The 288,358-nt window shown below is 45.3% G+C and overlaps 1 protein-coding gene, 2 non-coding genes and 1 pseudogene across 3 annotated transcripts; 3 read left to right on the top strand and 1 right to left on the bottom strand.

The window, feature by feature from the left end:
* The first annotated feature begins 16,266 nt into the window (after positions 1–16,266).
* Positions 16,267–16,385, top strand: LOC133384630 (5S ribosomal RNA). Its single transcript, XR_009762637.1, has one exon. It is a non-coding gene; the product is annotated as a 5S ribosomal RNA (ribosomal RNA).
* Positions 16,386–52,863: 36,478 nt separating this feature from the next.
* Positions 52,864–269,531, bottom strand: XKR6 (XK related 6). The gene is made up of 3 exons (XM_061626499.1): positions 268,747–269,531; positions 68,566–68,762; positions 52,864–53,868 (listed from the first exon to the last, which is right to left on the bottom strand). Exons 1-3 carry the CDS (start codon positions 269,529–269,531, stop codon positions 52,904–52,906), a joined length of 1,947 nt encoding a protein of 648 aa, XP_061482483.1. The 3' UTR covers positions 52,864–52,903.
* On the top strand, positions 150,643–150,761 carry LOC133384770 (5S ribosomal RNA; annotated as a pseudogene).
* LOC133384753 (5S ribosomal RNA) lies at positions 159,581–159,699 on the top strand. Its single transcript, XR_009762683.1, has one exon. It is a non-coding gene; the product is annotated as a 5S ribosomal RNA (ribosomal RNA).
* Positions 269,532–288,358: the final 18,827 nt, after the last annotated feature.

Here is a 288,358-nt window from a genome sequence, read left to right as displayed (position 1 = left end):
GATGAGTGAGGCATCAAATGAGGCCCTCTTGTGGGCACCACATGTCCCAGAAGTCCATTGAGCAAGTATCTAGGGTAGAGCTGTTAATGTGGAGGCACCCATACCTTGCAATACACCCTACCCTGGAAATTAGGCACTAAATGTTTGTTCTTTTAGGCATGTCCATAAACATCATCATCATCATCATCACCACTATTATTATTATTATTATTATTATTATTATTATTCCACCAGTCTTATACAAGGTAGCATTGTTGGATATAAATCATGCTGGTTTTTCAGATGAATTGAATGCATTCTTATTGTTTTAACTTGGCAGTTTGTATTTATTTATTTTGTACACCATCATAGCATTTTCAAATGGTGGGCCATTTATACATTCTTAAAACAAAACAAAACAAAACAAAACATTTAGGACTGAGGTTACAGATGTTTAGAATCTTACATTTCAGGGCTTTCTGTTGGTTTATACATCATCAGAATCTTATTATATCAGAGAAGATGCCCATATGACCATGGACCTATCTATGGGCATTCCTCACAGAATATATCAGAAAAGCTGGGTTTGCCTCTTGAGTGTGAACTCTGCAAGGAATTCTGTCTCTCTGATTATACATATTTCCAAACCTGCTTTTATTTCATTCACACTTGACATTTTAGATGTGTGTTTAACACCTTTATCTAACTGCATGTTCCAATAACAGACAATGTTTAGGGTCAGTTCAAATGCTTTTGAGCCTGTTACTCTCCTGTATGTTGTATGTAGGGTGTTATAAGTGTGGTTCACATGAATCATGATTGCTCCCCCTCCTTTTTAGATGGACCATGGAAATCAAGCCAGGAAAACACGTAAATTCCTGCATGAAATAGAGGGTGTGTGCAACCCCGTCCCACTGTGTGTAGGAAAAGAACTCACTTATCATCATCTGGACCAGCCTGTAGACAGTGATGGCTTTTATCAGGGTGAAGGCTTGGAGAATCAATGTCAGTGGATGCCTGTGTCCCTGATTAGCTGTGGTTAATATTTTCCAAACATAAGGTCAATCTTATGTTTAAGGTCAATAGGGGGGTGCAGTTGTGCAGGTTTTACTTGCGGGCTTCCCATGGATATCTCGTAGGCCACTGTGAGAACAGAATGATGAATTAGATGAGCAGGCTCTGCCTAATGTTATCATTCAGTACTTATTTCCCAATCATAAGGTTGTCCGTCAAGTTTTCTGCTTAATGTTCTTATCTTTCAACACTTCAGTCAGAAGTATGGTGCAATTCATTTTGAAGAACAGTGGCCAATTTTGGGATGTTCATATGCTTTGCATGGCTCTGTGACCTAGTCACAGCACTTTCCAACAGAGTGTCCCCGTGGCGTCGTGGGAGCATATCTCAAACTCTACCCCCTTAATGTTCTTTCCTCTTCCTGCTTTTCCTGCTTTTCCTACTTCTGCATTTGCATCTTTCATATTTTAATACATTTTTGAAAATATCTCAGCAATCCACTGTGATATATTGATATAATAACCGGTTAATACTCTATTTAATAAAAAAAGAGTATTAAAAAGCCTACATTTATCCCAGTGTGGGGGACAGCCAGGGCTTGCAACTTTTCTTTTCGAAGAAGTGATGTGGCTGATTTTGTGAGCCATAAGTGGGTGCATCCCTCTCAGTGGCCCTAGAAAAATTACTGCCTTTCTATCACACATTCAAATCTGAAATTTGTGGAAAATAATACTAGCCTGTTTTAAAGGGCTCTTGTATGGACTACTGAGTTATTATGGGAAAATTGCTTTGGGCATTTGGAATAGGCATTTTTATTATTTATTATGTTGCAAAACTGCAGCTCCGCAACTCCTTACACATATTTCATGCATTTCCTGAGACAGGGTGATCTGCTGTCTCACCATACATTTGCAGTATGTGAGAGCTTTTGGTAACATCACAGAACATCAGTGCCCCAATTTGCCTGAATTTCAGAAGGAAGAAATAAAACAGTATTATTATTATTATTATTATTATTATTAATCAGGGACCAGACGGTTCGAACATAAAAAACTGATTCTGGCCCGCTTGCATTGGCTGCCTGTATGTTTCCAAGCTCAATTCAAAGTGCTGGTTTTAACCTATAAGTCTTACACGGCTTGGGACCACAATACCTGATGGAACACCTTTCCTGACACAAATTCACCCATACACCCATACTCAACATCAAAGGCCCTCCTCCGGGTGCCTACTCTGAGGGAAGCTGGGAGGCTGTCAACAAGGGAGAAGGCCTTCTCAGTGGTGGCCCCCAAATTATGGAATGATCTCCCTGACAAGGTGCGGCTGGCACCAACTCTGTTATCTTTTCAGCACCCGGTCAAGACTTTCCTCTTCTCCCAGACATTCTAGCATGTGTTTTTAAATAGCTTTTTAAAAATGTGTTTTTTAAATTTGTATATTTGCTTTTAATGTATTTAAGCCAGTGTGGTGTAGTGGTTAAGGTGTTGGACTACAACCTGGGAGACCAGCGTTCAAATCCCCACATAGCCATGAAGCTCACTGGGTGACCTTGGGCCAGTCACTGCCTCTCAGCCTCATGAAAACCCTGTTCATAGGGTTGCCATAAGTCAGAATCGACTTGAAGGCAGCACATTTACATTTTTAAACCACCCAGGGAGCTTCGGCTATGGGGCAGTATACAAATGCAATAAATAAATAAATATTATTATTATTATTTGCACCCCCCCTTAATGATTACAGGACTCTTACTATATGTAGAGATAGATACCCCCTATGAGCCTGATTTGTTGATCTGTAACAGACAAGAGGTGCCATTGTGGAGAAAAATGCTGATCCAGTTTAATCAGGGATACTGCTATCTGTTGTTCATAGCTGGATGAAACTTGCAAGATAAAGCTCCTTCTTTCGGCAAAAGTGGCAACTCCCCAAAAAAGGAGGCACCCCAGGTACAGGATGGTTTGGTCTATTTTTTAAAATTGTGATTATTCGTTTCTCACTTGTTTTAATTTTGTTATGGCTTTTAAATTAAAATTAGAATGCTAGCTATTGGGCAGTGTCAAAAAATAAATATATTCTCAACCCTGATTCACCCTTCTTCCTGCCCCGTCACAAAAATGCTCCTTACAGAGCATCTCCCATGGATGAGCTTAAGCTCACTGTATGGCCTTTTAGGTTGTTTCCAGGCCTATGATTCTGGATGAGCAGAATGACCTTCGTCTGAAAGTTTCGTAGCAGAGTTGTATTCCCATTAGCTACCGGGCCAAGTTTAAGGTTCTGGTTTTGGCGCACAAAGCCCTATACAGCTTGGGACCAGGATACCTGAAAGATAATCTTACCTCTTATATACCCAGTTGAACACTGCACTCTGAAGGTGAGGGCCTCCTGCAGATACCATCTCATCAGGAGGTCCATTCCATACAAGACAGGAAGCAGACCTTTAGCGTTGTGGCACCAACACCTTTGATTTCTCTCTTCTTAAATATTAGACAGTCTCTGTTGTCTTTTTGGCACCTTCCTCTTTCAGCAAGTAGAGACCTTATCACAGCCTGCATCTGTGTTGGAATTGCTTTATAAGATGTTTTTAAACCTTTTTAAAAACATGTTTTTAAAGATGGTTTGTTTTAATATATTTTAAAGTCTGTTTTTAAGATGTTTTAGAGTGTTTTTAGTGTTTTGTTTGCCGCCCTTGGCTACTTCTGGGAGGAAGGGCGGGATATAAATTTAAATACTACTGCTGCTGCTGCTGCTGCTGCTGCTGCTAATCCACAGCCTTCCCAGTTGTGCTGGGTTGTATGCAGTCTGGCTAAGAGCAGACCCACTGAAAATAATGAAGCTAAGATAGTCATTTTTTATTAATTTCACTGGGTTTACTCTGTGAGGACCAGAGCTTGGGAAAGTTACTTTTTTTGAACTACAACTCCCATCAGCCCCAGCCAGCATGGCCACTGGATTGGGCTGATGGGAGTTGTAGTTCAAAAAAGTAACTTTTCCAAGCTCTGGTGAGGACTAGCACTGAATACCACCTGCTGTTTGGATATAGGTGGCCAGTAGGGGAGTTATGCTTCTCATATGGGTACATCTCCACAAGCCCCAACCTGCCACACCTGAATGCAACTTAAAGGGACCCAAGAGGCAAACATCTTGTCTCAAGACCAGTGATGGCTGATGGCTCCATGTCAGTGGGGCAGTGAAATCAGCTTTGGGTTTTAGTCCAAATTTTCAAGGAGCTGTCCAAGGAGCTTATCAAAGGGTGACATATGTAAATATTATTTACACAACCACAAAACCCTGCATCTGTTAAAAATATTGTGTTGATTTAGGAAAGCAACCATCAAGAAACAAGCTCAGAATATTCTGACCATGTAAGTGACCCTTTGGAGAAAACCCCAGAGATTCACGCCAGGGCCAAACATTATCCAAACTTCTCTGATCATTGTTAAAATCTGGCCGTACCTGCACTGCCAACATAAATATTATGTACTTCTGGAAAACAGTTTAGTCATCAAGAAACTTCCTTGGGAACCCTTGGAATTACAGCTTTGTGTGGATTACAGGTAACTCTGTGTTGGGCTACTAAAATGGTTTTCGTTCTTGTTTTATTCATGTAATTTTATCGCTAATTTTATCACGTTTACTGCCATTATATTTTTTTTAATGTTGGCATTTTAGAATTATTTGCAAATAAAATCAATCAATCAGTTAAAGCCTGGGAGTTACTTGGGGACAAAGAGAAGGCTGTGATGGTTCAACACATTTAAAACTGCCTTGCATTCACGGCTTAGACACATTCCGTTTTTACCTTGGTGCAAGCTGCCTTCACAAAGGTTACAATTAGAGTGGCTAAGTAATTCTGAAAAATCCATGGGTTGTATCCAATGGCAGTTCTACTAAACGTAAACCCATTGAAATGAATGGACCTAAGTTAGTCATGTCCATTCATTTCAATGGGTCTTCTCTGAGTAGGACTGATATTGGAGACAACCAATTTTTTTCAACTGGGTTTTGGGGAGTCTGCATGACCATCCAAACAATGTGTTGTTTGGAACAATTCCAGACTGGGAACCAGTGCTTCTAGACCATGATGCGAGATAATGACATCTCCAGATTTTCATGGCTGAGTCTAAGGTCTGAGTTACTGCTGCAGCTTTTAATGAAGCCTTCTCAGAGGTCCACACCTCCAGCTCATCACACGGAGTGTGTATGTGTGAGTTTACATCAGAGAGGTCATTTGTGGCACACTGAATTGTAGCAAGATCTGAGACCTTCCAGCCCTAGAAGAAGAGAATGTTGTCATTGACCCTGCACCAGAATCTAGGTTCTGGTTATGAGAGCTACTGCAAGGTCAGAATTAACTTCCCAGGTATTCAATAGGCATTTGGGAAATTAATCAGTTTGCTTCATCTTATTTCTGGAGTGGATTAGCAGGAGGTTGCCCATGCCTACTCCCAACCGTCATCATCACAATATGGGGGGGGGGGGAATGCAAGGATGGGTAAATAGATTTAATCCCACCATGGAAATCCTGTAGATTTCCCTTGCCTCTAAAAATGACACCTACATTGCTGTGGTCCACTATTAGGACCACAGATACGTGGTCCTTGTGAAAATGAAGATATGCAGTAAGAAGAATAGGACCTTATCACCACCAGAAATTAGGTGGGTGGTGACCCTGGTTATGGAAAACCCTTCTCAGGCAGGCTGGATAGGCACCAAACCTCTTATTGTTTAGATGATATTTTATTCTCTGGGTGTTTTTAATAAGTGATAAATACATGCAGCTTCTGTTGGTCAGTTCTGCCAATTTGATTTGATGTTTAGAGGCGTTGTCGTTCTTGCTGCTGCTGCTTAAATGGGTTTCTTGGTCTTTCTATTAAATGAATCGTTACAGCTGCAAACCACTTTGGATATTTTTAACAGGCAAGTGAAATAGAAATATTTTTGAATTAATAAGTACATAAATAAAACAACTTCTATGCCTTCTAAAGCTAATGCAGGGTACAGTGCTTTTTTGGTGATGGCACTCTCTGGTGCAGAGTACTGGCACCTCTTCTTTTTTTGCTGTCTGTGGCAGCTATGTCGTCCTGGCGCCCACAGCACTTTGTTTTTTTAATCAAGATGTGAGTACCAGCGCCTCATTTTTTGACCAAAAAAACACTCAAAGTAGCTAGGTGCTTCAGACCTGAATCTTCGTTGCAGAAAGAAACAAAGCAACCGAATTCAAAGCATGACGTGAAACATCAATTTTTTTTTCCTCAGATGAAACGTTTCCACAACCTGGTTTTAAGGAACAGCATTACATATATCGATAGATAAACTCTATGCTAGGTCTCGAGGGACAAAAAATGAAAGAAAGGGAGAGGGGAAAGATGGGAACTAAAGCAAGACATACAGTATAGAGGATACTCTGATCAACAAACCAACCACCATTAGAATCAAAAAGGAAACCATCCTTCACCGCGGAACTCAACAACATTTCTCAATGCACTAAGTACATTTTAAACCATGCAATTTTACACAAACATCTTAACTAGGTTTTTTAAAAAACTTTTTAAAACACCAACATTATGCATTTCTTTGTTAATTATATTGGTTAAAGTTGCAGCCCGAGGCTGCCAAATATCAGATACATCATCATATACATTTTTTTTTTATACAGAATCCGGACAACACAACATTACACATCCTAGAGAGAGAGAGAAAGAGAGAGAAAAGAAAAAAGAGTATTTGTTCCTTTGTTTGTATATATATATATTTTCATTTTGTAAAAAAGATGGAATGACATGAGGAAGGAAGGGAAACAGGCTGAGGGAGGGGGAAAACGATATCTTCTACCAAATGAGAAAGACCATATGGCAATAATATCTATTCTGCAGTAGGACAAAAGAAAGGAAAAGCAATACAATTGGCTCCACGTCAAAAATTCTCTTCACCATGAAACAAGATGCTTGGACGCAGAGTGTATTGGCACTGAAAAGCAGGAGGAACCGTGACATCATGTTGATTCCAAGTCCTTTTATTCAAAATTGGCTTGGGAAGACAGAGAAAATCAATTTGTGGTTGTGTGTGATTTCAAAGATCTCGTATCGGCTTGAAAATTTTACCTACCCATGATGTACTGTTGGGGAATTGAACTAGACAATACCATATTGATAGGGAGTTGCAAGGATAACATGATGTATTTACTCTTATTGGTTCATCTTTTCAGCTGTAGCGTCAGTTGAACCAGCGTGTGGCTTGGAACTTAAGCTGTTTTTTTTTTTAAGGTGATGAGTTTGGGTCATCTTTTAAATTAACATCTTAACCCATCTCCCACCCACCCACATCTTAAAGCAATGCATGCATTAGATTGAACAAAGGAAAATCGACTGTGTCAAATGTTTCCCCCTAGTTTATCATGGCAAGTATACAAATATGTTAAAATTTCAGATATATAATAATCAAAGATACAAAATCATTTCTGACAAGAGTTTTTTTTTAAACAATAACCATTACAGTGCAAGGTTTTCAATTACAGTAGAAGTTGTGTATATAGATTTACAGTAACTGTAGATTGTAGCTGTTTCTTTTGTATGTACAGTAGGTCCCTGATGTTTAGAGTGTATGCACCAGTCAAAGATAAAAACCAAGCACAGAATGGCTATCCAACTTTAAATACATTTTTAACATTTACAAAATAACAGCAATATCACAAATTCACAAGCACATTGTTTTTGCCTTAATAAAAAGCATGTAATTTGTTTTTTTAATGTTTTTTGTCTTTTTTAAAAGTTTTTAAACTTTCAGCACTGAAAGAAATGTAAAAGTTGGATATATATGAGGACATGGTCACATGTGTTATTTGCTTCAAGAACTTTGCCATTCCATCAGACTTCTTGGAAAATGTTAAGCACCACTTTGTAAGCAATGTGTGTGTGTGTATGTGGGGGGGTATATACACAGAAGCTGGGCACAGATTTACCATGAATCAAAACCCCAACCTCCAGCTCCACATCCCCCCCATTTCTCTAGAACTGAACATAGTTGCTGCCAATGCCACCAGTTTAAACGTCACCCCAATGCCACCTGATAGTTCCTTGTCAGCTGACCCAAAACATTTGACAGGCTGAGGGCGCGGCCTGTTTCTGCTGCTCCCACCGTGTACCATTTCAACGCATCAACAAGTCTGCGCTGTGCTGTTCAGAGCAAAGAAATAGCAGAGCCCCTTCCCAATGAGACTGAATTCAGGCAGATAGTTCAGGGGTGTGGGATGATGTTTCGATTAACAAATGATGGTCAAAAATGGCTGGGGTAGATTTTGGGATAAGTTTACACCAAGGGGTGTGGGAACGGGTCTGATGAAAAAGGAGAAGGGAGTGAGTTGATGTACAGAGACAGGGAAATGATTTGAGGCAGATGAAGAGAAATGAAGAGGGCCAGGGAGATGTGGGGAAGGAGAGAAGGAAAGAGAGAGAGAGAGATGAATGTTGAGATACAGACTAACCGCACAATCCAAACCCAAGATCTTCCCGAATAAAAGAGTTTGGATTTGGTGGATCTCCCAGCTAAGCTGGTCTTCAGCTGGGGCTATACAAGTGTAAGTCGCTTACCACAGACATACCGGCTTAAGTACCTCACTTCACCTCACCTGGGGCTCAGCCAGAGGAATTTAAGCCAGTATAAATGAATCTGACGTAAGTCTCCAAAAAGGGGCACGATAGGGGCAGAACGGGGCACGGAGAGACTTAACACCTATTCCACACCCATTTCAGCTCAGTCATGTGACCTAGCAACCCGGTGGAATTCAGCCAGCCCAAAGGGTGGTGTAGGCCAAATTCCTCACAATTCTTCCTGAACAAAGTCTGGAATGGGGTAATTCCAGCTGGCTTCCTTTCATTAAGATTGCTTTGTTGGCCTGTTTGTCTGAAACGCTGTCATGGAGAAAAGATTTGCACTCTGCTGTCCCACAGTGCGGGATGAGCTCCAATGAGCTTAAGTTACAGGTGGGTAGATTTTGGTTTAGCATTAGGCAGTGGCAGGTGGTGCCTCCATGTCAGTGCAGCAGTGAAGTCTGAAAGTTGCATGTCCAAATTTGAAAGTTCACACACAAACCGAAAATGGATTCCACTGCCCCGCGGACAAAGAGCCAGCAGCGTTAGGAGCAACATCGTGATGGTTAGAGGTATTCAACAAATGAATTCTCTAGGGGGGCAGGGGGGCTCTCCCACACTGGTGGTCTTCAAGGAGAAGCGTGTGCCTTGTTATACAGGAGCTATATTTGTATGTGCCATCCTATGTCGTCTCACTGGTGACGACATGGGGGTGAGCTATCAGGACTACAGTTTGAAACATCTTCTTGGTAGTGAAATATTTTCAGGCTTTGAACTAGCCCCGGCATGGGTGGAATTCAGCCTGTGTGTGTGTGTGTGTGTGTGTGTGTACAGGGTAACCAACCTATTTATTCTGAAGCATATTTTAAAGAGGGGAAGCCAGCCTATATAATGATTATCTTTGAGTCTTTGAGTAATCTTTTACTTGTGTCAGGTGCTCACTGCTCAGCCTTTTAATTGTATTAAGTTAGCAAAAACCGATCAAAATATTTAGACATTTATTAATTGCAGTGCTCACTTTATCTTTTGTTATATTTGATCAAAATATTATATGTATGTTGCAGAATATACCCACAAGGAGGAGGAGGAGGAAGAGGAGGTTGAGAAAAGACCAGTCTGGAGGGGCCCTACAGCTGCCCCAGAATGCCTCAGATTTGTCATCTAATGTTTGTTGTTTCCCTTGTCTTTTCACCTGGATGCTTCACATTGAATGACGGCCTACAAAGAGGCACAATTTGATGCAATTTGTTGGTTATATCATTCTTGTTTGGGTTAGGAATTTGCCTAAATAATGGTCGACCCAGTGTGCGGCAGCTGTGAAAAAGGCAAATTCCATGCTAGGGATAATTAGGAAAGGTATTGAAAATAAAACAGACGATATCATAATGCCGTTGTATAAATCCATGGTGCGGCCGCATTTGGAATACTGTGTACAGTTCTGGTCGCCTCATCTCAAAAAGGATATCATAGAGTTGGAAAAGGTTCAGAAGAGGGCAACCAGAATGATCAAGGGGATGGAGCGACTCCCTTACGAGGAAAGGTTGCAGCATTTGGGGCTTTTTAGTTTAGAGAAAAGGCGGGTCAGAGGAGACATGATAGAAGTGTATAAAATTATGCATGGCATTGAGAAAGTGGATAGAGAAAAGTTCTTCTCCCTCTCTCATAATACTAGAACTCGTGGACATTCAAAGAAGCTGAACGTTGGAAGATTCAGGACAGACACAAGGAAGTACTTCTTTACTCAGCTCATAGTTAAACTATGGAATTTGCTCCCACAAGATGCAGTAATGGCCACCAGCTTGGATGGCTTTAAAAGAAGATTAGACCAATTCATGGAGGACAGGGCTATCAATGGCTACTAGCCGTGATGGCTGTGCTGTGCCACCCTAGTCAGAGGCAGCATGCTTCTGAAAACCAGTTGCCGGAAGCCTCAGGAGGGGAGAGTGTTCTTGCACTCGGGTCCTGCTTGCGGGCTTCCCCCAGGCACCTGGTTGGCCACTGTGAGAACAGGATGCTGGACTAGATGGGCCACTGGCCTGATCCAGCAGGCTCTTCTTATGTTCTTAAGGTCTGTTTCTGTGTGGCTATGACTCTTGGCTTCATTCCTTGGCTCAGGTTTTCAAGGAACTGCCTTATACCAAGTCACACAAGTGGTCCATTTGGCTCAGTATTGCCTCCACTGACTGGCAGTGGCTCTCCAAGGTCTCTGGTGAAGGTCTTTCCGGTCCCTACCTGAAGTTGTGCTAGCTCCTGGCCCATTTGGGGGCACAATTCAAAGTGCTGGTGCTGCCCTTTAAAGCTCTGTATTGATGGGGGCCAGAATATCTGAAGGATTGCCTTCCTCAGTGCTTCATCCTGTACACTAAAGTCATCACTGAAGGCCCTTCTCCATGGCCCCCTGTGGACTGGGGTCAGTGAAGAGTGGCAACCTGCGGCAGAGGCATCGAGATGGCAGTGCCCACTCAACAGAATGATCTCCCCAGGGAGACTCACCTGGCACCCTGCCATCCTTTAGACACCAGGTGAAGTTTTTTTCTTGGAATTTTCCCAGGCCTTTTAAGAACAAAGCACTTTTTACTGCTGGTTTTATGCTGCATTACCTGCTGTTCTTTTTCTTTTTCTTCTCACTATAGATCTGTATTTTATGATGTTAATTTAATCTAGAAGTTAGGTAAGATTTTTTTTTTTTAAGGTGGGATATAAACAATTAATACAGTATTTTTTTTTTTTTTTTTAGAAAGAAGGAAAATTAATTGTTGATTCACTTTGCAGAATGGGAAATGCAAGCACTAGCTAGATTTCCTGAAGAATGTCATGGAAAATTGCACTCAAATTATCCATCATATTGTCAAAGGGACCTTCCTTGCTCTTAATCTTTTTTGCCATCAACCAAGATGGCGGCAGGGGCATCGGTCCCTTAGGAAGCCTTGGCCACCATCTTGGTTGATGGCAGGCATGTGTGCGCAGTGCGGCCAGCATTCACCACAATGTGAGAGATAGGTTGGGCATGCAGGAGGGTGTCATGGGCAAAGTTGTGTGTGTGTGTATGTGCCGGGGAGCTCCTTCTCTGCAATCCACAGCAGGGTTGGGAGCCAACACTGCTGCAGATCGCGGAATGGGAGCACTACCCACCCACCCTAAGGAGGGGCCCTAGGGGTCCTCAGTCAGGGCCCAACCTTGCCGCCTGCTGGTGCCGGCCCTGCCATGAATAATCCTCTTTTGAAGCCATCCAAGTTGGTGGCCATAATTATCTCTTGTGGGAGCAAATTCCATAGTTTAACTACGCACTGTGTGAAGAAGTCCTTTCTGTTACCTGTGTTAGGCTGTACTATTCCATACTGCAGATGCCGAATTGATCAAAATCCTCTTTGCACATAGAAAACTAGCTTGTTGAAGCTATAACCATGTGATTCTATTATTCTATGAACCATTGTTTTCAACAAACAGTGTGATTTTTATATAGAAAATAGGGTTGCCAGGTTCCTGGCCTGAGACTGGTCCTGTATCTTTAGGAGAAAAGAAAGTCAGCCAAGTGCAGGTATTCTTGCAACCCTGTAATGGGAAAAACCACAAGGTGGAATCCTCCCTCCCCCCTGCACAACTTTTAAAGATACAAAAGACATCTTGGTTGCCTCTTCTCTTAAGATACAGGATCAGTCTCAGGCCATGGACCTGGCAACCCTAATAGAAAAGCATTCATATATTTGATCCCCCCCAACACAGTCTGAAATTATACAGCTCAGCTAGTGCCTCTTCCCAAGTCTGACTCTTGTTGCCTCTGAGACCTGTTTCTTTTTCCCAGCAAGGTTGGAACTGATACTAGTTTGTAGCGTGGATGTGCTTTTAAAGAAGAGGATGGAACCAAAATAATTTTTAGGGGAAAAAAGGAAAATAAATTAATGACACCTGAATGGACAAAGGTGAAGGGAGGGCTGGCAGATAATCAACGTATTTGGCTTTTTTTCTCTTTTTTTGGTTACCTGAAGAAACCCCAAATGAACACATGACAGCTAGATGAACTGGCAAAGCCCTTGAATTCAAACACAAGTCCTTTGTCATCGTTACAATAAGCTTTTTGCTCTCACCCCTTGAAATCCACACTCAGCCTGCAACAGATGACACCTCATAAACATACTGGCTTCCACATTTCAATCCATTAGATTAGAGAGAGAAAAATACCACCCTGAAGGGGGAAATAAATTAGACATAACTAAGAATAGATAACGATAACAATAGTGAATCAAGCCAGAACTGCACAGGCACCAAATCAGATCCTGGGGAAAGGAAGATCTATCTATGTTGAACAGTTGCATAAGTTGCAAAAGAATTATTTTTAGATTGTAAGCCACTTTGGGGACAAAACCAGCTTTTATTTCTTAACTTTCCCCTCATGTAAAGCGCTTCATATACATATAGGCACCATGGGTGCAATCCTGCACAGTTTGGCTGCTTAAATCCGGCGGAAGTCAATGGGATTTAAGCAGGCTTAAAAGCACCCAGGATTGCAACCTATATAAATACAATAAGTATAATAAAGTTAATTAGAGGAAGAAACCTTGTGAAATTGAGTCCAACATGACATAGTCCTGGTGTACATTTTAAGGAATACTTAATAAAATTGCAATGGCCCTTTTATCCAAATCCCAAAATGTTCTCATCCCGGACTCTTGAACTGGCTTCCCCATTCAAGCCCATGAGGTGCGTTTTTGAGAGACCCACTTCTGCCACTGACTCTCCATGTAGTCATGGGCATGTCACTGTCTTTTAGCCTCAGTAATAGCAACTTCTCTTGCAGGGTTGTTGTGAGGGCAAAGACAATGAAAGCTTGTGAAGCCTTTTCGCAAATTCAAAGATGTATAAAAGTGATTAAGTAATTCCAGTGGTTCAGGTCTCTCTTTACCAAGGGCTCAAGGAGTAGATTTTTTTAGCGAATTGTTTTCAACGTTCTCACAACCCTGCTTTCCCATCTGTAAAATGGGAACAAGAATGGCCTCCCTCCAAGTTTCCTTGAGAAAAAACAACAACCCTGAGCTCCTTGGTAGAGAGCATGCATGGTAGCTAAGACCCATTCCCTGAACCCCAGTGGGAAGTCCACAGTGACACACATTACACACAGCAAACATACCACATAGTGGCTTACTCCTTCTTCTGCATAACTGATTGATAACCACCTTGTTTAAACCCTTAAAGTGCTCTGACAGTAACATTCACTTATTAGCACCAACGCAAATGCCACAAAATTGTGAAAAGCATTCAAGTTCCCCAGAACTCTTAACAGGCCAGTGGCAGTGATGGCTCCATGAAAATGGGGCAGTGGAATCTGCTCTGGGTTTTCTTCTGAACTTTCAGTTTGGACTAAAACCTGGACCAGATTCCACTACCCCAGTGACATTGAGCCACCATCCACTACTGCATCAGGCAAGATGTCACATAAGGGGGGGGGGAGATGAGGACAAATTGTAAAAAGCACAAAAATTAATCTGGATGCCGCAGCTATAAAGCCAGTTTATAGACAGTTCCAAGATGGAGACTGCAGATTTAGTAAGTCCTCCTAGCGAGGTGTTACAGATATCAGGCTACACACCTAGGATTTTGGGATCAAGAAGCAATGGCTGCTTCCCATTTTTGAAAACTTAAAGCCCATCTGTAACCCAAATCTGTTCCATGCCATAAGCAAATGTTTTCAACTAACATTCCTGACAATGATTGAATGTTAGCTGATTAACACCACCATCCTAGTATTCAGTGGCAATTGTTTCCAAGTGCATCAGGGCCCATCTACATATTTACAGTCCAGGATACAGAAAAGGAATGCATCAAAAATTCCCTGTATGAAGAAAGTGAGCAGCTCAGGGAGAAGAAAAATGTGGGGGAGACTTGCATTGCTCCACAGGCATTCCTTTGAGGTATACACTCAGCAGGGCTATACCCTAAGCACATTTCCTTGGAAGCAAGTCCCACCAGTAGCGTTCAAGAAAATGTATTCAGATCAGGAGCACAAAGTTCCCCAAAAGTTAATGCAAATAAAGCTGGGTTTTACAATGAAATCTTTGCAGTTTGGAACTTTCATGGGGCTGTCATTGGGCTGGTTATTATGTCCTTCCAATTACACAATGCTGTGAAGTGAAGCACCTTTTTGAAAACAACATTGCACTCCACTCTGCCCAGCCTCCACCCCCCCCGTCTTCTCAGCAAATAATGTGATGTCTGTCCAGCATCCCTAAAATGCAATATCATTTTGACAAAGGAATGATACTGACCGAGTAAAGAAAAAGCAAGATTATTGACTCTGGTGTATAGGAGAAAAAGAAGGGGGGAAATCACCACAGGTTCAGATAGGTTTTTACAACAATGTAGAGCACCACAACAATAAAGGTTATGACATCTGATGTATATTTCTGTGTTATAGCTTTGAGTCTTATTGCAAAGCAAAAATATATATTTGTATATATATATTTTAAATATATATATATATATATATTATCTACAGGTCACCTCCAACATTTTCACGCCACTCAAAAACCACAGGGAAAAGAAAGAAATCATAGTGAGGTAGATACGTAACTCTGGGATGTTGGAAACACCTGGCACAAAAATTGGCTTAACGCGACTGGTGTTCAACATAAGCAGATGGAGAGACGCAGACTGCAACTGGAGCTTCCCTCAGTGGATTTCAAACTTGGTGTTTTTTTGTGGGGTGTTTTTTTTTTTTTTGGTCTTCGGGACCTTTCTGCATCAACATGTCTGCTGAAGGACACCAGCAAGCCTGCCATGGAACTTCTGTGCATTTCAGAGGATTCTAGAACATCTGCTATATAGGGGTGTAGTCGTTCAGGGTCTCAAGGGGTCTTAGACCCTTTACTTTTTTGGGAGCAGGGTCCCTATGCCTCCAGCATTCTATGCGCCAATCAGCATGAAAGGGGAGTGTGTTAGCCACCGAGAAGAGTCTTCTAACATGCTTCCTTGACCTTTCCTGCTGATTGGAGCCAATCAGAGTGAAAGGAGGTGAGTCAGCCACTGAGAAGACTCTTCTCAGTAGCTAACACTCTCCCCTTTCATGCTGATTGGCTCCTAGGGACGTCTGTTGTAGGGGAAGGCATTAGCAAGGACTTCATTCTCAACCCAGCAGCAAAAAAGGGAGGGAAGGGGGCATGGCTGTGACTGTCATGAAGGAACCCTGCACTTCTGAATTTGCCACTACACTGCTGCTGCTAGGGCTCACAAGAGGCCTTTCCAGACATCCTTTTCATTATGCATTAATAATTATTTGTGCTCATGATGGCATGGAGGCGGCTATACCCAATCCCACTTTCAGTGTTTTGGGGTGGACATAACGTTTTGTTTCTGATCAGTGCATACCCCATAAATTCCAGCTGAAATCCTGTAACTTTTTTATAATTATTTATTTATTATTTGATTTATATCCCGCCCTTCCTCCCAGCAGGAGCCCAGGGCGGCCAAAAATGTTGTGCTTTATTTATTTATTTTTGTCCCACTTTTGTTGTGCCATAGTGCAAGAGTGCCCCTCCAGACGGCAATAATACAATAACACCAGGGAAGCATCGCAGAACGAGCAATAAAGCAGAATGACACGTGGCATAAATTCCCCTGTTGTTGGAATCAATGAAATATTGCAGAAAACCCCACACAGAGGGTTAGAAAGACCCATTGGGGGGCACTAACTCTTGCCTACGGCCATACTACCCTAAACACGTCCAATCTCATCTGATCTTGGAAGCTAAGCAGGGTTAGGCCTGGTTAGTACTTGGATGGGAGACTGCTTGGGAATCCCGGGTGCTGTAGGCTTAGAGGAAGGCAATGGTAAACCACCTCTGAATACCTCTTACCATAAAAACCCTATGAATGAATATATATATATATATATAAAGATTCATAGGGTCACCATAAGCTGTAATCGACTTGAAGGCATATAACAACAACAACTCTTGCCTTGAATGAACAGAGTAAGCCCTTAAACACACCCAACTCTCTTCCTGTTCTAGTTCATGGCAGTGGCAGGGGGTGGGGAGGTGAATAGTGGTAGGCAAGCATCTGTTCCAGAGAGCTTATGGAGCTGGTAGGGCAGAAGTCAGGGATGCCATTAGTAAGTGGAATGAAAGCAAATGATTGGTGAAGCTAGAGCCAATGAGAGCCAATGGGTCAACTAATTCTGGGTTCTGTCCTCTATCCTCTTCCCTGCTGAGTTCTATGAACACTGAGACTGGAGATGGCAGATAATGCCACCCCTCAGATTTGTTGTAAGTAAGGAGGCAGGCAGGTGGGGGCTGGCTGACAGCATACTGGGCTTGGTGGGGCAGTGCCCCACTTGCCCTCATGGGTCAGCCTTCACTGCTTATCTCCCCCCATTATTCATCTCCTGATGGTGGAATTCCTGGTAAGTTCCTGAGGAACTCCATAATTCTTTTGAACTTTGTTTGGAAACTGCTGGCTGATCTTAAGTGAAATCAATGAGCAACTGCCGCTGTCAGAAAAGAAACAACAGCAGATACAGTTTTACGACATCAGTTCTGATGGCAACTCTCCGTACCGACAGATGGGCCCTGTTGGATCCAGCTGGTAGTTTGGGATAAGTATCATGATAATAAGATGGATCAGACTAACAAGCTATCTAGTCCAGCACTCTGCTCTCTCGGTGGCCAGCCAGATGTCCCCAAGGGAAGCTCGCAAGGAGGATCTCAGCAACACGTTCCCCACATGTGATTCCCAGCAATTGGCAACCGGAAGCATATTGCCTCTGGCTAGCCATCTTGACTTGTAGCCACTGATCCCCCACGGCTTGGGACCACAATACCTGATGGAACGCCTCTCCCGACATGAACCCACCCGTACACTACGCTCAACATCAAAGCCCCTCCTCTGGGTGCCTACTCTGAGGGAAGCTGGGAGGGTGGCAACAAGGGAGAGGGCTTTCTCAGTGGAATTATGGAATGATTGCTTTGACAAGGTGCGCCTGGTGCCAACACTGTTAGCTTTTCGGCGCCAGGTCAAGACTTTCCTCTTCTCCCAGGCATTTTAGCATGTGTTTTTAAATTGTTTTTTAAAAATGTGTTTTTAAATTTGTATATTTGTTTGCAATGTTTTTAATTGTTGTAAACCACCCAGAGAGCTTCGGCTATGGGGCGGTATACAAATGTAATAAATAATAATGTAATAAATAATGATGAAGGATGGAGGTGTTTGCCCAAACTTTAAGAGCTGATGTACACTTTACACACAAAGAGGTGGCAGAATTCTGAACTGGGCCACTCCAGACGGCTGGTGGATTTGTCATATTGCTGAATACTCCCCAAATTAAAAACAAACAAACCCTCCCTTTATGTAGTTAATGGCCCACTCTTAAAAACAACAACCCTAATTCCCTGTAGTAAACCCAGTCCATGAGGTATGACTGTGCCAAAACTTTCTCTCTGATGTGCTAGACTATTACACGCAGATAGTATTCCCCTGCTCTACTCAGGAGCATTGAAAAATATGACTCTTTCAGTGGTAGAGAGATGGGATAGCTATCTTCGAATACATATCTGAAAGTCTGTAATGGAGACAAACTTGTTCTCTGTGGCTCCAGAAGGTAGGACGAAGTAATGAATGGAAATGTCAGATTTCAGCTAAACTTTGAGAAACTTCATAACGGTAAGAGATGTTTGGAAGCACAACAGCTTGCCTTTGGAGGTGGGGGACTCTCCTTTGCTGGAGATATTTAAGCAGATGCTGGATGGCCATCTGTCAGGGATGCTGCTGTTGCATCCTGCACTGAGCAAAAGGGTCAGCCTAGATGACCTCTAAAGTCTGTTCCAACTAAATAATACTATGATTTCTGCCTTATAATGCATTCTGTGTAGACTGGCAATTACAGTCTGTCTGGGGTAGGGATGGACAAATCTGTCAATTTTGGTTCTCCAAATTTCTTATTTTTTAGTCTTAAATTCACTTCACATTTCTGCAACGATTTGCATTTTAAAAAAAATCATCAAGAAAATTCACTAGCATTTTAGTGAAAATTTCTCCTAGTAAACATACTTTTGTATGCAGTTTTAACTAATATATAGTGCTGCATGCAATTTCCCCTATATTATTTTTATGTTTAATGACATTTTAATATTATTTTCACCAATATATGCATTTGTATGCACCCTTAGCCTAGCGTATGTATTATCTGGCTAGAGAAAAACTGCATTGCAAAATTTGGAAAAGTGTGGCTGTGTTTTTGGTTCACATATTGTTTTGAAAAGTGTGAATTTGGCAAGTTTGCCTTTTAATGTGAACTGAGTTGAATTTCTCTCTGATCCCTAGAATGGAGAGGCTTTTGGGTGGGGTGCAGAGTTCCTCAGAGTTTCTTTGGGGGCCATTGATAACCGAGGACAAATAGAAACATGTGGATTGTGAAAGTGCTTCTACAACTTTTCGCCAAAGCTCTGTCAGGGGCTTCCTATACAGAAGGAATTGAGAAAAAGTGATGGCAACAAGCAAGCCAAAGTTTGTGAAACAAGTTTTCTCATTTTTTTCCTCCTATGAAGTTGCAAAATGAGTTCCATTAATGAGTTCCAGACATAAAAGGCTGGGGGGTGAAATGAATTTCAGTGAGCACTTGTCTGGCGGTGGAATGCAAAGGATATTCTAAAAAGCACATGCAAAACCCCCCTGAATGCATATTTCCATCACTAGCATTTCTATAAAGCATCCCTGTCTAATTTGGGGCTTTCAAAACAACAGTGTCAAGCGGTGAATTAAGGCACTGACATTATTGCATCCATTTCCCCCCCCCCCCAAAGATGTTTCTTAAAATGGAATTTGAAAGTCTCAAAACACCCATGCCGGCTTGGGCTGATGGGAGTTGTAGTCCAAAACATCAGGAAGACACCAGGTTTGGACAGGCTGTTCTACATTTTCCTGCTCTTTTGCAAAGCTTTAGAAAATGAGTTGATGGTGGCACAGAGCTTTGAGATTGGTGAATACCACAGCAATTACCTATGAGCACATGGTTAGCTAGTCAGTCACAGAACATGATGCCCTCAGCCCTATATCTGAGCATTTTGGGTAACCCTACCAATTGATCTCCAGATTACTGGAAGCAGCTCCAGGAATTGCTGTTATGGTGTAGAATACATGTATTGGACCACCTCAGATTTGTCTTCTTCTGACCCTTGTTTATTTATTTAACATTTCTATTAAATGGAGAGAGAGCCAGTGTGGTGTAGTGGTGAAGGTGTTGGACTATGACCTGGGTTCAACTCCCCACACAGCCATGAAGCTCACTGGGTGACCTTGGGCCAGTCACTGCCTCTCAACCTCAGAGGAAGGCAATGGGAAACCCCCTCTGAATACCGCTTACCATGAAAACCCTCTTCATAGGGTCGCCGTAAGTCAGAATCGACTTGAAGGCAGTACCAAAAAAAAAAAAAAAAATTAAGTGGAGAAGTGACTCATAAAATTCACAAGCTGTAACATCTATAAATAAATAAAGCAAGAACACCCCCCTCTTCATTTCAGCTTCCCTTTTTTAAAACCAGAATTTTTGGGGGGGCAAATCACAGAGAGACCAATTTTTTTTTTCTAGGGCCCCACTCACCTCCCACTAAGCCAAAAAGAAAAAAGTAATAATTCAGAAATGGAAGAAGGGAGAAAGTTTATTTTAAAAAAATAATTAGAGGGTTAAAAGGTTTAGGTCAAAACTGCCCTGAGGCTTCCTTCATTCACAATGAAAGCAGCTATTAAAAATAAAAATAAAATAAAGGTTCTGAGTTTTCCTTAAGGGGTTAGTGGAAAAATTGCTAACTGAAGCACAAGTGGCTTCCAAGGAATGCTGCTCCCAACCTCCTTGCAATGGGGCTGAAGGGAAATATATTAATATCGCTATTTTTCCAAGCCAAAAACTCCCCATGTATTGGTAAAAGCAGCGGCCACAGGATGAACTCAGATCGAAGCCAGCCTGTTAGGTGGACGGAATGCTTTCGAATTGGCACCCACCAGCAGAACCCATCCCTGCTCCCCAATACATGCATGTGGGTCTCCAAGACTGCTAGCTATGGAAGAGGGAAAGAAGTCCCCATTGGCCTTTGCTGGCAGTACGGGCTCTGTGTCTGCTAGGGGCTAGTGAACATGGTCTTTGTGACCTTCGCAAAGAAGAGCACTTCTGTTCACCTCAGTGGAGCATCTAGGACTGCCTTGTCCATTGGAGTGAATGGGAAGCCTTGAATGCACAGGAGCTCCATGTAGGCACAAGAGCAGAGAAGGGTATGTGTAGATCCAGACACCCATTTAATGTACCACACACAAAGGTACACACAGTGGATCAACTTGTGTCCGAGGTCGATGCAACAGAAAAATCTTAAAGGAAAGTCAGTTACTGTATCTAAAGGTAGGCATATTTTATAGAGACAATTTTTTAAAGAAAAACAGTAAGCTGTAAAGTGCATCTTAAAGGGTGTAAAATGTCTTCATATCTATCAGAATATACACATGCGATACAGCATTTGAAGTTAAGCCAAATTTTGCCCAAGTTTTCGCATCCCTAATACCTACAATACAAAACCAGAATTGTTGTTTAGAAAAAAATTTTTTTACAAAGAAACAAAACAAGAAAGAAAGAAAGAAAGAAAGAAAGAAAGAAAGAAAGAAAGAAAGAAAGAAAGAAAGAAAGAAAGAGAAATGGTACAAAATTATATATATATATATATATATATATATATATATATATAAAACCCTACTCAACAGAAACCCGAAGAAGAGACATTAAACAGAACATAAAGAGAAGCACTTTCAAATCTCTTTTTTTCCTCTTAAAAATATGCAACAGAAAAAAATATCCTTTTATTTTGTCTGCTTATTTGTTAGCTCTTATAATTTGAGAAAAGTCACTGCAGTACTCTCGCCTTGAGCCAATGTTTGGAATTTTTGTGTTTTGTTTGTACAAAAAAAGGGGAGGGGGAATAAACACACACACACACGTGTGTGTGTGTGTGTATGTGTGTGTGAATTTTAATATGGAAAATCAGTCGAGGTTGGAAAGAAGAGAGACGGAAAGATTGCATAGTTGTGAACTGTGGCTTTTCATCAAGGTGAAAAAGTGCATCATCTGATATAATAGCATTGAAATTTCCTTTTGTCGTTGTTCTGTTACACACACACACACACAGACACACACAGAGAGACACATGCACACGCATACGCACACAATCCCTCGCACATTTATATATTTGTTTCCCCCCCAGTCAACTGCTACATGTCTCACATGAAAATATATTTACAGCATTTACCTACACCCAGACATGCTTGATAGTTAACACGTGACATTAATTTAACACGTGACATTCTTTCTTATATGATCCATCATGGGGTTACAGCTGGTTCGCCAGCTCCCCCATAAAAATTGGTATTCTTTTAAATACATTTGTTTTGTTTTGCCGCTTCCTAAGATCTTACAAAGAAAAAAACCCAACCCTCATCTAACCTCATCTTATGTAATTTAGTTTTTCAAGCAACACAAAAAACGGAGAAAAATATTTCAGGGAAGGATACAGAAGTAAAACACCAAAAAATGGTTTGGTGTCATCACCAAGCCTTGCATGATTCCCCCTCATTCACGGCTTTGTCTTAAAAATAAAAATCAGAAATGGAGGGAGAGAACAGAAAGCAACGGATTAAAAAGTAAATAATAATAAAATAAAAATACCTTTCTTGAGGTAAGAGTTATATGTGAAATAACCAGGCTTTTGAATGCAATTGAGAAATTGAAGCATAAAGAAAACTGATCACCGTTAAATCCTCGTAAATTCAACAACTTTTCAGAAACAGTCTACCCCTCTCTCACACCCACATCCAGTTGCTTGCTGGCTGAGGTTAGCTGCTCTTTTTCCTGTTGGAATGAAAGATGCATGATTCATATATACATATATGCCCCTCATCCTTAGTCAAATTAAAAAAACAGCTCTTCAGAATCTGCTTGCACTTTGCTCTCTGCCTCAACTGCATTTAAATATAACTCCAATCATTTATATTTATGTAGGGAAAACAATATGGTTTTCTTAAGGACACAAGACAAACCCTGCTGGATCAGGCCGGCGGCCCGTCCAGTCCAACATCCTGTTCTCACAGTGGCCAACCAGATGCCCCAATGGGAAGCCAGCAAGCAGGACCTGAGTGCAAAGAGCACCATCCTCTCCTGCGGCTTTCAGTAACTGGCATTCAGAAGCGTGACAGTGCAGTCACAGTCACAGCCATCATGGCTAGTAGTCCCTGACAGCCTTGCCCTCCATAGACTTCTTGTTGCATGTTTTGCAGGCTCTGCATTTCTGACCTTTGTACTTTTTGTGATTAAAAAAATGTTCATTTTTGCATCAACATGTGATCATAATCTACAGCAAGGCTGCACGTGAAGAATTCTGTGTAATTCCACCCCCCCCACCTCCCATGAACCAAAGTATAATGAGATTTTATCCTAGCACCTTTTACACAGAATAATTGCTGGTGCTCTAATAAAATAAAATTGTTCAGCTCCATCTGCCCCCCCCCCAAAAAAAACCCCCTCAGTTTTGACTGAAATGTTAGCACGCAGGTATGGCAACATTTTAAGGCAGCCTTCGCCGACTGGGTGCTCCTACAGTTCCCAGCATGCTGGCTGGGGCTGATGGGAGTTGTAGTCCGAAACATCTGGAGGGCACCGGGTCGGCAAGGGTTGTTTTATAGTATCAGTTGAGCAAGCTGGGGGTTCAGAGGCAATTTAAAATGGGAAGGGGGATTCTTCATATCTTGACTAATAATATCATGAGATGGCCGGACTTTTCCTTTGAGGAGGGTCAAACTAGGCTTCTCTTCAATACTACAGAAAGAGAACAGTAAAACTGAAAAGATATCTGAAGTTGCTGAGTTAGGTACAGGATAGGTGCTGAATGAAATAGTTCCACGGAGCTATCAGAAGCTAAAAGCTAGCCACCCCGAGGCCAAAAGGTTTCCCAGACACTCCCATACCAGTCAAATGATGAAATATATTACACTTATTTGTATCAGTTCTTACAAAGCATATCCATACAAGGGGCTAGAATCTTGAGTCCAAGTTCCAGCTCACCCCTTGGCTCATGGAGCGGCTTTGAGGTAAGTCAAATCCTCTGTCAGGGTAGCCATAGTACCCTACCTCGCTGAGTTGGTGTGAGGCAATCATGCTAAATACTCGAAAGCACTTTTGAAATTAAAAGTGCATTATTATTATTATTATTATTATTATTATTATTATTATTATTATTATTATTATAGCATGGATTCAACTAGCCCCTGCTGAGTTCACTTTGCAATAAATGAAAAAAGACTTACACAAGAGCACCATATTGGGTTTCTCTCTTTTGCATTTGTTAGCCTTTTAAGACCATGTCTTGTTGTAAACCGCCCAGAGAGCTTTGGCTATGGGGTGGTATACAAATGCAATAAATAAATAAATAAAGTGTCTACAGGAGCAAACACCCTAAAACAGTTAGACTGTCATGGATTCTCCTCCATGGCTCAAAGGGAATTGTAGTTCATGGAAGCAGACCGTAGGATCCATGCACCCAAGAATTCTCAACACCCTCACCAAAACTAGCTGCTGGTGCCTCTTCAAAGAAAGCCATTTAAGAACATAGGTACATAAAAGCCTGCAAGATCAGACCAGTGGCCCATCTAGTCCAGCATTCTGGTCTCATGCGGCCAACCAGATGCCTATGGGAAACCTGCAAGCAGGACCTGAGTACAGCAGTGCCCTCCTCTCTTACATTTTCCAGCAACTGGTCTTCAGAAACATACTTATTTCTGGTATTTTATACCCACCCTTCCTTCTAAGGTCCTGGGACAGATTACACAATCTAAAAATACGACAGAATAATGCATAATCAACAAACCATAAAGCAACAGCAATAAAAGCATAAAGCAGATCCAATAACACCATTTACAGGGAGGACAACGAAAAATGCATACTTCACTTCCAAAGGCCAGAGTAAGTAGTATGTGTCTTAAGTAGCCAACGAAATATATCAGTGTTAGATGCACCTCGATGGGGAGTTCCGGAATTTTGGGGCCACAACAGAGAAAGCCCTGTCACCGCCATGACAGGCAAGATACTGTGTTGGCATTGGGGACTTTTTTGTGGGAGGGGGAGAGTGGGAAGCTTAGCATATCAAATAGAAAGTTTTGTAAGTACGTGCATTGATGACTAAAAGCAATTAAAGGAAGTGACCCTTTAGCAATATCTCTACATAGCAGGATGGCCTCTTACTTTTACTAAAGATCCAGCCTAAAGATGCAGAATTTCCTGCCTCTTAATCTGGTCATTGTAATTTTGCATCAGCAAATGCCTTTTCCTCTCAGAGGAACCCATTTGAAAAAGGAACTGTTCTGACTAGAAATAATGGCAAGTTACATCTGTTTCACAGTTGCACTGGAGCCTATTAGGTATATCTACTTTCTAGTTGGATGCACTTATATACTACATATATATGCGTGTTTATGAAAATCTCTATTGCACTGGCACATTATATGGAGGAAACACTGGCATCAGCTGTGGTCACAGCAAGTGGCTGCCTTGACTATGTGAATAGGGAGCACCACCAAGAAAAGGCACCACGGGATTTTCAGAAGCAAAGTTTCCTTGGCATTGTTCCTCTCATCCTGCCCTTATGAGCTGGAAGAAAGGTGTGGAAGGCTCCATGGGGATGTCTTGGAGGCAGTTCAGATTGGTCTTCCCAAAGCCCATCAATCTAAGTAGACTCTTTAGCCACATCTAAACCACAAACTGGTGTTATCTGGGCTTTTGTGTGTGTGATGGTACTTACTGGTACAGAGTACCAGCACCTCTTTTCTGGCTGCCCACGGCGACCATTCTGTGCTGGCACCCACAGCACTTTTGTCAAGGAATGAGTACCAGCACCTCATTTTTTTTACCAAAAAAAGCACTAATGTTATTACTGTCATGGCTTTCTCCATATGATTCTGGGAACTGTAGCATGGTTGAGGGTGCCAAGAATTTATTTGCTAGAGTTCTCATGTCCCCCCTCATAGAATTACAGTTTCCAGGGTTCCCTCTGGTTCAGATGTGATCATGAATGTCCAAAATTAATTGAATGTCAACGTCGTCACATGAATGTTGATAATCCCAGATGAATTCTCAGAATGCCGGAAAAATAGTTATATATGTTCCCCGCTTTTCAGGTGTATACAAGTGAATGTTTACAATCACATGATGTGGATCTTTGAGTTTCCAGACTCTCAAAACAAATCTGAGATCATTAATATTTGCAAGTCCAAGCCAACAATCACTGAATTTTGGACATTTGGTATGACATAGATATGCCCTTTGACTTTGGTGGCCGTTTATTCAGTTGATCCCGACAGCAGAATTTGGCACTACCTGGAGCGACTCAAAAGAAATCTCAGCACAGTTGTAGGAAAAGGGGGAAGCTCAAAATTCACTGGGGTTTGGGTCCCTGTGCGGAGGGTGAGAAGAAAGGTCAACATGCTCTGAAAGAGCAGTGACTTATTTTGTGCATGCTGTGAATATTATTATTTTAAAAAGAAGGAAATGTCCTGAGGGGAGACTCTATTAAATTATTCTGTGCTTGCTCAAAAACATGAAGTAATTGACTGGGCAATCTCACCCTCAATCTCTGGGTTTTAAGACAAAGACCTGTGAGTTGTATCCAACTAGATTCTACTCAGAGTAGACCCATTAAAATTAATGGACCTAAGTTAGTCATGTCCATTAATTTGACTGGGTCTGTTCTGAATATGACTATCTGTAGACAACCATCTGTCTTCACTTTGGCCACATTTACACCATGCATTTGAAGTCCTGTTCTTTCACCTTCTGGCATCCCCCAAAGAATCCTGGGGACTGCTAACTTAAGGGCGCTGAGAGTTGCTTGCAGGTCCCTCTTGCCTTCACAGAATGACAATTCCCAGAGTTCCCTGGGAAGAAGGATTGATTGTTAAGCCACTCTGAGGATTGTAGCTCTGTGAGGGGAAGAGGGGGTCTCCTAACAACTCTCAGCACCCTTCACAAATGACAGTTCCCAGGATTCTTTAGGGGAAGCCAGGACTGCTCAAAGCGGAATGAGAGCACTACAGATGCACGGGGTAAACGCAGCCTTTAACGTCTGTTCGGCCCTTTCACATCTCGGTGCTCTTCTAATGCGATTCCCACCGAATGACTCCATTGTTCTGTCCCCTAACCCATTGGATGTCCACTTCTACTTCCCTCTTGCCCCCTTCCCCTTCTCTGCCCTCAGCCTCATCCAAGTCGCCCTCTTGCCAGCTGTTAAGTCATCATGAAGGGATACCCCAAAGACAGAACAGGCAAGCTCAACGGAAGCTGCAGCCCTGGGATACTGATACTGAATGCATGGGGAGCAGAACATGGGGGTGGGTGGGATTGGGGTGACCCATGATGCCCCCCAACCCTAGCTCTTCTGCACAGAAGCTAGGCCTGCATTTTTTTTTCTTCAATACAGAATCTATGCAGAAGGGCCAATTGATGTATACTATGGAAACAGGGGTGGGGGCATGCCACTGCAATCCCACCTGTCTATATTCAGCGTCTTCTGTCTGGTCATGCAAACAGGGTTTTGCACAACTTCTCTTTACTCAAAAACCTTCACTAGAAAATAAAGGAAAAGACCAACAGAGTAATGTTTTAATGGTACACCAGATGAGAACTACTCTCCCCTCTTAAGTCTTTTTTTTTAAAATCAGACACCAGCTGTAGATGTCTCTTCATCCCTTATATTTCAGGTTAGGACAACAAAGGTTCAGCAAGTCCAAGGCCATCACTGCAGCAGCAGCAGCAATGAGGTCTGGAACCTTGTCACTTTCTGAATAGTTGTGAACATTCTTCTTTGCATCAAGCATGGACAGGTGACCTGCAAAGCATGGAATGGCATTTTGGATTTCAGTCATGGCCCACCAATGGCCCATCCATGCCTTATGTTAAAGAAGTGCCTATCAGTGACTTTGCAAAGATCATAGCTAATAGCACCTAAAATGAACCAACTGAACCAATTTCAAAAAGCCACATTTTTTAATTGATCTGGCAATGCTAAATCTCTTTTAGAAATTCAGTTTGAACTTCCACTGAAACCAAGACTGACCATTTGCAAGCAAACCCAAACCCTGGAGTAAAGATGAGGAAAGCAATTTAAGGGCTGCAATCCTATACACTCTTACATGAGAGTAAGCCCTACTGAACTCAGTGGAACTTATTTCTGAATAAATCTGGATAGGAGCAGGCAGCATATCGGATTCAGGTTAAGAACACAACAAACACACTGAAAGCTGTGCTGTGAACAAGCAGTTGAACATGTCACCATATATGCACTGTGGTTACTTATGTGACACCTGTATAAATAGCTGTTTTCTTCTGTGCAAGGCAATTGCATCTTGATTAAAAAGTGAAAAATAAAAAAGTTACAGGCGCCCTTTTGCCCAAAAAATAAAAAATAGCACCGATAGTTTGTTGGCACTGGGGTTCATTTGCTCATCCCATTGAGGGCTTTTTTTTTTTTTTTGGTGACAGAGTACCAGCACCCGTGCTCACAGCAACCATTTTGTGCTGGCGTCCACAACCCTTTTATCAAGACACGAGTACTGACACTTATTTTTATTTTTTTTTACCAAAAAAGCACCGATCCAATTCAAACAACCTAAAACCTTTGAAATTTTGGCTCAGATTAAAGACACCCTCTCCAACCAGCTTTATTCTAATCTCAAGCAAACGCTGACAGAACTCTCCTGGAACCAGTATCCTGACACCCCTGGGATGTATGTAAAAGGCAAGGCCCTGGAATGTTCTCTTGGGTGTCTCATCAACCAAATGGAAGTTGTCACTGGTAAAACCCCCATCAAGCACCAAAACGTATCTAGGAGGTTTTTTTTTTTTTTAAAGTAAAAATAGATCTGAAGAGACCAACATGTAAATGACTTGAGATGGGCTTTTACCTTGCCAACATGTTGTCTGAAGTGGTGTTGACTCTGTACTGATCAAAGCAATGCAGTTGCTAATCCATTGACTTCAGAGATTTGTTTGAGTAACCTTTTGTTTCCTTACCCAGGGCAGATACAATGGGAGAATGGCAATGATCTAACTGGAAGCATGCGTGGGAAGAGAAGGATGTTGAAAAAAAAATCCACACTCTCTCTGGCTGAATTTGGGTAAAGTCTGCTTTCTTCTGACAAATGGCTTCTTCACCCACGATGACTTTTCTACATGGATATCACTTCTGTGTTGAAAATTGCCCATATATTCCATGTATGCCTTACAGGGATGTAGATGTCCAGGGCTCAAAGGCTCTTAGACCCTTACTTTTTTGGGAGCAGGGTCCCAGCAGGATCCCTATATCTTCAGAGTCCTATGAGCCAATCAGCCACTGAGAAGAATCTTCTAGCATGCTTCCTTGTCCTTTCCTGCTGATTGGAGCCAATCAGAGTGAAAGGAGGTCAATCAAACACTGAGAAGACCCTTTTCAGTAGCTAACACTCTCCTCTTTCATGCTTATTGCCTCCTGGGAACATCTTTTGTTGAGGGAAAATGCATTAACAAGGATCTCATGCTCAACTCAGCAGCAAAAAGAAAAAAGAAAAGAGAAAAGAGAAAAGAGAAGGGCATTGCTGGGACTATCACGAAGGGACCCTTCTGAATTTGCAGCTACACTGCTGGCGCATTACTATATTTGTTTTTATTTTGGCACGCCTACCCAGACATGTAATTTTACTCTGTATAGTTTTTAAAAGTTGTGTTTTTTAATTATTTTTGATGATTTTGTTGTCTACATTTGTCGGTATTGTTTAATACATATTTTATTCCAGTTTCTGTAAACTGCTTAAGAGGTTTTTTGGTAGTGGCCTCAGTGTTGCAGAACTTTCCTCCAAGAGAGATTCAAATGGTCTCTTCCTTGTCGATTTTCTGAAAGAAATGAGCAAAATCGTTTGTTTTGGTTGCCCGTTGAAAATTAACTGCTCATTTTTCTAGCCCTTACATGGATTTCACATCATTGCTCAGCTTTCTTTCCTCCATAAATTGCTTTATAGAAGTTTCTTTGTTTTTTGGTTTTGAAATTAATATGATAAAGGCAGTTAAATAAAAGGATAAATAGAAAATAGGCAATCTATATGTACATTTCTCCACACACAGATACTGTGGGAAGGCTACACCAACAGGAGCTTCACATTGTGCCTCACATGTGCCCTCATTGGGCCTGAGAGTGTGCTTTATTTATTTATTTATTTATTTATATACTGCTTGATTGTAAAAACAACAACAACCTCTAAGTGGTTTACAAAAGAAAAAAAAGAAAAAAAGAGAAGAGAGCAATTTCCCCTGCAGGAATTGTGTAGGAAATTTGCCACATATGAAACAATAAGAGAACGTTAGGTAAGTAATATGACTGAAGCACATTCTGCTGCAGGATGTGAGGACCCTTTATCTCTCCAGATGTTGCTGAATGACACCTCTCCTCATCCCTGGCCATTGGCCATGCTTCCCGGGGCTAATGGGAGTTGTAGTTGCAGCACCATCTGGAGGGCCATTGGTTCTCCACACCTGCTGTAACATCTCTATTATCTCAACAGAAGTTCTTCAGATAACACTATGGAAAAACTTCAGTTTCTGTCTACATTGTACCATTATGACAGAGGTGGGGAACTTTGAAAGGTTAAATACGGCCCTCCAGACATCTCTATCAGGCCCTTGGGACTCTACCTGGGCCTCCCCTCTCCATAGGCAACACCCCTCATTAGCAACACTCTGCACCCTTCTCACATGCTTTTGCCTAGCTGGAATGCCTTCTTGAATGGTGACAGTGCCTCTTGCTTCCCTTGATAGAGAATGGAGAGATGTGTGTGTGTGTGTTTCTGCAGAATCCACTGACTTTTGCATGGGTGGAATGTAGCCTACTGTAGAAAAGTAAGATTCACATACAGGGATGGAAAGACCTGCCAGTTTCGATCCTCTCACATTTTTCCAGTCTACATTAAATTTATGTATTTAAATTGTATTTTATGTATTTTAATTTATTTTAATGTTTTTGTGATTTTATGGTTTACAATTTTATTATGTACGTGTTTGATTTTATTTTTGTAAGCTGCCTCGAGCACCCTATTATAGGGTAGAAGGGTGGGATAGAAATATTTTAAATAAATAAATAAATAAATTCAGTTCTCTACATTTCTGCAGCAATTTGCATTTTTTTTTAAAATCCTCATGCAAGTTTTGAAGGATGGCTGTCTTTAGGTCCTCATACTGTTTTGAAAAGTGGTAATTTGATAGATCCAGCTTCAAATGTGAACTGAATCAAATATCTTCCCCACCCCTATTGCTCTGTTCACTCTTGTGCCTGGCTCCACTCACCACAGGCAAGTGACCAGCAGAAGGGTCCCCAGAGGGAATGTGGCCCTTGGGCTAAGAAGTTTCCCCACCCCTGCACTGGAAGAGACGGAAAAGTGAGCGATAGAAGCCACTTCTGCCATCTCTTTAATGATGTTTATTAAGCGTTTCATTTATCTCAGTTATACTGAACTGCCTCATCTTTACCTGAACTTCAATTTGAATCTCTCTTTTTAACCAAGACGTATTTATTGATGCTTGATTGATATTTTATGGTTGTTTTTGCTGATGTTTATTTTTATATGTTGCATTCTGTCTTGAAAGTGTGGATTATAAACAAACAAACAAACAAAAGTAAGTAAATAAATAACTGTGTACAAGGCGTCAGGGATAGGAAATAACAGTGGGCAGTGAGAAAGCTTTCTCTACTGAAGCGCGCAGTGGATTAAAAAAACCTGTTTTTGGAACAATTGAGGCTGTTGATTTTCCCATTTCCATAATATTCACAGCTGTTATAATCAACCTTCATCATGGTCTCTTGCATGTTAGCACTTCAGATTCAGAATGTTCTTGCAGACAAAAGGCAGAATCACCAGGAGGTCTACCTGCTAAGCTCTGTCGACATGAATCCAATGTTCACTGCAATAGGACTCACACATTGACAGAGTCATGGTGGATTGTGGGCCAGAGTTGAAAGCAAACCTCCAAGCTTTAGGGGGCCCTTGGCATTGGCATCCCCCGTGGCCTTATCCAGTGGGAGAAGAGAAAGGAGGGCCCTGGATAGGTATCAGTGGTGACCCTGATGGGGTGATGGAACCATGGCAGAGGCCCAAGAATTCTGCTCGGTGACACTAGGTCAGTCTCTACCTACATTTAACACCCCAAAGTTATTTAGAAGAGATACTAATATAATCCTAAGACAAATTTTATGTGACTGCTATTTTTATTATAGACCCTGCCCCCAATACAGTGGTTCTTCAGCTACAGTCTGGGGAGGATGGTGTTTCATTGGTCCCTAGCAGAGTTTCTGGTGGTCCTGAGTGAAAACAAAAGAGGAAATTACTGAAGAGGCTTCTTTGATGTTTCCACCACAGGCTGAAGAGACACTTTTCTGTTTACATTTTAAGAAGGGGCTTGCCTCTTCAGCAGCAAGGAGCTACAGTGGAAATGTCAAAGAAAACATGGGCTGTGCACATGGTACTCCATCTGTGTACATAATTTCAATGGGGCATGGCTGAACGTTAATTTCAAAGCCTTGCAATCATCCCCCCGACATGGTGACCATACGATAAGAAAATGTGCTGGTGACAAGCGTGAAGACCAGTTACCATAGATCCAATATGGTTTAAGAACAACTCCCCCACAGATCTCCATGTGGAGCTGATCACAGATGGCTGGTGACTCCATGTTGGTGGGGCAGTGGAATCATCTCCAGGTTTTAGCCTGAAATTTCAAGGAGCTGTCCAAGGTGCTGAAAGTTTGGCCTAAACCCAGAGTGGATTCCACTGCCCCACTGACATGGAACCACCAGCCACCACTGGTCACAGGTATTTGGTTGCTCAGCAAAGGGAACCAGAGTGTTCACCATTTTGCCACATCTTAGATTCTCTTTTCCTCTCCTCCTGTCAGCTGCTCCACTATCTTTTTCCTCCACTCCCCCTTTGGAACCCGGACAGCCCCTCCTGACAGCTCTTACCCCCTCTCTTCTCCGTAGACCACAACAGACATGCCATTCATGCCAAGCATTCAGAGGAAGGGGTCCACATGATCAAGTGCTTCTCCTCCATATGGAGACATCTCCTCCATGTAGCAAACAAGCATGTTAGGAAGAAGAGTTTTAGCTTAGCAATCTACCTGACATGCTAGTGTTCTACGTGTGATGGACCTACCTCATCGTTTCAGTGCCACATACCCTACACCTCAAAACTGCCCACCAAAGGCCACACCTTTTAAAGTTACAGAGGTTTGATAAGAACAGAGTGGCAGAGGACTAGCATGACAAAACAGGTGTCCCTCTGGGCTTTTGTAGCTCAGTTTTAAGTGCGTGGGTGTATCCCGTGTCTTGAGTTGTGTCTGCACTGGCACAAATAGGTAGGCTAATTGCAAATGAGAGCAGTCATGGCTGGTGGACAGTGGAATCTGCTCCGGATTTTAATCCAGACTTTTAAGGAGCTGTAAAAGGAGCTGTAGCAGACCTGGAGTAGAGCCCAGCACCTTGACAGTTTGGACCAAAACCCAGAGTGGATTCCACTACCCAATGAAATGGAGCCACCGCTGCTTGAGATGTGCATACTACATCAGGGTTTGCTGATGCATTGGGAAGTTCCTGATCACACTCTTATTCTTCCAACAGGAATAGGAGTGTTAATTCCATTAAAGCATCAAAATAGGCACCCGTGTAGGCACAGTCTTGTGTGGCACTAAAAGAGAGTCTCATGACACTCCGTTGTGACACTTGGCATCAGACACTAACTTTGACAAGATCCTAACAGAGCAGGAAATTGGAAAGTGTCCGTGGGGGGAGGAGAGAGTAAAATACAGCCAGATAAGGGTGACTATATGGTATTCACAAACAAAAAAGTGGATTAGCCACCAGCATTATGGAGAGTTCTCTGTTGCCAGAGTCAAGAAGGACAGTATTCTGGCACCATTTAAAGTTAGTGTTTTTGTTTGTTTCTTTGCCAGAAGGGGATCACAATTAGGGACGGAAAGATCTGTCAGTTTCAGTTCTCTCATATTCTGATTTTTTCCAATCAAAAATTCAGTTCTCCACATTTCTGCAGCAATTTGAGTTTTTTTCCCAGCATCTTAGTGTGAAAATTTCTCCCAACAAAAACACTTTTTTGTATGAGGTTTTGACCAGTGTATACAGTTTTGCAAGTAATTTATCCTACACTAATGCATTTTTGTATGCTGTCTTCACTAATATGTTCATTTTAACCCCTCCCCCCCATTTTTGTCAACATTGTTTGATTGGAGAACTTCATTGCAAAATTTGGGTAAGTGTGAATTTTGAAAGATGGCCGTGTTTTGGTTCTCATACAGTTTTGGAAAGGGTGAATTGGATAAATTTGGCTTTAAATGAAAACCAAACTGAATTTCTCCACCATCCCTAATCACAACGATAAACTCTCCTCTGTAGCAAATACTCAGAGCCACTGAACTGTCTGAATTAATCGAAAAGGGTTTCCCCCATGATAACCTTCTTTGGACCATAGCAACAAGACCACAAAGTTTCTGCTTAAACAAGGACAGAGGCTCTCACCATTCTTCCTGCAAATGATATATGTATATTTTTGTGAGTCTTGGTTGGGTGACCAGATGTAAGAGAGTACAGGGATCCTGCATTTTAAAAAGTTGTGTAGAAGGAGAGATTTTGCAACACCATGCCACAAAAAGCTAACCATCTCCTTTCTGCACATGAAAATTATATACAACACATTTTTATCCCATCGTCATTCCAAGGCAGCATACATGGTCCTTTCCCCACACCTAGTTTTATCTTTGCAACCCTTTGAGGTAGGTTAGACTAAAAGATAGTGATATGCCCAAGGTCACGCAGTGGGCTTCACGGCTGGGCAGGGATTTGAACATGGGACTGCATGGCCCAAGCCTGACCCTGCAGCCACCGTACCACACTGGTGATAGCTCACTGGTGGAACATACAGTATGCCTTGCATGCACACACAGTCCCAGGTCTAATCCCCAGGATCTCCTGGTACCTGGTAAGAGAGCCAGGAAAAATCCTGGAGAGCTCTTTCCCTGTGGGTATGTGAATCATTGACTGACACTTTTACACACCTATTATCAGTTTGGATGTCTTGTACTCTGTTAAAGGTGGTCACCATAGTCCTGGGACAGCTAATTGATGGTTTGTTTGAATAAGTCTGCACAAAGCAAGTCCCCTCCCACTCTCTCCCTCCTCCAATGAGTTTAATTCTCTTCCCCCCCCTCATCCTCCTAGGTAGCATCATATAAACAGGGTGAGCTGGATAGAAAATAAAAGATAGCTCATAAGTGGAAGATTTGGTTTTAGAAGGGAAATTTAAAAGGTTTGGAAAATCCCTCCCCCTTTCTTCTCCCTTCATTTTCCCACCCTCTTCCCATCTCTGCATCTTCAAGCCAGGCTTAAAATAAATTTTAGGGAGAATTCTTAAGTGCATTCCCTCCAGAGATTGAACATAAGACTACCACAACACTCAACTGTTGATTTCAACAGGGCAGCTGAAAGATGTTCACCTGACCCAGTAATAAGACTGTTCCCCATTGCCTGCATTTAAGTTAAAGATGCCTCTCAATCCAGGATGGCAATGAGAGTTGACTTGTTGTTGGAACACAAAATCCGCCTCTCTCCCACTCCCACACTCTCAAAGGCCCGGATCCAAAGAGCCACCGTGGGCATGCCCAGTGGGGCCTTTGAGTTTTCCTTCTTTGAACAGGAAATCTCTACATGCCATACCACAGGCTGTTTGTGAGGATACACCCTCCGTTTCAAATGTCATTTGCCATGCAGCATTGGAAGGGGTGACTCTTTTTTGGGGGGGAACACATGTCCAAAGCCCTTTGGGTGCATGAAACTAGTTGCACAGTTTGCTGGATCATAGCCAAAGGCTTGGGAACGACTGAATATGGGTGGCTGGGAACATCTGGTGGGATTTAATGCCTCTTTTACTCATTCATTGCCACCATCACCATGCTTTTGTGTAAGGTAATAAAGTATTAATAAGAACAAATAGCAATAACATTTTTTTAAAAAATCCCTCCCATATAATAAATTCATCTGAGATTCATATTCTAGGCAATTTAGAAACACAAAAGGCAATCAAATAAACCCATTTAAGTCAAGCAAAGAGGATTTCCCCCCCCAACAGCGTACAGTTGTAGGCTGGTTTCCCCCTGTTGAATCAAGGCTATACCCCAAAGTATGAGCAAGCATTTCACTGTGTCTAACAAGAAGATGGCAAGTGTAGGAATAACACAATTGACATTAAGTATTGGCTAGGAAGCTGTTCAGGTCAGAAACAGAAAAAGAGTGCCACTTATTAAACTTTTAGAAATTGTCATGCATCGTAAACTGAAGGGCATTAACAGAGGAAAGGTGAAAGCTAAAGGTGAATAAAGGACAGGTTCACCCACACATCCTCGCCACGATGAGTGCACCATCAAGTGATGACAATGTGTGTGTGTGTGTGTGTGTGTGTGAACATGCTGTCCCAGATCAAACACTGTAGACAGAATGTTTACATCACTTCCAACACAAAGTTTTTTGAGAGAAGCCATACATTAGCGGACTCCTTGGGTAAACAAGTGATCACAAGCATGTGTGAATCAGTCGCATGATGACAGCCCGATGCCTTGACTTTATGGACTGGGGAATACCATTTTTCAGACACATAGACTGGCCTCTCTGCCGCTAACTAAGATCTCGGTGTTTTCAGTTCCTGGTTAACTTTTCCTGTGGCATGTGGTAGTATAAAATTAACAAGAAACAACAAAGACAATAACGTCTCATACTGTTTAGCACCTTTCACCCACATGCTTGAGAGGTGGTCAACTGGGCCTCACAACACCCCTGTGAGGTAGGTCAAGGTGGTAACAAATCATTTACAGATAGGTATGTTGAAGACACAGAAAGCTTAACGGGTAGACGCCACATCACACAAACACCTCCTGAACATAGGTTTTAACAGACTATTTCCCAGTCATAAAGGTAAGAGAGTCTTACCTCACAACCTTGACATTATCGTATTGTGGAAGCAAACAGACCCTCAAATCCTTTATGTGAGCCCAGAAGAACAGGATAGGAAGCACTCGGAAGGTCCTGACATTTCTATGTGCGTTCCAAAAGGATCCAAGAGTATAATTTTAAAATTGATTGCTCTCTCTCTCACCCAGATTCTGGCACATTTTTGGGGGGACAAAAAAGAACAATTTTAGGGTTGGATTGCTCTTATTCCATGTTTTTCCCACCCCATTCTATAATAATTCAACCCCATAGGCTGGTTCAGTTACACTGTCCATCATTGATTACGGCAGCACCAAATGATGAGTTACATGTCTGAATGAGCCATCACAAATCTAACCACACAGAGACTCATTTCATATTGGCCAGCATCACATCAGACATGACGCTTTTTGATGGGACCATTTCACACATTCAGCGTCAGGCAGGGTGGCCTGAAGCCCAAGGACATGGGGCTCGTGCATCTTTAATAATGGTGGGGACATAACTATTAAAGGTGTAGGACGCCTCTCCAATTTTCCATCTGGCTAACGTAGTTTCTAGTCATCCAGTGTAATCATGTGCAGAGCCCATCAAGTGATATACATCCCTGACTGAACCAGCCCACAGTTCAAAGAAGATCCAGTGGAAACACACACGCACACACACCTGTCTGTCATTTCCTTCTCTTTGAGCTTTTGTTGGATTCCACAGACTCCCCCTCCCCCCACCAGTGCAAAAGATCTTGACATTTGATCAACATTTAGCAATGACTTTGCAGGAAAGTATTCCACCCCTTTGTCTCCCTGCCAGACTTTCTGGAAGGCACTGGCAACCGCATCCTAATCTTTCTCAGAAACCAGCAAGCAATGAAAAGAATACTTAAAAGTGTTCTTGACCAAATGGACCAATGAAACATTTGCCCACGATTCTTTGGGGTAGCCTTGACATGTCCAAACAATCAGCTGAGGTTCTCTGCACCAGAATATACCTGAGACATGAAGAGCAGTACTGATTTCACAACCACAACCACTCTGCCCCACAAGTAGAAACAGTCATAGGCCATTCTCAAGAAGTTCTAGAGCAGTAGGCATCTGCGGAAGCACCTTCACACAACCTTCAAGAACAGAAATGCTATCTCCTGTGTGAAACAGGAAACATCCCAAACAGGCCACGCTTGGTTTAATTTGTGAAATTTAGGAGTTGTTTGTGGGGGATGAGGCATGGGTAGAACCACCAGCCTCTATAATTTTCCACTGATAGGTCTCCTCCTGACAAAAAAAAAACAGACTCTTGTGTCAAAAATGGCATCACAATCCAGGCACAAGAAAGTTTTTGCAGTGGAGAATAAGTTGCAAGCCAGCAAAATTGTTGACTCCAAAGTAAGTGTGCACATGAGTACTCCTAGTCCAACGAGTTCTTTGGCACTTGCAGTCTTAAGACTCCCCCCCCCAGCACCTCTGGGCTTCTGTTGAAACATGCCAGGGGGAATGTTGACTTAGCAATGGACTTTCTAACAGGTCAAGCATGCTGGGGGAATGTCAGCTTAGCACAGGGGTAGGGAACCTTGGTCTCAGCCAAATGTGGCCCTCACTATCTGGCCTTTAGAACTGTTCCCAGGTTGACACCCCTTCCCAGGCCAGAGTGAATGGCCTCACTCTGCACCCTCCACAAATGCTTTGGCCTGGCCAGAATGTGTTCTCGAACCCCAATGAAGCCCCTCACTTGCCTGGATGAAGGATAGAGAGATGTGCATGGGGTGTGGCTGCATGCAGAAACTGCTGTCTTCTCCTGTACTATCCCTCCACTCAGTTTTACCTCTGGCCTTATACTCCACTGACAAGTGGCCTTCCAAAAGTTGCCCATGAGGGGAATGTGGCCCTCAGGCTGAAAATAGATCCCCATGCCTAGCTTAGCACCATATTGGTATTTCCTGGTTTTGTTCCCACCCTTCCTCAAGAACATTCGGGGAATGTACATTGTTCCCCCCCGTATGTTATCTTCACAACACTCCTATAAGGTAGGCTGAGAAGTGGTGACTGGCCCCAAATCACCTAATAAGCATCATGGCCAGTCAGGGATTTTTACCTAGATCCACCATTCTCACATTCTGACATTCGGCCACTATGCAGCAAAAGCTGTGGACACTGGTGGCTCTGGTATCAGTACGGCAGTGAATCCGCTCTGGGTTGCAGCCCAAACTTTCAAGGAGCTGTCCAAGGTGCTTTCAGCCACCAGTCTCCACTGAGTACCAGACTTTGCTTTACGCTCAGGCTTTGATGAGTTTCCAGAATGAAGAATTTTTGGTTTCTCTCTCTTCTTCTATTTTAGCTTTACAGCAATCCTGTGAGGTAGGTTAGGTTGAGAGACAGTGACTATCTCAAGGTTACCCACTGAACTTCATAGGGAAGTGGTGATGCATAACCAGATCTCCTGGGTCCAAGTCTGGCACTCTAAACAAAACACCACTCTGTCTCATCAGGGAAACAGTCAGAGGGATGCTATTGGACAATCTTAAGGATAATAATAATATCATGATTGTTACGGTCAATGACCAGCATGGGTCATAAGGATAGAGTGTGCACGATATTTGCTGCAGAGATGCTGCTGAACGCAGCCTTCCCATGGTGAGTGAACTCCACCTTGGCCCTAATTTCTAGAACTACTTACCACATGGATTGCTGCCATCACATAATGGTCGTGTCTGCTGGTGAAAACATGAGGACTTACAACTTGATGAGGACAATCAATGTGGTGACTGGTTTTGAATGTATATAAGTATTGCCAGGATGGAGATCCCTTGGTCATTTTCTACAGCATGGGGCAAAAATAACATGACTTTCGGCACAACTGGAAATTTTATTTATGTCAAACGTCAAGCACTCTGGGGCACTGTGGGACATTTTAAATGGTAACTTGTAACTGCCAGACACAAGAGGCTGGTGGTACCTGCTTGGGGTGCATGGGACCAGATTATCTCATGAATTATCTTTGTATATATGAGCCTGCCCAACAACTTTGCTTGTCTTCTGGGGTCTTTCTTCAGGTCCCTCCAACATCTGAAACATAGTGGGCTGCCACTCAAGGTAGTTCCTTGTCAGGCCTGGCACCCAAGATTTGGAACAGCCTCCCAAGGCTGGTCCACCTGGCCTATTCCTGATTTTAGAGCATTTTATAGAAAGGTGGCATAAGAACATAATAATCATCAACAGGCTTAAGCTTGCCATTGCTCATCCTTGCTTGCCTGAAGCATTTAGGCCCAATGCTATACACCAGGTGTGGGGAACCTTTGGCCCTCCAGGTGTTACTGAATTACAACTCCCATCTGCCCCAGCAAGCATGGCCAATGGCCAGGGATAAGGGGATTTGTAGTTCAGCAACGTCAGGAAGGCCAAGGGTTTCCCACACTGCTATACACCTTTATTTGGGAGTAAGCACCCCAAAAGCACCCTTGTGATTTTTAGGTTGAGGGGATTTACTACTGAGTATTTTTGTGAAAGCATGCACTTTTATTTATTTATTTATTTATTTATTTAATGGATTTATATTCCGCTCTAGTTCAAAAAAATTAGAATTCAGAGCGGAGAACAGTAAGGCATAGTCCAATACAAAATACTAAATAACGCAATTAAAAAATATGAAAGTATATCTACTAAAACAATTTTCTACAACATTTTCAATCAGACGTTAAAAGCTTGGTAAAATAAAAATGTTTTTATCCGGCGCCGGAAATCGATGATAGAAGTGGAAAGTCGTATCTCGGGCGGAAGCTGGTTCCATAAGGAGGGAGCGGCAACCGAGAAAGTCTTATTTCTGATAGCCGTGTTTCGGATGGTAAATGTTGATGGAACAATCAGAGTAGATTCGGTGGTCGATCTGATAGGATGGGAAGACTGGAATTCAGAAAGGCGATTAGTCAGATATATCGGTGCTAATCCATGTCGGGCTTTAAATGTTAGAACCAGAATCTTGAACTGGTGCCGGAATTCGATGGGGAGCCAATGTAGATGATAAAGAAGGGGCATGGTGTGGACCCACGGACTGGTTCTAGTGATCATTCTTGCTGCTGCTCTTTGAACTAATTTAAGTGGTCGGAGCGATTTTGCAGGTAGACCGATGTATAGGGAATTACAATAGTCTAATCGCGAGGTCACTAGTGCTTGAGTAACTTTTCTTAAATCAGACATTCCCAGAAACGGTCGAAGTTGACGAACGAGTTTTAATTTAACAAAAGCCGTTCTAGAAACAGCCGTAATCTGGGGTTCTAAGGTCAGAGCTGAATCCAAAATTATGCCCAAGCTACGGACTTGAGTCTTTAGGGGAAGGAGAACTCCATCTAGTGAAGGTAAATTGCCTAATTCTTGTGGAGGACTTTTTCCGATGAGAATGACCTCTGTTTTTTCTGGATTGAACTTTAGTTTGTTCCTGTTCATCTAGTTTTGTACTGCCACAAGACTTCGTTCAGTATCCAAGGCCCTCCTCCGGGTACCAACTCATCAGGATGCCCGGAGGATTGTTATTAGATCTAGGGCCTTTTCTGTGGTGGCCCCCGAACTGTGGAACAGCCTACCTGAGGAGATACGCCTGGCACCTTCGGTACTTTCTTTTAGGTGCCAGGTTAAGACCTGGCTATACTCCCAGGCATTTTAATGTTCAATGTGTTTCATTTAATGTTTTTCGTCTAATTTGTTGCTGATTTTATTGTAATTTTATTGTAATATTGTATTTTAATCTTGTTTTGTTCACCGCCCAGAGAGCTACTCGCTATGGGCGGTTTAAAAATGAAATAAAATAAATAAATAAATAAAAAATAATTGATTAAGGGGATAGACAGCATCTTTTGCATTCGGTGGAAAAGAGCAATAGAGCTGAGTATCGTCCGCATATTGGTGATAATGAATTCCAAATTCCTCAATAATCTTACCTAAAGGCCTCAGATAAATGTTAAACAACATTGGGGACAGGACAGAGCCTTGTGGGACGCCAAACTGTAGAGGCCAGGGTGTGGAATAATAATCCCGGAGAGCAACTCTCTGAGTCCTGCCCTCTAAGAAGGAGCAGAGCCACTGTAAGACTATACTTCTAAATCCTATTTGATATAGGCGATCTAAAAGGATGTCATGATCGATAGTATCAAAAGTGGCAGATAGATCTAATAGAACTAGCAGGGATAAATTACCCTTATCTAGTTCTAGCCGAAGATCGTCCATTAGAGCAACTAAAGCTGTCTCAGTTCCGTGATTCGGCCTAAAGCCAGATTGAAAGGGATCGAAGCCGCAGGTGGAGTCTAGAAATGTTTGTAATTGAGTGGCTACAGCTCTTTCGATGACTTTGCTCAAAAAAGGCAGATTGGATACTGGACGGAAATTATTTAACAGTGTGGAATCAAGAGAAGGTTTTTTTAATAATGGGGTAATAATAGCTACCTTCAGACATTCAGGTAAATAGCCTTGTTGGAGGGAGGAGTTGACAATTACACTGAGCCAGTTAGCTAATTCAGCTCTAGATATTTTTATGAGCCAGGAAGGGCATGGATCGAGTGGGCAAGTAGTGGGATTCATACCCTTCAGAGATTGGGAGATGTCTTCAGGGAGAACAAATTGAAAGGTAGAAAAAAGAGAGGAGTCATGAGTTTCAGATGTAGTATTATTTTCGTCTGTCGTGGTGGTATGATCTAAGATAGAACGAATCTGATCAATTTTAGCCTCAAAGAATGTCGCAAATTCTTGGCAACGAGCCTGAGAATGAATTGTATGCGAAGCGGATTGTGGCAGATGCAGGAGATTATTCACTATGCGATAAAGTTCTTTTGGTTGATTATTCGCTAAAGCAATTTCCGTTGAGTAAAAGGATCTTTGGGCTGCATGTCTAGCTGAGGTATAAGTTTTAACGAATTTTTTGACAGCAACCCGATCAAGTGGATCCTTTGTCTTTTGCCAACGACGCTCTAATTGCCGATAAACACGCTTCATTTTTAACAGTTCTATTGAGAACCAGGGAGCAGGTTTAGGTCTGGCCATTTTCAATGGACGGAGAGAGGGGCAATTGTATCTATTGTTTCAGACAACCTATTATTCCAGATGTTGGTAAGAATGTCAATTGGTTCTCCCAAATGGACATCGGGGTAGTCTTTGAGTCTGGATAAGAATACATCTTGGTCTAATAATCTTCTGGGGCGATATAATTTGATAGGAGGCGGCGCCTTAGCTGGAGGAGGCATAAATGATAACTTAAATTGGATCAGGTAGTGGTCAGACCAAAACAATGAGGAAGTGACAATATCATCAATTTGAAAGTCGTTCGTATCCGAAACTGGCTGAAAAATAAGGTCAAGGGTGTGGCCAGCTGTGTGAGTTGGGGTCCGTACTAATTGTTGGAACCCCAGAGTTGACATCGAAGTCATGAAGTCCTTTGTTGATCTTAGGGAGAAAGATTCTGCATGGATGTTGAAATCTCCTAACATTAGAAGACTCGGGGAATCCAGCATCAATCCTGATATTAGGTCAAGTAGTTCAGATAGGGAGGTAGTTGAATAGTGAGGTGAACGATAAAGTAATAGGATTACAGTGGGATTCTGGTGATTAAATTTTAAACCGAGAGATTCAAAACCAGGATGGTACTGAGATGATAACCTAGATAGAGAAATAGCTTTGCACTCTTTACGCACTCTTTAGCCTAGTGTATGCATTTCTGTACACATAACTTGGCAGAAGTGCACTGCAAAATTTGGAGACGTCTAAATTTTAAAGATGGGTGTGCTTTGGTTTGCAGAAATGCACTGGAACGTGTGAAACTGGAAGATTCGCTTTCAAATTCAAACCAAATTGAATTCCCCCCCCCCATCACTACTTAGGAGTAAGCCTGGCTAAGGAAGTTTTTGGTCTCCACCTCTATAACGAGATGTGTTATGGTGTTTAAATGGTTTTAATGTTTGGGAAGCTGTCCTAGTTTGATAAAGAAGGGGCAGGATGCAAGTATATAATACAAATATTTATTTTTATTTATTTATTTAATTTGCTAGTCACTTTTCTTCACAAAAGTGAACCCCAAGTGACTTACAATCAAAGTAACTGGATAAATTCCTATAAGACTTAATTTCTACTTGGAAGGACGTGGAAAAGTTACCTCAACTGGAAGTTCAGGACAGTATTATTTTTTACGCCAGTGCTAGTTAACATCTTTTACAAAGAAAGTACCAAGGATGAAGTGGAGTACTGAGCAATTCAGATCCCTGAAAATCCGTCACAGTGGCGTCGGCTGATTCAGAGAATGAAAGAAATTATAGGAGTTGCCTGAATATATGGCAGGCTGAGGTAAACCAGCAGGGCTTGTTGGATAGGATTTGTCACTTTTTGCACTGCTGAGTGTAAAACAATATAATGGGGGGTAGGAAGGACAAGCCCTGACAGAAAATGTAGTAAAATATCAAAAACTGAGGAAATGTGACCACCTGAAATGAAAAATTCAGCACCCCAAGACTCCCATTTTCACCTCAAAATTCAAACATTGCTGTTTGGTTTTGTTAAGGGGACATCAATGGGAACCACGGTTAAAATATCAGATACTATTGCAAATCAGCTGTAAAAATTATGCTGAAATGTTCAGTGTAGAAAGAAAACACCACTACCACCCTCTGGGACCCAGTTTTCCTGAGGGGAACATTTTTATAGTCTCTGGGAAGTCTGAGGAGGAAATGGTTTTGAGGCGGGGGTTTTAGGATGGTAATTTTGGGGTTGCTTGATATTGTGATATACTATTTCTGTTTTATTTTTGGTGACACAACTTCTTAGCTCCCTGGAAGATAGGTACGATCTAAGTTTTAAATAAAAAAATAAATTTAAATGGAGGGTGATGTGAGGAAGAAGAAGCTTGAGGTGAGGTAAAGCGTCAGAGTGGGAAGTGATGTGGAGAAGCCAAGGACTGAGGAAAGCTGACGGGACTGTAAATTGTTTTAAATTATTTTAAGCTTGTATTTTCATATTGCTGTAACCCGCCCTGGGACCTTACGGTGAAGAGAAGGTAAGAAATCCAATAAACAACAATGGTAATAATGGTAGTAAATATTAATAGTAATACCACTATTAGCAGTAGGCTAATACTAATATAAATATAGGTCAATTAAAATGGCATATAGTCTAATTAATATAGTATAATTAGTATACTAACCCTAATACCACTAATAGTAATATTACTACTAGTTATGATGATCCTAGTTGAAAATCTCCACACAGCAAGTGGATGAAAATTCCGGAAGCCTCAAAAGGGCGCCAGCACCTTTTATTTTAAACTGCAACACTTAACCCAACACTCCCTTAAAATCTGGACTCTGAACTGTTCTGCAAGGAAATCCTTAAAGGGTTGAATATCTGGCACTAGGCTGGGACTATGCATGGCAATGGGAAAAGCAGAATTGGGACCTGCAGCCTGTAGTGTCGAAAAGTATATTGAAGCCTCTAGACGAATGTCACGCTGGACTGGCGCCAAGGGCTAGTGTGTTTGGGCATTTGCCAAGGGCCAATCTGCTCTCCACCACCCCCTTTCCTAAGCTGTTATGCCTGCCCTGCCCCTCTGTAAGATCAGAGCAGTTCAACCAATGGTATCCAGTAGACCCTATTAGCTGCCTCACCCCTCTGTGACATCAGGGCAGTTCAGCCAATCAGTGTCAGAGGCTTCCTCACCTAGTTTCTCTTTGTGTGTGTCAGTCCATCTATAAAGACCAATGAAACAGAGAAATCTGCGTTACACCAGACTGCTTATCCATCAAGTCCAGAGGTGGGTCACTTGTGGCCCTCCAGATGCTGTTGCTGGACTACATCTCCCTTTACCCTAACAATTGGCCATGCTGGCTGGAGCTGACAGGAGTTGGTGTCCAGCAACATCTGGAGGGCCACAGGCCTCCCACCCCTCACCTGGCCCATTATTGTCTACTCTGACTGGCAGCATCTTTTGACTGGCGATGTCTGGGATCTTCTGCATGCAAAACATGTGTGCTCTACCCATTGAGCTAAGGCCCCTTCCATTCAGGGGAGAAGACTATTACACTTCATAGGGCATTTCACGACAAAAGAATGGTTAATTAAACATTCCTTTTCCTACTGGGCAGCCCCTGTGTTGCTGTAAGCTATCCCTTCTTCATGAGGGTACCATGTAGGGAAGGAAAAAAGGCTCAGTCAAACTCTTCTCCCTGACATGCTAGATTTCAACATGCAGAGTTTATTATTGAGGCCATCTCTCTCTCTCTCTCTCTCTCCCTGCCTCCACCTGTGTAGTGCTCAAACCACATTACCCCAATGTAATTATCCGCCCATCAGTGTCTATGCTGAATTCAGGCCTTGGCTTTCACAGGCACACCAGGGCAATTTAAACAGTGCCTCCTCCTATATGAGCTTTCAGGCACTTGATGTTTTTTTGACAGGGTTCTGTGCCAAGTGCCTCCCTTATCAGAAGCTCGGCTGAGGTTCACCACAAATAGAGCCCTTCCAGCCTGTCACATCCTCTTTTCATCCATCATGGAACCCATAGGACAGGGAGTCTCAGGTGGTCCTTCAGGACTCTCCCTAGGATATACTTCCTCAATTGCCCTTCACTGCAGCCTCCTCGAGGGCTTTTGCCTGGCCGGAATGTGCCCTTGGAACTGTGATCATGCCCCTCGCTTGCCTGGGATGGAGGAAAGAGAGATGTGAGTGGGGATGTGGCTATATAGCCAGAAACTGCTGGCTTTTACTGTACAAACGTTAAGAGTCATACATCTGTTGCTCTGCCGACTTTTGCCTCTGGCCCTGCCCAGGACTGGCATGTGGTCCCCGGAGAGTTGCCCGTGATGTGTGAATGAGGCCCTCTGGCTGGAAAAGGCTCCCCAGTCCTGCCACACAGGAGTCAATTATGGCTGGCTTTCTAGAAATGGCCTGTTTGGTGGTGGCATAGTGGTTAGAGTGTTGGACTATAACCTGGGAGACCAGGGTTCGAATCCCGACACAGCCATGAAGCTCACTGGGTGACCTTGGGCCAGTCGCTGCCACTCAGCCTCACAGGGAGGCAATGGTAACCCCCCCCTGAATACCGCTGACCATGAAAACCCTCTTCATAGGGTCGCCCATAAGTCGGGATCGACTTGAAGGCAGTCCACTTCCATTTCCTAGAAATGAGCCAGGTTCGGAAGTGAAGGCAGGAATAGTCTAAGAAGTTGTGCTGCCTGAGGTGTGTGTGTGTATGTGGTGGGCTGTAATGGCATTCCCACCCTATCTCCCCCCCCCCAGTGCAGGTGCATTATGCATACTACCTATGGCTGGCCAAGTCATTTTGGCACCTGAGTCAGAAAATCCCACAACCGCCTCTCCCTTGTGGTAAAAATGCGACAATAATAAATGGAATAACTAACATTTGGCATTTCAGGATACCTACTATTTGCTGCCTGAAGCAGCTGTCTCACTCTGCTGAACAGGAAAGAGCGGTTGCCAAAGTGCATGTGCGTCTAGGGGCAGGGTTTTGTCTGCTGACTTTTTCTCTCTCCAAAAGCTCCTCTGAACATTGAGCCGAGAGGTTTATGAGTACAGTATGTGTTTCCTGAGGTGGAGGAGACCATTTTGGGGATTCTTCCCACCCTAGCCTGAAAGCAAAGAAACAACCACCCTGCAAGTAGAAAACAAGCATATCAGGGAGAAAGATTGTAGACCAACCTTCTAGTTTTCTGCTTACAGGGAGCTTTCCCCATGGCAGAGCATTCAAAAGAGAGAGTAATACAAACCGAGAGAGAGAAAGAGATTTGCAGTCTCACAGATCAGTAGATGCTGAGATAGAGAAGGTGACTGAAGTGAAACTTTTATCCCTGACGTGCTAGCATCTTACTTGCAGAATTTTTTTTACGACAGGGGAGCTTGCAGAAAGTTGACTTCTCACCTGAAGCCTGATGTGATACAGTCCTGTCTGTTACCTCAGGACTCTACTATCATTTTCTGCTGCTTGTGTAGATCCATCTCCAGCTGAAGGAATCTGTTGTTATGGTACTGTTGCTAAAAACTGCCTAGAGGTAGATTAAAAATAGAGCCACTGCTGTGTCTGCAAGAACCATCCTCACACCAAGGAGCACAGGTCCCTGCTTTTCCTCCATTGCATTAATTTACTCCTGTAACCTAAGGGCACTTCCAGACTGTTCATTTTTTGTGGGATGAATTCAAGTGCCTACTGGAACTTCAGGTTCCTGCATTTAAGGTGGATTTAAGTGGTCTGTCGCTTTAGTGAAACACATGCCCTTAAAAACCAGAGCTTGAAAAAGTTACTTTTTTGAATTACAACCTCCATCAGCCCCAGCCAGCATGGCCACTGGATTGGGCTGATGGGAGTTGTTGTTCAAAAAAGTAACTTTCCCAAGCTCTGTTAAAAACAAACAAATATGGACTTTTTACAGTTTGGAAAGGGACAGGGAAATTCATGAAAAAGTTGTGGGACGAACAAATTACTAATGGGAAGACAGGCAGACACTGTGCAAGCAAATCAGGATGAATGCAGGATGAATGCTCATTGTCATCTAACCGCCCTGTATGCAAATCAGAATAAATGTTCTATAAAAACTGGATGCAATCTAACTCCTGCATAAACTTTGTGCAAGCAAATTAGGATGAATGCTTAACAAGTAAGTCTTCTGGAGGGCCCCTAAGACATAACAGTTTCCTTTTTAACAGCACAACCCTTAAGAATAGTGACAGTGCAATCCTGTGCAAGTCAGTAAGTCCCACTGAGCTCAGTAGGACTTACTCCCAGGTCAGTGTGAAAGTGCAGGATAATCTGACAGCCTTAACCTCACAGTAGGTCCAAATGTCCTTTCTGCAGCACAAATGCTTGTACTGTTACTTACTATCCATATAGAAAGTTAAAATGGAATGGAATGGAAGAAAGACAAGGAAAAAAATGGCTAGAGTCACATACAGCCTGAACCTCCAGCAAATGCTGACAGCCGCCGTGGGTCAAGATCCTGTCCAGGTTCAGAGTGGAGACACTCTATCCCTTGACATCTCTTTGGTGAAAACCAGTGGTGGCTCATACCCACTAGAACTGGTAGAGTGGAAAGCAGGGAGACCAACAGTAGGTGGGGCCAGAGGCAAGGAGAGGCAGAGTCAACTAACTCAAGATTTGGGCTCCTGCTGGGAGGAAGGGTGGGATATAAATCAAATAATAAATAAATAAATAATAAATAAGATTTGCCCCCATTCTCCCTGTTGAGCTCTGCAAGGGCAACACTGAGACTCAGCAGCAGGGGTGTAGTCGTCCAGGGTCTCGGGGGGTCTTAGACTCTTTACATTTTGGGGAGCAGGGTCCCAATGTCTCCAGCATCCTGTGAGCCAATCAGTATGAAAGGGGAGTGTGTTAGGCACCGAGAAGAGTCTTCTAACATGCTTCCTTGACTTTTCCTGAGTGAAAGGAGGTGAGTTAGCCACTGAGAAGACTCTTCTCAGCAGCTAACACTCTCCCCTTTCATGCTTGTTGGCTCCTAGGGATGTCTGTTGTGGGAGAAGGCTGTAACAAGGATCTCATTCCCAACTTAGCAGCAAAAAAGGGGGGAGGAGGCGTGGCTGTGACTAACATGAAGGGACCCTGCACTTCTGAATTTGCCACTACGCTACTGCTCTAGGAAATCTGACAGCCAGTGCCACCCCCTGACTGGTTGCAAGTAAGAAGGCAGGCAGATGGAGGCAGACTGGTGGGGTAGTGCTCCACTAGCCCCGACGGACGAGCCTCCACTGCTTTCAAAGTGAGAGAGGAAAGAGCTGTCCGGTGTTAGACCAGGGGTGCCAGTAAGGTCTGCAGTGCTGTGTGACTCTAAGCTTTTCCTATCTCTTTGCACTTTGTGCCTGTGTTTGCACGTATCATTATGTACGCCTACTGAAGTCAAGATGTATGTTACAGGGGGGCTTCTTACATCCAGTTCTTTCACTTGGGCCTTTTCATGCGGAGGCCTTCTGGGCCTGGCTCTTAAACGAGACAGTTCACAACAATATTCGCCCACATTTAGATATTTAAACATCTAGGAATCTGGGAGTGGGTTCCCTCCCCCAAACTTTCAGTGTTTTGTGGAAGGGATTCAAGTGCATACAGGGAAATTGATTTGTGAAATTATAACACACTGTCACCTTAGTGCAACAAACCCACTTTTAAAAAAGAAAATGGCTTTTTGCAGGTAGGAAAGTAATGGGGAAATACATTGAAAAGTGTGGAATGAATGGATGATTAACGGGAACACCTGCTCCCCCCAAACAAATCAGGATGAAAACTCCATAAAGAACAGATATAATAAACCTCTGCTTAAGATGAATGCTCATTAAACAGATCACCCAGAGAAGCCCGGGGTCTGAAATCTGAAAAAAAACTCTAGTGCAATTATGTGTGTTAAGAAAATTTTAAGAAGCTGTCCTTTACATCTCTGTGGCAAAACAGGGACAAAATGAGGAGAGTGTTTTATCTGGGGCAAAACCCATTAAATGGGGGCTATCCCTAGGAAGTGGAATGGGTTACAGTGGTAGAGAATAAAATAATACAACGGGAAAATTCAGGCACCAGTTTTCTTATGAAAATATGGTCCTAGGACAAATCGCAACTAGAAGCCCAGAGCTGCAAGACAAAAAATAATGATTAATTGTCCTGACACCAATGAAAATGTGGTTCTTTAAAATAAAGAAAGAAAATGTGACCTTTTTTTTGAGAATGCATCATCAAACCTCTTTAGAAGCACACTGAGAGATATTTAAAGGATGAAATAAATAAATAAGAAATAATGATAATATTGCCCAGACCACGGCAAAGCATGCCTCCTTAGTAAAAGTTGTTTCTCTGTTCAGGTATATTCGGGTGAAAAAAACTTTCAGCTTTAAAAATATAATAATACAAAACTGGTATCATTGATTTTAAAATGCGTTTGCAAATTATAGTTTAAGAAGTGGTTATACATATTTCGCCCCCATTGTGCCCTTGTTGATTTTCTCCTTTGAACAGAATAAACTTGAGAGTTTTTGTGAGGTTTTGTTTTTTTTGCAATTTTAAATATTTAACAGTATTTTGTGTAGAAACAGAAACTGCAGTCATTTCCACTGAATTAAAATGAGCTTCTGTTGAATTGCTTGTGTCCCCCCCTTCACCTTGGGGTGCAGGGGGTCAAAAAGACAGCTCTAGACGAGAGAGAAAAAGATGCAATATTCTTTGAATGGAAATATTGCATGCACTGCCTGCCGTTCCAACCCAGATTCAGACAAAAAAGCAACCTAATGTAAACCATCAGACATCATCAAACATGTTTTACACAAAGAGTCTAGATTTTTAGTTTTCCTGCAAGCAGAGGTTGAAACGTTGAGGCTGGAACTCTATGCTAAGCCGTCCTGTTGTTGGATGCTCCTTTCCTTCCTTCCTATGATCACATAGCAGAGAACACCAGGGGAAAACCAGTTTGTATCTGTGTAGCTCCCCTAGAAAGCACTTATGAGCAGAGTCAAACAATTCTTGGCTAAACCATCACAACAATCAACAACAGAAATATTAAGCACCAAATATTTGCCAGAAACACATCGGTGATGAGTTATTCCCATTCAAAGATACTATCCTTCCTTTTCATTTTTGTTTTCCTTTTTTTTCTTTAGAAAATAGAAAAACACAAAACAAATCACAGAATGCCGTAAGATCACTTTAAGGCTCACACAAAACGAGATGCATCCGTTGCGGTATCTGATTCATACGTCCCTCTTTACAGCCTTAAAATGATACCTGCGGGTCAAAGCCCAATTGCCAGCCAGAGCTTAAGAACTGTGCCTTTAAATTGACTTTCTTTTTGCTACTATGCTGAGTTTTATTAAGACTGAGATCGAATGGGAGAAGGGAGGGGAAAAGTCATTGTGGAACTTAAAACAACTGTTTAAGTTCTTCTTATATTATTACTGCTATTTTTTGGTACTTTAAAAGTTAAAGGCCATCTAGCTAACTAATCAGACATTTTTGTTTTGTTTCGAAGTTTATTGATCCCAATATCAATTGCAATGAAAATCAGCGAAATAACTTGCTTTGGAAGACTGATGCCCCAGTTCAACGATTTGGAGCACCAGTCAGCTGATGTAATGCCTCACCCATTCAGTTCAAGGGAAGGAACTGATCCACACGTGAATATTTTGGGACCATTAGCGGGCTTCTTCCACTTGAATGAGTTGGGGAGCCAGTATACAAAAGAGACACCTTTGACTGTCTGAAGACATGCTAATTGGGGTTCATGGCACAATGGGTGCAAGTCAAAAACTAGATTTTCATTGGCTTGGAAATAAATAGGATTACACCCTGAGATTCAAGCTTAGTATGGTGAAAAATAAAGAATTGCCCCTTCCACCCTCCCCGCATCAGGAATGCAGCTATAACATTACAAACACAGAGTCAGAGTGGCCTGGGGAAACAGAACATAAATATGTTCAATTAAAATAACCTCTGTGCCAAATCATAGAACAGCCATGAACCCTCTTCAAGTTTAGCTTGGATGTTTTCTTGGCTAGGGCTACTCATTTTGACCGTTTTTGTGTGCATGCCCATCTCATAAGAGCAATATTTCCTTTTCATCTGATTTTTCAAAATCTTGTTTCATATATTAATACATACACATGTGTATAGATATATATAGATACATATGTATGTATACACACACGTATCCATAGCTTCTGTCATTAAAACCGTCAAAGAGTTTTGCATGAGGGAGGTGACAGTACATAATGAAACTCAGCACCTAAGGGCATAAGGCAGTTGTAGGTTTTTTTGTTTGTTTGTTATTTTTTATTATTAGGATTATTATTATTTTCAATCAGCACCAATCCCTAGGATAACGCCCTACACTTGGTGTAAGGTATAAAATTCAGAGGTGGATACGCTCAGTTTGCTCCAGCCCCTGAAAGCGTGGAAGTTTGAAATACTGGTTGGTTTGTGGTGTTGTCACTTTCTTCTCCTGTGCGTAAAAAACAAAAGAAAAGTTTTTCTTTTTGTTTTTACTTACAAAATGTAGAGGCTACTTCCCCCCCCCCCTTTTTTCCAGATACATACAGCAACCAGAAAGAAAACTTATTGGAAGGTTAGTTTCATGAGCTGTGTTGACCATAAACAATTAACCCACCCCTCTCCCACCCCCAAATTCCCTCTTTTAATTTTCCATTATTTGTTTGTGACAGTGTTGTGTGTGTCTGTTGGTATGTGTGTTTGTGTGTCTGTTTGTATGTGTGTTTGTGTTTAAAGGAGCTTTTAAAGTGAAGATTCATACTGTAGCAATTCATACAAGAGAGGTCCATCTCTATATCTAATCCCTACAGCGGTGGGAGTGACATACTGGAGAATGTTTATAGTCCTTCTCAATCTCCTGTCTACAAAATGAGCGTCCCAAGCAGGGTACCTCTTTCTTGGGATGTCTATCTTAATGAGAGGGCCTTCTGGGTGGTAGGGTCTCCCAGACGGAGTCGATGGCACCATTGCTCTCACTTGAAAAACGGGCAAGCAAGTGTCAGCCGTGAGTTCCTCCTGTTGCTCCGTGGCCGCTCTGGTTGGCGTCGCCTGGGCCGCCCTGTACCCAGGGGTTTGGGGAGCCATGGGTTCAATGTCAGGGGGCAAAGGAATGCCCCAGAGCAGTTCGGCGCAACAGGAGCTGGCAAAAATCTTAGCTCTCGGGCCCATGGGATGCAGGACGCCGTAATACAAGAGCATCAGTGCTATCCCGGCAGCGAAGCTAAGAAAGACGCAACAAAGGGCTGGCACAGCGTATGAGTCAGTGGTGTCGGGATCTCTGTAATAATACCAAAGGAGCGTCAAGGCAGCATTTTCCGTCAAGACTACGGTGTAATAGGCAAACATTCGGTATCGGGTCCGCCCTTCCTTGACATTAAACCAGCAAAAAATGTACACAATCCCTACCACCATGTTGAAGAGAATCTCCTCCCATTTAGACATGCAGAAGTCAGTCCCTCCATGGATGATCCAGAAGGCCATGGCGCACCAGTGGACCACGAGAAAGATCCCAAAATAGAGCTGGAAGATGGAAGCAAAGAGGGCAAAAGAAATAACTCTGGATGAGATGGTGAAGAGGCGCCAGAAGAGATGGATAAGGGCCCCTCTGTAGCTCATACTCTTCTTGTCATCCCTGGAGTCCCGGAGAAGCTTGTGATAGGAGGCTAGCACCCAAGCCAGGGACATCAGGGACGCCACAGAGGACACACCTGCCGGGAGAACACACACAAATCCACAGTGTTAAACAGGAAGCAACGAGACAAGGGGGACCCGCAACGTTGCATGTGTCATCATCCCGCGAGGAGCAGGTGTGGAGCATGTTTACAATGCGGGTCAGGGTAGCGAAAAAGATCTAGAGGAGGAAGAGAAAAGAAAGAAAATAAGCACAAGTTTTGACATAAGCACGTCCATGCTGTAAATACAGCCAGGCCACCATCTGCATGAATTTTACCACCTGTGGAGGTAGCAAAATGTAATCTGCGTGACTGGTGATAATCCACGAGGATGAAGCTCACTGTCTGTGGATATAGCTCAGGGGCAGAGCATCTGCATTGCATGCAGGAGGCCCTAGCTTCTTTCCCTAGCAACTTCGGGTAGGGCTGGCAGAGACTTCCTATCTGAAACCCTGTGGAGCTGCTGCCAGTCAGTGCAGACAGTAGTGAGCTAGATGGACCAATGGTCTGACTCAGTATAACGCTTTCATTTAGCAAACGGTTGCTCTTTAGCAGAGCTTGGAAAAGTTACTTTTTTGAACTACAACTCCCACCAGCCCAATCCAGTGGCCATGCTGGCTGGGGCTGATGGGAGTTGTAGTTTAAAAAAGTAACTTTTCCAAGCTCTGCTCTTTAGCCTTAGGTTTCCAGTCCTCATTTAAGTCTCCTCCATGCCTCTTAGCCCTCATTTGTTCCGGCCCTTTGCAACTTCAGAGTAGAGGTCAACGGCAGCCACAGAGGCCTTGTCTCTCTGAATAAGGGATATTCCTGTGGCTGCTCATCTCTTCTCTGTGACTTCACAGCTGGTAAGCCAATGGCAGCAATAGAGTCCTCTGCTGGACTACAGCCTGTGATATCAGAAGAAATACCAGGACAAACTTGCTCCCAGCTGACACCACTAGTGTCCAGAGTAAGATAAGTGAAGCCCGTGAATTGCATTTCACTTGCCATGCCTTTCCACCTCATTTGCACGGCTGCCAGTATGACAACTCACCTTTTGGGAGTAAATGGGGGGGATGACTTGGCTGGAGTACACTACCTGATGATCTGGATATGGCCCACTGGACTGCCATCACCTGCCTCTAATCTAGGATGATAGCTCAGCCTGGAGGAGGACATCCTCTGTTTCATGCATCCATTGCCAGAAGAGCTACAAAGTTGGGGTTTGTGCACCAAGCTGATGTGGCCTTTTGTGTTGTGAAGCCACCTTAAATTGGCTTCTCTCCTCTGGTGTTGCTATGAATCCCGTCAAAGCTTAAGACGGGGGTTGCTAATGGGTGTCATGGCCCTCCTGAGGTATTCCCCTCATGCCTATGAAGACATCAAGCCACCCACCTACCCACTAACTGCCCCCGTGATTATGAGGTGGTAAGAGTGGCTACCTTCCCCCCTTAAAGTATTATTATTATTATTATTATTATTATATCCCACCCTTCCTCCTGGCAGGAGCCCAGGGTGGCAAACAAAAACCCTAAAAACTTTAAAACGTCATAAAAACAAACTTTAAAACACATTAAAACAAAACATCTTCAAAAATGTTTCTTAAAAAAACTGTCAAAACATTGTCTAAGATTAAAAACATTTTAAACAAGGTTTAAGAACATATTAACAAGCAATTCCAACACAGATGCAGACTGGGATAGGTCTCAACTTAAAAGGCTTGTTGAAAGAGGAACATAGAACATAAAGCACATTGAGCTTTCAACTTCCTCCAGAAGTTGGAAGAGTGACACTCTTTCCCAACTACTCTATGTGCTTTTCAAAGCTCAGATTAATTCTACTGGATCCAACATTAACCTAGTGCCTGCAGCACTCATCAAAGGCCCAAGTGTTCCTACAGGCCTAAAAAAGCTGGTGATTCATCTTCTATCCTCCTGGGCCAACTACAATTTGGAAAGTTTTCCAAGAAATAGCATGCTGTGCTGTCTCTTTCCTGCAGCAAGGGCTGTCGTCCGCGGGTACTCACCAAATTCATCTGCCCAAAAGGGAGGCAGAACAACCCCCCAACCCACCCTGCTCATCAAAGTTCCTCTGCCAAAATAACTGGAAGCGGCTTTATGTCAATCAGACCATTGGTCCATCTAGCTCAGTATTATGTGCACTGACTGGCAGCAGGTCTCTGGGGTTTCATAGAGGGAGTCTTTTCCAACCTCATCTGGAGATGCTGCAGACTGAACCTGGGACCTTAAGGAGAGCTGGATCAGGCTAGTGGCCCCTCATAGTCCAGCTTTCTGTTCTCACAGTGGCCAGTCAGTTGCCTATTATGGGAAGCCCACAAGCAGGACCTGAGCTCAAAAGCTCTCTCCCCTCCTGTGGTTTCCAGCAACCGGCATTCAGAGGCATAAGAGAGAGAATGTGGAAATCACGGCTAGTCACTTAGTCCAACATCCTGTTCTCACAGTGGCTTACCAGATGCCCATGGGAAGCCCGCAAGCAGGACCTGAATGCAAGAGCATTCTCCCCTTCCACTGTTTCCAGCAATCGACATTTGAAAACAAACTATCTCTGATAGTGGAGGTGGAGCATAGCGATCAGGATTAATAGCCATTGATATCCCTATGATCCATGAATTTGTCTAAGACTAATCCTTTAAAAAAGTCATTATTTTAAAGCCCTACTGCACGCAAAGCAGATGCTCTATCGCTGAATGTCAATTCTTACCCTAAAAAAAATCAAGGGAGACCGCCTGGGAATCCCGGGTGCTGTAGGCTTAGAGGAAGGCAATGGTAAACCACCTCTGAATACCTCTTACCATGAAAACCCTATGAATATATCCAAAAGATTCATATGGTTGCCATATCCCAGTCTGCTTCTGTGTTGGAATTGCTTTTTAATATGCTTTTAAATCTTTTTTAAAAAATGTTTTTTAACCTTTTTTTAAAAAAAAGTCTACAAAGCTTTTTAAAAAATGTTTTTAAAGTTGTTTTCATAGAATCATAGAATAGTAGAGTTGGAAGGGGCCTATAAGGCCATCCAATCCAACCCCCTGCTCAATGCAGGAATCCAAATCAAACCATTCGCGACAGATGGCTGTCCAGCTGCCTCTTGAATGCCTCCAGTGTCGGAGAGCCCACTACCTCTCTAGTAATTGGTTCCATTGTCGTATGGCTCTAACAGTTAGGAAGTTTTTCCTGATGTCCAGTCAAAATCTGGCTTCCTGAAACTTGAGCCCATTATTCTGTGTCCTGCACTCTGGGATGATCAAGAAGATTATTTAACTGTCCGTTTTTATGATGTTTTAAAGTGTTTTAGTGCTTTTCTTTGCTGCCCTGGGCTCCTGCTGGGAGGAAGGGTATGATATAAATCAAATAATAAATAAATAAATAAACAAAACAAGTCGTAATTGACTTGAAGGCATATAACAGCAACAACATAGTGCAGTGGTTCTCAAACTTTTTTGGTTTGCGGCGCACTGTAAAACATATAAAAATGTTCTGGCGCACTTCGTGTACAAAATTAAAAATATATTAATATATTTTAAACTATGAATAAAAATAAACTATAGAAAACTATTACTTACCCTATACAAATGGGTTTCTTCTCATTTTTAAAATATACTTTCATAATATTTGAGGCACACCTAGCCACCTCTTAGGGCGCACCAGTGTGCCTGGGCGCACCGTTTGAGAATCACTGACATAGTGAGTCAGACCACTGGCCAGTCTAGTTCAGCACTGTCTTATGTTGGTTGGCTGCAGCTCTCTAGAGTTTTAGACACAAGTCTTTCCCAGCCATACCTGAGGATATGCTGGGGTTTAAACCAGGGACCTTCAGCAGGCAAAAAAAGTGCTTTACCACTGAGCTACGGACTAATCTCGACCACCTTAAGGTTGGTCTGCTAGAGAAGCTAACCTTGGCAACCCTTGCTACCTTCCCCTCTGGCTGTAGCACTTCAGACTGCCAGTCAGAGCTGGCATGTGACTGAATGCTCCTCCATACAAAAAATAAAAAGCCATCGTAGAAAGCTGGTACACTAGGGAGGGTGACTCGAGTCCAAACTTCTCCTTGACAGCTAGTTTTCTGTGTGCAAGGTACAGTACTTGTTTTTCCTAGAGGAGCTTTCAGACATGTGAACTGTATGGCAGGACATTCAATTTGTCTTCTACCTGCGGACTGAAGTGTGGCAGGCCAGATACAAGTTGGCTGGCTCCCAGATACAAGGTGTTGTAACTTTTATATATACATACACCACTGAAGAGCTGAAGGCATGTCTGTGCACCCACGGATTTCTGAGCCCTCATCAGCCACATCCCATATATTCCCAGTGTTTTTCTCTGCAATCATGAGGGCTAGAATCTTGCTAATTTTAAAAAAAATGAAGCTGAGATACACTACAAGCTGAAATTCAGGTAATTATCAGCCTGGTCCTTTTAACTGGAGATGCTATTCTGAAAGCAAAGCTAAACCCATCCATAAATGGAAGAGTGGGGAGAACAGGAACTCACAGGCCCCGAGCCTACTCACGCAGGACTGACCCTAAAGATTGTTGTTCCTCCAGTCTTCAGCAGTAACAATTACTTTGAGGGATGAAGAAACACACTCTGCAGTTCTGCATAGATATTAGTGTGATTTAGTTATGATGTGTGTGATTTATGCTTTCCTAAGCTTTCCTGTGATTCGCTAGAAATGACAATAACACTGGGAAAAACAGAAGGGAGTAGAAAAAGAGGAAGACCAAACAACAGATGGATTGATTCCATAAAGGAAGCCACAGACCTGAACTTACGAGATCTGGTTTGTAACAGATGCTATTGGAGGTTGCTGATTCCCAGGGTCGCCATAAGTCGAAATCGAGTTGAAGGCACACAACAAGCTTTCCTGGCTAATGCTTGGGGGGCGGGGGGAGGGGAGACCCTAATTTCCACTGAATTTTTCTAAGGAAGTGTGGCATTACATGGCCAATGAAGTATATACCCACTTCCCTTCCAAGCCCCTCCCCCAAGCCCAAATGCTTACCCTTAAGAAAGGGTGTGTGGATAAACTAGAAGTAGTCTATGCTCTGATAACCTCTAGGTTAGATTGCTGCAATGCATTATATACAGGGCTGCCTTTGAAGACAGCTTGGAAGCTGCAGCAAGTGGAGAATTCAGCAGCCAGACTGTTGACTAGGACCAGATGGGCTGAGCATGCAAAACACCCATGCTGGCTTGACTGCATTGGCTACCGATTACTTTCTGGGGTCAAATCAAAGCGCCGCTTTTGACCTATGAAGTCTCATGTGTCTCAGTACCCCAGTGCTTCAAGGACAGCCTTTCCACATATGGACCTACAACCATCGTCAGAAGCCCTTCTCTGTGTGCAGGGGTGGCAACGAGGAAACAGGCCTTTTCAGTGGTGGCTCCCCATATGAGGAATGCTCTCCCCATGAAAACTGCCTAGCAGCAACATTGCTAGCTTTTATTTATTTATTTATTTATTTATATCCCACCTTTCCTCCCGGCAGGAGTCCAGGGTGGCAAACAAAAGCACTAAAAACTTTAAAACGTCAGAAAAACAAACTTTAAAGCACATTAAAACAAAGCACCTTCAAAAACGTTTCTTAAAAAAAGCTGTCAAAACATTGTCTAAGATTAAAAAGATTTTAAAAAAGAAGGTTTAAGAACACATTAAAAAGCAATTCCAACACAGACGCAGACTGGGATAGCCGGTCTCAACTTAAAAGGCTTGTTGAAAGAGGAAAGTCTTCAATAGGCGCCAAAAAATAACAGAGATGGCGCCTGTCTAATATTTAAGAGGAGGGAGTTCCACAGGGTAGGTGCTGCTAAACTAATGGTCCGCTTCCTATGTTGTGTGGAATGGACCTCCTGATAAGATGGTATCTGCAGGAGGCCCTCACCTGCAGAGCGCAGTGATCGGCTGGGTATGTAAGGGATAAGATGGTCTTTCAGGTATCCCGGCCCCAAGCTGTATAGGGCTTTGTACACCAAAACTAGAACCTTGAACTTGGCCTGGTAGCAAATGGGCAGCCAGTGCAATTCTTTCAGCAGCGGGGTGACATGTTGACGATACCCTGCCCCAGTGAGCAGTGTGACTGCATTTTGCACCAGCTGCAGCTTCTGGACCAACCTCAAGGGCAGCACCACATAGAGCGCATTGCAGTAATCCAGCCTGGAGCTTACCAGTGCGTGGACAACAGTGGTCAGGCTATCCTGGTCCAGAAACGGCCGCAGCTGTCTTACCAGCCGAAGTTGGTAAAAGGCACTCCTAGCCACTGAGGTCACCTGGGCCTCTAGCGACAAAGATGGATCCAGGAGCACCCCCAGACTATGGACCTACTCTTTCAGAGGGAGTACAACCCCATCGAAAGCAGGCAACTGACCAATTATCCGAACACCAAACATTTTATGCACCAGGCTAAGATATTCCATTCCCCCTCCCAGGCTGTAGGCCTTCAACTTAGATTGTAATGTGTTAGGATTTTATGACTAGTTTCCAGGGTTCATTTTTTATTGGGTTATGGTAAGAATCGTCCTTTTCTATTCTTATTGTTGAGCAGCTTTAGAAATTCTTGTTCTATGTATTTGGTTTTAAAAGACTGACATACCTGTAAGCCATTTAGAGACTTTTTTTTGGTAGAAAGCGACGAATAAATGCAGTGAATAATAATAATGACGTGGTATTCAATGAAAAACTTGCACTAGTTCAGGGATTAGTGCTAGTGCAGTGGGATTTCCCCCTCTCTCCTCCCCTTGCGCACCTCCTGCCATCCGCACATCTGCTCCAGAGGTTTGGGGGGATGCACAGAACAAATCAGAGGAGAACACAGAAGGAGACACTCAGTCGTGCAAGGAAAAACCCTAGTGCTGATGGAACGTTCGCCTTCATGCAACATTGAATACAACCCAGTAATAAAAACAAAACAGGAGGGTTCCCAAAAGACAAGAGAGGATTCATCCTTAACTGGAAATGACCGTTTCTTGCTGAAAAGCATGAGATTCTGGTCTCCTCTGCCACCTGAACTGAATCCTACGGTTCCTTGCAGGAACCTGCATTCCCAATTGTGCTTCTTCTTCTGCCTCTTAGCAAGCTGTCCCGGCTGCCTGTTACCGCCTCCTCTTGCTTGTTGTGTTTGCTTGTTTGCAATGAGAGTGGATCAACCGGCCGAGGAGAGGAGGTAGGTTTTACCTGTTTGTTTTCTCCGTGAGCATTCTTGGAAAAAGTCAAAGAGATCTGAGCTCCTGCCCCCCATTGTCTCAAGGTGTGCGTGAATGCCTTGCAAGGCAAGCTGGGGCGGGGGGCAGGAGGAGGAGGATGCGGAGAGCTTGCCAACCATTAGTGATGGCTGGTGTTTCCTTGGTGCGCATCTGGAGACTACAGACTATCATTTCAGTTAATGAGGTCACCGTTTGGACGTACAGCAATGCCTCTCTCTCTCTCTCTCCCCCCCCCTCTTATCTACAAAGTCTTTTTGAGTTTCCCATTTGGGCTGTATTTTCATCCTGTTATTGCATCCAGCTATGGTCTTTTTGGAATGCCAGTGTTACACTAAGCAGCGGTCAGTAGCCTGGATGAAAGCAGGGAGGCATTGTGGACTTGGCCGCTTCCCAATGCCGAGTGTTGCCACCACTTACGGGGAGGAAGAAGAGGAAGGTGACAGGGCAGGGTGCTCAGTGTGGCGCATCAGATACTGCACCAGAGCCAATCTGCTGCTCACACGGAGCTCCCTGCGCCTCTCCGCTCCCTCTCTTGGTAAGTGGCAGCGATGCTAGGCTTTGGGAAGCCAGGTGTGCAACACCACCCCGCCTTCACCGCCACCCTCCCACTCCCCAGCACTGGTGCCTGCTGCTTGTTGGGATTTTTAAGGGGGAAAGCAGTTGTACCAACAGTAGGTTCAGCCAGAGTCAGTGACAGGCAGAGCCAACACAGCAAAGCATTTTCATTGGCCACACCTGGAGGGGATACAGGTTGATCTGCCAATCAGCTGCAAAATCTCTTTGAAGCTGATTTTTTAAAAAATGTACTTGAGCTGCTCTCACCAGGTTTTACAATAAAAACAGGCAGGGTTTGACTAGTGTCGGGTGCCCCCATTTTCAGAAGAGAGAGGCGGAGATGCACTGAAACCGGCAGAACAGGGAGCTATCCTAACCCTAGTTTTCATAGAATCATAGAATAGTAGAGTTGGAAGGGGCCTACAAGGCCATCGAGTCCAACCCCCTGCTCAATGCAGGAATCCAAATCAAAGCATTCCCAACAGATGGCTGTCCAGCTGCCTCTTCAATGCCTCCAGTGTTGGAGAGCCCGCAACCTCTCTAGTAATTGGTTCCATTGTCATATGGCTCTAACAGGAAGTTTTTCCTGATGTCCAGTCGAAATCTGGCTTCCTCTAACTTGAGCCCATTATTCCATGTCCTGCACTCTGGGACGACTGAGAAGAGATCCCGGCCCTCCTCTATGTGACGTTTCATGTACTTAAAGAGTGCTATCCTATCTCCCCTCAGTCTTTTCTCCTCCAGGCTAAACATGCCCAGTTCTTTCAGTCTCTCCTCATAGGGCTTGGTTTCCAGTCCCCTGATCATCTTTGTTGCCCTCCTCTAAACCCCTTCCAGTTTGTCTGCATCCTTCGTGAAGTGCTGAGACCAGAACTGGACGCAGTATTCAAGATGAGGTCTAACCAGTGCTGAATAGAGGGGAACTAGTACTTCACGTGATTTGGAAGATAGAGATCAGATACCATTGCTTGTATCGCTTAATCTGGAAGCCCAGGCAAGTTACTTGGAACGTGTGCCCATGATGAATTCCCTGGTGGAGTATGGTCCCGCCTGTATGAAATGGTCCCCGAAATTGAGTGACACCATGCTAAAATTCCTTCAGTCCGAGGAAGGCTATTGTTTACGCGAATCTATACTAACTGCGCAAACTCCAGATATAGCCTTGGAGCTCTTTCAGAAACTCATCACCTCTATTTGCCACTCGTTAGCTCCAAAAATTACCAGAAGGCTTGGAACTCCTTACTCCAACTCTAAATCATGGTATGACCATGAATGTGTCACCCTTAAAAATCTCCTTTTGTCTAAATATAAAACTTATAGATCTGTAGATTCACCCTCTCTCCCTGAAGAATACCTTGAACTCAAGAGGAGCTATAAAGCCCTAATTAAAACAAAAAAACAGCAGCCTAGGAGAGAGGACTGGAAAAATCTGATCAACGCAGTTAGAAAGAAGAACTCATTGGCCTTTTGGAGATTGGTGTCTAGGGGTGGACAGTCTGCCGCTTCAGCTGCGGATTTCCATATTCCACCTAATGTATGGGAATCCCACTTATTCTCCAAGCCCCTTAGTAAAGATTGTGTATACAAAAAGACCGCTCAATTGAAAATGCTCCCAAAATGGCCTACAGTTTCTGTCTCAGAGATCATCTCCCTTGTTGGCAGACTGAATACGGGCAAGGCTCCAGGAAGCGACAATGTCCCGGCAGAACTCCTCAAGGAGAATGTGGACTGGTGGGCTCCACTTTTGGCAGTGCTCTTCACAAATATAGATTGAACGGCACGTCTCCCAGAGGATTGGAGGTTGGCTATAGTAATCCCAATTTTTAAGAAAGGGAAACGCTCCAACCCAGCCAAATACCGCTAGGGTTGCCATATTGCCCAGTTAGCCGGGTTTTACCTGGATTCTTTGCATGCCACCCGGCGCCCGTTTAGCTCCTTAGCTGGCCCAGATTCTCAGCTTTAATTAAAAAAAAAATTAAGTTTCTAGGTGGTCCGCTTCTCGAGATATACATAAAAATGTCAGCCTCCCACTGACTGTTAAATCTTTTTCCAAACTACTGTATAGCACTTCGTAGCTTTAACGCCGCCCGTTCAGGATTGCAGCCAATCAGTGAAGTGTTTGGTTGACCTGTGGCAGTGTCTAGTAAACCTCATTGCAAGGCCAGAAAATGGTGGTTCCCCCCCCTGTTTATCTGAAAATCTCATAAATTGGGTAAGTATATATATTTCAGTTTTTTCCCCTCTTGTGTGTAGGAGTCAGATCCTGGGCAGTGTTTTCAAAACCTTCCCAATACTTGCTTTTGTGGGGGTAAAAGCGTTGCTAATCCCATATGTCCAGGGTAAATCCCACTGAATTCAATAGGATTTACTTTTGAGTAGACACGGTTATGAATGTGCTGAAAATCAGTGGGACTTTGGAGTGCATGTAAAAAGGAATTGTGTTTGTGTTCTCTTTCTGTCCCCCCCTCCAGTCCTATTTTAAAGTAAGTAGGCAGGGCTTACTTAGGTATTACACTTTTTATTCTGTAGGAAACTAATACTGATTTTTTAAAAACTAATACTGATTTTTCTGCAATGACCAACTGGTCTGACATTAAACTATTATATGGGCTGTATACATCTGCAGTGTGTGTGTGTGTAGTCTTTCCAATAACCCTGTGAGGTAGGGTTGGAAACCAAGGCAGCTCACAACAAGAAATAAAGCCATTTAAAATCCAATAACCATAAAAACAAGTATAAACAGTTGCAAAACAGCATAAAGTGGCATGATTCAGAATTTTGGGTTGTGTGAATGAAGTTGCTTATCACTTGAGGTTGCAGTTCTGTCCCTGTTTGAGTAAGCCCCACTGAATACACTGGGACTTGCTTCTGAATAAATAAACCTAGGATTGCACTGTAAATATATTTACAGTTTGTGTAAATAATAAATATATTTGATAGTCATGCTTATATAAATATTTCTTCATTTATCATATTTTTGGTTAGGAATCCTGGCTGGTTGTGAGATGCTTAGTTTTCTGCCTTACTCATAGGAATCTTGTTGTGGTTGGTATGGTATTACATTTAGGAAAGTGTTACTGCCTTCTGTGTTTTTCCCCCCCTATTTGCATTTCACTTATCTTTAACCTCACTCTGTTACAGCCATAGAAGCAACAGCAGCATATGCAAGATAATTAACTCCCATTAGTGATAAGAGCATTAACTTATAATCATTATTTTAATTAAAACAAGAGGCTTATCAGTACTTTGAAGAGGACCAGATATTTATTTTCTTTCTGAGCCCAGGACTGGGTCTTTCATGATGCCCGGTGGGGGTGGGGGACAGGAGAGTAGTCGATAAGACAGACATCCTGGCATTGGTAATCTAATTAGCAAGGTATGTGTGGGGTTGTTGCACACTTCCAGGCCCAGTTTCATTTTGAGTATGGAGGTGGAACCTGTGTAGATGTGGTTGATCAAAGGGAGAAGAAATTTTGAGTTAAGCAAAGCTCTGCTTTTATAAAACCTAAGAAACATACAGATACTTTGAATGTCTGAGTGCCTGCACCAGTGGAATACTGGAGGAACTTGTAAAACTTGCTGCAACAGTATTTACAACTGAGCATGTAGTGTGAAAGACTCCTTTTCCTAACATTTTGGCTTCTTGTTTTTCTCCACCCACCACATCTCTGAAATATATCGTATATGTAATGGTTAACCGTACTGCTGCCCTGACTTACTTTATGTTTGTTGCTATTTTCTGTTTTTATTATGTTTTTATATTGATTGTGTATTTTTATTGTTTTTATTATATTTGTAAGCTGTCCTGAGCTCTGTTTTTAACAGCAGAAGGGCAGGATATAAATCCTCTTAATCAATCAATCAACATCCCATAGTGTTGGAAACTAGAGTCTAGGCATTTAAGGCTGAAAATGTTAAGTTTTTTTAAAAAAAGATTTCTCACATCTTTCCCCAGTTTTTGGTGGTAATTCCTAGGCACAAAAACAAAACAACTGGACAATCCAAATATCAATATGCAATTGTTTGCATAATATGCAAATAATATGCAAATAATTTGCATAATATGCAAATTAGCCTGCCCAGATTTGTGGAACTGGAATATGGCAACCCTAACTACCACCCAATTAGCTTGTTAAGCACCATCAGCAAGCTCTATGCTTCCCATCTTCTTGATAAATTTGAGGAGTGGTTGGATACTGAGAAAATCCTAGTTGATGAACAGGCTGGTTTCATGGTGGGACGATCCACCCTTGACCAGGGACTGGTCTTACAGCATCTTGTGGAGAAGTATATGTCTCCCTCGGGTGGAACTCTATATGCAGCGTTCATTGATTTTAAATCAGCTTTCGATCTGATTCCCAGGAACAGACTATGGGAAAAATTGAGGGAACATAATATAGATGAGCGACTTCTCCTATTAATTCAAGGCCTACACACGAACACCTATCTAAAGGTTAGGTGTAACCATGCGGGACAGTTAACTGCACCCATCCCGACTTACAATGGTGTTAAACAGGGCTGTGTTCTCGCACCATCACTATTCAACTTTTACATTAACCCACTAACTAAACATCTTGCTAGGGAAAATGTTCACCCGCCTATATTGGCGGGAAGGCCATTGTCATGCCTTTTGTATGAGGATGATGCTGCCCTCCTGTCCCTATCCTGTGTGGGTCTACGTCGCCTTCTGAGAGCACTTAGTCGCTTCTGCAAGACAGAACTTCTTACAATTAACTACGAAAAATCTAAGATCGTAGTATTTACACGGAAGAAACTCAAACATCATTGGAGGCTGAATAATCATCCAATTGAACAAGTCCCCCTTTTCAGATATTTGGGGATTATTTTTCATTCGTCGGGCTCCTGGAATTTCCATCTAAGAAACTCAGCTGAAAGTGCACAGAGAAGCATTAGGGCTCTTCTCTCTTTTTTCTTCTTCAAGGGGGGCCAATACATCCAAGCAGCAATGCTAGTCTTAAATACGTAGTCGTACCCTAACTCCTATACGGTTCCCAATTGTGCACCCAGGGTGATTACACCCCCCTGGAATGTGCGCAATCTAAATTTCTCAGGAACATTTTGGGCTTACCTTGCTGCGTCCCAAATGTTGCATTACGCCAGGAGTTATATACTTTGCTGGTTGAGACCAGGGCTCGGATCTATCAGATAAACTTGTGGCTAAAGCTGATTTTTTTTCCCCTGGGACTCGCCCCACTAACTCTTATTGACCCTTATCAATTGCGCTGGAAACGTGCGGTGAATTTTAAATTGCTGTCTATGGGCTTCTCATGGGCAGCAGTATTACATATGGGATATTTTAAAGCCAAAGACCTGACCTTGTTACGCATCAGAGACACTGAACTACAGCATAACATGAGCCAATTGTCAGCATCCCCCAATATCGGGTTTAGCGTGAGAGCTCCTGCTGTATTAGAGGGGAGATATAAGAAAGTGCCTTTCAAGGAACAGTTATGTCTCTGTGGCTCTGGAGCGGTGGAAGGGGTAGAACATGTTATATTACATTGTTCTCTATATACAGACCTCCGCACTCTGAAGATTTAGATCTTCCGAAGATAATCAGGTACAGATTTTACTTGACGACTGCGATCCATTTATTACGGGGAGGGTAGCAAGATTCTGTGCTGCAGCCATGGCACACAGAAAGTGTCTGGCCCAAACATTTTAATATTTGTTGTAATTACCCAGTACCTGTTCTGCAAATGTATATAATTCTGCTATTTTAAATGTGCTGGTCTTGGACCGAAATAAATGAATTGATTTGGAAACTATACTTCTGTTAATGCAGCCTAATATAGCATTTGCCTTTTTTGCAGCCACATCACACTGTTGGCTCATATTCAGCTTGTGATCAACAACAATTCCAAGATCCTTCTCACATGTCGTGCTGCTGAGCCAAGTATCCCCCATCTTATAACTGTGCATTTGGTTTCTTTTTCCTAAGTGTAGAACTTTGCATTTATCCCTGCTGAATTTCATTCTGTTGTTTTCAACCCAATGCTCCAGCCTATCAAGGTCCCTTAGAATTTTCTTTCTGTCTTCCATGGTATTAGCTATGCCCCCCGATTTTGTATCATCTGCAAATTTGATAAGCATGCTTTGTACCTCCTCATCCGAGACATTAATAAAAATGTTGAAGAGCACTGGGCCCAGGACCGAGCCCTGTGGTACCCCACTCATTACTTCCACCCAGTTTGAGAAGGAACCATTGATAAGCACTCTTTGAGTATGATTCTGGAGCCAACTGTGGATCCATCTAATAGTTGTTCTATCCAGCCCACATTTAGCTAGCTTGCCCCATCCTCTTCTCTGCTGAGCTCTGCAACGACAAGACTGAGACGTAGGAGGAAGGTGACAGTCAGTGCCACCCCCTGGACTGGTTGTAAGTACGAAGGCAGGCAGGGGCTGGCTGAGGGCAGACCGACATTGGTGGGGCTGTGCCCCATGTACCCCATGGATCAGCCTCCTCAGATTTATGTGCAATATAATATCTTCCATTACTTTTGGACTGGCATAATTACCGTCAATTACCTTGACTGTGGCTTTCCATACCTCCCTCACTCCCCCCCCCACTTTTGTGAAGAATCTAGACTAGAGATGTGAACATCGGGAGGGGGGGAAGAAGAGTTTATTTTCAGTTTCCCCCCCAGTTTTTCCAGGCCTTCACATCTCTGGTCTAGATGTCACACTGAAAGAGGAGAGATGGGTCAGGCATTTATTTGTGCCTCACCTTCGCCTCCTCTCTGGGAATGCCCGGCTTTTCATCCTGATCAGCCAAGGGAACTGGAGGGAATTGAAATGTGCAGAGGCTTTGCAGGACAGGAAGCAGAGCTAGCCTTGCCACACAGAGGGTGGGGATCCCTGTGGCCGCGACGTTCTAGGCCACCAGGATGAATTGAGGGGGGCAAACCTTGGCAGTATGGAAGTGAATCTCCCCCCTCCTCACCCCCCCCATCAGGTGACTTACATGGCAAGGTTTCTGCGCGGTTCTTTTGGATCATTATGCAGAGCTGTAGCACCAATTGGGGGGCGCTCTCCAGGAAAGTCTCTAAGAGGCGCAGCATGTTGACATCTGCATACTCGTACATCATAGCCCAGTAAAAACGCCGCTGGTGTTCCTTTCGCCTCTGGCTCTGGATCCCCAGGTACATGGTCCGGATATACCTGCGGAGATGGAAGGAAGGGTGGGCTAAAGGTGAGCTCATCAGGACAAGACAGGATTAAAACGGCATCAATTTGGCTCTATCTGTCTGTTGCGTTTCCCCTTCCCATACTCGAAAAATAAGTTGGGTAAGAATAAAATATATTAGAATGCTTCTAAATAATATGAGAAAATAAAAAGGAACTTTAATCCCATGTAAGAATATTAAAGTGTGGTCAAAACAGATAAAATTACTATGTGAATATAATAACAAGTTGACTTTTTGACCCGATGGGTCTTTGTCAGTGGTCAGAAGAATATTATGTACAACTTGGTCACAGAAAATATGCCCACTAAGTTACTCTGTCTAATCGATATGGTGAGTTAATCACTCATGTAGCTCACAATCATAAGACTGTGATGCACAAATTGAGATGGTATATAAGTTAGCATAGGAAGTTGTGTGCTTTTCTAATTGTTAAAATATGTTTTTTTAATAATATGTTTTTAACCCTTTTTTAAAGGATGTTTTTAAAGCTTTTTTTGTAAAAAAAAGTTTTTAACATTGTTTTGTTTTAATGTATTTCAAAGTCTGTTTTTATGATGTTTTAAAGTGTTTTTAGTGTTTCTGTTTACTGCCCTGGGCTCCTGCTGGGAGGAAGGGCGGGATATAAATCAAATAATAAATAAAATAATTAATAAATAACGATTATGCCCAGTCAACTACACTTTGGGGGCATCTTTCAAATCTTAGATATCCAATTCCCAGCTTCTCCCCCTTTCTATGTCTACATTTTAGGGCTATCACTCAATTAAAAGAAATTGCATGAGTGTTAGTGATTAATCAGTGAATGAATAAATGAACAAACTATTGGTGTTATGCTGTGCTAGTCCTACTCAGAATAGACCCATTGAAATTAATAGACATGTCTAAATTAGGCTCATTAATTTCAATGGGTCTACTCTGAGTAGAGCTTAATTGAATAAAACCCTCAATTTGCATGTGAAAAAAAAGTTCCCCTGGAAAAGGCAAAGTTCTCCAAACAACCTGTTGATCCTGATTTGCTTGCACAAAGCTTATGCAGTGGCTAGACTATGGTTGTGGGCACACTAGTTGGTTCAAAAGCAGCCAGAATGGTTTTTCTGGCTGCGTTTTGAAGCAACACTTTGTACACCACACCTTCCTTCCCCACTGTTTTTTTCTTTTACTGTAGTAAAAGTTTCAGTTCAGTGCGCTTCATGAATCTACCTAGAGCTTACTCAGAATTCAGCATCCCTCTCTAGAACTACCTAGGCACAACTTCGCGGCTTTAACAGGTTTTATTTTACTATTTTTATTTATTACAGCATTTGATTTATATCCCTTCCTCCCAGCAGGAGCCCAGGGTGGCAAACAAAAGCACTAAAAACACTTGAAAACATCAGAAAAACAGACCTTAATATACATTAAAACAAAACAACTTTAAAAACATTTTTTTAAAAAAAGCTTTAAAAGCATCTTAAATAAAGAGGGTTAAAAAACCATACTGTTTAGAGAATTTTTTTTAAAAAAAACACGTTAAACAGGTTGACTCAGTCACTACTTGCTCCGCCCCCCTCGCCTGGCTTAAGTAAGGCTGGGCAGGCACCCAGCTTGCGTGCGCCCCATGTCACTGTTGGGTGCGCACAGGTAAGCAGAGACTGTGTCTGTTGATTCTCCCCCCTTGGATGTCTCCTGGCACAAGGTGAAGGTGGAGCCTCTGTCACCGTCCCGTCTTCCCCCTCCAAGGAAGGAGGCCCGTCTGCTGGCAGCACAGGTAAGGTGACGGGAAGAGAGGAAATTCAGACTGAGGAACAGCCGGCTGGCCCGGCTGAGTCTCCGCAGGGGCATCGGGAGTTGTTGGGGCTGAACTGCCAAAGTCCAAGGCGGGAGTTTCTCCTGAGTCCCCCTCCCTACTTGGGCCCTTCCCGCCTGAACATCCCACTCTGAGTCCTCCTCACATGCTTCATCCTCGTCCATCCGGCAGCTCTGGGCAGGGCACATGACAAGCTTTTAGATTTGGGGGATATTTTTTTAAAAAAGAAATTGTTTGGCATTCTCATTGGGAGGGCTGTGTTCCAGTAGCGCCAGTGGACCAGCCTCCATTGCCATCTTGATATACTTTTATGAAAGTGTGGATTATAAATAGGCCAATAAATAAATAAATAAGGGGTGTTACTACCCCGCAGGTTAAATTTTCTAGAAAGCCCATGGGACGCCATGTCTTCTCTAGGGACGCTCCAAGCAGTACAGATGACCCAGCGATAGTCGGGCAGTAGCATTGTGCCATTGCAAGCAGTCATGAGGCCTCAAAGAAAAAAAGTTTTAAAAGCAACGGGGAGGGAAATACCCTCAGTTACCTTGCAAAGTTAAAGTAAGCGGCTAACCCCAAGCCTCCTGAAAATGTCAGGGGAATTTCTCCTGGCCCCCTGAAAATCACCTCTCTCTTGCAGGAGGCAAACAGGCCCACAAAAATGGAGGTAGTTTTCAGGTCCCATGTAGTAAAATGCAGCTCTTTATGTTCCTGTTTCTGAAATGTTGGAGTGCATGCATCACATGCCCCAGATTTCTGTCTTGATACTGAAAATGGGTTTTTGTGGTCCAAGGAATTCATCCCTCTTTCCTTGTGTTTACAAAACAGCAACAGCAGGAAAACAAGGCCTACTTTGGTGTGTGTGTGTGGGGGGGGTGGCATTCGCTGACAGAGCAAACAGGAAATGATTCAGATCTGCCACAAGGTGGCGATCAGCTCTAATCACAGAGAGCATTTGGAAATTTAGATGGAAACCATGAACTGGATAAAAACTCGTCATTTTTCCATTCCACTGTGATGCTGCACTGAATTTTGATGAGGTTTGATGTCACTGTGAAAGGCGCCATGCAGGAATTGAGGAGGAAGAGGAGGAGAAAGAGGAGGGGAGGAATGATTGCAAATCTCAAGAGCTGATTACTGCAATGCACTCTGTGTGGGGCTACCCTTGGGCCTGGTCTGGAGCAGTGGTGGCTGGGGGCTCCATGTTAGTGGGGCAGTGGAATCCACTCCGGGTGTTAGTCTGAACTTTTGAGGAGCTGCCCAAGGTGCTGAAACACTGGTCTGGAGGCTCCAGCTGGTGCAAAATGCTGTGGCTATACTGTTGATGGGAACACTATTGTCTGCACATAACTCTGGTACTCAAAAGCTTACATTGGCTGCCTATAATGGTACCGGGCCAAGTTCTTGTATTAATTTACAAGGCCTTTAAGAACTTGGATCCAGAACCACCTGATCCCTTATATCCCTGCCCAATCAATGAGATATTTGGGGTATCACTATTAGTGGTCCCACATGGCTCAGAGGCACAGCTCATATCCACTAGGATCCCATGCATTCAGTATTGTGGGCCTGATTTACTGAATAACCTTCCAGATGAGGTCAGACAGGCTGCGCCTTCTGTTGAACCTTCAGTGCATATTGAAGACTTTTTTTTATTCCAGCAGGTATTCTAACTGAAGTCTGATATTATAGTTTTAACTCATTTTTAGTTACTGTATTGAGTCTAGTGTACACTGCCGAGAGATGACTGTAATTAAGTGGTATATACATTGTAGAAATAAATCCCCCCTTCCTTCCATTCTTTCATTAAATTGTTGGGACTGTTCACAGCCGCTATCCTCCATCTACTGCTGCTTGGGTGCCATGCTTTAAAAATACAACAAAATTTGAAAGGGCTTTTGAACTGCACAAATCACATCCATCAGGGATCAGATTGTAATCGTGATGACATCATAGTGCCATAGAGGCAATCAGATTTGGCTCACTGAGGGCAAACAAAGGGGAGAAGGGGAGAGGCAACATGTCCCAATTTCTAAGGCTACAGCTCAGTGGAAGAGCATTTGCGTTGCTTGAAGAAGGTCCTAAGTTCAATCCTTGGCATCTCCAGGTAGGACTAGAAGAGACTCCTGTCTGAAGCCCCCTTCACCCTGGCTTTTGACACCTGAGATGCACATTTGTAGGACCCTGTTGCGCCCCAGGAGTTAGCTCAGGGGGAGGAGTCAGATGAGGACAAGGTCCCTGGGAGCATTGAAGGAGGGGAGAGCACAGTCGGCCCACAGACTCCCTCGGCCAGCCCCTCCATCGAGGCAGTTCCCGCTCCACCTGCAAGCCCCCCACCTCAGCCATTGGGAAGCGACCCCTTGCGTGTGCCAACCACACCCCCGCCAGAATCCCCATCTGGCACTTCAAACTCTTCCCTGCCAATCAGCTTCCTGCTCCCTAGTGAAGCCCCGCTGTCAGATGGGCTGTTGGAGGCTCACCCCCCCTCACCCCACATGAGACAACACAAGAAAAGGGACCTTGAGAGGGTGGAACTTCAGAAGAGCCGTCGTTTACGGGCAAAGACCTTCCCTACTTAAGCAGGTGCCCGCCCAGGCTTCTGTGCTGATTCATCTCTCCCTACGTACTGCAGAGACTGTTTAGGTGGCTTAGCTAGGGAAAGTAGTGAGCTAGAGTAGACAGGTTTATGAAATGCACTGCTTTGGATATAATCATCACTCTAAGAAAAAGAGAATCAAATCAAGCCTCGCCTCCGTCTCGTGTCTCGGGCTGTGGGCAGGACAGGCCCTCTCTAGCTGTGATTGTAATTTGTTTTAAACTGTTTTTGGTAACATATTTTATATTGTTGTGACCCACCCTAGGATGCTGGTGAAGGGTAGATGCTGATGCTGATGATAATAATAATAATAATAATAAAGGTTGTGCGCCTCCCCAATCTCCGAGTGATGCGATTTCTTGGGGTCCCTGTGCTCACCCTGGGTTTGGTTTCCTTGGGAAGAAGGTCAGTGGAGACTCTGGTGTCAATGAAATATGGTTTATTTATTTACACACATTCCAACCTGAGTTTAGGATGGAGGGGTTCAAGGCATCAGCAGTCCAATATCCAGTTTTTCCATCAGGGTTACAGGAGGCATCCTAAAGCCATGGCGCAGAGAGCCAGTCCCTCTGCCTGCTTCCAGTTCCCAGCCATTCCAAGCACACTAAAAACAGAAGCCTCTCTTTGGCCCCAGGAGCGGGGTTTCTCCTGAAGAGTTTCAATGACAAAAGGATCTTCCTGGCCCATTCACCAGTTGCTGGGCACCTGATAGACCCATTAACAAACCTGGCCACTCTATTAGCTTTACAAAAGAAACTCATCTGACCAGCAGAGCGAGCTTCTCACCCCAAGGCACAGGATTCCAAATCAGAGGCTGGAAGGGGACTCATAGAAACCATCCATTTCAACCCCCAAACTCACAACACTAATAATAGCTATAGTTATGGCTATGGTTGTGGTTTGTTTTATTGTTATTGGCTTCCCACAGACATCCGGTTGGCCACTGTGTGGACAGAAAGCTGGACTGGATGGGTCATTGGCCTGATTCAGCAGGATCTTCTCACATTCTTATTAGTTTGGGATGCAATACTCTGCCAAAAAGAAGAGTGTATTTCACCCCCTACCCATTCATTAACTCCATCCCAGTTAGGGCTCAGTACTTCGGAGTGCAAAGGCCCCACAGCTACTGGCCTCCATTATAACCAGGCACCGATGAATGCCAGATTGATGACCCCTGGACAAATTCACGCAGAACTGTCCTTGTACAGTTGAAGTATAAATCAAACTAGATAAAGATAATGATATTTGCAGAGCCGTTGGCCAGATTTGATGGCTCTAGCTATCAGTGCACCATGGTTGCTTGAACAGCACAAGAGGGGGGATACTGATCTTAAGAGTCTAGGGAGTCTTTTCCCACATGCAATAAGTTGCTGGGGAATGTCAAGTGCCAGTCTTTATAAGGAATGAGCTCTTTGCATGTCAGCATGGGGGTGCCAGGGTCTGAAAGAGTTCGGCCTGGGGCTGAACGATGCAATGGGGCAGATCTACAGGAAGATCAGTCAGGAGATACTAGCAGGCGGGCCTGATCTGAGGAGTCTCAAAGGAAGGGGCTGGATGCAGGCAGTGAAGACTGGTGCCTCCGATGTCAGTGGGACAGTGAATCTGCTCTGGGTTTTAGCATAGAATCAGAGAGCTGTCCAAGATGCTGAAACCTATTCCCAAAATAGGTTTCAGCACCTTGGACAATTCCTTGAAATTTTGGACTAAAACTTACAAGTGGATACACTGTCAGTGGGGCAGTGAAGAGTAGTAGTAGTAATAGTAGTGGATTATATTTCTATCCCACCTTTCCTCCAAGGAGCTCAAAGTGGTGCTCCTGGGTTTTCCCCTCTAAAAATTCTAATGAAATTTAATTCGCATTTTAGCGCAAATATATCCTAATGTACACGTGTTTGCAATTTTGCCTAATATGCACATTTTTGTATAGCAACTTTTCCTCATTTTCACTAGCATATGGATGTTTGTGCACACATCCCCCTAATATATGCATTTTTAGCATATTACCTGGTTGGACTGCATATTACTGGAGAACTGAACTGCAGAATCTGGAAATGTGCACATTTTGAAGAATGGCTGTCTTTCAGTTTGCATACTGTTCCATAAAGTGTGAATTTGGTCGGTTTGTCTTTCAATGAGAACTGGATCAAATTCCTCCCCATCCCTAGTTGTGTTTATTTGACAACCCATCTTGTAGCTACAGGCGACACAAAATGCCATGTGTGTAAGTGAGCTTGCGGAAGGGAGACATGAGCCACACTCACACCTGACATTTATTCCACTATTTTTCCACTTTAAACCATTATGGCTTCCCCTGAAGAATCCTGGGAAGTGTAGTTTATGAAGGGTGCTGACTGAGAGTTGTTAAGAGACTCCTATTCCCCTCACAGAGTACAATTCCCTGGGTGGTTAAACAATCAATCCCTCTTCCCAGGGCATTCTGGGAATTGTAGCTTCATGAGCGGAACAGGGGATCTCGGTCTGCGACCTTCAGAAACTACACTTCGCAGGATTGTTTGGGGGAACCTATGGCTGTATAAGGTGGAATAAATAGATGGTGTTAATGTGGCTTAGATCTCTCCAGTCCTCTTCCACAAGCCCATTTGGCTTCCATGTTGGCCAGAGAGGAAGCGAAGCCTCCCCCTCCTCTTCTCAATCCCTTCTTTGCCAGCCTGCTTGGTTTGTTCATTTGTGGACGGTCTTCGATTCCGACTTATGGGCGACCCTATGAACAGGGTTTTCATGGTAAGTGGTATTCAGAGGGGGGTTACCATTGCCTTTCGCAGAGGCTGAGAGGCAGTGACTGGCCCAAGGTCGCCCAGTGAGCTTCACGGCTGTGTGGGGATTCAAACCCTGGTCTCCCAGGTTGTAGTCCAGCACCTTAACCACTACACCACACTGCCTCTCTTCGCCTGCTTGGTAGAAGGCCTTAAAACACACACACAGACACATGCACACCCCCTCTAGCCTGCCAATAGTACTATTTATAAAGCCCCGATAGCACTTACGGCTCATTGGAATGTAGAACGTCCTTATGCCGAGTCAGTCTAGCTCAGTAGTGTCTGCTCTGACGGGCAGAGGGTCTCCAGGGTTTCAAGGGGGGAACCTTAAGAGCCCGACCTGCACATGGCGGGATTGAACTGGGGACCTGCTGCATGCAAGGTAGATGTTCTGCCACTGAGCTACGGTCCTTCAGAGGAACCAGGGTGAGCCACACAGGTACCTGGGCAAATAATACTGCTCCTTCTTCCTTCACCAGAAGGGGGAGACAGTGTGCAGACCAGGAAGGTCCTCATTTGAGTCCTGCCTGACCTTGACACTGGTAAGAGTGTTTTGTTTTGTTTTACTTATTATAATTGTATTCAGCCTTTCCCTCAGTGAACTCAAGTTGACATGCACACTTCTTCCCCCACCTCTTCTCCTCACAACAACCCTGTGAGGTAGGTCAGGCTAAGAGTTTGTAACTGGCCCAAGGTCACCCATTGAGCTTTATGGCTGAGTAGAAATTTGAACCCTGATCTCCTCAGGTCCTAGTTTGACACTTCAATCACTCCAACTACTTGCTTTTCCTCCAAGGAGTTCTCCCCCCCCCCATTTTACCCTCATGATGTTCCTGGGGAAAACAGAAGGGAGTAGAAAAAGAGGAAGGCCAAACAAGAGATGGGTTGATTCCATAAAGGAAGCCACAGACATGAACTTACAAGATCTGAACAGGGTGGTTCATGACCGATGCTATTGGAGGTTGCTGATTCATAGGGTCGCCATAAGTCTAATCGACTTGAAGGCACATAACAACAACAACAAAGTTCCTTTGAGGTATATTTTCCTTCCTCACTCAAAACTAGAATGCGGGCTTATCCAATGATGAGAAATTCAGGGCAGACAAAATGAAGGAAAAGAAACAGGGCATAAGGCCTGAAAGTAACAATGAAGAAGTAGTAGTAGTAATCATTTATATTATATTCAAATATTTGAAATGCCCCACAGTCATTATCTCAGTAATCTTGGCAACAGAGTTCTCAAACTGGGTGCTCTGCAGACATTTTGCATTAAAATCTCCATCAGCCACAGCCAATACCAGGCAGGGTAGCTGTACAACAAGCCTTTAAGCTAGATCAGTATTAATGTACCTACATTGTAGATCAGGAGTGGGGGACCTGTGGCCCTCCAGAGATCCCTCCAGAGAGACTACCACTCCCATCATCCCTGACAACCGTCCACTCCATTTGGGGCTGATGAGAGTCCGGCAACCTCTCATGGCCACAGATGTTCCCCCATCCCTCTTGTTTGCCCATGGCCACCTCCTGAGTATAAAGCAGAAGCAAGATGTGTAGAAGCCCCTTCTTGGTTTACAGCTCTGTCTCTTATAGTCATGCACCCGAAGTTCAGAGAGAGGAAGCTTACAATGGCAAACCCAAAGTTACTCCCAGAGCTTATAAGTGGCAGAGTCCACAACTCCAATGAAGTTCAGGCCCAGCTTGTAATGGGCTCACTTCTAGCCAGCCTTGCCTGCCAGAACCGCCTCTCCCCTTTACAAAACAAAGTTCCGAAGGGAGAACTTGTAGTGGGAAAGGCAGATTGGTAAAAGCAGAGGCCTTGCAGGTTGCATTTGAAAACACTGTTCTGGTGCATGGGTAGAGATGCGAAAGAAATTTGATTCGGTTCACTTGCAAAAGCAAGCCTACCTAATCTGCACTTGTACACGAACCACGGCACAGCCATCCTTCAAAATTTGCACTTCCCCAAAGTTGGCAGTGCAATTCTCCAGCCAAAGATGTGTACAAAAATGCATCAACTGTGTATATTAGGAGAAATTTCCACTAAAATACTGACAAAAATTCATACGGACTTTTTTTTTTTTAAATCACAAACTGATGTGGAAATGTAGAGAACTGAAGATGGAAAAAAGGGGAAAACGCAGAGAAAGTGAAATGGACAGGCTAGCCCATCCCCATGCCTCGGATAGAGATGGTAGGATCTGTCAATTTCGGTTCTCTCCCTTTCTCATTTTTCTAATCTTAAATTCAGTTCTCTACATTTCCACATCAGTTTGTGATTAAAAAAAAAAAAAGTCCGTATGAATTCTCCAAATTTCTGCAACAATTTGTGATTTTTTTTAAAAAAAATCCTCATGACTATTCTCTAGCATTTTAGTGTGAATGTCTTCTATTCACATTTTTGTAGGCAGTTTGTACACATTTTTGCAAGCAATTTCTCGTCATGTGGGTTCCTGCCGGGAGGAAGGGCGGGATATAAATGAAACAACAAATAAATAAAATAATGTAATGCATTTTTTGTATGTTATTTTCACTAATATGCTCATTTTCATGCATACATTCCCCTTAATATATGCACTTTTGTAAACATTGGTTGGTTGGTGAACTACGTCACAAAATTCAAATAAGTGCAAATTTTGATGACTGTGTCTTGGTTCTCATATTGTTTCAGAAACTGTGAATTTGATCAATTTGGCTTCAAATGTGAACTGAATCTAATCTGTTGCCCATCCTTACCCTGGGAACTAGGTCTTCTAGTGCCTCTTGGTTTAATGAATTGAGGTGAGTTGCACTGGAAATTGCAACTCTGTCGAATCCCACCGACAGGGAATGCAAACAGAATGTTGAACCCTACAAGGCCTTCAATGTCGCTAGCCAGCCCACTTTACGGTCACCCCTCCTCCCATCTTCATAAGGGTAAATTTGGTTGGGAAAAGGGATCAGGGGGGCAGTTCCCCCAGGCTTGTTCTTTCTGAGCTTTTTCAGAGAAGTTTATCTGAGAGTTCTCCATGAAAGCTCAGAAAAACTGAGCTAATTACAAGGGGAGCCGTAGGGAACTTCTACATCATCAGTCTGTTAGCAACTACACTATAGAAGCTCTCAAACAAAGCCAAATGCATGCATTTTTAGAAGTTAGGAGAGGCTTGCAGACACAAAGCAACGAATGATGAACTCCAGAAGCCTTTCAGCAGTGATAGGCACCTTGGACAGCTCCTTTAATTTTCAGAATAAAACTTGGAGAGGATTCATTGCCCCACTGACATCAGAGCCACCAGCTTCCACTGGATGGATCTGTCAGTTTCAGTTCTCTCTGTTTCTCAATTTTTCCAATGTTACATTCGGCTCTCCACATTCCTGCAGAGATCTGCAATTTTAAAAAAAATCCTCATGAAAATTCTTCAGCATTTTAGTGCGAATTTCTCCTAATAAACATATTTCTGTATGCAGCTTTGACTAATGCACACATTTTTGCAAGCAATTTCTCCTAATGTAATCCATTTTTCTTTTCATGGATATATTCATGTATTCACACTTTCCCCTAACATATGTATTTTTGTAAACACTGTTTGGCTGGAGAATTGCATTGCAAAATTCTGATAAGTGCAAATTTCCAAGTATGGCTGTATTTGGGTTCTTGTATTGTTTTGGAAAGTACAAAGGATAGATTCACCTTTAAATGTGAACTGAACTGAATTTCTCCCACACCCCTAGTAACAGGGGGACCTGAGGCCCTTGAGATATTGCTGGACTTACAGCTGCCTCTGCCCCCGGCCATTGGCTGGGCTATTGAGAGCTGGAGTCCAACGTCTGGGAAAAGCCATAGGTTGCCTATCCCTCTCTTGTAGGACAGCAGCAGTGTTGCCTGCAACAAGGAACGATCTGGCCAGAACCTTTATCCCCAAAGTGCTACTTGGCTACTTTAAAAAAAATGCTTTCAAAATTTGGTACCTCCTCCCTGCTTGCAGTCTGAAGTGGTCCAGTCCATTTTACCACCTCCAGACCAGACTATCTCATTCCGCTATTTGTGTATTTCTTATTCACTTCCTACCCAAAGGTCTCCAAGTGACTTACAACACTGTTAAAAAGAAAAAAAGAAAAATGTCATGCTATGAAAAACAATAAAATAACCCCCCATGCAGCCACAGGAAGGTTCGGCAGCACCCTAATAGCAAAACAACCTCCTCTCAGTCTATCAAATGCATGAAAAAAGGTAAGTCTTTACCTGCTGCCAAAAAATGTCAATGAAGGCGCCAGGCAGACCTCACTGAGGAGCCTATTCCACAGATGCAGAGCCACCACTGAAAAGGCCCTGTCCCTTGCCCACCCTCTGAGCCTCCCTCAAAGGGGGCACCTGGAGAAGGGCCTCAGAAGAAGACCTAATGGTCTGGGTAGGTTCATATCGGGAGAGGCGTTCCAGAAGATACTGGGGTCCTGGGCCATGAAGAGCTTTATAGGTCAAAACCGGCACTTTGAATTGGGCTCAGAATTCTGCTACTTGCATAGATCCATCTTCCAGCTTTTTTTCCCCCTGCCTCCGTTTGCACTTGGGTTAATTAATGGCTGATTAACTCAAGTTAGCTAAGGTGTTTCTAAATGTTAGCTAACCTTGTTCCTCAGCAGTTTGCCGTAAATGGCAAATGTTCATGTCCTGGAACAAATGTTTGCAGAGTGTCTAGACTCGGCTTGACAAATGTGTGGGTGAACTCAAGTGGATTGGTTGGCAATCAACGACAGTGAAAAAACTGAAAGGGAAGCTCAAGCGAGATGGCAGATCCAACTGGTCTTATCCTACCGAGCGTGGCACCTTTTGTTTATGGAATGTGTGGCTAGGGAAGAGGAATCCTACATATGCTCAGAGACAGCTTGAATATCTCTGAGAATGTGCAAAATTCCTCCCCCCTTTCCATAGGGAATTCATGATGCCATCTGGGATTGAGGGACAAGCTGCAACAACTTTCTTAGATCGCTTCCAAACTGCTGATGTTTTGTGGATGGGATTCAGTTGCACACTGGCAAATTCAGGCTGCACAATTAAGGTGGCTTTGATGCTCTTGAGCAAGAGACCTGCTTAAATTCACCCCTTCCCCCAAAAAACCCACAATCAGATTTCTTGTGGTAAGGAAAGTGAAAGTGAAATACACTGGAAAGTGCAGGATAATACTTGCTTCCCCTACAAATAAATCAGAACAAATGCTAATGAATAGCCAAAGTTGTCTAATCTCTGTGCAAACAAATCTGGATGAATGCTCAATAAACAGGTTGTCTGGAAGTGGCCTTAGGCTTAAAACAAAAAATCACTGAAAAATATTTTTAACAAAAGGATGCCTGCTTAATTCCTGGCACAAGAACAATTTGGCAAATGCGAGTTGAAATCAATCAGATTTAAGCAGCCTAACTGTTAGAACAAATTAAACCAGAACTATCACTAGAAGCTAAAATGATGGAACTGAAGTTATCATACTTTGGACACATAATGAGTAGACATGATTCACTAGAAAAGATAATAATGCTGAGAAAAACAGAAGGGAGTAAAAAAAGAGGAAGGCCAAACAAGAGATGGATTGATTCCATAAAGGAAGCCACAGACCTGAACTTACAAGATCTGAACAGGGTGGTTCATGACAGATGCTCCTGGAGGTTGCTGATAGGGTCACCATAAGTCGTAATCGACTTGAAGGCACATAACAACAACAAAATTGAACAGAGGATTACATCCCAAACCTTTGCACTCTGGCCTCTTGGTCTCCTACCAAGGAGTTTTATTTCATTTACCCATTTAAAAGATTAAAAACAATTAAAAAAAATCCTTGCCTTTCCATCCACCTGAAGTTCAAGATTGCTTTTAAATATTAAAATTACAAAACCCACATTATTTCTTTGCTCCAGTACCAGATTGTAACCCCGTGAGGCTGGGGCTGATGGAAGTCATAGTCCAAAACACCTGGAGCGAGCCAGGTTGGCACAGGCTGCTATATAGCAGGCATATGGACATATTTGAGTTATGCATGCATGACAAGTTCCCCTGTCCCTGGGATGTAGTTGCAGCTATTCAGTGCACTCTGGAGACCAGAAGGTTTAATCATTTGCTTGCCTATTGTTCTGGGGCCTGTAAATCCTATCAGCAGTACTGACTTCTTGCTACATCTGGGATCTTCACATCCCTGATTATCACTGAGCTTGTCCCTTGTTCCTGTTGCCAGAGCTTCTCTTCCTGATTCTTGCACAGCCTGGAACTCTGGAACATGTAGGTCTTGAGAAAGCATGTCACAAAGGCAGGGACACTTCTTCCTGTCGATCAAGTGAAAAGCCCTAGAGTCCCCTGTACAAGCGACAAGCTCTGGTCACCTCCAGACTGTCAGTATTTTGCGGGAAGGATTCAAACCTACTCCAGAAATTTGGGTGGATGAAAGCACTCTTGCCCAGTGCAACAAATCCATATATATATATATATATTTAAAAACTGCCTTTAAGAACTGCTGGATCAGGCCAGTGGCTCGTGTAGTCCAGCATCCTGTTCTCACAATGGCCAACCAGATGCTCAAGGGAAGCCCACATGCAGGACCTGAGTGCAAGAGCATTCTCCTCTCTTACTGCCTGACTATGGTGGCAGAGCACAGCCACTGATAGCCTTATCCTCCATGAATTTCAGGCGCTCAGTGTTCTGCTAAATCCTTTAGGAACACAGGAAGTTGCTTTACACTGGGTCAGACCATTGGTCCATGTAGCTCAGTATTGTCTACACTGACTGGCAGAATTTCAGGCAGGAGATATTTCCAGCTTCACCAAGATGTGTCAAGGATTGAAACTGGGACCTTTTCCATGCCAAGCAGATGCTCTGCCACTGAGCTACGACCTTTAGTGTTTGTCTGAGCCTGCGACTGCCAGGAATGATAGGATCAATTGAGCAAATTTTCTTACTCTTGGTCCATTCTGGGCAGGATCTTTTGCAACCCCCATCTCAATCGAGCAACATTTGCATGCAGAAGAGCCATAATATATAAATTGTCTCTGAATCGCATAACATTTGCTGATATATATATTTTTTCTGGCATCAAAAGTTAAACTGCTAGGTCACGAAATATGGAGGATTTTAGTACGTAATTTAGAGCAGCCTCCCCAAACCTGGCGCCCTCTAGTTGATTTGGACTATAACTCCCATCAGCCTTGGCCAGCAAGGCTTGGGGCTGATGGGAGTTGTAGTCCAAAACATCTTTGGAGGACCAAACGTTTCCCACACCTGTTTTAGATGCTTCTGGTGAAACCAGATCAGAAAAAAAGAGGGAAGAATCTATTCAATTTGTGAGTGAAGTGTATTCTTCCTGAGAGTCCACTAGAGGGCAGCGGAGAACATACTTGCCTATAACATTTTCTCTGCGCTTTCCTGCTGAGGTTGCGAGAGTTGTGATCAGGAAAGGGTGACCCCAGAGTTCAAAGAAAACTCACAAGTGTCATGCTGTGCATTTACTGACAGCTGCGTCATGCCATAGATGCTGACCGGGTTGGAGGAACTGCCCACTAGGTAGCCCTAAGCAGCATTTGCAAAAGGGATATGGATGCACTGATTTTAGCTTAAGCCATCAAGGGATCCAGAACATGAAGCTGAGACAGGGATGGATGAAGCAGCCTTGATCTGATCTATGTGCCGAGCACACGAGGAGACTGGCAAGTAGGGGAGAAGTCCAATGACGATGGAAACAGGAGCAGAAATTAAGTTCGCTTATTCGTCCCATGTCTGGATTGGAATACAATTGGTATTAGCTATTCATGTTGGTTTCAGTCCGCAAATGATCCATAACTGATTCCATCTTCCCCCCTGTGCCTTGCATTTCCTTTGCATTGAAATGAATGGGGTAGAATTAGTAATAATTGTGTAATTTACATAAATTATGCAATTTCGCCACAGCAGACAGCGAACTGAATAATATAGTTTTTGACAGAAGACACACTGCAGTGGAACAGAAGTGGCACACAAGGCAGAATGGAAAACGATGCAAGTTCGCTTCATCTCAAAATGTGCAGATTTCTGCACACTTCTGAAAATTTTAATTGAGGCAGTACTACTTATGAGGTGGTCTGAGAGTTTGTTTTTGAGGCCATGATCTGTCTTGTTTTTAAACTGCTGATAGGGCCAGTGTACATTAAAAAAGAGATGGAGGCAGCCATCTTTTTCTCCATATAAGGAAGCAGTGGCACATCATAATGTACCACCTCTTCCAGAGGCTTTTTAATAAACAGTTTTAATGAACAAGTGTGCAAGCACTGGGCCTTCTAACTGCTGCAAGCCAGCCCTTGGAGTACCTTGTTTCCCCCCCAAAAAAAAGTATCTAGGAGGCAGAGGGAACCATGCTTGGAATAGGTTTGTAGACATGTGAACTAATCCACATTCTGATCCAAGCACGATCCCCTGGATTGCCACCAGGGAGATTTGGTCCAAATTAAGGAGTGAAGCGAAATCCTCCCCTGTCCCAAGACTGGCTCCCTTTCCCCAAAGGTCTGGTGATACACACAACTAAACGGTAATTGAAGAACGAGGGTATGTTTAGCCTGGAGAAGACTGTCATGGCCCCGTCAGAGGACTCCTCAGATGAGGATGACTCGGGAGTAACAGCAGCAGACCCAGGAGCAGCAGACTCAGAAGGAGACACGGAGGAGCCTCCTGAGAATCCAGCTCCTTCTCCCCCTCAGCTGCAGAGCACCCCAGATACAGCAGAGGCCCTGCAGCCAGACACAGACAGTGAACAGGATACTCCCCCCTCACCTGCAGAACGTAGACAGCAGAAGGTCAGGCAGAAGAGAGGCAGGCCTGTCTCCTTGAGGCCCAAACTCTGAGGACTCACACCTGCTGTCAACCTTGCTCTTTATAAGGCACACCTTGGCTGCAGCTTGTTGCTGACTGCAATGTCAGGTGTGGCTTTGTGTAGACCTAGTTTCCCTGCAGCATCTCTTTGACTGACCTCCTTGGCACTTGATCCCGGACCTCTACTGACCTCACTTCTGGACTCCTGGACTCCTGACTTGGCAAGTACTCTTCGGACAAGCCTGGCCCTTATCAGCTCCCCTCCTCCTAGACCTGGCAGATTTATGACCAGACTGCCGGCTAAGGACTTTGCTTCCCTGCCAACCACCCAGGAATTTCCAGCCCCCCACCGGCACTGCTGACGCAGTGTAGAGCTGACAAAGACTGAGAGAGGTCATGATCGCACTCTTCAAAAACCGATGGGCTGTCATGTGGAAGAGGGCAAAGACGTCTTCTCTTTTGCCCCAGAAGGCAGGACTAGATTTAACGCACTTAAGTTACAAGAGGGTAGACGTTGGCTGGGCATTAGAAGTGCCGTGAAAGCAGCAGTTCAACAATGGAACCGGTTGCCTAGAAGGGTAGCCACTGGACTGTCCTTCATTTGGGGTCTTCAAGCAGAGGCCGGCCAGCCATTTGTTGGCGACACTCTAGCTCCAGATTTCCTGTCTCAAGCAGGGAGCTGAATCAATTGGGCTGCAGCCCCCCCCCCCAAAAAAAACTCTATCTTCTATGCAGTGTTAAAATTCAGAATGTGCATTTCCTTGCAATCCAGGAATGCATGTGTTTGTATTTCTACAGGGTTCATTTTCACTTCATTTTAGCCCACACATACAATTCAGCACAGTCCTGTGCATGCTTACCCAGAAGTAAGTCCCCTTGTGTTGAATGCTGTTTGCTTCCAGGTAGGTATGCACAGGATTGCAAGTGAAATAAAGTCCAGGCTGTCACAGGAGTTGCCAACCTTTTAAGGCCCATGAACACATTTGGAGTTTTGAAGGACTGCCGTGTGTGCTATCCTCACTGGGTCGCTTCAATCCCTCTCTGCTGGGTCAGCCGCCCCCCCTCCACACAGACACAGACAAAAGGAAAGTGTGGATGCACGCACACTTCACTTTTCTGAGGGATCTGGGTAAAAGTCAGGACCAGTAAAATTGATCTAAAAAGTTCGTAGAGATGAAAGAGGAAGTGGGCAACAGTGTCACTCTTCAAACTCGCTCCTTTAGTTTTATGTAGTTCTCGAGGGAGAAAAACCACACTCACCACCTCATGACCAAGAAAGCAGTAAGTGAAGAAAGGCTTTGTGGGTGTCAGGGAAAGACCTCAAGGGTATCACTGCGCCCATGCAGGCCCTGTTGGTGATCCCTGTCCTGGGGCCTAGATCCCAAAGAAATCATCTTCATATTTGTGTTCTATAATAGCGACCTATTCTTGACTGTTCTGCAATGGCAGGCTGTACTGGTGGCCAAGGTTCTGGTGGGTTCATTCTCTTACCAGCAAATCCAAGGAGGTGTCCAGGGATCAAGGTGTCCTAGAAAGCAAAGGAGCTGCCCAGCAAAGGATTTTTAGGAGGCACAGCCGGATAAGGTGTTGCTTCAACAATGGTTAATCTGCTTTATCTCTGGCTTTGCTCTCCCATCCCTTCCTGGTATAGGGACCCATAATTATATGTGGGCTTTCATATTCTTGCAGATTCTGTTTAGATTGGATCCAGACTGGGCACGTATAGATTGGGCTTGCATCACAGATCTGGGGAAGCTAGGAGCCATGACTCCCAGTTTCCTTAGCAGCGTGACTCCGGAACAAGTAATTGAGAAGGCAATGGCATTCTTGCTACCCTGGACATGGAACCATTTTCGCCACCCCCCTGCCTCTGGTAAGCCACAGGTGGGCAGACCAGTGGGATCTGCTCTGTCATTTCACCAGAAGCCTGAGGTCTCCCAACTGGAGCCGGGTGCAAAGTAGTGGCTCAGGAGGGAGGCCACCGAATTGAGGGACAAGGTGCATCTGAGCACATGGTGTGCCCTGGTGGAGGCAAATGGAGCACTGCCCCAGCAATCTTTGTCTGCCTTCAGCCAGCGCCTACCCTGCCAGGCCAGGGGGGTGACACTGCCTGCCGGCTTCAACCCCTCTTAGTTCCAGTGTTGCTCTTGTGCAACTCTGCAGGAAGGAGGCTGGAGAGAGGACCAGAATGAGTTGGCTCTGCCTCTCACTGGTGTCAGTTGTACCTGCCTTCGGCTCTGGCTTCACCAATTGTTTGCCCTCCCACTCTCAGTGGGCACCAGCCACCTTTGCTCAGCCCAGGAGTTTGCAAACTAGAGCCTGCACACAGATCCTTGCTGTTCGTCAAGTGGGCCCTTTTGATCTCCTAATTTAGGAAAAGGGGGCTGGGGAGAAAGGCCTTCTGTTTTTGCTGTTGTTAAGCCGTTGGAACAATTCTGTTAAAAACGCGTTCCATGGCCTTTGGCTGTCGGAGTCCATCCAGAGTGGATGAGTATGCCAGCATCGCCTTCCGGCCCCAAGGGCTGTTGGGTGCAGCAGCAAAGTGGTTGGTTTTTGGGTCTGCAAGACTTGGCTTTAGTTCCCCCCTCTTGAGACTGCAACACATTCTTTATGCCACTTTCAAGGTACTTGGAGGCAACCCACTGGGGTACAGTTGCACTTTACACGGGCACTTGGAACGATCTCATGGAGGATAAGGCGGTCAATGGCTACTAGCCAAAATGGCCATGCTCTTCATTGGTGATCACTCATGGCCGAGTAAGATTGTCTTCCAAGGTTTGGTTGGAAGACGCCTGTGCGTGAATTTGTTTTATGTGGGGAGATCGGTGTACAAAGATCAATACATAATCTTGACAGAAAAGGCTTTGATCCAATGGCATGGATACCACGATGATTGGAAGTCCTTTATCTGCTGCAGCCTTCATCTGCCTTCAGAGCCCTTGTAACATACACATTGTTATCCTCCGCCTGTTCTGCCGTTGAGGACTTTCTTGGATCGTTCTTTGTCTGGTTCCTTTCCCTTGACCTTACCGCCATGGGTGACCCTGCTGGGAGTACATGACGCCCGACGGCATCGCACACAGGGTTCATTGGAACACGCAAGCCCACTCACCACTGCAAGGTGATGATCCAGTGAGGGGGATCATGCTCTACCTCCACTGAAGGAGGCAGTATGAACACCAGTTGCTGGGAATTGCAGGCGGGGAGAGGTGCTGTTGTGCTCAGGTCTTGCTTGCATGCTTCCCAGAGGCATCTGGTTGGCCACTGTGAAGACATGACACTGGACTAGATGGACCACCCCTGGCCTGATCTGGCATCCAGGCTCTTATGTCCTTATAGTCCAATGAAGTCAGAACATCAGGGATAAGCTAGAACCTTTCTCTTTGATACTCTAGCTTTCCATATGCAAGGTTTTTTTGGACTTTTGGGCATGGGGAGCATTCAAATGGGCAGCTATCGGAGGGAGGGGAGCTGGGAGGAGGTGGGGGAAGAATAAGGGAGTGTCATGTTTTATTGTAATAATGTGAAAATAATATATATATATATACAGTGACATAATTCCCGGAAGACAGTTCCACTTGATTTTGCTTCCTGGGAGGCTGGCAGTGATCCTGCCTCTCAGGGTTGTTGTGATCAAAGAGATGCGCCTTGCTGTTACCCTCTTTCAACCTTAGGAATGGAGCAGATTCTAAATCAAAGTGCGGGCGTTACGCTAATAAACCCCTCCCCGCATCATTGCAATGAATGCTGTGATAGGTACAGAAATAGCTATCAAGAAAGTGACTGTGAGGAATCTGGACAGTGCAGCCTCTGATCGCTGCTATTTTTAGCTCCTCGGCAGCACAGCCTCTATTAGCAAAAGGGCCGCCTCTCCTTCTGGATTCACGGAGAGCAAAGCACATTCGCATCAAACACCGTCATTTCCAGGGAGCCAGAAAGGAGTTGAGTTTTCTCTCCCTCAAATCCATGCAGGCTGCTCCGCCAAAAATGGCTGCACAGGCAGAACGGGCTTGAGAGGACAGGAGATGATATTTGCACGCTCAACAAGGATCTTTGTCTGTGTGTGTGCAGCCTCCTCCCAGAGCCTCAGTTCTGAGAAATGCATGCGAAGCACAGGCACCCTGCATGTTTAAGAGCGTTTGAGATCTGGATGTTCTGCCCTCTTGACCTGGACGTTTGAAAGAGTAGACCTGATTGCATTTGCTCACTGGTGAAGGGTTTGCTCTCTGCCCATGCCCAGGGGTGGTGGTGGTGGTCCAGCTTCAAGCATGCATGGAGGAAACTGATTACTTGGATCCGTTCCAGCCTGCCTTGATCTCTTGGCAGCTTTTGATGCTGTTGACCACGGTATCCTTCTGGAGCATCTCAGGGAGGTGGGGGTTGAGGGCACTGTGCTTCAGTCGCTCCGCTCATACCTCCAGGGCCATTCCCAAAAAGTAGCCATGAGAGGCTGCTGTTCAGCTGTGCTGTGGTGATCCGCACGGTTCCATCTTGTTCACCATGCCCTGAAGCCTTCTTGGAGCTGTCATCAGGAGATTTGGAGTGAGGTGTCATCGATAAACGGATGACACCCAGCTCTACCTCACTATTCCCTCTGAAGCAGGAAGGGCAGTTGAGGTGCTGGACAGCTGTTTGGAGGTGGTAATGGGCTGGATGGGGGTCAATAAGTTGAGGCTGAATCCTCAAAAGACAGAAGTGTTATGTGTCCAGAGTTCTCATGTCTGGGAGGTGGAGAGACAGCCTTTAGAACTCATAGAACCCCTGTTTTTAAAACAGCTGCATTGGTTGCCAGTTCATTTCCGGGCCAAATTTAAGGTGTCACATTAGCGTTTAAAGCCTTAAACGACTTCGCCCCCAAATATCTGTGAGACCACCTCCTTCCCCACAGACACTCTCAGGTGTTGAGATTGGCAGAAGGGGCCTGCTTAGTCATTCCACCCACCTCAGAAGCTCACGGTGGCCCGGGAGAGGGCATTCTCTGTGCTGGCCCCAAAGTTGTGGCACTCTGTCTCCACTGAGGTGTGCCTGGCAACTTCACTGTACAGTTTTCCGTGAATGCTGAAGATGTATCTCTTTACCCTGGCCTTTGACACCTGAGATGCTTATTTTTAGGACCCACCCTAGTTTTTGTGAAGTGATTTCAAGTTGTTATTAACTGTTTTTAATGGTGTATTTTAAAACTGTTGTGACCCACCCTGAGACCTTGGGGTGAAGGGTGGGTAATAATAACAATAATAACAATAATAACACTACTACTACTACTAATAATAATAACAACAACAAACAATTTGCATGATAATAAATATGTGCAGAATGCATTTCCTTCACCTCACAGGGACCAAAATCAGCACCTCACCCACCCTGAGAAAGGCTTTGAAAGTAAACCTAGAAAGTGAACAAATAATTTTTTTCAGTTTTCATGATTTTATCTGTTTATCAAAACTTGATTGATTATTATATTCATTTGTAAACTACTTACATGTTTTCTTCACAGTTAAATGATATCCAGACTTTTTTACATTAAAAATAAATTGTAGATACATAGTTATAAAGATAAATTTTAGATGTATACTAGGGGGCTCTGCCCCCCTGCTCACCCTGCTTGCCACACCCGCCCCTCTCCTCCCCTCCCCTCCCCTTCTAAGCAACCCTGCCTCACTCACCAACCCGCTTGCCTCTCCTGTTCCTCCGCCGCTGCTGCCCTGCCCTGCCCCAGAAAACACTGCTGCCACACAGTGCACTAGGCCACACAGCAGACTAAGGCTGCCGCCCTGCCCTGCCGCTGCCCCTGGATAAACTCTGCTGCCTCGTAGACTGCACAGTGGCCTCCCACCCACCATGCCTGCCCACCCAGGTGGAAGCAACCCCCCTTAAATCACTTACGTATATGCTGTTTTTGTAATATGATATGATATGATAGAATGTGATGTCATGATATGATAGGATGCAATGTATTGAAATTAGGTATTTTGATATTATGTAAAAATAATTATTTATGTTACTTTATATACACTGAAATTAAAAAAGCATTTTACAAAAAAAAAATCTACAAACTTGTGGCCAACAGGCAGGCAGGTTTCATCCCAGAGTGACCTCTTATTTTGGACATACATACATTGTCCTGACATACATTGTGAAAAGAGAGGGCAAAAATGCAATCTTCTTCAGAATTCTACAATTCTCTGGTGAATCTCTGGGATGGGGTCAAGCATCTGGCATCTCCAGGCAGCTGCTAGGGGCCTAGTGCTTGAGCAGGGCCCGCTGCTGATGCTACCCTGATACACACCCTGCCACATAGTGGGAGTAAATCATAGAATCATAGAGTTGGAAGGGGCCTTGTAGGCCATCGAGTCCAACCCCCTGCTCACAGCAGGAAATCCACAGCTAGAGCATCTCCCGCAGATAGCTGTCCAGCCTGTGCTTGAAGACATCCAGCGAAGGGGATCCCACCACCTCCCTAGGCAGTCGGTTCCATTGCCGAACTGCCCTTACTGTCAAGAAGTTCCTTCTAATGTCCAATCTGAATCTACGCTCCTGCAACTTAAAACCATTAGACCTAGTCCTCCCCTCTGGGGCAGCAGAGAACAAATCTGTACCCTCCTCTATGTGACAGCCCTTCAGGTACTTAAAGAGTGCAATCATGTCGCCCCTGAGCCTTCTCTTCACCAGACTGAACATGCCAAGTTCCTTCAACCTTTCCTCATAAGACTTGTTCTCCATACCGGCTATCATCCTCGTCGCCCTCTTCTGAACCAGCTCCAACTTGTCTATATCTTTCTTAAAACGAGGTGCCCAGAACTGAACGCAGTATTCCAGATGACCAACCACCAACGCTTGTAACAAGTAACTGGGGAAGAACGGTGGAGATAGACAGAAAGGAAACCTATTCTTCCCTTGTGGATCCCTTCTTTAGTAACTACTTGTTGTCTGTTCTCAAACTTTACTTTCTTTCTTTCTTTCTTTCTTTCTTTCTTTCTTTCTTTCTTTCTTTCTTTCTTTCTTTCTTTCTTTCTTTCTTTCTTTCTTTCTTTCTTTCTTTCTTTCTTTCTTTCTTTCTTTCTTTCTTTCTAGCTAGTGAGCATTAGTGCATGTGTGAGTGCAAACCTGATGACCCCATAAAGGCCCCATGTATGTCTTTACTCAGAAAGGCTTTATTTCCCAGGAGTAATAAACCGTAAGACTTACCAGACTATTCATTTCTACATGCTGCTGCTATATATACAAAACTTCAATACCACATGCCAGGTGACTGGGTCTGTGAGCCAGTTTGCCACCATCGTTCCTCACTATACCCTCTAGCTACATCGAAGGCACTACGGGAAGTTAAATGGTAGATGGTTCTTGGGCATCCAGCATTATTGTTAGATACCTCCAAGTCGATTACGACTTCTGGCGACCCTATGAATCAGCAACCTCCAATAGTATCTGTCGTGAACTACACTGTTCAGATCTTCTAAGTTCAGGTCTGTGGCTGCCTTTATGGAATCCATCCATCTCTTGTTTGGTCTTCCTCTTTTTCTACTCCCTTCTGTTTTTCCCAGCATTATTGTCTTGTCTAGTGAATCAGGTCTTCCCATGATGTGTCCAAAGTATGATAACCTCAGTTTCATCATTTTAGCTTCTAGTGACAGTTCTGGTTTACTTTGTTCTAACACCCAATTATTGGTCTTTTTCGCAGTCCATGGTATGCGCAAAGCTCTCCTCCAACACCACATTTCAAATGAGTTGATTTTTCTCTTATCCGCTTTTTTCACTGTCCAACTTTCACTTCCATACATAGAGATTGAGAATACCATGGGTCGGACATCCAGCATCTGCTGTCACCAACACCAGAGCCTGCCTGGGGGGCAGGGCACCAACGTATGATGGGGAAGGCTAAAGGGCCCTTTGCTAAGGGCCTCTCTCACACCTGAAGCTGGCTCTGATGCATCAACAGGTTTTACCGAGTAGTTGAGTAGGTAATGTAACAGTCGGAGTTGCACATCAGGAAGTCCCTGGTGCGAATCTCAGCTGTGCCATCAATTTGCTACATGATCTTAGGTGGGCCACGCCCTCAGGGCCAGTCCCCTGCCCTGCCCTCATTGGCAACATGGGGGCTAGTCATACTGACCCACCTCGCAGGGTTGCTGTAAGAGATGTCAGCTTCAGGTTTTATTTATTTATTATAATTTACACATTAATTTATATCCCACCTTTCTTCCAATGAGTCCAGAATGGACCACAAGTTTCTCTCCCTCCTAATTTTATTCCTCACAATAACCTTATGAGGTAGGTTAGGCTGAGAAAAGGCCCAAGGTCATCCACTGAGCTTTGTGGGATTTGAAGTCTGGGCTCTCAGGTCCTAGCTGAGCACTTCAACCACTATATTGCAGACATCAGGAAGTCTCTGGTGTGAATTCTACCCCTGCCATCAAGTCATTACATGGCCTTAGGCACACCACTCCCTCAGTCTCCTCTCAGGCCCAGTTCACTGCACCCCCATCTGCAACATGGGAGATAATATTACTGACCTTCTGTTTAGGGTTGTTGTAAGCAATGTCAGCTCTAGGTGTTATTTATTTATTTATTACCTTTATATCACCCTGCTGCTGAAAGAACTGCACTGGCTGCCCATTTGCTACCGGGCCAAGTTCAAGGTTCTAGTTTTGGTGTACAAAGCCCTATACAGCTTGGGACCAGAATACCTGAAAGACCGTCTTATCCCTTATATACCCAGTCGGTCACTGCACTCTGCAGGTGAGGGCCTCCTGCAGATACCATCTTATCAGGAGGTCTGTTCTGCACAACATAGGAAGGGGGCCTTTAGTGTTGTGGAACTCCCTCCTCTTAAATATTAGACAGGCGCCATCTCTGTTATCTTTTCGGCACCTATTGAAGACCATCCTCTTTCAACAAGTCTTTTAAGTAGAGACCTTATCCCAGCCTGCTTCTGTGCTGGAATTGCTTTTTATTAGGTTTTTAAACCTTTGTTTTGAACAATATGTTTTTAAACTTTTTTTAAATATCTTCAAAGCTTTTTAAAAAACTTTTTAAAGTTGTTTTGTTTTAATGTATTTTAAAGTCTGTTTTTCTGATGTTTTAAAGTGTTTTTAGTGCTTTTGTTTGCCGCCCTGGGATATAAATCAAATAATAAATAAATAAATAAATAAAATATCCCACCTTTCCCCCAAGGAGCTCAGAGTGGCATAAATGGTTCTCCCCCCCATCCTCACAACAATCCCATGAGGTAGGCTAGGCTGAGAGACAGCATCTGGCGCAAGGCCACCCAGTGAGCTTCATGGCTGAGTGGGAGATTTGAACCCTTCTCTTCCGGGTCCTAGTCTGACCCTCTTACCACCACACCACTCTGGCTCTCAGTTTTGGGAGGCCCAAGGGCACGGTGCTCTCAGGGGTCACCCTACTCCACAAGTAGCCTCTTCCCCATTGTTGCTGCTGACCATTAGCTTGTCCTGCCCTTCTGGGCCCAATCCACACCAGGGCAAGGCGAGCAAAGGAGTGCTTGTCTCCTCTTTGCTCCTTCCCGCCGCTTATTCACTTGGAGAGGGCAGGCAAATGAACAGCGACAGAAGACAGAGGCAGTGGGGGAGCTCTTGGGGTTGGCTGGACCCAGTGGCCGGCCGGGGTGGGCGGAGTCAATGCAGGGCCTGATGGTTCTGCACATTGAGGAGGAGCCACCACCTGCTGTTCAAAGCTTAACCAGAAGGGGGAGCTGCACACAGGCTTCTTGATGGTCAGCGTGGGCAGATGTGCCACAAGGCGCAAGGGCAAGCCCAGGCCAGAGCCAATGGCAGAAGCCAGAGTGGCCGGCAAGAGGTGGAGCTTCCCAGGGAAGGAGGGATGGCACTTCGGGGAAGTTAAGCAGCCACTGTGTTCTGCACAAGGCAGAGAGGAAAGCTGGCAAAGGGAAGCCCCTCAGGTGGAGGGGTAAATTGCTGTTGGTGCTATTATTTATAGTTTTGATTGCTTTTAACACAGCGTCTCAAAGCAGTTTACAAAATATTAAAATACAGAACCCAGGAAACATTTAAAATCCACAACACAGAATAAAACTTAAGAATAATATAAGTGTTCCTAGCAAGAATAAAGAAGACGAATCCGACCCTATTATTAATGTCCATTTCTTGTTTTCTCTTGATTAAAAAAGATGTTGCTTGTGAGCCTCTCTCTCTCTATTTCTCTCTCTCTCACACACACACAAGTAGGCACACGTGCATATGCACACACGCACAACCAGCCCCTGTCAACTCTATTACCCATGCAGCTCATAACATTTTTATAGCTCTTTAATATTTATCACGTCTCTTGCTTTGTGTTACTCATCAGTTATTCCTGGCCAGAGAAAAGATCATGTAGGATCTCAAAGCATTTGTAAACAAACCCACACGCGCACCGCGCACACACCGGCCTTTGAGGAGATTGCAAGCTAAACAAGGATGCAGGCAAATGGTCCTTGCTTTCCCCATGTTCAGACTGTTTGGTACAGCCTGGACTTGAAGAGCAGAGATCCATGCTGCCAAGGTGAACTGCCTTAACTGTTTGCACCTTCCTCTAATCACATGTAGGCGTCCTCTTCATCTATCCTCATCCAGGCTCCATGTTTTGTTGTCATTTATCTCTCCCAAACAAAAGGCAAGGCAGTTCCCCTTGAGTTTTCATTGTGCAGGATGGATCCAGCAAGATAGATATGTGAGATTCTGGAAGGCAGCATTAGGAATATAAGGAGGGCCCTGTGGTTGGATCAGGGCAATGGACCATTTAGTCTACCATCCTGATCTCACAGTGGCCAACCAGATGCCCCAATGGGAAGCCCGCAAGGAGGACCCAAGTGCAAGAACCCTCCCCCCTCCTGTAGTTTCTAGCAACTGATATTTGAAAGCATGCCGTCCCTGACTTTGGGTGCAGAGATTAGCCATCATGGTTGGTAGCCACAGCTAGCCTTACCCTCCATGAATTTGTCAACTCCTCTTTTGGTGGCCATCACATCTGGAAACGAATTCCATAGCTTAACTATACACTATGTGAAGAAGTCTTTTCTTTTGCCTGTCCTGAGTCTTCCAATATTCAACTTCATTGGTTGGCCCTGAATTCTAGTATTATGTAAATAATAATATGAATGAGTTGTATAAGTAATTGCAGCTGAATTCCTCCTTTTTCTGGCTCATGAAATTGTTGCCCAGCTCAGAGTAGCCGACGGACACTTTTTTTAAAAACAAGCTGAGTAAACAATGCATGAAGATGAGAAGTGAGGGGTCTGTCTCCTGGAATTCCTCCCTACCCCTCAAGGGAGATGATTTTCATGAGCAGCTGGATGCAGAAAGACAGAGGCACAGAGGTTAAGTGACTTCCCCAGAGCCATCGAGGTGATCTCTCTCTGGCAGTACAACTCAAATGTTTCCCATAGAGCCCCAGAGGGCAGAACTCTGCCATGGTTCAGAGAAGTGCAGGCTTTGAAACAAAACTTGGGTGAAAATCAGTGGTGTGAGCAATCCTCTCTTGCCAGCAGGGGTGTAGTCATCTGGGGTCTCGGGGGGTCTTAGACCCCCTTACTTTTTTTGGAAGCAGGGTTCCTATGTTTCCAGCATCCTATGAGCCAATTAAATTAGCATGAAAGGGGAGTGTGTTAGCCACTGAGAAGAGTCTTCTAACATGCTTTCTTGTCCTTTCCTGCTGATTGGAGCCAATCAGAATGAAAAGGGGAGAGTCAGCCACTGAGAAGACTCTTCTCAGTAGCTAACACTCTCCTATTTCATGCTCATTGGCTCCTCAGGACGTCTGCTGTTGTGGGAGAAGGCATTAACAAGGATCTCATTCTCAACCCAGCAGCAAAAATGGCATTGATTATCATGAAAGGACCCTGCACTTCTGAATTTGCCATGATACTACTGCGTGCCAGTACAGAAAGAACGCCTCCTTCCCTACAGACCTTCCCTACAGATACCCGAGATATATGTTTTCAGGACCCACCCTATTCCTGTGATTGTACTTCAACATCAACTTTGCTAGACTAGCTATGTTGTTGAAATGCCTGATCACCGTCTTCCAAAGCAGCTACTTTACTCCCAGCTTAAGGATGGAAAACGGAACATCGGTGGACAGCAAAAGGGGTTTAAAGATGTTCTCAAAGCTAATCTAAAAAAATGTAATATGAACATCAAGAACTGGGAAGTCTTGGCCCATGAACGTCCCAAATGGAGGTCAGCTATTATCTAAGGTGCTGTGGACTTTGAAGAAGCACGAGTACAGAGCGAAAGGGACAAACGAGCTAAGCGGAAGGCACGTCAAGCAAATCCTCATCGCGACCATCTTCCATCTGGAAACCTATGTCCTCACTGTGGGAGGCTGTGTGGATCCAGAATTGGCCTCCACAGTCACTTACGGACCCACCGTTAAAGACCTTACCCTGGAAGACAATCTTACTCGGCCACGAGTGATCGCCAATGAAATGAATGAATGACTTTGTTTAAGCTGTTGTTAATATTGCATTTTAAATGGTTATAACCCACCCTGGGACTTGATGTCGAGGGATGGTTAATAAATGGAAATAACAACAGGAACAATAATAATAAAGGGGATTGGTTTGGACCCAAGGACTATGGCTCTGCTTTGCACGCGTCAGGCCCCTGGTTCAATCCCCAGCATCTCTGCAGAGGGCTGGGAAAGACCCGCATCTGAGACATTGCCAGTCATTGTGGGCAATAAGGTGGCTTCCAAGGATCTATGTTACTCTGCCAGAGGCAGTGATTCCCTGGCAAAGATCTAGAGGTCTCTCAGAAGGCATGTTGACCCTCGGGATGGAGAGATCTGTCCATTTCAGTTCTCTCAGTTTCTCATTTTTCCAGTCGTAAATTCAGTTCTCCACATTTCTGCGGCCATTGGCATTTTTTTAAAAAAAACTTCATGAAAATTCTCCAACGTTTTAGTGTGAATTTCTCCTGATAAACACATATTCGTAGGCAGGTTTGACGAATGTACACATAATTTTGCAAGCCACCTTTTTTTTGCTTTGTGCCTGTTATTTTCACTCATATATTCATTTTTATGCACACTTTCCCCTCATAGGTGCAATTTTGTAAACATCGGTTAGTTGGCGAACTGCATCACAAAATTCTAATAAATGCAAACTTCAAAGCGTGGCCGAGTCTCAATTCTCATGCTGATTCGGAAAGTGCGAATTTGATCAATTCTGCTTAAAATGCTAACTGTATCGAAATTCTCACCCATCCCTAGTTGGCACTGAAGTCATTCCTGACAGAAGAGTCCTTGGAAGCCGCTACCATCCAGTACAATTGTGAAACCCAGTCAGAAATACACTGGGCATGTGCGGCTTGATCCTAACATACGAAAATGAGAAGAGCCCTGCTGGATCAGGCCAGTGGCCTATCTAGTCCAGCATCCTGTTCTCACAGTGGCCAACCAGGTGCCCCAATGGGAAGCCCCAAAGCAGGACTTGAGTGCAAGAACACTCTCCCCTCCTGAGGCTTCCGGCACCAGAAGCATGCTGGCTCTGATCATGGAGTCCGAGCAAAGCCATCATGACTAGCAGCTATTGATAGCCTTACCCTCCATGAGTATGTCTAACCCTCTTTTAAAGCCATCCAGATTTCACCCTCCTTGCTCGCCTTGTTTCCTTGGCCTGCTCTGCTTTTCAGATTCTCCTCCTATTTCATCTCTTCCCCTGGAGCGTTCAGCAATCGCATGTCATTTGCAAAGGGCCATTATTGAATTTTTGTTCCGATGATCCAGAGGGCATCTTCTCAGGAGGTGGCATGATTTGGGGTCAATTGTCAGAAACAGAGGTGGCATCACCGATTCTCTTGCCCAGGATCCACCTTTCCTATGTGGGAGGCTCTCCCAAGGTGACATGGCAAAATCTCCCCAGGGATGAGTCAGCACAGCGAGCTAACGTGAGCAGATGGTGCGGATGGTCTGTGACGGATGACTCTTCGTATGGAGAATAAGAATGGGTGATTTCTGAATCTCTCAGTCTCTCATTGTATTAAAACTGAAATACAAGCCTCCCCGTTTCCACATCAGATGGCAAGTGGTTTTTAAAAAAGTCCTTATGAACATTCACCAGCTTTTTAATGTGAATTTCTTCTAATACACATATGTTCGTATGCAATTTTGCCCGACGTAATGCATTCTTGTGTGTTGTTTTCCCTAATATATATGCAGTTCTTCAAGTTTTGCAATTCTTCAGCCAAATAATGCTTACAAAAATGCATATACTGGGGTGGAGTGTGCATAAAAATGCATTACGAGTGAAAATAACAGAAAATTTTTGTTAGGGAAGATTGCTTTGCAAAAATGTGTATATTAGGGGAAATTGTACACAACCATGTGCCTACCAAGGAGGAATTCACACTAAAGTGCTGATGAATTTTCATGGGGACTTAAAAAAAATATCTTAAGGTGATGCAGAAATGTGGAGAACTAAAGGTTGGAGAACTACGGTCCCAGGCTATGGTCTGAAGGAACATGAGGCCACCACCCTACTGAAGTTAAGCAGGGCTGGGTCTGGTCAGTGCCTGGATGGGAGACCGCCTGGGAACCACATGTATGCCGCCTTGGGTTCCAGGGTGACAGAAAGGCGGGGTATAAATTTATTTATTTATTGCATTTGTATACCGCCCCATAGCCAAAGCTCTCTGGGTGTTTTACAACAATTAAAAACATGAAAAACAAATATACAAATTTTAAAACACATTTTTAAAAAGCAATTTAAAAACACATGCTAAAGTGCCTGGGATAAGAGGAAAGTCTTGGGATAAGAGGAAAGATAACAGTGTTGGCGTCAGGCGCACCTTGTCAGATAGATCATTCCATAATGTGATAAATAAATAAATAAACTGAAGATGTGGAGAAGATTGGAAGAATGAGAAAGAAAGAGAAACCAAAATGGACAGGTTCACCCATCCCACCAGACGAGGGGTCCCAAACTGTTGTCTTTGTTCAGGTAGACTGCAGTACGTCTGCATGAAATAGCCTTTCAATTTAATTGACTTTTCACTCTGTTTTTATTGATTATTTTATTTCCTACATTGCATTTTACTGTATTACAATTTGAATTCTATGAAATGCAGATTGTAATACATTAAAATACAATATAAGAAATAAAAGCAGCAGTAGAAACACAATCAAGAATCACATGGAATCTAGCACAGCACATTATAATGGCTTCAGCAGGCAGAACAATCATTAAGCGGTCCGCCGAGACCATCAGCAATTTTCAAGGGGTCCATGGAGAAAAAAGTTTGCAAACCACTGCACTAGACTACATCTCCCGGTCCACCCCCTGTGATTTACAAAGCACAAGTAGCATAGTGGCAAATTCAAAAGTGCAGGGTCCCTTCATGTTAGTCACAGCCATCCCCCTCCCCCTTTTGAGAATGAGAAAAGGTGAATGCTTTTTCCCACAACAAAAGACACTGCTAGGAGCCAATAGGCAGGAAATAGAAGTGTGTTAGCTACTGAGAAGACACTTCTCAATGGTTGACTCACCTTTCACTCTGATTGGCTCCAATCAGCAGGAAAAAATAAGGAAGCATGTTAGAAGACTCTTCTCAGTGGCTAACACACTCCCCTTTCAGGCTGATTGATTCGTATCATGCTGGAGATATAGGGACCTTGCTCCTTAAAAAGAAAATGGCGTAAGACCCCCTGAGCCCCCGGACGACTGCACCCCTGCAAAACACTACTCTTTAGCCCTCAGGGCCTGAGCAGAAGAAGACCTGGGAATCCCAGCAGACACCTCATTCAGGAGGCAGATGTTGCTGGTGTAACAAGTCTCCTTAGCGGCAGCACCTTCACTGGTTGCATCACGTGCTAGTTATCCATACAGATGAACATTATTATTATTTTATTATTATTTAATTGCATTTCTAAACCGCCCTATAGCTAACAGCTCCCAGGGCGGTGTACAACACGATAAAACCACAATATTTAAAATACAAGCAAGTGTGTATTGCGCATACAATTATAAAACACATTTAAAAACAGAGTAAAAGAAAATAAACATAAGATTAAATTTAAAAAAAACTTAAAATGCCTGGGTGAAGAGGTGGGTTTTTACCTGGCGCCGAAAAGAGGACAGAGAAGGCGCCAGGCGTATCTCATCTGGGAGGGCATTCCATAATTCAGGGGCCACCACCGAAAAGGCCCTAGATCTTGTTACTGTTCTCCGAGCCTCTGTATGAGTTGGGACCCGGAGAAGGGCCTTAGACGTCGAGCAGAGTGAACGGGTAGGAACATAGCGAGAGAGGCGTTCCATCAGATATTGCGGTCCAGTGCCGTTAAGGGCTTTATAGGTAAGGACCAACACTTTGAATCTGGCCCGGAAACGTATCGGAAGCCAGTGCAGTTGGGCCAGAATAGGTGTTATGTGGTCGAATTTCTTCATCCCAGTAAGAACTCTGGCCGCGGCATTCTGCACTAGCTGAAGTTTCCGAATCGTTTTCAAAGGTAACCCTATGTAGAGAGCATTACAGTAATCCAATCTAGAGGTTACCAGAGCGTGAATAACTGAGGCTAGGTTCTCCCTGTCCAGATAGGGTCGTAGTTGGGCTACCAGCCGAAGCTGGTAATTTCTGCAGCGTGATGGCATTCAGCACATTTGGGGACATGCACCATCTTCTCCCCAGGATGTAGGTCAGGGAAGACATCGCCCTAATAGCAGACTCAGTTGGTGAGTGCTGACTGGATTGTAGCCAAAACAGGGCAAAGGGTATAGAGAGAAAAGGGGGAGTGAGTATCAGCTTGCTCACGGAAACCACAAGGCTTATAGAAGCACAAAATCATCTGTGGGAAAAAGAACTAAGGGTGCACCGCCTGCAAAACAAAACAAAATGCTCAATGAGAACTGAGCATGCTCAGTAGCCACAGGATGCTGAGAGACTCTTTGGGGGGGGAATGAAATTGAGGGTCCTGAAAGAGCATGTGGCTGGCTGGAAAGCTGGACAAGAGAATCCCACACTGCAACGTTTTGTTTTCGGTTGCACTCCATTTCCCCCCCAATTTACAGCAGAAACCAGATGTGTAGAGCACTGATTGGTTGGCCCTTGTGTCAGTCACAAAGCCAGTTAGATGAGCCCTGCAGGGCTGGGCACAATGCTGGTTGGCTGGCCCTTGTGTCAGTCACAGAGCTACCTTCTTTCCTCTCCTGCCCCAGTTTTTTAATTATTAAGTAGCAAATATAGAAAAGTTCTCGGAAGAGTAACCATCAAACAAATGTTTGAGCAGATAAACATGCAAATTGCTTCAGAGATAACATACACACTAGCAGATAAGCCATCAAACCAGAGAGGAGAATCAGCAAACTGCAGTCAGTTCAGAGTCAGGGAATTTGAAGAGTGAAGCCAGTGGGGAGCACAGCCCCTTGCTCCAGGGCTGCCTGATGCTCTGCTTTGGACCATAACCCTGCACTGATTGGCTGGCCCTCAACCCATATGTATAAGAACATCGGAGCCCTACTGGGTGAGGCCAAGGTCTATCATAATCCAACATCCTGTTCTCACAGTGGCCAACCGGATATCTCTGAGAAGTCCACAAGCAGGACCGTGGCACAACAGCACCTCTCCCTTCCTGTGATTCCCAGCAACCGATATTCAGAGGCACACCACCTGATGGTGGGGGTCATATCATAGCCAGCAGCCATCAATAGCCCCATCCTCCCTGAATTAGTCTAAACCTCTTTTACAGCCATTCAGGTTGGTGGTGCAAGACCTCTTAGGGGAGTGAGCTTACTGATGTGCTGTGCGAGGAAGTCTTTGTCAGTCCTGAATCTTCCAACATTCAGCTTCATTGGATTTCCTCATATTATGAGAGAGGGAGATAAACTTCGTTCTCCTACATAACTTCATGCACCTCTACCATGTCCCCCCTCTTATCTGCCTTTTCTGTAAGCCAGGGGTTCCCAAACTGTGGTCCGTGGGCCACCAGTGGTCCGCAAGCTCCATTTAGGTGGTCTGTGGCGTGTCTGTGGATATGTGGCTGAAGACGGCACACCCATCACATTCATATTGATTTTCAATTGCATTTTTCTTGCTTCTCTTATCTCTTCTGCTGTATTGCGTTGCATTACGATTTGGATTCTACAGAATTCAAATTGTAATGCAAAAAATTGCGATATACAAGAAATAAAGAAGCAACGAAAACAGAATTAACATCGTACAGTGTCTAGCAGAGCACATTGCAATTGCTACAACAGGCAGAAAAATCATTGTGGTCCTCCAAGACCCTCGGCAATTTTCAAGGGGTCCTTGGGGGAAAAAGGTTAGGGGAACCAGTGCTCTAAACTAAAAAGCCCCAAATGCTGCAAGCTTAACTCATAGGGGAGTCTCTCCATCCCCTTGATCATTTTGGTTGCCCTTTTCTGAACCTTTCCCCAGCAATATTGTTTTTGAGGTGAGGCGACCAGAACTGCACACAGTATTCCAAATGCGGTTGAACCATAGATTTGTATACAATGGCATTATGATATTGGTATTTTTATTTTCAGTCCCTTTCCTAGCGTGGGATTTGCCTTTTTCACAGCGGTCTCCTCCCTCGAACACCCCCACAATGTGTTTTTATCAGAAGCACAAGGAAACAGGTACGGCTCAGATGTCATCCGCTGAGGACAGGTTCTGTAAATACATGCTCAGGCCAAGTTCAGCTTAAAGGACTGGAAGAAGCGTTCACATCTCCTCCCCTGCCCCTCTGGCCCAAATCTGAGCTCTTTTTTTTTTTTTTTGCCACTGAGACTCTTTTCTTCTCGCCTGAAGTATCAAAGGTGAACTCGTTTCCCTGCCTAAGAAGAGCATACAAAAGTGCCAAGCTCCGGTACTCCGGAGCCGGGACTCATTAGGAAGTTCCACCTTCCAGTTTTGCTTTAATGAACGGCTCGTGGAATTTATTTTAGGCTCAGGAGAGTGAGATGAAACCCTCCCATTCATGGGGGAACTCTTTCTCTCCCTCTTCCAGAACTCCCTGCCGCCTTGATCAAAACCCTCGGCAGAGGAGCTGAACCCAAATAGAATGACGAGGTGAGCCACACTCCGGCTCGCGGCCAGCTCATGCAGCGCTGGAGTGATGTGAGTGCAGAGCTTAAAAAGAACAGAAAGACCTTGCATGTGAGTGCGTGCTTGTGTGTCAGTGTTTCATCCGCCCTGACTGGTTGTTGTAGAAGCATGAGGTTGGAAAGAGTCAGGATATCAAAAGATCCATGGCTGGCCTTCCCATACGGCAGCGGGGAAGTGACCTGCTTCAGGAGACATTATTAGAGGAGGGTGATCAATAGAAGAAGACAGGAACTGATGTCTGAATGGCACAGCAGGAGTGAAACAACATTAGTGCAGCATGACTGCTGACAGGAGTGAGGACCGGTCAGCAACTTACACTCTGGCTCAGAGATCTGCACTGGCTGCCAATTGGTTACCGGGTCAAATTCAAGGTGTTAGTATTAGTATAGAAAGCCCTTAAGCGCTTGGGGCCAGTTTACTTAAAGGATCACTTTGCCCCATGTCCTGGTGAAGAAACTCTCCACATAGTGGCAAAGTTTATAACTTAACTTTGGGAAACATTCGTAGCTCAGTGGTAGAGCCTCTGCTTTGCATGCAAAACTTCTCCGGGTCAGTCCCCGCCATCTCCAGGTAGGGCTGGAAGAGACTCCCTGCCTGAAATCCTCGGCAGCCGCTGCCAGTCAGTGTGGTCAGTACTGAGCTAGATGAGCCAATGGTCTGACTCAGTATAAGGCCATTGGCTATGTTCCCCATATATGCCCACTCAACCATGCTGACCTGTGGAATTAGGACATTCGCAAGTGCCACCCAATGTTTGTTCAGCGCTTGCGAGGAATTCATCTTTTAGCATGGCAGGTTTTATTCCCTCAGACTTCCTGCCTATTGATCCTAGCCTAGGCAGGTGCCTTTGCTGTATTTATTTATTTATTTATTTATTACATTTATATACCGCCCCATAGCCGAAGCTCTCTGGGCGGTTTACAGCAATTAAAAACATTAAACATTTATTTATTTATTTATTTTATTTTATTTATTTCTTAAACTTATATACCGCCCGACTAGCAATAGCTCTCTGGGCGGTTAACATAAAATACAATAAAATTACAGAATCTGATACAACAAGCATATAAAAACTACACAATCTAAAACCAAGTTACAAACATTTAACTAAGATTAAAATGCCTGAGAAGAGAAAGGTTTTAACTTGGCGCCGAAAATATGGTAGTGTCGGCGCCAAGCGTACCTCCTCGGGGAGACTGTTCCACAATTCGGGGGCCGCCACTGAGAAGGCCCTAGATCTCGTCACCACCCTCCGGGCCTCCCTATGCGTCGGGACCCGGAGGAGGGCCTTCGTAGTAGACCGTAGTGTACGAGCCGGTTCGTATCGGGATAGGCGTTCCGACAGATATCGTGGTCCCACGCCGTATAAGGCTTTATAGGTTAACACCAACACTTTGAATCTGGCCCGGAAGCGTATTGGAAGCCAGTGCAGGCGAGCCAGCACAGGTGTTATATGCTCAGACCGCTTAGTTCTTGTTAGCAGTCTGGCCGCCACATTTTGCACTAGCTGTAGCTTCCGAACCGTCTTCAAAGGTAGCCCTACGTAAAGCGCATTGCAGTAGTCCAGACGCGAGGTTACCAGAGCATGTACTACTGACAAACATACACATTTAAAAACACATTTTTTTTATACAAAAAAAGGATTGTGTTTGTTGCCTGCTAAAATCTTGTTTTGTTTAGGCCTACCCAGAAGTATAAAGTTGATATTATATCAATTCGTAACTTTGTTTTATAATGTAAATTTTTAACCACTGGCTTTATGTTTATTTTGAATTTTTGAGGTCAACTGGTTTTCAACCCGACTTTTAAAAATCATTGTAATATACATTTTATACTTTATGCGAACCGCTTCAGAGGCATACCGATTATCTTAAATAAAAATAAGTAACATATAATGTGTTACGAGCTCTGATGGGTCAGCCCAAAAGCCCACCTAGTCCAGCACCCAGCGTAGTGGCCAAGCAGATGGGAAGTCAGCACTGAGTGTTGGCCGTAGCAGGAGCAAGGGGATGCCCCTTGGCCAGCAAATTGTCCTGGGCTGGCACGGAAGAGATCCAGCGATCCTGTGGTAGCCTCATGGTCTCAGACCATAAGAATAGCCTGCGGGATGAGGCCAATGGCCCATCTAGTCAGGCATCGTGTTCTCACGCTGGCCAACCGGATGCCCTAATGGGAAGCCTGCGAGCGGGACCTGGGCCCAACGGCACTCTTCCTCCTTGTCAGCCCCAGCCACTGGCATTCAGAGGCATCTTGCCTCAAGGCACAACATAGCCATTGTGACAGACTTATCCTTTGATAGTGTCCGGTTCTGAGCGGGATCCACGAGACGGAGATGCGGGTGCAATTAAATCATGTTTTATTAAAGTAATGGGTACATCAAAAGCAGTGCGCTTCATAGAAACCCCTAAGCTATCTCACTAGAATTCCCTAACTGCACTCTAGGTATGCTCTGCAACGTTGAAAGAAAGTTGACTCAGCAGCTCCAACCCAGAAGCGGCAGGCTTAAATGGGCAGGGTCTTGGAGCGTACTCTCTGGCTCCTGCGCAATTCTTGCCTTTGGCCTGTCCGTTTCTCCCTGCGTCGAGAGCGGGGTGAAGGGGTGTGTGCTTCCAACACCTCATCTGAAGGAACTTGCTCCTTAGCCACAGATTCAAGGGCAGAGGGGGGCAAAGTGTTGGACTCATCCCGCGAGCCACTGGGTAAAGGGGGAGTTAATGCCCGCTCCGGCTCAGCATCCAGCTGCTCCTCTGACATGTCTGGGGGCGGCGCGCTCTCCCCGGCTGGGACAGCGTAGTCCGTGGGAATTGGCCTGAAATCCTCCTTACTTCCTCTCTCAAGGTCTGGCGGAGTCTCAACACCTTCTGGGCCATCCTTGCCCTCTGACAGCTGAGAAGCCTGAAACTCATATCTCCCCCCCTCCAGGCCCTCACGAGAGGACTGGGGCTCAACAGATAGTCTTATCCTTTTCTTTACACTGAACCCACAGAAGTCAGGTTAGTGGGATGGTGCTATAGTGCAGCGTGGCCAGACTGTGTGTTCCTGCAATCCCCTCTGTGCATTCATGTGAACTCCTCAGTAGCATTGTTTTGGTAGGGAATTTTTTTTCGGGGGGGAATGTCAGCCTCTCCTCCCCCTGAAAAAGCCACAAAGACTTCATATTGGTCTCAGTGATCCCAGGGGCTGGAGCAAAAAGCAGGGTTTGCCAGCTCTCGTCACTACTCCAGACTGCAAGCAATTCACGTTGTCACACAGAGCTCAGTGGGAGACACGGATAACCCAGCCTCTTCCTGTCTGCACAGCTCAGCCCTGGAGATCCCTGTTCCTTGGTCATGCTCAGGTGTGACAGAATCTTGGGAGCTGGCTTTTATATGGAGAGATAGTGGAGTTTGGCTTCTCCACGGTGTAGCAAGGACAAGCAAGAAGAAGTGGCAAAGTGAAAGTTGGAACTGGAGTTTTAACTCTTTCTTGCTCTTAGCTCCGTATTGTCTACACTGACTGGCAGCAGCTCTCCAGGGTTTCAGGCAGGAGGCTTTTCCCAGCCCTGCCTAGATATCCTGGGGATTGAACTGGAGACCTTCTGCATACAGAACAGCACCTTGGACAGCTCATTGAAAGTTCAGACTAAAACCAAAAGCAGATTCCAGTTCCCCACTGATCTGGAGTCACAGCCGCCACTGCTATGAGTCTTTCTTTCTTTCTTTCTTTCTTTCTTTCTTTCTTTCTTTCTTTCTTTCTTTCTTTCTTTCTTTCTTTCTTTCTTTCTTTCTTTCTTTCTTTCTTTCTTTCTTTCTTTCTTTCTGCCTGCCTGCCTGCCTGCCTGCCTGCCTGCCTGTCTTCCTCTTAGAAGGATTTTTCCACTTAGAAGGATTTAAGAGGCACTGCCAGTCCAACTCAACAGCACAAGGCCAGAGGGACAGACAATTTGGCTCAGTATAAGTGTCACATGCTTGAGGTGGAAAGCAGCAGACCCAATTGTGGTGGCCAGTTACGGATCACCAAAAAAGAGGACGCAGGCCTGCACAACAGTTGCCTACGCTAATTTATATGCACAGCTGCAAATTCAGAAAGAATTGCTATAATTTAAATGCAGTACATCTCACCTAGGGTAAGATGAAGGTGACCAGGTAAGCTGTGTGCCTGCTCAGTCTGCGGTTCAGGTGCTTGCCGCTGATGGACAACTTCAGGGTCCCCCCCCTACTCTCCCTCCTGATGGTTCTCTAGCTTTAATCTAGACTTGGACCAGGCAGCCCTTCAAACAGAGGACACCTTCAAATAGAGGACTGTCCACTGTAACATAGGACACATAGCCACTCTAGAACCAGTGGCGGCTAGTGGCTCCATGTCAGTGGGGCAGTGGAATCTGCTCTGGGTTTCAGTCGGAACTTTCAAGCAGCTGCCCAAGGTGCTGAAATCTAGGTTCAGCCTAGGACCAACTCCTGAATCTCTCTCTCTCTCTCTCTCTCTCTCTCTCTCTCTCTCTCTCTCTCTCTCTCTCTCTCTGTGTGTGTGTGTGTGTGTGTGTGTGTGCTAACAGCTGACCTTTGATGCAATTTGGGTATTGGCACAAACTTTCAGCATTTAGTTTTGTTTACAAGTAGGAAGGCATTAGGATCCCACTGTAGCTGCTTGGCAGGTGAGAGTCAGTGTGGCATAGTAGTTGGAGTGTTGGACTAAAGCCTGGGATATCTGGGTTCAAATCCAAACTCAGCCATAAAGCTCACTTCACCTTCGGCCAGGTGGGATATATGTGTAATAAATAAATAAATATTAAGTAAAACCTGGAGCTGACGATGCTTACAACAATCCTGTTTGGTGGGTCAGTATTAATATCCCCTAGGTGGGGCAGGCAGCAAGGGATTGAGGCTGTGGTGGGCCTCACCTAAGGCTATGCAGTGGGTTGATGGCAGAGTAAAGTTTGCACCAGAGACTTCCTGATGTGGGTGATGTAGTGGTTTACCTGTTGGACTAGGACCTGAGAGACTGGGGTTCAGTCAAGAAGCTGAACCTTGGCCCAGTCATCGTCTCTCTTAGCCTACCATACCTCACAAGGTTGTTGTGGGGAAAAATGAGGAGGGGAAGAACCATATACTTCCCTGAAGCTCCTTGCAGGATAGATAGATAGATAGATAGATAGATAGATAGATAGATAGATAGATAGATAGATAGATAGATAGATAGATAGATAGATAGATAGATAGATAGATGAAATGGAAATGGACTGCCTTCAAGTCGATTCCGACTTATGGCAACCCTATGAATAGGGTTTTCATGGTAAGTGGTATTCAGAGGGGGGTTACCACAAATAGCTAGCTAGCTAGATGCTTTCGAATGGACATGAGTAAAAACTTCCTAAGAAGTTAGAGCCACACAACAATGGAACCAATTACTAGAGAGGTAGTGGGCTCTCCGACACCGGAGGCATTCAAGAGGCAGCTGGACAGCCACCTGTCGGGGATGCTTTGATTTGGATTCCTGCGTTGAGCAGGGGGGTGGACTCGATGGCCTCACAGGGCCCTTCCAACTCTACTATTCTATGATTCTAAGATGTGGAATGGGTTCCTTGAAGGACAAAAGCCTGCAAACCGTTGGCCTGCAGAGAAAGGAAGGGATACCTCCGATCATAAGTCCTTGCTACGGTTGGAGACAGTATGCCTCTGAGTAACAGTTGCTGGGAATCGTGAGTGTGGAGAGTGGCCACTGTGAGAACAGGATGCCGGACTAGATGGGCCACTGGCCTGATCCGGCTTCAGGACTCTTCTTCTTACGCTCTTATGTACATACTCCCTTCTCGTCAGCTAACTTCATGCGATAGATTGCAGAAGTTTACCAGCGGCAAATGTTTTCTTAACAGTTTTGTGAGAATTGTTTTGTGAGAAGGAGGGGCTAGGAAGGGAAGGAAACACTCGACATTAGCACCATCCAGCAGTTGGCAAACAGAGAGAATACTGTGAACCACATCTTACAGGAGAGTGTCAAGTGCTAAGTGGGAGTGCTGCATGAGCGCATGGCCCACAGCGGTCTTGCACTCCACGTCACATGAGAGACACTTTGCATTCATGAGCAACCACTCTGAACAGGGCCAGCTTTGGGGTAGTGCATGCAGCGCCAACCCAGTGCCCTCTGGATGCTCTGGACTGCAACTCCCATCAGGCCCAGTTGTACTCTAAAACATCTGGAGGGCACCAGCTTGCAAAAGGCTGAGATAATGTAGGCATTTGAACCAACTGATTTAGCGTGGTGAACTAATATGCAACCCCTAATTTCCTTCCTATTTGCAGGTGGTGAAAAGGGGGTGCACTTGGGCCATTCTGAACAAGTCCAATCTCATCTGATCCCAGAAGCTAAGCAGGGTCAGGCCTGGTTCGTACTTGGATGGGAGACCTCCTGGGAATAGCGGGTGCCGTAGGCTTAGAGGAAGGCAATGGTAAACCACCACTGAATACCTCTCACCAGGAAAAACCTATCGACTTGAAGGCATATAACAATGACAATCCGAGGTCCTGCAAAATTGGTCTCTCTCTTACTTCTGGGGGTATTAGCAGCAATGTCTTTTTAAAAAAATCTTTTAAAAGAAGAATTATTCTTGCCACCATCTATGGTGGACAAGGAGCCCTTCCCAGTGGTAACAGATTTCCACCTAGGATTTTCTTCTTCCCAGTGTGCCCCTAAAATGCCTTTCTGAGAGAGGGAGAGAGGAAGCACCCGCTAGTAGGTGGAGAACATTGCGGGGAGAAGGGCAAGATTATAAAAACAATGCACATCTTCAGGATGGTATCTGCTCACAAAAAAAACGAAGACCACTACTCATTCCTCAAATAACTCAAAATTAAAAGCTGAAGGAGAACCTACTCTTACGTGCAACACATGCTTTTATATATCCAACAGATCATTGTGCTTTGCGCATGCAGGACTGGGATAGCATGACTACTGTCATGTGCTGGCAACCTCCAGGTTGGACTACTGCAATGAGCTCTATGTGGGGTGGCCCTTGAAGTTAACCTGGTAGCTGCACAGCTTAGGGGCTGCCGCAGAGAATAGCCTCTCTGGGAGTACTATCCCTTGAACTTCTGAGGTTGGCGGAACTACCAAAAGGGCCCCCTCTGCTGACCTCAGCACCAGAGAGAGTCTGTAGGGAAGGAGGTGGTCTCTCAGATATCTGGGACCAAAGTCATTTAGTGCTTTAAACACTGGCGTGAGCACCTTGGTTTGGGACTGGCAACCAATGCAGTTGTTTTAAAACAGGGGTTATATGAGTTCCAAAGAGTACCCCAGCCAGTAATCTGGCTACTGCATTTTGGACCAGTTGAAGTTCCCAAGTCTTCTTCAAGGGCAGCCCCATGTAGAGCGCATTGCAATAATCCAGTCTGGAAGTTACCAGAGCATGGAGTACTGTGGCCAAGTCATCTCAGTCCAAAAGGGGCTGAAGCTAGCAAACCAGGCAGAGGGGGGAAAAGGCACTCCTAGCCACTGAGGCCACCTGAGCCTCCAGTGACAGTGCTGGATCCAGGAGTACCCCCAAGTTGCGGACTTGCTCCTTCTAGGAAAGAGCAAACCCATCCAGAACAGGCCACCTCCCCATCTCCTGGACATGAGAACTTTGGACACATAACACCACTGTCTTTTCAGGATTTAGCCTCAATTTGTTGGCCCACATCCAGCCTCCAAGTACTGGTCCAGCATCTCAAGTGCCTCTCCCGATTCAGATGGAAGAGAAAGACAGAGTTGTGTGTCATTTGCATATTGATGGCACCTCACTCCAAATCTGATGATAACTCCCAGTGGCTTCATATAGATATTAAATAGCATGGGGAACAAGATGGAACCCTGCGGAACACCACAAGACAGCTCCCATGGTGCTGAACAGTAGCCTCCCTTAACTACTTCTTGGAAGTGGCCCTAGAGTATGAGTGGGGACCACTGAAGCACAGCGCCCACAACTCCCATCTCCCTCAGACACTTCAAAACATACCATGGTCAACAGTACCACAAGCTGCTGAGAGATCAAGGAAAATGAGCAGGGTGGAATTTCCCCCATCTCTTTCCCGACAGATGTCATCAGCCAGGTGACCAGGGCAGCTCCACTGCAATGGCCAGGCCTGACGTCACACAGGAGCAGATCCAAGTAACCAGTTTCCTTCAAGCATGCTTGAAGTTGGACCTCCATCACCTCCTCAAGCACCTTGCTCAAAAAGGGTACATTTGCCACTGGGCAGTAGTAGTTTAACACTTCTGGGTCCAGGGAGGTCTTCTTAAGGAGGGGATGCACCACCGTCTCCTTCAAGGCAGATGGTACCTCCCTCTCCTCCAGTGAAGCCTTAATCGCTCCCTGAGCCCACCCATTCATCCTCCTACATCTAGGTCCAAGAAGCCAAGATGGGCAAGAGGCAAGGAGGCAAGTGGTTGGATGCACTTCTTCAAGAAGCTTCTCCACATCCTCAGGGCACAATAATTGAAACTCAGCCATTAGAGATGGAGCAGACAGTGGCCTGGATGCCTCCATTGGACTTGCTCTAACAACGGCGTCCAACTCAGTCTGAATCTGAGCAGCTTCGTCCCAAAAGTGCCTGGCAAAGTTGTTGCAGCAGGCGTCCGAGGGTGTCAGAGCAATGCTGTCTTGGCCAGACGACAAAAGCCGATTCACCACTCAGGAAAGCTCTGCTGGACAGCTATGTGCAGATGCAACGGTGGCCGAGGAGTTGTCTTTCTTCACCACCAGTGCTGCTGTGTGTCAGGCATGATGGTGCAACCGTACCTCTGTTCAGTCAGGGTTGGGCCAAGATTTACGCCACCTGCACTCAGGCTGGGGGACCTCCTGTTTCATTGCATGCATGTCGCTGGAGTACCAAAGTGACCTACATGCTTCACAGCGACAACGAGGGCGCTCAGGAGCAATCGTGTCGATGGCTCTACGCATCTCACCATTCCACAGTAAGACAAGAGCCTCGACAGGATCACCAGCCACATCAGACGGAAAATCCCCCGGAGCATTTGGAAACAATTAGGTTCCATAAATCTCTGATGGTGGACCACCTCAGTGGGTTTCCCACCTTTGCAGAGTAGCTACATTCAGCCCAAACCTGCCAGGGAACGCTCCATCTGTGACAACAGCAAGTCTCATAGTGATTCTACCAATCGACAGAATATTACCAATGCTCTCTGCAGCAAAGACTGCATTGAGGGCATGCCTAGCCACATATGTGGGGCCACTGATGTATTGAGAAAGCCCCATGGTTGTCCTGGAGGCCATGAAGTCCTGAGATGGCCCATTTGAGACAGTACCCCCAGCACCACCATGAAACGGTTCTCCAACACCACATCTGGGATGACCTCCGCCAGCTCGGTTAGGGAGGTTGTAGCGCTGCAGGGTGGATGGTACACTAACAACATCCCCGTTCTGCCTCTCTGATCCAACACCGCAAACAGTCCCTCGAACAAACCCAAACACCGTATGGATTGGTCACCTGGTGAGGGAGATGGAATTTTTATGGATGATGGCAAGTATCCCTCCCCGTCCCTCTGACCAGGAATGGTGCGGCAATGAGTACCCAGCGGACACAGCTGGGTGAGCACTGGGCCACTGAGCTCATATGCCCAAGTCTCAGTTATACATGCCATGTCTGCCCCCTCATCCATGTTCAAATCATGGATGATAGATGTTTTATTTTGGGCAGACCTGGCATTTAAAACCCCTCCACAAGGCCTGGGGGTTGGCTGACCGGCATCCCCAAATTCTGAAACACAGCAGGTGAACCACAGGGGGCAAGGGGTTTAACGTGAGCAGTGCTTCTTCTCCCCCCAGTGCTTCTTCTCCCCCCATATACCGTCACCTGCCACCGTATCTCCCCTCCCCACCTACCATCACAGGGATGGCAGTCCCACTCCCATCTCTCTCCCCCACCGCTACTCTTGGCCAAAACAGAAATTTCCCTGACCCACCTCTTGAAAACAAAGGAATGCAGCAGAGGATAGGAGATAGTCCCACAAAGATGAGACTCACATCCCAGCTCTCACCTAGGACAAAACTTGACGCTTCTCTCCCCCCCGCCCCAACTCTCACCCAGGAAGGTCACCGTTTCTTGATGGACTGAACTCTCACACCAGGGGCATGAAACCACTTTCCACCGACACACACCACTCCAGACCACCTCTAGCCTCTCGCCCTGGAAAGCCTTTGTAATAGAGAGTTAGATGTTATATAACATACAGGGATGGAAAGATGTGTCTGTTTTGCTTCTCTCCGTTTTTCCAATGTTAAATTCTGTTCTCTACGTTTCTACAGCGATCTGCATTTTTTTTTAAAAAAAAATCTCATGAAAACTCTCCATTTTAGTGCGAATTTCTCCAAATAAACACATTTTTGCAAGCCATTTCTCATCATCTCATGCCTTTTGGCATGCCATTCTCACTCATGTATTCATTTTTATGCACGCTATCCCCTAATATATGCATTTTCGTAAATATTGTTTAGTTGGCAAACTGCATCCCAACATTCTAATAAGTGCAAATTTCGAAGGATGGCCGTGTTTCGGTTCTCATATTGTTTTGGAAATTGCAAATTTGATAAATTTATCCCACTATGATTCCACTTAACAGTCATGGCTTCCCCCAAAGAATCTTGGGAAGGGTGCTGAGAGTTGTTAGGAGACCCCCCCCCCCCGCAGACCTGCAATTCCCAGAATTTTCTGGGAAGAGGGAATGCTTGTTAAACCAGTGAGGGAACTGTATCTCTGTGAGGAGAATAAGGGGTCTCCTCACAGCTCTCAGCATCCTTCCCAAACTACACTTCCCAGGTTTCCTTGAGGGAAGCCATGACTGTGTAAAGTGGAATAATACTGGAATAAATGTACTGTGTGAATGTACCTTTTGTCATGTTGCCTCTTGGGAACCCTGGGATTGAAAGGCAGGCTATAAATGTAATAAAATAAACAGTACAGGGAAAACCTCTGACTCCCCTGACTCCCCAATTTTTTTTAAATAAGAACCCCAACTCTAGTAAGATAATCATAATCATCTGGCCACAATTCCGCTGAGTGGGGCTGGGCAAAACTGTCAATATTGCTTCCTGTCAGTTTCTAATTTTTCCAAAACTTGAGTTCAGTTCTCCGCATTTCCGCAACAGTATTCAAATGTTTTTTTTAAAGCCCTCATGGAAATTCATCAGCATTTTAATGTGATTTTCTCCTAATATACATGTTTGTATGCAATTTTGCCTAAAATCCTGCTGCCAGTCAGTGTAGACAATACTAAGGTAGGTGGTCCAATGGTCTGACTAGGAATAAGGCGGATTCCTATGTTCCTATTCATCAATTTAGTTATTTATTTAAATGCTTAAATGCTCCTGTGTACCCTTATCATAGTTGTTTGGGTGGTCTTCCAGTCCTTTTTAAGGAAGGTGACTTAGTAATGTTTGGGGGGAAGGACCATAGCTCAGTGGTGGACCATCTACCTTGCATGCAGAAGGCCCCAGGTTCAATCCCCAGCATCTCCAGGTAGGGCTAAGAGATAATCCTTTCTGAAATCCAAGAGAGCTGCTGTCAGTCAGTGTAGACTATACTGAGCGAGATGGTCCAATGGACTGACTCAGAATAAGTATTCTTACGTTCTGTCTGACATTACAGGAGGAGAGAAGGAGGCAAGAAATGCGAGTCGGCAGAGAGCCGGTTCCCGGTGTGTTGCCTACCGCCAAGGAGATGATTCCGTCAAACTTCCTGGCGAATCCCATTTGGTAGCGTTAAGCCGAGCATTAAATGAGTTAATTGGCTGGAAAGTGAGCATGCCACATGCAGGGAAGTGGCTGTCTGGGGTCCTGAGATGACAGCAAGCACAGCAGCCCAACCTAGCCAGCCTTTCCCTAATCCAAGATTCTGTCACTGGCTTTTAACCCTGGGCCGTGTGCTTTTTTTGCCCTCCCTAAAGGTGGTTTTTTTCCAAATAAAATAAAATAAAATAAAATGGAAAGACTACTAGGCCAGCAAAAACTGCTAGAACTGCTGGATCAAGCCTGTGGCCCATCCAGTCCAGGTTCCTGTTCTCACGGTGGACAACCAGATGCCCATTATGGGAAGCCCACACGGAGGACCTGAGCCCAAGAGCTCTCTCCCCCACCGGCAGTTTTCAGCAACTGGGATTCAGATGCTTGCACCCTCTAACCATGGAAGCAGAGCACAGCCAGGGGGCTAACAGCCACTGATAGCCTTATCCCCCATGGGTCCGTCTAATCCTCTTTTAAAGCCATCCAAGTTGGTAGCCATCACTGCCCCTTGTGGGAGCGAGTTCCACCATTTAACTATGCGCTGCGCGAGGAAGGACTCCCGTTTGTCTCTCCTGAATCTTCCAACATTCAGCTTCATTGGATGCACACGAGTTCCAGTGTTATGAGAAAAAATTACCTCTATCCACTATCTCCAAGCCATGCATAATTTTATACACTTCTATCATGTCGCCCCTTGCTAGGAGCCAGATTAGAGGAGTGGAACATGCAAACAAGAGTAGTGGTCCAGTACCGGCTGATGCATCCTGACCTACTCTTTCCCCCCACCTCCTCTGCTTTCAGACATTACACCTCCAGGATCCCTTCCAGTAACTGCTAAGATCATAAGAAGAGTGCTGGGAGCTACTAGCCACAACGGCTATTTGTTTAGTTTATTTATTTATTGAATTTCTTAGTCTATGGTCTCCCTCCACTGTTGGAGGCAGAGTGCTTCTGAATATCAGTTGTCAGCAATCACAAGTGGGAAGAGTGTTGCTGTTGCCCTCAGGTCCTGCTTGCAGGCTTCCCAGAGGCATCTGGATGGCCCCTCTGAGACCAGGATGCTAGACTAAATGGGACACTGGCCTGATCCAGCAGCCAGGCTCTTCTTACATTCTTATGGATCAGAACAAAGGCCCATCTACTCCAGCATACCAGGGGCCAACCAGATGCCTCTTGGCAGCCCACAAGCAGGGCCTGAGCTCAGCTCTGGAAGTTTTCTATCACAGAATCATAGAATAGTAGAGTTGGAAGGGGCCTATAAGGCCATCAAATCCAACTCCCTGCTCAATGCAGGAATCCAAATCAAAGCATCCCCGACAGATGGCTGTCCAGCTGCCCCTTGAATGCCTCCAGTGTCGGAGAGCCCACTACCTCTCTAGGGAATTGGTTCCATTGTCGCACCGCTCTAACAGTTAGGAAGTTTTTCCTGATGTCCAGTCGAAATCTGGCTTCCTCTAACTTGAGCCCATTATTCCGTGTCCTGCACTCTGGGATGATTGAGAAGAGATCCCGGCCCTCCTCTATGTGACAACCTTTCATGTACTTGAAGTGCTATCATATCTCCCCTCTGTCTTCTCTTCTCCAGGCTAAACATGCCCAGTTCTTTCAGTCTCTCCTCACAGGGCTTTGTTTCCAGTCCCCTGTTCATCCTCGTTGCCCTCCTCTGAACCTGTTCCAGTTTGTCTGCATCCTTCTTGAAGTGCGGAGACCAGAACTGGATGCAGTGCTCAAGGTGAGGCCTAACTGGTGCAGAACAGAGGGGAACTAGTACTTCACGCGATCTGGATTCCCAGTAGTAATGAAGAGTAGCTTTGAGCAAATGCAGAGTACTGTCTCCTTATCACTGAATAATCACAACTAGCAGCCGCTCACTGGAGAAAGGACTCCAAAGCCAGAGGCTGTACTTGCCAGCTTGACTTTTTATAAATGCTATCTTCATTTAGTTTCTGTTTTAATTTCTATTATTATTTTTATCGTTACATTTTTATTAATTCTCCCCTTTCCTCCAAACAGTTGAAACTGGCATACTTGGTTCTCCTCCTCCTCCTCCTCCTTTTATCTTCACAACAGCCTGTGAGGTTAGGCTGAGGGTTGATGACGTGCTCAGCGTCACCCAGTGAGCTTCATGGACAAGTGGGGATTTGAACCCTGGTCTGCCCGGTTTAATCATTACACCACACTAGTTCCCTTGGCTTGAGCCCTGGCGTCTCTCCGTGGGCAAGAGAAAAGCACGCTGCACATGCTTAAAGCCTTCGTTTCCTCTTTCTCCAAGTCACACTTTCCACATGCCCTTTTCCTTTCCCATTGAATTTTCCTCTATCCCTTCCTATTCTTGACCTTTATATCTAGACTAGACATTACTGAGAGCTCTGTGGAACTCAGAAGCTTGTGAACATGGGTTGGTCCTAATGATATGACTGATCCTGTGGATTTTCTTCTAACGGAGCAATGTAGCTACCTGGTCTTGTGACACCCAGACGGACTTCTACCTGCCCTTCAAATGTGACTAGAAATGTCTACACCTCTTTCTTCTTTTTCTTTTTCTTTAAAAAAACCCCTATTCTTATTACCACCACCATAATCATACCTCGAGGCCCATCAATGTGCGAGAGCTAATGTGAAGCAATGGGTTCTTGCTTTGGAAATGACAGCATCAGTGGGCATCCAAATATCTTGAGGACAGGAGTCCCACAGCTGAAGGCCGTAGAAAAGGCCTGACCTTTCTTGTACTTAAGGATCTCACTTCAGCCAGAGAGAACTCTAACCTCCCTAAGGAACTTGGCTGTCTTGGCAAATAACTGAAACAGAGACACAACAGAATGATCCGGCAGAGCTGGGACATGGTTACATCACACAATGTCCAGGCATGAAGCTCTTAGATCATCAGTCTCAGCTCAGTGATATAGCACACGCTTTGCACGCCAAAGGTCCCGGATTCAACTCTCTGGCATCTCCAAATAGGGCTGGGAAAGACCGGAAACCCTGCTCGTCAGAAGAGACCAGCAGTGTCCAACAGGTTTTATTCCTATTTAACAAAAACGTGCCAAGTGTGTTAACATTTTCATTGCATGACAAAAAAAACACACCCCTGTGTTTTGAGGGTAGGAAAATACACAATAATGTTTTGCATTATTTATTGATAGAATTAGTGAGAAATCTAACATCTGTTTTCATGAAGTAGTGCAAGGGAATCAGGCATAAAATCAGTTAGAATATATTGGAACTCCAAATTTTCATCCAATGTCTGCGACCTGTATTTTGATTTGATCACTTTTACCACAGAAAAAATTGATTCGCAGAGCCACGTTGAACCAAAAATTGAAAAGAGTTTTGGAATAACTGTATTCAGAACCGCGAACTCATTTCAGTTTAAAATCTGAGTCCACGTCGTAACAATTGAATCGCCTTTCAAATGTTGAGTGCTCTGAAGTAAAATCACATCTGTCTCAGAAAGAGGCCTCTCCAAAGAAGCCTCACAAGCTCTTGAGATAGTTGAGAACTGTAGATGTCAAAGTGAAATGGATCTTTCATGAATTCAAAAACAATTCTGTACTCAGGGCCGGTTCTAAAGGGTGGCGAGGTTGGGCACTGGCCCGAGGGCTCTGGAGCTATAGGAGCCCCTCTGCTCCCCTTCCGTGATCCACGCCCCCCCACACCCCCCACTTACTTGTTAGCCGGCTTTTTAGCATTGCCCTTAATGAAGATGGCGGCCGCAGCTTCCCTAAGGTACTGAAGATGCTGCCGCCATCTTAGTTGATGGCAGAGATGTGCGCGCGTAGCACGCATGTGTGCCATCAACAAAGATGGTGGCGGAGGCTTCATTCCCCTTAGGGAAACCGCGGCTGCCATCTTCATTAAGGGCAATGGTAAAGACTAGACAGGTAGGGGGTGCGTGGGGGTGCGCTGGGGGCCACACGTGCACACGTATGCGCACGCACACCCACCCACCCACCCACTGGGGGGCCAGGGCAAGCTGATGCCCAAGGACCCCCGCATTCCTGGAGCTGGCCCTGTCTGTACTTTTCAAAGTTAGAAAAGTGTATAAGACCCAAGGCTGAATCTGTGATTAAGGCGGGAGGATAGGTACCTTTTTGAACTGGTACATGAATAAAATATTTTTATATAACTTTTTATTTTAAAAATAGGTGGTAGAAGGAAAGCACCAATTTGCCACAGGTCAATAGCCATCTCATCACACATTGTTGTTGTTATTGCCTTCAAGTCGATTACGACTTATGGCGACCCTATGAATCAGCAACCTCCAATAGCATCTGTGATGAACCACCCTGTTCAGATCTTGTAAGTTCAGGTCTGTGGCTTTCTTTATGGAATCAATCCATCTCTTGTGTGGCCTTCCTCTTTTTCTACTCCCTTCTGTTTTTCCCAGCATTATTGTCTTTTCTAGTGAATCAGGTCTTCTCATGATGTGTCCAAAGTATGATAATCCCAGTTTCATTATTTTAGCTTCTAGTGACAGTTCTGGTTTAATTTGTTCTAACACCCAATTATTGGTCTTTTTCGCAGTCCATGGTATACACAAAGCTCTCCTTCAACACCACATTTCAAAGGAGTTGATTTTTCTCTTATCCGCTTTTTTCACTGTCCAACTTTCACATCCATACATAGAGATCAGAAATAATCCTGACTTTGGTGTTCAGTGATACATCTTTGCATTTGAGGACCTTTTCTAGTTCTCTCATAGCTGCCCTCCCCAGTCCTACCCTTCTCATCACATGTAAGGAGTGGCAACTGTGTTGAACACCAAGGGTGTAATCAACACGCAGCTAGATGGATCACTTGCCTCTTCCAATGAAGAGTCTGACTGCCCCCAGCCCCCTGATGTCTTGTGAACCCTCTTTTGAGTATTGAGAGTCTTGATGGGTCTGCAGACATCTTAAGTAAGTGCTCATCAGCCAACTGGGGAAAGATCATACTTTTCCTGTCACTGTACCTCAACCAAAGATATGGTAGAGCTGGAAAGGGAGCAGAAAAGAAACCTTACGTTATGTCCTGCTTTAAAATTATGTTCCCTGCCATCTAGGGATGTTGCAGTATTCCGACAATAATGGGAGCAGAAATGTTTGTTCATTCATCCCAATTCTGGAAAGCAAATAGTATCAATCTACTGGATACTATTGGTATTTGCTGTTGTTGTTGCTTTAAGTCCACAAACAATATGAAACTGATTGTTTTCTTCTCATTTGCACTCTTAAATATTAGACAGAGGGCATCCCTGTTAACTTTTTGGCACCTGCTGAAGACCTTCCTCTTTCAACAAGCCTTTTAAGTAGAGACCTTATCCCAGTCTGCATCTGTGCTGGAATTGCTTTTTAAGTGGTTTTTAGGTGTTTTAATTGTTTTATTGCTTATTTGTTTGCCACCCTGGGCTCCTTCAGAGGAAGGGCAGGATATAAATTTAATAAAATATTGTCTTATATACACAGTCGATCACTATGCTTTGCAGGTGAGGGCCTCCTGCAGATATAATCTTATCAGGAGATCCGTTCTGCACAACATAGGAAACACACCTTTAGTGTTGCGGCACCGACACTTTGCAATTCCCTTCCCTTAAATGTGAGATAGGCACCATCTGTGTTATCTTTTTGGCGCCTACTGAAGCCCTTCTTCTTTCAACAAGCCTTTTAAGTAGAGACCTTATGCCAGTCTGCGTCTGTGTTGGAATTGTTTTTAAAGATGTTTTTAAAGCTATTTTTTAAAAAGATGCTTTTGAAGATGCTTTGTTTTAATATGTTTTAAAATCTTTTGTTTTTAAGATGTTCTAAAGTGCCTTTAGTGTTTTTGTTTGCCGCCCTGGGCTCCTTCTGGGAGGAAGGGCAGGATATAAACGTAATAACTGTATCATGCTTCCTTTGCATTGAAACAAATGATGACAATGTAATTTAAGTAAATTATGTAAGTTACATAATTTTGCCACAGTGGACCATAAGACAAATAATGTAATTTTTGGTGGAATTCAGTACGGTTAAGATTTTAATGCAGACCTACAGCACCTAATTTGCACTTTCCAAAATAATACGTAAATTGAAAAACAGCCCTCACTTGAAATTAACTTCTCTGAATTTTGTGATGCGGTTCTACAACCACATAATGTGAACAAAAATAAGTATATTGGGGACAGTGTGCATAAAAAATCATATATTAGTGAAAATAACACACAATAGTGCATTATGTTAGGGAAAATTGCTTTGCAAAAATGTGCATATTAGGCAAAATTGCACACCAAAAATGGTATGTTAGGAGAAATTCACACTATAATGCTGACGAATTTTCATGAGGACTTTCAAAATAAAGTAAAAATTGCAAAGTGATGCAGAAATGTGAAGAACTGAAGATTGGAAAACTGAGAAAAGGAGAGAAACCGAAAAGGATAGATTTGTCGATCCCTCTCACGCAACGAACGAGAAATGAGAGGAGCTTCTCTGTGCAAAGAAAGGAGTGTGTACAGAAAAGGCCCCACTGCAGTTAGGGAAAATGAGAGAAAACCCCTGATGGGAGGTTAACAAGGGCTGACAATCAGCCCAACAAGCAAGATCATCTATTACACAATTAGCTGCCTGGTGCCGTGCTGTGAGGAGTCAGTGAACATTGATGGGGGGCAAAGAGTGGAACAAAAAACTGGGATTTCTACCCATAGGACAGGAGGCTGAACACAACGTTTGCCAGCAGACCGGGATCACTCTGCAAGACCTGCAGCACTGAAGAGTGAGGCGGCCATTCTTTGCAGAGAAGTACTGGGGGGGAGGGAGGGAAAGGAGGTGCTTAACCCTTCCCCCTTGCCATTCCCCCTGCAACCCTCTCCCCCCAGCTGCTTTTCTTTTTCCCACCTGTTCCTGAATCCTGTCTGTGGGGAAAGTAGCAATGGGGAGAGAGTTACTATAGTGGGCTGTGGGGACAGGGTGGGAGGTAGGGAAAAATGATAAGCCCTCTCCTCCCGCTTGCAGCCTTGGGCTCTCCTCTACTCAACCTGCTCTGTTTGTTCTCGGTTAAGACCTCTTGTCCCGGGCTCTGGGTAGCATCACATCCACAATGTGTTCCCAGTGATTGGTTAGGATGAGTGAAGGAGGGATAGCTAGATGGACTTTCAATCCCAATTGTAAAAGATTTCTAAGCTGCTTTTCTAGATGAAGCCTGACATATATATAAAACACCATTACAAATAGGGATGTGCTAGAATTCCACCCAATCTGGATTTGCTACCAAATTTTGCATTCATTTGCTTAATTGCTGAGGTTGGATTTTAATGTAGTGCTCTGCTGCTGCTATGTTTGAAAATAGACTTTTTTTTAAAAAAAAAAATCTGCTTCTAAAACATCAATGGTAAGAATGATAATTGATCAATATATCCTTTTAAAATATTGGTATTTCCTTCAAAATATTGATAATTCCTTTAAAAAGATTGATATCAATGCTGATATTTTCCCACATTTTTAAAAAAAAGATCAGTAAAAGCAGCGACTAGCAGATGCTAGTGGATACAGAACAAACTCAAATTGATGCCAGCCTGTTAGGTCAACAGAATGCCTTCGAACCAGCACCAGCCAATGGTTCCCATCCCTAATTACAAATCACCAAAAGAATAAAATTCGTTCAAACTTTCTGTCAAATATCCCACTCCAGCCTCGATCCAGCCAATTCTGCTTCCAGAGCTTCTGGGACTAGGGATCTGCCCCCCGCACAGCACTGCCATCTCGCTCAGATTTAACCTCAGTTTGTTTGCTGAGCTATCACGATGAAGCTGCTGGATATTTCTCTAAGCTGCCCCAAACTGTAGATCCATCATCACCTGCTCTTTCCCTAGAGATTGACCCAAGGATTTGGGGGACAGGTGAGATGAGGTCATTGATGTTTTTAGTTCAGAAAAAAGGTGCGTGGGGGATGGTGGGCAAGATTATGCATGGTGTGGAGAAGATGGACAGAGAGAAGTTTTTGACTATCTGACATAACACTAGAACTTGTGGACACTCAATAAAGCTGAATGTTGAAAGATTCAGGACAGACAAAAGAATGGGCTTCTTCATACAGCACCTAGTTAAACTATGGAATTCGCTCCCACAAGAGGCAGTGATGGCCACCAACTTGGATGGCTTCAAAAGAGGATTACAATCATAGAATAGTAGAGTTGGAAGGGGCCTATAAGGCCATCAAGTCCAACCCCCTGTTCAATGCAGGAATCCAAATCAAAGCATTCCCGACAGATGGCTGTCCAGCTGCCTCTTGAATGCCTCCAGTAGTCATTAGACATAGTCATGGAGGAGAAGGTAATCATAGAATCATGGAATAGTACAGTTGGAAGGGGTCTATAAGGCCATCAAGTCCAACCCCCTGCTCAGTGCAGGAATGGCATGCATCAATGGCTACTACTCATGGATGCTATGCTCTATCTCCACTGGTGGAGACAGCATGCTTCTGAATGCCAGTGCCTGAGAATCACAGGTGGGGACAGTGCTGCTGCACTCTGGTCCCGCTTGCAGGCTCCCCATTGGAGATATGATGGCACTCTTCAGGAGATATGATAGCACTCTTCAAGTACATGAAAGGCTGTCACACAGAGGAGAGCCGGGATCTCTTCTCAATCGTTCCAGAGTGCAGGACACGGAATAATGGGCTCAAATTGCAGGAAGCCAGATTTCGACTGGACATCAGGAAAAACTTCCTAACTGTTAGAGCCATATGACAATGGAATCAATTACCTAGAGAAGTAGTGGGCTCTCCGACACTGGAGGCATTCAAGAGGCAGCTGGACAGCCATCTGGTGGGAATGCTTTGATTTGGATCCCTGCATTGAGCAGGGGGCTGGATTGGATGGCCTTATAGGCCCCTTGCAATTCTACTATTCAATGATTCTATAATTCTATGATTGGGGCATCTCATTGGCCATTGTGAGCACAAAGAGCTGGACTAGGCAGACCCTCTTTGGTCTGATCCAGCAGCCAGGCTCTCCTTATAGGGTCATAGGAAGCTGCTGGATACTGAATCAGACCATTGATCCATCTAGCTCAGTATTGTCTACTCTGACTGGCAGCAGCTCTTCTGGATTGCAGCCGGGGGTCTCTCCCAGACCTACTTGGAGATGCCGGGGATTGAACTCAGGATCTTCTACGGGCAAAGCAGACGCTCTGCTTACTGAGCTATGGCTCTCCCCCCTTACGTCTTTATGCTTGCCAGGGCTAACTTTTGAAGGCTGTGAGCTCTCAGTATAAACTTTGCTCCTCCTGAGATTTTTGTTCCGATGCGTGCACACCTCTTCGCTCTTGCAACATGTCTAAAGGGGCAGGGACAGAACAGGCCGGCAATCGAAACCGAGATGTGAAATGACCCATTTCTAAGTGGCACGTCTGCAGCTGCACGGAAATGCCAAAGCACACAGCAGAAGCTACAGGCCGTGTTAGGTCTGTCCCCACCCAGCGTGCACGCACTCCTCCTCCAGTTTCCTTACTCAGCCATGAGCTTTTTAAAAGCAGATGCAGCGGGGGTGGGGAACAGGGATCACCCTCTCCAAGTGCTTCCTCGGCAAGGATCCACCGTCTGAACGGCAGCTTTGCAAAGGGCAGGTAGCCAAGGCAGCCACCATCTGAGCACAGCAGAGTGGCAGCGCCGCCAAGACTCCAGCGCTGCTTCCTGACTGGAGTTCCCCAACAAAGAATCACTGCACATTTTGGAAGAAAGGATTCCCCTTCCCGGCAGGTTTCAGCAGGTGCCTATTGACTGGTTCAGGCCCCTAGGGATGGAGGGATCTGTCTCGCCTTCCCATTTCTCCAGTCTTAAGCCTGGTTCACCCACATGCCTGAATCAGATTTTTCTACACAAAGTTTCTACATGAGAATCTGTCCATTTTCTCCTAATACACACACTTCTGTTCACCATTTTACCTGTGCATGCATCCTTGCAAGCCATTCCCCTTAATGTAGTGCATTTCTCCACACTGGTTTCATGGACATCTTTTTCGGTACGCTTTTCCCTATTATAAACATTTTTATGCACAGTTTTTGGCTGGCAAACTGCATTTAGAAACTAAGAGCGGTGAGACCTTTGAAGAACAACAGTGTTTCAGTTGACGTTATTGGTTCAGGAATGGCGAATTAGGAAATGCAAACTGAACTGAATTTCTCACCCACCCCTAGCTCAGAGGTAGCTCAGGTCTAAGTAGGTTCACTTAGGCAAGCAATGTCTGCTCTGGCTGCCAGCATCTCTCCACTCCAGCTGGAGAATCAGGTTCTAGCTGGAAAAAGCCTGTATCACCACCTCATGCAGGGGCCCCTGCCATGGCTGGGAAGCCTAGCAGTCAGCGAGGAAGGACCTGACAGCTTTGCGGCTGCTGTATGATTCATTTATTTATTAAAGTATTTATACACGACCCTCACATAAAGTATCAAAGCAGTGCACAGCAATGTAAAATCAAGAACACACACACAAATTAAAAGCAGCACAGACCAATCTTTAAAACGACTGGCTTCTCAAGAAAAAAATGTTAAACAGCTGCAGAGGGCATGAAGACAGTCTTCAAGAGACACCTGACAGTTCAAAGTGAGGATGCCTGTCGCATCTCTGCTGGAAGAGTGTTCCAGAGCACGGGACCAGCAACATTAAATGCCCGAGTTCTGGCTGAGGCCTCACAAGGGGGACAACTAATAGCGGTCCTATTGATTATCTCAGTTATTGGGCCTAGGGTATCAGGGCTGAGGCAGTCTTGAAGGTATTCTGGGCCCAAGTTCTTCAGGGCTTTATATATCAATACCAGAACCTGGAATCTGTCTGCATTAGCATATAGGCAGCCAGTGCAGATGTTTTAGCAGAACCGTCATATGCTGTTGGTCACCTGCTCCCATCAGCAGTGTGGCCACTGCATTCTGCACTAGCTAGAGCTTCCTGGCCAGGCCCAAGGGCAGCCCCACAGAGATCCTTTTGGAGTAATCTAGTCTTGAGGTTACTCTAGAATAATAGAATCGTAGAGTTGGAAGTCGTCTATAAGGCCATGGAGTCCAACCCCCTGCTCAATGCAGGAATCCAACTTGAAGCATACTCAACAGGTGACTGTTCAGCTGCCTCTTGAATGCCTCCCGTGTTGGAGAGCTCACCACCTCCCTAGGTCATTGATTCCATTGTCGTACGGCTCTAAGATGGAAATGGACTGCCTTCAAGTCGATCCCGACTTATGGCTACCCAACAAATAGGGTTTTCATGGTAAGCAGTATTCAGAGGGGGTTTACCATTGCCTCCCTCTGAGGCTAGTCCTCCCCAGCTGGCTAGGGCCTGCTCAGCTTGCCACAGCTGCACAAGCCAGCCCCTTCCTTGTCCCAACTGCCAGCTGGGGGGCAACTGGGCTCCTTGGGACTCTGCAGCTTGCCCACGGCTGCACAGGTGGCAGGGCATGCAACCCCTGAGCCGCTCACTGTGGGGTGATCTTTAGTTGGCCCTTGACACCCAGGAGACACGAGTGGGGATTGGAACTCACAGACTCTGGACTCCCAGCCAGGCTCTCCTCCTCACTGTGCTATACCAGCTGCCACTGGTCTAACAGTTAGGAATTTTTTCCTGATGTTCAGTCGAAATTTGGCTCCCTGAAACTTGACCAGGAAATGAATTTTGCCACGCATGCCCAAGCTGCAGGGCACAATTTTTGCCTTTCTGATTTGAGCCAAACATTGTCTAGTGAGAACTTTATACTCAGTCATACTTTTCAGCATGCAAAAGTCATTTTGGCTTCATAAGTTGGCGGGATGCATGCTCTTGCAAGGAATGTTTTTGGGACAGGGGTGCCAAAAATTTGCAAGAGGCTAATTGCATTGTGCACTTGTTTAATGAACCTCAGAGATAGCTTAATAAATACATGAGTACTACCAGCACTTCACGTTACGCATTCATGATGAATAATCCCTTCTGCAAAGTCAGACATCAGGAGATCCAGGACCGTAAAATAACATTCCGTGCGGTTTTGCTGAGATATAAAATTCACATGGCCAGATGGACTCAGTTTGAACAAATGGAATAAAGTATGCAGAGCTCAGGTTGTGTGTTTTTTTTTAAAAAGAGATAATTTATTAAGCTTTGATTGAATGGGAAATAGGTGTGTTAAATCACTTGAGTAGTTCATGACATTACATGAAATATTGTCCTCCCATTAGCTCTTCCGGAATGTCAGTTTATTATGCTGCAGGACTGAATATTACAAATGGGTACAATCCTGCATCCTTGAGTATTTACGGTAATAGGGCAGGGATGGGGAACCATTTTAAGGCCGAGGGCTGCATTCCCTTCTGAACAACCTTCTGGGGGCCACGTGCCAGTGGTGGCAGAAGCAAAAGTGGGTGGACCACTGAATGTACACTCTTCTCTTTACACAGGAGCCTAATGTCTGCACACAGTCCCTCTCCCCCTCCTCCACCCTCCATTTTGGAAAGCAAGGCTTGTCCCCCTTATCTTTATTCTCCTGCCTCAAGGATAGGCGGGTCTGGTGCCGCGGCCTGTCCCTGGGAACACCATGCTGTTGCGATGATCTTTCGGTGAATGCTGAGGGCGGGGGAACGCCCCTGCAGCCGCCACTATCTTACCATCTGACCTCTGTCTGCTTGCCCTTAATATCGGCAGTGTTTACATCTTAATGTGTATGTTTTTGGCTTCTGAAGAGAACTTCCCTGTTAGTCGCGACTTTAAGGGGCTTGTTTGCCGCGCCCCACCCCCCGCTGAATGTACTGGATGTTGGATGCTGAGATCAAGAGGGGGTGTTGTTTTTCGGTCTTGCATATGGACTATCACCCACACCAGTCTTTGTGCAAGGGTGGGAAGACTCACATCACGAGTTTCCATCTGAAGGCGCACTTTTTGGACTATACAGATGAGAAGCCTTATTGTAACTGAGTTAGTCTCTATGTTATTGTTTAGCTTTAAGAACATAAGAACATAAGAAGAGCCTGTGTTTGGTGTTTTTGATGTTTGATATGTTTTTTGCTTTGTACGTCGCTCAGAGTGGCTGGGTAGCCAGCCAGATGAGCGACTAAGAAATCGAATAAATAAATAAATAAATAAAGAGGCGAGTTCAAGGACACACTGCAACCAGCCAAAAGCACTCAAGGAGGATGCAGAGAAGAGCTGGTAAGGGGCACAGCTGGGGAAGAGGGAGGTGTGGCTGAGAAAGAGGTGTCTTCTGGGGAGCATGCCAAGGGCCAAACAGAGCTGCATTTGGCCCCTGGGTTTGAGATTTCCCATCCCTCCAATATGACCTCAATAAAGGGTGCTATCTTGAGGATTTTCTGTTCTCCTCTCCAAGATGCTCATGTGAGAACTTAATACAATAGGAAAGTTGGCATGGGGAAAACAAATTGCCATAATTAACTTGGGAGGCGTTGTGAGAGTTAATAAAACTGAAAACGGAATGAATAATGATGGACACTGGTTCCCCTCCCCCCCAATACTTCCCACTGAATATTAGAAATCAGGGTCGTTCCACGTAGACGATCAGGAGAAATGCAGGACAGACACAAGGAAGCGCATCTTCACACTGCCTGTCATTTCTACACCTTTTGTGGGAATTAATCCACTTTTCGTTCTGCTCATTGTGTTTGAATTGCAATTATGAGGCATTTTGTATTTGGGCCTGTCTTTTCATTAGGTGGCAAGGAGGCCATTTTTTGGCATATGGCGCGGAAAAAATAAAGAAACATACCACTGGTGAACCAACGGAACTTATTGCCACAAAAGGTGGAGACAATACAAGCCCTTGTCAGAGAACCGCCGTGTTTTCAGTGGACATGTGTGATGGCCTCATCTCGAGTGCTGTGTCCAGTTCTGATCTCCGCACTTCAAGAAGGAGGCAGACAAACTGGAACAGGTTCAGAGAAGAGCAACAAACTGGGACTGGAAACCAAGCCCTGTGAGGAGAGACTGAAAGAACTGGGCATGTTTAACCTGGAGAAGAGAAGACAGAGGGGAGATATGATCGCACTCTTCAAGTACATGAAAGGTTGTCACACAGAGGAGGGCCGGGATCTCTTCTCAGTCGTCCCAGAGTGCAGGACATGCAATAATGGGCTCAGGAAAACCTTCCTAACTGTTAGAGCCATACGACAATGGAACCAATGACTAGAGAGGTCGTGGGCTCTCCGACACTGGAGGCATTCAAGAGGCAGCTGAACAGCCATCTGTCGGGAATGCTTTGATTTGGATTCCTGCGTTGAGCAGGGAAGTGGACTTGATGGCCTTATAGGCCCCTTCCAACTCTACTATTCTATGATTGTCAGGGTCAAGCCCAACGATGATTCCAGAGTGACGTTGCCCAAGGAAGGGTCATAAGCCTCGATGCAAGGGAAGGGTCATAGCTCAGTGGGAGAGCATCCACTGTGCATGAGGATGTCCCCAGGTTCAGTCCCCGGCACCTCAAGGTAGGTCTGGGAACGTCTCTCGTCTTAAACCCTGGAGAGCTGCTGCCAGTCAGTGTAGACAGTACTGAGCTAGATGGGCCAATGCTCTGACTCAGCGTAAGGCCGCTTCCTGCTTCCAGGGGAGCTGATGTAGCTCCGTGGCAGAACGTCTACTCTGCGTGCAGGAGGCCCCTGGTCAATCCTCGGCATCTTCAGGCAGGGCTGGGAAAATATCCGCTGCCTGAAACTTCAGAGAGCCGCTGCCTGTCAGTGTAGACAATACTGACCCATATGGGATCAATAGTTCTGACTTGGTATAAGACGGCTTCCTATGTCCCTGGGTGCCAAATTCAATCCCTGAACTCTTCAGGTAGGGCTGGGAATGTCCCCTGCCTAAATACCTAGAGAGCTGCTGTCAGCCAGTGCAGACAACCCTTTTCAGCCTGTGGGCCGCATTCCTTTGTGCAGTAGGCTAATTCCTACACACACTCACGGACCTCACTCTGCCTTCCAGCCAGACAAGCTAGAGGCATCACCACAGCTCAAGAACACGTTCTAACCAAGCAATAATACTTGAGGAGGGCGCAATTCAGGGCTGGTGGGAGGTGTGGATGAGGAGACCCTGAGGTCCACCTCTATTCCATCGTTTGAGGTACCAAGACCTCACTTGAAATCACTTTCAACATGATTCATCTGAGCTGGCAAGAATTCCCTTCTTCTGGTAGTGTGGCTGAAGGACTATACGTTGTTGTAATCCTTACAACAACCCTGTAAGGTAGGTTACAGCTATTATCATCATCACCTTCCTATTACACAGCGAGGCTGGGGCACAAAGAAAGCAGCTTGCCTAAGGCTGCTTAGGGGGCTTGAAATGGAGGAAGGATTTGAACTAGGGGCTCAGAACTGCAGCCACCACCTCCCATTAGCTCTCTTAAAGATGGTGGCATCAGGCTTCATGATTCCAGTTAGAGGAGGAGGAGTGCTGGACAAGCTTATGATGACGATAATGGCTTAACTGTGCATGGAAGTTTACAGTGTAACAGAAGAAGAACAAAGATAGGTCTCTGCCCCGAGGATCTTGCACCTAAATTTCAACAGTTAGAGGAGACAACTGAGGCAGGTACAGCGATAACAGAAGATGGATCTGTTCATGCTGCTGTTATGTGCCTTCAAGTCTATTACGACATGGCGACCCTATGAATCAGTGACCTCCAATAGCATCTGTCATGAACAGATCATGGATCTGTGCATTTCCACAATTATTTGCTTTGAGCTCTTTCTCTCCCTCTCTCTCTCCCTCTCTCTGTCTCTCCCTACTCTAAAGGAAAGTCCCGGGAATGAATGAGTAGCTCATAGGCACAGCAGCACAATCATGGCTTCTGACATGACGTATGCTGTTTTTGATCCTGGAAATCTTTAATATCTGCTCCCAAGGGAAACGCAGCAAGCATCCTTTTGTCTCTCTTCCCCCGTGGACTCACTGAAGTAGACACAGCACGGGATTCTAACGGGGTGGGGAAACTTTGGGTGGACTCAGGAGCTACCTTGCAAAACGGGCAAGGCAGAGGAAGAATACTATTTTCCAACCCATACCTTGCTGCTTTGGGAGTGGAAGGGGAGTGGGGAGAAGGAATGGCTGGCGCCATGGGGTTGGCCCTGTCAGGCATGTGTCAAGACCCATACCCTGAAAGGGGGCCCTCTGCCAACCCTTGGGGCCTCCTTTCCTTGCTGCCGACCTGCCCTCTGAGTGAGTGAGCAGCAATGGGAGTGCGGAAAAGAGCCGGCTGCCTCCGCTCTGGAAGGCTGTGCCAGTTGGGCTCAGAGGAAGAGGGCAAGTGAGTGGGCAGCTCTGATGGGGAGCTGATAGTTCTTCTGGGTCATTATGTAGCTTCTTTATGTAACAGGGTGAAAGGGCTGGTACCCGAATCTGCTTATTTGCCTTCATCTCTTCTCTTGCCTTTCCTGTCCTCTTTTCTATGTCATCTCTGAGATTGCAAGCCAAGACTGGGAGTTTGGGCAGAAAGATGGTAAGATAAACAGAGGAAACGCTGTCAAATGTCACAGTTGTCATTGTTGCTGCTGCTGTCATTTTAGACATCTCACCATCCCTTCACCATAAGGTTCCTGGTAGGGATGGGGAAATATGCACATCTGGGTTCTCTCCATCTCTCATTGTTCCGATCTTAAATTCAGGTCTCCTTCTGGAGAAAAAATCCTCATGAAACTTCTTCAGCATTTCAGTGTGAATTTCTCCTAACATACATTTTTCTATGCAGGTTTTCCTACTGGTTTGGTGCACTGGGCTGCTGCTGGGAGGAAGGGCAGGATATAAATCAAATAATAAATAAATAAATAAATACTGTAGACATTTTACAAGCAACTTCTTCTGCTACAAAGCATTTTCTCTAATATAATCATTTTCCTGCACATTTTCCCCAAACACACACACAATTTTTTGAAAACATTGTTTGGTTGGCGAACTGCGTTATAAAATTTGAACACGTGCAAATTTCGATGGATGGCTGTGTTTTCGTTCTCCTATTGTTTTGGAAAATGCAAATTTGATAAATTCTGCTTTAAATGTGAACTGAATTGTAGTTCTCCACCACCCTTAGTTCCAGGGCCAGTTACTACAATTTAAACATACAATACTAAAGTCAGTTCAGACAGATTATAGTCAACAGGAATAGAATGTGTCCTCAAACGTATTTTAGGCGTTAAAGGCCCGGGTAAAGAGACGCATCTTCAGAATATGATGAAAGCTATACAATTGAACTTGTCAAGGATTATCAATACCTTGGCACAGTCCTTAACCAAAATGGAGACAATAGTCAAGAAATCAGAAGAAGGCTAGGACTGGGGAGGGCAGCTGTGAGAGAACTAGAAAAGGTCCTCAAATGCAAAGATGTATCACTGAACACCAAAGTCAGGATCATTCAGACCATGGTATTCCTGATCTCTATGTATGGATGTGAAAGTTGGACAGTGGAAAAAGTGGATAAGAGAAAAATAAACCCATTTGAAATGTGGTGATGGAGGAGAGGTTTGCGCATACCATGGACTGCGAAAAAGACAAATAATTGGGTGTTAACTTGTTCTAATTAAACCAGAACTGTCACTAGAAGCTAAAATGATGAAACTGAGGTTATCATACTTTGGACACATAATGAGAAGACATGATTCACTAGAAAAGACAATAATGCTGGGAAAAACAGAAGGGAGTAGAAAAGGAGGAAGGCCAAACAAGAGATGGATTGAAGCCACAGACCTGAACTTACAAGATCTGAACAGGGTGGTTCATGACAGATGCTATTGGAGATCGCTGATTCATAGGGTCGCCAGTAGTTGACTTGAAGGCACATAACAACAACAACAACAGGCAAAACTGCATGCAAACAGGAGAAATTCACATGTAGATGAACTTTCATCACGACTTTTTTTTAAAAAAAATTACAAACTCAGGTAGAAATGTGGAAAAATGAACTTAGGATTGGAAAAATGAGAAACTGAGAGGACCCAAAGTTGATAAATCCATTTATTCCTACTTATATCCAACATCATCATCATTACAACATCCAAGATCACTGCATTCCCCAAGGAAAGCACCAAGCATCAAAGGCGAATGAATCTCATCTCTTTAGACAAACCCCAGAAGTCATGGCTACATCAAAGGTGGCCGGGGAGGGGGAGGCAAACACTGTATTCTTGAATCAGGCCTAGGAGGACTGCAGTCCTAAAGACCCTTACCAGGAATTAAATCCCATGAAACCATGGGACTCAGTTCTGAGTAAGACTGGATAGGATTGGGCTGCAAATGATGAAAGACAGAAGGGGGGAGAAAGGGTTGCTATTTTAAGGACAAACTGCACTCATATGGAAATCATCTTCCGAGCAAAGCTATTTTCTGGCTTTGTGCCCCCAAGCCATACAGGAGCTTCTGTGCTTTCTATTCTGGTCACACTGGATGCTTCTTACCAATCTATCCGTCTTAATCAGAGACTACCATTTCACGAAGCACCAACCCAGCCTTGGAAGCAGAATATTCACAGAAAGGGGGGGCATGGGTTTGAAGCCACGGGCTGGGAGGGGGCATGTCAGCCAGAAAGGGGGGGGACGCACACACACGCCAGAGGCTGCGATTATGCTCAGAAAGGATTCAAATACACACACATACATGTGCAAGCATGGAATTATGGGTAAAGGAGTAGAATGAAAAATGAAATGGAAGTGGACTGCCTTCAAGTTGATCCCGACTTATGACGACCCTATGAATAGGGTTTTCATGGTAAGCGGTATTCAGAGGGGGTTTACCATTGCCTTCCTCTGAGGCTGAGAGGCAGCGACTGGCCCAAGGTCACCCAGTGAGCTTCATGGCTGTGTGGGAATTCGAACCCTGGTCTCCCAGGTTGTAGTCCAACACTCTAACCACTAAGGGAGTAGAAAAAGAGGAAGGCCAAACCAGAGATGGATTGATCCCATAAAGGAAGCCAATAACCTGAACTTATAAGATCTGAACAGGGTGGTTTATAACAGAGGCTATTGGAGGTCACTGATTCATAGGGTCGCCTGAAGTCATAATCTTGAAGGCACATAACAACAACAATCACTATTTATTTATTTATTTATTACATTTGTATACCGTCCCATAGCCAAAGCTCTCTGGGCAGTTTACAACAATTAAAACATTAGAAACAAATATACAAATCACTAGAAGCTAAAATGATGAAACTGAGGTTATCATACTTTGGACACATAATGAGAAGACATGATTCACTAGAATAGACAATAATGCTGGGAAAAACAGAAGGGAGTAGAAAAAGAGGAAGGCCAAACAAGAGATGGATTGATTCCATAAAGGAAGCCACAGACCTGAACTTACAAGGTCTGAACAGGGTGGTTCACGACAGATGCTCTTGGAGGTGGCCGATTCATAGGATCACCATAAGTCATAGACAACTTGGAGGCACATAACAACAAATAAGATTCCAGATTAATGATTAAGCTGCCATGCACCTAGGGTTGCCATATTCCAGTTCCACAAATCCGGGCAGGCTAATTTGCATATTATGCAAATTATTTGCATATTAATATTTGGATTGTCCAGTTGTTTTGTTTTTGTGCCTAGGAGTTACCACTGGGGAAAGATGTGAGAAATCTTTTTTTTAAAAGCAACATTTTCAGCCTTAAATGCCTAGACTCTAGTTTCCAACACTATGGAATGTTGATTGATTGATTAAGAGGATTTATATCCTGCCCTTCTGCTGTTAAAAACAGAGCTCAGCACAGCTAACAAATATAATAAAAACAATAAAAATACACAATCAATATAAAAGCATAATAAAAACAGAAAATAGCAACAAACATAAAGTAAGTCAGGGCAGCAGTACGGTTAACCATTACATATACGATATATTTCAGAGATGTGGTGGGTGGAGAAAAACAAGAAGCCAAAATGTTAGGAAAAGGAGTCTTTCACACTACATGCTCAGTTGTAAATACTGTTGCAGCAAGTTTTACAAGTTCCTCCAGTATTCCACTGGTGCAGGCACTCAGACATTCAAAGTATCTGTATGTTTCTTAGGTTTTATAAAAACAGAGCTTTGCTTAACTCAAAATTTCTTCTCCCTTTGATCAACCACATCTACACAGGTTCCACCTCCATACTCAAAATGAAACTGGGCCTGGAAGTGTGCAACAACCCCACACATACCTTGCTAATTAGATTACCAATGCCAGGATGTCTGTCTTATCGACTACTCTCCTGTCCCCCACCCCCACCGGGCATCAGTCCTGGGCTCAGAAAGAAAATAAATATCTGGTCCTCTTCAAAGTACTCATAAGCCTCTTGTTTTAATTAAAATAATAATTATAAATTCTTGCTCATCACTAATGGGAGTTAATTACCTTGCATATGCTGCTGTAGCTTCTATGGCTGTAACAGAGTGAGGTTAAAGATAAGTGAAATGCAAACAGGAAAAAAACAACACAAAAGGCAGTAACACTTTCCTAAATGTAATACCATACCAACCACAACAAGATTCCTATCAGTAAGGCAGAAAACTCAGCATCCCACAACCAGTCAGGATTCATAACCAAAAACCCAAACTAAAAGAATCCTAGAAGCCAGTCAGCCAAGGTCACAGAAATCCCCATGCAGCACAACCTGACCTGGGGACTGCAGTTAATGCAGAATGCTGCAGCACAATCGCTGACATGAGTGAGATCCTATCAGCACATAATACCTCTGCTCTGAAATCTGCATTGGATGCCGATTTGCTACCAGGCCAAGTTCAAGCTGTGCTTTCCACGTCATGGGTGCCACATAGTACTTGTTCTGCTCTTGTAAGAAATCAGTCCTGTAAAGTGGCAGCACCTACGCTTTGGAACTCCTTGCCTATTGACATTAGGCAGACGCATCTTTTCAGCATCTGCTAAAATCAGTTTTCTTGAGGCAAGCCTCCCCAGGCATATAGCAGCTATTGTGTTTTTAAATCTGTTTTTAACTCATTGCTGGTTTTATTATTTTGAATGTTTTTAAGTATCTGTCCTTAACGCTTTTGCCAATAATTTTATTGTTTTCATTCTTTCTGTTAACCGCTTTGAGATTTTTTACAATAAAGCGGTATATAAATCTTGTAAATAAAAATACGTAAATAAATGTTGGAGTCACTGTGGCCCTTGAGTCTCTTCCCACTCTTAGGAACCAAGGAATCTGCCTTATACTGATTCAGGCCATTTCGTACCATGATTTCTTAAATGCAATACCATACCAACCACAACAAGATTCCTATGAGTAAGGCAGAAAACTAAGCATCTCACAACCAGTCAGGATTCCTAACCAAAAACCAAAAATATGATAAATGAAGAAATATTTATATAAGCATGACTATCAAATATATTTATTATTTACACAAACTGTAAATATATTTATAGTGCAATCCTACGTTTATTTATTCAGAAGCAAGTCCCAGTGTATTCAGTGGGGCTTACTCAAACAGGGACAGAAATGAAACCTCAAGTGATAAGCAACTTCATTCACACAACCCAAAATTCCGAATCATGCCCCTTTACGCTGTTTTGCAACTGTTTATACTTGTTTTTATGGTTATTGGATTTTAAATGGCTTTATTTCTTGTTGTGAGCTGCCTTGGTTTCCAACCCTACCTCATAGGGTTGTTGGAAAGACTACACACGCACACACACTGCAGATGTATAAATACATACAGCCCATATGCGCTCTACATAGGGCTGCCTTTGAAGACAGTTCGGAAGCTACAGCTAGTGCAAAATGCGGCTGCCAGATTGTTAACAAGGACCAAGTGGTCCGAGCACATAACACCTGTTCTGGCTCGCTTGCACTGGCTACCAATATGCTTCCGGGCCAGATTCAAAGTGTTGGTATTAACCTATAAAGCCTTATACGGCACGGGACCACGATACCTGTTGGAACGCCTCTCCCGTTACGAACCGGCCCGTACACTACGTTCTGCTACGAAGGCCCTCCTCCGGGTTCCGACTCATAGAGAGGCCCGGAGGGTGGTGACAAGATCTAGGGCCTTCTCAGTGGTGGCCCCCGAACTGTGGAACAATCTCTCTGAGGAGGTGCGCCTGGCGCCGACATTGTTATCCTTTCGGCGCCAAGTTAAAACCTTCCTCTTTTCCAAAGCATTTTAATTTAAGTTAACCTGATTTTCATATTTGTTGTACTGATTTTAGATTGTTCTTATTTTATATGTTCTTATTGTATTATATTGTGTATTTTATTGTATTCTCTGTGTTCACCGCCCAGAGAGCTATTGCTAGTCGGGCGGTATAAAAGTCTAATAAATAATAATAATAATAATAATAATAATATAGTTTATTGTCAAACCAGTTGGTCATTGCAGAAAAATCAGTATTAGTTTTAAAAAAATCAGTATTAGTTTCCTACAGAATAAAAACTGTAATACCTAAGTAAGCCCTGCCTACTTGCTTTAAAATAGGACTGGAGTGAGAACAGAAGGAGTGAGAACAGAAAGAGTTAGAACACAAACACAATTCTTTTTTACATTCACTCCAAAGTCCCATTGATTTTCAGCACATTCATAACCATGTCTACTCAAAAGTAAGTCCTATTGAATTCAATGGGATTTACTCTGGGCATATGAGATTAGCAATGCTTTTACAAAAGTATTGGGAAGGTTTTCAAAACACTGCCCAGGATCTGACTCCTGCACGCAAGAGGAAAAAAACCTGAAATGTATATACTTACCCAATTTATGAGATTTTCAGATAAACGGCGGGGGGGGGGGAACCACCATTTTCAGGCATTGCAGTGAGGTTTTCTAGGTCAATCAAACTGAAATACAACCCTGGCTACACTGATTGGCTGCAATCCTGAACGGGCGGGGTTAAAGCTATGAAGTGCTATACAGTACTGTTTAAAGAAAGTTTTAACAGCCGGGGGGGCAGCTGACGTTTTATGTATATCTCGAGAAACGGACCACCTAGAAACTTAATGTTTTAAAAAAATTAAAGCTGAGAATCCAGGCCACCTAAGGGGCTAAACTGGTGCCGGTTGGCATGCAAAGAATGCGGGTAAAACCCGGCTAACCGGGCAATATGGCAACCCTACATGCACTCAAGTGATTCTGTAATGCTATTCTTCTCTCTCTCTCAATAAAATCAAGCTTTGCTTTATCTTGGTTTGGACCTGCATTTCTTGGGTTATATATATATACACCATTTAGGCACATTTCAGGGCAAATCGCTTGTTCTTATCCCTAGCAAAAGATCCCCCTCCTCTCAAGGAGGTTCATTGTTCAGGGGGCTGGATGAAGGCTAATAAGCTGAATCCTTGGAAAACCAAGGCCCTGTGGATCTGCAGCCTGGGACCGGTCAGCACCACTAAACGCCCAACTTCTAATGGAGGCCAGCTGGGCCTCTGTAACATGGAGGACAACCAACAGCGCTCCTCCAGAGGATCTCAGCGATTTCCCCTCCTCTCCCCTCCCTCTTCAACATTGCATGCCTATAGAACATATCACTAGGAGGTTTGGGGGATTTTTTTCCCAACTGCAAGAATTATTTTGCCTTAAAAAAAAAGGTGTGTACTTCTGCAACCCCTCCCAAGCCTGTGGATACCTCCCTCTTGTGTATTTGTCTGGTGCTGTTTTGGCTACATAAGAATGAGTTTGTTATTATTAAATAATAATAATTTTCTGGTTGTTTTAAGGGATCGATGCATTCTCAAAGCTTATCAGGTACACCTGAGGTCTAGGACAAGTCACTCGGGACTGCTGCTTGTAAGTTGAACCAAAATCCTGCATCTTCTTCACGCTGGTGCTCTGCCTTAGTTCGACTGAGGACAGCGTACATCCCTTTCAAGCACATGACTTTCCCAAAGAATCCTAGAAACTGTAGTTTGTTAAGGATGCTGGGAGTTCTAGCTCTGTGAGGGGTAAACTACAGTTCCCACAATTCTTTGGGGGAAGCCCCGTGCTTTAAATGTGCTTTACATGTATGGGTTCACTACTCCCCATATTCCAGAAGCCAGGCAGACTGAGACACTTCTGCCCTTAAGAAAGACACCAAGACCTGCTTAAAACATGAGCCAGAATTTCGCAACCAAAGTTTCTACCTTTGCACTCCAGGGCACTCTCTAGGGAGATCGCCTTCCTTCGCCATGAAGAAAGATGTGCCCCCGCCCAGAGTAGTGGGCTGGATGAGGGCTAATAAGCTGAATCCTTGGAAAACCAAGGCCCTGTGGGTCTACAGAATGGGACCGGCACCACTAAACGTCCAGCTTCTAATGGAGGCCAGTTGGGCCTCTGTACCATGGAGGACAACTAACAGCGATGGAGATGGGATAGAAGAGCTCAGGCAGTCCATAAATGATGCTGGATCCAAGCTGTTCAGGGCTTTGTATATCAACAGAGGAACCTTGAACCTGGTCTAGTGAAATCAAACTATAGACTTTGCTTCCTTAATCCTTTTCAGCAATGCTTAATTCCTTAATTCCTTAAAAGAATATTAATCTGCTGGCACCACAAAGACTGATTTCATTAAAATAAAGTCATGAATATTTATATATTTATATGAAATATATAAATATAAACTTTATCTCAAACTGTATGTTATGACAGATGTGGGGAATCTCAGCAGCCCTCCAACACGTTCTGCCCGGCCCTCAGGAATCTTCCCAGGCCATACCTATCACAGGCCCAGCTCCAAACCCTCCTCAAGTGCTTTTGTGTCCTTGAACTGTGATGAGGCCTGTTGCTTAAGTGGACTGGAGAGATGGGAAAGTGCAGAAACTTTTGATTTTTGCATAACTAGAATGGAGCCGAATGTATGAAGATAAGTCGCGGCCGTTGCTCCACCCACACTTGCGTTTGGCCATGCCTATTTTTTGCCTCTGGCCCTGCCCACCTCTGGCATGGAGTCCCCGGAACGTTGCCCGCAAGGGAAGGCCATCCCTGGGCTGAACAATCTTCCCCAGCACAGTATGAGTACAGATGAAGGGTGGGCTATAAAACTTTTTAATATTAAAAGAGCAATCAAATAAATAATCTTTCCATAGAAGCTCTGGGAGTCTGAAAAGGGGAAAGAGGTACCTTACAGTGCCTCCTGTAACGTTGTAAACCAGGAGTGAGAAACCTCAGACCCAGGGGCCAAATGCAGCCCTCCAGGCCTCTCCATCTCACCCTTTGGACTCTTACCCAAACCACCCCTCCTCTCCCCAGGCCATCCCCCTCTGGGAACTTTCTTTCCCCCTCCTTGAATGATTTTTGCCTGGCTGCCTGAGTGCACCGTTGAACTCCAATAAAGCCTCTTGCTTGTGTGGATGGGGGATAGGGGGGGGTGCTAAGAAGGGAGGACACGCTGCAACGTTTTGTTGCAGGTCTCCTGTGTGCTCCACCGCTGGCCCAACACTCCCTTCCCAAAGCAAGGCAGAGATTGGCCTGTGGTGAGACTCCCCCTCCTTCTGGCCGTGCACACTGCAGCCCAGGTGACTGCGTGCTTCAGAGATCAAAGTGCCGGGTCTCCATCACTAACAGGTTTATTGATCGTGTCTGCATAACACTGTGCTGTCTTTTGCTACGTGGGAGGCCTTGATGTAAGAGGCAGGGAGAGGCAGTGTCTCGTTCCAGGGCCCTGTGGCAGGGGAAAGGGCTCATCTGTGAATAACAGATCGCTCATAACATTAGAACTCGGGGACATCCAATGAAGCTGAATGTTGGAAGGTTCATCAGAGACCAAAGGGCATCCTTCTTCACACAGAGTGTAGTTAAACAATGGGATTTGCTCCCACACGAGGCAGTTCATGCCACCAACTTGGCTGGCTTTAAAAGAGGATCAGACCAACGCGTGGAGGATGAGGCTATCAGTGGCTACCAGCCACGATGGCTGCACTCTGCTTCCCTAGTGGGAGGCAGTATGCTTCTGAATACCAATTGCTTGAAACCGCCGGAGGGGAGTGGGCTCTTGCGCTCAGGTCCTGCTTGTGGGTTTCCCTTTGGGGCATCTGGTTGGCCACTGTGAGGACAGGATGCAGGACTAGATGGGTCATTGGCCTGATCCAGCAAGCTCTTCTTATGTTATGTTTTTATGTTCTTAATGCAAGGCATGCCATAGGTTTCAAATAAAGTCCTGCAATGAGGTGTGCCTGTGATGTTCCTATATATTAGTGTATATATGGTAAGTGCTGGTTGTTTAGAGTATACATGGTAAGTAGTGAAAGAGGAGGGGGAGTGAATGGGCAATAGAATGCTTGATGATTGGCTGAATGTTTAAAATGGCTGACAGTATAAATGAAAGGATGACAGGTAAATCTGGGGGAAAGTGAGGTGGTGAATTGTGGAATCTGGGGGGAGAAGAGAAAGAGTGGATTGCTTGGTGGGGTTTAGAGAGTTGTTTACCAGGAGGGAGGTGGAGTTCGGATTAGTATTGAGTAAAACCATATGCTTATGTGCCTTAAGAAGAAATCTTGTTAATCTTATTAGCTTTGTTATCTGTAATAAATACTTAATTTGGTTTACCAAAGGCCTGATCCTTGGCTGGGGTTTCACAGACCAGAAGGGAGGGTAAGGTAATGACCAAGGCTGAAGGGGAACTGTAACAAATGGTGGCAGCGGTGAAGAGAATAACAATACCAGTATTCAGAGTCTCTGGGAATACTAGCATTGGGACGTTACTGGTGGTTGCCTAGCAGGGGGATCTGTTGAGATCTGTGCTAGAGCGGGGAGAGAAACCATAAGAGAGAGCGGTCCGGACTGGTGGAGTCCCTGGTGGTGCCTAGTGACAGGCAGTAGCCACGTGCAGTTAGGAACCTGACAGGGAGAGCCAGGGAAGGACGCATCACATGTGGTGTCAGTAGCGGTGGGATACGAACAACAGAGAATCCCTAACAGTGGTGTGGCAAACAGAAATAACAAAACAAGATTACTTGTGAGAGTGACTGGCAAAGAGTGTGTGGCAAAGAGTGAGTGAACTCAAACACCATGGCTGAATATATAAAAATGAAAAGAGAGGAGCTGGTGGAGAAGTGCATAACATTCAATTTACCTCACAAGGGTAAAGGGGTAGATGAATTGAGGGTAGCACTTATAGGATTTGCAACTGCCCAGCAAAAACAACCTGTCAGAGAAGAGACCCCAGAAGGATATTTAAGCAATCCCGCTTATATAGAGTACTTGAGAGAGAAGTTGAGGATGAAAGGTGCAGAGAAGGAAAAACAGAGAGAGTTGGAAGCTGAGAGATTGAGGATGGAGGCTGAGGAAAAAGACAAGCAGAGAGAGTTGGAAGCTGAGAGATTGAGGATGGAGGCTGAGGAAAAAGATAAACAGCGGTAGTTGGAAGCTGAGAGATTGAGGATGGAAGGTGCAGAGAAGGAAAAACAGAGGGAGTTGGAAATTGAGAGAATGAGATTGGGGTTTGAGGAGAGGGAGAAGCAACGAGCATTGGATGCTGAATTACAAGTAGAAAAGTTAAAATTTGATAGAGAGAAATTTCACTCTGAGGAGACAAGGAAAGACAGAGATGGAGCAAAAATAAAAATTACTCCAAAGGACTTTGCTGTCTATGAGCCTGGTCAAGATCCTCAAATTTACCACAGCACCTTTGAAAAAGCAGCTCAGTTGTGGGGGCTACCTGAAGATAAATACATGCAGTATTTATCAAACCTGATTAAAGGGGAATTGGCTGAGGTATACCAATATTTCCCCTCAGACAAGCCCGTCACCTATGCTGAATTCAAAGAAGCAGTGTTTAAAAGATTCAGACTGGGGCCTGATTATTTTAGAAAGCTTTTCAGAAACTGCCAGATACAGACAGGGAGGTCTTTTGTGGAACTGGGAGCAAAGTTGATGGATATATTTGGAAAGTGGATGAGTAGTGCCAAAGCTCAGTCAGTGGAAGAGGTGAAAAGCCTCATGATACTGGATCAATTATACCATCAGTTACCACCAGAAATAAGGCTCCTGGTCAAAGACCGTTCCCCTACATCTGTGCAGGAGGCCGCAGAGATGGCGGATCACTTCGCCTCCAATAGAACTGGCTGGGTGGGGAAAACATCAAGAGAGTTTAAACCCAGACCATATAGTGCTGGCAGAAGGGATGTGGTACCACAGCGAGTGAGTCCTCCATTAAAATCTGAAGGGCACAGGACACCCCAGAGTGGATCTGTGTACCCTAAAAGTGAGGAGAAATTATGCTACAAATGTGGTAGACCAGGGCACCTACATTTTCAATGTGAGGTTGCCAACCCCATTAGTAATCCTGCTCAGACAAGGGCAGTGAAAACAGAGCCCAAGGCTTTAGAAACAGCGAAAAAGGTTCAGTTTTGCCAGATAAACTGGACAGAAGTAACAGACCTTGATTCAAGTCTGAGAGAGGACGTGAGAGTACAAGGGGCAAATTATTGGGCATTGCTTGATACTGGTGCCGCTCAGACATTACTGAGGCCAGATTTAATAAAATCTGAGGTAATATTACCTCAGGAAACTGTGACTATCCAAGGAGTGAGGGGTCAACCAGAAAGTTTGCCTGTGGCCCTGGTGGAAATGACTTGGAGAGGCCGAGAGGGCCGATATAAAGTAGGCATTAATGCCCAGCAACAAGAACCAGTAATACTGGGAAGGGATGTAATGGGCGCCCAAGGAAAGATCTATGTAGTGACCAGACAGCAAATTGGCAGAGAAAAAGAAGCCATATTAAGGGGGGCTGAAACAAACAGGGTGGAATCTGTTAACCAGCCTCAGGTCACCATAGCAACCACTAGCAGGCCTGCTGAAGAAGACAAACTGTATCAAGTGGTCTCTGGGGAAGAAGCAGAGCAATTCAGGGAAGAGCTGCATAAAGATATCAGTTTGAAGCAGGTAAAGGAACAAGCCCGGACCCAACAGATTCCTTTCACTGACAAACTGAGGAATCAAGTTGTGTGTGAGAATGGGATTTTATATAAACTGTGGATGCCTGCTGAAAGAAAGGATGAATGTGAACCAGTGAAGCAATTGATAGTACCTAGCAAATACAGAACCAGATTGCTAGAGGTAGCCCACGATGTCCCATGTGCAGGACATCTGGGAATAAAAAAGACCAAGAGGAGATTGGCTGCACATTATTATTGGCCAAATATCTCCAAGGATGTAAAACAACATTGTCTATCTTGTGGAATATGCCAAAAGGTGGGAAAGAGTGGAGTAAAGACCAAGGCACCCTTAAAGCCCCTTCCTATAATTGGACAACCCTTTTATAGAGTGGGAATAGATTTGGTGGGCCCTTTTTCCAAACCCACAAGGCATGGCAAGAAATATCTAGTGGTGGTGGTGGATTTTGCCACCAGGTACCCAGACGCAGAAGCACTGAGATCTGTAGAAGCCCCTGTAGTGGCAGAGGCTTTATTAAAAATCTTTATGAGGCTGGGTTTTCCTCATGAAGTGCTGACAGATCAAGGCAGTGTATTCATGGGAGAAGTGATGCAATGTATGTGGAAATGTTGTGGTCTAAAGCATCTAAAGACCACTACTTACCATCCCGCCACTAATGGGCTAACTGAGAGATTCAATGGAGTTTTGAAGGGCATGATAAGAAGCTATGTTCAAGATCACCCACAAGACTGGGATGAACGTTTGGGATGCTTCTTATTTGCATACAGAGAAGTCCCTCAGGAGTCAACAGGCTTCTCACCCTTTGAACTAATGTTTACTAGAAAAGTGAGGGAACCTTTGGAACTGCTAAAAAATTCATGGGAAGGAACTCTGGGAGAGTACAAAACTTCTGTAGTAGATTTTGTATTGGAATTCAGCAATAAATTAACATCAATGATGGAAGTAGTGAAAGAGAATTTGAGTCATGCACAGGAGAAGCAAAGTTACTGGTATGACAGAACAGCCAGAGAATGTGTGTATGATGTGGGAGATATGGTTATGGCGTTCATACCCAGGAAACATGACAAATTACAGGCTAACTGGGAAGGACCATATACCATCAGAGAAAGGCTTGACACAGTGACGTATGTAATCACCACAGACCAATTAAACAAAAGCAAAGTGGTTCATGTAAATATGTTGAAGCCTTACCATACCAGGGATGCAAAGGTGTTGCAAGTTACCTTATTCCCTGAGGGAAGTGGGCCTGGACTTCCAGATTTGGTACAGGAAAGCAAAGACAAAGGAGGGGTAGATCAAGTGGAATGGTCAGAGGAGGTGAAGGAGGAAGTAAAAGAAGAGATTCTGAGAGTTTTGAAAACCTATAGGAATCTCTTTAGCAACAAACCTGGCCGAACCAGTATAGTTATACATTCCATTGATACTGGAGATCATGCCCCAATCAGATCTGTTCCGTACCGTGTGAATGGGAAAGTTTTGAATGAGATCAAAAAGGAGGTGGAAGATATGCTGGAATTAGGAGTGATCAGGGAATCCATCCGTCCCTGGGCCTCAAGTATTGTCCTGGTTCCGAAAAAAGATGGAACGACAAGGTTTTGCATTGATTATCGGCTAATCAATAAAATTACTGTCCCAGATGCGTATCCTATGCCTAGGGTAGACACTATGTTAGAGTTATTGGGGGCAGCAACCATTATCTCTACACTAGATCTCTGTAAAGGATTTTGGCAAATGGAACTAGACGAGCAATCCAGAGCCAAAACTGCCTTCAGTACACCAGATGGGTTATATGAGTTTGTGACCTTACCCATGGGACTAAGGAACTCACCAAGTTCATTTCAGAGGCTAATCAATACTGTGTTGCGAGGCATGTCAGATTTTGCAGTGGCCTATATCGATGACGTGGCCATTTTTAGCAAGTCGGTGCCTGAGCATGTCCAACACCTGACAACAGTATTGGAGGCCTTAAGAAAAGCAGGCCTCACAATAAAAGCTAAGAAATGCCAGTTTGGACTAAAGGAAGTAATCTATTTAGGACATGAGGTGGGGAGTGGGAAAGTCACCCCCTTATGGAGCAAGGCGGAGGCAATACAAGCGTGGCCGATCCCCTTAACCAAAAAACAAGTAAGGGCATTTCTGGGTGTGGCTGGATTTTATAGGAAGTTTGTGAGAAATTTTGGGGAAATAGCAACCCCCTTGCATGAATTAACAAAGAAGAAGTGTTCTGAGCGTGTGGTATGGACGGATGAATGTCAGAAGGCTTTTGATCTACTGAAGCAAGCCTTGTGCCAAGGACCCATATTAATAGCACCAGACTATGAGAAACCATTCATCGTGGCTACAGATGCGTCGGACCTCGCGCTGGGAGTCGTCTTGCTACAGGAGAGAGAAGGCACCAGACATCCAGTTGCGTACCTGAGTCGCAAGCTGACGCCGAGGGAGAAAAACTATTCGTCGGTCCAGAAGGAGTGCCTAGCGGTCGTGTGGGGACTGAACAAGTTGCGCCCATACGTGTGGGGACGAAGATTCACAGTGACTACGGATCATCGGGCCTTGTTATGGTTGCAGACTATGATAAACCATAACACTATGCTGCAGAGGTGGTCCTGGGCCCTACAGGACTATCAAGTGGACTTCCAGTTCATCAAAGGCAAGGACAATGTACTGGCCGATGGACTTTCCAGGCAAGTGGCTGGGACTGCAGTGACGTGACCAGACAGAGGAACAAAGAAAGACATTTTCCCCATAGAGACTTTTATTTGTTAACGCGACGTATAAATCCTGGAATAGGAATAATACTCTGCCGTTGTTTAAGGGGGGGGAAATGTGATGTTCCTATATATTAGTGTATATATGGTAAGTGCTGGTTGTTTAGAGTATACATGGTAAGTAGTGAAAGAGGACGGGGAGTGAATGGGCAATAGAATGCTTGATGATTGGCTGAATGTTTAAAATGGCTGACAGTATAAATGAAAGGATGACAGGTAAATCTGGGTGAATGTGAGGTGGTGAATTGTGGAATCTGGGGGGAGAAGAGAAAGAGTGGATTGCTTGGTGGGGTTTAGAGAGTTGTTTGCCAGGAGAGGGTGAAGAAGGAGGGAGGTGGAGTTCGGATTAGTATTGAGTAAAACCATATGCTTATGTGCCTTAAGAAGAAATCTTGTTAATCTTGTTAGCTTTGTTATCTGTAATAAATACTTAATTTGGTTTACCAAAGGCCTGATCCTTGGCTGGGGTTTCACAGACCAGAAGGGAGGGTAAGGTAATGACCAAGGCTGAAGGGGAACTGTAACAAATGGTGGCAGCGGCGCAGAGAATAACAATACCAGTATTCAGAGTCTCTGGGAATACTAGTATTGGGACGTTACTGGTGGTTGCCTAGCAGGGGGATCTGTTGAGATCTGTGCTAGAGCGGGGAGAGAAATCATAAGAGAGAGCGGTCCGGACTGGTGGAGTCCCTGGTGGTGCCTAGTGACAGGCAGTAATCACGTGCAGGTAGGAACCTGACAGGGAGAGCCAGGGAAGGACGCATCACAGTGCCCACATACCAAATCCCTCCATTATAATGTTGAGGAAACCATGCCTCCTGTCTATAAAAAAAGCAAATCCTCACCATTCCCTCTAAGTTCCTTAATGTTCTGTCACATTATAGTGTCACCAAGAAATAGAACGCAGAGGGCAGAGCTATGCAGAGGAAGGGGCCGTCCTATTCAGGGTTGGTTCACAATGGCTAGGGCCCCCACTAGAGACAAACAACCCCCCTGCAGGTGGGCTAAAGCTCTCTCTACTCCTGACACTGGACAGCTTGACCCTCAATGACCCAGGCTAAGAGAGGCTTGTGCGGGGTGCGCAGACATGTGCCCCAGCCAGAGGCCCATGCAGTGTTGAAGATCTCCCTGTGAGCATATTCCATCCATCCTAAGTTTCAATCACTCAGGAAGCCTCTGTGCCTAGGAGTTCGTATTTCCAATTCTGGCTGGTTCGCTAGCTACAGCACTGTTTGGACAGAGATGACTTGGCCACTGTACTTTGTACGCTGGTAACCTCCAGATTAGACTACTGCAAAGCGCTGTGTGTGGGGCTGATCTTGAAAACAGCAAGCTGCAACTGGTGCAGAATGCAGCAGCCAGGTTGTTGTCTGTCAGGACAAGCATAACACCTGTTCTGAAGCAGCTGCCCTGGTTGCCTATTATTAGCTTCTGGGCCCAATTTAAGGTGCTCGGGTAAGTGTTTAAAGCTCAAAGTGACTTAAGCTCCAAATATATGAGAGAGTAGGTAAGAAATACTACTACAACAACTATTACTTTTATTATTATAATTATAATAATTATATTATTATTATTTATTATATGCAGATCAGGTCAATACAAGTGTTCCATGATGCAGAAGTGTTGCATCCAACAGCTCAGAGAAATTTTATTATTTACGTATTTTATTATTGCATTTGTATCCTGCCTTTTCTCCAAGGAGCTCAAGGTGGCGTACGTATTTCTCCCCCTCTCCATTTTATCCTCACAACAACCCTGTGAGCTAGGTTAGGCTGAGAGGCAGTGACTGGCCCAAGGTTACCCCCTGAGCTACATGTCCAAGTGGGGATTTGAACCCTGGTCTCCCAGGTCATAGTCAGACACTCTAACCACTTCACCACACTGGCTCTTTGATTCACTTGTTGGACGTGGGAACAGCAGCCCTTGAAATGCCTCGCTGGTCACATCACCTGCACCTGCACCCCTGTTGCTCTAGGAGATACTAAGCAAAGGCATGCATGTATTTGCAGTGAAAAGGCTCCTGAGTGCAGGGCTGTTCATCTGCATTTATGCTCTCACGCACATTGAGAGCCAGTGCGGTGTAGTGGTTAAGGTGTTGGACTACGACCTGAGAGACCACAGTTCGAATCTCCACACAGCCATGAAACTCACTGGGTGACCTTGGGCCAGCCACTGCCTCTCAGCCTCATGAAAACCCTATTCATAGGGTCGCCATAAGTTGGAATTGACTTGAAGGCAGTACATTTACATTATGCACATGGAATCTAATTTGGAATCTGGCACAAATATCCCTGAAATGCTCACTTAAAAAGAGGCAGCTAAGGTTCTAGTCCTCACCGCTATGGAGTTCAAGTTGCTCAGGTGACGATGCTTCTGTGCCATGCACATTTATTATTTCCATTTGTCTCCAAGCTCTCAATTCTCTACCCACACAGAGTAAAGGATTTTGTTGACTTCCAATCCCTCGCTTGTTCAGAAATCAAATTTATGAATTTGTAAGGTTTGAAGTGTGTACGCCAAGCAGATTTATGTGAACACAGAGCTACATTTTTATTTTATTTTTCAGCCCAGAGTGGAACATTTTCTTGGAGCAAAAACTTGTGCCAATTGAGTTCCCAGGAGGCTGGCTGATTGCTCCTAGCTGATCCTAGGCAGGTCCTTATCATGCTCCATGGAAGGGAAAAAGAGGGCGAGAAGACTCCAGAGCTTGTAGCTGCCTCTGTGCACACCACAGGGAATAACGTGTGTGCCACTACAATTAAGAATGAGGAAGAGAACAACATTATTTTCCCACCCCCATATGCAATCCTGCACCTTTGCATCCTCCTTCAGCGGCTGCACAGTTTCCATGGCAACTAATGCATTATGGGGGTCTGTACAATATCAAACACTCCCCTGTACCCAGCCCAAAAGGATATTGGGGGAGCCATCTGCAGCTTTCAGTAACGTTTAGCAAGCAAAGATTGACACGCCATCAAAAATTGGGAACAGAGGAAGCTGCCTTATCCCGAGTCATACCTCTGCACCATCTACCTCAGTACTGTCTACACTGACAGGCACAGACAGGGTAACCTCCCACCGCTACCTGGAGCTCCGGGGGACTGAACTGGGGACTTCCTGCATGCAGACCAGATGTCCTTCTACTGCAATCTGCTATTGCAGCTGTGCTGGATAAGCCTTGTAACAGCGGTAGCTAACCCACTGCCCATGGGCGCCATCAGTGGCACCTCCAGCAGGTAGCCCATAATCTGAGCTTTCATTAAAAAAAAAGTCTGCAGCCCTCCTAGAAAGAGAGTTATGGAGCAGAATGTCCAGGTGCCCTGCTATTTCTGTGAGATGAGCCAGCCTGGCTGCTCTTGCCTGTCAGTGTTATCAGCCAATGAGTGAAGACAGGGCTATGACTGAAAAGTGAGTTGTTTGGGCAATAGGAATTGCTGGGATCTCCAAGAGCTGCTGTTTTGCCCTCCTTTTTAGGGCACTTTTTTTGCTTCTGCCTTTTTTCTCTAGTCCTTGGAATCTCCATTGTAGTAGGCCCATTTAAATAATGTATTATTACATATGTATTATAATGTATTATTATACGCCTACAGCCATACTACCCTGAACACACCTGATCTCATCTGATCTCGGAAGCTAAGTAGGGTCAGGCCTGGTTGGTACTTGGATGGGAGACCGCTTGGGAATACTGGGCGCCGTTGGCTTAGAGGAAGGCAATGCTAAACCACCTCTGAATACCTCTTGCCATGAAAACCCTCTGAAAATATATATAAAAGATTCATAGGGTCGCCATAAGTTGTAATCAATTTGTAGGCATATTACAACAACAACATTATTATATAGGTTTATAGAGATAGAGGTTTTGCAGTATTTCACCATAGTTTGCCCTTCCTTTTTCCCTAGCAACCAGGATGCATCTTTCCTGTGCTGGGTTCACCTGAGATCAGATAGTGCTTAGAAATTAGTTTCTGCAAATACTACTACACAATAAGTGTAGGAATTCCCCCTCTCTCCACAAGGGCAAATGTGAGAACTTTGTAAAGAGGCTTGGGCATGTCTCCTGTTTTGCAGGAGCTAAAGACCAGGGACTCATTAAGAATTCCTTGTATAGTTACCTTACAGGTCAATGGTATACATGTCTCCTGACATGTCTCCTCTTTGTGTTTAATGTGGCTTACTTCCTAGAGTTTGGTTTAGGGTTGGCATTGGAGAATAACATGGTTTGCTATACAGCAGGCAGAAATTCAACAGGTCATGCATTTTCTCATATGGAAATACAATTATGGGAAAGTTTAATCATGAGTACTAGTTTGAAATGTGCCCGCTAGTCCAAAAAGGTTGGTGACTCCTTCCTTATAACAACAGACGGAACAGGAGCCTTCCTAGAAGGGCCAACAAGCAGGCAGGGAGAGACCTCTTTGCCCATAGCTACACCTTTGGAATAGCATTGAGTGAGAGGTGCAGAGAGCTGATTGGCCAGAGAACAGGAAGCTGATTGGCCAGAGAACAGGAGACTGACAGAAATGCCTTCACAAGCCTCTGTAAGTTCAAGAAAAGATAACATTGTATGTGACTTAGGAAAGATGTGCAGCTTTGAGATTTTTTGTGGTGGGGGAAGGAATTTTTTTAAAAATTGCTTGACATTCTCATTGGGAGGACTATGCCCCAGTGGACCAGCTTCCACTGGGTATAATAGTGCTTTAAACGTATAATGTAGATGGGGCCTTAAACATAGAGCAGTTTGATTTTACTGTGTATTTGAATGGGCTGTCGGTGCGTTAGTATGCATGCAACGTGGAGAAAGTGGCTAGAGAAAAGGTTTCCTCCCTCTCTCATAATATTAGAACTCAGAGCCAGCCAAGGGGTCCCAGCATTTCCCAGGTCCTCATTTGGCATGACAGTTAGCTACAACTGTGCTGAACCGAGAGCATCCGGAACTGCAATCTGGATGAGCTCATTGAAAAATGCCAGCTTCTGTCCTTGGTCAGAGCTAAGTGCAAGGAAAGCAGGAAATGTCTGCATTTAATAATGCAGCATATTTATAGAGAGAGTACAATGTAAAATAAAGACCTCTCCCCTTTTTTTGTCCTCATTAAAATTGCATCATGGAGATGAGTATAACAGGAATAACTATTATCAATTATATATCACGTATAGACTTGTGCTAAAACACAGGCATAGCCCTCGGCTCTGCTTGTAAAGGATTCTCAGTCACTGTATTTGAAAACCTCAGGCCTGTTAAGCACATTTTGGGGTGGTTTTTTTTTTTTTGCTAAATGCTCCCACCCAGCTGGGCCTTGCCAGCAAGTTCTTCATTCTCCACAGAGCCGCAAAGGAGCTCTGGTGAAATTCCCCATTGCCTCACTGATGCCACAACAGGAGGCATCATTCATGTTTTTTTAAAACAGCAGTCAAACAAGGCAGGGTTTCCCAAACTTCTTATACCTGATATTAATTTTTTTCTGAATTAAAATTGGGTGTCCAGTGTTCATACTTCATTCTTGCATTCAGAGAGGTTTATTTTTATTTTATTTTATTTTATTTAGATAAGGCACATATCACAACATGCCTTGTACTTTTACAGTGCATAAGAGTTGCATAAGACCTGTCAAAGGTTTAGGTGAAATCCCCCCCCCCCACTGATCCTTTGGGGACTCCAGGGCTTACATCCCTCCATTGTGAGAATTACCGATTTCTTCCAGTTCTTTAACCAGTTACTAATTCACAAGAAGACCAGTCCACTTATCCCATGACTTCTAACCTTACTCAGGAGTCTTTGGTGATGGACTTTGTTGAAACACAATGTCTACTGGATCTCACCTATCCATAAGCTTATTGATACTCATAAAGAACTCTAAAAGTTTAGTTAGTCAGCCTTATCCTTGTGGAAGCCATGTTAGTTCTTCTTCAGCAAGACTTGTTCTTCTATATGATTAGTAATTCTATCTTTAACCATGTTTTTCATCCGTTTTCTGGAACAGATGTAAAATTAACCAGTCTGTAATTTCCCAGATCCCCTCTAGATACCTTTTTTTGCACCCAGCAATTTGTTAGTTTGTATTTTGTCAATTATGAGGGTTGGGAGCTGAGTTTGCCCATGTCAGCTCATAGGTAGGTAGCTGGAGACAATGCATACTGCGACATAATCATGCTGCTTGTTTCCCTGTCGCCAACAGCCAAAGGTGTGAGGGAGAGGGCAGGGCCAGCACCAGACTACAATGAGCCCTGGGGCACCAGACTGCAGCAGGCTCTTGAAGGTGGCAATGGCAACGTGGCAGCACTAGCGCTTAAATATGTCCAGTCACATCAGTGCACTAGTGCACTGTGCACACATATCACCCAAGATGGAGGTGGTGTCACCCCCGACATCTTGGCTAATGGTAAGCATGCACATGCAGTGCACTGATGTGGAAATTGGCACAGCCAGCCCATGCCAATGATGGGTGGGTGTGTTGCCTGGGGGGGGGAGCTCCCGCTCTGTGATCCATACCAGCATTGGGTCAGGGGGCACATGATCCAAACCCGATACTAGCGCAGATCATGGAGCGGGAGCTACACCCTCCCAGCCACAACAGCAGAAGCCCCTGGCACCTGCAGGGGCCCTCGGCCAGTGCCCAACCTGGCCACCTGCTGGTGCCTTTGCCTAAGGGTGGGGCAACATATGACATCATATAACAGGCAGCAGAGGCCAGGCACCATGCCACCAACACCGAGCATGATTTATTTATTTATTTACTAAGGATATTTGTTGGCTGCCTTGTAGGTTTAAACTCTCCCAACTGGCAGCTTTCTACATACGAATTCACAATATATCATCAATAATCCATTTAAAACCATAGAACACCATAACAATGAAACTAATCAATAACAAGAACCAGCAATAACACTAGGCACAAGCAAATTCAGCCCAGGAAGAACAATAAAAATCAGTTAAATATTTTAAAGCTAAAGCAGCACCATCACTGAGAGCCAGTGTGGTATAATGGTTAGGGTGTCAGGCTATGACCTGGGAGACTAGAGTTCAAATCCCCACTCAGCCATGAAACTCACTGGGTAACCTTGGGCCAGTCACTGCCTCTCAGCCTAGGTTACCTCACAGGGTTGTTGTAAGGATCAAATGGGAAGGGAAGAACCATGCATGTCACCTTGAACCCCTTGGAGAAAAGGTGGGATATAAAGGCAATAAATATAATGAATAAATAAAATGCAGAACCCACTAAGATCCTTATTTAACAGAAGGCAATTGCAAGCAAATGGGTCTTTAGGGCCCCCTTAAAGGCTTGCAATGCTGAGGACTTATGTATTTCCAGTGGGACAGAATTCCCCTGGCACGGGGTCGATGCTGAAAAGGCCATGTTTCTCATGCCTGACAGCAGTAGAGGCTGATGGCTCCAGTGTCAGTGGGGCAATGAAGCCTTTCTAAGTTTTAGTGTGAACTCCAAGAAGCTGTCCAAGGTGCTGAAACCTAGTCCCAAAATATAGTCAGCGCCTTCGACAGCTCCTTGAAAGTTCAGACTAAAACCCGGAGCGGATTCAGTGCCCCACTGACATCAGAGCCACCAGTCTCCATTGCCTAACAGTCTAATTAGGAATACAGGAAAGTGCCTTACACTATTGGTTCATCTAGCTCAGTACTGTCTACACTGACTGGCAGCAGCTCTCCAAGATTTCAGGCAGGGGACCTTCCCAGCCCTAGGAGATGCCGGTGGCAATTGAATCGGGGACCTTTTGCATGCAAAGCGGATGCTCTGCCCTTGAGCTACGGCCCTTCCTCTCACAGGCAGACACCCAAGCAAGGCCTTTAAGGCTGGCCTCAAATTGTGGGCAGGCTGATTGGAGTGAAGCTTCAGGTAGACTTATCCCAAACCACTGAAAAACACATCACAGGTTGCGTGCAGCAAGTCTCTCTCTCTCTCTCTCTCTCTCTCTCTCTCTCTCTCTCTCTCTCTGTGTGTGTGTGTGTGTGCGTGCGTGTGTGTGTGTGTGTGTAATTAAAATTGGCTTGGACATGAGATGAGCCATTTCCGGTGTTTTGTGGAAATGGCTCACCTTATATCTGAGCCAATAAGAGACTCAGTGTGGCATAGTGGTTAGAGTGTTGGACTACGACCTGGGAGACCAGGGTTCGAATCCCCACACAGCCATGAAGCTCACTGGGTGACCTTAGGCCAGTCACTGCCTCTCAGCCTCAGAGGAAGGCAATGGTAAACCACCTCTGAATACTGCTTACCATGAAAACCCTATTCATAGGGTCGCCATAAGTTGGGATCGACTTGAAGGCAGGCCATTCCCATTTTTCATATCTGAGCCAATGCGATGTGAGGTGGCCTGAACAGTTCAAATCTCTTGGGAAAAGGAAGGAAGGGGGAGAGGAAGGGAGGAATCTTCCATTGTAAAAAATCTGGAACACTGATAAAAAATCAATAAATAATTACTCTCTCTCTCTCTCTCTCTCTGTGTGTGTGTGTGTGTGTAAATGTCTGCTGCAGGGGACCCAATTCAGATTAGGACTCCAGCACTGGGAGAAGTGGTTTTAATCCATTTTCTTTTGATATTTTCCCAATTAAAAGCCCACTCCCATGTACTGTATATCTGCATTGGGCACTGGCCAGGGGCCCTACAGCTGGCTGAGGGCCCCTGCTACGAGCTGAGGACCCCTGTAGCTGGGAAGGGGGAACTCCTACTCCACAGTCCCCCCAGCATCGGGTTGTGGGCCATGACTGGACTGTGGCATGCATTAGAAGCTCTGCTCTCCCAGCCAACATCACCCCCCACCTGCGCAGCCGGCGGGTGTTAAATGCATCCGGTTGCTTCACCTCTCGTCAGTGATGGCAGCCATGTGCACTGATGCACAAGGTGGCACAACTGGGCATATATAAGTTTGTGCATGTGTGCATGCAAGTGTGCTCACTCACACACAGAGGGAGGTGGGGGCCCATGGCAGGCTGGTGCTGGCCCGTCTGCATGACATAATACAGATAGAGTTGGAAGGGGCCTTGTAGGCCATCGAGTCCAACCCCCTGCTCACAGCAGGAAATCCACAGCTAGAGCATCTCCCGCAGATAGCTGTCCAGCCTCTGCTTGAAGACATCCAGCGAAGGGGATCCCACCACCTCCCTAGGCAGTCGGTTCCATTGCCAAACTGCCCTTACTGTCAAGAAGTTCCTTCTAATGTCCAATCTGAATCTACGCTCCTGCAACTTAAAACCATTAGACCTAGTCCTCCCCTCTGGGGCAGCAGAGAACAAATCTGTACCCTCCTCTATGTGACAGCCCTTCAGGTGCTTAAAGAGTGTAATCATGTCGCCCCTGAGCCTTCTCTTCACCAGACTGAACATGCCAAGTTCCTTCAACCTTTCCTCATAAGACTTGTTCTCCATACCGGCTATCATCCTCGTCGCCCTCTTCTGAACCCGCTCCAACTTGTCTATATCTTTCTTTCGTGTTTGTGACTGTTTGAATTGTCCTCTGTCGGGCTAAGAGAAACTTGAAGGGGGGATTAATTGGGAAAATAGCACGAGGGAGGGAAAGTTAACGCTGTTCTCCCCAACCTTGTAGTCCTGATCTGAAGGCCTCCTTCCTCTCCATGACTGCTATTAACACTTTAAAAACCATAGGAGATGTTATCATGTTGCGGCTAATTTAATCCTGAAATAGGTTTCTCCCCACTTCTTCAGGAACTGGCGGGTTTTTTTTAAAAAAGATATCCTCATGAAAGTTGGCCCACATTTTAGTGCAAATTTCTCCTGATAAACACATTTTTTTGCATGCAGTTTCCCCTAATACAGTGCATTTGTGTATATATTATTTCCACTAATATATGCATTTTTGTACACTCTGGTTGGGTGGAGAACTGTATTGCAAAATTTGAAGGAAAATGCACCTTTAGGAGGAGAGCTTTTTTCCGTTCAGGCACTGGTTCGAGAAGTGCAAACTATGTCGCCTCTTAAAATGCAAACAAAATCTCATTTCTGTCCACCCCCACTGGCCCCACAGCAGTTCACTTTCTTTTAGGTCCTTCCTATGACATGACTTCCAGGCCCTCCTCTGTCAAGCAATATTACTTCCCCACCTCCTGACAGATGCCTCATAACACGAGATAATGACAAGATCGCTATGCTGTAATCGCATGGGTAGGAGGGTGTGAGTGACTCAAATCTTAATGTTGGCACGGTGATATGTTAATCAAATTAGCCTCCCCACGTAGGTGATGTAACAGCTTCCCACAAACCCCCCCACACACGTTTGGCAAGAATAAAGGAAGCCAGCCAATCAGAGGAGGAGCAGCTCAGGTGCATCCTGCATATTATCCTGGGGAATTTGGGGAGCGTTAACCCTGGGTGCTTCAAAAGGAAGGAAAAGAGGGAGGGTTGCAAAGCCATACAGCAGAGGGTTGAATTGTTCAAAGGCAAAGAGCAATGAAAGGCGGAAGTCGAATCTCCGCTAAAAGGAGTCGAGATCCACTCAGCCTTCCATCCATCCGTGGTCGGTAAAATGAGTACCCGGCATATGCTGGGGGGTAAAGAAAGGCCGGGGATGGAACTGGCAATCCCACCCCATATATATGGTCTGCCTAGTAAACGACGCAAGACGTCACCCTAAGAGTCGGAAACGACTCGCACTACAAGTGTGGGGACACCTTTACCTTTTTTAAGTGGGTCTCTTGTAAGCAGTGGGGCTGCCTTTCTTTTCTGAAGCAGGGGGTGGGTGGAATGGGGCAGGCAAATGGAGTGGAGGACGTAAGAGTCAAGGGCCCACTCTGGAAATGCAGTGCATAAAGACATGAGGAGGAAGTGATCCCAATGCGTAGATCATCTACTTTCCGAACTGTGTTCCACCTTCCAAACTGGTGAGTAGGGATGGGTGAGTATTTCGATTCAGTTCGCATTTCAAGCAGAATTTATCAAATCCGCACTTTCCGAAACTATATGAGAACTGAAACACAGCCATCCTTCGAAATTTGCATTTATTAGAATTTTGGGACGCAGTTCGCCAACTAAATAACATTTACAAAAATGTATTGTGCGATGAAGTACTTTCATATAACTGTCCCAATTCTTCTGTTTTGTTCTGTCTAGTGCTGAGAGGAAAATTGTTTGTTTGTTTATATTTGTATACCACTATTTCATTTTAAAACACCAAAGCGGTTTACAACAAGGAAAAGAATGTGCAATAAAACCATCAAAAATACAGTAAAGACAAAGATGCTAAAAGACATCTTCTTAATTGCCTGCATAAGCCTGGTGCAACAGAAAGGTTTTCAGTAGGAGTTTAAAGGCTAAAACAGAAGGCGCCTGCTCAGCCGCTGTTGGCAGAGCATTCCAGAGAACTGGGCCGATGACACTGAAGGCTCAATTTCATGTCGATGTTAAATGAGCCTTGCCAACTCGGGGGACGATTAACGCCGCTCCTGCAGATGATCTCAGCGATCAAGCTGGGATATAATGGTTCAGTTGGTCCCTAAGATATCCTGGACCTAAGTTGTTCAGGCCTTTGTAAATTAATACAAGGACCTTCAACCTGGCTGGACAGTAGATGGGCAGCCAGTGCAGATGTATTAAGAGAGGTATCACATGTTGTCAGTCATGTGCTCCCATCAGCAGTCTGGCCACCACATTTTGCACCAGCTGAAGCTTGCAGTAATCAAGCCTTGAGGTTACCAACGCATAGACTACAATGGTCAGGCTATCCCTGTCCAGGAGCAGCTGCAGCTGATGAACCAGACAAAGCTGGTAAAAGGCACTCCTAGCCCCAGAGGATACTTGGGCCTGTAGTGAGAAAGATGAATCCAGGAGTACCCCAAGGCTACAGACCTGGTCCTTCAGAGGGAGTGCATCCCCATCCAGAACAGGAAACTTGCCTACTTCTTGGACATGGGAACCACTACCCAAAGAGCCTCCGCCTTCCCAGGATTCAAGCACAGTTTATTGGCCCTCATCCAATCTATTACAGCATTCAGACACCAATCCAGAGTCTCTCCTGATTCAGATGCTATGGAGAAATAGAGCAACAGACATAGGGACCCTACCCTCTTCCTAAAGATCAGAAGGGGGATCCCATATAGTGGCCACAGGGAAGCACAGTCGAGATGGGCTGGAGCCGTGAAAGTGGTTGAAAATAAGTACAGGGGAGTCTCGTGAGGCTTCCAGTTTATTGGCCCTCGTCCAGTCTTATATTTAGCGCACATTATTGCATCTAATCAGAAATCTGGGAAACAGCAAGGCAGCTCAGTACAGACAACCATCTTGCCAGGTGGTTACATGCTGCACAGCAGTTATGGGAGGGTTAAGCACTCTACTCCCTCCTGCTGTTTCTGCCCTCAAAATTGCACCCTTCCCCTACCAATTCTTGGATGTTTGGCAGAAACACTTATTGCCAGATGCAGAATGACACAGTAGCTCCCAGGTTCTTTAGGGCTATAAAGGTCAACGCCAACCCCTTGTATTGAACCCAGGAACAAACTGGCAACAGGCATAACTGTCAGAGCACTGATGTTATTTGTACCCTGTAGCCACAATTCCTAACCTGTGGCCATACTGCCCTGAACACGCCCGATCTCATCTGATCTTGGAAGCTAAGCAGGGTCAGGCCTGGTTAGTACTTGGATGGGAGACTGCTTGGGAATACTGGGTGCCGTAGGCTTAGAGGAAGGCAATGGTAAACCACTTCCGAATACCTCTTACCATGAAAACCCTATGAATATATATCCAAAAAAGATTCATAGGGTCGCCATAAGTCGTAATCGACTTGAAGGCATATAACAACAGAAAAGCCACAATTCACCTAAAGCAGGGGGGAGGGGTTCCCCTCCAGATGTTGCTGAACTATGACTCCTATCAACCCCGGCAAGCATGGGTAATAGCCAGGTATGATGGGAGTTGTAGTTCAGCAATGTCTGGAGAGACAAAGGTTCCCAACACCTGACCTAAAGGCAGGCAGCCATATTCTGGACAAGCTGTAGTTTTCAAATAGTCTTCAAGGGGCAATTCCATGTAGAGCACATTATAGCAGTCAGCCTTCAAGGTTTCATGGTAATGGATGGCAGTGGCAAGATCTCTTCTAACCAGCTGAAAAATCTGATGGCTTTCCTGTTTTAGCAGAATATGCAACCTTTCAGGTCCTGGGCAGAGGAGGTGGACTGCGTCTGGGAAAGGATCATAGCTCAGTAGTAGAACAAATGCTTTCTCGAGGAGGAACATCCTAGGTTCAGTCCTCAGCATCTCTAGTGAAGAGGACCATGGGCAACAGGTGATGGGACAGACATCTCTCTGCTTGATACTATGGAGAGCCACTCAGCTAGATCAGGGATGGGGAACCTGTGGTCCTTCAGGTTTTGATAGACTCCGTCATCCCTGACCATTGGCTATGCTGGCTGGGACAGAAGGGAATCAGAGGGTCCCATTCCTGGGCTAGACGAACAGTTTCACCTGATCTAAGGCAGCTTGCCATGTTTCTCTGAGATTGCTTGGCGAGATTGCTCTGTAGCACAACAGTACAGTGCATGCAGAAAGGCCCATGAAGCCCTGGAGAGCTGCTGCCAGTCAGTGCTGACAATAGTGAGTTAAGTGGATCAGTGACTTGGTGTAAGGCAGGTTGCTATGTCATTGGGAGGTAAGGAAAGGCATTAAAAGAACATGTGTGCACACAATGGTGGCTGGTGGCTCCATGAAAGTTTACGTTAAAACCTGGAGCGAATTCCACTGCTCCACTGACACGCAGCCACCACTGGGTGTACACATGTCCATACACAGACACAGACAGACACACACACAGGCTCAAGGCCCTGCTCTGGAGCATGTGTGTTGTTGGCTTGTGGCTTCTCTGCTGTCTTCTGATCCTAGACTATAGATCGGCATGCTCTGAGCCGGGTGACCTCTGCAGTCCCAAGGCATTAAAACAGGACCTCGAAGTGACTCATCGTTGCTGCTGATCTGACAAACTGTTGATTCCATTGATAAAAGCTTTTAGGCACTCAGCCAAATCTGTTTGGCTCATTCATAGAAAGCTGGGCTGGGGAAAAAAGAAATCGACTGGGCAGAGGGCCAGGAAACAGAATCCGTGCCGGTCTCTGGTGACCAGACAAAGCTCTTGGTTATCCAGAGCAGGAACGCGGAGGGGTCGTAGCTCAGAGACAGAGAGTATGCTAAGCATGTCAAAGGTCCTAGATCTGATCCCTGGACTCAACAGTCAAAATGACTTGAAGTGGGTCTGGGAAAGTCAACTCAAGCCCCCCCCCCTTCTGCAACATTTGGTTGATTGATTGATTGATTGATTGATACCCCGCCCTTCCTCCCAGCAGGAGCCCAGGGTGGCAAACAAAAACACTAAAAACACTTTAAAACATCATAAAAACAGACTTTAAAATAAAACATTAAAACAAAACATCTTTAAAAACATTTTTTTTTAAAAAAGCTAAAACATGTCATTAATGCGATAACAATGCATGAGTGGTGGATTTATACCGGTCTGTCTGCACACCATTACACTTCATTTGTTGTTCTGCAATACTTCCCCAGTGTTACCACACTATCGCTACTCTTGTGCCATAGCACAACAAAAGCAAGAGACACCGTCCCCCCCCCCAAAAAAAGAACCCTACCCTCAAATATTTATGGTATGAAAAGTTACAGGATTTCAGCAGGAAGTTGTGGGACATGCACTGATAGGAAATGATGCAGTATGTCTGCCCCAAAACATCTGCAGATGTGAATGGTAGCAGGAATGTGTACAACTGCCCTGTTACCATCATGAGCACCAATCATGAAGGCACAATACAAAGGACATCTGGAGGGGCTCTCAGTCAGGTCTCAGAGGGCAGGGCTGGTCCCAAGGAAGATCTACCAGCACATTTCCAAGAGGATATTATCCAAGAGGATAATATCCAAAAAGGATATTCTAGAGTTGGAAAAGGTTCAGAAGAGGGCAACCAGAATGATCAAGGGGATGGAGCGACTCCCTTACGAGGAAAGGTTGCAGCATTTGGGGCTTTTTAGTTTAGAGAAAAGGCGGGTCAGAGGAGACATGATAGAAGTGTATAAAATTATGCATGGCATTGAGAAAGTGGATAGAGAAAAGTTCTTCTCCCTCTCTCATAATACTAGAACTTGTGGACATTCAAAGAAGCTGAACGTTGGAAGATTCAGGACAGACAAAAGGACTTCTTTACTCAGCGCATAGTTAAACTATGGAATTTGCTCCCACAAGACGCAGTAATGGCCACCAGCTTGGATGGCTTTAAAAGAAGATTAGACCAATTCATGGAGGACAGGGCTATCAATGGCTACTAGCCATGATGGCTGTGCTGTGCCACCCTAGTCAGAGGCAGCATGCTTCTGAAAACCAGTTGCCGGAAGCCTCAGGAGGGGAGAGTGTTCTTGCACTCGGGTCCTGCTTGCGGGCTTCCCCCAGGCACCTGGTTGGCCACTGTGAGAACAGGATGCTGGACTAGATGGGCCACTGGCCTGATCCAGCAGGCTGTTCTTATGTTCTTATTTGCAGGAGGCAGACAAAGGTTTCTGATACCCAATTGTTTAACAATAGCAACAACGCAAAAACCTTCCACTCCTTTCCTTTTGTAAATTAGTCTGCTGAAACCAATAAACTTTGGGAGGAAACCCAGAGTGGGTTTTTGTGTGAAAGGGCTGTGGAGCTCAGTTCTAGCACTGAAGAGCAAGTTAAGATCCCTGATAGGTAATACTCAGATGCAGGAATGGAGGAGAAATTTGATTCAGTTGGCATTAAAAGGCACACCTACCTAATGCACACTTTCCCAAATAATCCACAAACCAAAACGCAGCCATCCTTCAAAATTCACACCTCTGAAATTTCCAATGCAGTTCTCCACCCAGCCAAGTAATGTGCACAGAAATGTATATACTAGGGTAAAGTGTACATAAAAATGCATATATTCATGAAAATAGGAAACAAAAGTGCGTATTAGGGGTAACTGCGTGCAAGAATGAGTATATTAGGAAACCTTGCATACCAAAATGTGCATATTAGTAGAAATTTGCACTTTACACAGTGCGTAGTTAAACTATGGGATCTGTGTGATGGTCACCAGTCTGGATGGCATTTGAAAGGGGATTAGAAGGGAGTAGAAAAAGAGGAAGGCCAAACAAGAGATGGATAGATTCCATAAAGGAAGCCACAGACCTGAACTTGCAAGATCTGAACTGGGTGGTTCATCACAGATGCTCTTGGAGGTCGCTGATTCATAGGGTCGCCATAAGTTGAAATCGACTTGAAGGCACATAACCACAAAAAGACAGTGTCACAGGGGATAAGGCTACAAATGGCTACTGGTCACAATGGCTATAGGTTACATCAGAATGGCATCAGAAGCTGAACACCAGTTGCAGGGGAACAGCAGCAGGAAACGGCTATTGCTCTCACACCTGCTGCTGGGATTCCAATAGGTGTCCGGTTGGCCACTGCGGGAAACTAAGTAGGCCTGTGGTCTGATCCAGCAGTGCTTGCCTTATGTTAGGGGGAAGGGTAATGATTGGCCTAAGACCACCCAGGGAGCTTCAGGATTGAGTGGGATTTGTTATGACCTCAAATTCCAACTGTGTATTTCAAGGAAAAGTCAGAGGAATTAGCCTCCGAGCCAGTCTCAGAAGACCCCACTGACCTGGAAGCTCCAAAGAAATCCATCCTTCCATGAGCTCTTTGGCCTGAGGATGTCTCACTGCTGTCCTCCAACTCTTTTATCCTGGAATATCCCATGGAACCATGTCCTCCACCCCTGGCCACAAGGAGACGACGGCTGTTGAAACAGGCACGGTCCCTTTAACGAAAGAGGCTTCTCCCACTGATGGGCAAAGCTAATCACCTAGGTTCAGCTGCTGCTCCGTTTCAGGCTCCGTGTAGGGTTATCTGTTGCTGAAGCAGCATTCACAACTTGCTCCAGCGTCACGTGGGCCTTGTCTTCTTGGATGAAGCTTGCTTTACTGGAACGTGGACTTTCTCCACCTTGCCTTGCTTGATCCAGCTATGCTTCATGTGGCTCTGCTTGCAGAAACCTAAATTCTTGCTGCAATCCTCCTGATTGGGCCAGAACTCTCTTCCTACTGTAGTCGTCACTTGGAGCAGGACAGGTTTTGAACATGGATTTCAGAGTCCTAATCTGACATTCTGGCAAGTGCGTGCATTGGCTTCTTCTGGCTGCAGGGGCTCCTGTTGCCCTAGAGCAGCCTTTCCCAGCCAGTGTGCCTCCAGATGTTGTTGGACCACAACTCCCATCAGCCTCAGCCAGCATTGCCAATGGTCAGGAAAGATGGGAGTTGTGGTCCAACAACATCTGGAGGCACACTGGTTGGGAAAGGCTGCCCTAGAGGGAAAATCCTGAGATCATCTTCATGATGCGAAAAATCTCTTCCCAACATCAATGGGACAAAAGAAGTCTTCCGAGAAGAAATCACAAAATATCCTTCATAAGTCTTGCTTGCACAGTCCACCCTGGGTAGTGAGCTAACTCTTACTGGCTTACACAATACATATGTGAGCACCCTGAGGGACTGGTTTGTTGTCATTAGTTTTGTTACCTAAACTCATATTTAACTGGTTAAAAAATGAATTGGGTGCACTCATAATGCACCCTTGTGCTCCAAAATGGTACCTTGCCTCCTCCTAGAAAATCTCTTCAACTTCTCACTTACCTAGCAGTTGTAGTGGTGTAGCACTGTTGGTGGTGAGGAGGGAATTCTCTCTCTCCTTCCTCCACAGCACCTGAAACATTGCTAGGGCAACCCTCCAGGTGTCAAGGAACCTGGAAAAACTATGTTTCTCTTGTACCAAGATTCCAGGCACCGGGGGGGGGGAGAGCCTTCCTGCTGTCACTGCAACAACCAGGCATAAAAGGGCCTGGGGGCTTCTAGGGACAGGAGGGTTGAGGACACATGGGGTGATTTCCCCACAGGTTCCAAAGTGGTGTGGCAAATAACTCAATTTGCTGAAACCAATTCCAGATCAACCTGGGTTGAGTTCCACTGGTTGTTAAACTGTTCTGTCATTTTCATGTTGTTATTGGTCTTGCGTATGTCAGCGGAAAGGCGAGATACAAATAATATTAACAAATAACGCCAGTGGCAACAACAAACTACTTAAGCAAACAGTCGGGGTGCATGGGATGATGTTGTGATTTGAGTCCTTGTGTTGAGGGCTTAAATCCTACACCCCATTCCCAACATCCGCTACTGGCTTTCATCGCCATTTTTTAAAAATGCCGTCTTGATAAATTAAAGGGGAAAGCTACAGAGGAAAAAATACTGAGGAGCTGTAATTGTAGAGGAGGTGTGTAATGTAGGGAGTGGGGAGGGGGAGGAAGAGGCAGCTGTAATAGCCATCTGCTAGGCTGCCAAATAACACCCACTTAAGTATCTGTTTACAGAACGGAGCTGTGTGCGACAGTCGAAACATAGACAGACATTTCCAAGGAAGGAGCCCAAGTGACGCTAGCAAGGAGTCTGGGCAGGAGGAAAAGATGGCCTCAGGAGGGGAGCAGGTAACACAATCACTTCCTGCCTTCTCAGAGTTTCCTGCATGGCTTCATTAATCATTAAGGATCAGTTCACGGGAGGCTTTGATGGCGATTGCATCTCCTTCCACATTGATTTGCCTGCTGCAGAGCCCCATTTCACTTGCCACCGAGCCCCTGGAATCTGGCAAGAGATCCTGGGGGACACTCTCAGGCAGAGGTCTGCTGGTTGTCCTCTGAGCAATTTGCAGTTTCTCCCAAGGTGTCGTGACCTCAGAGTCCAGCGGCGACCGAGACATTGACTCGGAGGCCGCAGAGTCACCGGATGAGGAGCAAGACCGTGATGCCGACTCTGAGTCTTTGTCAGAGCAATTTGCTTGTTCTGTGGTGCTGTAATACCTGACCTGCCAGCGGTGGGTGGCATGGTGGAGCCTGCTGATGTGCTTGCACCGTGCCAACCCAGAGCTTGGGAAAGTGACTTTTTTGAACTACAACTGCCATCAGCCCAATCCAGTGGCCATGCTGGCTGGGGCTGATGGGAGTTGTAGTTCAAAAAAAGCAACTTTTCCAAGCTCTGTGCCGACCTCACCTCTTCCTCACCCCCTCCCCTGCTCTACGCTGGTATGCAGCAGCAACTTACCTGGAGTGAGGTCAGGTGAGTCCTGCACTCCCCGCCCTACCGTCCGCTGCTGTGACCTGCTTTGCTCCATGGGGTCCTTTGCTAGACCAAAGCAGGACACAATCATTTCACAACAGCAAGTAAAACAATATTTATCTGCAGTGTCTGTTGCTAATCGCTCATCCCTCTGCCTCAGTGTTCCTCACCTGTAAAATGTCCACATGAATTGTGTTTTGAACCTGCTTTCAGAAGCTCTGATGACACTGGGGACACCAAGGTAATGGTTACACGAGCAACTGGGCGGGCCTGCTTTCTGAAGCCGATATCCCAGCTCATGGCTCCCATTGCATTTTGTCACACAGACCTGCTCTTAGATTGGAACAGACCTCTTAATTCTGTCAGGGACAACACTACTGTAAGGAGCCTCAAGGTCTGAGGATGGGATCTACCCCGATGAGCTTCTTGTAGACTAAGTGCGCTCAGCCAACAGAGCCCTCTTCAGGTTCAGAAGGGAAAGACAATGTGTAACACTAGTCTCTGCAACTGGCCATCAATGTATCACCTCTGTTGCACTCATGTTCTGCTTTTGGGCTTCCTATGGCCATCTGGTCAGCTGCTGTGAGCATGGGATGTTAGACAACATGGGCCTTTGGAATGAGGTCAGGGCTACAGGGCCCAGCAATACATGTGAAAAGATCTTGGAATTGTTGTTGATCACAAGCTGAATATGAGCCAACAGTTTGATGTGGTTGCAAAAAAGGCAAATGCTATATTAGGAAGTATAGTTTCCAAATTGGGTGAAGTATTAGTTCCCCTCTATTTAGCACTGGTTCATGCTGTTGTAAGTTTTTTGTAAACAGGTTGTTTTATTTTGCCTCATCTTAAATACTGCATCCAGTTCTGGTCTCCGCACTTCAAGAAGGATGCAGACAAACTGGAATAGGTTCAGAGGAGGGCAACAAGGATGATCAGGGGACTGGAAACAAAGCCCTATGAGGAGAGACTGAAAGAACTGGGCATGTTTAGCCTGGAGAAGAGAAGACAGAGGAGATATGATAGCACTCTTCAAGTACATGAAAGGTTGTCACATAGAGGAGGGCCGGGATCTCTTCTCGATCGTCCCAGAGTGCAGGACACGGAATAATGAGCTTAAGTTGCAGGAAGCCAGATTTCAACTGAACATCAGGAAACATTAGAGCCATATGACAATGGAACCAATTACCTAGAGAGGTAGTGGGCTCTCCAACACTGGAGGCATTTAAGAGGCATCTGTTGTGAATGCTTTGATTTGGATTCCTGCATTGAGCAGAGGGTTGGACTTGATGGCCTTATAGGCCCCTTCCAACTCTACTATTCTATGATTCTTATGTTCTTATGAGGTTTTGCAAGTACTCAGAGGTATGCCTGCAAACAGCAACAAACAGCACACTACTCATTTCCAAGAACACGGACAGATTCACTCATCATTAAGGCGATTTACCTCAGTAGTAAACAGCATGCTTTGCATGCCAAAGCCTCCAAATTTCATCCCCAATACATCCACTTTTAAACAAGCAAACACAAAGAATCTTGGCTAGCAAGGCCATAGCTCAGTAGCAGAGCTGTGTGGGGGAACGGTCACAGCTAAGAGCATCTGTTTTGCATGCGGAAGACCATGGGTTCAATCCCCCGCATCTCCAGGTAAAGGTAGGAGAAAACTCCTGCCTGAAACCCTAAATAGTCGCTGCCGGTCAGTGTAGACAACACTGAGCTAGCTGGACCAGTTTGGTCTGATTCAGTACGAGACATGTTCCAAAGGCTGAAGAACATGTGCCTCTCTTTGCCTGGAATTATGGGCCAAAGATCTGACCCAGCAGAAAGGATGCTTCCTGTGTCCTCCAGAACCTATCCTTTAGGCACTCACCTTGGGAGACCATGAACTGGAGAACACAGCTTCCAGTTCTAGATTTCAATCCACGGTCCAGTTCTGATTAACCTTTTTCATCCGGGTGGCCTTCCGACAACATGGGGTGAAGCCAGAAGAGAAAGCATCAAGCGTTGTATGTTTTCTGGGCATTCTGGACATGTATTCTACAGTTGCTTTTAAGTATTGTTTTTTAGCCATCGAGCCCCCCCCCCCGAGAAGGGCTAGACTAGGAATTCAGATAAGTCCACAATTATTGCCCCCATGCCTACTTATTGAACAAAAATGATCTACTGTTCTTTTCAAAGCCCTGTTCAATCTAAAGTATCTACAATGTCATAGCCTTTCTTCAAAAGTGAAATAATTAAACAATATGCAGAGATGCTTTCTCTTCCCACAGTTTATGAAGAGCGGGGCGATAATAAAGCATCCTGGCCACTGTGTATTCTGTGTCGATACGTGTAAATATGTACAAATCTAAATACAATTTTAAAGACCTGCTATTGACTCCTCCATAATGACATCTTCCTTTCCACGTCTCTCAAATATCAGGATGAGTTAGTTATTAAATATGCCTGCAGTGATAGGTGTGAGTAATTTTGCTTTACATTTTTTAATGCACTGTGCTTGTGCTAAATCCAGGTCTTAGCCCTGGGGCCAGTTGTCAGTGCAAGGATCATTATTCCTAAATGGGATGCTATGCTGGCATGGCTTCCCCCAAAGAATTTGGGGGACTTTAGTTTGTGAAAGGTGCTGAGAGTTGCGAGAAGACCCCTATTCCCTTCACAGAGCTACAATTCAGAGTTCCCTAGGAAGAGGGATTGATTGTTAAACCACAGGGGAATTGCAATTCTTTAAGAGGAATTCCTCACTTTCTTATAATACAAGAACCCAATGGGGTCAGTCAATGAAGATGAATATTAGGAGATTCAGGACAGATAATGTTTGTTTATTATTTGATTTATATCCCGCCCTTCCTCCCAGCAGAACTCCAATTTTGTAGGAGACATTTGTTGTTGTTGTTATGTGCCTTCAAGTCGACTACGACTTATGGCGACCCTATGAATCAGCGACCTCCAAGAGCATCTGTCGTGAACCACCCTGTTCAGATCTTGTAAGTTCAGGTCTGTGGCTTCCTTTATGGAATCAATCCATCTCTTGTTTGGCCTTCCGCTTTTTCTACTCCCTTTTGTTTCCCCCAGTATTATTGTTTTTTCTAGTGAATCCTATCTTCTCATGATGTGTCCAAAGTATGATAACCTCAGTTTCATCATTTTAGCTTTTAGCGGTAGTTCTGGTTTAATTTGTTCTAACACCCAATTATTTGTCTTTTTCGCAGTCCGTGGTATCTGCAAAGCTCTCCTCCAACACCACATTTTAAATGAGTTGATTTTTCTCTTATCCGCTTTTTTCACTGTCCAACTTTCACATCCATACACAGAGAATGGAAATACCATGGTGTGAATGATCCTGACTTTAGTGTTCAGTGATACATAGTAGATGGTTTTCTTTAGGGGCCGGGGGGAGGTTAATAGTTACTCCTTTTTTGTTTTTAAAGATTTTTTTATTATGTTCATAATATTGAAAAATTGTTTTTGCCTGCTGTTATATTAGTTGTTACGTTACTGTTTGATTATTTTTTGTTATTAGGAAATTGTTTTTGCAATTGTTTTTGAGATGTATTTCTGCTCACCTTGCTGTAAGCTGCCTTGAGCACAATTTTTTGTGGAAAGGCGGCATACAAATAAGATGATGATGATAAAAGAAACTATTTCCTATAGCATATAGTTCAGCTATGGGATTCCCTGCCAGAAGGTGTGGTGATAGCCACCAACTTGGGTGGATTTAAAAGAGGATTAGATAAATTCAAGGAGGAAAAGGGGATCATTGGTCTGCCATCACTGTCAGATCAGTATGCCTCTGAATCCTAGTTGCTGGAAAATGTAGGAGAGGAGATTGCTCTTGTGTTCAGGTCTTGCTTGCCTGCTTCCCACAAGCATCTGACTGGCCACTATGAGAAAAGGATGCTGGACTAGATGGGCCCCATTTGGTCTGACTCAGCAGGCATCTTCTCCTGTTCTTATGGTCACAAAGCATGTTCATAGCTTCTCTTTTGTCTTTAGCCTGTTTCTGATGAATGCCTGTCTTAGCCTATGTTTCCTAGATTTTTTTTAAAAGTGGGAATGGGTATGATTTAAAAAAAAAAACCCGTCTGTTGTGAAACAACAAGCCAGGCTCATTTTCCTTGCATTTCCCTGATTCTCCTCTCCTCCTTGCACTGTTATCAGAAATATAAGGGACCCAACAGGGATCTGGGGAAATACAATACTATAGATTTTTAAGCTACATTGACTAATAACACTTTACTAGCAAAGAGTTTCCAGGAGTTCTTTTTGAGATGGAGCTCACCAGCTTTGCGTCTGTTGAAAAGAACTTTCCCATGTAAGTCCCCACCTCCACCCCTCCACCTGCTTTGACAGAGCGGAAGTGTCCCCCTGCAAACTGCCCTGTTGCTCTCGCTGAATTAACCTTGGAAGACACATCCTAGGTGTTCCACTGGAGTGGACAATCCCTTCCAAAGCTCACTGTTCTTGTGCACCATGGACAAGAGACAGCAAAGGGAAGATCACCAGGCATCTCGCACAAGCCCTCAATTATGAAAGCAAAGTCTAGGATCAACGCCCCTGGCCAGCTATTCATCATGCTCTGAAGAAGAGGGCAGCCCCATGTTTTGTATGAAGGGATGTATGTTTGTAGAGAAAAGGGTCAAGTCCTGGCAGAATCCACAGACAAAGCTCAGAAGGTAAGAGACAACCAGAGAGAAAAATGGAATCTTAGAGGGAAGATGCTTTAGAGTCATTTTTCATTTCTCCCCCCTCACCTGCCCTCGTTCAGTCCTTTATTTCACTGCTTCGACTGTGTCAAGACTCGACTGGAGGCTGATGGCTCTAGATGCCTACGGTCCAATCGAAATGCTTTTTCAGCTGCTCGGCAATTAAACAGAAGAGTATGACTTAAAGGGGGAGAGATTTCTTTCGAGGATACATCAATCAGCTCATGCAACATCTAAATGGGCAGAACCACTAAGAAGCACCATCCTAGGATTTGACCCATAAAGCTTTAAATCAGACTGTTGCAACCTGTGGCTCTCCAGGTGCTGTTGAGTGGTGCAACTCCCATCACTCTTAGCCAGCATGGCCATCTGTTAGGGATGATGGGAGTTGGAATCCAAAAGAAATGGAAGGTGCTAGGTTGGGGGAGGCTGCCCTAAATGGTTTCAGCCCTGACACAACTCCAAGAGCATCTCTCCGCGTCCCACCAAGATCACCTGAGATCAGCCTCTCAACAAGGCGTCTATAGTACACCAGTGGCCTTACGCCAATGGCAAGGCTAGAGATCCTCTTGGTGGCTGCCTTTCAGCTCTGGAATGCTGATCGTTCTGTCTGTCTCCACAACAATCTTCCTTAACCTCGGGGCTCCCAGTGTTTTGGACTACATCTCCCACTAGCCCCAGCAAGCATGGCTGTGGAAGACTTTCCTCACTCCAAAGATAGTTTCACCTTGCTGTCCTGCTGAGGTCCTTCCGCAGCAAAAAGACTCAAACCATTCTGGCCCGTTCCTACTTTCTAACTGGATGCTACTGGTTTAGAAGGGGGGAATAGCCCCAAAACGTTTCAGGGGGGCTTAATGTTTTCTCATAGACATTTAAACATGTTCTCTCTCTCTCCCCACCCCTTCTCTCTCCCCATAAGAGGAAGAGGTCTCTTTGGGGCAGCCAGCTTTCCAGAGACGTCGGCACAGGCCCCCTCCAGATGTCCCTTTGATATTCCAAAAAAGAAGAAAATACAGGAGTCAACAGGCAAGAATAAAGTGTGGTTAATGTGAACTTGCCTAGATAATACAGACAAGGTAGAACCGAAACATGAAATAATAAAAAAAATCAATGATAAGCTGCTACATAAACATAAATAAGATACTCCATATATCCCAGTTGTTCAGTTATCCAGTCATTAATTACCTGCCTAATAAACATAAAGTACTCCAAGTGTTCCAGTTGTTAAATGAGATCTAGTGGATCACATCTTATTTTGTACTTCTTCAAATGGAAATGGAGACTATGCAGAGATGGCAATTTTCTTAAACCTCCCTATTGCCTCAAATTCTTGTCAAATACATTTCTTTCTTCGGGAATATGTCCTAATACTAAATCCTATTGGAAATCTGCATCTGCTATGCAGAGAATAATGTCGATGGTTATGACCTCAACCACATAAACCACAACATCTCTGTTACCTTTTCTGCACTTACTGAAGACCTTCCTCTTTCAGCAAGCCTTTTAAGTAGAGACTTTATCCCAGTCGGCATCTGTGCTAGAATTACTTTTTAAGATGTTTTTTAAGCTTTTTTTTTTAAAAAGATATTTTTAAAGATGTTTTGTTTTAACATGTTTGTAAAGATGTTTTGCTTTAATATATTTTAAAGTCTGTTTTCATAATGTTTTAGAGTGTTTTTGCTTGCCACCCTGGGCTCCTACTGGGAGGAAGGGTGGTATATAAAATAAATAAATAATAACCACATAAGCCAGGGGGTGAAAATTTCACAGGGAAAAAAAATCAGTGATTTTTGCACTGCTGAAGCACCTTGGACAGCTTCTGGAAGGTTCGGATTCAAACTCAGAGCAGATTCCCCTGCCCCACTGACATGGAGCTACCAGCTGCCATTGGAGGAGAGGTGTAAATTGCCCTCAAGTCCTGCTTGCAAATTGGGGCTTCTTGTTGGCAACTGTGAGAAGAGGAAGATGGACTAGAGGAGCCTTTGGCCTGATCTAGCAGGGCTCCTATGTTCTCCATGAACCTGCCTAGACTGTTCTTTGATTCTATTGATAGTGGGTTTTGTGGTTAAGATTTACACCCTGGCATCTCCAGGGCCAGGTAGCATTCCAAACAGCTGTTTCCAAGCAAAGTAAGTCAATAAGTAAAATGACAAGACTGTAAATCAAAATGGTAGTGAAAATCAGCAGCTGGATAATGCAAGATAAAAGCTCAACCAATAAGAAGAATTTCCCCTCTGGTCTCCTCCTCCTCTGCTGCCCCTCCCATCAAGAGAATGGCTTTCCTGGAACCCAGTGAGGCATCCTGTTCTGAGGGGGGCAGGGTGGGGATGAAAGGGCTGGGTCCTCCTCCTCCTCCCTCCTGGCTGGCTCCAGTTCACTCACCCCTTCTGCCTCCCCCTCTTAGCATCATAGAATCATAATGTTGGAAGGGTCATAGAATCATAGAATAGTAGAGTTGGAAGGGTCCTAGAAGGCCATCAATCCAACCCCCAGCTCAATGCAGGAATCCAAATCAAAGCATTCCCGACAGACTCTTCCAACTCTACTATTCTATAATATTAAAACATCCTGAAGTGATTTAACAAAAAAACTGCACATACATTAACAATAAAAACATATATAAAAACAATTTCAAGTCCTATATCAGAGAATCATAGAAGAGTTGGAAGGGGCCTATAAGGCCATCAAGTCCAGCCCCCTGTGCAATGCAGGAATCCAAATCAAACATTCCCGACAGATGGCTGTCCAGCTGCCTCTTGAATGCCTCCAATGTCGGAGAGCCCGCTACCTCTCTAGGTAATTGGTTCCATTGCCATATGGCTCTAACAGTTAGGAAGTTTTTCCTGATGTCCAGTCCAAATCTGGCTTCCTGCAACGTGAGCCCATTATTCCGTGTCCTGCACTCTGGAACGACCGAGAAGAGATCCTGGCCCTCCTCTGTGTCTGTCAAATGCTGCCACCCCAGCCCAGACCCTGTCACAGCTCTGGGGCTCATGACAGCTGGGGCTGATGGGAGTTGGATGGAGTCTGGAGAGCCACAGATTGGGGGGGTGGGGGTGCCCTGCCATATAGGCTTGCCATCTCATCCCCTTCTGCAACGCAAATTCCTTGTCCTTATTTGTTTGCTTATTTGTTTGTTTGTAGGGTCGCCATAAGTCGTAGTCGAGTTGGAGGCACATAACAACAACAATTTGTTTGCTTATTAATCCTGCTTTTCCTTCAAAGAGCTTTGGTGGTGCATACATAATTCCTCTCTCCCCGACTTTATCCTGATAAAAGCCCTGTGGGGGTAGACTAAGATAAGAGAGAGAGTGGGAGGGGGGCAGTGGCAAAATAATCCAGTGAGCACCATTCGAACTCAGGCCTTTCCAACATACAGCCAACTCTTTAGCAAGGATGGGGAAGACATTCGATTCAATGTGCATTTAACCTGCCTAATGTGCACACCTACCTAATCTGAACTTTCCAAAACATTATGTGAACTGATGTATAGCTATCCTTTGAAATCTGCACTTTTCCAGTGCAGTGCTCCTGCCAAGAAACGTGGACAAAAACGCATACGTGTTACAATGCATAACCTCCAGAAATGCATTATATTAGGGGAAATTGCTTTGGCAAAATGTGTGTATTAGGAGAAATTTGCATTGAAATGCTGATGAATTTTCACTTTTTTTGGTTTTTAAAAAAATTCTATCATCATCATCATCATCATCCCAGGGTTTCGGCCTGAGGGCTGGGCTCAGCCCTTGGCCATTTTGGAGAGGTCCGGGGCGGGTCGCTCAGGGCGCTGCGAGGAAGGAAAGTGTTTTTAAGACGCGTGTGCTTAAGCCACGGCAAGGGAACGGAGCACCAAACGCTGGTTATGAATAAGACCCCACTGCTGCGCCGGGAGTGCTGACCGACCTGATGCTGACCCTTACCAACTATTCCGGCTCCTGTCTCCTCTCAGGGGCTGCTCGCTCCTTGTCTGGGCATGATGCTGCGGCCCAAGACGCAGGAAGGCCGCGGCGAGGAAAGGCCTCCGGCGGCTTCTCGCTCTCCCTCCCTCCCCCCCATCAGACTCCACCTTCAGGACCCTCTCAAGGCGAACCGGCAGCTCCAGGGCCAGAACCGCCATCCCGTCGCCATTGTAAGCGGGAGCCCTGGCTTCTGTGGGCTGAGCGGGCCACGCCACACCCAGAACTATGGGGACAGGATTATGACTGAGAGAGTGCGGCTAGCCTTGCAAAGTAGCCCAATGCCTATAACGCCTATTTTGCCAAAGTGAGGGGGGAGGTAGTTTGTGTTAACTTTGAAAAGTATTACATTGTATTGTTTTTATTGTTTTATTGATGTATTATTGGTGTTTTATTGGTGTATTTTTATATTGGTGTTTTTTTGTAAGCTGCCTTGAGGGTCTTTTGTCCGGAAGGTGGGGTAGAAATATTAAAATCAAATCAAATCAATCATTTTTGCAAACTGATACAGAAATGTGGGGAACTGAAATTTATATTAGAAAAATGAGGCATGGAGAAACCAAAATGGCCAGGTTCGCCCATCTGTGCACTTTACCGTCATTGCACCGCACCTCTCCTTCTGCTCAAAGCTTGCCATGGTTTTGCTGCCCTCTCCATTTCTTCCTCTGCTTCCCACTATATCCCTGTCTGTGACCTTAGTTCCTTCACCTTCACCATCCTTGGGTATCCAGAGGTGTCCGGTTCCCAACTCTACCCATTTTCCCTTCTTGCGGTTTATTATTATCATTCCTATTCATTTTAATAATTTATATACCACTTAATGTTGCACTTTCTAAGTGGCGTACAATAGGGATATAGCAGGGATGCTAAAGGGATACAGCATGAATATCAGTTAAAGTTAACTATAAAACCGGGGTAGGGGGGAGCATACTTAAAATGCACGTTGAAACAAAAAGGTCTTCACCCAATCCCTGAAGTTCATCTGGGATGGGGGATCTGTCTGATCTCAGCCAGGAGGGAGTCCCACAGAATCAGGCCTGCAGTACTGAATGCATGGCTCCTGGTGAATGCAAGCCATGCCTCTGAGCCATGGGGGACCCCCAAAAGGACTCCTCCAAAGTCCTCAGTGATCAGGCAGGGATATAAGGAATCAGGCAGTCCTTAAGATATCCTAGACCAGCTGTTCCCAACTAGTGGGCCACCAGATGTTGTTAGACCACAATTCCCATCTTTCCTGACCATTGGCAATGCTGGCTGAGGCTGATGGGAGTTGTGGTCCAACAACATGTGGTGGCCCACTAGTTGGGAAAGGCTGTCCTAGACCCAAGTTGTTCAGAGCCGTATAAACAAATGCAAGCACTTTGCACCATGAACTTGTCATCTCTCTCTCTTTCTTGTCATGGCCCTGGCCTTGACCTCAGACTCAGAATAGGAGAATAAGCCAACTGAACCTGAGGCAGCTATGCGACTGGCGAGAAAATGAGACTGGGCTCCTGACATTGACCCTAAGACTGGTGGTTGAGACTTTGCTGAGCCTAGAGCTGGTGGGCAGGAGCCTGCAGAACCAGCGCCAGAACCTGCATGAACAGCTTCCCCGGCAGTTGAGTGTCCCTTGCACTACCTTGCCTACCCAACAGTGCAAAAAGTACATCAGGCATGAAGCCATCAAGAGAAGAAGCACCCATCTTCAGGCCTGGGAGAGAGGGTCTTGATCCTTTAAGAGTCTACATTGTTCCCCAAAGGGGGCAGAGTTTAAGAGAAGCAGACTGAAGAGAGAGGCTCATAAGGCCTTAGTTCACCTCTTGGCTTTGTTGGAGCCAGTTTTTGTCAGAGATGTCTGTTGTGCTGCAAGCCCCGTCCTGCCACATCTCCACCAAGTTTTGGAACAGTCCTGTCAATTCTACCTCTAAGAAGAGGCAACTCTTGTGAAGGAGACCATTTGAAAGGATGCCTCTGACACACTGACAGCCCCAGGATGGTCACCTAGAGCAGCACCCATCTTCAAGAAGTGTGCCCACATGGAGACTAAACTGCTGGTCACAGTTTCTCCCCCCCCCAAAAAAATACCCCCTACATTTTCTTTCTATCAGAGCAAGCAAGAAGCCGGCGGTGCGACCCACAAACAGATGATGCCCAGGTTCTCAGTCTCAATCCTTTTCTGATGCCATCAAAGCCAGTCGCCCAGCTGAATGCTCCGCAGCCGTTTAAACGAGCTCTTTTTGATCACTAAAAGAAGCATTTGGTTTTCCTCTGTGTGTAGCCATGAAGCTTTGTGAAATTAATTGAATCTGAAGTTCACTGCGAATAGTCAGTTCATCTCTAAGAATGAAAGCACATGCCATTTAAAGCTGCAGGGGAGAGGGAAGAAAATCCATGTCGGAAGAGGGGGGAGAAAACACTCTTCAGAAGTAAATCATCAGGGGCGAAAACATCCCAGAAATGGCACCGGGAGACCCATCAATCATTCAGCTATGCCAGCAACTTGATGATGATGATGATAACAGGAACAATAACATGGTAATAATGGTCTTGCATTTGAGCACATTCAAGCTTAAAATGTCCAATTCATTATATTTAATTAATTTTCTGAATAGGCACCCCAAGAGGCCATGTGGCATGCATTGTGGCTACTAGCTATCCATCATGACTACTACTAGCCATGACAGCTATGTTCTCCATTCACTGACGGAGGCAGTACACTTCCAAATACCACTTGCTCGGAATTACAAGTGGAGAGAGTATGGGTGCACTCAGGCCCTGCTGGCAGGCTTCCCACAGGCACCTGGTTGGCTTGTGATTCCCAGCACCTGATATTCAGAGATATACTGCCTCCAACGGTGAAGGGAGAACATAGCAATAATGGCTAGTAGCCACTGATATCCCCCCATGAATTTGTCTAATCGTCTTTTAAAGCCATCCAAGTTGGTGGCCATCACTGCCTCCCGTGGAAGCGAATTCCATAGTTTTATGAAGAAGGGCTTTCTTCTGTCCGTCCTGAATCTTCCAATACTCAGCTTTGTGGGACATCCACAAGTGTGAGTATTGTGAGAGGGAGAAAAACTTCTCCCTCTCCTCTTTCTTCATGCCTAGCATAATTTTATACACCACTATCATGTCCCCTCTTATGTTGTAACCTTTCCTCATATACCTTTATGTATAATTTATGTTTATATATTTTTGCCTCTTGCTGTTTTCAATTTGTTTAAAAAATATTTTAATTACGTGTTTTTAACTGTTTGATCGATAATTTTAATGTCTTATGTACACCACTCAGGGATATATTTTTTTTATAATCAAGCGGTTATGTACATTTTAAATAATCAATCAATTAATAAAGACAGCAATCTTTCACCTTTTGCACCCCCATCACAAGCATGCATTTCAAACACGGTTGAGAAACAGCTCCAAAGATAGGTACAAGGTGTGTTGGTGATGTTATGGGCAATGGCCAATAGGAGCTCATCACAGAACCTGCATCTCTTTGTCTCCCCTACTCCTGAGTTCATACAGAACCCTTCAAAAAACCCTGCAGAACTGTTTTGTTTTCAAACCTTTCTCACTGTTAGGAAAAAAATACGTATGTTCGTAGGGGAGAGATAGTGCTATCAGACAATCTCCTGCCCCTCTTGAAATGTGATACCTGAGTCTGTCCTGGATTGTGTGGCTGAGGTCTTTGAGAAAAAGCAGCGCTTGGGTGCAGGGGAAGAAGCTGAGATTGAATAGCCCTGATCTGGCTCTCCAGAGAGTGATGAAGAATCCGACACCCCTTCTGAAATTAGAAACTTAACAATGAACATGCTTCACGTACAACTCGCCACGGCTCGGTTGCCATGGAGACGGCTACAAATCTGTGTCAGCTGTAATGTGCTCTGAAGTCACTACATTTAAAGGAAGAAGGAAGGGATCCCTCTTGCACCTCTTTGCTGCTCAGCTGTTGTTGTTTTTAAGGGCACAAGGGATTTCACATGGCAAGTGAGACGAAAGCAGCAAGCGGACGCCACAAGGAGCTGGTATGTGCTGGGGCATATCCTCCAGCTATGGCTGCTGCTCACAGAGGGCTGGTATATCCAGGCATGGCATGCTCACTCCACCACATCTGGTGGCAGCTGGCATGTGTGAAAGGCCCACCACTGCCACAATACCCACAGGTTTCATTTCGAACAACGAAGTCCTCACATTCTCAATAACAATAATTCATAATAATAATAAATTTATGAATCATTTCCTATGAAGCATCTTGAAGTGATCAATAAAAACCACATACAAAGCAACTGAATACATAAAAACAGTTTAAAAATTGCAAATATATAAAAAGTTCATTACGACAATTTCAACCATTTTATTTTGAGAACATACACACTGCTTAACAGCAATAGTCTCTTCTGTTAAATATGTAAAACAAATATATTGCATACATTTTAAACATTCAGATACCAGCTGGCAGGGCCGGCTCCAGGAATGCCAGGGCCCTTGGGCATCAGCTTGCCCTGGGCCCCGGCGTGTGTGTGCATTTGTGTTTGTGTTCACGCGTGCGCGCAGCCCCCCCCACCTGTCTGCTGTCTTTTACCTTTGCCCTTAATGAAGATGGTGGCCGCGGTTTCCCTAAGGGGATGAAGCCTCCGCTGCCATCTTTGTTGATGGCACACATGCGTGCTATGTGCATGCATCTCTGCCATCATCTAAGATGGCGGCAGGGGCTTCAGTACCTTAGGGAAACCGCGGCCACCATCTTCGTTAAACGGCAACAGTAAAAGACAGCAGACAGGTAAGTGGAGAGACGTGGGGGGGGGGCGCAGATCACGGAAGGGGAGTGGAGGGGCAGCTGAGGGGCTCCCTGTAGTTCCAGGGGCCATCGGGCCAGTGCCCAACCTGGCCGCCCTTTAGAACCGGCCATGCCAGCTGGGATAAAAATCTCCACTTAGGAGGCTTGTTGAAAGACAAAAGCCTTTAACAGGTGCCAAAAATAGACAATAGAGACAGCGCGTGTCCGATATGTAATGGGAGGGAATTCCAAAGGGTAGGTGCCACCACACTAAAGGTCCAGTTGTGACATTGTACAGAACAGACCCCCTGCTAAGATGGTATCTGAAGGTTGTCCCCTCCGGAAGAATGCAGTGATCAGTGGTGGTATAAGAGATGAGACACTCTTTGGCATATATCATGTTGTTAGGCTCTTGGATTTCACAGGGGCTGCGTTGTGGAGTTTATGGTGAATAATTTGATGATGGTGATTTTTATGAATGAGCTACAGCCCTTTCCCAAATGTAGGAAATAGCTTAATATATTCCCGTGCGCATCACACACCGAAAGCGGAGGGAGGATTACATAAAAGGTTGGCCCATCCTCTAAAGAGCCACCTGATCACTGCACTCTGCAAGAGCGGGCCTCATCAGGAGGTTTGTTCCATATGACATAGAAATCGGGCCTTTCGTGCGGTGGCACCTACCCTTTGAAACTTTCTCCGGGGACATGCCAGACAGGCACTGTCTCTATTGTTTTTCCAGCACCTGTTGAAGAGCTTCCTTGTTTAACAAGTCTTTTAAGTGGAGATCTTTATCCCAGTCTGTATTGGATTTAAAATTCTTTTTCCATATTAAATTCTTTTTAATTGTTTATATCCATGGAGTTGTTTTTACATATGGAACTGTTTTTAATTGTTTGTATATGCCTTTTATGTAATTTATGGCAACCTGTTATGCAATTCTCATCTTTGGGTGTGTGCTGCTCATGGGAAGACAGGAAGTTATTTACATTTATTTATTATTATTTATTTATCATTCAATTTGCATCCCACCCTTCCTCCCAGCTGGAGCCCAGGGTGGCAAACAAAGCACTAAAAACACTTTGAAATGAAATGGACTGCCTTCAAGTCGATTCCAATTTATGGGCGACCCCATGAATAGGGTTTCCATGGTAAATGATATTCAGAGGTGGGTTACGATTGCCTCCCTCTGAGGCTAAGAGGCAGTGACTGGCCCAGGGTCACCCAGTGAGCTTCATGGCTGTGTGGGGATTCGAACCCTGGTCTCCCAGGTCGTAGTCCATCATAGAAACAGATCTTAAAATACATTAAAACAAAACAGTGTTAAAAACATTTTTTTAAAAAAACTTTAAAAAAGGGTTAAAACACTATTAAAGAACATGTTAAGGAATTCATACATTTGGGAAAGGGCTGTAGCTCACATATAATCATGGCACCCTGGGCTCTTTCTGGGAGGAAGGGTGGGATATAAATTTAATAAATAAATAAATAAATATATGGACTTCTTTGTACGTGTGGAATTATTTTTCATTGTTTTAGTTCTTGATTTTTTTAAAAAGAAACCTGTGAAATTATGTTGAGATATACGATTTATACGGAGAATCGAATCAAACAGCTGCAGCGTGGCCTATGCGACCCCCGCTACGAGCCCAGCATTAAAGTCAAAAAGAGACATCCTCCTGCAACTTTGCTGCCCCGATTAGTTCGTTCATTTCAAGCAGCTCAGTGATAAATCATCCTTAGATGCACAGTGGGAACAGAGGACAATATAAATCAAAGAGGCCGTGCTGGAGATTCAAGGACTCGGCCGCCACCATCCGTGACTCGTTCTAACAATCTGTTCTCTCCAGAGCAGGCCTGGGCAACTTCAGGGTCACACTGGCGATACGTCATGAGCTGGAAGACTGCTGTTGATTTGCATATTATTTGCTTGCACGTTAATTGGTCCTTTTTGGTGCACATGCCTAACTACGATGGATGGGTCAAGTGCACTTACCCTATTGAATGTTTCAGATACGATTTGTAAGTCTACATTCACAGCAATTGTACGATAACAGCTTTATTAGGAATGAATAATATTTGCAATGCGGTGGGCGACCTTCTGAGTCACAAAGAACTCTTCATTCTTGATAGCAAAATAAATTACAATAAAATACAGGGGCTTACTGAGTATTCATGTACGCAAATAGACTATCAAAGGCATACCGGGACAGAAAAGCGAGTGGAAGATCTTCATGTCAAATTATTAAAACCTGCAGTTATCCGTCTATAGACCTAGGATTCCTAGAAGGATTCAAAGGATTCTCTATAAAGCAGAGAAAGTAAAAACAACAGCATAGTAGCCCTGATTCAAGGAAGGACACTAGTTACAGAATAACTAGATTCCATGCTTTTTTTTAAAAAAAAAAATCACCATGCGATTCTTGAGAAACCAGTTCTACAACTTAATTTAATTTTGCAAACTCAGGGAATTGCTTCTACAAGCCTTCAGCAAGCTGTGGGAATGGGCTAGATGTCATTCATGAGAAAGAAATATAAGGGTTGAAATAAAATACACGTGGGAACATGGCAACATAGGGAACTACCTTATACTGAGTTACATTGTTGGTCCATCTAGCTCAGTACTGTCTACACTGGCCAGCAGCAGCTATCCAGGATTTCAGAAAGGATTCTTCCCTAGCCCTACCTGAAGAAGCCAATGATTGAACCTGGGACCTTCCGCATGCAAGGCAGATGCTCCACCACTGAGCGACGGTCCTTCCTCCGTCTTACACTGAGACAGACCAATGTTCCATCTAGTTCTGTACTGTCAACACTGACTGGCAGCTGCTCTCCAGGGTTTCAGGCACAGAGTCTCTCCCAACCCTACCTGGAGAGGCCGGGGATTGAACCTGGGACCTTCTGCATGCAAAGCTAGTGCTTTCCAATTCAGCCATAGCCCTTTCCCTGCATAGTAAAGAATACACTGTTGCTAGTATTTAGGACTTGAAATTGTTTTTATATATGTTTTTATTGTTGATATGTGTGCAGGGTTGTTGTTTTTTTGTTAAATTGCTTCAGGACGTTTTAGAATAATAGAGTAATTGAACAGTAGAGCTGGAAGGGGCCTGAAAGGCCATCAAGTCCAACCCCCTGCTCAATGCAGGAATCCAAGTTAAAGCATACCTGACAGGTGGCTGTCCAGCTGTCTCTTGAATGCCTCCAGAGTTGGAGAGCCCACCACCTCTCAAGGTCATTGCTTCCACTGTCACACCACTCTAATAGGAAGTTTTTCCTCGTGTTCTGTCAAAATCTGGCTTCCTGCAACTTGAGCCCATTATTCCATGTCCTGCACTGTGGGACGATCAAGAAGAGATCCCGGCCCTCCTCTGTTTGACAACCTTTCAAGAACTTGAGGAATGTTATCCTATCTCCCCTCAGTCTTCTCAAGGCTAAACACACCCAGTTCTTTCAGCCTCTCCTCGTAGGGCTTGGTTTTCACTCCCCTGATCATCCTTGTTGCCCACCTCTGAATCTGTCCCAGACAGGAAGCGATTCATAAATTAAACAAATTAATCAATAAAACTGAAGGGGTGGAGGAATCCAATATATTTCAGACCTGTCAGCCTAGTAGGTGGAATTGCTTAAAGCTCATGAAAATTGCTATCTAGATTCCTTCAGGGAACAATCCTAAGCTCCTAAGGGGAGGTCAGCTGAGGGACCGTGGCATCCTCCAGATCTCCCTCTACACAGGTGAAGAAGGAGGTCTTCATGCGGAGGAGATGGTTTGAGGTTGGGGGCTTCCCCTGTTCAGTCACGGAAAGCCTCTGTTGACCTGCTATTAGTCTCTGAGCATGATTTGGCCAGAAATGGGGTAATCCTAGGGTGTGTCGGGGGGTATCGAGGGAGGCCATGGATCCCCAGGATTGTAAGCTTCCTTGGTCCCTGCTCAACAGGACCTAGAAATAGGCCCATCCTAAACCTGGCACATTTCATTCCATCACACTGTGCTTAATGTGAAGGATTGGGAGGGGGGTTCTGGGAAAGGTTTCCCCTACCTTCTGTAGTGAGCCAGCTGGGTTCTGGATGTGACAACAGCTCTGCTGCAGATCTCCCATGCAAGGTAAATAGAATTGCTCTGTCCATTGGGCGATAACATGCAGCTGGGCATTTGACTGGGCATAAGAACATACAAAGATCCCTGCAGGATCAGGCCAATGGCTCATCTAGTCCAGCATCCTGTCTCCCAGAGAGGCCAACCAGGTGCCCCAAAGGAAGCCCGCAAGGAGGACCCGAGCGAAAGAGCACTCTCCCCTCCTGCAGTTTCACTTGGTCAATTGGCTGGTCAAATATAGTCAGATAATGGTCACATATTTTAAAAGCATTAACACTATGAGAACAAAGAAGATCGTCTTCATCAGGTTTATACTGTTGCTGATTAGGAAAAAACAACCAATCCAAATTAGGTAGCTTTCACTGGGGAATGTCAAGGAGCTCAAGAGGCCCATCCCATTTTATCTTCACAAAAACCTTGTAGGGTAGGATGAGGGGCAGGGAGGTTGTGAATGGCCCAATGTCATCTACTTGAGTTGGGATTTGACCCGCAAGTGTTGTTGGACTCCAACTCCCACCAGGTGCTGGTACTGTGGACAAAGCCTTTCACAGCTTGGGACAAGGATACGTAAAAGATTGTCTCACCCCAAATATACCCAACTGATCACTGTGCTCTGCCATCTTGCAGATGCCATCCCTTCAAGAGGTCCATGCTATATGATGAAGGAATCGGGCCTTGAGTGTGGTGGCACCAATCCTTCGGATCTCCCTCCTGGTACACATCAGGCAGGTGTGATTGTCTTTTGGGCACCTATGGAAGACCTTCCTTTTGTACTAAGCCTTTTTTTTAAAATCCCAGTCTGTGTCAGTACTGGATTTGAAATTGTTTCATTTTTTTTAATTGCTGATGGTTTTTAATTGTGAAATCGCTTTGAGATGTTTTACAGGAAGCGACTCACAAAACGGAATGAAATAAGTAATTAATAACAAATAAATCTGGAGGGCACCAGGGTGGCTACTACTGCTTTAACCACTGGACAGTGGTGCTTGACACGGATGACTCTTGTGTGCCTCCTTGGAGATGGGGACAGTTAGAACAGAAGCTTTGGTATGCTATCACAGGACTAGGGTCTCTCTCATAATACTAGAACTCGTGGACATTCAAAGAAGCTGAATGTTGGAAGATTCAGGACAGACAAAAGGAAGTACTTCTTTACTCAGCGCATAGTTAAACTATGGAATTTGCTCCCACAAGACGCAGTAACGGCCACCAGCTTGGACGGCTTTAAAAGAAGATTAGACAAATTCATGGAGGACAGGGCTATCAATGGCTACTAGCCGTGATGGCTGTGCTCTGCCACCCTAGTCAGAGGCAGCATGCTTCTGAAAACCAGTTGCCGGAAGCCTCAGGAGGGGAGAGTGTTCTTGCACTCGGGTCCTGCTTGCGGGCTTCCCCCGGGCACCTGGTTGGCCACTGTGAGAACAGGATGCTGGACTAGATGGGCCACTGGCCTGATCCAGCAGGCTCTTCTTATGTTCTTATGTTCTTATGTTCTTTTGCCTTCAGAATTACATCAATTAATGATCCAGGTTTTGAGTCTCGCAGGACTAAATTGCTTACTCTGCAACTAATTCATACATTTCCCTAGGAAAAGGTGTTAATATATTGGCCTCTTTTTTGGGGGGGGGGGTCAGGCCTCACCAGGAATCCATCAAGGCCCACAATCCTGTTGTTTTTGAAAGCATGGAGGGCTTCCAAGATTCCCTCTTTAGTGATGCTTCTGTCCAACTTTATTTCTGTGTTGTTCTTCTGCGATCAGTAGGAGTCCAATTGCCTGAAAGAACCTCGCTGTATTTCACCGAGTCTGTTCTGTTATTATCCCTGCAGCTGAAATTTCCCAAAGTGAACTTTTTAGATGCACAGCTGGGTTCACCTTCATATGTGCCTACCTCCACTTTGCCATCAGCCCACTGACCACTGTAATGGGCTTCAGGGGGAGCTGGCCTTGAAGGCAACTTGGAAACTTCAGCTAGTGCAGAGGGGTAAATCCTGGGAGACAGGAAAGAAGGGATACTTGAGGAATTCAGTCTTTGCAAATTCTGGCCTGATCCGTACTTTCTGGACTAGCATATGGATCAGAACTTAGTTACCCTTCAGCCTTTGCACTTCCTGGATGCCCTGATGCCGTTCTCAACCCAAAATACATCTGAGAGAAAATACATTTAGCTATATGCATTTTAGTTTGAATTTTCATGAAGACTTTTTTTAAAAGTGCAAATTAATGCAGAAAGAGGATGGAGCAGACTTAGGGGTGAACATATAGTAATGTTGCAAGTTGCTTTGGGTCACATTTTTGAGGAGAGAAACATCATCATCACCTTCATCATGTGACATGGCCTGGAAACAGAGTGATTCATCCATCTCTACAGGAATATATCCCACCTAACGGATAGGATCTTCGTGGGCTCCTAAATAGCTTCCAGGCCCAATTCAAGGTACTGTTCTTATTGTTAAAGCCCTTCATGGCCTTGGACTCACACACCTTAAAGATCACCCTGTATGTTGCTCAGGACCCCACTGCCTCAAGGACTGGCTTCCCCCACATGAACATATCTGGATCCCACGATCGTCATCAGAGGCCCTTCTCTGAGGGAGGTATGGAGGGTTGCAAAACAAGAATAGGCCTTTTCTGTGGTGGCTCCCCATTTGTGGAATGTTCTCCCCAGGGAGGTACGCCTGGCACCATCATTGCCAGCTTTTAGACACCAGATTACGACGTTTTTGCTTGTCTAGGCTTTTGGCTATTAAACTGGATCCTATTGAGGTATTATTTCTGGCCTGTTTTATGGTGTTCATCTTTTGTTGGGGGTGGGTAGGAGTCATCCTTTTTATAGGTATTGAGGGATGAGCACTTTGGGGATATTTTCTTCTATGGTTGTTTTTATATACTTAGGGTTAGGGTTAGATTTTGCGCCTTTATGTGATGTGTATTTTATAATTTGTACATTGGTTTGATAAATTAAAAAAATGGCTAGCAACAATTACCTACATTTTGTGAGGCAGTCTTAGATTTGTGTGTTCACATCACTTGAGATGAGGACATCTGTAGCCTATGAGCTCTGCGGCTTTGGAATGACCTTTCCAGAGGAGGGTTGGAGGGGTTCTTGTGACCTTCTGACAAGGACGCAACACCAACCCCTTTCTGGAAGGCCTATAGTGGCTGAGTGGGCACTATGGCCTGTGTTGATTTATTTTTTTTAATACTAATTTTTATTATTGCATTATTCTGTTGAAAGCCGCCACATGCTTTTCTTGAGGAATGCAGTCTTTGCAAACCTGAGACAAACTGACTTGATATGCACCTTTCAGATGAATGTACAGATTGGAACCTCAGCTAACCTCTCTCTCCTCTTCATGCACGTGAAGCTTCCATTCACACTTTGCAACAAACCACAGTTTCTTGTTTCATCCAATTGTGTGGTTAGTCCAAACCACACTTAACAAGTCAGGATCTTCCTCTCACAAAATGGTTTTAGTTAAGTCTGAATGTGGCCATCTTTTTCCCAACCTTGGCTAAAGAATGATGTCTTGATTAATTGGGCAGAAGATTTTTTTTTAAAAAAAATTGTTACTAATAACATGTGCTTTAAAAACCTGGAGATTGCAAGCACTATTTTAAAGATGCTTTCCCCTTCTATCAGACACAGAGACAGCCTCCTCTAAGAGTATCCCTCTTACAACAGAGGTGTGTATCAGCTATAAACAAGCAAACAAAAATGTTCCTCGCTTCAGAAATATTGTTTTTACCAATATTAAAATGCAATCAACTGACTAATAGATGAATCGAGTAAATTTCAGATGGTAACTGACAAAAATGCCTTTAATTGGGCTGCACTTTTAATTACCACTATTCCTACAAAGCAGACTGCTTTCGAAAAGAACCGGTGATGGCATCATTTCCCCTCATCATCCTTGGAAGATGTACTCATACACACACACACACACACAATCCAAACATATTAAAACCCTTCTGAAATTTTCCTCAAATGATTCCACTTTGTGCCCCCACTGCTGAGGACAACTTGTCACTATGAGGCCAACTCGCTGCCAAGTCTCATCACCTAGATATAAAGGCTTTTGTGCTGCTTACAGGAATGCATATAGGTTCTGACACACCATCTGGCAGGCTGTTGAGGTCTTCCCTTTCTGGAATTATGAGGCAGCCCCCCCCCAGGCTATATTAAAGCTGATCAGGTAGGTTCCCCCTCCCTTATTTTTCCTTTATTATGAAATAATAAGTTGCTTATTGTTGTTGCTGCCGCTATTATATTTATTTGATAAATTTATATCCTGCCTTTCCATATGACATGTGCAAAGCATAGCCTGGCCACCATGATCCATGTTCTAGTAACCTCCAGCTTAGATTACTCTGCATGGGGCTGCCCTTGAAGATGGTTTGGAAGTTGCACAAGAGTACAAAACCGGAGTCTTGCTGAGTCTGACGCTTAGGGATTGTATAACAGTGGTCCTGAGAGATCTGCATCAACTGCCAGTTAATTACCAATTCCAGTGTTTGGTCTTGACGGATATAGCCCCAAATGGCTCAGGACCTGGTTATCTGAGGGAGCACTCCTCAGCAATAGAACGCCAGTTGTAGAATACACACCCCACAAAGATTCAGCTGGCACCGACTCTGTTCCGCTTTAGGACCAACTCAAGGTCTGTCTTTTCCACCAGGATTTTTTTTAATGTAGAGGGATGCCTAGATCTCAGGAAATGCACAGACTGCTTTTCATTTTCTTATTGCATTGAGGATATTGCATTTTGTTGTCATGTCTGTTGTTCAATGCATTTACTGTCATATCCTGAGGTCTTAGGACAAAGGGTGCAATATCAGCTTTGATAATAGTACATAAATGCTGCTGTTTTATCATCATAACAGTGGCCTACCTTGCTGGATTGTTGTAAGGACCCCTGAAATAATGCATGGGAAAGTCTGAGCACCTGACACGCACCACATAAATGCAAAGTTGTATTCTAGGCTACAGGTAAGATTTGAAGCTCAACCTGGGGTGGGGAGCCTCAGACCCAATCTCCCAGGCCTCTGTATCTGGCCTTTGGGGCACACCTCTCCCTGGCCTTCCTTCACACACCCCTTGAGTGTTTTTGCCAGGCGGGAATGTGCCCTGGCACTCTGATCATGCTTCTTGCTTGCCCGGATGGAAGACAGAGAGGAGTATGTGAGTGCATGTGTAGAAACCAGCCTGCTGTGCAATGGTGAAATGCACAGGTGTGCCTCTGGCCCCGCCCACCCCTGGCATGCGGCCCCCAGAAGGTTGCCCAGGAGAGAATGCGGTCCTCCATCCAGAAAAAAAACAACCTTCCTCACCCCTGCTCTTGCAGAAGGTCAGCTGCTCTGGAGGTTGTGAGGGGAGAAAGGCGGAGGCTGATACGAGGTCTGCTGTTCTTGGGAAGAGCCTGGCTTTTCTCATGCAGGAATTTTCCTCCTGGAAGAGGCTAAGCTTCACAGCATTAACTGCTCACTCCCGAGGAATGGGAAACGCATAGAAATTGCCCTGGAGAACCTCCCAGTGGAGTGTGCTCTCCGTCTATATTTAGAAGAAACACATTAAATAATAAAGGCAGGCAATGGAATACTTCAGCCTGCAGCCCAGACACAGAATCAACACACTGTAACTGAGAGAGGGCGGAAAGGTTCGTCCTTTGAAACCCATTTTTTTGATTCTACAGAGTCATCACTTTTATCCAGGTGAATTTCCTTCTGGTGACAACAGTGAATGAACTAGTATTCTCCGATATGCCTCTGCCTTTGATTTAGCCAGACCCCGGATACATCATGAAAGTTAAAGAGGAAAGCACAAAAGCAGGACTACAGAACGTCAAGAAGACTAAAGTAATGACAACAGAAGATTTATGTAACTTTAAAGTTGACAATGAGGACAACTTGTCAAGGATTGTCAATACCTTGGCACAGTCATTAACCAAAAGGGAGACAATAGTCAAGATATCACAAGAAGGGTAGGACTGGGGAGGGCAGCTGTGAGAGAACTAGAAAAGATCCTCAAATGCAAAGATGTATCACTGAACACCAAAGTCAGGATCATTCAGACCATGGTATTCCTGATCTCTAGGTATGGATGTGAAAGTTGGACAGTGAAAAAAGCAGGTAAGAGAAAAATCAACTCATTTGAAATGTGATGTTGGAGGAGAGATTTGCACATACCATGGACTGCGAAAAAGACCAATAATTGGGTGTTACAACAAATTAAACCAGGACTGTCCCTGGAAGCTAAAATGATGAAACTGAGGTTATCATACTTTGGACACATCATGAGAAGACCTGATTCACTAGAAAAGACAATAATGCTGGGAAAAACAGAAGGGAGTAGAAAAAGAGGAAGGCCAAACAAGAAATGGATTGATTCCATAAAGGAAGCCACAGACCTGAACTGACAAGATCTGAACAGGGCGGTTCACGACAGATGCTCTTGGAGGTCACCAATTCATAGAGTCGCCATAAGTCGTAATCGATTTGAAGGCACTTAACAAGAACAACAACAGATACATCACAGGGTGACATGTACCGAAGGAGATGTAACTACAAGACTATAACGCATAGTTCCTGCTTGCCTTGTCCGTGTGAAACGTAAACTGCTCAGGAACATGGGAAAGTATGGAATCCTCTCTCACAAGATGTAAGGGGCCCCAGCCATTTGGTATGGCTTTAAAAGAGGATTAGACAAACTCATGGAGGATAGGGCTATTATTGGTGACTAGGGATAGGTGAGAAATGCAATTCAGTTCACATTCCAAGCCAATTCTATCAAATTTGCTCTTTCTAACGAGAACCGAAACATAGGCATCCTTTGAAGTTTGCACTTATTCGAATTTTGCAATGCAGTTCATGAACCAACATTTACATAACTGCATATGTTAAGGGGAAAGTGTGAATAAAAATGAATATGAGTGAAAAATAATACACAAAAATGCATTATATGATGAGAAATTGCTTGCAAAAATGGGCACGTGTCAAAACTGCCTACAAAAATGTATTTCTTTGGAGAAATTTGCACTAAAATGTTGGAGAATTTTCATGAGGATTTCTTTAAAAAAAAATTTGCAAAATTGCTGCAGAAACAAGGAGAACTGAATTTAAGATTGCCCAGATGTTGTTGGGCTCCAACTCTCATCATCATGGCCACTGGTCATGCTGGCCTGGGCTGATGTGGGCTGGAGTCCAGCAACACCTGGAGAGCAACAGGTTACCCGTCTCTGGCCTATCTGAAGGAAAGAGTTCAGCATTTCTTGGGATCAGGTTACCTGCAAGATCATCAGCCTCTTTATAGACCTATAAGATCACTTAGGTCATCTGGGAAAATTCTGCTCAAAATATCACGGGATGATTACAGGAAGAGAGGCATTTTCTGCTCTTCTCCTTGTCCTGTGGAATGCCCTTTCCTCTGCCATACATGAAGCAGCACCCATCCCTTGCTTCAGACATCTTTTAAAACTTATCTTTTTTCCCTGGCTTTCCCTGGTCCATATGACCGGCAGGGCTGTGGAGTCGGAGTCGTGGAGTCGGAGTTGGAAGCAATTTTGGGTGGAGTCGGAGTCGGTGGAAATGTACCAACTCCGACTCCGGCTTCAAAATAAAATTAATAATTTAATTTTTTTGTTTTAATGTATTTTAAGGTCTTTTTATGATGTCTTAAAGTGTTTTTAGCATTTCTGTTTGCCGCCTGGGCTCCTGTAGGGAGGAAGGGCGGGATATAAATAAAATAATAAATAAATAAAATAATATACATTTGCCATTTATGAAGGAGCCGGAGTCAGAGTCGGACAGTAGAAAAATAGAGGAGTCGGAGTCGGAGTCAAAGGTTTGACGTACCAGCTCCACAGCCCTGATGACCGGACCCTCATTTATGTGTATGAGTCCCCTAAATCTCTGTTTTTAATTTGCTTTTATATGCTCTTATATTGCTTATTGGTTTTAGGTTGCATTTCTCTTTTAATGGAGATTGTTTTTACAGTTCACACTCCTTAGAGATTTTTAGAAGACTAAGTGGTTTACAAATACTTTTAAAATAAATAAATAGATTTCTAAAGCTATTGCATCTTGACCCTAAACTCACAAGGTGGCCTCAGGGAAGCCTCCATTGTCTTGGCCTCAGTTCTCCCATCCGCAGTATGGGGGTAATAAACCTAAGCTACCTGATAACCTTCTACTAGACTCTACAGATCCCCAGAAGAAGGTTTCAAAGCCACTGGGATTCTGTAAGAAAACAAATGAGCTAGTGGGCACAAATTCACCATTTCATTTGCATGCTGATTGATGCAGGAAGTGCCGTTCTTACTGGCAAAGTTGGCTTGCTTTACATGACCACAAATTTCACACGCCAGATCTCACTATGAGAGCACAGGCCTGTGTCAGGCAGGGGAGTCCTTTTAAACACAGTCACACTGGCATTAACCCTATTATTATGTTTTTGAAGACTGAAAGGGCCACTTTCACGGCCCCTCCTTCAAATATTTAACAACTCACCCTGGTGCTTAATTTGAGCTGGGGGGACTTGGTTGCTACTGAGCCCGGAAATCTGATTGAGAAATTGGATCTGGGCATGGAGATGTTTGTCTCCCTCTCCCACAATGCCAGAATTCCAGGCATTTGGGTTGAATGCAGGTGAACTTTAAGAGGGACAGTCTGAAGGGGGATTCTAGGTGCATTCAAGTAAATGACAAGTCAGTCAATCAAGTTTTTTAGGCAGCCAAATGCAGGTTATAGCCAAAGAAAATGAACAGCAAAACAGTACAATGCGAAGGTACACATTCCCAGACATAAAAAATCTTAACCTGAACAGTTGTCCTCATAAGCTACCTTAAGTCAGGATGCTTTCACAACAAATCTAGCTGCATCTAGCTCAATGTCACAGACTTGGCTGCCCTTGTCTGGAAAGAATGTAAAGGCCAGCCAAGAATTGCTGAGGAGGGTCCATTCAGAACAAATCTCCCCCTTGGGATAACCCCCAAATGATGAAAACTTAAATGCCTAGAATTAGGCATTGTGAGTGGAGGGTCACAGGACAGCAATCCAGAGATGCCAAAGTACCACGGGCCAAACCAAAAGTGTCAAAGTCACTTGGAGATAGACACTGTACACAAGGGTCTGTATGCTACTGCTAGAAGCCTCTGAGCGAAGATGGGAGAATTGGAGTACTTGGTCTTAGAGGACAGTTTTGATATGGTGAGCATCACGGAAACATGGTGGAGCAGAGAAAATCAGTGGGACGCAGTTATCCCTGGATATAAACTATATCACAAGGGCAGGGAAGTACTGGAGGCAGTGTCACTCTATACCTGGAAGAGGGCATTGAATTCAGCAAGCTAGAAACCCCCAAAGAGGCGGACTGCTCCACAGAATCGTTGTGGGTGGTGATCTCAGGCCCGAAGAGTAATTTAATACTGGGGACCTTCTATCATCCTCCTGATCAAAATGCTCGGGGGGATCTTGAGATGATCAATGAGGAAGCATCCAACTAGGGAGTGTTGTAGTAATGGGTGATGTCAACTATCCTGACACAGACAGGCTACATTAGTGTCCCCAGTCATGACCAAGAAATAAAATTTCTAGATACCCTAAAAGTCTATGCCCTAGAACAGTGGTTCTTAACCTTTCCACTGCCAGCACCCCTTGGATTTCCAAAATATGCTCTTGCACCCCCTGAAAAAATACCGTTCATCTTTTATTTTATTTTATTTTAATTTTAATGTGTGTTTTAGCCTAACTTAGCTAACATAAATGACAATTTTCCAAAATCTTTGGTTGTTCTCTTGAACAATGCCTTGCACCCCTAGAAAAAGTGTCTCGCACCCCCAGGGGTGCGTGCACGCCAGGTTAAGAACCACTGCCCTAGAACAACTGGTCATGGTACAGACAAGAAGGATGGTGACTGTGGACTTAATCTTAAGTGGTGCCTAGGACCTGGTGTGAGATGTAAGTGTTGTCAAACTGATTGGGAGAAGTGACCATAGTGCTATTAAATGAAACATACATGTAAATGGCCAATTGCCAAGAACATCCAATACAGTCACATTTGACTTTAAAACAGGAAACTTCCCAAAAGTGAGGCAATTGGTAAAAAGGAAGTTGAAAGTCAGAGTCAAAAGAGTCAAGTCACTCCAAAATTGACTGACGGGTGAGCCTGACACTGTTTTTATGCTCTTTATTTGTACGCTCTTTTTAATTTTTATCTTTTGAGTCCTTTTAGTATCACTCCCCCATATATCTATGCATATTGTATTTTATGTATTTTAATTGTACTTTATGTATTTTCATTTACTGTAATGTTTTGTGTTTTTATTGTGTATAATTTTATTATGTATGTGTGCGATTTTATTGTAAGCTGCCCTGAGTACCCTATAGGGTAGAAGGGTGGGATGTTGTTGTTGTTGTTATGTGCCTTCAAGTCGATTACAACTTATGGCGACCCTATGAATCAGTGACCTCCAATAGAATCTATCATGGACCATGCTGTTCAGATCTTGTAAGTTCAGAAGGGCGAGATAGAAATATTTAAATAAATAAATAAATAAATAAAAATGCTTGAGAGTTGTTTAAAAACACAAAGCTCAACTGGAATGTGTACCACAGAACAGGAAAGGTGCCCCCAGAGCCAAGTGGATGCCAGCATGGTTAAGTAGCAGAATCAAAAAAGCTATTAGAGGCAAGAAGGCTTCCTTCCAGGGCTGTGTAGTTGGTACGCCAAACCTTCGACTCCGACTCCTCTATTTTTCTACTGTCCGACTCCTTCATAAATGGCAAGTGTATATTAACTAGTAATAACAAATTTACTGTAGTAAAATGGTAGCACAAGGCATTTCATCACCACCATGTGAATCATCAGGCTGGATTGATAGAACATAAAATATATTTATTTGATTAAAATTTCTGAACAAGAAAACTTTCCTAAATTCCTATGAAAGTTTTTATTTTGAAGCCGGAGTCGGTACATTTCTACCGACTCCGACTCCACCCAAAATTGCTTCCGACTCCGACTCCACGACTCTGACTCCACAGCCCTGCTTTCTTCAAAAAATGAAAGTCTTGTCCAAATGAGGAAAATAAAAAAGAACAAACTCTGGCAAGACAAATGCAAGAAGACCATAAGGGATGTTAAAAAAGAATTTGAGGAGCACATTACTAAAAACATAAAAAACATAAAAATATATATTTGAATCAGAGCTTGGAAACGTTACTTTTTTGAACTACAACTCCCATCAGCCCCAGGCAGCATGGCCACTGGATTGGGCTGATGGGAGTTGTAGTTCCAAAAAGTACTTTTCCAAGCTCTGCTTTGAATACATTCAAAGCAGGAGACCTCTGGGGAGGCAGCTGGACCTAAATGAATTATTTGCACCTGTCTTCACAGTGGAGGATATAGGGCAGAAGTGCTTTAACTAACTTTTGCGGGAAGGGAACTGCGGCAGATAGTGGTCATGAGAGATGCAGTCCTAGGTTTAATAGACAAAATAAAAACTGAGAAATCACCAAGTCCAGATGGCATTCACCCAAGAGTTCTCAAAGAGTTCAAATGTGAAATAACTGATCTTCTACCAAAAATATGTTAACTTGTCTATCAGAACTGCCTCTATACCTGAGGACTAGAAAGTGGCCAATGTAATGCCAATCTTTAAAAAGGGATCCGGGGCGGGGGGGATACCAGAAATTACTGACTGGTTAGCTTAACATCTATTCCAGGAAAACTGGTAGAAAGTATTGTTAAAGATAAAATAACCAAGCATATAGAAGAACAAGCCTTGCTGAAGCAGTGCCAGAATGGCTTCTGTAAGGGTAAGTCTTGTCTCACCAACCCATTGGAGTACTCTGAGAGTGTCAACATAAAGGTGATCTGGTTGACATAGTGTACTTGGAGCTTTCAACAGGGTACCTCATCAAAGACTCCCGAGTATGCTTAGCAGTCATGGAATAAGAGGAGAGGTCCACTTGTGGATCAGGAACTGGCTAAGCAGCAGGAAGCAGAGAGTAGGAATGAATGGACAGTTCTCCCAATGGAGGGGTGTAGAAAGTGGCATCCACCAAGGATCAGCATTGGGACCGATGCTTTTAACTTGTTCATAAGCAATCTAGAGTTAGGGGTCAGCAGTGAGGTGGTCAAGTTTGCTGATGATACTAAGTTGTTCAGGGTCATTAAAACAAAAAGAGATTGTGAAGAGCTCAAAGAGGACCTCTCCAAACTGAGTGAATGGGCGGTAAAATGGCGAATGCAATTTAATATGAGCATTTTAATATACGCTCATCACGTCTGAACTGGCAGTGACTGGCCAGGAAGAAGACCTTGGGGTTCATGAAAGGGTAACCAAGAAGATCAAGGGGATGCAGCGACTCCCCTATGAGGAAAGGTTAGGAAGTCAGCTCCCACCCCCCCGCAAGGGACATTCCCTGTGAGGAGAGGTTACAGCATTGGGGCTTCTTAGTTTAGAGAAAAGGCAAGTCAGAGGTGACATGATAGAAGTGTATAAAAATATGCATGGCATGGAGAGAGTAGATAGAGAGATGTTTTTCTCCCTCTCTCATAACACTAGCACTTGTGGACAACCCATGGAGCTGAAAGTTGGAAAATTCAGGACAGATAAAAGAAAGAACTTTTTTACACAGTGCATTGTTAAGCTATGAAACTCACTCCCAGAGGAGGTGGTGATGGCCACCAACTTGGACGGCTTTGAAAGAAGATTAGACAAATTCATGGATGATAAGTCTGTCAAAGGCTACTAGCCATGATGGCTCTGCTGTGCCTCCATATAAGGAGGCAGTATACTTTCAAATATCAGTTGCTGGGAACTAAGGGCAGGGGAGAGGGCTCTTGTCATCAGGTCCTGCTTGCGGGCTTCCCCCAGGCACCTGGTTGGCCACTGTGAGAACAGGATGCTGGACTAGAGGGGCCACTGGCCTGATCCAGCAGGCTCTTCTTATGTTCTTATGACAGGGTAAAGAGGTGCATCTTCAGCATTCACCAAAACTGTACAGTGAAGTTGCCAAACACACCTCAGTGGGGAGGGAGTTCTACAGCTTGGGGGCCACCACAGAGAATGCCCTCTTCCAGGCTACCACCTCCTGAGCTCCTGAGAGTGGTGGAACTACCCAAAGGGCCTCCTCTGCTGATCTTAACACCTGAGAGGGTTTATAGGGAAGGAGGCAGTCTCTCAGATATTTGGGGCTTAAGTTGTTTAGCGCTTTAAACACTAACATGAGCACATTGAATTGGGCCCAGAAACAAACTGGCAACCATATTATTATTTATAATAATAAATAACCCACCCTTTCTCCCAGTAGGAGCCCAGGACAGCAAATAAAAGCGATAAAAACACTTTAAAACATCATAAAAACAGACTTTAAAATGTATTAAAACAAAACAACCATTAAAAACATATTAAAACATAACATCTTTAAAAACATTTTTAAAAAGCTTTAAAAACATAGATTTTTTTAAAAAAAGGTTCAAAAACATATTAAAAAGCAATTCCAACACAGATGCAGACTGTTTCAGAAGAGAGGTTATATGAGATCTAAAAGGAACCCCAGACAGTAATCTGATGTTTGGACCTCCAGCGCGGGGCAGCCACTGTGATGCCTTCCAGATATTGTTGGACTCAAACTCCCATCATCCCTGACCATTGGCCATGCTGACTGGGGCTGATGGGAGTTGGGAGTCCAACAACATCCAGATGGCACCAAGCTGCCTTAGTGAAAGTGGAATTATTCAGTTGTTCATGCAAGCATATTTCACGCACGTCACAGGATCCAGCATATATAGAGAACCCGTACAAGGTTAATTCTGACAAACAACTGCTGTTGGGAATGATAATGGTAAGTGGAGCCTCCATGTCAGGGGACAGTATACCTCTGAATATGAGTTACTCGGGAGCCTCAGTGGAGGAAGACTACTGCTTAGATGCACCGGGGGCATAGGAACATAGAAAACTGTCTAATACTGAGTCAGACCACTGGTCCATCTGGTTCAATATTGTCTACTCTGACTAGCTGTGGCTCTCCAGGATTTCAGACAGGGAATATTCTCAGCCCTACCTGTAGACACCAGATATTAAACCTGGGCCTTCTGCATGAAAGGTAGATGAGATGCTCTATCACTGAGCTATGGTCTTTCGCCCAAAACAACCTGGCTGGGAACTGTGAGATGCAGGATGATGTAGTAGAAGGAACATCAAAATATTCTTATATGCTTATATCCTTTTCTCTATTTCCAGAACAACACTGAAACCGGCGAAATATGCTTCCAATAACACTTGCTCAGCTATACATCTGTAAATAAACAGATTTTCACTGTTGTCGCTGTTCAGCCCACAGTGGTGTCTCCTGTAACACTCCCCAGAACATTCCCAAAGCGAAAGAGAAGCAAGAAATGCCCAATATTCTGTACTGAAGAGTGAGAGAGGCTTGCAAATCCCCCACTGTAGGGGATCAATCAGGTATTTTTAGCTAAATGTACTGCAAGCAAAAACGGGAAATTCACTAAGATTCAAGTGGCCCACTGATGCCATTAGACTATAGTTCCCTTCATCCCTGATTATTAGCCATGCTTGCTGGGGAATAACAACAACAACAACTATCATCATCAATAGTAATAGCAGAATTTTCATCCTGCCCTTCCCACCAAAGGATCCCATGGTGGCAAGTAACCAAGCAGCAAAATGATATTGAAAAAAAAATACAGAATATTAAGAAGATTTTTATTGTTGTTGTTATGTGCCTTCAAGTCGATTGTGACTTATGGCAACCCTATGAAGCGGTGACCTCCAAAAGCATCTGTCATGAACCACCCTGTTCAGATCTTGAAAGTTCAGGTCTGTGGCTTCCTTTATGGAATCAATCCATCTCTTGTTTGGCCTTCCTCTTTTTCTGCTCCCTTCTGTTTTTCCCAGCATAGTCTCCAAGAAACATGACTTTATTCAGATGTGTGAAAATGTGGCTTATAAATACCTTGTTGTTGTTGTTATATGCCTTCAAGTTGATTTCGACTTATGGTGACCCTGTGAATCAGTGACCTCCAACAGCATCTGTCATGAACCACCCTGTTCAGATCTTGTAAGTTCAGGTCTGTGGCTTCCTTTATGGAATCAATCCATCTCTTGTTTGGCCTTCCTCTTTTTCTGCTCCCTTCTGTTTTTCCCAGCATTATTGTTTTGTCTAGTGAATCCTGTCTTCTCATGATGTGTCCAAAGTATGATAACCTCAGTTTCATCATTTTAGCTTCTAGGGACAGTTCTGGTTTAATTTGTTCTAATACCCAATTATTTGTCTTTTTTGTGGTCCATGGTATGAGCAAAGCTCTCCTCCAACACCACATTTCAGATGAGTTGATTTTTCTCTTATCTGCTTTTTTCACTGTCCAATTTTCACATCCATACATAGAGATTGGGAATACCATGGTCTGAATGATCCTGACTTTGGTGTTCAGTGATACATCTTTGCATTTGAGAACCTTTGCTAGGTCCTAGCCTTCTTCTGATTTGACTATTGTCTCCCTTTTGGTTAATGACTGTGCCAAAGTATTGATAATCCTTAATCTAGGTTGCTGGTAACAGCCATCACATGCCTGCATAAGCAGGGATGTTTTAAAATTCCTCCTAAATGTCAATAACAAGGGAGACAGTTGTACCTCACTAGGGAGAGCATTCCACAAACAGGGAACCACCACTGAAGAGGCTGTCTCATGGGGCACCAGCACCCCCCCCCCCAGCTGATAGTAGAGTCTAAGCTGGTTGATATTGGGGAGGGCAACCTTTTAGATATTTTAGCCCGTTTAGGGCTCTGTATGCCAATACTGACACCTTGCACTGGGACTGGTAACTCACAGGAACGGACAGGAGTTGGAGTTTGGAGGGCACCACACTGTGGAAGACTGGGTTGTCAGGAACAACTTGGGATAAGAACATAAGAAGAGGCCTGCTGGATGAGGCCAATGGGCCATCTAGTCCAGGTTCCTGTTCTCACAGTGGGCAACCAGATACCCATTATGGGAAGCCCGCAAGCAGGACCTGAGTGCAAGAGCATTCTCCCCTCCTGTGGTTTCCAACAAGTGGTATTCAGAAGCATACTGCCTCCAACTGTGGGGTCAGAGCACAGCCATCATGGCAAGTAGCCATCCATAGCCTTCTCCTCCAGGAATTTGCCTAATCCTCTTTTAAAGCCATCCAGTTTGATGGCCATCACTGCCTCCACTGGGAGTGAGTTCCATAGCCTAACTGCGTGAAGGAGGACTCTCTTGTATCCCCCAATCCTAATATAACGCCAAGCCACAGATTCCATTTATAGTGGAGCAAACTTTGCCATGCTTGGGATTTCTTGTGTCCTCTTCAGAAATGTCTCCACGTATATGAGTTCCTGCACGCATGTCAACCAGGGTTCCCCATAGCAACACAGGAAGCTGCCTCATACCAGGTCAGACCAGCAGTTCATCTGGCTCGCTACAGTGACCGGCAGAGAGGCTCTCCAGGGTTTCAGACAGGAAGTCTCTCTGGGTCTTACCTGGAGATGCAAAGGATGGAATCTGGTGCCTGCTGCAAGCAAAGCAGATGTTCTACTACTGAGCTACGGCCCGTTCCCAGTTGTGTCGAGGAGCCTATGTGCGCTTAGGTTTACCCTAGAGACCTCTGCTATCACCAAAGGTGTGAAGGCTGAGGGCGCAATTGGTTGTTTGGATCATGTTGAGGACAGAGAAGCTCCTCTCTGTGCACATTCAGTGAGCGCATGGAGGAGCACTGCTGGACACAAGCTTTTGCTACTGTATCTGCAAAAGGATGCTCACTTCTTTCACAGATAACAGCAGCTAACTGATACACCACAGTCCTCGTTTCATTCAACGCTTTTTGCCTTGAACTCCATATGATGTGCCTATGTATTCTCCAACACTTGAATAGAATAATAAGCAGACTGGACACAACAGCAGCAACAAAAACACCCAACAACAAAGTTGCCCATGAACCCACAGAAAGATGCATTCATCTCCATATAATGTCAACTTGCCATTCTGCATTCTGTCGCTACGGGCTGAACGCGCCACTTCAGGTGGTGTTTATGAAAACAGCAAGAGTCCTGTGGCAGCTTAAAGACTAACAAATCTGTTGTGGCAGAAGCTTTTATGGGGCTCAAGCAAACTGTGCCATGTGCCTCCTGAATTGGCAGGTACACATGGATCAGGTGTGGGGCATCTTTTTCAGCCACAAAGACCCATTCCCTCCTGGGTAGTCTTCTGATTTTTATACATCATAAAATTACATGTCTGGATGGGCTTGCCTAAATGATAAAGTAGGCACTGAACACTGTACAACGTAAGCGCCTGCCTATGATGATGATGATGATGCAATTGGCCTATGCAAATGCAAGGAGGGCATTGCTGATGGATTATGGCTGCTTTGAGGGCCTCAGACCCCAGTACAACAGCATATATATATTTATAAAGTAAATACATCACGTTGGGACTGCGCGGGTGAATGAGCTATAGGTGGTACGGCTGCTGTCATTTGGTCTTGTAACATATTTGCTCAGATACGTACAGGGCCAGAGCTGATGTCACATCTGGATCTGTGTTTAATCTCAGCCTGTCATCTACAGTATGAAGTTGACCTATTCCTGACACGACTTCAGATTGACATAAATTGCAGCTCTCTTCAGGTCAGCGGAAGACAGCTTCTTGATAGGAATTGTGAACTGCTGAGTTTGGAGTTGCAAGGTTTTGCAGGGTTGCTCCAGTTATACAGGTGGCGTTCCTAGCGTGTGCCACGGCTACATGTGGAGCCTGAATCATGGGGTACAGAAGGGTGACTCAGGTGAGGGTCTCACATGCTTGAGTTGGTTTGCACCATTAAGAAAAAAGGGCAACCCAAACGATCAGGGGGATGGAACAACCGTATGAGGAAAGGTTGCAGCATTTGGGGCTTTTTAGTTGAGAGAAAAGGCAAGTAAGAGGCAACATGATAGAAGTATATAAAACAATGCATGATCTGGAAAAAGTGGATAGAGCAAATGTTTTCTCCCTCTTGCATATCACTAGAACTTGGGGACATCCAATAAAGCTGATGACTAGAACTTGGGGACATACTAAATCACAAAGCCTTGCCCACTCACACCAGGGGGAATGTTTTTTCACCCTCTCTCATAACACTAGAACTCATGGACATAGGATGAACATAAGAATGTAAGAAAAGCCCTGCCTGGATCAGGCCAGTGGTCCATCTAGTGCAGCACCCTGTTCCCACAGTGGCCAACCAGATGCCCGTGGGAAGCCTGCAAGCAGCGCCTGAATGCAAGAGCACTCTCCTCTCCTGCAACCAGTTTTCAGACGCATACTGCCTCTGACTATGCTGGCACAGCACAGCTATCCTGGCTAGTAGCCACTGATAGCCTTCGCCTCCATGAATTTGTCTAATATTCTTTTAAAGCCATCCAAGGTGGTAGCCATCACTGCATCTTGTAGGAGCGGATTTCATAGTTTACTTATGCACGGAAGAGTACTTTCTTTTACCTGAAGCTGAAAGTTGGAGCGTTCAGGACAGGCCAAAGACATTCTTCACACGGCACATAGTGAAACTGTAGAATTCACTCCCAAAGAGGCGGTGACGGTGACTGACTGGAATGGCTTTAAAAGAGCATGAAAAAAATTCATGGAGGATAAAGCTATCAATGGCTGTCAGCCACGATGGCTATGTGCTGCCTCCATGGTCAGAGGCAGTATGCTTCTGAGTTGCTGGAAATTGCAGGAGGGGAGATTGCTCTGGTACTCAGGGCCTGCTTGCAGGCTTTCCCTAGGGGTCTAGTTAGCCACTGTGAGAACAGGATGCTGGACTGGATGAGCCACTGGCTGGATCCAGCAGAATGTTCTTATGTTCTTAACAAAGCACCTCGAGTTATATCATGGATTCCCTAAAATTCCAAGTCGCTCTTTGGCCTCAGATGCTCAAGAAAAGCTGTGTTTTACCATTTAAAATAAAGCCACCACTGCATTTCTTTTGTAAAAAAAGCAAAGCCAACCTGACTAGGGAAAGGCCCCGAGCTCAAATGGTGGACAGCTGGGAGGTGGGGATCTTGTTGTTTAAACAGACAGGTCTACGCTGTAATCACTGTGACAGCGATATGTGGGAGGGATGTTGAAGTAAATAAAAGCATTTGTTTTTCACATGGTCATTCTTCTGTGAGTTTTGCCAAGGTAAGCGGGACATTTAGGAGAGTGGGGGACTACTAGCATCCTTCCCAATCACTTCCCATTTTCCAGCAATTAAAAATCAATACTTCAATCAATTTATTTTCATTCCTTTGCTTTTCTCTCCCCCTCCCCAATTTGGTTCTTAGTTTGCAAACTTTTAAGGGAGCTCGAGATAGAGTCATTCCACTTTCCCCCTCCCTCCGTTCACTTGTAGAGATTTTTGTGTGACTGACGTGTTCCTTTTCACTGTAACCCCTTTCTGTTTTCCAACAGTCGACACCTAGTTGCATTATTTGTTTTTCACTCTATCTGGATTTTCTGATTCCCCCCCCCCTCTTGAAATGGAAATGGATTGCCTTCAAGTCGATCCTGACTTACGGCTACCCTATGAGTAGGGTTTTCGTGGTCAGCGGTATTCAGAGGGGGTTTCCCATTGCCTCCCTCTGAGGCTAGTCCTCCCCAGCTGGCTAGGGCCTGCTCAGCTTGCCACAGCTGCACAAGCCAGCCCCATCCTTGTCCGCAGCTGCCAGCTGGGGGGCAACTGGGCTCTTTGGGACTATGCCGCTTGCCCACGGCTGCACAGGGGGCAGGGCACATAACCCCTGAGCCACTCCCTGTGGGGTGATCTTTAGCTGGCCCTCAACACCCAGGAGACACGAGTGGGGATTTGAACTCACAGACTCTGGACTCCTGGCCAGGCTGTCCTCCCCTGTGCAAATTTCTGTTAAGAGTTTCACCTCCCGCTGCTGTGTGTACACATTTATTTGTTGTTTTTCATGCCTTTTCAAAAGCAAAAAACAAAAGCCCCCCCCCAACTCAACCTTTTCCTGGTTTTAATTTCCTTGTTCAACGTCTCATCACCCTCTCTTCAGGGTTAGACAACCTTCAATTTCATTACGTTGAATTCTTCTCCACAAACACACCAATGCACCTTCTCCATGCACGCAGGTAAGAAGCATTATCCTAGTTCAAGGGCTGGCTTGTGGATTGGGGTGGGTCGCAAGGGCTGGATTAAGAGATGGCAGGGCCACATCTGAGCATCTTGCCTGAGGTCCTCCACCCCGGTCTTAGAACCTAGTTCTGGCGCTGGTTTTGACTGATGGGCTGATGAAGGTGACTCTCTGTCTCAGACTGGGGGATGGGGAGAGCACAGGTCTGGCCCCAAGATTGGGGCCTGGTCTCCACTGTATCTGGGATGCACCACTTCAGACTGTAGGTGAGAGGTAGCTCACGTGGCTGAATGCTCCTCCACACCAAGAAAGTAAAAATAAATCCAGGGGCAGCTGGGGCTCCATGTCATTGGGCAGTGGAATCCACTCTGGGTTTTAGCCAGAACTTTCAAGGAGCCATCCAATGCACTTCAGCACTTTGGACAGCTCCTTGGAAGTTTGGAATAAAACCCGGAGCAGATTCCACTGCCTCACTGGCATGGAACTACCAGCCGCACCAAATAAATCCCACCACATAGGGTGGTATTGAGCTACAACACTGCATGAGCAAAATGACTTCTGCTTACACAATGGAAATTTCCCTCCCTCTCCTCTTCCCCCCCCCCGGGAGCACCCCATGTTTTCCCCAGATCTGCTCTGGAGGGTTGGTGGACCAGAATGTTTGCTTTAGTTTATTGAATACAACCCATGAAAATTCACTTGTCAAGGAGAAGGGTTCTAGCCAAGCTTTCTCCCTGACATGCTAGCTTTCTATGCGCAGGGATATCTTTTTGTGCTGAGGAGCATTTCATCAGGTAAACCCACACCTAGAGTCTGAAGTGGCACTGCCCAGACACAGGTTTAATGCTTCAGTGGAAAACTAGATCTGAAAGTTGTTTTTGTGTTTGTTTTGAAAATTAAAAACAAGCTCACTTCACAATGAATCTGTGGCTAAGTACTTGTTCATGCCCTTTTTCTTTAATTGAATCTTTTGTTTTTTCCTGGTTGAAGTTTAACAAACCCATCTTCAGCTCCATTAAACTCAAGCTTATTAGAAGCATCCCAGACATTCCAACAAGAGCAGCCCGATTTCATAGAGCTTAGTTGGAATTCAGACAGGCCAATTCTCTAAAGGAACAGAGGAAGCTGACTTATACTGAGTCTGGGCACTGGTCCATCTAGTTCAGTATTGTCTACGCTGACCGGCAGTGGTTCTCCTGGGTTTCAGGTGTCTCTCCCAGCCCTACCTGGAGATGCCAGGGGTTGAACCTGGGACCTTCCACATGCAAAGCAGAGGCTCTAACACTGAGCAACAGACCACCCCCTCCCCCACTTTCTGGAACCCCATGAAGGGTGGGCAAAATCAAAGACCTTTCAGGTCGGGATGAGCTTACTTCTAAAGATAAAGTTGCCTTATTCCTTTTTAAAAACTATTGGCCAAGTAGGGCAGCCGTCTTTCGCTTCCTAAGCATGCACACCGAAATGATGTCACATTAGAACATTTATTTATTTATTTATTAAATTTGTATCCCACCCATCCTCCCAGCAGGAGCCCAGGGCGGCAAACAAAAGCACTAAAACACTTTAAAACATCATAAAAACAGATCTCAAAATACATTAAAACAAAACAGCGTTAAAAACATTTTTTAAAAAAAAACTTTAAAAAAGGGTTAAAAACATGACCATTATCACATACTATCATGACTTGGACAGGGGGCATGCTCCTCGAATTTCAAATGGGATGTCATCATGCTGCTATAGACAGTCAAATTCCCACTTGAAGCAATTTTTCTTCTTATTTGTAAAGGGGGGGGAGGTCCCTTGGCTATCTCATCTGTAAAGGTAAGCCCACCCCCTCTCAAAGCATTTTCAATTTCACCTCCCCAGGGTGGGGAGAAATTCAAGTCAGTTTGCATTTAAAGGCAAACCTATCTAATCTGTACTTTCTGAAAAAACAAAAGCACAGGCATCTTTCGAAATCTGCGCTTCTCTGAATTTTGCAGTGCAGCTCTCCAGCCGAATAAACGGTACAGAAATGCATCCTGGAGTGATGTCTATAAAGATGCACACATTCATGAAAACAGCATAAAAATGTATTATTTTAGGGAGACACTGCTTTGCAAAAATGTACATATTAGACAAAATTGCATACCAATCTGTGCGCGTCAGGAAAAATCCGCAATAAAACACAGATGAATTTTCATGAGGACTTTAAAAAAAAAAAAGGAATTTCCCCCTCTAAAGTACCAAAAACCACTGGGCTGAATATTCAACACTGGTTAGAGTTGTAACTAACTCCCAAATGGATGCAGTAATGAGGAAGCTTTGCAATCATTGTTCCGGATGGCACAACAGGAAACATGTTTCAGAGGTAGAAAGATCTCTCTCTCACACACACACACTGAACACAGCGCTGTGCTAACTGCAACTACTTACTGAGAGGGCTAGCAACATTAGTAGGTTTAGGAAGGGTGACAAAAAGAGAAGTCTCCATAAATCAGCAACACACACATTTGTCCTGTAAGGCAGAGCATCCCATCTCATCTTTATCGTTTGCGGTCATTGACCAGCCATACAAGTACAAGTATTTAAACGCAGAAAGGCAGAAAAATTACATATAAACAAGTATACAAGTTAAATTATATAACTTGTATATAAACAGATTTAAGAAAATAAAATCTGGTATACTAAAAATGCATTAACCGTCTGTTTCCTACATGCTAAAACACAAAATGTTGCCACTTTAGAAGTTGTTTCACTTCTCAATTCTGAGAGAAGGAAGGAGGTATAGAATGTGTCAGATCTACCTGGTAAGTTTTTTAGAACTGGAGCAATATAAAAGGAACGGACATCCTTACAATTTGAACGGCATAACGGGACATGGGCGACTGATTCAACCTCGGGCGATTGACATGGGCGGATGCATTCGGAATAAGGAATACACAAATATCTCCCCTCCGACAAGGCTGATGGGAGAGAGTTGAAGCGAGCCACTGTAAAGGCTCTACAATACTTAGAGATCTGGCACAGCATCCCAACGGGAACTGCCTCCATTGGTAAAACACACTTCAGCCCCATCCATGAGACACCGGACCAAGGATGAATGGGAGTCTCCGGACCCTGTCTGGCTCTCCAGGGTTTTCAACAGGAAGCCTTTCCCTCCCCTGCCTGGATGCCAGGGATTTGAACCTGGGACCTTCCGCATGCAAAACAGGCCCTCTATCACTCAGCTACAGCCCTTCCCCTAAAAAAATGTACTTGGAACACAGGAATAGGGACGGGGTTCGCTGCCAAGTTCCGATCCGCTTGCCATCCGATAGTTTGTCGTTCAATTCCAATCCGCCCTTTTTTTTTGTTTCCGTTTCCTTTTGCACTTGCCGGGTTGATCCACTGATTTGTTTTGTGTTTTAGTTGCGAAAAAAAAATTGTGTAATTTTTTCACATAAATGCTTATGTCAATGATCACGGTGTTTCACGTGGTTTATTTTTTCCAATTCATCACACCTACACACAGTTACAAATTCATCAACTTAGAGAAAATTATGAAGATAATTAAGTAAAACCGGGAAGAATTTTTTTTAAAAAAATCTGTGCCAATTACAGTCACAGCCCACCGCAAAAAAAAAAAAAAAATCAGTGCCAGTCTGAAAAGATAGTGGATTCAGTCGAAATCTGGTACCAAGTGTGATTTAGTGGATATTCTTCTCCATTGCTACATAAGAAGCTGCCTTATACTGAGTCAGACCATTGGTCCATCTAGCACAGTATTACCTACACTGAACGGCAGAAGCTCTCCAGAGTTTCAGGAAGGGCTCCTGCTGGGAGGAAGGGCGGGATGTAGCCCTTTTGCTCATAAGAGGGGCTTGCACAGGAGGGATGTAATGCCCACTCTGTTCTTCATCGCCCCCTCTTATTGAGTAAAAAGCAGGAGAATTCTTTGAAGGTTAGGTAGCAATCCTTGTTGAACAAAGATATTGTACATGAGGTTGTCCCTACTGTCAACTCAGAAGGGTTGGATGGCTTATCTTAGTGTAGAGCTTGACCTGGCTGTTGTTGTTTTTCCTGCAAAATGCCCCTCACCCCCAAGCTGCCTATAGCTAAAGACGATTGAGAAGTTTGTCCTCTCAAGAATATTATTCTGAAATAACCATGTGTGCCCAAATAAGGAACTCCAAGGTGTTAACAGCAAAATCCCCTTGGCGACTCTCTTGGGTCATTCATGGGTTTCTGCGTTTCTCCAGGGAATGATTAACACCAGCCTCCATTGCTAACAACCCTGTTGCTGTTAATGTAATCACTTATCCTGGGAGGAAAGGAAGAGTTGAACATCCTTCCCGAGAGCTGCAGCTTCCTACTGTTTGATGTCGGGAGCACCATATCAGGCTTTGACCAGCCTCAAGCAGCTACTGTAGATTGTGTATCCTCAGCCACTGAAGAGAACTAAGGCCACATCTGCACCATACATGTAAAGGACAGCTCCTTGAAAGTTCAGTCTAAAACCCAGAGCAGATTCCACTGCCCCACTGACATGGAGCCACTAGCCGCCACTGGTGTGGAGAGTTGTTAGAAGACCCCTGTTCCCCTCAAGAGCTACAATTCCCAGAGAGATTTAATAATCAATCCCTCTTCCCAGTAAACTCTCAAAGGTCATCTAGACCAACCTCCCATTGATGCACAGAATCCATCATTGGGACCCTTTGGCAACAAACCAGAATTCTTATGGCCTGGAAATCTTCAGTTTGGGCAATTTGTTTCTGAGCCAGGCCAGGCATAAGAACATAAGAAGATCATAAGAAGAGCCTGCTGGATCAGGCCAGTGGCCCACCTAGTCCAGCATCCTGTTCTCACAGTGGCCAACCAGGTGCCTGGCTCTCCCTTGGGACCAGTAGATTGACACCTGACTGACTTCTGCCTGTTATCTTCTCCACTCCTAGCAGTTTTATCCTGCCCTTCTTGCAAGGAGCTAAGGGGAGGATACATGATTCCTCCCACCCCCTTTATCCTCACAACAAACCTGGGAAGTAGGTTAGGCTGAGAGTTGGTGACTGGCCAAAGCTTTATGGCCAAGCAGGGGTTTTAAACTAGTGAGCTAACACAGTGCTTTGCTGTTTCTCCATTTCTCCAAACATTCTCCTGCAATGAATGAGAAAATAAATTGCATTTTAAAATGACTCAATAGTATGTGGGGTACGTGGATGAAGATTTTCTTGGAATTCTCATTGGTGGGGTGCAAAGGAACATAAAAAGCTGCCTTACACCAAAGATGCATCACTGAACACTGAAGTCCGGATCATTCAGACCATGCTATTCTATGTTTGGGTGTGAAAGTTGGACAGTGAAAAAAGTGGATAGGAGAAAAATCAACTCATCTGAAATGTGTTGGAGGAGAGCTTTGTGCATACCATGGATTGCGAAAAAGACCAATAATTGGGTGTTAGAACAAATTAAAACAGAACTGTCACTAGAAGCTAAAATGATGAAACGGAGGTTATCATACTTTGGACACATCATGAGAAGATGTGATTCACTAGACAAGACAATAATGCTGGGAAAAACAGAAGGGAGTAGAAAAAGAGGAAGGCCAAACAAGAGATGGATTGATTCCATAAAGGAAGCCACAGACCTGAACTTACAAGAGTGGTTCACGACAGATGCTATTGGAGGTCGCTGATTCACAGGGTCACCATAAGTCGAAATTGACTTGAAGGCACATAACAACAACAAACACCAAGTCAGACCACAGGTCCTTCTAGCTCAGTATTACTTACACTGACTGGCAGTGGCTCTCCAGGGTTTCAGGCAGGGGTGTCTCCCAGCCTTACCTGGTGCTGTCGAGCCCTTCCTCAAATGTTGTTGTGCTTACCTTACTTTTGATGTAGCCATGGGCTGTTGGTCTTTTGTTTCTTTCATTCTACACACCATCTCTCTGGAGGTCTGCATTCTGCAGCCTGCCTGGGTACCCAGCCTCACAGGAAAGGCCAGTCAAAGATGTCCTTCATTTCTGAAGAAGTGCAAACTAGGAAGGCTGTGGGCTACCTTCAAGAGATGACTTATGATGGAAAAGGCCACTCATTCACACTCTCACACACACACGTGGACATGCCACATCACAGGTAAGGTAAGTGCAAACTCCGCTAAAATGAAAATAATTTTTCAAGCATCCCGAGAAAGAGGCAGAAAAAACCAGCTTCTTTCACGTGGACTGAAGACTATCTAGAAATTTAAGGGCAGGATTAGGCAGAGGAGGAGTCCAACTCTCTCACCGTGACACCAAGCACGCACTCCAATAATATAGAAGCTGGAAAGCCATTGCAGATTTGCGGTGTTTTTGAAGTACATTTCAGCTCTGAAACGTCTGCAGACTGAATAGTACCACAAGCGTCAGGTTAGAGTTTGGTGAATCTGTCCATTTTGGTTTCTCTAAATTTCTTATTTTTCCACTTGTAGGGTGGTATTCAAAGCTAGTCCAACTCAGAGTACACCACTCCCATGATGCTTTGACTAGTGGCTAAGCTGGCTGGGGATGATGGGAGTTGTAGTCCAAGAACATCTGGGGACCAAAGGCTGAAGAACCGGGGAGTAGATCCACTGAAGTTAATAGATATTACTATCAATTTCAGTGGGTCTGCTCTGAGTACGACTTAGCTGACTACAACCCTTAAGTTCAATTCTCCACATTCCCACATCGGTTTGCAATTTTTAAAAAAGGCCTCCTGAAAATCCAGCAGTATTTTAGTGCAAACTTCTCCTTTGTGTGCGATTTTGCTTAGGATACGTATTTTTGCAAAGCAGTTCTCCCTAATATAATGCACTTCATACGCTATTTTAAGTAGCATGTGTATTTTGATGCATTCCGTTCATGTTATTTGACTGGAGCAAAACTGTGTTGCACAATTTGGAGATGTGTGAATTTCAAAGGATGGCTGTGCCTCGGTTTCACATATTGTTTTGGAAAGTGTGAATTAAGAAGGCTTGCCTATAGAGGTGATCGGAATCAAATTCAGGGTGAAGGGGAAGGGCCGTAGCTCAGTGAGAGAGTATCTAGGTCCCAGGTTCGATCTCTGGCATCTTCAAGTAGGGCTGGAGATATCCCCTGCCTGAAACCCCAGAGAGCTGCTGCCAGTCCGTGTAGGCAGTACTGAGCTAGATTAGTCCCAAGGACTGGATTCGGTACAAGGTAGATTCCAATGTTCCTATGAATTTCTCCCCTCTCCCTACACTAGATTCAGAGGTCACAGAGGAAGTCAAGGGACCTTTGCCAGGTGTTACCTTCAGATTCACACCTGACCGTTGTGACAGTACGGTCAGTCAAAACCTACTTTGTTCAACCAAAGGTTTTTATCATAATATCATAATTTTGCGGAGATGCTTTCGAGCAGCCCTGACTGACGCCACGCCAGAAGAATTAACATACACAGTAGACGGGCATCATCTTGGAACATTTCAAGCACTGGGAACTTTTAAATCCCACGGACGCTGACCTTACTGAGCACATGGAGAACTTTAAAATAAGAGGAATTCTGCCCGTTAGAGCTGACTGCAGTTTTGGTGATGGGGCCCATTTGTCTTCCTCCTTTAACAAAGGGATTCAGACGTTTTAACTGGGGAAACTCAGTGTGTTCTTAAATACAGAACTGCTAACGATGTCTTCCTAGAATTCTCCAGGGATCAACTCAATATCAATATCACATATTTCTCCTGGGTGATGAAAGCACATTACAGACTGATAAAAAGCAATCGCTGTTCGTTTTTACAAGCCTCTGCAGATGAACGATTTATTAGATGCTCAGGAAATCTGGAAGGGGAGAGAGATATGGGGGGGGGGGGAACCATCAAGGAACCATGCTGGATTCACCTTCTGTTCCACCAATTAGAAGGATTCGTCCTATCCAGTTTTGCTGTGCTAATTGGCATTTCTTTCCATTTGCAAGAAGAACACAGCAATGTTGACTACCATTCACAAATAGAATTATTACAGTTTGGTCACTGAAGACTTTTTTTGGGGGGGGGCACCTTGAACAACTGCTTGAAAGTTTGGACTAAAACCCGGAGTGGATTCACTGCCCCGCTGACATCAGAGCCACCTTTCTCCGCTGCAAGAATGAATACAAAAGACTGCACTTAAAGGCAAACTTTTAAACATGTGGACTGGCCTTTAGAGCAGGAATAGGGAACCTGTGGCCAGCAGACACTGGACCATTTGGGCAAGTGGGAGACTGCCCAACCAGCCACAGTCAGCCCCTATCTGCTGGTTTTCTCATTTTCAACCAGTCTGTGAGGTGGCACTGGTTGCCAACTTAGTCTCAGCGTTGCCCTTGTAGAACTCAGCAGGGAGAAAGACAGTGACAAAACTAGAATGAGTTGGCTTTGCCTGTCATTGGCTCTGGCTCCGTCTATTGTTGGGCCATGCCTTCTGCCCACAACCGTGCCACCACTGCCTGAGTGACCCATCAGACTTATCCAGCATGGTCAACAGTCACCTGTGATTGGGTCTAGGGTCCTGCAACATCTTCATAGGCCACAGGTATCTACCTTATCTTAAATATATAAAAAAATTAGAAGGAAGAATAGATGGACCTTAAGAACATAAGACCATAAGAAGAGCCTGCTGGATCAGGCCAGTGGCCCATCTAGTCCAGCATCCTGTTCTCACAGTGGCCAACCAGGTGCCTGGGGGAAGCCCGCAAGCAGGACCCGAGTGCAAGAGCACTCTCCCCTCCTGAGGCTTCCGGCAACTGGTTTTCAGAAGCATGCTGCCTCTGACTAGGGCAGCAGACTAAGGAGGCAACAGATTACCTGGTTGCTGTGGCTCCCGCTATCATGAGATAAGCACACTAGAAGACCCCTGCTGGACCAGTTCAAAGGCCCATGTACTCCAGCATCCTGTTCTCACAGTGGCCAAGCAGCCTCTGAGGATCCCACAAGAAGGACATGATTGCAAGAGCACTTTCTATTTAAATTATTACTATTTAAATTATAACACTTGTTTCTAAATGTGCATCCATGTGACCTTTGACATCTTCTTAAGCTTCATTCCCAACTCTAGCCTGAACTTTAGGTACCTGTTGTGGAGTTTGCCTGTGCTTTTCCATTCTTCCTTCCTTGTCCTTGGCATCCTCTGTTGTTTTAACCCATGTCCTATTTCAGATTGTAAGTTTCATGGGAGCAAGGATCTATCTATTTTTGCCTATGAAACTGGGAAGACAGCTGTCGCCAATCTGGTACGTTCCAGATGTTTTAGACTACAACTCCCATCAGCCACAGCCAGCATCTGCTGATGGGAGAAAACATCCAGTGGGCGCCAAGTTGAGGAAGGCTGCTGTAAGGCACCAACAGCACTATATAAATAGCAACAGCCGTGGCTTTGTTTGCCCTGTGGCTACCTGTTTTGGGTGTGTTAGAGAGAATTGTTGGGACTTTTATTTGAATGCATGACAGCAGATTTTTGTGTTACATTTTTCTTTACATTTGCTCAACCCATTCTACTAATAAAAGAAATTAAATTGTCATGTCACAGATTTTGTGTCTTGGTTGTTGTTTTGAAATCCAGACCACCTTGGGATTCCATCTTTGGGCAACAGTTCTAAAGAAAACAAATCCATATTCATTTCCAGGGCCCTGGGTGCCAAGCTAAATGGGTGGTTCCGTGTGTGTAGACCACAACAATGGATTTAATTGTTTGTTTGGTTGTTTAATAGATGTGTGCCCTGCCTCTTCAAAACATGTGGATAATTATTACTATCACTGTTTTATGCACAATACAAGGCCAGCGGAGAACGCCAGCATAGATTTTAGCACATGATTAATTCTCTCATTTGTTATCAGTTGGACTCAAATGTGCCTTCCTTTGGCTAGGTTGTACTCTTGTCTGACTCCTCATCGAGGCTAGAAAATGTGCAGATTCCCAGGAGCCAGTCATGCATGAGAGTGGTGGTGTTGGTGGTAGGAATCACATTGGTGGACAGGTCAAAATAGTCTCTCCTGGAGACTAATGGAAGCCACTGGATTCCTGAATGCTCCGAGAAGGTTTCCAGTAGATAGAGCGAGTGACCCTATTGAAGCCCTTGTCATGCTGTGGAACAACAAGATGTGTCAGGCTCTTGACACGGTTGCCTCTGAGCGTCCTCTCCTGCATTGTGCAGCCTGTTTTGCACCTTGGTACACCAGTGAACTAAGGGCAACGAAACAGGCTAGACAACAGCTAGAGCGCAAGTGGCAAAAGACAGGTTGAGAGGCTGTCCAGGCACAAGTCAAACATCATAACCATCCGTACTGTGTGGCAGTGAGGGCGGCGAAGAAGGCCCACTTCTCTGCCTCCATCACTTTCTCAAGTTGCCATCCAGTGGAGATTTTTGTATTATTTGCTATGCACTTCAAGGGTAAAGTTACTTGCCTCCATAGCACTCTTGACACCCGTCCATATCTACTGTAGTCCCCAGTGAGGTGTCCAGTGCAACGTCCTCTGCAACCTCTTGGGATCAGTTTCAGTTGATGTGGCCTGACGATGTGGACAAGATCTTGCAATGATGCGGCCAACGACATATCTTCTCAGCCCTTGCCCTTCTTGACTTATTAAAGCTTGATGAGGGGATATGATTGAGTGGATCTAGGCTGATTTTGATCCCATCTTCAGGATCGGTTTCAGCTACTGAGGATTCTTCCAGCTCTCCTTCCCAAACTCTTTCAAATGTCCATTCTGCCTTCTTATATTAGAAAAGGTGGAAAGTCTTACCTAGGGCTTCTGGGACAGCTGAGCTTGTGTGGTTGAGACTCGACCTGGGCAATTCATAAATAAGAGCTCTTCTGACATCCATGCGCCACAGTCTGATCAGTAGCTGATTTATGATCATTGAAACGTCTCTCCTTCAGTCTAGGTCAGCTTACTTCCCTGATATTACTTTGCACTTAAAGGGACAACACCAGTCCTAGCAAGCAATTGCTCTGGGGACGGGTGGGGGAGAGAGGAATGGTCCTTTTCAGCTGTTGCAGCTGCCCTTTTTCTCTTCTAACTGGTGCCCCCAGGCTCTGGTGAGGGGTAGATGTTTTGTCTGTAGTTCCATGCAATGGCTAGAAATGGGTTGTGGGAGACCAGAGCTCATGAAACACTCAATCTGTGCTCAAAAGACTGTGCCCTGCCTGCTTCAAGGTTTCTTGAAAAGTCCCAGCATCTCAAAGAATCCCACTGAGGCAACAGGAATTGGAAGCTGGAACTGTAGAAAGTATTACAAAGCAAGCACATGCTAACATTTTGTGGGAGGGGCAGCTGTTTTGCACACAGAAGGTCCCAGGTCCAATCTCCAGCATTTCCAAGTCAGAATGGCCAGTAGTAGTTGATGGGTAAGGCCTCTGGTTGAGATCTTTCTGGCACAGCCAACACAAGACAGAACAGACAATATTGGAATAGACTTGGAGAAAGACAATGTCATATGCTTCAAGGATATCTCCATAGCCACAATGGCTAGTAACTTGTTTTTTTAATAAATATACAAAAGCTTTGATCGCCAATCAGAGTGGGCAACATTGGCCTAGATGGACAAACAGTCTGACCTGGGATAAATCTGACCAGGAATAGTATAACCTGGGATAAGGCAGCTTCTATGTTTCTGGTGTCCCTGGGAATGCCCAGGACAAAGGAGCTGGTGGAGTAGACAAGACAGGAATGGGGAACCTGGTCTCCATCAGATGTTGCAGGATGCCAGCTCCCATCGACTCCAGGCAGGGCGGCCAATGGTGGGAGATTACGGGAGCTATAGACCAGCAAAACCTGGAGGGCCCCGCCCCTGGGCTAAGAGACTGAGCAAGAAAATCGGGAGATCCTTGCAGTGACTCTCGCTTCCCCCATAGACTCAGTGGGTGGGGCTCACTCCCCCGGGGTTGAGTGGCAATAAGAGTAATACTGACCTACCATACAGGCTTGTTGAAAGGATTGTAACAAGAAACATAGAATCATAGAACAGTAGAGCTGGAAGGGACCTCTAAGGCCATGGAGTCCAACCCCCTGCTCAATGCAGGAATCCAACTTAAAGCATACCTGACAAGTGGCTGTCCAGCTGCCTCTTGAAGGCTTCCAGTGTTGGAGAGCTCACCACATCCCTAGGTCATAGGTTCCATTGTTGTACCGCTCTAACAGTTAGGAAGTGTTTCCTGATGTTCAGTCCAAATCTGGCTTCCTGGAACTTAAGCCCATTATTCTGTGTCCTGCACTCTGGGACGATTGAGAAGAGATTCCAGCCCTCCTGTGTGTGACAACCTTTCATGTACTTGAAGAGTGCGATCATATCTCCCCTCAGTCTTCTCTTCTGAAGGCTAACCATGCCTAATTCTTTCAGTGCAAAGCAAAGTCTGAACATTCTGAAGTTGTTATAGAAATAGTAAGCTATTATTATTATTTATTTATTAGATTTATATCCCGCCCTTCCTCCCAGCAGGAGCCCAGGGCAGCAAACAAAAGCACTAAAAACACTCTAAAACATCATAAACTTTAACATATATTACAATAAAACATCATCATCATCATCAATACTACTACCCACATCCAGGTTTTCAAAGAATCTTGGATTCTTTCAGCATGTCAGGCACAGAAAGACAGGCACACAGGGATCAACAACAGAGACCTGTCCATAACGTTAACCTGTCCACAACGTTACTCATTACAGAACACTGGAGTTTGGCATGGAATGAAGCAAGAATCCATCAGTTGGGCAGCTCGACTGTTAACCTGCTGTCTTCACCCCAGCCCGCCTGCCGAGTGGCCAGGAGAAGTTGCCAAAAGGAGGTCCCCACCATGGAAAAGGCCACTCTGGTAAGGCCCAAAGCTACCTGGGTATGTGGCATCTCCCCCCCCCCCGAGCTAGGGCTGAGGCCTTACTGTCTTCCACCTAAGACCCTTGTTGGGGATCTCCTCATAAGGTCAGGATCCTGTCCGGTGCCGTCTCATGCCATAGGAAAGCTGTGAGACGTGGGTGCTCTGTGAAGTACTGTCAGGCCCAGGATGCGACTCAGGAACCAGACCAGAGGTTGTAGTTAATTCGTGTTTTATTAGAGTAATGTCCAACAAAGACTGCGCTTTCTCATGAAGCAATACAGGGATACAGGTCCTGCGACATTGGGAGAAAGTTGACAGAGCAAGGGGCTGCTTCCCGCCTGTTCTTTAAAAAGGGGCTAAACGGGCGCGCAACCTTTCGCTCCTCCTTAACTCCCCCTCAGGTACTGCCCGCCTTCCCCCCTTTTCTCCTGTCTTTTCAACCGTCTGCGTGTGCGTGGTGAGGGGGGAGGCATCACCTCCTCCTCTTCTGAAGTGTCCGATCCCCTATGGGTGATAAAGAGGGAGCTGAGGGTAAACCATCTCTCCGCCTTTCTGCTGTGATCAGCCCTCCCTCTTGCTCTGAGCTGCGGAGAAGGGAGGGCCTGGGAATGTCTGGGGGGGATTCTAAAACTTCAAGGCTCTCAGGGTCCCCGTTGCTAGGCGACCCTATCTCTGGCATGTCCTCTGTTTCGGCTTCGCTCCACAGAGGGTAAGTTCCTCCCTCCTCCCTCTGCCAGCCATTTGAATCCTCTTCTGACAACCCCCCAGGAGCCCAGCTCATCCTCCCGACACCATCCCCCTTCTCAAGCTGTGCCACCCTCCCCCTGTCTGGCTTGGGGCGGTGAGGAAAACATTGATGGAAAAGTTTTACTAACTCTGGAGCATGCACATCATCTGCATTTTCCCATGATCTGTCAGCCACTCCATAGCCCTTCCAGTGAATCAAATACTGCAGCTTGTGGCGTCTGATCCTGGAATCCAAGATTTCCTCAACTTCAGACTCAAGCTGCTCATTTATCAGGAGTGGGGACCCAGGAGGCTCCTCCGGCCGCAGCTCACTGGGAGGGGCAGCTTTCGTCAAGAGGGATCGATGAAACACAGGATGTATTTTAAACGTGTCAGGTAGCTTCAGCCGGTACGCCACGGGATTAATTTGAGTTTCTATTTCAAAAGGACCCACCCTTTTGTCTTGTAATTTTCTACATTTGCCCGGCATCTGGAGGAAACGGGTGGACAGCCATACCTGGTCTCCTGGTTGAAGGGGGGGGGGGCCCTCCTTCCTGTGCAGGTCAGCAACTTGCTTGTACTCTGTTTTGGCTTCGTTTAACTGCTGTTTCAGTGTTTGTTGCGCCGCTTGCAATTCTTTTAGGAAGTCCTCAGCTGCCGGTACCAGCATTCCTTCTGAGCTGCTTGGAAAGACTTTAGGATGGAATCCATAATTCGCGAAGAATGGGGTTTGTTGAGTGCTGGAGTGTAGAGAATTGTTGTAGGCGAACTCTGCAAAATGCAAATATGATACCCAGTCAGTCTGTTGATAGGACACATAACTTCTTAAATATCTTTCCAAAACGGCGTTCAAGCGTTCCGTTTGCCCATCTGTCTGGGGGTGATGGACGGAGGAGAGTTTTAATTCTGTCTGCAACTGTTTCCACATTGCTCTCCAAAATTTGGCTGTGAACTGAGTTCCTCGGTCTGAGACTACACTGTTTGGCAACCCATGCAGTCGGTAGACTTCTTTGATGAATAACTTGGCTGTTTCCTTAGCCTCTAAGGCCCCTGCACAAGGGAGGAAATGCGCCATTTTGGTGAGTAGATCTACCACGACTAAAACGGCTGTCATTCCTTGGGATTTGGGTAGATCAGTTATAAAATCCATGGAGAGATCCTTCCAGGGTTCATGTGGGACAGGTAGCAGTTGTAACAGTCCTGCTGGTTTTCCTGTTTGTGTTTTTGTCCGCAGACAGACAGAACAGGACTTTACATAGCTTTCAATATCCCTACGCATTTTAGGCCACCAGAAGTCCTTGGCCACGTTCTGAATGGTCTTGTAAATCCCAAAGTGTCCCGCTGTGATGGAATCATGGCACTGGCGTAGGATTCTGAGCCTTAATTCTCCTTCTGGCACATATCTGGCTGTTTTGAACCATAATAGTCCATTCCTCCAGTGAAAGGTTACTTCTGAGTCTTGACTTTGTCCCGTCTCCTGCCCATATTTTAGTACGTCTGCATCTTCTTGTTGTGCCTTTTTGAGTTCCTCTTCCCACGAAGACTGGCATGATCCCAACATTAATTTCTCTGGCGGGATCACGTACTGAGGCTGGTCCTCGGATTCACTTTCTTTGTACTGTGGCTGTCTGGATAAGGCATCAGCTCTCTGGTTTTTGGCTTGGGCTTGGCAAGTGATCTTGAAGTTAAACCTGGTGAAGAACTGGGACCATCTTATTTGTCTCTGGTTCAGCTTTCTGGCAGTTTGGAGGCTTTCCAGGTTCTTGTGGTCGGAGCGCACTTCAATCTGATGAGGGGCCCCCTCTAGGTATTGTCTCCAGTTTTCAAAAGAGTCCTTGATGGCCAGCAGCTCCTTCTCCCAAACTGTGTAATTCTTCTCTGCAGGCTTTAACTTCCGAGAGAAGTACGCACAGGGGTGCAGCTCCTTTCCTTCTTGGTCTAATTGCAGAAGGACCCCCCCCCCCGATAGCAAAATCTGAAGCATCTGCTTCCACGATGAAAGGGCGGGTTGGGTCAGCAAAGTGCAGAATGGGCTCGGAAGCAAACCTTCTCTTCAGCTCCTCAAAGGCCTGGGTGGCATTCTCTGTCCATTGAAACTTCTTCTTTCCCCTTAAACAGTCAGTCAGAGGAGCTGTCGATTTGGAAAACCCTGGAATGAACTTTCTGTAATAATTGGCAAACCCCAAAAACCGTTGTACATCCTTTTTGGTGACAGGTTGGCCCCAGTCCAATATACAGCTTACTTTCACTGGGTCCATCTCCACGCCTTCCGCTGAGATTCGATATCCAAGGAAGTCTAGAGACTTGAGGTCAAATCCACATTTCTCTAATTTAGCATACAGGTGATTTTCTCTCAGTCTCTGCAACACCGTCTTCACATGCTGGTCGTGGTCTTCCTGGTTCTTTGAGAACACCAGGATATCATCTAAGTAACAGATTACATATGTGTCCAACAAGTCTCTAAACACGTCGTTCATGAATTTTTGAAAAATTCCTGGACTTCCACAAAGTCCGAACGGCATGACCAGGTATTCATACTGTCCGTAAGCGGTCAAGAACCCTGTTTTCCATTCATCTCCCTGCTTCATCCTGATCAGATTGTACGCTCCTCTCAAATCCAACTTCGTGAAGATTTTTGCAGAGCGCAGTCGGTCCAACAACTCTGAGATCAGGGGCAGCGGGTAGCTGTTGGGGATGGTGATCTGGTTCAATGCGCGATAGTCGTTACAGGGTCTGAGTTCCCCCCCCTTCTTTTTCACAAACAATAGTGGCGCTCCAGCAGGGGATTGTGAGGGGCGTATGAATCCTCGTCTCAGGTTTTTATCCAGGAATTCCTTCAGGGCCTCCCTCTCAATCTCTGTGAGAGAGTAGATTCTCCCTGATGGAATGCTGGCTCCTGGCACTAGATCAATCGCACAGTCGTAAGGGCGGTGGGGGGGTAAAGTCTCTGCCTCCTTTTCATCAAACACATCTTTGAATTCTTCATACTTTGGCGGCAGGGTCACTTGCTCGATCTCTTGCACTGCCCCAGCTAAGGTGTTCTTGATTCCTTCAGGTTGACAGTTCTCCTGGCAATACTGTGAGGTGAACCACACCACCGCCTCCTTCCAACTTATTGTGGGTTCATGCTTTGCTAGCCAGGGCATTCCCAGAATCACCTCAAAGTTCAAGAGATCTGACACGTATAGCGAAATGAACTCTTCGTGCCCGGGGATTTGAAGTTTCACTTCCTCCGTGGCTTGTGTCACCCCTCCTGACTTCAGGGGTCTCCCATCGATAGTCTCCACAGCTAGGGGAGCGTTCAGTTTCCACCGGGAAATTCCATGACGCTTGACTAACTTTACATCAATAAAATTTGTGGAGGCTCCACTGTCAATTAAGGCAGTGGAATTAAACACCACTCCTCTGGAAGTTGTAATCCGAATAGGCAAGACCAACACCCCCTTTGAGGGAGGTTGGATCGTTGGGGGGCCTTTATACAACGCTGCCCCCAGTCCACCGGCCTGCACGTGGACTGGGTGTTCTAGTTTCCCGACGGCTCAGCTTTCCCCCCTTTTAGTCCACAGTCTCTGGCCACGTGGCCCGGCTTTGAACAATAAAAGCATAAACGTTCTCGGCGGCGTCTTTCCTTTTCTTCTTCCGACAGTCTTGGCCTAGCCCCTCCCTGTCCCTCAGCTGCATTACCTGCCATTCCTGCAGAGGGAAGGGTCTTGCTGCGAGATGCCGAGGCTGAGTATCTCGGGACCTCCTGCTTCCTTTCCAGGCGCCTTCCTTCCATCCGGTGATCTATCTGTAGGCATAGCCGGATGAGCCCTGGTAGGTCAGCGGGGGGGGGGGAGGTCCTGGCCAACTCATCCAGGATTTCAGCATTTAATCCACTCCGGTACATAAACATCAGGGCGGCGTCATTGTAACCAGTTTCCTGGGACAGAATTTTAAAAGCGTTAGTGTACTCGGAAACAGTCCCTTTAGCTTGCTTCAGAGCGCCTAGTTGCCGTGCTACTGTTTCAGCTCTTTGCGGGTCTTGGAACATCTCGGTCATCTCCTGTATAAATCCTCTGTACCTTCTTAAGACAGTATCTTTTCTCACGAGATACGGAGTCACCCATTTTGCAGCTTCTCCCTCCAGGAGGCTAATCACGAAGGCCACTTTAGCTCCATCGTCTGGAAACTCCATGTGCCTGACATCCAGATATAACTCACATTGAGCCACGAAAGTTGCCAACTGATCACTTTGTCCCGCGTATTTTGGGGGCAATCCAATGGGAACCTTTACTGCGGCAGCTGGAGGGGCTGTTTGCATCTGGTCTATCGTGGCCTTCAAGGTTTGATTATCCGTCTTCAGCGCCTTGACTGCTGCTAGCAGGGCTTGGACATCCGTCTGCAATTCAGCTACCTTAGTCCTCAAGAGTTTCACTTCTTCCGTCTCAGAAGTGGGGTTCGTCCCCCCCGCTGCTCCCTTTGACATCTTGTCCCAGTCAAGTGAAGAGAGCGTTGAGGGTGATTTAGGTGGCTCTGTCAAGCTGTCAGGCCCAGGATGCGACTCAGGAACCAGACCAGAGGTTGTAGTTAATTCATGTTTTATTAGAGTAATGTCCAACAAAGACTGCGCTTTCTCATGAAGCAATACAGGGATACAGGTCCTGCGACATTGGGAGAAAGTTGACAGAGCAAGGGGCTGCTTCCCGCCTGTTCTTTAAGAAGGGGCTAAACGGGCATGCAACCTTTCGCTCCTCCTTAACTCCCCCTCAGGTACTGCCCGCCTTCCCCCTTCTCTCCTGTCTTTTCAACCGTCTGCGTGTGCGTGGTGAGGGGGGAGGCATCACCTCCTCCTCTTCTGAAGTGTCTGATTCCCCTATGGGTGATAAAGAGGGAGCTGAGGGTAAACCATCTCTCCGCCTTTCTGCTGTGATCAGCCCTCCCTCTTGCTCTGAGCTGCGGAGAAGGGAGGGCCTGGGAATCTCTGGGGGGGATTCTAAAACTTCAAGGCTCTCAGGCTCCCCGTTGCTAGGCGACCCTATCTCTGGCATGTCCTCTGTTTCGGCTTCGCTCCACAGAGGGTAAGTTCCTCCCTCCTCCCTCTGCCAGCCATTTGAATCCTCTTCTGACAACCCCCCAGGAGCCCAGCTCATCCTCCCGACAAGTACAGATGAAGAACTCGCCTTCTTATGAGGAAGAAGAAAACCCCACTATCCAAGGTCAGCTTGGACTGTGTGTAAAAAGCCCTTCCTGGCCCCATTAACTAGTGGCCAAAACCATCCAAAGCAAAGTTGAGACTGAACCAAGAGGGGTGGGTGGCATCAGAAGCACTGACAGTGCCACGGCCCAGGACCTCCTCACAGAGCACAGGAGCAGGCCAAGGAGGGCTAGTCTCCACTGATTTGTGCCCCTTGGAACCAGTCAATGCTGTTGATTGGCTCCCAGGGCTGGGTTAGGACCAATAGTGTCATGGCAAATTCAGAAGTGCAATATCCCTTCATGACAGTCATGCCATGCCCCTGCACAGCCACCCCTCCTTCTAAAATGAACTTTCAGTGTCTTACTTTGGTGTGCTTTCCTTTAGCGATGCATTGCAATGTCAACGCACAACTCTAATGCAGAGAGCCCTCCTTCAGCACTTTCTCTTTCCCTTGCTGCTCGCTCTCCATCGTCTCCCCGTTCCTCAGTCCTTCCCACACACATCTTCTCTTGTAACAACAGACATCCCTAGGAGCCAATCAGCATGAAAGGGGAGTGTGTTATCACAGAATCATAGAATAGTAGAGCTGGAAGGGGCCTATTGTTGGAAGTGGGGCAAGAGCAACTCCTGTTTTGTTCTTTTGTCTATGTTCCAAAGGGAAGATAGAGCTAGGATCCGCCAGATGGACAGGCTTGTTTACCTTTACCTGTGATGCTCTGACTGACTTCTTTCTGTCGCTAGACTGTTACGTCTTTAGGGAAGCTTACCTGCCCCTCCTTCTTCCTCCCTTTCTGCGCTCTCCAAGCAAGAGGCTAACGCCTCCAACTTAGTTAGTTAGTTAGAACTAGGTTTGCTTTTCTAGCTACTATGTATTTCTATAAATAAAGTAGCTTTTCTTATTTTTACCAAGTCTCAAGTCTCAGTGATGCTGATGCAGGGTAAAAGCCTGCTTTCTTAGGTAAACGCACACAAACACTGGCACACTCGCATTTCAACATCTGCTGTTATTCTGCTGCTGTGGTGTTGCTTTCAACAAAATTAAGCACACAAATTACACACAGCGCAACACCTATAAGGCCATCAAGTCCAACCCCCTGCTCAATGCAGAAATCCAAATCAAAGAATTCCCGACAGATGGCTGTCCAGTTGCCTCTTGAATGCCTCCAGTGTCAGAAAGCCCACTACCTCTCGAGGTCATTGGTTCCATTGTCGTATGGCTCTAACAGTTAGGAGGTTTTTCCTGAAGTTCAGTCGAAATCTGGCTTCCTGCAACTTGAGCCCATTATTCCATGTGCTGCACTCTGGGACGATCGAGAAGAGATCCCATCCCTCCTCTATGTGACAACCTTTCATGTACTTGAAGAGGGCTATCATATCTCCCCTCAGTCTTCTCTTCTCCAGGCTAAACAGGCCCAGTTCTTTCAGTCTCTCCTCATAGGGCTTTGTTTCCAGTCCCCTGATCATCCTTGTTGCCCTCCTCTGAACCTGTTCCAGTCAGTGTTAGCTACTGAGAAGAGTCTTCTCAGTGGCTGACTTGCCTCATTTCACTCTGATTGGCTCCAAACAGCAGGAAAGGATGCTGGAGTCATTGGGATCCTGCTGGGATCCCAAAAAAGTAAGGGGTCTAAGTCTTCCCTGGGTCCCTGGACGACTACACCCGTGGTCAGGACCATGCTGCTTCAGCACCACTGAGTCAGAGAACACAACCTGGACTGCAGTGGAAAGGTGGCAAACTGAGACCTGAAAGGATGTAAGGAGTATGAAGAGTCATAGTAGATGGCAGTAGAATCTCACATACAGGAGTCAACTGCGAAGGCAGAGAATGAGCGGCCACAATGCTTGATTGCCTGTGGTGGAAAGTTAAGCCTCTTCCGCTAACACAGGCCTGGGGGACAACTGTGCATCTCCGGGCACCTGGCCCTTGGGACTCTCTCTCCAGGCCACCCCCCTCATTAGGGGGCCCCCACTGCAGCCTCCTTAAGTGTTCGCACCTGGCTGGAATGTGTTGTTGAATTCCAATAATGCAAGGGCTTGAATGAAGAAACCAGCCCACTGCTCGAAGGCAAAATTCACATCCATTGCTTTGCTCCCTTGTGCCTCTGGCCCTGACCACCCCTGCCATGTGGCCCCCGGAAAGTTGCCCAGAAGACAATGTGGCCCTCAGGCAAAAAAATAGGGGGGACCTCCCTATCCCTGCATTAACACAAAGTAACATGGTGCACAATCCACCAAGGTGGACTCCGGAACAAACAGCTGGACCCTGGGGGGACCTCAAACCTGTAAGAAACCTGCCTGGAGGAGATAACTGGGGCAGCAATGCCATTCCCTCACAGAATGCAGGGGCTGGAGTTGGGGGCTGAGGGCGGGGAGGGAGAGTGCCACAATCATCTCATAAGAATGTGATCTGCCGGTTTGGAGAGCCATTTATCCTTGATTTTAATGCTGTGTAAATTACATTTGCCTCGGCAATCAAATCTCCTTTTCATTACCTCACTCCTGCCAGACTTCTGATATAATTGACATGAAGGCTCGCAACGCCAACCGAGCCTGATTTTTAAAAATAGCCTTTATGCAGCCTCCTCTGTTGGGTTCCAATATTAAAATGGAATCACCAGTTCTCCTGAGGCCACCCCAACGGAAGCACCATCTCTCCTCACAGACAGCTTCCATATACATGCTAAAAATGGCTTTATTATTATTATTAGTAGTAGTAGTAGTAGTATCATTACAGCTGGTATAGCACAGTGGAGAGGAGAGCCTGGCTGCGAGTCCAGAGTCTGTGAGTTCAAATCCCTGCTTATTATTATTATTATTATTGTCTCCTGAGTGTGAAGAGCCAGCTAAAGATCACCCCCACAGGGAGTGGCTCAGGGGTTATGTGCCCTGCCACCTGTGTGTAGTCCCAAGGAGCCCAGTTGCCCCCCAGCTGGCAGTTGCGGACAAGGAAGGGGCCGGCTTGTGCAGCTGTGGCAAGCTGAGCAGGCCTTTGCCAGCTGGGGAGGACTAGCCTCAGAGGGAGGCAATGGGAAACCCCCTCTGAACACCGCTTACCATGAACACCCTAGTCATAGGGTAGCCATAAATCAGGATCGGATGCAGGTCATTTCCATTTTTTCCATCATCATCACCATCATTTCTTACCCAGCCTTTACCATAAGGTCCCAGTGTGGGTTACAACAATGTAAGCATACAGTATTAAAAATAGTTAAAACAGATTGTAATGAGAATAGGTTGAGTCCTAAAAACATGCATCAGGAGTTGCCCTGAAGGAAATGTGGCCGTTAGGCTGAAAAGAGATTCCCAACAACCCCTGCTCTAGCACAATGATGATCTTCTGGCTAGGAATCTAAGTTGCCCTTCCATGAATGGAGAGGTCTCTGATTCAATGGAGGCTCCCACTGATGGGAGCGGAGGCAGGTCATCGTTGCCCGTCGCTTTCTCCCCTACAGCTCCCTGCTGTTCTGGACAGTCCCGTGACGCTCTACAGCAGATTTTTGGAGAGCCCAGGATGCTGCAGGGAGAAAGGGGAACAGGCGAAGATGACCCACCTCCCTTTCCACCAGTGGGAGTAGAAAGTCACAGGGATGTAGCATCTAAGAGGAATAGGAGACAGAGAAGGTGAAGAAGCAGCACTTAGTTCCGTGGGACTAATTCGTAAGTAAATGAGAACAGAATCCCCACCAAGGTGCATCTGGAAACTTTGTTGTACAGTTTTAGGCAAATGCTGAAGACACAAGTCTCTGCCCTGGCCTTTGACACCTGAGACAGGTACGTTTAGGACCCACCTACTGGGGGGATTTTAGGTTGCTTTTAAATTGTTTTTAATCTTGTATTTTAGAACTATGGTGACCCATCCTGGGACCTTTGGGTGAAGGGCGGGTAATAAATTATTATTTATTTATTTATTTATTAGGTTTATATCCCACCCTTCCTCCCAGTAGGAGCCCATTATTATTATTATTATTATTATTATTATTATTATTACATCCTTCATGATATTGGGCAACATCCAATGAGATAATTCCATTAGTGCTGCGAAACAGAATGTCCCATCACTCTCCCCATGCGTCCCCTAAATCTGGGGGGTTTCCCCTAACACTCTGGAGCAGATTTGGGAAAGGCAGAGGAGAGGGAAAGTTCTGTTGCAAAAATGGAAATCTTTGTAGCCTTCTAATGAGGTAGCACCTACACTTTGGAATTCCCTGCCTAATGACATCAGGCAGGCGCCTTTCCTGTACTTTTTCTATAGCCTGCTCAAAGTATTTTTGTTTAGGCAAGCCTATTGAGACATGTAGATGCTGGCGTGTGCTATAATCTTTTCTTAATAACTTTTTAAATGATCTTTTAAAGTTTTGTATTACTTGTCTTTAACTGGTTTTATTAATAATTTTAATATTTCTTGTAAACTGCTTTTTATTACAAGTAGGGATGGGGGTTCGCTATCTGATTCCATTCCATTTTTCAATTCGCCAAATGGTCTGCCAGTTCCTATCCGCTGTAAATTGTGTTCCGCTAGTTATCGCAATTCCGTTCTCCTTTTTATTGTGTTATTTTTTCCAAAAAACTATGAAATTTTCTCCAGTTAATAGTTACGTTGCTGTATATTTATATAATGTATACAGCAGCAGCAGATTTCAAAACAATTACATAAATAATTATGTAATTCTCACTGTGTATTTTTTTTTTTTAAAGGAAGGTGTCGCTCACAGCTGTGAACACATGCGAAGAGTGGGAGCCTGTTCGACGGTGCAGCGAACTTGCGGATCATCCCAGAATTTGATACCAAATCCGATTTTGCGAATATTCTACACCATCCCTACAATCAAGTGGTATATACATTTTGTTAAATAAATAAAAATCAAATAAAGGGAACTACGTTGCTGGATACCACCCATTATACTGATTTTCATAATAGAACCTGGATGGATGGAAACCACTTTTGCATTATCTGGCAGTAGGTGGGTTATAAATGCCCCCCCCCTTTTTAAAAAAGAACATGTTCTGGTTAAAGCATGTGGAGTTGTTTGTTTTCATTTTGTTTTTCAGGCTTAGAGGACTGCCAAGGGAACCCGCAGTTCTTGGGAAGACCTTAAGTGAGGCGCCTTGCCCAGGCATCTCCTCTCTGCCAGCCTTGTGCATGCCAGACCCCCTTTCTTGGCCGCCTCCATTTCCTGGAGCCCCTCCACTTTAAATACTTCCGTCTTCCCTCCTGCCACTTCTACAGAACTGAATCAGTTTTACAGAGCAGAGAGCGAGGGAGGCAGGGTTGCAAAAACAACATCCTCACAGACACCCAAAGCTAACTTAAAGCGAATCAAGCCAGTGGTGTGGCTAGGTTGAAATGGTCTGATGCAGAGGTGGAGGGTTTTTTTTCTTCCTGCTGAGGACCAAATTCCCACAGGGGTAATCTGCTGGGAGGGGGGGCAAACCAGACACAAAAGTGGGCATGGCACCCCCTTTCCCCCCTCACTTTCTCCCACTCCATTTCTAACTAAGAAGTGGTGGGAGGGGGACAGGTCAAGCACCCCCTCCTTCCACTGCCTCTCTGTTCTAAATTGCCTCCCTAAATTGCTTCTGTAAAATAAAATAAAAAAAAGGCCTTGGGGCTGAGTTCATGTTTAGCTCAGATCCAAACTGTCATCCAAGCCAGCCCTTCCATGAACCACAGATGATGTAACTCGTAAATAATGCATGCTTGCAATTTACTCTTGTGCAAGAGTTTCCTTACTTTAAGTGGGATCAGATTCCCACATTTCTGAAGGTGTAAATAGCAAGAGCAACAACACTGTTTAACCTGACACGTTCGAGATCACTCCCTCCCCTCCCTATACCCTCTTTGCAATTCCCAGGTCCCTCCCTTTATGGATATGAGGAGAGAAAATAAGTTCAAAAAGAGTGTGTGTGTGTGGATTTTTCTGTTTTGTTTTATAAGGTACAGCTGAAGGTACATAATGTAAGTTCAGATCTCCTCTTGAACAGAAACGCATGAGGTAGCCTTCATTGAGTCGCGATTCAGCGCTTTCATCTGTAACATGCAGTGGTGTAGGCCAGCTCTAGGAATGGACCAGGCTTACCTGTACTTTATATATCTGAGTATGCACCTCATATGTTCAGCTAAATGCACTTGTGTCATACTTTGGTTATCACGCCTAACAGACAAAATGTCTCTCCAAAGAGAAAAATGCAGCATTGGGGGTGAAGGAGGTGGGCCCCACACATGCTGGCTTGGTCCATCCATGGGGAGGCTGAGCCCACAGAAGAAGCAGGATTGGCACTGGCTTGGGATGATTAGTGAGAGCAGGGGACCGGTGGGTAGTGGCCAAGGCTGAGAACATGGAATAAAGAAACAGGAAGACAGAAATGGGCCCTCCAGTACTCTGGAAAGCTCCCAAGGCACAGAGAAGTTGTTCCAATGAGTAGCAGTCGATTAACCTAGCCCTTATATACTCCTTGGGCCAAAACACCCCTCTCAGGCTCCAACCACTTCATGAGGAATGGGGCCTTCACAAGGGCATCCCTCTGGCCTACAGCCTGGCCCTTTGTCACCTCTCTGCTGAAGGTGTCGGTGAGTGGGTTCTATGTTTAGAGCTGTGGGAGGTAGAGGGAAACGCTGGCCTGTCAAGGGTGTCTGGCTTGGGGCTTTTGATGTCTGGGGATCTTTGGCTCAAGAGGTACCTGGCTGTGGAACCCAGACTATGGGTTGGAATCAACTGAGTCCTACTCAGAGCAGACCCATTGAAATTTGTGTCTGGAGACTCTCTGTCATATTGAATGGGTGACACATTCAAGAATGGTTCTGAGGCAATATGTTTTAGACTGGGGTACCGAATGATGCCTGCCTAGCACATGCTGATGGATTGAAAATCCCTTTATTCCTGACAATCGGCCATACCGGCTGTAGCTGATGTCAGCAACATCTGGTGGATGCGGCTAGCCTTGCAAAGTAGCCCAATGTCTATAACAACTATTTTGCCAAAGTGAAGGGGGAGGTAGCTTGTGTTAACTTTGAATTGTATTACAAATTGTATTGTGTTTATTGTTTTATTGATGTATTATTGATGTTTTATTGATATATTATTGATGTTTCATTGGTGTATTTTTATATTTTTTGTAAGCCGCCTTGAGGGCCTTTTGGCCGGAAGGCGGGGTAGAAATATTCAAATCAAAACAAATCAAATCAAAATTTCTAACCCTAAGTTAGTCATGTGTAGTAACTTCAATAGGTCCACTCTGAGTAGGTCCAACATTGACTGCCACCCTCAGTTTCACAGTCCCAATCCAGCACATCTGTGGTCTGCATGAGTGGCCCTCAGGTGCTTCAGCTGTGCTGATATCCTGGCCCTCCCTCTTATAAAAAAAACCTTCTCTGTCATGTCCTATCTTTGTCTCTGGGGAGAGTTCAAGAGTGCCTTAAAAATAAAAAAATAATAGTGGGCAACCTAACCCTCACCATGCCCTCCTCACATACTTTTCCTGGCTGGAAAGTCTTTTGGAGCCAGCGGTGGCTGGTGACTCCATGTGAGTGGAGCACTGGAATCCACTCCAGGTTGCCATGCAGTTTCTAGGACAACTCCTTGGAAGTCCAGCCTAAAAACCAGAGCGGATTCCATGCCCTATTGACCGGCCACCACTGCTTGGAACTGTAAAAATGCTTGACTGAGTGGACAGATGTGTGTGGAAAACTCTAGCTTATACATGGCTGGAATGTGGCACACTGTGCAAAGAGTACCAGTAACATCTCTTGGTCAACAAACTTTTCCTCTGGTCCCATTCACCACTGGCCTGTGGCCCCCAGCATGTTCACCAAGAGGGAAAGCAGCCCTTGGATGGGAAAAGGTCCCTTACCCCTGGTCTCACAAGGTGCTAGGGCTCACTGTGGTCCAGGACACAGAGAGTGCCCCTTGGTGTACAGTCAGGGTGCCCCCAAGGATTGGAAAATATCCCTACCCTCATCTGTGAAATGTTGGAGGGTATGTAGCCCTTTGCCCCCCCCAAATGCCCCACGCCACAACAAGAGAAAGACCTCCATTGTTATTTTGAATGCATAACCTCTTGCCAGTTGACCACAAAGGCCGGTTAACGCAGCTTCGACAGTGATGAGACAATCAGACACCACTGCAGCAAATCTCCACATTATTAATTTAAATGAGCTGATTGCCTCGACTCTTGATTGCCTCAGCATGGCAAGAGCTTCCCACCTAGTCCATTTTGTCTCTAATCGCTTTTATTAATAGCTCTGCTTGTTGTGGAGGGACAGCTTAGCCCGTCATGCATCAGCGTTAGTGCCTGTACACCCTAGACGTCAAACGCACAAAGGGCCGGTTGATACGATCAGCAGAATCAAGCAGTTCATACGATCAGCAGAAGCAGCGGACTGAACCACTTTGGACTGCAGGTGGGAGCTCGCAAGTCTGAAAACTCCCCCAGCAAAAAAGAAAGAGAGAAAAAGATGCCCTGCACCTGGACGACTAGCATGCTAGGCAGAAGGCCAAGCGCAATTAGTTTTCCTGACAGGCTAGATTACTTAGTGCAGAGGGTTTTGCTTTGCTTTGACGAGGAAGCATTCAAACATGCAGCCTACTACCTGAGATCTGGAAGATTAGTGTTATTTAATTGAGATGAATCCTGCCCAATTAATTGCCTGCTTAGAAATAGCCTGATAACCAATGAAGTTGTTTCGAGAGATGAGAGAGGTATTCCCTTCTGGGTTTTTGTTTTGTTTAAAATAGTTCTTTTGAGGATTGGAGAAAAGGATTAGATCCTTTACTTTTTAAAGTTACTTTTGTTTAGTAATATTTATGGAAGACCTTCCATTTTCATTTAATGCAGAAAACGCATGTGCTGCACTGGAGGTATAAACTTTGTCTGTGATTATATTTTGAACTGCTTGCAGGACATGTAAAAATAAACCCCAATAATAAATGTTTTCACCTAGTCTACAATGCATCAATGAGAACTAGAGACTTCTCAAAGGAAGTTGAGATCCTCAGAATTCTAATGAGAAAGCCCCACATGGTATGTGGCTTTTCTAAAGAAAACCTGGGCAAATATGGCAGCAGAACCCTCAGAAATTCTGATATTGATGAATTTGAGTTGAATATTTCAATTTTATTGAAATCTTGCAGCCTTTAAGAAATGGCTGGAAAGAAACAGATTTCTCAATGAGACACTTGCAATTTGAACATCTAATGGTAGAATTCACCAATTTTATAACACTAAAAATGCTCCTTCAAATGTGTAGTTCTATTCCAGTGGCTTAACAGATGTTTTCACTAAGGATTTAGGACAGAAAGAATATAAATGCAACAATAATGGCTGCCTAATGAAATTTAGTCTGCAATTAATTCACACATCCAATTAATACAATCCCCAAAGGAAAGTCTATTACCAAGACATGAAACCTTTTGTTGATCACAAGGGTCACTATCAGGCATAAGTTCCAAAAACCAGACATGAATATTTTAATTTTTGGGTTGCAATAAAGATTCCCCATAGAAGTTTAATAAGGGTTCCATCAGAAGCCATAAACAGCTGTTGATATCCCATCCAAGGAACCCCAAATTCTGTCTCTAAAATAAGCATTTTTTTGGCAAACATTTATTTGGGTACATTTGCATATGTGCACAAATGTTTACCATCAACCTGGAGAAGACCTGGGTGGCACTCTGCATACCCTTCAAGTATGCAAGCAACACACACTGCCAAAGCAGATTTCCTCTAGATTTCCCTTGAACAGAGTTTGATATCCTTCCCTGCTAACCATCTCCAGCCAGCAGGGTGCAAACAAAGTACAATCTTTACCAATAATTCAACAGTGTGCAAACAAAACAAGCTAAACACCAATGGTGCAAAGCAAACCCCAATGCAATGCAACACAAGGAAGCAACCAAGGAGAATCTAAAAACTGCCTTACTGAAGCAGACCATGGTCCACCTAAGCTAGGGCTAGGAACCCTGTGCCCATCCAGAAGTTGTTAGACTCCATCTCCGATCAGACTCTGCTAGCTGGGGAAGGTAGCACTAGGGGAACTCCTTCACTTTCTTAGACTGGACGAAGCAGTTTGAATCCAAACTGCCTCCTCTGGAAAAAGAAACGCGTTCCACTTAAATGCATACTGCTTCCTCCAAGCAGACTTCAGGGGACCTCACCATAGCCATCAATCAACTGACTGGTGAAGAAAGTGCATCTTTGAATGAGGTTACAGTGAACTCCTTTGAACTCTGACTTGCGTCAGTCACCTGATGTCATTAAAGGTGCTCCTGGCACCTTTGCTGTACAGTTTCTGGTGAATGCTAAAGATGCACCTCTTTACCCTGGCCTTTGGCACATGAGATGTATGTTTTCAGGACCCACCCTATACCGACCCTGTGGCTGTAATCTGTTTTAATTTTTTTTTAATACGGAATTTTAAACTGCTGTAACTGCCTTGAGACCTGCTAGTGAAGGGCAGGTGATGGTGATGATGATGATGAAAACCACCACCACCACCATCACAATAATAATAATAATAATAATAATAATAAAGTCAGGTGATTGATACATAAGTTGTCCCACCCACCTGTCAAAGTTGGCCCACAGGGGTTGTGGGAATTAGGGGTTGGCCTCTTATCCTCGCCCTGCTGTCTTCCCCCCTGGTTCAACTTTATTAGCTTCTCTAATTCATTAGGGTAGGAATGGCTGGTGGCTCCAGTGTCAGTGGGGCAGTGGAATCTGCTCTGGGTTTTAGTCTGAGCTTTCAAGGAGCTGTCCAAGGTACTGAAACCTCAGCACCATGGACAGCTCCTTGAAAGCTCAGACTAAAACCCAGAGTGGGTCCCACTGTCGTGGAGCCACCATCTGCCACTGCATTAGGGGTATATACTGTACCTTGGGGTAGCCAACAAGGAGCCCTCCAGAAGTTGTTGGACTATAACCCCCATCAGCCCCAGCCAGCATGGCCAATGGTCAGGGATAGTGGGAGTTGTCGTCCAACGTTGGCAGGGCATCACTTTGGCTACCCCTGCTCTTCCTCTTGGTTAGCATGAGAATGTAATACAGCCTTTGACCAAATCGGTCTGCCTTTCACACTGGCACCGCACAACCGCCACACCACCAGATGCATAAACTATAGTGACCGTTGCTTTACCCTGGCCTTTGATCATTAAGGTGTTTTTCTTGTAGGACCCACCTCTTCTCTTTTGTTCAGTCTACACTGTGCTGCTCCTGCGTTGACTTGTTTTATTTGATTTTTATAATTGTATATAAACTGCTTTACTTTTTTTTTTACTACTTCTAAATTGCAGTTACGTCGCTGTAAGCCATCCAGGGATCTTACAGTGAAGGGTAGGTAATAAATCAATCCGCAAAGCTCTTACACCCGTAATCTTCCTACAAGCGCAATGTAGGAAGCTTCCTTCTACTGAGTCAGATGTTGATCCATCCAGCTCAGTAGTGTCTACACTGACTGGCAGCGGCTCTCCAAAGCTTTAAGCAGGAGTCTTTCCCAACTCTGCCTGGAGCCAAACCAGGGACCCACCAGTCCCAAGGGGCACCAGCCGCCACCCTCTTCAAGTGGCATTTCCAATGCGAGACCTTTTCCCCCAACAAGCCAGGCTGACCTAAGACCAAGAACAAGGGATGTCTGTAAAGCCCGGTCGTTGCTCCGCTGGAAGGTCAAAATGCAGGGTTCCCATCCAGCCACCCAGTCCAAGGAGCGTGAGGCATTGGAGAGAAACGGCCTGGCTTGAGCTACAAGGAGAGACTTTAGGAGCTGGAGAGAGTGGACCAGCCAGTCTTGGGAGGGGGGGGTATCTTTGTGTTTAAGCAGTGACTGGACACAGGAACACTGGAAGCTGCTTCATGCTGAGTCAACATTGTCTGCACCAATTGGCAGTGGCTCTTTGGGGTTTCAGGCAAGGGACAGTCCCAGCCCTACCGAAGATGCCGGGGATTGAACCTGGGACATTCTGGGATGCTCTGCCTTGAAGTGATGGCCCCTCCCACCCCTAAGCTATGGCCATCTGTCAGAGATGCTATAGTTGCACATCCTGCAGTGGGCAGGGGTTAGACGATAGATGACCTCCAAGGTACCTTCCTTCCAGCTTTATGATTCTGTTATTTCATTCAGATAGCCTGCACAGGCGCAATCTCACATCTCACAGAGGCCACAAAGAGGACGCACAAACAAGGTTCTCTGCAGCCTTGAGGCCACAAGACTAAGTCCCTGTGATTGAGTGACCTCCCAACATTGCCCTCCCTTCCCCCTTCAGCAAGAAGCAGCTGATGCTTCCTTCTCACTGAATGTCTGCTGCGCACGTGTGTGTGTGTGTGTGTGTGTGTGCAATTTCCTGTCCTTCCCCAAGCAAAGTCTCCACGCTAAAATCAATGGGCTCAATCTACCCGCTATCTACGAGGCCTGGGGAATAAATGAACGGCTGCAGCTGTCGATTACTATCCCGGAGTGTACAATAAATTAATTAAAAGGGGACCTGGCAAAAGCCCTGCCCAGTCCACATACAGTGACCAACAGCTTTTAATCTGGAGCACAGCCTTTCCTCTCTGAGCCAGATGGCCACCTGGTACAGAGCGGGGCGAGAGTTGAGGGTTCGTTAAATGCCCCTTTCTCTCTCTGCTCAATTTTTGGGAGGGGACACCGCTCTCAGGAGCTGCTGTTCTGGGGGCACCCCACTTAGAGCCAAGACAGTCACGCTGGCATGTACACAACTGCTTTGTATCATACCGCCCTATTGGCAGGGATGTATAAAGCAACCGGGCGTTGAGACGAACCCTTGTCCCAACTAGTTCATCTTTTCTGACTCTCAGCAGTTCTGCTTCATTGTGGGCAGAGCAGAGTCCTTAAGAGCCAAAGAATACCAGAAGAGGAAGTTCTAAGCTTAATGGACAATATAAAAACTGACAAATCACCGGGCCCGGATGGCATCCACCCGAGAGTTCTCAAAGAACTCAAAGATGAAATTGCTGATCTGCTAACTAAAATATGTAACTTGTCCCTCGGGTCCTCCTCCGTGCCTGAGGACTGGAAAGTGGCAAATGTAACACCAATCTTCAAAAAGGGATCCAGAGGGGATCCTGGAAATTACAGGCCAGTTAGCTTAACTTCTGTCCCTGGAAAACTGGTAGAAAGTATTATTAAAGCTAGATTAACCAAGCACATAGAAGAACAAGCCTTGCTGAAGCAGAGCCAGCATGGCTTCTGCAAGGGAAAGCCCTGTCTCAGTAACCTATTAGAATTCTTTGAGAGTGTCAACAAGCATATAGATAGAGGTGATCCAGTGGACATAGTGTACTTAGACTTTCAAAAAGCGTTTGACAAGGTACCTCACCAAAGGCTTCTGAGGAAGCTTAGCAGTCATGGAATAAGAGGAGAGGTCCTCTTGTGGATAAGGAATTGGTTAAGAAGCAGAAAGCAGAGAGTAGGAATAAACGGACAGTTCTCCCAATGGAGGGCTGTAGAAAGTGGAGTCCCTCAAAGATCGGTATTGGGACCTGTACTTTTCAACTTATTCATTAATGACCTAGAATTAGGAGTGAGCAGTGAAGTGGCCAAGTTTGCTGACGACACTAAATTGTTCAGGGTTGTTAAAACAAAAAGGGATTGCGAAGAGCTCCAAAAAGACCTCTCCAAACTGAGTGAATGGGCGGAAAAATGGCAAATGCAATTCAATATAAACAAGTGTAAAATCATGCATATTGGAGCAAAAAATCTTAATTTCACATATATGCTCATGGGGTCTGAACTGGCGGTGACCGACCAGGAGAGAGACCTCGGGGTTCTAGTGGACAGCACGATGAAAATGTCGACCCAGTGTGCGGCAGCTGTGAAAAAGGCAAATTCCATGCTAGGAATAATTAGGAAAGGTATTGAAAATAAAACAGCCGATATCATAATGCCGTTGTATAACTCTATGGTGCAGCCGCATTTGGAATACTGTGTACAGTTCTGGTCGCCTCATCTCAGAAAGGATATTCTAGAGTTGGAAAAGTTTCAGAAGAGGGCAACCAGAATGATCAAGGGGCTGGAGCGACTCCCTTACGAGGAAAGGTTGCAGCATTTGGGGCTTTTTAGTTTAGAGAAAAGGCGGGTCAGAGGAGACATGATAGAAGTGTATAAAATTATGCATGGCATTGAGAAAGTGGATAGAGAAAAGTTCTTCTCCCTCTCTCATAATACTAGAACTCGTGGACATTCAAAGAAGCTGAATGTTGGAAGATTCAGGACAGACAAAAGGAAGTACTTCTTTACTCAGCGCATAGTTAAACTATGGAATTTGCTCCCACAAGATGCAGTAATGGCCACCAGCTTGGATGGCTTTAAAAGAAGATTAGACAAATTCATGGAGGACAGGGCTATCAATGGCTACTAGCCATGATGGCTGTGCTCTGCCACCCTAGTCAGAGGCAGCATGCTTCTGAAAACCAGTTGCCGGAAACCTCAGGAGGGGAGAGTGTTCTTGCACTCGGGTCCTGCTTGCGGGCTTCCCCCAGGCACCTGGTTGGCCACTGTGAGAACAGGATGCTGGACTAGATGGGCCACTGGCCTGATCCAGCAGGCTCTTCTTATGTTCTTATGTTCTTAAGAGCTGGGCTGCTAGATCAAAGCAAAGGCATATCTATTCTAGTGGCCTGTTTCTCGCATTGGCCAACCAGTTGCCTATGAGGACCCTGAGTCTCTCCCCACCTGCCATTCCCAGCAACTGGTATTCATAGACATACTGTCTCCATCAATGGATTGGGAACACAGCCAACCTGGCTAGTAGCCACTGAGGACATGCTGCCTCTGATCCCAGAGGTAGCAAACCACCATCACGGCCAGTAGCCCTGGACAGCGTCATCCTCTGGGAATTTGTCTAATCCCCTTTTAAAGACCTCTAAACTCCGGGACATCCCCACATCTGGACTGAGCAAGTTCCCCTTCTATGGCATTCCAGCATCAACACTGGGCAAAATGAAGGGCTCTCTTTGGGACACATGATACAAAACAAGCTAGAGGGGTGTTAGCTCTGCCTCCACCTCTATTCCCCTCCCTCTCCGACTCATGGAAGCCAGCTCTCTATATTTGTGGAGGCAGCCGCACATGTTCAAGAGCGGGGGGCAGGGAAGCTCTCTCAAACCGAGGCCCACCCTCCCTTCTGAAAACTTCCCAGGGGGCCACATGCTAGTAGGGGGCGGGTTGAGAAAAAAAGTGGGCGGAGCAATGTATGTAAATGTTACCTTTGTACAGTAGGCTAGAAACCAAGCCCTTTGAGGAGAGACTGAAAGAACTGGGCATGTTCAGCCTGGAGGAGAGATGACTGAGGGGAGATATGATCGCACTCTTCAAGTACATGAAAGGTTGTCGCATAGAGGAGGGCCGGGATCTCTTCTCAGTCGTCCCAGAGTGCAGGACACAGAATAATGGGCTCAAGTTGTAAGAAGCCAGATTTCGGCTGAACGAGGGCTAGAGTGGTTCAGGGTCTCAGGGGGTCTTTGACCCTTTACATTTTTTGGAGCAGGGTCCCAACGGGGTCCCTATGTCTCCCTATGTTCGTAAGGTGGACCCACACAGTTCCGTTGGTGGCTGTTGGTTTAGTGAAAGAAAACTGTGTTCGCAACTCCAGTATTTCCAGTAACTGTGTGACTTATGAGAGCTGCCAAGTGACCCTCTTCTCTTTGCTTGCTTGATTTGCTGACGATCAGGGCCAATCAGCAGGAAAGGGGAGTGTGTTAGCCACGGAGAAGAGTCTTATAACATGCTTCCTTGTCCTTCCCCGTGGGTTGTAGCCAATCAGAGTGAAAAGAGGTGAGTCAGCCACTGAGAAGACTCTTCTCAGTAGCTAACACTCCCCTTTCATGCTGATGAGCTCCTAGGGATGTCTGTCGTTGTATGAGAAGGCATTAACAAGGGTCTTATTCTCAACCCAGCAGCAAAAAAAGGGGGAGGGGCTGGCTGTGACTAACCCAAAGAGCCCTGCACTTCTGAACATGCCACTGAACACTGAACACCAGGAGTAACTTCCCAACTGTTACAGCGGTATGACAATGGAACCAATGACCTAGGGAAGTGATGAGCTCTCCAACACTGGAGGCCTTCAAGAGGCAGCTGGACAGCCACCTGTCAAGTATTCTCTAATTTGGATTCCTGCACTGAGCAGGGGGTTGGACTCCATGGCCTTATAGGCCCCTTCCAACTACTGTTCTATGAGTCTATGACTAGCTTCTACACACACTCACACACCCTTCTCTATCCTCCAAGAGTCATTTTCAGAGTTCAAGGACACATACCAGTCAGACAAAATCACCCAGGATGGTGCAAAGTAGAGCTAGGGGGGAGTGTGGCCTGGGGAGAGGGGGTGGAGCTGAGGAGCAGGTTTAGCCTGGGGAGCGTCCCAAGAGCCTGACAGAGAGGCCTGGAGGGCCTGATTTGGATCCTGGGCATTAGGATTCCTACCTCTGTGGTAAAGATATTTAATCAGAAGTTGGACAGCCCTCTGTCAGAGATGATAAGAACAGAAGAAGTGACTGCTGGATCAGGCAAATGGCCCATCTAATCCAGCATCTTGTTCTCAAGGTTCACACACATTCTAGATGCATCCTGCATGGCAGATCCTGCGCTGAGCAGTGGGTTGGATTAGATGTCCTCCAAGGTCCCTTTGAACTCTTGGGTTCTATGCATCTGCTGGAAGGGAGTCCTTGGTTTTAAGTGGGTATCAAAGCTCAGGAGAGTGCATGCTTTGCGTGCAGAAGATCCCGAAGATCCCCACTTCCACCCTCAGCATCCTCACCAAAGAGGACCTTGAATGGCAGTGCTCCGAAACCTCAGAGAGGTCCTGCTAATCAGACCAGAGTGAGGTAGATGGACCAACCCAGGACAAGCGAGCTTTGCACGTCCGTTCAGCACAGATTCAGGAACACAGTCAATGGGCTTTTCTCTCCTGTGGTCTCTCTGCCTCTTCTTCTTCTTTTAAGAAAGTTACTTTACGTTTTATTCCTGGAACGGCTCCCACCTCCCTCTTTGCATCAGACTGTGTGTACATTTTGTCGACTGCCTTCTGTTTATAAACAATCTGTTGAGTGTTTCTTCGGCTTAGACAGAACTGGGACGGCATCCAATCTGAGCCTAAAGCTGTCCCTAGCTTTTGGTGCTGCTGCCGGATTGCGGGCTGCTGCTGTTGCCGGCGCTGCCAGCTAACTTGTCGGGGATGCAAGAGAGGGCAAAGCTAACAGCTTCCCATTCTCAACAAAAACAGCACGCACACACACACGCCAAGTCTGCAACTAGGGATGGGCAAATCTGTCAGTTTTGGCTGCTGTCAGTTTCTCATTATTCCAATATTAAGTTCTCCACATTACACAGCTCCTTGAAAGTTCGGACTAAAGCCCAGAGTAGATTTCACTGCCCCACTGACATGGAGCCACCAATCACCACTGCACTTCACTCTTCCACCCCTCAAAAAGTTCACTTTTAGAGTGTATAGAAATAAGAATGTTGTCTGGGGGAGGGATGGCACCCCCTCTGTGTTTATGTGTGAGTCAGTGTTCTGGGTGATTGGAAGGAAGCAAATCCAGAGCAATCACTTGTGCAGAGATATGTGATAGACAGCCTTCTCTGGGGACAGATAATTTCTGCACCAGAATGACTGGCCTTTAACCCAACAAAGGCTCAGGAAGGAGTCAAACCTTTGAAAGCTGAATCATGCAGAGAGACAGCAGGGATCCTCCTCTGATGTTAATATCTTCTGAGGGAAAAAAAGCTAAGATTTTTCCTTTTATTGTGTCCCCCCTTCCCAAGCAAAGGAAGGTCCTGTTGCAATTTCCCCCAAAATATTCTCCAACATTTTTTCAGCTGGGACAGATGGGAGTTGTGGTCAAAAATATCTGGAGGTCAGCAGATTGGTGAAGACTGAGTTAGAGTGTTGGACTGTGACTGAGGAGATCCAGGCTCAAAGCCCTATTTGGCCATTAAGCTCACTGGGTGATTTTGCACTAGTCACGTTCTCTCAGCCTAGTCGACCTCACAAGGTTGTTATGAAGATAAAATGGGGTAAAACCACATACACTGCTTTGAGCTCCTTGGAAGAAAGATTGGGTGTAAATGTAATATATAGTAAGTTCTCTTGCGACACAGAGCAACAAAGACTTTTGGGAACTAACCCTCAGGGAAAGACATCCCTACAAATAATTATATAAAAGCTACTAGCCAGATAACAACTCTACAAGCCCATATGTCCACTGTTATGAAGCACTCCTAAAAAAAAAAAAAACCGCCAGTTTTCGCTATGACAGCCTCACCTCTGAAGGAAGTTTCGATTTAGGCCTCAAGTTGTTGTTATGTGCCTTCAAGTCGATTACGACTTATGGTGATCCTATGAATCAGTGACCTCCAAGACTTCCGGGAAGGGTGACTTAGCCTGTGCCTGCTTTTGAGACGGGCTCCTGCCTCAAAAGAAGCTTATTCAGATATATCAGTCAGTTTTTTCTTTTTTTTTTGACTGATTAAACTTCTCCCGGGTAGGGAGAAACGAAGAGATTAACCTCAAAGCCTATTTTTGTTGGGACGACCAGATCTCATTAATTTATGGGACGAGGTCCAGCCGACGAAGGTGGGACGGATTTTCAACAGCAAGCTCTATCTGTTAAAGCGAACGTTCATCTTATCTTCTAAGAGAGAACGCACTAACAGGCAAGCACCCTTCTTTCTATATTTTTCTTTTACTTGACTTAAATTGTTGCTGTTTAAAAGAGATTTGCCAGATTGATCGGTTTTTGACATCTCACTGGGGAGCCGTAACTTCTCTCTGCTACGCACTAATTAATAGCTTATCTCTGTTTTTGTTGCAAAAAGCTGTCCTGGATTTGCATTCTAAAGATACACACAGAAGAGGGATTTCTATTCCAGATTTTTATTTTGAAAAATATTATACTGTTTTGAGACTACTCTCTTTTTGGTCTATTTTATTTTGACGAATCTGTTTCTTGACGATTGCCATTAATTGCTTCGATCCTGGGAACTGCATTTTGTTTACTTAACTATTGGAGAGATAAGGCTGTCTGCTCTGTTTATACTGTGATGTCACCAAGTTTGGAGTATTAACCCAATTGTTGCTGAAATAAGAAGTGGTTTTCCTATATTTTTCTTTTAAAATGGCAATTAAGAAAGTGGCTGAGAATTTGGAAATAACTATGTTTCAGAGAATAATGAATGAGATTGAGATAACGAAAATTGAATTGAGTAAAATGAAGCAGGAGATTAAAGATATAAGGGTCCCTGTGAGAGAGGTGACCCTGGAAGGGGTCCCTGTGAGAGAGGAGACCCCGGAGATTGGAATAGGGGTCCCTGTGAGAGAGGAGACCCTGGAGACTGGAATAGGGGTCCCTGTGAGAGAGGAGATCCCGGAGATTGGAACAAACGTGGAACAGGAACAAGATTTGGAGTCTATGGACTTTAGAAATAAAATCTATTGTTTGGAACTTAATGTTATCTCTGAAGAAATTAATGAAGATTCTAGAGATAAAGTTATCAATGGCATGGATTATCTTCTGGACTGGAATGATGTGATGGAGCCCAATATAGAGAAAATCTATGGAATTAACTGCAGCCATGTGACAATGGAAAAACTTTTAAGAGATGACCCAGTGTATTTTGAAAAAAAGAACAGAGATATGATTTTACAGCAGTATTTCAGCAACTTATTCAGAATGGATGGCAAGAAAATATTTGGGATAGAGGTAATTCCCATCAGACTCTTATTATATGACTATGGCTTTGACAGCAAGATTATTATGGAATACTGATAATGGAAGATTGGATATTGAAATTACTGGACTTAACAAGACTACTGAAGATGGAAGATGGAAAATGGAACTAATAGAGATAATAGAACAATGGCTACTGAAATTACTGAACCTAACAGATTCTGATGTGATGGATTAATTGAAATGTTTATTTTGACTATGGTTATGACAATAAGATTATCATAATTAGTAATGAGATGGATTAATCGATATGCTTATCTGGAAAAAAAAAATTGATAGATATATTTCTTAAAGAATTGAAACCTCTCTTTGACTTTTTGTGGAAAGAATAAAGTAATGTTTATGAGATTTGATGATTAAGTAAGATAACTACTGGAGGAAAGTGATTTTATAATATGACTTAAGAGACAGGATTGCTATATATTATAGACTTATAACTGATTTGATCTTTGACAAATGGGAAGTCAATATTTTACTCTTTATTTTTTATTTTTGTTTTTTTTTTTTTCTTCTTTTCTTTTTTTCTTTTTGTTTAACTATTTTTGATTTTGTTTTTTGTCTTTGAATGTTTTATGATTTTGTCTTGTATGTTTTATGAAAATCTGAATAAAAATTATTGAAAAAAAAAAAAGAATCAGTGACCTCCAAGAGCATCTGCCGTAAACCACCCTGTTCAGATCTTGTAAGTTCAGGTCTGTGGCTTCCTTTATGGAATCAACCCATCTCTTGTTGGCGTTCCTCTTTTTCTACTCCCTTCTGTTTTTCTCAGCATAATGTGGTGAGCGGGTTTGAGAGTGTTGAAGAAGCTGAGAGCAATGCCGTCAGGAGTCTAGACCAGGAGGCTAGACTCCCAGCAGGGGCAGCCAAGGTGGAATGGTCAAAGCTGAGACACCAGACTAAGATGCATCCAAACTCAGAGGAAGGCTATGGTAAACCACCTCTGAATACCTCTTACCACAAAACCATATGAACATCACATATGGTTGTTGTTATGTGCCTCCAAGTCGACTACGACTTATGGCGACCCTATGAATCAGCGACCTCCAATAGCATCTGTTATAAACCACCCTGTTCAGATCTTGTAAGTTCAGGTCTGTGGCTTCCTTTATGGAATCGATCCATCTCTTGTTTATTTTATTTATTTATTATTTGATTTATATCCCGCCCTTCCTCCCAGCAGGAGCCCAGTGCGGCAAACAGAAATGCTAAAAACACTTTAAAACATCATAAAACCAGACCTTAAAATACATTAAAACAAAATGTTAAAAACACTTTAAAAAAAGCTTTAAAAACATATTTTAAAAAAGGGTTAAAACGTATTAAAAAAACACATATTAACAAGCAATTCTAACACAGACATAGACGGGGATAGGTCTCAACTAAAAAGGCTTGTTGAAAGAGGAAAGTCTTCAAAAGGTGCTGAAAAGATAGCAGAGATGGTGCCTGCCTAATATTCAAGGGGAGGGAATTCCACAGGGTAGGTGCCACCACACTAAAGGCCCGTTTCCTATATTGTGCAGAATGAACCTCCTGGTAAGATGGTATCTGCAGGAGGCCCTCACCTGCAGAGCGCAGTGATTGACTAGGTATATAAGGGGTAAGACGGTCTTTTAGGTACCCTGGTCCTGAGCTGCATAGGGCTATGTACACCAAAACTAGAACCTTGAACTTGGCCCGGTAGGAAATGGGCAGCCAGAGCAATTCTTTCAGCAGCGGGGTGACATGTTGGTGATACCCTGCCCCAGTGAGCAGTCTCGCCGCTGCATTTTGCACCAGCTGCAGCTTCCGGACCAACCTCAAGGGCAGCACCACATAGAACACATTACAGTGATCCAGCCTGGAGGTTACCAGTGCGTGGACAACCGTGATCAGGCTATCCCGGTCCAGCAACGGCCACAGCTGTCTTACCAGCCGAAGCTGGAAAAAGGCACTCCTAGCCACTGAGGTCACCTGGGCCTCTAGCGACAAAGGTGGATCCAGGAGCACCCCCAGACTACGAACCTGCTCTTTCAGAGGGAGTACAACCCTATCCAAAGCAGGCAACTGACCAATTGTCCAAACTCGGGAACCACCAACCCATAGTGCCTCCGTCGTGCTAGAATTCAGACTCAGGTTATTGGCCCTCATCCAGCCCACCACCAAGTCCAGGCAGCAGTCCAGGGTTTGCACGTCCTCTCCCGATTCAGATAATATGGTTATCGTGAGTGTACTGCTGACACCTCGCCCGAAATCTACTGATGACCGCTCCCAAGGGCTTCATATAGATGTTAAACAGCATGGGGGACAACATGGCACTCTGCAGCACCCCACAGCACAACTGCCAGGGGGCTGAAAGACAGTCACCCAATGCCCATCTCACCTCTGAGAGTGACCCTGGAGATAGGATTGGAACCACTCTAAAACAGTGCCTCCAATACCCATTTCACCAAGTCTGCCCAGAAGATACTATGGCCAATGGTATCAAAAGCTGCTCAGAGATCAAGTAAAAGTAACAGGGTCGCATTGCCCCTGTCCTTCTCCCGATAAAGGTCACACATCAGGGTGACCAAGGCCGATTCAGTCCCATAACCAGGCCTGAACCCAGACTGGGATGGGTCAAGATAATGTTTCATCCAAGAGTACTTACAATTGTTGCACTACAACCCTCTCAATCACCTTCCCTAAAAATGGGGTATTTGCAACCGGTCGGTAGTTGTCACAAACCAATGGGTCCAGGGTAGGCTTTTTCAGGAGTGGTTGGATCACCATCTCTTTCAAGGCGGCTGCAACCACTCCCTCCCGCAATGATGTGTTGACCACACCCTGGATCCACTCGGTCAGACCCCCTTGGCAAGTTTTAATAAGCCAAGAAGGGCAAGGGTTGAGAGGACACATTGCTGGCTGCATCATTGCAAGCACCTTGTCTACATCATCAGGCCACATCAATTGAAACCGTTCCCAAGAAGTTGCAGCAGACATTGCACTGGACACCTCATTGGGGACCTTCCTCTTTTTCTACTCCCTTCTGTTTTTCCCAGCATTATTGTCTTCTCTGGTGAATCATGTCTTCTCATGATGTGTCCAAAGTAGGATAACCTCAGTTTCATCATTTTAGCTTCTAGTGACAGTTCTGGTTTAATTTGTTCTAATTATTTGTCTCTTTCGCAGTCCATGGTATGTGCACAGCTCTCCTCCAACACCACATTTGAAATGAGTTGGTTTTTTCCTTATCCACTTTTTTCAGTGTCCAACTTTCACATCCAGACATAGAGATTGGGAATACCATGGTCTCAAGAGCACCTGGTAAATTCATTGTCTCCATTCACTGTCAATCGCTGCCATTCCTCCTTTATCATTTGTAAATTTAACAATAGACAAAAGAGCACCAGACTCCTTTAGAAATGTTCAGCCAAAGATGTGATCACCTCCTTCCTGTTCACCCGTCCCCGCAATTACTAGCCAAATTTCAATAGCCTGGAGGCTCTTCCTAGCAGAGCCCAAAAGATATGGTAATCGCTTTTCCTCATCTTCCGTGGACAGCAGAAAAAGATGCATTTCTAAAAGCCATTTCTCCAACACTGAAGCCAAACTCTTCCCGACTGGCATCTAGCAGAGCAGATAGCACTGGGACACAAGCACCAATGATCTGATTTGGTGTCAGGCAGCTTCTTACGCATACATCAAAAGAGCCTGGCTGCTGGATCTGGCCAAAAGCCCATTTAAGACCTGCATCCTCTTCTCATAGTGGCCAGTTAGATGTCTTAATGGGAAGCCTGCAAGCAGGAAGGAAGTTCAACAGCACTCTCCTCACTTGCAATTCCCAGGAACTGGCATTCAGAGGCATGTTGTTGTTGTTATATGCCTTCAAGTCGATTGTGACTTATGGCGACCCTATGAATCAGTGACCTCCAGTAGCATCTGTCATGAACCACCCTATCCAGATCTTGTAAGTTCGGGTATCTGGCTTCCTTTATGGAATCAACCCATCTCTTGTTTGGCCTTCCACTTTTTCTACTCCCTTCTGTTTTTCCCAGCATTATTGTCTTTCCTAGTGAATCAGGTCTTCTCATGATGTGTCCAAAGTATGTTCGATTGTATTCAACGTTGTGCTACAGTGAATGTTCCATCAGCACAACTATTTCTCCTTGCACAATGGAACATTCTCCCACACTTCTCACTTCATGCACCCCCTAAATCTGTTCTGGAGGGGGCCCTCAACCCTCTGGAGAAGATTTGAGGATGGCACAGGATGCATCGGGGCACAAAAAGGGAATCCCATTGCCCATTGCCTCTAATACTGGAGGCACATCATAGCCATCATGATTGGTAGCTGCTAGGAGCCTTCTCCTCCATGAATTTGTCTGTCTGTGTGTGTTATGTGCCTTCAAATCAATTGTGACTTAGAGCGACCCTATGAATCAGCAACCTCCAATAGCATCTGTTGTAAACCACCCCGTTCAGATCTTGTCAGTTCAGGTCTGTGGCTTCCTTCATGGAATCAATTCAACTCTTGTTTGGTCTTCCTGTTTTCTACTCCCTTCTCTTTTCCCCAATTTGTCTAACCCTCAAGCCGGTGGACATTACCGCCTCCTCTAGGAGCAAATTCCACATGCACTGTGTGAACAAGTCCTTTCTTTTCTCTGTCCTGAATCTTCCAACATTCAGCGTCACTGGATGCCCCCAAGTTCTAGTTTTATGAGAGAGGGAGAACCTTTGGAATCAAATCAGTCAGTATTTACAGAGATTCTGTGCAATTCCACACATGCCTCCAAGGCCTGGTGCAGACATTTGAGCCAGCAAAAACACCTTTCGGAGGGCATGCACAGGTGATACCACACAGGTGAGGTACAAGGAACACCAGAGACAGCATTATACAGGATCCACTATTTAATCCATCTGGCCAGTGACTGGAGCAGGAAATTTCCCAATGCTTTATTTTCCCATGTGAAATTATCCCTTTCATAAGTTCATTAATAACAGTGAAAGCATGCCAACTGCAAATGCAGTATTAGGGAAGCTTGGCAGTTCCACAGTTTTTAGCTTTTATTTCCTGAATACAAGTAAAGCAAACATGCTAAATTAGATCACTTGTCTAGGGTAGAGCTTCCCAAACTATGGTCCCCGGACCACCAGTGCGCCACTAGCGACATTCAGGTGGTGCATGATGTGTCGGCATTAAACATTCATATTGCTTTCTAATTGCATTTTTATTGCTTTTTTTATTTCTTATTTTGATTTTTATTCTACGGAATTCGAATTGTAATACAATAAACTATAATACAGAAGAAATAAACGCAGCAATAAAATAGAATTAAAAATCATACAGCATCTAGCACAGAGCATTACATTTGCTACAGCAGACAGAAAAATGATTACATGGTTTGCCAAGACTCTCAGAAAATGTCAAGTGGTCTGCAGAAGAAAAAAAGTTTGGGAACCACTGATCTAGGGCATCAGAAAGTTGTCCAGTGTAAATTACCCTACGCAAAGTACAACGATTATTATTAGCAGCAGTAGTAGAAGTAGTAGCAAATCAATCAATCAATCAATTAATTAATTTTATATTCTGCCCTTCCTCCTAGAAGGAGCTCAGGAAAACCCGAAAATGCCCCCATTAAAAAAGTTCCCAAAATCCCACATTGCTACATCCAGGTCAGCTTTGTGTCTCCTGTCTGGCGGCTGATCTCCAGCGGAATAGTCTCTCTTTCCCATTCCCTGTTAATTGATCTTTTCATTCATTTTTAACTGGAGATAATCAGAACCTGGGACCTCCTGCACAGACATCTGTTGCGTCTGTAAACAGCCCAGAGAGCTAGCCTGTATGAGAGGCATACGAACATGAGAAACAAAACAAATAAATAAAATCTTCCGTCAGCTACAAAATGCCATTCACCTGGTCCTGGGTGCATGCACTCTGAAGGCCTGGATCTAGACTTTCTGCCATGCATGAGGCATTCCTTGGTAGGCTTGAACAGCTCAGGTAGGTTTTTGTGTGCGCTGAGGGGGTGGGGGGCTAACACTCCTTCGAAAACGGCAGACTTTACTATGCTAGATAACTGTGCAAATCCACCCTCAGAAGCCACGACACAGTCGCTCAATACAACAGATGGTTGCATTTCATGTAACACTCAACGGATCACTTTCAACATGTAAGCATGTAAAAAAAAAAGGCACACAAAACTCTTCCGAGCATCAAAAGCCACTTACGGCAAATTCATAAACTATCAAGATGGCTAAAAAAAATCACTTTACCTTGAAGGGCTCCTGCATTGCATGGGTAATATATAGAACCGCCAATCATGTAGGATTGTTTTGATCATGCTCGCCCTTCCTATACCATGTCAGCATCTGGACTGAGAAGGACACTGGTGCAAAAAAAACCTGTAAGTCTAGGAACCATAGAAACATAAAGCAGAAAGGGGGCTTCTTCAGGGGATCTAGTCCAACACCCTCCAAAAAAGCTATGACATCCCCAACAGGTGGCTTTCCATCCTCTGCTTGAAAACCTCTAGTGGGGAAGAACTCACTCACCCCTTTAGGTAACAGCTTCCATCATCAGAGTGCTCTCACTATCAAGATGTTTCTTATAATAAAATATATTCTCCTGTAATTTACACAGTCACCCTCTGACATAACACTCCATGTCAGTGGAGCTGTAGAATCCACTCTGGGGTTTGGTCTGAAATTTCAAGGACCTGTCCAAGGTGCTGGAATATGCTCCAGATTTTACCTTGAACAGCTCATTGCAAGTTCGGATTAAAACCCAGAGTGGATTCCACTGCCCCACTGACATGGAAGTCACCAGCCGCCACTGAACTTACAGCCACTAGATCTAGTCCTCCACTCTGGGGCAGCAGAGGACAGGAGTATCTCCTGGCTCAAAGGGTCCATCTGCACTCTACATTTAAAGCAGCATCATACCACTTCAAATAGACATAGCTTCCCCCAAAGAATCCTGGGAGCTTTAGTTTGTCAAGGGTGCTGATAGTTGTTAGGAGGCCCCAGTTCTCCCCTTGGGAAACTGTAGCTCTGCGAAAGGAATGGGAATCTCCTAACAACTACCAGCACCTTTCACAAACTACAACTCCCAGGATTCTTCGGGGGAAGCCATGACTGTTTAAAGCAGTATGATACCACTTTAAATGTAGAGTGCTGATTGGTTGTTGTTACGGTGCCTTCAAGTCGATTATGACTTATGGTGACCCTATGAATCAGCGACCTCCAATAGCATCTGTTACAAACCACCCTGTTTAGATCTTGTAAGTTCAGGTCTGTGGCTTCCTTTATGGAGTCAATCCATCTCTTGTTTGGCCTTCCTCTTTTCCTACTCCCTTCTGTGTCTCCCATCATTATTGTCTTTTCTTGTGAATCATGTCTTCTCATTATGTGTCCAAAGTATGATAACCTCAGTTTCATCATTTTAGCTTCTAATAATTCTTATGTGTCTTCGATTACGACTTATGGCGACCCTATGAATCAGCGACCTCCAATAGCATCTGTCATGAGCCACTCTGTTCAGATCTTGTAAGTTCTCGTCTGTGGCTTCCTTTATAGAATCTAGGGCCTCAGTATGTTGCCAGAGGAGTTCAAGCATGCACCGAGAACTGTTTCACCCCAGCGCAACAAATTCACTCGGGGGGGGGGGGAAACCACAAACTTTTTGCAGTTTGGTTAATGATGGCGAAGTGCATTGAAAAGGCTGAGATGAATGATCAACAGGAAGACATGTAACCACCCTGAGAGCAACTCAGGATGAATACAGGATGAATGCTGGTTGTCACATAACAGCTTGATAAGCAAATGTGAATGAATTTTCAATAAAGAACAGACACAGTGCCACTGCAGATGTCCTCTTTATTGTGAATTCATGATGATTTGTGCTCAGGATGGTATTGGGGTGGTTATACACAATCCCACTTTCAATATGCTTGCAAATGTTTTGGGGCAGACATTCTGTTTCATGTCCAGTCAGTGCATGTCCTGTGATGTCCGCCTGAAATCCTGTGACTTTTCATTGCCCAAATGTTCTGGGGTTATTGTTTTTTCATCCTGCTTTTGTTGTGCTATCGTGCAGGAGCAGCCCTTCAGAGGGCAATAATGCAGTAACATTGGGGGGAAATTACTGCCTGCCTGCCTGCCTGCCTGTCTGTCTAAGACATGAATACAAGCTTAATCATTTGCATTTCTAAGTGGTGTACATGGCAACAAACCATACAGAAAATGAAACAATATAACAATTAAAAAAGATCATAAAACTGAACAAGAACACCTTCTCCCAAGTCGATTTGCCCATGCTTTAAGATCAGCAGATGAGGACCTCTTGGCAGTTCCTACGCAGGATGATGTATGTGGTGCAGGGACCCCAGGAAGAGCCTTTTCTTGGCATGTGGCCCTTCCTCCTACTGAGGTGTGTCTGACCAATTGTTTTACAGTTTTAGATGGGGGGTTGACACACACCTTTTTTGGCAGGTATTTAGAGAAACAGAGACCTGATGAGAAAAATGCATTAGTTGCTGCTTCTGCTATCTCTATTGGCAATTGCTATTTTAGCAATTTCTTGTTGTGCTGATGTTGGCTGGTGTCATTTCATGGGCTTTATTTTTTCATATTTCATGGTAAACCATCCCGTGGCTTGTGAAAAGGGTGGTATATAAATCATCTAAATAAAGAAGCAGAAGCCCAGTGGCCACTGATCAGGGATATTGTAATTGCATCCTGCACTACTGAGCATGCATTCAGCAGGGGTTGGATTAGATGACCTATAAGGTCCCTTCCTTATAGGAGTAGAAGGGAGTAGAAGGGAAAAACAGAAGGGAGTAGAAAAAGAGGAAGGCCAAACAAGAGATGGATTGATTCCATAAAGGAAGCCACAGACCTGAACTTACAAGATCTGAACCGGGTGGTTTATAACAGATGCTCTTGGAGGTCACTGATTCATAGTTGTCGCCATAAGTCGAAATCAACTTGAAGGCACATAACAACAACAACAACAACAACAAGGTCCCTTCCAACTCTATAATTCTATAATACAACGGACACTGTAGGAAACAAGTTTTTTTTTACCATAGTGTGCTTAAGGGGAAATGGCCATAGCTCAGTGGTAGAGCACAGGTATTGGATACAGAAAGGCCAATCCCTGGCATCTCCAGCTAAATGGGCCTCTTGCAACAGGTATGGCAAAGAAGGTTCATAACCTTGGAAGGTCAGAGTAAAAAGCACTGGGCTAGATAGACCAATGGTCTGATTCAGAACGAGGAATCTTATCCAGCAGAAACAGGCAGAAAGTGCAAGTTCAGTCCCACATGTCTACAGTTAAAAGGATCTAATGTTACAATTAATAGGGCTGGGGAAGATTATTGTCTGACAGCCACAAAGAGCACTGGGGCATCTTCGGTCTATATCATGTTACAAGATTGGTTGACTGGAACCACATCCCCCCCCCCCAAGGTTTCAACTCTGGTTACCTTTTGAAAGGCGGCTAAAGGCAATTGATTAACCACCACATATTAAGGCTTCAGTGTATGGAGATGCCTGCAAACAAACAGCTTTACCAAATGCACTTCCAAGGCCGCTGAGGTTTAACTTCAGCATGCATTCATCCCACTTTTCTGGGCAAATTCCAACTCCAGTCACAAATAAAGCCCTGACCCATACATTATTTCGTCCAACCAGATGCCTGACTGACATCCCTAAGGAAAGATCTGCAATCCTGAAGAACAAAAGAACACAAGAAAAGCTTGCTGGGATGTGCTCCATCATAAGAACAGAAGAAGATCCTGCTGGATCAGGCCAATAGCCCACATAGTCCAGCATCCTGTTCTCAGTGCAGCCAACCAGATGCCTACGGGAAGCCCACAAGCAGGACCTGAGTGCAACAGGGCTCTCTCCACTTCTAATTCCCAACAACTGCTATTCAGAGGAATAGTGCCACCAACAGTGGAGGCAGGGCATAGCCGTTGATAGACTTATTCCCCATGCAGGATCAAAACCATATGCATACAACCAGTACCCAGTCTAGAATTCGGGACACTGAGCGTTTCTGGTGTAATCATGTTTCTAACCCTCAAGGGTTTGATTTCAATAGCCTAGACTGGAAAATGATATGATGCATAGTGCTTCTGGGTGAAGAAGCTACTTTCTGTTCAACAGCGGGGGTGTGGAGTTCATAACCTGACGTGCAGCCAGAGTAGGGTTGCCAGGCTCAGGGCCTGAGAATCATTCTGTATCTTTAAGAGAAGAGAAAATTCAGCCAAGTGCAGGTGTTCTTGCAGTTCTCCCTTCCCCCTGCACAACTTTTAAAGATACAAAGGACCTCATGGTTGCCAGGCCCGGCCTCCAAGAGGTCTTCTGTATCTTTAAAAGTTGTGCAGGGGGAAGGGAGAATTCCACCTTGTGGTTTTTCCCATTACAGTGTTGCAAGAACACCTGCACTTGGCTGACTTTCTCTTCTCTTAAAGATACAGGATCACTCTCAGGCCCTGAGCCTGGCAACTCTAATTCCCCATGATGCCAGAATCGGGCCTTTAGTGTAGTGATTCCTACCCTTTGGAACTCTCTCTCCTTATCATCAAGACAGGCATCGTCTCTGTTGTCTTTTAGGTGTTTGTTGAAGACTTCCCTCTTTTAACAAGGCTTCTAAGTGGAGGTTGTTATCCCAGTTGGCATTTGTACTGGGTCCCATGCGCACTGTACCTTTAAAGCAGTATTACATCACTTTAAACAGTCACGGCTTCTCCCAAAAATCCTGGGAACTGTAGTTTGTTAAGGGTGCTGGGAGTTGTTTAGGAGACCCCTATTCCCCTCACACAGTTATAAGTCCAAAGTGGATTAACAAGCAATCCTTCTTCCTGGGGAACTCCTAACAACTCTCAGGACCCTAATCAAACTACAGGATTCTTTGGGAGACGCCAAGACGGCTTGCAATGGTATGATACTGCTTTAAATGCATAATGCAGATGGAACCTTGGATGTGAACCTGGCTTCAAATATGTAATTCTTTTTCTTTTAATTGTTTTATATGCAATTGGTTTTCAAATTGTTTTCATATATGCAACTGTTTTAACTGTTTTTATATATGTTTTTATTGTGTTGCAAAAATATAGGAAGCTTCTAAGCGCTTAAATGAATAACAATAACAAGACTCTGAAGCCCTCTCTGAGGAGGACAGTTTCTTAATCTCTACATCTGGAGCTGACGGTTGTAAAGTCTTCAGACAAAGAGTATAGAAGCCTTGCTAAAACATCCCACCAATCACCTAAGGCTGTCCATCCTGCGAGATCCCTGGCTGAGGAGGCCCTAATAGACACTACCTTCCACAGATGCTTTCACGCAGTGTCCTGCAGGCTTGGGTCCCCAGTAGGGTTGCCAGGTTCATGGCCTGAGATTGATCCTGTATCGTTAGGAGAAGAGAAAGTCAGCCAAGTGCAGGTGTTCTTGCAACGCTGTAATGGGAAAAACCACAAGGTGGAATTCTCCCTTCCCCCTGCACAACTTTTAAAGATACAGAAGACCTCCTGGTTGCCAGGCCCAGCCTCTAAGAGGTTGAAGAGGAGAATTCTCTTCTCCTAAAGATACAGGATCAGTCTCAGACCCTGAGCCTGGCAACCCTAGTCCCCAGTTGTTGATGGACCACAGCTCCCATCATCCCTGACGATTGACCATGCTGTCTGGGATGATGGGAGTTGTAGTACAACAACACTGGGGGACCCAAGGGTGAAGGACGGTGCTTTATTGCACTACTACAAATTAGAGCATTTACCCTTTAAATCCTTTTGTCTCTTCAATTGAGGGGTGGGGATCTGGAAGGCTTCAGTACCAGCTGGAGATGTGAAGGCCCGGGAGAAAAATGGAAATCCTGTGGGGGACCCTCCTTCCCTCCCATTTTTCCTTTGAATTTTTCTGTGAAAACCAGGCAAAATTGGGAGGAAACATTTTTCCCCTTATTTTTCCCATTCCCCCCCCCCAAGCCTTCACATCTCTAGTATGAGCTTGGAAAAGTTACTTTTTTTGAACTACAACTCCCATCAGTCCCAGCCAGCACAGCCACTGGATTGGGCTGATGGGAGTTGTAGTTCAAAAAAGTAACTTTTCCAAGCTCTGGATTCACATCTCCAGGGTATTTCAGAACTCACTGGAAATAGAAACACAGGGTTGTAGCCAAGTTTGACTCAGAGTAGTCCTATTGAAATGAATGAACCTAAGGGAATGGCCATGATTGATGTCGATGGGACTATTCTGAGTAGGCTTAATATTGGATGCAACGCGTAGGAAGCTGCCTTATACTGAGTAGGAGCATTGGTCCATCTAGCCCAGTTGTGTCTACACTGGCTGGCAGCGGCTCTCTAGGGTTTCAGGCAGGGGGTGTTTCCCGGCCCTACTTGGAGATGCCGGGGATTGAACCTGCAACCTTTTGCATGCAAAGCACGTGCGTTACTACTGAGCCACGCCTCCTCCCACCTCCGTCAAAGCAGCGCCATTGCTGGTGTACTCAGAGAGCTGTCCAGGTATTGCAACCACCTACTCCCGTACAGCTTGGCTGCCCACCACCATCACCTTCCACTCACAACTGGCCTGATCTCAAATTGCATTTTCCCTTCTTGGCTATCTTCTCTGACGCCCTGGCTGACCATTCGAAATCCTGGCTCCTGCCCCCTATGGCACATGATACTGCGATACATCATCCACCCAGCCAAAACACCCTGGGATTGGCTCGGATGCAACCATTCTGCTTTCTTCTAAATATATAGACTGTTTCATTTCGATTCTTAATTCCAGTGCTGTGTTCTAACAGACCTAAAAAAGGGGGGGGGAAGAATCCTCATTCAGCATGCACGTGCGACGCCCAAAAACATGCCTTTCACAGTCACTGTCAGGCTTGGAAGGATGTCATTGGTGTAGTCTAAAGAAATATGTTTGATGAGATACTACTACTACTACTACTACTACTACTACTACTACTGATGATGATGATGATGATGATACTACTACTACTAATAATACTAATGCATAGCATTATTATGAGCTTTTTAGAGCACCCAAAGCACTTTGCATACATTAGTTTTGTTGCAATCATTGCAACAACCTTGAACAGTAGGTCAGTATTGTGATCCCCATGTTGCGGATGAGGAGTGCAGAGGCCGAGACCAAGTGGCTTGCCTAAGGGGAACTAGCGAGTTCGCTGCACAGGAAAGAGATGAACTGGGAATCACAGGATCAAAGAGCTGGAGAGGGGCCTTAAAGGCCATTTAGTCTAACCCTCTACTTAATCCAGAGCTAGAACATCCCCAGCAGATAGCTGTCTCTTCTTGAAGACCTCCAGCGAGAGTGAGCCCATCGTCCCTCTAGCAGTGGCAGCCAGTGGCTCCATGTCAGTGGGGCAGTGGAATCTGCTTCAGGTTTTAGTTTGAACTTTGAAGAACTCCTTGAAAGTTCAGACTAAAACACGGAGTGGATTCCACTGCCGCACTGATATGGAGCCACCGGCTGCCTCTGCCTCTGAACTTTTTCATTTGTAGCTCCAGTCACTAAGTCAGGGTTGGGGGAGCCTGTGGCCCTCCCAGTTGTTCTTAGGCGACAGCTCCCATTATCCCCAGCCAACATGTTGGATGGTCATGAATATCGGGAGCTGCAGTCCAGCAACATCTGGAAGGCCACAGGTTCCTCCATCTCTGCACTCCACCACCCTTAGTGTCACACACCAGCTTAACATGAGAACCTAAGTCAGTGATGGCTGATCCATTAGGGCACTGACCCACCAACCTCACTCTGTCTTCAGCCAGCCCCCACGCGCCTGCATGCCTGCCTCCTGACTTTCAGCAAGTCAGGGGGTGCCTCTACCTGTCATTGGTTCTGGTTCCACTTAAGAACATAAGGCAAGCTCCACTGGATCCAGCCAGTGGCCCATTTAGTCCAGCATCCTGTTCTCACAGTGGCCAACCAGATGTCCATGGGAAGCCCGTGAGCAGGACCTGAGCGCAATAGACATCTCCCCCTCCTGTAGCAACTTGTATTCAGAAGCATACCACCTCCAGCTATAGAGGCAGAGCACAGCCATTGTGGCTAGTAGCCTTATCCTCTATTAACTTGTCTAGTCATCTTTTAAAGCCGTCCAAGTTAGTGGCCATCACTGACGCCTCTGGGAGTAGGGTTGCCAGGTTCATGGCCTGAGACTGATCCTGTATCTTTAGGAGAAGAGAAAGTCAGCCAAGTGCAGGTGTTCTTGCTACACTGTAATGAGAAAAACCACAAGGTGGAATTCTCCCTTCCCCTTGCACAACTTTTAAAGATACAGAAGACCTCTTGGTTACCAGGCCCAGCCTCCAAGAGGACTTCCGTATCTTTAAAAGTTGTGCAGGGGGAAGGGAGAATTCCACCTTGTGGTTTTTCCCATTATAGTGTTGCAAGAACACCTGCACTTGGCTGACTTTCTCTTCTCCTAAAGATACAGGATCAGTCTCAGGCCCTGAACCTGGCAACCCTATCTGGGAGTGCGTTCCTAACCTTAACGAAGCACTCCAACCCACTTACTGTTGTCTTCCGCTCCACAAGTCTCAATGGGTCGCAGCCACCACTTAGCTTCGAATCCTTCCTGCCAGCAACGGTCAGTCAGAAGACGTCTGCAAGCTGCACAGGATGGTGGCACTCATCCCAATGGTCCAGATCATCTGGCAATCAGAGCTACAGACTCTCTCAGCAGAGAGATTGTGCTTCTGCCCATCATGGCTAGTAGCCATCAATACATACCCACCTGGCCAAGAAACCTAGTTATTCTTCAAAGCAATTCTCACTATTGCCAGTACCAAAAGTTTAATTATGCATCTTCCTTGGTCTTTTGGAACAACACTCAAGTCTACGACGGAGTTCATTAAGAAATACTTCGTACTGTACACAAGTGTTTATATCTGTGTTGTGCAAATTGCTGCTATATACATACTATTTTTTTCTTCTCATTTTAATTATGGACATTATTTTTAGAAAATAATTCTGTATCTTGTACATGAGTACTCAATGGCCTTATCCAACTCTGCTATTTTATGATTCTACTCCCCCCCCTCCCACTGCCTCTGTTTCAATGGTCCCATTTTAAGAGTGAATTGCTCTCATGCCTCTACAAATCACCCCTGATTTCATGGGGTCCTTTCGGGAAGAAGGATGAGATACAAACGTAATAAATTCATAAAACCTCTTCTTTCACAGCCCCTTTCAGACTTCATTTCTGCCTTCTAATCTTTTTCTCCATTACCTTTCTGACCTTCCCCTTTGTGTCAGCCTTTTCTATATTTCACCAGCCCAAACAAATGGTCATCCATGAACTGATTATCTCCCAACTGGACTGCTGCAATGTATTCGTTGTGGGGCTGCCCTTGAAGATGGCTCAGAAGCACAGCCCAGAATTCTGCAGCTCATCTACTGACAAGGGCGTGCAGCAGAGAGCATATGATCCCCAAACTTGTTTCATCGGCACCGGCTTCTAATTTACTTTCAGGCCCAATTTAAGGTGCTGATCATTATCTTTAAAACACAAAAGCACCAACACTGGAGGCATTCAAGAGGCAGCTGGACAGGCACCTGTCGGGTATGCTTTAAGTTGGATTTCTGCATTGAGCAGGGGTTGGACTTGATGGCCTCATAGGCCCCTTCCAACTCTATGATTCGAGGTCTTCTTGGGGCACATTTCCTATCCACCCCCCAATATACCTCCCCATTGCCTAGGATCAACTGGTGTAGTTTCGCTCTTTGTTTTCTCATTTACTGGCTAGATGAGTAGTACATTTTCTGTTGCAGCTTGACACTGTTGGACTGGATGAGAACTAACAAACTGAGACTCAATCCTGACAAGACTGAGATGCTGTTGGTGGATGGTTTCTCTGATCGGATGGTGGATATATACCCTGTCCTGGATGGGGTTACACTCCCCCTAAAGGAACAGGTGCGTAGTCTGGGAGTCATCTTAGACTCTTCCCTCACACTTGAGGCTCATGTAGCCTCGGTGGCCCGGAATGCGTTTTACCAACTTCGGTTGGTAGCCCAGCTACGTCCCTATCTGAGTAAGGAGGACCTCTCATCAGTGGTACATGCTATGGTAACCTCGCGTCTGGACTACTGCAATGCGCTTTACGTAGGGCTACCTTTGAAGACGATTCGGAAGCTACAGCTAGTGCAAAATGCGGCGGCCAGACTGCTAACAAGAACTAAGCGGTCTGAGCATATAACACCTGTGCTAGCCCGTTTGCACTGGCTTCCAATATGCTTCCGGGCCAGATTCAAAGTGTTGGTACTTACCTATAAAGCCTTATACGGCGCGGGACCATGATATCTGTCGGAACGCCTCTCCCGATATGAACCGGCCCGTACACTACGGTCTACTACGAAGGCCCTCCTCCGGGTTCCGACTCATAGGGAAGCCCGGAGAGTGGTGACAAGATCTAGGGCCTTCTCAGTGGTGGCCCCCGAACTATGGAATGGTCTCCCCGAGGAGGTGCGCCTGGCGCCGACACTATCATCTTTTCGGCGCCAGGTTAAAACCTTTCTCTTCTCTGAGGCATTTTAATTCCTGTTAATTCTAAATTATTATATTTTGATTTTAGACTGTACAGTTTTGTGTACAGTTTTGTATTGTGATATACTGTATTGTGTTATTTTCATTGTATTTTTAATGTTCACCGCCCAGAGAGCTGTTGCTAGTCGGGCGGTATATAAGCTTAATAAAATAAATAAAAAATAAATTTATTACTTTTGTAAATCACGCTATGGTGGGTTTTTTTCCATAAACAAACAACTTTTAGATATTTTTAATATATCTGTGTACCTCTTCCCCTATCCTGGATCTTATTGGATCAGGAAGTAAACTGATAAAGGAAGGCTTGCAAAGGAGCCTGCAAAAATGTTGGCAACCTCACCTGCCTAAACACCTCTGCGTTAGATATTTGCATCCTAAAAGAAAAAACATGTCTGTAAAGTTCTCCTGCACTGTGCGCCCTGGAGACAATTCCCCACAGGTGAAAAGCAGAATATAAGAAGAGTCCTGCTGGATCAGGCCAGCACTTCCAGCCTTGGCCAACCTGGTGTCCACCAGGAGTTTTGGACCACAACTCCCTTCAGCCCCAGCCAACACATGCACGTGAATGGCACTAGGCTGGCAAAGGCCAGCCCATCTAGTCCAGCATTCTGCTTCCCTACAGGGAAGGGCCGTAGCTCAGTAGAAGAGCATCTGCTTTGCATGCAAAAGGTCCCAGGTTCAATTACCAGCATCTCCAGGTAGGGCTAGGAGAGAATCCTGGCTGAAATCTTGGAGAGACACTGCCAGTCAGTGTAGACAATACTGCGCTAGATGGACCAATGGTCTGGCTTGAAATAAGGCAGTTTCCTATGTTCCTTCAGTGGCCAAACAGTTGCCTCTGGGAAGCCCACAGGCATGAAGGCAACAGCTCATCTGTTCAACCTCTGGCAACTGGTATTCAGAGGTAGACTGTCTCTGGGTGTGGAGGTTCGACAGAGCCATCATGGCGAATGGCCATTGACAGACCACTCTTTCGTGAATTTGTTGAGTCCCCTCCTTTGAAACTATCTAAACTTCTTGCCATACGTACTACCTACAAATCCCGCAAATATTTTTTTAAAAAAAAATACTAAAAAAGGGCTATTTACAAGCCTGGTTGAGCTGTCATCAGAAAGGAAGACAGAGAACTGGGGGAGGGGGGAATACCCCTTGCAAGCTTCCTCTGGGCCACATCTTAAAGGAATGGCATTTTACTCCTTGGTTTAAATCACCAGTAGGATTATAACCCAACAGGAGAGACTTGCATTCCTGATTTTACTCTGGAGTTGTACTTGAGCGCATAACAACTTGCCTCTGCCAGAGCCTTAGCGCATTTCAACGTGAATCTAATGCGATTCTCTCCAGCACCGTCCACCAGAGGGGCAGCAGGGAAGCCATGTAGTCCCAGATACGCTACACTGCAATCCACCGCCGACTGAAGAGGGATTAAATTATACAGCCTCAGCTGCAAAGTAAACTTCGTATGTTTTTCAGGACACAGCAAATTATGACCCACTAACCTACTTGTGGCCACAGCTTAAACAAAAAGGTGTGCCCGACAGAAAAGCAACAAAACTGCGTGCCACGTCTGGGTGCCGCTCATCTAACGAGTCAATGAGTCAACACGTTCAGAGTCTCTGCCTGAGCAATAGAACAAATCTGGGGGCGGCAATGAAATTTGTAACAGGCTCGCCAGACTGCCTGCTACTCTCCACGAGTGATTCCATACCTTCTACCACCATCCTCGACAAGGTTGGGGAACCTCAGGCGCAGGGCCAAATGCGCCCCCCAGGCATCTCTCCCTAGGCCACACCCCTCGTTGGAACCTGCATTGCAGGCTGAGTGTTTGATCCCAGACTGGCCCTGCCAGTCCCAATGAGCACCGATCACCACTGCTAAGCAAGACACACCAAGGGTCTCCCTTCAGGTCAGCTTCTGGTGCTCCCTCCTATGTCAGGAGCACGGCATCAGCGTCAGAGGTTGCAGAGGAGACACATCAAGTTGCACCGCACATCCTTCCTGCCACACTCCCTCTTGTTGGGCAGCAAGTAGAAAAGTGATGCAGGAAGCAAGCAAAGGGCTCGCAGGCTACTTGAAGCAAGGGTTGGGGACCCCTAGCACCGCCAGATTTTCTCCTCAGAAACCAGAGGGAAAGAATCGAATCACAGAGGTAGAGGGGGACCCAAAAGTCATCCAACTCAGCAAGGTGATTACGGGCCAAGGCAACCCCCATCCCCTCAGTACCCGCACCCACACCCACACACCTATTCCACCAGCAAAGCTCCCAAGAAATTGAACACTCCCAACAGGCAGGTGTGAGCCAGTGTGGCGTAGTGGTTAAGGTGTTGGACTACAACCTGGGAGACCAGGGTTCGAATCCCCACACAGCCATGAAGCTCCCTGGGTGACCCTGGGCCAGTCATTGCCTTCTCAGCCTCAGAGGGAGGCAATGGGAAATCCCCTCTGAATACCGCTTACCATGAAAACCCTGTTCATAGGGTCGCCAGAAGTCGGAATCAACTTGAAGTGGTGGTTTGTTCATTGGGAGCAAATGGGGCACTGTCACTTTAATTATTATTATTGTTGTTGTTGTTGTTGTTGTTGTTAATTTCTCATCTTGAGTACAGTGTCCACTTCTGGACACTGCACTTTAAGAAGAATGCAGACAAACTGGAACGGGTTCAGAGGAGGGCAACGAGGATTATCAGGGGACGGGAAAGGAGGAGAGGAGAGACTGAAAGAACTGGGCATGTTTAGCCTGGAAAAGAGAAGACTGAGGGGAGATATGATAGCACTCTTTAAGTACATTAAAGATTGTCACATAGAGGAGGGCCGGGATCTCTTCTCAATCGTCCCAGAGTGCAGGACATGGAATAATGGGCTCAAGTTGCAGGAAGCCAGATTTCGACTGGACATCAGGAAAAACTTCCTAACTGTTAGAGCCATGCGACTATGGAACCAATGACCTAGAGAGGTAGTGGGCTCTCCGACACTAGAGGCATTCAAGAGGCAGCTGGACAGCCATCTGTGGGGAATGCTTTGATTTGGATTCCTGCATTGCGCAGGGGTTGGACTTGATGGCCTTATAGGCCCCTTCCAACTCTATGATTCTATAATGATGATTCTATCCTACTCTTCCTCCCAGAAGGACCCCAGGGTGGCAACTAACCTCAGACTGTCCTCCTGCCTGCCTTCTTACTTAGAACCAGCCCAGGGGGTGGCTCTGGCTGCCAGCTCCCTCCTCCTCCTGAGTCTCAGGGCTGCCCCTTGCAGAACCCAGCAAGGAGGCGGATGGGGACAGAACTAGAATGAGTTGGCTCCTCCTGCCATTGGCTCTGGCTCCACCCACTGTTTGGGCTCCCTGCCTTCTGCCCTGCAAGTCCCAGTGGGCATCGCCGCCACTCACCTCACCCTTGATTCTCATTGGCAGATGTCACTTGAGGGTGTGGCCAAGCCTTTATTTCAGGAGGTCAGGTTTCCACAGCTGGAGATGAGTTATAATGGCTCTGACCATCCTTGCATTCCCCTCCCTGCAAGATTTTCCCCAGGAGAGCTCATCAGTCATCAGCATTTGGTGGAAGGAGGAGCTTTATCTTCAGAAGCATTAAAACCAGGGCTGTGGAGTCGGAGTCGTGGAGTCAGAGTCGGGAGCAATTTTGGGTGGAGTCGGAGTCGGTAAAAATGTACCGACTCCGACTCTAACTCCGACTTCGACTCCTTCATAAATGGCAAATGTATATTAACCAGCAATAACAAATCCCTGGGGCTGATAGGAGTTGCAGTTCAAAAAAGTAACTTTTCCAAGCTCTGGATTCACGTGGTGGTGATGAAATGCCTTGTGCTACCATTTTACTACAGTAAATTTGTTATTACTAGTTAATATACATTTGCCATTTATGAAGGAGTCGGAGTCAGAGTCGGAGTCGGACAGTAGAAAAGTAGAAGAGTCAGAGTCACAGTCGCAGTTGAAGGTCTGGCGTACCGACTCCACAGTCCTTATTAAAACATCCAGAAAACTTTCATTTTCCATCCAAAAAGGCAAACTGGGGAAAGGTAATAAGGAATACCAGCTGCAGCTAATAACCACGTGGAATAAGTTTCCATTCTATAATTGTTCAATATTTTAAAATCACATTTATCATATATACACAATACTTTGATACCAATATATCAGATAATACACAAAAAATAATCTTTCAAAACTATAATATACTATTATAATGTTTAACACAGTTTCATTGCTTACTGCTTTCATTAACCATCACTCTCCACATATCACCTCCTAAATATTACAGCTTTCATGATGGTTTCATTTGAGCAGCGAGAAGGCATGAAATACTGGAATTTTAACATTTTGTTTCATAAATGTTGTGAGTGACAGCCAGGATTTTTCAATTTTTGTTCCTTTTTCTGTTTTCCCTTAATCATACAACTTTCATTAATTTAGACATCATTGTAATGTACCATGTTTTACTGAGTTGTTCTAGTATGGTAGAAATTGTGGGTGTATGCTATTTTGTGGCTAGTAACACTCTTGTAGCTACGATAAAATTTAATTCCTCTAAGGCCTCCCTAGATGACATTTCAGATGCTGGCCACATTAGTACATTACAGTAAACCATGGTTTACTATGAACATGCCTATCTTGGCAGCTTTGCTCCTCCCTGCAAACTTGCAGGCGAAACAGACCACAATCCCTGGCTTAGCATTATATCCAAACTGAGGATTATGGTTTGTTGGAGTGAAACAAACCATGATCCACACTTTGGACACCTAGGCACAACAGCCCAAGTTGGCCTATTCATACCAAACCATTACATATAGTTTACCATGACATGCAAACTGGGCCCCTGCCTCACATTCAGTCAGTCCTTGTCATTTGCGTAAAATTGGTTTCCAAGTAGAAAATCACCCCCCCCAAAAATACTCCACAGTGCTGTATCCACAGTGAGATATTGCTATATCCCCTGAAAGTGTTATAGATCAGTACAGATAAGCCTACATATTCTTGAGCACCCAAAATGCCACTATTCTGCCAGCGCAAAGATTTCTGCAAAGAGTTCTCTCCCTCTCCTCCCCCATGCACTCCCTAAAACTGTTCTAGGGGTTCCCCCAACCCTCTGGAGCAGATTTGGGGTGGGTGCGGATTGCATGGGAGATGGGAAAAGTCCTCTTGTGCAAGTGGAAATCCTTGTGCTGAGGGTACGCTAGGCTTACCTTAAACCGAGCTGCCTTATACCATTGGCCCATCTAACTCAGTATTGTCTACACTGACTGGCAGCAGCTCTCCAGGATTTCATAGTGGGAACCAATCCTATCTGGAGGTGCCAGGGATTGAATGTAGGACCTTCTGCACGCAAGGCAGATGCTCTGCGACTGAGCTATGGCCCTTCCTTGTTCACCTCCATCATCATTTGGAACCCCTCCAAACACAAACATTTTGCCCAGCCATCACGCAATGATTTAGCTGCTGGCAAAAGCAGCTTAAAACACTGTCTTTATGGATTAGTCCCACCGCAGCACCCAGGAGTAATTCAAGCGACGGTCATATAACAGCCAGTGAAGAAGCATTAGAAATTATATATATACAGAATGACACCTACAAAAGGTTGATGATGTTTACCTCCACGTATTTGTTCAACAGCTATTACGGCTGTCTGGGATTCCAAACCGAACTCCCTGCACTAATCCGTAAAGGAAGACTCAACGTACTCCAGTTTTAAACCAAATCCCTCGTTCCAGAGAGCAAAATTTGGAGGCAACCTTTCTGGGTGTGTATGACTTGGTTGCAAAGAATATTCAGAGCCTCTGAGATCAGCACAATATCAGAAAGTCCTCTTCTCACAATAAGCCCCACACAGTTCCATTTCCCAAATCCAACTACATGTTGCCTTCCAGTCCTTGGGATTTCCCCACTGTTAGTTCCAATAAGGCATAACATTTCAGAAGGGTGGATGGGGAAAGGAGGTACCACACACTCATGCCATTGTCAAAAAAAAAAAAGACCCATAACATGCCAGACCCGTGTTTTACTCCAACAGCTACTTTGGTGTGTGCAGTTGGCACTTGAGTGCATCACAGGAGGAGGGGGAGAGGAAAACGATCTTGGCACAGATTTGTTTTTCTCCTGGTACAAGCAAAAGAGAAATCTCTCGCGGAAGAAGGAGGGGGGAAGCCTTGCTTTGCCCAGCTTATACACTGACATGAAATAAAAGCATGCCACGCAAAGGGATCTAGCTTTGCATAAAGAGGTGTGAATGACATTTTGGGAAAGCAAGGAATATATAGGCTGTTGCAATGCGTGGTTTCACCACCTTGTGTTCCCCAGGATTGCAGTTTCATACAAGCTACACACACACACACACACATACACACACACTGAAGCGGGTGCCTTCCTCCCTTCCCCCCATCTTTGCTGTGCAGTCTCCATTTTTCCCCTTGAATATTTCCCCCCCATCAGCACCAATCTGGCATCTCCCCATCCTCTCAAACAGGCTGCCTCCATCTTAAATTGGTTCAAAGCAAATCCAGAGAATTCTGCAGGAGCTATCTTAACCCTTCCAATTAATCTGAACATCCTCTAACATCAAACCATTTCTTGCCTTCCCTTCTCCCCCCCCCACTTTAACAACATCAAATGATTTGAATCCATCCAAAACCCACTCCACCCTCCTCATTAGTTTTTAAAAAGCAAGTCTCTCTCTTTTTTAAAAGGCAGTCATTCAACAAACACATTTATTAAATCTCTGTTTCATTTCCAACTCCTCACCACCTCCTGTTTCTTTTTTGGCTACCTCTTCTACACACACACACACACACACACACACACACACACACACACACACACACACACACAAACACACACACACACACACACACACACACGTCAAGAAAAAAGAACCCAGTTTATTCCATTTGCCACTTTCACACACATGTAGATAAGGACACACACACACACACACTTGTAAGACAAGGGCTTTCTAACCACTTCATCTTTCAAACTTTATTTTATCCTCTTGGCTTTAACTTGCATAAACTCAGCATCACTTGGGCACCCTGATTTCTGCACAAAACGTTGAGGAAAAAGCTCATCTGTTTCGGTACCCCACTATGACCCCCCCCCTTTGTATTATTTGTATTTTTTTTAAAAAATGTCCAAAGCTCCATGCATGTGCATGGCTGCATGTTCATATTTGCAGAAAGGAGACAGCACCAAGGCAGGCCTGGGTGCATTCAAAGGCCCTCCACCCAACCACCCGACAGCTCCCATCTTAGCAAAGGTCTCTCCAGGACACCCTCTGCATCTTTTCCCACAGTTCCTCTCTAAAAATCCGAAGCCAGAGCTACCCTACAGCTCCCCCTCTGCCTGGCATTGGCATAGGTTGTTTCCTCATTACTCTAGCTTCACGTAGCCAAACCATGTGGGTGGATTTGGGGGGGGGAGGGGGGGTGGACGGACAGGGAGGGGAAGAGGAGCCTCTGCCTGCATATACACAAATCCTCACGTCAATTCACAGGTGACTATTGTCCTACAGGAAATGCTGTGCCCACCATCCAGCGTGAGGCACACGGGACAGGTGCACCGGTACATGCTCTGTGATATTGTGGCATGAATCTTCCCTTTAGGAGCTGGCCCTAAAGGCCTCTGTTGCTCTATGCACAGCAGATGAACAGAGAGGCTTCCTTCTGAAACTGAATTATATTGCCTTCTGGGAGGTAAACCCCTCACTGGCTCTTCTGGATTTTTTCCCCAGAGATGCCCCTCTCTTTCCACTATATGCATGTATTGGGGAGGGAGCCACCTCCCCCCGCCCACGCTTTTGCTCTACTTTATGTGCATGCTTGCATGTGCAGAGAATTCATCTGGATATCTCAAATCGTTATACCCCCTTCTCCTCCTCTCCGAAGGTCCTCTTTGTCGGTCAAATGCATTTAAATATTCTCTACCTGACCCCTGCACTACGAGAGGTCTGCAATTTCCATTCTCTGGATCCTGGGATATATAGGGCGAGGTATGTTTCCTTTGCACCTCAGATTTGTTGCATTTCTTTATTAAGCAGTAGCTCCCACCGTGTTCAGTGGGGCCTCCTTCTCAAGGAAGCCTGTGTGGCATTACAACCTCAGCACCTTCTGGCTGGAGGAGAGATGAAGGGCTCCTTTCCACTGCTCTGAGGCTATCGGTCTGGATCTACTACTGGGCTGTGGCCTGACCCAAGGTGCGGGCATCATGCAAGCATACCGGAAAAATAATACCAATAGTAATCAAGAAGCGGCTCAAAAATGCACGTTTTGGTTGGGTAAAAAGGTCCAAAAAGGCTGACGAAAGAGGGCTATTCTAGGAGGTAGGTGGAAGAATTCTATTGCCCCAGGAGGCATCTAGGAGGGCTCTCTACAATTTTAAGGCATGTGCTCTCTTAAAGCATTTCATTCTATACAAGAGGGTCTTGCAGATGCTGCTGGACTCCAATTCCCATCAGCCCCAGCTAGCACCACCAATGGTCAGGGATGATGGGAGTTGTAGGCCTAGCAGTAGTCTGCAGGACCACAGGCTTCCCATCCTTGCACGCCCTCCCCTCTCCCCAGATCTTGGAGAATGCCCAAATTCTCCACCCTATACTTATGTCCATGGGCAGCCCCTATTGCCTGCATACAAATTTGTACAAGATGACAGCCCCTCCCCCTTCATTTTAGAGGGTGTTCAGAACACCCATTCCCTCTAGAATAGATCTGTAGCGGTGAGGTAACCCTTGGCCAAAGGTCTACTCTGGATGACCCGCTTTCTGGATTTCTTTTCTGGCACTGCCCTTGAGCATCCCAATTGCCTGAGAATATAACCTCTCTGCTGTACCATGCTTTGAGAGCTACTTTACCCACAGGTTGCATCTTATGGGGTGAATTCAAGCTTTGGAGAGAGGATCCCTCCTCATCCAAATGTCCATAAAGCCTACAAAAGGGGGGGTTACAATTCCTTCTTTAAATGTCCCAACTGTACTAGCGCAACATGGGAGGCGAGTCTTGCCATTTTCTTGCTGCACCCCCTTTTCTGTTGCACCCCACTGTATGCTCGGTGGGTGAGTGGGTGGGTGCACTCCTCGAAAAAATGGTGTGGTGGGAGGGCGGCAGGTTCCAGGAGCATTTTTTGGCTCTAACCAACCTGTTATCTTCTTGTGCTGGTACCCTCTTGCCTCATAGTGCCGGCAGGGCTCATTTTGGAAAGTGGGGGTAACGCCAGACCCCTTCCCATGGCAAATTTTAGCGCAGCTCACCCTCTCTGGCCCAAATGCTAAATGCCTCGGGCTCTTCTCTTCCTGGTGAGAAGCACCCCCTTACTCTAAAGGGATCCCCTTCCCCTTCCTGTGATTCCGGAAGGTCGGGGCGGGGGGGGGCGGTTCGTCCTCCTTCCCCTTCCTTCAGCGGGTGTATTTAGCCCCGGGCGGGGCGCTCTGCATCTGCGGGGCCCTGCTTCGCTCCAGGCCTCCTCTCCCCCCCCCAAGCTGGTCAAACCAGCCATGCCTACGCTCCTTTACGGGAGACCTTCTTGCTGGAAGGAGTTGCCTTTCTCCATCTCTCTCTCCCCCCAATCCCCAGGTGCAAAAGGGAAGGAAGGGGTCACCTTTCCCCAAAAGACTGGGAAGGGGCCGTGCTCCTCTCAGACCACCGCCACCACCGTGCCCTTCTGAGGGGAGCTGGGGGTCACCCTCCTGTGTCTACCTGTAAGGGGGATGGGGGGGCAGGATCTTGCTCCATTCTTTAAAAGTCCCCCCACACACCAATTCCCTCAGCATGCAGAATAACCCTTTGAGGCCATCCTTCCTTAGGCTGCCATTGGGACCCTGGGGGTGTCCAACCTGCCTCTCAACTCCCCATTTTTGCAGGGGGGCCACACACACACACACACAATCCTGCATTCTCTCTCTCTCTGTCTTCCATCCACCTCCCCCCTTCTCCTCCGGCCCCACTTACCTCCAGACTTGTCCCATCTGCAGCAGGTGAATGACGGACTGCCAGATCCAGACGGAGAGCCGGCAGAGGCGCTGAGCTCCGGGCCTGCCGCCGTGGTAGTGGGGATGGTGGTGCACCCCCGGCCCGGCCCGCCGTCCGGCCCCGACGGATCCCATCATGGGCGGCCCGCGGCTGGTGAGGCCCTGCACGGCCCCCAGGCCTCCGCCGGTGTAGTCCTGGACGAACCATCGGAAGCTGAGGATCTGGACCAGGACGGAGGGCAGGAGGACGAAGGCCAGCGTCAGGCCGCACCACAGGTAGTCCCGCCGGCCGTAGTGGTCCAGGGCCAGCCAGAGGTCGGTGCCCACGTCGCCCAGCAGCACCAGCAGGGCCAGGACGATCCACAGGCAGTCCAGCCACGGCCGCTCCGCCGCCGGCGCCGCCGCCCCCGACGGCGAGGGAGGCTGCCCGTCGCCGTCGCCTCTTCCACCGCCGCCCGGCGCCAGCGGGTCCGTGCCTCCGGCCCCCGACGCCAGCCCTCCGGCCCGGCCCAGCAGGCTGCGCAGGCAGGCGCTCCGGCAGCCCCAGTAGCAGGAGGAGGTGTTGCAGCAGTGGCAAATGTGCATGGAGCTGCTCCCGCCGGCCTCGTCCTCCGAGCCGCCACCGCCGCAGCCCGGGCCCGCCGCGGAGGCAGCGGCGGCGGCGGCGGCGGCGGCGTGGCGGGGATGGTGGTGGGGCAGATGCGCGGGGTGGTCGTCCAGGTTGTGCAGCTGGGAGAAGCCGCTGCCGTCCGACTTGGCCGCCATCGCCGCCGCCGCCGCCGCCGCAACCGGGCTCCCCCGTTGCTGCCCGGGCCGGCGGCTGCCCGGCTCCCTCCCCCCTCCCTCCGCCCGCCCGGCTCCCTCCCTCCTTCCTTCCTTCTTCCCTCTTCCTTCCTTCCCGCCCGCCCGCCCGGCCGCCTCCCGGGCCCCCTCCGGCCGCAGGGCTCGGGATGCCCTCCCCACCGCCGCCGCGCCACCGCCGCCGCCGCCTCCTTCTTTCCCCTCCGCTTCCGGGGGAGGGAGGCGCTAAAGACCGAGCGGGCCCCCCGCTCCTCCCCACCTCCCTCCCTCCCTCTCCTCCTCCTCCTCTCAGCCCCGCAAGCCGCCGCCGCCGCCGCACAGGCGCTGAGCGGAGGGCTGGGGTTGGGGGAACCCTAGTGCCAGCGCCAGGGAAGAGCCAGCCGAGGAGGCAGGCGATGGAGAGGAGGGAAACCAGCGGAGGACACGGGCACCGGCTGCCTGCCTGCCTGCCTCGCCCCGGGCCGGCTCCAGCATCTCGGGCTCCCTGTCACGCACACGGGGGCTGCTCTGCATCCATCTCAGGGTTGGCAGCGCCCCCCTCCCGCAATGGGAGGCCAGGTGCCACCCTGACCTGGGGAGGCCTCTCGCTGGGGGGGGGGGCTCGCCGTGCCCGGCCCTGCCGCACTCCCGCCGCAAGGGGAGAAGATGCGCCCTCCAGGCGCGGGCACGCAGCCTGCCTGGCACCCGGCTTCCTCGCTTTGCTTAGGCCTGCAAGAGCGCCCTTCCCGAAGGATGACCCGGGTCTTCCTTTCCCACGGGGCCCACCTACCGGGGGATTGGGCTCCGGGCTGCACCCCTTCTGCCTCTGGGCCTCTCCCCGGGTTTTTCCACAGCCCCCACGACAGCCGGCAGGAGCAGCAGCGCTGGATCCTTCCCGCACCATCCCCTCAATGACCCCCGGACCATAAGGCCAGGGCTGCTGGATCAGGCTAAAGCCCCATCTCGTCCAGCGCCCCGTTCTCAGTGTGGGGATCTTGGCACCCAGCTCGGGTCCCTTCGGGGGCGGGAGGGGGAGCAACAGCTGCACGAATGCCCTAGATCTCCGTTTCCGCACTTCCTCTCCGCCCCTTGGCCCAGGCGCCATCCCAGCTCTGGCACATGCCACCGTTTTGCTCCTTCACCTTAGCAGCCAATGTGGGGGGCACAGCCCCATGGACTGGGCGTGGGGCAGAGGCTCTCTGGCGCCTTGACAAACCCATCAGCTGCCGCAATGGCTGCCCCACAGTCTCGCCCTCCCCGACTGCAGAACTGTCTAAGGGAGTGCAAGACACGGAATAATGGGCTCAAGTTGCAGGAAGCCAGATTTCGACTGGACCTCAGGAAAAACTTCCTAACTATTAGAGTCATACGATAATGGAATCAATGACCTAGAGAGGTAGTGGGCTCTCCAACACTGGAGGCATTCAAGAGGAGGCTGGACAGCCATCTGTCGGAAATGCTTTGATTTGGATTCCTGCATTGAGCACGGGGTTGGACTGGATGGCCTTAGAGGCCCCTTCCAACGCTACTGTTCTATGATTCTATGATGACCTTCTCCTCCATGACTATGTCTAATGACTACTGGAAGCATCCAAGAGGCAGCTGGACAGCCATCTGTCAGGAATGCTTTGATTTGGATTCCTACATTGAGCACGGGGTTGGACTGGATGGCCTTAGAGGCCCCTTCCAATGCTACTGTTCTATGATTCTAAGGCAGTGATCAGCCAAGCCCCAGGAACCCAGAACTCCCATCATTGTTCGGGGGGGGGGGAGATCAACATTGGGACGATTTTATTTCTGAAGGGCTTACAAAGACTAGGTGCTGCACACACTTGCCTGCCCTTCTGGCTCAGTGTCAGAGAAAACAGCAGAGGTGACAGATCCCTTTGAACATATGTGTGTGATGGGGCTGAGCCTTTCTCAAGAGCTGAAGTAGAGGGCAGTGCGGGGCAGCCAGACAGGTGCCAAGGAGGTGAGGCGTTCCCAGGATAGGAGGCAGGGAGGACAGAGGAGTCCGGGGAGCGGAGGGATGTGCAAAGGACTAGGGTACCAAAGGGGAACGGATAGAGAAAACAGCAGAGAGAGAGAGAGAGAAGAGGCACAGAGTCAGCTGCCCTTACACTGAGTCAGACAACTGGTCCATCTAGCACAGTATTGCCCACACTGACTGGCAGAGGCCCTCCAGGAGTTCAGGCGGGCATCCTGGAGATGCCGTTGGAGACTGAACACTGGGTATTCAGCATGATGCTCTGCTCTGAAGCGATGACCCTTCTTCAACACGGGAAGTAGCCTTATGTTTAGTCAGACCATTGGCCCATCTGGTACACTACTGTCTACACTGAGTGGAAGCAGCATTTGGGGCAGGGTGCCTTACTGGGAGACGCTGGGGATTGAACCCCAGGGGAAAGGGGCCTTCTGCATGCAAGGCAGATGTTCTGCCACTGCGCGATGGTCTTTGGGGGCACGAGAATCCGGCTGGAATGTCCCCTCACCGAAGAATTCCCAGAGGGAAGGTGAGGAGCACAGAACTGGCACAAGCTGGACTCATCTCTCCCCACACACACACATCTACTCCCAATTGCCCTGTGAGCAGGATCCCAGGAAAAAGAGGCAAGTAGAGATCACCCCATCGCCTGCTCCAGCAAGATCGTTCCCCTCAGTCCCAATGACTTGTGTCATGTCAACAAGTGTTCATTGTGTCTGTGTTTTAAACGCATTTGGATGCTACCTGTAAGCCAATTTGGGAGGGTTTATATTCTGAAAGGCAAGGCTTCTTTGTTTATAGTTAGTTAATTATAAAAGTATTTATATACCGCCCTCTCATAAAGTATCAGGGTGGTGATTTATTGCATTCCGTTTATGAATAACTTCCTATAAAATATCTCAGAGCGGTTTAACAATAGAAACATTGATGACTGAAAGAGATAAAACTATAAACAATAAAACATTGGCGATTTTTAAAAAAATTACAAAAATTTCATTTACAAAAGCCATCAAAATCATTTCAACTACAAAAACAATTAAAACAATGTCACGTATAAAAATAATTTCAAACCCAATACAGATACAGACTGAGATAAAGTTATCAGCCCTTGCTACAATTTTTTTAAAAATGTAGATCAATAATTTGATGCCTCCTAAAATTGTATAGTGGGGAGGAGATCCTGGCTGGGACTCTAGAGTCTGTGAGTTCAATCCCTGCTTGTGTCTCCTGGGTGTCAAGGGCCAGCTAAAGATCACCCCCACAGTGAGTGGCTCAGGGGTTACGTGCCCTGCCATCTGTGCAGCCGTGGGCAAGCTGCAGATTCCCAAGGAGCCCAGTTGCCCCCCAGCTGGCAGTTGAGGACAAAGAAGGGGCTGGCTTGTGCAGCTGTAGCAAGGTGAGCAGGCCCTAGCCAGCTGGGGAGGACTAGCCTTAGATGGAGGCAATGGGAAACCCCCTCTGAATACCGCTTACCATGAAAACCCTATTCATAGAGTTGCCATAAGTCAGGATGAAGGCAGTTCAAAATTGTATGTGTCCTTCCTTTTTCCTAGATACGCCATCCTCATTTTTCTCTGCTTCCAGGGACCTGGCCACTGGAAATGGCACCCCAAAAGGGCACATTTTCTCCCCCTAAATACACCACCTTCCGGCATGTTTTTCTCTCTGTCCTTTCGTTCAACAAGAAATATCCTAGCTTCGCATCCGCATACACATACTCCCCGCCCGATTTTCTGGTTTGCACCAGCCACCCTTTAGCCCTTCTGCTTCAATGCTCCACCTTCCATTTTACAACATTGATTTTTTCTTTCCTGCTGCAGTAACAAAGGTGTACAGTGGAGGACCTCATGAATCAGCAATGACCCCTATGAAAAATAACCCACCTTGCTGCATGTGCTGGTCGAGACTCTTCCCAAACATGCATTTGGGGACCCATTTTCTTAACTTTTTTTTTTTACCATATATTTGCATGGTGGTGGTGCTACTGCTGTGGCTCACCCTGAAACAGCCCATGACCTGGCAGTGGGTCCTCCTGACCCACTGGCTGAAGTGTTAGAGTCAATGTTTCAGCAGTATTTCAAAGCTCCTGAAGTGCTGGGAAACCTTTGTCTGCCTTCTTGTCCCTTGATCGCTGTCCATGGTGAGGAGGCCTTGCTGACCAGGTTCCAGACCACAGCTGTCTCCTGGTTTGTTGGCTGCTGCTTCCGAGGCCACTCCTGGCCTTGGTGCCATCAAAGCACCAAGACCCCACTCATCAGGAAGAGCAAAAGGGCCTGCAACTGCAGCAGGGGAGGCTTACACCTACGATTAAAGGAAACAATATACATTGCCATCTATAGAGGGAGCCCCATAAAACAATTTCAAGTGAACTAATATACATTACTATTAAACTCCATGCCCAGTTCATCATGCTGGTGAAATGGAAATGGACTGCCTTTAAGTCGATCCTGACTTATGGCTACCCTATGAATAGGGTTTTCATGGTAAGCAGTATTCAGAGGGGGTTTCCCATTGCCTCCATCTGAGGCTAGTCCTCCCCAGCTGGCTAGGGCCTGCTCACCTTGCTACAGCTGCACAAGCCAGCCCCTTCTTTGTCCTCAACTGCCAGCTGGGGGGCAACTGGGCTCCTTGGGAATCTGCAGCTTGCGCACGGCTGCACAGATGGCAGGGCACGTAACCCCTGAGCCACTCCCTGTGGGGGTGATCTTTAGCTGGCCCTTGACACCCAGGAGACACGAGCAGGGATTGAACTCACAGACTCTGGAGTCCCAGCCAGGATCTCCTCCCCACCGTGCTATGTTATCATGCTGGTGCTTCCCTTTAAATAACAGGCTTGGATGTTGCCGGTGCTCCTGAACCCACTTGAGGCTTAGGTACTCCTAGCCACTGAGCATAAGAAGAGCCTGTTGGATCTGACCAGTGGCCCATCTAGTCCAGCATGCTGTTTTCACAATGGCCAACGAGATGCCCGTGGAAAGCCCTGCTTGTGGGCTTCCCATAGGCTCCTGGTTGGCCACTGTGAAAACAGGATGCTAGACTAGATGGCCACTGTCCTGATCCAGTAGGCTCGTAATGTTCTTAGTGGCTAGGAGTGCCTTTTACCAGCTATGGCCGTTACTCCAACTAGGGCAATTCTTGGACCAGAATAGCCTGGCCACAGCATTGGAAACATTATGGCTTGATTACTGCATCGTGCTCTATATGAAGCTACCCTTGAGCCTGGTCTGGAAGCTCTTGCTAGTGCAAAATGCTGTAGCTAGACTGCTGGTGGGGACAGACTACAGCCAGCACATAACTTCAATGCTTAAAATTTGCATTGACTGTCTATATGCTTCTGGACCAGGTTTATGATTCTTATATCAATTTACAAAGCCTTTAACAATTTTAAGTTTCAGATGCCTTATTCATAGAATCACAGAATGAAAGTAGAGTTGGAAGGGGCCTATAAGGCCATTGAGTCCAACCCCCTGCTCAATGCAGGAATCCAAGTTAAAGCATTTCCGACAGGTGGCTGTCCAGCTACCAGAATGCCTCCAGAATCGTACTCAAAGAGAGTTGATCAATGGCTCCTTCTCATACTGGGAGAGGTAACGAGCGGTGTACCTCAGGACTTGGTCCTGGGCCCAGTGCTCTTCAACAATTTAATTAATTACTTGGATGTGGAGGTGCAGGGAATACTTACCAATTTGCAGATGATATACAATTGGGAGGGACAGCTAATACCCTGGAGGACAGAAACAAAATTCAAAGGGATCTTTGACAGGCTGGAGCATTGGTCTGTAAATAACAGAATGAAATTTAGCAGGGATAAGTGCAAAGTTCTACACCTAGGAAAAAGAAACCAAATGCAGTTATAAGATGGGAGATACTTGGCTCAGCAATGCTATACCCAAGAAGGATCTTGTGATTGTTGTTGATCACAGGCTGAATATAAGCCAACAGTGTGAGGTGGCTGTAAAATAGGCAAATGTTATTTTAGGTGGCATTAACAGAAGTATAGTTCCCAAATCACATGAAGTACTGGTTCCCCTCTATTCAGCAATTGTTATGCCCTTCACCCTGAGTACTGCATCCAGTTCTGGATGCCTCACCTTAAGAAGAATGCAGACAAACTGGAACAAGTTCAGAAGAAGGCAAAGAGGATGATCAGGGGACTGGAAACAAAGCCCTAATGGGAGAGACTGGAAGAACTGGGCATGTTTAGCCTTGGGAAGGGAAGACTGAGGGGAGAGATGACTTGAAGTACTCTTCAAGTATTTGAAAGGTTGCCACACAGAGGAAGGCCAGAATCTCTTCTCAAACATCCCAGAGCGCAAGACAAGGAATAATGGGCTCAAGTTACAGGAAGCCAGATTTTGATTGGAAAGAAAAATGAAATGGGCTGCCTTCAAGTCGATCCCAACTTATGGCGACCCTATGAATAGTGTTTTCATGGTAAGCAGTATTCAGAGGGGGTTTACCATTGCCTTCCTCTGAGGCTGAGAGGCAGTGATTGGCCCAAGGTCACCCAGTGAGCTTCATGGCTGTGTAGGGATTCGAACCCTGGTCTCCCAGGTCGTAGTCCAACACTCTAACCACTATACCACACTGGCTCTCTTCTTAACTGTTAGGGCAGTACAACAATGGACCCAAAGGTGGGCTGTTCAACACTGGAGGGATTCAAGAGGCAGCTGAACAGCCACCTGTTGGGTATGTTTTAAGTTGGATTCCTACACTGAGCAGGGGGTTGGACTCCATGGCCTTATAGGCCCCTTCCAACTATACTGTTCTATGATTCTATATCTTCCCACATTCAAGCCCTGGCTCAGATTCAGCCCTATGGAATTGACTTCAGGGGTTAGAGGCTGCTAACATTTGAAGTCAAGGCTGGTGAGGGAACAATAGAAAATACAGAAATTATGTTCGAGAGCAGCGGCATCTGAACTGAAAAGAACATTGGCCTATTACAAATGGTTCACAGGGAGTTCAGAAGTTTTGTGAAGTTCAGACGCAGCCGGCTGCTCTTGAAATACTCAACTTCCCATACTGTCCTGGAGGCTGGAAGACAATGACAAAGCAAAGAAGTTCAGTATTAGCTGGGCAGGCTGTTTCTGATGAGCGAGTTGTGTGTGGCCGGGACAGGGATGACTGTATCCAGAGAATCTACTGCTAACAGTTGGCATAGCACAGCGGGGAGGACAGCCTGGCTGGGAGTCCAGAGTCTGTGAGTTCAAATCCCCACTTGTGTCTCCTGGGTGTCAAGGGCCAGCTAAAGATCGCCCCCACAGGGAGTGGCTCAGGAGTGACGTGCCCTGCCACCTGTGCAGCCGTGGGCAGGCTGCAGATTCCCAAGGAGCCCAGTTGCCCCCCAGCTGGCAGTTGGGACAAGGAAGGGGCTGGCTTGTGCAGCTGTGGCAAGCTGAGCAGGCCTTTGCCAGCTGGGGAGGACTAGCCTCAGAGGGAGGCAATGGGAAACCCCCTCTGAATACCCCTTACCATGAACACCCTATTCATAGGGTAGCCATATGTCGGGATTGACTTGAAGGCAGTCCATCCAACCAACCTAGTGTAACCAGTTCGGCTGGGTTTTCAGCTGGCAAAAACAGGACAGGGAGGAAGGCCATGAAAGCCAGCTTGTTGTAGGGGATAGAATGATGGACTATGACCTGGGAGACCAAACTACATATCCCCCCACTCAGCCTTGAAGCCCCCTGGTGAGCCAGTCACTGTCCCTCAGCCTAAGCTACCTCAGAGGGTTGTTGTGAGGATGAAATGAGGCGGGGGAGAACCATGCACGCCACCTTGAGCTGTTTGGAGGAGAGGTGGGATAAGGCATGCAAAAAGTGAACATCCTTCTCCCTCCCTTCCTTTCTTCTCTCACTACCCCTCCCTCTGCAGAATTTGGGTTCACCTCTCTCTGGGATTGATTCACAAGAGATTCAGGACAGATAAAATGATGCTATTTTAACCTATAAAATTTTCTGCTATGAGATGTGATGACGGCCAGTAGCTCAAAAAGTTTTGAAAGGGGATTAGGAAAATGCACAGAGGAAGAAAAGTCTATCAGTAGCTATTAGTCATGATTTTTTATGTGGAAGACCCAAATTTAATTTATTTTTAATCTCTCTCTCTCTCTCACACACACACACTGTTTTTCTTTTATTCCTGTAACTTGACCTGAGTTATGCATCAAAAGAGTGTAGTAGAAGTTGTCTAAATGCTGCTCTAGCTTATTTATTTGTTTTTTTACATTTGTATGACTGCCCAATAACATGCATTCTCTGTCTGGATCCCCAAAATTAAAAGAATAAATAAATAAATACTAAAACTACAATAGAAAACAATAAAAGCAGCATAAAACTTCCTCTTTCTGTCAGATGTACAGTAATACACAGACCCAAAAACTGAGATGCCCAGATTTTCAGAAGTAACAATAACACAACTTGTTTAAACGCTCTGAGTAGAATGGAGCCTCAAGCTTCAGAGGCAATGTACCCCTGAATGCTCCTTGCTAGAGAGCAACAGCAGGAGACAGCTACCATCTTCATGCTTTGCTTGCAGGTTTTCTGGGAGCACCGAACTGGCCACTTTTGGAAACAAGATGCTCTAGATGGAGCTTTGGTCTGATAGAGTAGTGATCTCCTGTTGCTATTGCACCATATATCACTGCTGAGTGATATTTACTTATTTACCTATTTATAGACTTATACCCCAATCTTCTAGTGCCTGTGCATTACTCAGGGCACCTTACAACAATTTATAATCATACTGTCATAAAATACAAAATTAAAAATATACCATATTAAAATACAACAAAGGCAGCGACCACAGATAAAACAGCCTTTACATAAAATAGCAGATACTTAGCAGGAAACAAATCTGCTGGAATAAAATACCAACTGGCAAAATGCAGCTGGAGAAGAAGCCATATTTGCTTTATTGCTTTATGGGCCAAAGGGCTGTAGCCCAGTGGTAAATCACCTCCTTTGCATGCAGAAGGTCCTCAGGTCAATTTGTAATGTCTCCAGGTAGGACGGGGAATGTCTCATTTTCCCATGTATAACTCAGTTTCCCATGTTGCTAAGGTGATCCACAATATTGGTGCAGCCACTGAGAAGGCCCTGTCTTTTGTTGCCATCCATCATGCCTCCACTCTAGATAGGACACAGAGAAGGGCCCATTAAGAGACGTGCTCATATTAAGGCCAGGTTGGGCCCGAGGTCTTATAATCTATTTCTTTCTGCCAGTCAGTAGACTGTCTTAGCAACTTTTTCCAAGGCGTTCCAAAACTCAGATCATCTCCTTCTGTTTACATTCAGATGGCAAAAGCTGCCTCTTTCCATCCACTATTGGCAAGTTTGGTTGCGATCCAGATTCCAGTGGCTTGGCCAAATTGCTGGCCATCAAAATGTATTAATCTGGCCCTTTGTGTCCACCACCAATCTCCAGGCTGTACGCAAAACTCGAGGGAGAGGTAGTGGCATTCAACCTAATGAAGATGCATGTTTTATTTCTGAGGGTGGCTGGGAAGGCTTTGAAAGAATTGCGATTCATTTATTTATTGGCAATGTCTGGGAGAACAGAAGGAAGGAAAGGCATTGATTGATTGATTATTTGATTTATATCCCACCTTTCCTCCCGGCAGGAGCCCAAAGGCATTGAACTATGTGGGTACAGGGGGACACACCACACACACACACGCGCACACACACACAAGCTACTTTGAAGAGGCAAGGAGATGGATGGAGATCATGCCATACATCAGCAGTGGGGAACCTTCAGCCCATAGGCTCACCAGAGCTCCCCATTTCACCCGTGAGGCTCTTTTGGCCAAGCCACACCCACCTGTCCATCGCCTGATATCATATGACATCAGGCACAGGACAGGCAAAGCTGCACCTTCAAACACTGCCAAATTCAAGGCATGGCTGCAAAGGCAGCTTGAATCTGGCTCCTTACCTTGTTGTGCTGCCTTTGGCTGGGGTCTGCTACATTTGGGAGCTCCCAAACACTCCCGGGGGTATCCGATCCCTGCCCAGAGACAGGGTAAGGCACCAAAGTCAAACAGTGCTAAATAAAAACCCAGGGCTGCAAAGGAACAATCAGGAGCCCACTCATGACTGTTTCTTTGCAGGCAGGGCTTTTCCTCTCCCCGCCCTGCATATGACATCAGGTGACTGACATGTAGGCAGACCCGCCAACCTGTCAATGTAGCCCGTGGAGGGTTGACCACCTTCAGATTCATCTTTCAGACGCAAAGTTGTTCTTCACCTCCCAACGCCTACAAAGAACATGCAGGACTGCTGTCCATAGTGCTGAACTAGAGACCCAGTCCTCTGTCCATGGTACTGACTCAGTGGTGTTTAAAAATATGTAGCTGAAAGTGGAGGAGCAAGCTTGTGGGTGTATGATTTCCTGATGAAACCAGTGTGTGTTGCAACACTAACAGATTTCCCCCGTGAAACAGTAAACCATTTAGAGGTTTTTCACAATCAAGCAGTATATAAATTTTGGTTAAATAAATAAGTAAAAGGGTCTTCTCTGTAGTGGTGCCCCAGCGGTGGAACATTCTCCTCTTGGAGACATGGATGGTAGTACCAATGATGGGGATCTACTGTGTGATAAAAATATATTTGCCTCTAGTTTTTGGAGACTAGGTTACGTTTAGACTGATTTGAGATTTGAGCTATATTGTGATATTTTGTGGTGTTATTTATTGGGGCTCTACTGTGTGATAAAAATGTATTTGTTTTCTCTAGTTTTTGTTGTTGTTGTTATGTGCCTTCAAGTCGATCATGACTTATGGCGACCTTATGAATCAGTGACCTCCAAGAGCATCTGTCGTGAACCTCCCTGTTCAGATCTTGTAAGTTCAGGTCTGTGGCTTCCTTTATGGAATCAACCCATCCCTTGTTTGGCCTTAATCTTTTTCTACCCCCTTCTGTTTTTCCCAGCATTACTGTCTTTTCTAGTGAATCATGTCTTCTCATGATGTGTCCAAAGTATGATCACCTCAGTTTCATCATTTTAGCTTCTAGTGACAGTTCTGGTTTAATTTGTTCTAACACCCACTTATTTGTCTTTTTCATAGTCCATGGTATGTGCAAAGCTCTCCTTCAACATCACAATTCAAATGAGCTTCTAGTGATAGTTCTGGTTTAATTTGTACTAAGACCCAATTATTTGTCTTTTTCACCATCCGTGGTATCCGCAAAGCTCTCCTCCAACACCACATTTCAAATGAGTTGATTTTTCTCTTATCCGCTTTTCTCACTGTCCAACTTTCACATCCATACATAGAGATTGGGAATACCATGGTCTGAATGATCCTGACTTTAGTGTTCAGTGATACATCTTTACATTTGAGGACCTTTTCTAGTTCTCTCAAGGCTGCCCTCCCCAGTCCTAGCCTCCTTCTGATTTCTTGACTATTGTCTCCATTTTGGTTAATGACTGTGCCAAAGTATTGATAATCCTTGACAAATGCAATGTCCTCGTTGTCAATTTTAAAGTTGCATAAATCTTCTGTTGTCGTTACTTTAGTCTTCTTAACGTTTAGCTGTAGTCCTGCTTTTGTGCTTTCCTCTTTAACTTCCATCAGCATTCATTTCAGATCATTATCGGTTTCTGCTAATAGTATGGTATCATCTGCATATCTTAAATTATTGATATTTCAGTAATTTCAGGTGCCTCCCCCCTTAATTTAATTTAACTTAATTTAGGATGTTGATACAAAGAAAGTTTGATGCAACCAGGAGTGCACTTCTATGCAAAATAACTGTGGGCTCAGATGATTTCTGGTTCTGAAAATAAATTTCCAGGCTCAAAATATGCTCAGAGGCACCCTATTCTTTAATCCTGTTTTCTTTTGCACCTGGCTCTGGTTGGTAGATCTTGAGCTTCTAGTAAAAAAAGCAAAGTAGAACTGGAACCCCTGAAGCTGGCCTATTTCTGATCTACATCATGGATAGGGCATCTCCAGTCCATGGTCTTGATGTGGCTTTTGGAGAATTTCCGGCTCCCAAAAGCCTCTGTTCCTCAGACCCATCCCCTCCTCCTCAACTTTAATGCTGGCTGTGGAATGAGGGGAAAGCAGCAAATTGCAGGTTCTGGAGATCTGATCTGGATCAGGACCCTTGAGAAGGGCAGGGGTACTTGGTCCCTTTGCCACGGCTGCAGTCCCAGGCTGGATCAGGCTCCATGTGCTCAAAATCTGTATCACCAAAATAATAATCAGTTTCAATAAATGGATCCTTTTTTGGCAATTTAAATTGCAGGTGTTCCTACTCCCCCACTCTGGATCAGGACCACAGTGGAGCAGTTGCTTCAGATGTCTTGCAAAGGCATATCTTTCTGCTCATGCTTTCTCTGACCCAAAAGACTGGGCCCTGTGATTATTAGATTTCTGTCTTTATCTCTGTTTTTATGATCTTTTTTTTTTAAAAAAATGTATTGTTGTACACTGCTCAGAGATTTTAAATCTTTGGTGGTTTAGACATGCTTTTAAATCAACAGATAAAATAAATAAATAAATAACAAGTAAAGTCCCCCTACCCCGCACACTAGGATCCCAATCCAAATTGGGCCCCTAGCACAGCAGCGGGAACCTCCAGCCCGCTAGCCTAATTAAGGATGGCACAGTTTTCATTTGGCCTATGTGGCCATTCTCCAAAAACTGATGTCATAGCCACAAAGGAACAATCAGGAGTTCAATCATAGAATTGCAGAGTGGGAAGGAAAGCCTATAAGGCCATCAAGTCCAACCATCTGCTCAATGCAGGAATCCAACTTAAGGCATACCCAACAGGTAGCTGTCCAGCTGCCTCTTGAATGCCTCCAGCGTTGGAGAGCCCACCAGTTGAGATCCCAGCCCTCCTCTGTGTGACAACATTTCAAGGACTTGTAGAATGCTATCTTATCTCCCCTCAGTCTTCTCTTCTCTAGGCTAAACATGCCCAGTTCTTCCAGTCTCTCTTCATAGGGCTTTTTTCCAGTGCCCTAACCATCCTTTAAAGAGTGTTCCTGATTGTTTGTTTGCAATGGGAGGGGGGGGTCTCCCTATTAGTGCCAATCAGCTGATCAGAGCTGACAGGGAGCCCCACTGGTGCTGGAAGCGTACCTCCAAAGGAGCCTGTGGTAACCACCAATCAGCTGATCAACAGTTACAGGGAGGCCCTTTGAAGTCTGTTTATAGCCTAGCACCTGCTATTTCTTTGCATTGGGTGGGGGCTCCTGTTGACACCATTTGGAGCTTCTCCCCCAATGCAAATTGCTGTGTGTGTGTATGTGCATGCGTGCATGTGTGTGAAAGGATGGATGGATGGATGTGTGTGTGTGTGCATGTGTGCTGGAAGCTGCAGGAGGAGAGGGTGCTGTTGCGCTCAGGTCCTGTTTACTGGCTTCCCATAGGTATCAGGTTGGCCACTGTGGGATCAGGATGCTGAACTAGATGGGCCTTTGGCCTCACCCATCAAGCTCTTTTGTTTGTTTGTATGTGTGTGAGAGAGAGTGTGTGTGAGGGAGGTGGTCCATATTATTTATTTAATTTATTTATTTATATCCCGCCCTTTCTTCCAGCAGGAGCCCAGGGCAGCAAACAAAAGCACTACAAAAACTTTAAAACATCATAAAAACAGACTTTGTTGTTGTTGTTATGTGCCTCCAAGTCAACTACGATTTATGGCGACCTAATGAATCAATGACTTCCAAGAGCATCTGTCATGAACCACCCTGTTCAGATCCTGTAATATGCATTAAAACAAAACATCTTTAAAACCTTTTTTTTAAAAAAAGGTTTCAATACATCTTCAGCATTTAAGACAACATATTGTTTTTTTAAAAAAAAGGTTTAAGAACATATTAAAAAGCAATTCCAACACAGATGCAGAGTGGGATAAAGGTCGCTACTTAAAAGGCTTGTTGAAAGAGGAAGGTCTTCAGTAGGCACCGAAAAGAGAATAGAGATGGCACCTGTCTGATATTCATATTCACTTATGACTGGCCAGCCCCACTAATGTCATGCTGCTCCTGACACTTTACCCCTGAAGGAAGGAGGCCTTGGTCTACCCTGACTGGCATTGACTCTTCAGGAGTCATTTCAGACAGGAATCTTTCCTAGCCTTACCTGGAGGTCAAGGTTTAAATCTGGGACCTTTTGCATGCAAAGCATGTGCTGGACCATTGAGTATTATCCTTCCCCCTCGACTGGGATAGTTAAAGTCAGAAGAAGACTAGGACTGGGGAGGGAAGCTATGAGAGAAAAGGTCCTGAAATGCAAAGATGTATCACTGAACACAGTCAGGGTCATTCAGACCATGGTATTCCCAATCTCTATGTATGGATGTGAAAGCTGGACAGTGAAAAAGGCAGATAAAAGAAAAATCAACTCATTTGAAATGTGATGTTGGAGGAGAGCTTTGCAGATACCATGGACTGCGAAAAAGACAAATAATTGGGTGTTAGAACAAATTAAACCAGAACTATCACTAGAAGCTAAAATGATGAAACTGAGGTTATCATACTTTGGACACATAATGGGAAGACATGAGTCACTAGAAAAGACAATAATGCTGGGAAAAACAGCAGGGAGTAGAAAAAGAGGAAGGCCAAACAAGAGATGGATTGACTCCATCAAGGAAGCCACAGACCTGAACTCACAAGATCTGAACAGGGTGGTTCACGACAGATGCTGTTGGAGGTCACTGATTCATAGGGTCTCCATAATTCATGATCAACTTGAAGGCACATAACAACAACAAAACTGTTGTTAGAACTGGCCAATCTATACATTTAACAGTATTCATGTTTCTACTTTTGTTTGCTCAGTTTACAAGTCAAACAGAAATGTTTTGCCAGCCCTCTCAAGATCGCTCTGGTATCATAGCGTAAGAAAGAAAGGAATCAGATCCCATCATTTCAGTGTCATCCCAAGCATCGCCGTAGCAGGCAAGTTCATTTCAACATTGCAGGAGACTTGGTTGTTTTGTGTACAAGGCAAAGGAGAAGCACGCTTACATTTCAGCATGAGCAGGAAGCAGGGGAGTGGGCAGCACTCCATAGTCTTAGTCTACACTTAGCCAGCCCCCACCTGCCTGCCTTCTTACCTACATCCAGTCCAGGTGGTGCTGTTTCCACCTCCTTAGAACTCAAGAGTGGAGAGAAACTAGAATTAGTCAACTCCACCGGTCATTGTCCCTGGCTTGGCCTCCACCTACTGTTGGCCTCTGCTTTCCACCCTGTCAGCCACAATGGGCACCAGCCACCACCGGCAGCAAGCATTTCAGATGTACTGAGAGCTGGATGTTAACCAACTAGCAAAGAACTCTACAAGCAGAACAGCATTCAGAGATGAGATGAGGCTGAAGTGGGTTGGGAGCAAATTGTCCAGGAAAAGCTTCTCACCCAAGGCCTGGTGGTTTCAAAAATGTAACCAAAGAAACACATTTACTGTTTTATGCCTCACACCACAAGAACACTAACATTAGCAACAGTTGCCACCGTAGTGGTGGTATTTGTGCAGCTTTCATTTAGCAACCATAGATACACTTTCTTTTCTTTTCTTGGCCTGATATCTGAAATCGCTGTAGGTCTTCCACAATGCCATATTCACTGGCTTGGAAGCCAGCCCCATTGCATGCAGTGGGCCTTTTTCCTTGCATATGATTGAACTGTAAGACTGAATCAGAGGTTGTCGGAGCAGCAGAATGCCTACAGTCTAACACAGTGGTGGCTGGTGGATCCATGTCAGTGGGGCAGTAGAATCCACTCCGGGTTTTAGTCCAAACTTTCAAGCTCAGAGCTACAGTTTCCAGAATTCTCTGGGAAAAATGATTGACTGTTAAATCACATTTCTACAGCAATGCACAATCCTTTTTTTCTTTTAATCCTCATGAAAATCCTTTAGCATTTTAGTTTCCATTTCTCCTCATAAATGCATTTTATGCAGTTTTGACTAATGCACATAGTTTTGCAAGCAATTTCTCCTAATATAATGTATTTTTCTGCATGCTAATATATTTGTTTTTCTGCACATTTTCCTTAGTATATGCATTTTGTAAGCATTCTTTGGTTGGTATAGCAAAATTTGGATACGTGCAAATTTTGAAGGGTGCTGCGTTTCAGTTCTTAGAGGTCCAGGGGAATATGGGACATGCTCATTTATTTATATATGGAAGAAACAGGTTTATTGTTTTTGTCTGATATAATCCTCATGAGCAAGGATAATCCAAAGCGGAATAATGGACCAGCCTTCCATTGGGATCAATTCACAAGAGATTTATTCAGTGTCTTAAGAATTATCTCATCTGCACTGATGGACTTTTGAGTGACTTTACAAATGCCCGTGTTGCTGGTAGACTCTCTGATATAACTATTTATATCACTCTCATACAGCATGTGTTTTGGGTGACTGTTACGGCTTTATAGCCCCATAGTCAGATAAAAACATATTATAGCAATAGAAACTATGTTAGAAACAACAGTTTCTGTATTGGATTTGAATTTTTATGTTGTTTTAATTTAGGGCCAAGGAAGCTTCTTCAGTCCAATGGCCGCATTTCCTTGTGGACAATATTCCGAGGGCCATGTGCCAATGCCGAAGAGGGCCAGAGGCAAAAGCAGGTAGAGTAATGAATGCAAAGTTTGCTTTTGTGCAGTAGGCTAGTTTCTAGATACACTAAGACACCCCTCTCTCTCCTTCATCCAGGCAACCAAAAGGCACTTTCTGCGTCAAGGACACATCCTAGCCATGCAAAAGCCTGGGGAGAGCAGGTGGGTGAGGAAGGGGTGTGGCCTGGGGCCAAATACAGAGGAGGGCCGCATTTTGGCCAATGGGCATCAGGTTCCAAGCTGTCTGTTTTACACTGTTCATTTTTATATCTGCAATTGTTCTATGTGTGTTTATTTTTATTGTATTTTAAATCACATTGGATGCATTCACGGGAAGCGATTCATAAAGATGATGATGCAAAGTTAATTTGACAGTAATTTGACCCATCCTGGGACTGGCTGCTGAAGGGACGGTAATAAATTTAATATGATTATTATTAATCCCAAAGGCTTGTTGAAAGAGATTCTGTGACAGGCCGCCATAATGGTGTCAATGGATGCTGCCCCTTCACAACTATCCATGTCAAATTTAGCATTCCAAAAATGATTTGGCACAACTACCTGCTCTCAGGTAATGTTATCACCGGTTGAAAGGTGAGCAGAGAGGAAGCCAAATGGGCCAACCAAGCAAAGGCATCTCAAAGTTTAGGTGCCATGACCAAGAAGGCTCTGTTTCATGTGCCCACCCATTGTACCTCTGAAGGCGAAGGGTCACAGAGTGGGGCAGCCTCCAGTTTTTATTCTGGGGATGCAGTGGGTTGGGTTCATACCATGGTAGTGTGTCTTTTTGCCACCCTAATTAAATTGGTGATATTACGCTACTAGTCTCTTTCACATCCTTCTTCCATGCATGGAGGTGGGAGCAAGGCTGTGGCCAGTGGGTCTACTCCTGGACTTTTGCATGGAGAACCAAAGGTCTGAAAAGGGTCACCTGCATGCATAAAGCTGTATATTTGTAGCTGTACCACATGACTTGGAATCCTGCACCTCTGCACAGAGGGCTGGGAATAGAGTACAGAGATGAAACAGGCAAGGCTAGTGGCTCAATCCTTCTCCCTTCTCCACCCCAGGAGAAGAGCATTGGTCTGGAGCATTTGCCTTGCTTTCAGAAGGCTCATGGTTCAATCCCTGCCTTCTCCAGATAAGGCTGAGAAAACCCTGGAGTGCTTCTGCCAGTCAGAGTAGAGAATACAGAACTACATGAACCAATGGTCTGCCTTGGTATGAGGCAGCTTCCCATGTACTCATTTGAACCAAGGTCTAAAAGGGCCTACAGTTTTGGCTAACACAGCCATTTGCTTTCTAGCACATGAAATCTGTGTTTGGGCAGTTGCCTGTCCAGTTTTACCTTCTCTCAACTCTTTTCCAGTTCTTTCCTTTTCATTTTTATTTGCTCCTGGCCATGCTGTGCCATGGTTTTCTGTCCAGAAATGGGTGTTGAAACATGCCCTGGATGTCTTTTGGTAGGGCACAAAACAAATCACCCCCAGCTGCAAAAGCCACCCGACTCCACAATTCTCTCCCCTTTCAGCATTTTTATCTGATGGTTCTTTCATTTAGAAGCACTGTTTGGCTGCGGGTCACCCCTCCAGTACATGAAACATGTGTTTTTAGATGGCTGCAATCTCATTAATGAGAATCACAGTCCTTCCCGGCTCAACTGTTGGCACAACAGGAAAACAGAGAGAGGCGTGGAGGAAAGCATTTCCCAGACACATATGTGTGTTTAGAGCGGATGGCAAGTTTGTAAACTCACTCCTGCTTCCACGTGCCCCATAATTAAAAACTGCTGGTAATTAGTCAGTCGTTAAGAATAGGGGTTGGCTGATTTTGTGCTACAGCAACACTTACCAATTTAATGTCTGTTCAGTGCTAATTTGGGTGTCTTCAGCAAGGATCTGGTTTGTTTGTTAAGCGATGCTCACAAACGGGCCTTTTAAATGCATTTATCGATTTTACGAATACACAGGGAGGCAGCAGTTCCCCAAATCAGCTGATGGAGGGTTTTGGGGTTTTTTTACCCTCTTGGGCTAAAAAAGAAAAAGAAATAAATGTTAAACTATAAATTTGCCAACTCAACAGCATGGAAAGGGAGAGGGAGAGAGGGAGAGAGAGAGAGATGGTTTGTTCATGTTTTGCTAATTTCAAGAAAAACAAACCTTTGGCCATCCAAGAACAGTAGGCACAAAATCCACCGCCATAGCAGATGTGCTGTAGAATGAGGCAGATGTTTGATGGTTGG

This window comes from Rhineura floridana, chromosome 4 (genome assembly GCF_030035675.1).
Source record: "Rhineura floridana isolate rRhiFlo1 chromosome 4, rRhiFlo1.hap2, whole genome shotgun sequence".
NCBI lineage: Eukaryota > Metazoa > Chordata > Lepidosauria > Squamata > Rhineuridae > Rhineura > Rhineura floridana.
Note: the sequence above shows the minus strand (reverse complement) of the source record. Positions and strands in the feature narration are given on the sequence as shown.

What these genes read in the sequence shown, in the direction of transcription:
- XKR6 (XM_061626499.1), bottom strand. Translation starts at nt 269,531, where the DNA reads ATGGCGGCCAAGTCGGACGGCAGCGGCTTCTCCCAGCTGCACAACCTG. An exon ending in CAGATGGGACAAGTCTGGAG is followed by an intron (nt 68,763 to 268,746) that starts GTAAGTGGGGCC and finishes CCATCTCCGCAG; the next exon opens with GTATATCCGGACCATGTACC. An exon ending in CCGCGCAGAAACCTTGCCAT is followed by an intron (nt 53,869 to 68,565) that starts GTAAGTCACCTG and finishes TTCTCCCGGCAG; the next exon opens with GTGTGTCCTCTGTGGCGTCC.